General features: G+C 39.2%; 9 protein-coding genes and 1 long non-coding RNA gene across 16 annotated transcripts; 3 read left to right on the top strand and 7 right to left on the bottom strand.

The window, feature by feature from the left end:
- Positions 1–43,065: 43,065 nt before the first annotated feature.
- On the top strand, positions 43,066–47,731 carry LOC122838991 (mast cell protease 1A-like). Of its 5 annotated transcripts, none has more exons than XM_044130088.1 (6): positions 43,066–43,323; positions 45,856–45,939; positions 46,163–46,322; positions 46,485–46,620; positions 46,784–47,005; positions 47,125–47,731. In XM_044130088.1, exons 1-6 carry the CDS (start codon positions 43,302–43,304, stop codon positions 47,269–47,271), a joined length of 771 nt encoding a protein of 256 aa, XP_043986023.1. In that variant the 5' UTR covers positions 43,066–43,301; the 3' UTR covers positions 47,272–47,731. The 5 variants fall into 5 exon arrangements, with proteins under 5 accessions (XP_043986023.1, XP_043986020.1, XP_043986024.1 ...); XM_044130085.1 differs by having other exon boundaries at positions 45,786–45,939; XM_044130089.1 differs by having other exon boundaries at positions 45,859–45,939; positions 47,125–47,715.
- A 5,817-nt stretch (positions 47,732–53,548) lies between these two features.
- LOC122838990 (granzyme E-like) lies at positions 53,549–56,009 on the bottom strand. 2 transcript variants are annotated; one of them, XM_044130084.1, is made up of 6 exons: positions 55,914–56,009; positions 55,351–55,510; positions 55,113–55,239; positions 54,110–54,334; positions 53,862–53,997; positions 53,549–53,823 (listed from the first exon to the last, which is right to left on the bottom strand). In XM_044130084.1, exons 1-6 carry the CDS (start codon positions 55,969–55,971, stop codon positions 53,816–53,818), a joined length of 714 nt encoding a protein of 237 aa, XP_043986019.1. In that variant the 5' UTR covers positions 55,972–56,009; the 3' UTR covers positions 53,549–53,815. The 2 variants fall into 2 exon arrangements, with proteins under 2 accessions (XP_043986019.1, XP_043986018.1); XM_044130083.1 differs by having other exon boundaries at positions 53,549–53,997.
- A 15,889-nt stretch (positions 56,010–71,898) lies between these two features.
- Positions 71,899–73,899, bottom strand: si:ch211-212d10.1 (granzyme E). 2 transcript variants are annotated; one of them, XM_044129155.1, is made up of 5 exons: positions 73,807–73,899; positions 73,487–73,646; positions 73,216–73,354; positions 72,801–73,025; positions 71,899–72,675 (listed from the first exon to the last, which is right to left on the bottom strand). In XM_044129155.1, exons 1-5 carry the CDS (start codon positions 73,862–73,864, stop codon positions 72,511–72,513), a joined length of 747 nt encoding a protein of 248 aa, XP_043985090.1. In that variant the 5' UTR covers positions 73,865–73,899; the 3' UTR covers positions 71,899–72,510. The 2 variants fall into 2 exon arrangements, with proteins under 2 accessions (XP_043985090.1, XP_043985091.1); XM_044129156.1 differs by having other exon boundaries at positions 72,523–72,675; positions 72,806–73,025.
- A 27,633-nt stretch (positions 73,900–101,532) lies between these two features.
- On the top strand, positions 101,533–106,972 carry si:ch211-212d10.2 (uncharacterized protein LOC557710 homolog). Its single transcript, XM_044129920.1, has 3 exons — positions 101,533–101,994; positions 103,118–103,233; positions 103,751–106,972. Exons 1-3 carry the CDS (start codon positions 101,805–101,807, stop codon positions 103,847–103,849), a joined length of 405 nt encoding a protein of 134 aa, XP_043985855.1. The 5' UTR covers positions 101,533–101,804; the 3' UTR covers positions 103,850–106,972.
- Positions 106,973–107,887: 915 nt separating this feature from the next.
- Positions 107,888–133,857, bottom strand: cilp2 (cartilage intermediate layer protein 2). Its single transcript, XM_044128180.1, has 9 exons — positions 133,594–133,857; positions 126,022–126,099; positions 124,193–124,462; positions 123,863–124,045; positions 123,613–123,768; positions 121,653–121,970; positions 121,201–121,309; positions 120,205–120,362; positions 107,888–115,516 (listed from the first exon to the last, which is right to left on the bottom strand). Exons 1-9 carry the CDS (start codon positions 133,655–133,657, stop codon positions 113,100–113,102), a joined length of 3,753 nt encoding a protein of 1,250 aa, XP_043984115.1. The 5' UTR covers positions 133,658–133,857; the 3' UTR covers positions 107,888–113,099.
- Positions 133,858–135,461: 1,604 nt separating this feature from the next.
- yjefn3 (YjeF N-terminal domain containing 3) lies at positions 135,462–185,601 on the bottom strand. The gene is made up of 6 exons (XM_044128181.1): positions 185,056–185,601; positions 151,344–151,452; positions 143,405–143,515; positions 140,104–140,217; positions 138,735–138,885; positions 135,462–138,498 (listed from the first exon to the last, which is right to left on the bottom strand). Exons 1-6 carry the CDS (start codon positions 185,121–185,123, stop codon positions 138,302–138,304), a joined length of 750 nt encoding a protein of 249 aa, XP_043984116.1. The 5' UTR covers positions 185,124–185,601; the 3' UTR covers positions 135,462–138,301.
- Positions 185,602–187,270: 1,669 nt separating this feature from the next.
- Positions 187,271–212,616, bottom strand: gatad2ab (GATA zinc finger domain containing 2Ab). Its single transcript, XM_044128179.1, has 11 exons — positions 212,384–212,616; positions 199,126–199,434; positions 194,750–194,873; positions 194,409–194,540; positions 192,718–192,789; positions 192,494–192,610; positions 192,188–192,367; positions 191,854–192,094; positions 191,375–191,763; positions 191,056–191,269; positions 187,271–190,352 (listed from the first exon to the last, which is right to left on the bottom strand). Exons 2-11 carry the CDS (start codon positions 199,419–199,421, stop codon positions 190,219–190,221), a joined length of 1,899 nt encoding a protein of 632 aa, XP_043984114.1. The 5' UTR covers positions 199,422–199,434; positions 212,384–212,616; the 3' UTR covers positions 187,271–190,218.
- Positions 212,617–215,369: 2,753 nt separating this feature from the next.
- On the bottom strand, positions 215,370–227,971 carry mau2 (MAU2 sister chromatid cohesion factor). The gene is made up of 18 exons (XM_044129671.1): positions 227,697–227,971; positions 227,315–227,398; positions 227,077–227,172; positions 225,852–225,946; positions 225,201–225,228; positions 224,878–225,033; positions 224,561–224,707; positions 223,722–223,812; positions 223,511–223,614; positions 221,935–222,012; positions 220,195–220,260; positions 220,004–220,087; positions 219,495–219,544; positions 219,318–219,395; positions 219,114–219,225; positions 217,073–217,163; positions 216,814–216,941; positions 215,370–216,647 (listed from the first exon to the last, which is right to left on the bottom strand). Exons 1-18 carry the CDS (start codon positions 227,928–227,930, stop codon positions 216,573–216,575), a joined length of 1,797 nt encoding a protein of 598 aa, XP_043985606.1. The 5' UTR covers positions 227,931–227,971; the 3' UTR covers positions 215,370–216,572.
- Positions 227,972–229,584: 1,613 nt separating this feature from the next.
- LOC122838572 (mitochondrial coenzyme A transporter SLC25A42-like) lies at positions 229,585–235,053 on the top strand. The gene is made up of 8 exons (XM_044129314.1): positions 229,585–229,964; positions 230,368–230,528; positions 231,754–231,865; positions 232,038–232,063; positions 232,758–232,924; positions 233,150–233,266; positions 233,549–233,700; positions 233,802–235,053. Exons 2-8 carry the CDS (start codon positions 230,439–230,441, stop codon positions 234,125–234,127), a joined length of 990 nt encoding a protein of 329 aa, XP_043985249.1. The 5' UTR covers positions 229,585–229,964; positions 230,368–230,438; the 3' UTR covers positions 234,128–235,053.
- A 6,628-nt stretch (positions 235,054–241,681) lies between these two features.
- LOC122838322 lies at positions 241,682–287,615 on the bottom strand. The gene is made up of 4 exons (XR_006371881.1): positions 286,809–287,615; positions 276,762–276,887; positions 260,595–261,972; positions 241,682–242,955 (listed from the first exon to the last, which is right to left on the bottom strand). It is a non-coding gene; the product is annotated as an uncharacterized LOC122838322 (long non-coding RNA).
- Positions 287,616–288,358: the final 743 nt, after the last annotated feature.

Below are 288,358 nucleotides of genomic sequence, written 5' to 3'. Positions count from 1 at the left end.
TTGAGGACCTGATGAAGTAGCTCATGTATTCATGGTCAAAGTCAAGTTCTTTTGGCCATCCTCCCAATTTTTGAGAGATTAATGTGCAACTATAGTCGTAATATCCTGTTCAAGTGGTAACAGTTAAAATTCCCACTTTTTAATCTCTTTTTGTTGAGTGACAGACTGTTTGTTTACATATAATAACAATTTGGGAGTGACAAACTTGAGGTTTTGTGGGTTGAGGGGGATAGCACTCACTAGCAGAAACTGTTAGATAAGCAGTTTAAATCAAAGCTGTGCAGTTCTTAGAAGAAACAGTCACAAAGAGTTTGTTCACCTCCAGGTTGTAATATCTTCTGACTCCTAAATCCTCATTGCTATTAAGCATAAAACTTCAAATAAATTGTTCAGCGCACGTATGAAATTCACAGAGGTTTTAACAGTTATTATCACATGAATATTCTACAAAGTTCACAGCTAATGATAGTGATCCTTCTCGCTGACCAACCTGGTGTTGATTCAATGTGTCAATTCAGCTGAGAAAAACATTATCAAGCTTTGCTGCTGTTAACCGTGAAAACATCAGAAATACGAGGCAGATATAGCTACTCCGAAGATGACGAGCTGATATATTTTTGCTTTAATTTGGTTTTTAATATCTCTGTATTTATGTTGCGTGCCCAGTAATCAGTCTTGGCCACCGTCCTTGTTATCATATGAACAAATCCAAAATCTCCCACTTGAATACATTCATAAATGTTTGCCATCAGGCAGTTTTTTTGTTTTTTTTTGTTGCATATTTATGTCTGGGCCTGGAAACAGGTAATATTCTATCCAACGCTGGCCTACTGTACATAATCACTGAGATATTGAGATCCACATGAGGGCTGGATGAGCAGATTAATAGTATTGACAAATCCTAATTAGCGTCATGCTGAATCAAATGATTAATGTGAACAGTTGTTAAGGAGGCAGTGTGTGTCTAAATAGAGCCAGAGGCTGGATAATACAGTAAGAGCCTGTGACTCAACAGTAAGGCAGATCGTCACAAAAAACAAAACAAAAAAAAAAATAGTGGAAGGGCAGGAAGGGAAGACACTGTGGAATGACACAGTGTTTTATATGCATACATGGTTGAGCGGCTGCCTTCCTGTTCGGTTCCCCTGAACGTTTTTACACCCCGAGTTTTAAGCAGCGATGGGATTAGTTTGTAGGATTGTTGGTTTGCATTGTGTGCTGAGAGGATAGGCAGTGAAATCCTTTTTTCAGCCACCACTACTTATCCTTGTCCCTGTGTTGTCTCTTTCAAACAGAAGCGCCTCGCTCTACATGCATGTAATCTAGGTGGCAAGAAAGAATGAAAAGAGAATTGACTGTGTATGAAGGGAGAGAAAATGGGATAGCTGACAGAGAGGAGTATGTGGCGAGATTTGTGGAATAGACTTGGGAGGGAAGGGAGAGAGAGCTTTGGATGTGCGCTGACTTCACGGTGGGTGCACACGCACCGTAACCCCGCTCTTAGGGTAGTTGGTCTTTAAGGAGGGGGTGGGGGGTTGCAGACCTATAGTATGAGCGTGGTGCATTTATGTCTGACATCAGCACGTGAATAATTCATCTTCCACTTCATGCCTGAATTATTGATGTCTGAAAGATTATAGAAACAGCCAGCAGAAAACAGCAGTCTGGAAGGAGGGAACATGATGCAAGATGGAGAAAAGAATAAGGAATTTCATCATTATTTACAGTTTCTTTCCAAAATGAGCTAGTCACCACCAAGTGGAAAACGAACTGAAAAATCCGACAAAAGAAGAATCAAAACCACAGAAGTTACATTTGGCTGCTTATTTACGATTTTGGCTAAATGATGAAGCCTGATCATTAGGACCTCTGTTCTGCTGCGTTTCAGGCGTGATCCCTGCTGCAGGACATCTGATGCATGTAGATGCACGCCACACTTCATCTCTTTATTTGTGACGAGATTTAAAAACTATTTACCTTTCCTTTTCTTCCACAATAGCTACAAATTTTGCATAAGACTTCTTTTGGCTTTCTTTCCTTTTTCCACATTTTCCTGAAAAAGGGGGCAGAGTTCGAACAGAACTTTTTGTCACGTCAAAAAGTTCATCAGACAGAGCAGTGTGATCTCTGCAGCCGCTCCAAGTTACCATGTTTCGTGACAGCTGAAAACAAATGCACAGCACATTACTCCGATTCTTTGTGCAAACTCAAAACCATGCATGGTTTACCTTCCACTTCACAAGTTTATGGTTTTATGTTGGTGTGTCACATAAAAATCCTAAAGTGATAAATTACGTTCAATTAGAATGTGAGAAAATGTGAAAAAAGTTAAAGAGCTATGGATAATTTTGTAAGGCACTGCAATACGATACTGTGCAGATAGCATTAGTGGTCGCATACTGTTGATGTCTGCATGTGGCAGGATTCTTGTAAGCAACAATCACGCTTTTTGTTGTATTTTGTACATCTCTGTTAAAAACATAACTGGTAAATATTATCTGGCACTGATCAATATCCAGTCCTTGAAAAGTTTGATCTTTTTCAAGAGCAATGAGTGGAGGAATGATAAGCACCTTCTGCAGAATCAGTGGTTAAATGTTGCTATGGCATCACCATTGCAATAAAAAATTTGTCCCCTATATAAAAATATTAATTTCACTGTCCATGAGGACGTTTAATTTCTTAACATTCATCTAATTCTTTTGGGAGTGGTAATTAGTGGCTAGTGTGGAAGGACACAACTTTATTAGCTTTTGGTGATTTTCTCATTGTGAGTCTTTATTTACTTTGCAGATCCCCATTAAATTAGTAACCCAGCTCTACAAACGACTGTTTGCATGCATTGCAGCGGTGGGCTCAACCTGACATTACTGCTCATCAGAAAAAGGTTGCGCTGTTTCAGAAGAAACCTCCTCCCCTTCGCTGTTTCGTGACATTAGGAGTCATCACTTTCAGTAAACCTCTGAAACCAGCTATCGGACTTTCACACTCATCTTACTGCTTGATTAACCAACTGAGCCAAGGTGAGAAAGCGAGCGGATTCATAACCACCATTTCAAGGTTGGTTGTTATTTTTAGGGTCCTACATTTGAGAAGTGTAGTGTGACTCAGAAGTGTGCTTCGACAAAAAGACTCAAGAGTGTGTTTTGCTACAGCATTCATGCACTATTCATCTGAATCTACTCTACAAATTAACCACAGACTCAGTAGCAGTTTGGAAGATCTGTGTAATCGCTAAAAATAAAAGTGCATCTCTGAAAAATAGATGAACTAATAAACAAGATGACTTAATTTACAAATACAACAAAGAGACCTCCCATTTTGCTGCCTTTTGTTTACGTTGTTAGCCCCGTTCTCTGATGCTCAGAATGAGGCTAGTACGTGCTTACGTACATCTTTTTTGTGGGTGTAACCATACATGTGTATGTGGCTGCTGTGTTGCCAGCTCGGAGAGGCACGGGGCCCAGACACTTGGAATCATTTAGTGAGAATTTCGAGTGTGGGAGGAGAGGAATGTGCGCCCAGATAAAAGAAAAGTGAAAGAAAAACAGAGCAAAGAGAGGGGGAGGAGAGCATGAGAGATAGACATAGATATAGACGGAGAGAGGCCACGCTGGGAATGTAGCAGGTGAGGATGAGGTGCAGAGGGAAGAAAAAGGAAACAAGCCACCTGAGAGAGAAATGCTTTGGAGAGAGGGAAGGCAAGCTTACATCGTAGACGGGGGTTAAAATAAGGGCATGGGAGAGCGAAACAAGACGGAGGCGAAGGGTGGAGAAAGCGCAAAAAGACACAGATCTTCAGCAAATGACAGACAGTGGGAGCAGCAGAGAAAGAATAGAAGAGAGAGGCTGAGAAAAGAAAGGGAAAAAAAAAATACAAACTGCCCACACCTTACCGACTGTTCTCCATTAAGCAGATTTTTTTTTTTTTTTTTTTTTTCAAATGGCTCTTGCAGGTCTCGCTAAGGGGGAACATCTATTCCTATCACAATGCTGCCTACACACACCTCGCAGTGACAGGCAGAGCAGGAGAAAGAGGAAAGACGGGGGCCACAAGTAGAAATGAACAAAGATCTGAAAAGAAGAAATGCTGCTAGATGAAAGAAGAAGAAGAAGAAATGTCCACAGAAAAAAAAGAGATGTGACACAAATAACTAAGCCAATCTGTAATGTCTACTATTGCCATTTTTGAAACTTGCTTAATAACAGCACTGCAGTTGCTATTACAGAAGTAAATTATCACTGTGAAGTGTTTCTAGTTTCTGGCTCGGAATACCGAGTCTGCCAAAATACCGATCAAGTCTGCAGTGTTTTTTTTATTACTATTTAAATTTTTTTGCTGTCTGTGTGCAAAAATAATTCAGATTTCTTTTCTTTTTCTAAATATATATTTACTCTTGTCCTTCACAAATATTCCTCCCACATTCACAACACATGAATTCTGTCTTCTGTTTTCTGATCTGTACCAAACCTAACAAAGCACCACCAAAGCTGCATGTGGCATCCCCCCAAGTAAATCCTCAAAACATACATTTAAATGAAAGCAATCAGTCTTAGATATATATACCTATGGCTGTAGAAAAAGAAAAAAATAATCTGCTAACTGTATTCTTGCGCTCAGCTCAAACCAAAGCCAAAGGATTTGATGAAGGCTGTCTCTCCATGCAAATCTGCAATTGGCCTCCTGACCCAGCTGATGAGCAGTGTAGTTTGGCCAAACCGAGTATACTCTCAAACAACATCCAATCAGCAGCCATTGTTCCCCATTGATAAGGGCCAATCCCTTGCCAGCCTCCTGTCTGCAGGTCAAGATGATTTCCATCCAAAATCAATCCCGGGGAGTGCTTTGTGCATCTGGATCGCCATTTTCTATCTTCAAGGGAATAACATGAACTGGCTGAGAATTAAAAAAAACTTTAATGACGATTCAGAGTTCAACTGATCAATGGGAGGCATTATTGCCCAGCGAGGGTCGAGGAATGAACTGGGCTCATCTGACCTCCGTGGCTCCTGGCAACAAGGTGGGCACGTTCAATCTCACTTGACCTGCTCAGCTGTGACCCCTGGCCCTTAGAAATGATGCCCCCACATGAACTATAACCTCCAAGGATCAATGGCCCTTGACCATCGCCACAGGCCTTTGGCCAGAGCACTGAGGGAGATGGAGGGGCTGCAGAGGCGGTGGAAGGAGGGTGCTGGCTCAGAGAACCGGGGGACCCTAAACAGCGAGGTCACCGACAGCTGATGATGAAGGATCTTTATTTAATCTGAATCTAACAAAGGAAGGGGAATGCTGGAGATATAGTTCATTTGTATGTCTAAAGTTTATTTCCCTCTAAATCAGCTTCTGGAATGCCGTGAGAAGGTATCTGTACCCGTACAGATTTTTTTTGTTTTTTTGTTTTCTTGTATTTGCTGCAAATTTTTAAGTGAAAGAAATGATCATGTTTTAATGTTGCCAGTCCAGTCATACTAAGCACACAGAGAACTACAGACACATTCACACTCACCAGCATTTACACAAATCAGTAACTTGGGGTTAAAAGCCTTGCCAACTGGCACGTCGACATGTGATGAGAGGAAACTAAAATAAAACCTTCAAACTTCTGATTGCAAGAAAAACCAATATAATCCTATGTAAAAAAAAGTAATTTCCGAATAAACCTAATGATCAGTTGTGCCACTCTTGACTCCTGCCATTAAGTATTTTTAGTGAGTGGCAATAATTCTTTGTGTGACTTATGTATATATATTCACACAGGCATGAACAAACTGTTCAAGCAGGACCTCTTCATCTAGCCGGACATTCACTTTCAGCATTTTTTGGGAAATGAACAGAATTCATGCCTCTATCAATTACTCCAAATATGCTTTTTCACAGCACTTTATCTAGTCAAAATCCACCTTAAAATCTAAAGTAAACCATTAGAAACTTGAGGTTGGAATATTTTCAAGTTCTCATACTGTTTTCTTTTCATACATGGATACCTTTACACAGAGCATTCCACATTCCCATCTATAGTTATTGTGTTTTTGTTGTGCAGCGTGTCAAGTCAGACCCTTAATCCTCTCATGTTAGAATGGTGGAGCAGCAGAAAGTTGAGCTGCTCTCGCATCCTAATCAGCAAGGTAAAGTTCTTTGATCTTCCATTGGAGAAGCTCCATTTCTGCTTCTGAGACGTTGCCATGCATAGCAGTAGCTTTACAGACTAAAACCCTCCTTGCATTTGTTTTGCTATTGCAAGAGACTCCATCATTAGGCTTCTTAGAAAAAACTGAATTTTAAATCCTTTTTCCTACTTGGCAATTTCCGTTTCTTTTCTAAAGTTAGACTGAAACCTCTGGGTTTCAATACACACCTTCTATCACTATGGCATAACATACACGAAAAAATACACAGCAGGTCTCAGTGGGTGTCAGAGAGATATGCTGAGGGTGTTATAACAGCAGTGAATCATCAGCAACATAGGATAACAGAACTGAATGTGTCCTCATATATGAAAGCATATATGCACCAAACAATATGAGGAAGGCTGTTAAATATCATCAAACTTACTGAAAGAGGTACAGTCTTCACTTAAGTGGGACAACTCTAAAACTACAAAAGCAAATGAGACGATGTTTTTACAAATGAAAGGTTTCATAACAAAAGCTAAAGACTGCATTAACTTAATAGGTAATGTGTAGGTGTTTCTATGAGGTTCATTTTGATGCTTTGTTGTCTGTTGAATAAAACTGAAATCATTCATATTTGTTTGTTTCCTAGAATGTGACTCTGCTGTTTTTGTCTCTCTTCAGTTTCAGATCTACTGCTAGCAACTATTTTAATATTACACAAGATCAATTAAAGAAATGATCTCATTCTGAAACTGTTGTTCACTAATAAATATGTCTGTCCATGTACTGAAGTATTCCTTGATTGGGACTAAATTACTGGATTAGTGCGGCGTGGCATGGAGGCGAGAAGCCTGTGGTCCTGCTGTGGTGTAGTGGAAGCCCAGGTTTCACTGAAAGCAGCCCTCTCATTTTCTTTGTCATCTTCCTTTTGACTATAGTCCATAGATTCTCTCTGAGGTCTAATTCAGGTCCATTTGCTGGTCAATCAACCCCAGTAAAACCATCATATAAAAGCAAATAACCTTTAGCAGCGGGGAGGTGCCAAGACCTACAAAAAGAGGTACACGTCATTACATCATATCCAGGACATGTCTGTATTTAGAGGCTCTGGAAGTCCTGACTGCTGCTGCGATACACAGCATGTGAATATCTGAAAATCTTGAATCGACTTAGTTTCACGATCCTCTCAAGGATTCAATGCTCATCAACTTTTTTTCCTTTCACTGTTTTTCCAGCCACTCAACTTTATAGCACTATACTTGCACACAGCACATTGAAAATAACGAGCCACCATTGGCCAATAATCCTCCCGGTAGAGGAATCAATGACTATTTTCTGGACCACTGTCAGGTCAGCAGTCTTCCCAATGATTTTTAGGAAATGAGTAACTTTAATTAAATAGCACTTTTTTTTCCCCCCAGATCAAACCAAAAGTGGGCATTAAAATTTAAACTATCCAAACATAATGATAATAATTTGCTTCAAAGATTTTTGCTTCAAGAATGTTGTGCATTTTCATTGACTGTATGCCAATGATCATCAACTTCATACACAGACCTCAATCTTGAAAACTGATTAACATTTTCATAAGAAATCTGCAATTTTCTTGATAAGCTGTTTAGACTAGTTGTTCTTTTTGGAAGCAATAAAATGAAATGAAATCTGAAGGTGTTGCCTTGTGCATAAAGTAGGCAGAGTTCACAGTATGTATGTGTGTGAGGGTTCTTAGTAGTCATTTCTGCTTTTCTGTAAGAATCCTTCCTCTCTTTCACCAATATTACAGACATGCAAATTTAACGTTAGACTCGGACGGGAATTTGTCTTTAACGTTAGACTCGGACGGGAATTTGTCTTATTCTCACAGACAGTGGTTTATCTAATTTTGTAGTTGTGATGAAAACGAATGTGTTCTTCATGGTAAGCTATACTGGAAAGTTTAGAGAAAGTTTTCTGCAAAGTGGAATCTGCACAGGTTGGGCCATATTTGACCAAATGAAAAAGCTTTTGTCCCATGCAAAAGGCTATATATTACTTTTGCATGGGACATGTAACTTATCCAGTTATGATAAGTTACATGTCCAACTACACAACCTTGAACCAAGTCCCATATTATGAGTCACTATTGCAAAGGAATGGATCAAACCATCCGCCATGTTCTGCAAACAATACACTTTCTGCTGTTTAATTGTGACATTCAGGATATTTCCAGTTATTTCAGAGCTTCAAACAAGCAAACGTTCATAATGGTAAACCACAAAATCCTATTTCTAATTTCTGAAGCCAATTTATCAGTGATATGCAAATTTCCTGATTATTTATCTGAGGAAAGTTTTCTCATTTAGACACACTAGTCTCGAGCAACTCCTGTATTATGAAATAACTTCAACTAACCCAACTTTTTCACAGCTGATTTGAATTTCACAAGCCATACCTAGAAGACCTGATTGAGTTGTATAATATTATTTTTTTAAAATCACTTATATAGAATCTTTCTGATAACTTGGTCTCAGTTAAGAGTTCTCAAAAAGCAGCACATCATGCCCCACACAAATTTAACAATAAACGAGAAACAAAGAAAAAGACAACTGTTTAGAAGAAGTCACAAAGTAATTTCTAAAGCTTTAATATTCCAGCAAACCCCAACAATAAAACTATTATCCACATATGGAGAAAATCCATAAAACTACCTATGGAGTTTTTAAAGAACCCAGAACAACTCTCACCTCAGTTACTGCAACAATTAATCTGAGTGTTTATCATTCATGTTTACCATTCAACAATGAGGGAAAAAAACAACATGCCGCTAACTGAAATGTGGATGAGTTTTGGCTGATACTTCTCCCTCTTTCTCTTGTAGCAGATGGCTGGATGGCTTTCCACAGACAGTATCAAAAAATGCAGACATGCAGGTAAGTAGGTGAATCATGCAGCTCCTCTTTCAATGTGAGTTTCAGGTAAAACCTTATTGTCAAGTTCATTGTTCTGAAAGAAGTCACAAACCTCGGAAATTGCACAGAAGATGACCTAAAGTAGGTTCTGAAACAATCGGGGAAAGCACACAGAAACTCTCTGAATTAATAGAAGTGGTACGGTTTATCATAATGAGAAGAAACAACAGGGAGGCTTGATAACTGCAACCAATATACAGTAAAGGCACAATATTTCAGGAGCTCTGGATTCTAAAAACCCTGCAGGTAATAATCTTATGAGTCTATGGTGGGACAGCTCACAGCAGGAGACCATGCCCAAGCAAGACTGTGTTGCACAGGTGATGGGAGGCTGAGACGAAAAGAACACAAGGAAACAACAAGAAATACTCAGACAAAGCCTTTCAAGAAAGAACATCATAATATCACTGTATAAGTTGGTAGTTTAATGGCCTAGGGTTGTTTTGCTTCTTTTCGTAAGGCTCGGATGACTTATTGTAACTGAAGGAACCATGAATTGTGCTCTGTAGCAAACAATCCATAAGGAGAATGTCCAGTTTTCTGTTTCTGACCTTGAGCTGGAGCATACGTCGGCTACACTGCGGAACAAAAGCTGCAAACAGTGATATTATTGGTAAATTGTGCAATGAAGACATCAATTACAACTGTCATTTTTAGGACTCTTTGTATTCCATAATCACAACAACGCCCTCATGATTACTTACTTCCTTTCTAATCTTAGAGAGGTCATTGAGCGTCCATCAACTTCACCAAAGGATTATTGGCAAGCAGAGTTTAAAGTATTGCATCCAACAAACATAGCAGATCTGGACTGCAACCTTTTGCCTTGAGGTCCCCCATCATGTACAATCTCTCAGATAAATCTTTTAAACTGTTCTTTGGCGTCTGCATCTGTTTATTGTTGCCTGCACAAGAGTCTCAGTTTCAACCAACATGAAGCATTCTCAAAAACCCTTCAATGTAGCTGACGTAGAACAAAAGATGTAAAAGATATGTCGCCAATTATTGTAAAAGCTTGGTGGCAGTGGCAGTGGTGCCAAAGGTGGCACCACTGGTAAGGTTCAAGGGAAAATCTGTTTCTCACATCCTGTATTTACTCACTTTATCTTTGTCTAATGATGATCTGAAACATGTACTTGTGACAAAAAGCAAGAACATAAGTAATTATTAAGCGGGGAAGTACTTTTTTTGTTCAAACGTTTGGCAATGTAACACCCATAAAATGTCAGGAGAAAAATAAGCCTACTGATTTGTTTCTTCTAGCTACAGACATACAGTGAGCAAAATTTGTATTTATAACCCTTGGAAAAGGAAGTTATGCATTGTTACTTAGATACCGATTAACAAAAACAGTATATTATGAAAGTAGAAATGCTGCAGATGCTTTTTTTTTTTTTTTTTTACATTCTTACAATGTCGATTCAGAAGAGGAAACCTGAGATTACGCAATTGCAGTAAATTATTATTTTGCTATTAATTGTCTCACTCGTCTCTACCAGGTGTACCAATAAGTGTGGGGGGGCATTGCATTAAACATTTAAGGCTTTTGGGTTTTTTTCTTTAACAGAACAAGAGATTATTAATCATTCTCTCTAAACTTAAATCATGAATGAGCCATCAAGTTCTTGCCCAACAAAGCCTGAGTCACTGCAGCTCAGACGTCATTGCTCATTGTAAAAGACAGGTGCCACAGCTTGGCCCCAAGCAGCTTTTTAATCACCAGAGGATTCCTAACATCTAAATTATATCTCTGTTTGTACTGTGTGCTTCTTGTGAGCGTTTGTCTGTGTGGCTGTTGGTGTTTGTTTGTTCTCTCATTTCCCACTTTTCATATCTCATGTCTGTGGTTTCACAGACAGCAGGGCCCATCTCACGAGAGCCCAGGCATGACTCAGACCTATGCAGACTTGTGGCTGGCGGCTGTGACTCAGAAAGGAAGGAAAAAGGAGGGTGGAGAAGAGACGAGGGGAAGAGAGTGCATTGGCGGTGGGGGGATGGAGGAACAGAGCAAAGTGGAGATGAAATGTCTTCTCCCCTTCAGCCTGGGCTGCAGATTTGAGCAGCTGGCCATGAATAGATGAGTGGCAGCATCACTCAGCACACCCAGAGTGCACACTGATACATACAGACACTCTGGAGCAGCTGAAAATAGCCAAACAGAGGCCTTCCACAACATCTGTTAATTATGTGGCAGAAAGCATTCCCGGGCCTCGGATCAGAGTAGTCCCAGCTGTGGGCATAGGCTGGAGGATGGTACTTATAGAAATAGAGCGTGAGAAGAGAGTCGGAATCGTACAAGATATACTGTCAATAACAATATCTCAGCAAAGAGCTTTTCAACAAGAAAAAACATCTCACTGTGCTGTAGGTGCATGGATCCGCCTGCTGTAAACTCATGCATTTCTTTTAATAACATAACATGTGAGGCACAGAAGCAAACCAGGTCCCAGCTTTCCAAGCAGCATTGCCAGGAATCACAAAATATTTGACAATGTTCACCTTCTCTCCATCTCCATCCTTCTCTCCTTCCCTTTTGGTCCCTTCTGCACTCTGAAAAAAGAAAGACAAACTCATTTCCATACAAATGGAGTGAAAGCCTGCAGCTCAGGCACCCAGTGGAATTGCAAATATTTCATCTTTGCCTCCAAGGCTTGTGCTATAACTCTTTGGCCATTAGCCCTGTTTCGTTCTTTCTTCTCTTTCACTTTCCCCTATTATTTGTTTTTCACCTGTTTTATCCACTCTTTCCACTGTTGACTCCTGTCTTCCATCAGCTTTTCCTCCAAAGTAACAGTCAAGACTTAATAGACCAGCCATGCCATGCCAACATTAAGCACTAAAGACTTCCGAATCTGAGTCAAGAGAGTTTTAAGTAACTTTTGGGGGGAACACAGCCAGAAAAGCAACTTCTGCTTCCTCCAACTCTTCCCTTCCTGTAACATCCCTTCATCCTCCCCTCCTTCATAGCATCTGCCTTGTGCCCACATTCTTGGGCCCACATGGTGTCCAGCAGATGCCAGGTCAGTATAGGTGCTTGAGCACAGATTGCCTGGCGCTGGCCACCTACTCAGGCAAACTGCCAGTTATGGGCACCGAGAGACGCCCAGTAGGTGCTGAGAATGGATGGAGGATTTGATTCGTTTTATTTTGCCCAGTGTTTTGGCAACCTTTTCTACTGATCAAAAGTAAGAAAAGATTAGTCATAGGTATTACAGTCAGTAAAATATACACTACAATAAATATGTTATTTATGCTTAATTTCATGTCTATTAGAAGTAAATCACAAATGGATTAATGACGACCATTTTTCCATGTAGGAGATCAAACAGCAGATGAGACCAGAAGAGAACCAAAGACGGCCTTCTATCACCTGAAGAAAATTTACAGGATTAAAGGACTAATGTCTCAGCCAGATCTAGAGAAACTTATCCATGTGTTTATCTTCAGTCACATTGATTATTGTAGCAGCGTCTTCACAGGTCTGTCCAACAAATCAATCACCTGCAGCTGATCCAGAATGCTGCTGCTCGCATTCTCACTAAAACCAGGAAGATAGAGCACATAACACCAGTTTTAAATGTTTATCTACTAGCTGGCAAGCAGAGATTTTCTATCCACTAGTTGATGTCCCGATCACATTACCCCCTTGGTTTAACTGTCACTACAGCATCGTGATATAGGTTTCACAGTAGACCCACAGCTTTGTTGACTGACTGGGAGGATTTTAAAAGTTTCATCCAGTTTGATTGAAATATTGCCATGGAGTCTGTCAAAAGTAAAATCACAGCAATATCTTGCTTCTGATAGTACATCCTACTTTTGTTCTTAAAGTTTCAATGGGATAAACATTAGCAATAAAGCAGCTATCGGTCATCTCAGACTCCAGCTTATCAATCGTTCTCTGTAAACTTAAATCATGAATGATCCATCAAGTTCTTGCCAAGAACTTGATGGATCAAGATCACCACATCAACTCTTTTCTTGATAAGTTCACACCATGCAAGCTATTATCTCCCAGATATTAAAGTTAATCTTTGTTTTCAACTGGTAATGTAGTGCAAGTAATTTAAAAAACGTTTTTTGTTTTTTTTTGTTTGTTTGTTTTTTTTTTTTGCTATGCCACAATTGCTCTCTAGAATAGAGGCTGAAACAACTCCAAAAATAATTGGGTCACTATAGAAACAAAATGCTGACAGCAGTGTTTTGATTTGTGAGAGATGAAGTCACTTTGACATAAGCCGCAGATTCAATGTTCTGTCATATGTCTAAGAAGAAAACATCTTGAGCTGAACCGAATATGCTGTCTGCATTCATGTGCCAGAACTACATGTGTGCGTATATCATTTATTAACGTCAACATGTTGTATGAGTTACAGTCGCTGGATTGTATTTCTTCCGAGCATTGCTGTCCAGAGTCTGTTTGGTGTCGTATGTCATTTAGAAACATAAAGATAAATATTAAGGGATTGAACAGGAAATAGAGGTAAGTTTCCCATGTGAGACTTTGGGGGCTCCACCTTGAGGTCACCCCTTGTTGATAAAGCTTATAAGTCCTTCTCAGAGGATCAGACTCAGAGGTTGCTCAGTGTATCTTGGGCCTTGTTCTTTCAGACATCATGCATTTCTCAAGACACATGCAGCTGCTCCATGGACATCGATACATTGACAGCTTTACTTTTGGAATCAGCTTTTTCCTCACAAAGACTTATAGTTAAGGCCCACATTACTGCAGACAAGGCCTCAATCCATCTTCCCAATCCTAGCACTTGTGTTAAGACACTATGATACTTGAACTCTTCTGCTCCAGGCAAAGAATGAACTCCGACCAGTAGGAGTTCAGGTTTTCAAATCTCCAAAGTATTTCTTTGCAATTTGACTTTGCCAGATTTCCACCTAGCAAACAAATCTTTGTTACAATCTTGTATTTCTTTTACCTTGACTTAGCCTACATTTTATTTTCCACAAAGAAGGTCCTGGCAGTGGGAGTCCTTTACATGGCTGATTTTACCAGCAGAAGGAGGACAAGCTCGGCCCCAGATGGACAGTGTGTAATGTTGTTAGCTATAGTTAGCCAATCTAGACACACTGCCAGCAGCTCTCATTTCATGATCTAATTCCTCCTCATTTCCCGACCCCCATCTTTCTCCAGCACACACACACACTCCCACACAGGGCCAGAGAGGATGGAAGGAGTGCCAGGAGGTGAAAGACAGACAGACGTGTGTCGATGTGGGTGGAGGTGGTGGAGCTGCAGCAGCACCACTGTGCACTCAGGAGGTTACACAGGGCCTCCTTACCCAGGAACTTCAAGTTTTACAGCAACAGAAAAGCATCAAAATTTAATGATGATGATTAATAATTCACATTTCACCCAAAAAAACAGATTTTCTGAAACGATGAAGCAAAAAATCAATGCTTTCTTCTTTCTCCGTCTCTTTCTCACTCCCCGTATTGTCATGCTTACATGGAGGGAAAAGATGGAGGGGGGGCCCAGTGGGTGAAGAGTAGAGGACCTGCAAAACTTCATGCTTCTTTGTTTGTGCCACGTGTACAGGAGATTCTGTCTATGGTCTTCCAAGGTGGACCTCAGCTCCTGCACTGTTTCACTCAAAATCCCCTGGAAGCAGCAGCCCTGCTTTAGCCTCGCCACCTCCAGGACTTGGTCAGAAGAGGTGCCACGTGGAGGGAGGTGCAAATCTCAGCGGAGCTAGAGAAAAGCACAACTGCATGTAAGCGTACACCCATCAGCGTGCACGCTCTTAACAAAAAACCCTAACTGTGAGACAAACAGGCTGCTCATAAGTTCGAACAAAGACAGTGCATAGACGCGGTCGCGTGTCCATTGTGAGGTTGACGTGTTCAGTCAACAGGCATACATCAGAAGATAATTATCACCTCTGTATGAGGCTGCCTGAAGACAACGAAAGGTGCACACCCTGCGCATAGACGCGTGTGTGTTTGTGTCAACATGCTCGTGTCAGAATGTCAGACACACCGCTGTGACTCGCCGTGGTGTTCCCTCTTTCTCCGTCTGCAACCTGTCTTGCTGCACTGTCTCTCCCTCTTAAGCCACAAGAGACCCAAGTTTAGTTTAAAGACAATGCTGAAATCTGCCATCTGTCTTCTCATATCTCTGGTCGTTCCATACACGGATGGCTTGTCAGATTGTTTAGCACAGTCAATTTAAATACCGGGAGCTTGCAGCAAGCCTGTGTGGGCAGGGTTGGTTTACTAATGTTTTTGGAAACACTTGACTCGCAAGGTTAGTTGGTCCGGACATTTTTGGCGCTGACATGCTGAGGAGGTGGAAATGTAAATCAGTAACACAAACTGGGGGAGGATGGTTTGTTTAGTCGTTTCCTAAATAAAAATATGTTTTCACTGAATGACAGTAAAATTGGAGATGACAGTGAATATAATGGTACATGTCTGAGGCAGATGTTGTGTTTTAGTGCCATCACCTATGCTGTGCCTTCAGCCTACCTGCAAGAAATATTTGGTGGTTTTTCTTGTCGTGCAAGATGCTGTTTCAATGTTTCATGTATATATAAATAAACATCTTCTTTAAGGGATACATATGTAAAAACATAATACCTGTTGGCACACACAGTCAAAATAAACTGTAATCAGACACTGCTCTGGCCAAACAGAGACACAAAATTGCATTAATAACTAGGTTAAAAACAAGACTGGCTTATAAAATATTACTTTAAATTGAGACGGAGCTGAAAATAGACACAGCTCAAAAATGTATATAAACTTATTTAATAGCACATGTGTGCCCACCTTCTGGTAGCTAAATTAGCTACCACTCGGAATTAATAACCGAGTGGCAAACTAAAATCTAACATGGCTGGTTTCTTGGATGTGATGAGTAAAGTATTTTGGGGATGTGGTCATTGGGAGATTTATGTCGCTGATAAATTATGAGCAATTAAATGTTTGGTAGGCTGCTGTGGCTTTAAAAAGGACACAAAATAAGATTCCCTCTTTAAGCCTTAAACATGTAGAGCCCCACTTCCAAACCTTTTAAAATTTCCTTCCAAAGTACAAAAGAGTCGAATAGATTGTTACAAACTATTCCTTAATAAGACTGAGACATCAACTATCTGACCTCACTATAATTTTGAAATATGGCAGTGCAATCTGCAGTAGAATGAGCTTATGTGAAATTTGTCTCTCTTAATGTGACCTGTGAAAGATTTCCTTTAAATCTGCAGTGATCCTTTAAATACTTTTGTTTTGTGTAATTACAAACATTTCTTAATCCTTTCTCATAATGTATTTTCAACAGGAATTTGTAAAGTGTTGTTTGTACATGTATATGGCCAGGGGGTTTCTTTGTGTTACTCTGTAAACGTAATTACGAACGTATACATTTCCAAAACCACAACAAGAGACTGACTGACACATTAGTAAGTAGCCTGTCAGGTCAAATGAATACATAAACAAACTTCAGTGTAGCTGCTGTTTTTTATGCAGTTGAAGGTAAAAGGTAAAATCAAGACATTAATCCAAATCAGAATTTATCCCATAGTCAGGAAGAGTCTTTAGGGATACACTAATATGAAAATCGGGGCTATCAATATTGCTGTTTCATAGATCTCTGTGACACTGCCAAAAGTCTGACTTCAGTGTGGGTGACTGTAGACTGAGACGAGCCACAGCTTCAGGTTTTGTGAGCTAATCTCGATTTAAAGTTTCGGCATAAATAAGATATTAGTTACTTAAAACCTTTTATCAGAACCTCGCTTCAGTGTCTCTTTAAAAAATTAAAGGGAACGCTGCTGAGACACCTGCTGTGTAGTTATTTTCAAAAAGAAGCTATCGCTTTATACAATTTAACTTGTATAAAGCAAGTTAAATTGTAAGCAATTATGGCTGAAGCTTTTCTTTAATGATCAGACTAGTTGACAGGGGGGAGGGGAGAAAATTTTGATACTGCAAACTGCAGAAGATACGTTTCTATTTATATTCTCTATGAGGTGTACGTTTGATAAAACACAGCCTCTGTGGGGGGATTAGAAGCAATGCTGACTAACTTCCTGTGATTGTTGAGGACAAACGATGGAGCCGTGTGTTGTTGTATGTGGGTGGCACATCTGGCACTGGAGGCTAATAATCTATGTGCATGTGTTTGGGTGTGTGTTTGTGTGCGTTTCTGTGTGATGTAGGAAAAGATGCCTTCTGCGAATCTAAGTGATTGAATATGTACAGTTTTTTTTGTTTGCCTACCTGGGTTTGTCTGATGCATCCCTCAATGTCCTTACGTGCAGCCTTAAAAGGTTCTTGCGAGTATTTTGGTTTCAACTGCATGTTGGGCGAGACAACCGAGATTGTGCCAAAGTTTCATTCAGGGTAGACAAATAAATCATTATGGTATGTTTTCCATAAGAAATTAGTAGGCTGAGGTAACCCAAGGCAAGGTAATTCAAGGGCAATAATGCACAGTTATTCCCCAGCAGCAGAAATAAACTGTCTCCTCTGTTTATTTGCCTTTGCTGCACTCCCACGAGAAGCCAGAAACAGCAGGACAGAGGCGTGGAAAGAGAGAAATGGTGTAGGGGGCGGGGGGATAAAAAACAAGATAGCGGGATGAGAGTGAGAAATACAGATGACAAATAGATGATGCTTCTTTCCCACTTTGACACCCACCTACCCCTGCTGCTGTGTCCTTCATTTCGCTTCAGAGAAAAATTAAAACAGGTCAACCCACGTTATCTTTCCCTGCTTTTCTCTTGTCCCTCATTTCTTCTTCCTCCACATCAGGCCATGTCTTTCTTTGTATCAGTCTCTCTCTCGTCCTCCCACTCTGCTGGTCAGCGGTCGGGTCAGCTAGGACAGGAGTCACGACAAAGCTCTAGGATGCACCATCATCCCACCTCCCCAGCTCCACCGTCCCATTGCACCCGTAGCTGTCTGTCGTTCATCACATCCCACAATTGACAGCTGCCTCCACCCACTCATGCTTTCACCTCTGCGATTCTCATGAAAGACAATGTGTTGCATGATATGCCGACATACGCCGGGTTTTCTTAGAGCATGTGAAATAAATTGTCGCACATTCTGTTTCTCCAGCAACGCGAACAATTTCTCAGTTTTACTCATGAAAAGGTGATGTTTGTGCGAGAAAATCAGATTGCAATTGAGCCATGCTGCCACGAGAGAATAACTTACAGTGGTTAACAATGGTTATAAGTTGGGCACCATATTTTTATTCTTTATTTTTTTGTCCTTTGAGGGAGCAGAGTGGCTCCTCTGTGTCACGCAACAACAAGAGACAGCGCGCTACAGAGGAGGGACATAGCAAACTTGTCACGTTTTATTGCGAGAGCTGGTGTTTCTTCTTTGTGACAGCTCTCCCCGCGGTGACATTCAGGCCCCCACAGTCGTCATCTGATGATCTCACCAGTGAAGCTCACACATAGACTCAGGCACACACACTCACCTGCCCATTTGTGACCTCAGTGCACTTCCTGAATAAACAATTCATAGAAAAAGGGCTTTCTTTAAGCAGAAAGAGCCCACACATCTTTGCATATCGTACATTCCTCCCATACAGAGGCGGGTAGCTGTAAGGTGAGCCCTTCTTTCTGCTTGGTGAAACTGGACAGGTGAAGCAAAGCACCAAAGCAATGCGAGAGCCAGATAGGAGGTGGAGAAGCTGCTCACACATGAGACAAGCCTGTCAGCCTGTCAGATGAACTACTAAAACCTACCACAGGGACTCGCAAACTAGGACGCCACAGGACCTTTGGGTCTGGTTAAGTTCTGCACTTTTCAAAGATAGGTCATCGTCTCCTCATGCTAGGAATTTCATTTTATCATGTCCACTTTTATATTCTATATTTACAACTACATATGTTTCTTTTAGCGTGTCCATTTCACAAGGTAAACGTGTAATTTCACCTCAGATTTTGCTGTCTGGATTATAAAAAAAAAAAAAAAAAAAAAAACATAGGTCAATGTATCCCTATAGATTAAATTAAGTGAAAAGTATTTCAATGGTACATTTACAAAGTACTGTTCTGAGGAAACCCTCTGAAGAGAGCGCTGTGGAGGAGAGACAAAGTGTGGCCCATAATGCTGCAGAGCCAGATGGAAAAAGACTGGAAATAAGGCTAAAGTCCAGTCAAAGGTTTTCAGAAACTAAAGAAAGCAGAACAAGGTTGACAATGTAATAAAATAATGCAAATTTAAAAAAACTTTAAAAAGAAAATAGGTTTCAGTAGCACTTGCATTTACAGTGGAAGTCACATATTTAAATACACCGTTTAATATTCTGACATTATTAAATCTGATTTAACTTTTCCTGTTTCAGGTCAGTTGGGATTATTTAAATTTTTTCACCCTGCTAAATGCCACATTGTTAGGTTATATGGAGGAATGCCTGTTAAAGATGTTTTATGGCAACATCTCCAACATAGTACTTCCTTCTGTGACATCATGGAATATTCAAAGTGAACCAGGCAGAAATCAGGAAGGAAAACAGATACAGCTCTACTAGTCTGTTTTATCCCATGATCCATTTTTCAAATACCTTGAGGGCGGCACATCCATCTGTTTCAACAATTATATGCAAGAACGGCATGGGGATGTCCAGCCATCCAAAACATTCAGGAAGAAGACAAGTACTGTTTCATATGGACATGTTTTAGTGCAAAAAGTGTGTATAAACCATAGAACAAAACAAAAAGACAAAGACAAGCTAAAGCTGGTAAAAGTCTGTTATTATTCACAGTAGAAGGGGTCATGCACCAACTTCAGCTGAAAATTAATTCAGGAATGACGAGATCATTACTCTAAAAGAAACAAAGATTTACAGGTTGAAACGGGACTCGGGCATAAAGACATTAATCTTTGAAGACAACTCATGGTTTGATTTAAACAATTAAATTTTTTATTATGACCTTTAGTAAAATTGGTGGAGAAAATTTAGCGACTTCAGAAAACAATCTTACGTGTGACATTGCAGACAATGTGTCAATTCATTCCTACAAGTGGGACATTTTGTACACTATTTAATAATTTATGTAAAAAATATTTCCTATGAAATACACATTGTCTTCTGTAAGCTAATTGGTCATCTCTGTAATGAATAATATTTACCAGCAGGAGTTTACTCAGTGTTGTTTTGATTGTGTAAGGGAGAATTGCCATCTTACACCTTTTCACGTTGTACTTTTTAACATTTATCACACTCAAATGGGAGGAAAAAGTCATAGCAATACAGTTTATTACAAAGTTTTCAGATAATACAAAAAGGAAGGATATTATATATGAGGATTGGCTATATTTGTAATGATTCATCTTTAGAATATTTGTCTCCATCAGCAAGTTATTGTGCCAAACCAATTAAAACAAAATCACCTAATGCAGCGCCACCATTAACATTGACCTCACCGGCCAGTTTGGTCTATTTACAAATAGCAAAAATTTTTATCTTCAAATTTACATTTGAATCTTTATCTATATCAAACTTTATTAAGCATAAAGGGTGGTTTTGCTGGGGCAGATTTATACTTTTATTGCATTATATTGATAAGACCAGAAAGCTGATTGTTGTTCTTATATTAATTTTAGCATGTCATAATATTTTATAAAGGTAATATGATCATAGATGGAATTTCTTAATTTAAAGCAAAACATGTCGAAGCCTGCCTAGAATCACATAAGAATGCTGTGTGTAGACCGAACCTCTGTGTCTGAAGAAAGCAGAAGTGTATGCAAGTAGAGAATATGTGTTAGAAAATGAGTGCATGGTTATATTAGGCATGCGTTTAAACCTCTTTGTTGTGTTTTAGCCCATGTTAGCAGAAGTGAAAATGAGAGGACTATGTGAGAAGACTCGAATATGCGAGTTCACATGCAGCTGAAAGTCAAGCGAACACCATCTTGTTGAGACAAGCACGCCTGCAATCATGCATTGTGAAGCACCCACCTGCAGCTTCTAATTGCACTTCTTGTGTTCTTTCTCCACAAAACTTCTGACGCCCACTGTGTCTTTCCTGCCCACCAGGATAATCAATTTTCTTTTTTTTTTTAAAACGCCATTCAGCGGCTTTTTCTTTTTTCCTGTGTGATCTCTTCTATCGCTTTTCCAAACACAAGTCTCTCATATGACAATCACATGGCATGTGCTCAGTTTTCCACGGTTTCTCAGGCAACAGAGATGTACATAGCAAGAGTATGAATGCTTCTTAAAAGTTTTTTTTTCCTCCTTTTTGACACAATAGCACCAGTCAGTAAAATATTTTTAATGGGAGCCTGTGTGAAGAATATCCACTTTGTACAAACAGTAGAAGCATACACCATCCTAACAATTCTTCCCAGGTGTTAAGCTCTTTGGTTTAAGTGTAAAGCTGTGATTGTGAATCTTCTTTCTGTCTGCAAACAGCCTGTAGAGCTGACATTCAGTCCTTTCAAAGACACAAACCAGAAGCTGAAGCCTCATCACCACTGTGTCTCCTTTCACAGAGCCTACTTGTATTTTACAGTCTTCTGTCATTTTGGGTGGTTCTGAGCCGGTACAGTAATTCCATATGTGTCAGCAACGAAGGAATTCAGTGTGGGTGACTGTAAAAGAGTAATTGCTTAAACAAAGAAAAAAAAACTCCACTTTCCCTGACTGTGAACAGCAAAGTGTTGGGTAATTGGAGATGTTCCTTCATTTTTTTTTTTTCTTGCTGAAAATATGACGTTATCTGCTTCAGAGCATAAATGTAAAACCTGGCAAAAGAAACATCTCATATATTTTGACCTTGCACTAATATTCACCACTGTTTCCCTTAAGAAATAAAACATCTGCTTATTTTAATATGCATGATCTTACACATTCCCATCTTAACGGGAGCAGTGTTTATGACACATCTGCAAGTAGATGTATGCGCCGGCTGGTAAAATATTCTACGTGATGTGTGTTTGAGCCTGTCTTTGGCTGCAGTTTCCTGCACTTCGTCACTCACAGCTCCTCTGGTTACAGCCTGGCCCCTCTGGGGAGCCTCCAGGGCCCGTTGGCTAAATTAGTTTCAGCAGCACCGGGAACCAGAGTTGCAGGCCTCTGTAACCTCTTTTTGGATTACAGAACTCTGACCCGTCTCTCTGTCAAGGCCTCCCAAAGGCCTTTGAAGTTCCTCATGGCTACTACAGATGAATAATCTACCCCCAACCTCTGCCCTTCACAGCACCTCCCTTATCCTCTCATCCTCCCTTTTCTTAATCCATTCCTTTGGAATGAAAGGATACCCTCAGTTTGCACCTCCAGCATCCTCAGTCCTCTGCAGCCAGACCAGACACATCAATCAGAATGTTGCAGCTTATTTGAGGTTGTTGTAAAGTTTTGACCTAAACTTGTTTTAGTCATTTCTCATTTCCCTTATATGACTATGAACAAAGCAGAACTTAAGAAAATATTTTACTTTATTTTATTTTCAAGCAGCTTACTATGAATAGTCACTAAATATTATGCAAGATGTAAGTGACGTCACCCCACTTTGTGAGCTAATTGGTTTAAAAACAGGGCTTTAATTTGTCTTATTAAAAGACAAAATGTTTTTACATTTTAAACTGACTTTATTGTCTTTAATTAGTGATTAGTGGGGTAAGTGCAATTAGCATTACAAAACACTTTCAATGTTTATTGACGTAAGAATGTGGATTCTTTTCCCAACACCTAGTTTAAATGGCTGCCAACATTTCTCAATCTACTTTATTCCATAAGAGTCAGAGGTTGAAAGTAACCCACCCAACCTTCCTGTTACTTCCTGAATGTTTTGTGCTCTCAAGGTATCTGGCAGACTGAATGAACCCCATGACTTCACAGAGAGTTCGGTTAAACACTGTTGTTGCTGATCCAACATCCAGTCCTCCTAGCATCTCTATTAGTCAGACCTAAAGGCTTCCTCCTCTGTCTTCACTTTGTCATCGTTTTTTCTTTCCCTAATTGTGTGTTCTGTTTCTTAGGATTAAGGTTTCTTATATGTTCTTTCTTCAAGCCCCCAGGCTTGTTTTTTTTCTTTTCTTTTCCACTAAGTTCTCACCTTGTGTCACACTTTTTTCTTCTCCTCCTTGCACCCAATTTTCTCTGTACCCCCTTTGTTACATTTTGTTCCATCTTCCTCTCGTGTCGCCCCTCCCGCTTAACTTTGGACTTTGTCTCCAGGGTTTTTTTGACATGCCTCATGCATTCCTTTGCACTGACTAGTTGTGTTTACATTGACATCCTCTATTTGCTGCGTGGACCGCATTGTCGAAAACCCAAAGGCACAGAAGCACATAGCGATTGACAAACCAGGGCTTCATCCTGCACACAAAGGAGATAAATGCCAAAGAAAACATAATAAAAAAAAATAATGAATGAAACCAAATGGCAGCAACATGAGCACCATGCTTTATGTCTGAATAATCCATTATCCCTTTGATTCTTTCTCCACTAATTACACTTGCACGTGCACTCTAACATTTTTCATTGATGCGCTAGGGACAGTAGGGAAGCTGAAAGTTCAAATGGAATTCAAACACATTAGAGTGCATTATGCCAGAGGAGGTTACAGACAAAAGTCAAGAGCTGCCAAACTGTAATAGCGCCCTTAATCATGCACTGTCTGATCCTTCAGCGTGGAAGCAGGGAAGGCTCAGTCCAGCATTCATTGATAAATAAATGCAGCCAACTGGGTCTTTTTATAGCTCCACCAGCCAGAGAACAATATGCAGCCATGTGAGCTGCGATTATTTCATTAAAAGAAAAAAGTTCAGGGTAGGAAAAGGTAGCAAGGGCAGAGGAAGCGGATGAATGCAAGAGCCAAGGCTAAACAAGTATAAGACTGGAAGGGGCCTTAACACCTTATCTATCATGAGGTCATCCCTTTCTGCAGCATTAACATCACCCAAGCGTTACTTACCAAATGACAGTCAGCACATTCAAATGTCACAGTCTATTGTGTGTTGTGTAATGTCTCGCTCGCTCGACTGCGTACACACTGCACTTGTGAGCGGTGAGGAAATAGCGCTGAAGGACAGCGTGATCTCATGTGTCTGCCAAACCCTACCCAGTCCATCCCAGGTACTCTATTGTGCAAAATGCTCCCAGCTCATCCACCACCTCACCTAAAACAGTCCATATTAGGTTGCCAAGTCTCCCTCCAAAACCCCCCAACGGCAAACCATTCATATCACTGTTCACTGTACTTGTTCTATTCTCGTATTCACCTGTCAGTCTGGCTTAATGCGTGATGCCATAATTTGCTTTAATGGTTTTATTTGTGGAGTAGCCTGGGATATTCAGTGAGACGACTCTGTTGCAGATTATCACTAATCTGCTGTTTATAATGCCCATAGAGCCAACGTGATTTAGAGGAGCTTGACTAAACCCGGCATTTTTAGGCTAAACACAAACACGATCCATCCAGCACCCCTCCTCAGTCAGTCATGTGTGTCTCCGCTGCCGCGAGCGTGTGTGTCCGTCGTGCCAGGTCAAAATGAATAGCCGTGAAGATTATGAAGTTGTTGCAAATGGATAACAACATTTCTGGAGTGACTCATTTTGAACCTTACTGGCATGCACGGCTTCAATTCCAGTAAGGAGCCGCACGCCTTGCCTCTCACCCCAGCCCAAGCTTCGTTAAAAGCTGACATCGATGCCAACAGCGCAGGAACTGCTCGACAAGGAGTTAACACCTCAGATGGAGAGACGTAGTGGAGACAGGGAGTGGGAGGAGAAGGAAAAGGAGGGTGTGAAGGAGAAAAGGAGTGGCTAGCAGCAGGCGTAAAGGAGGTGAGCTCAGGGCTGTGGAATCAGGAACTGATCTTTGCTCTTTGCGCTGCTACACCCCTGCAATGCAACACCCACACTTCTACCCACGCTCTTTATCCGTATAACCTCTACTCCACTTAACGCTGGCTGGAATGCCGACTTTCAGCTCCCACCCTGCCAGCCCCCTTTAAATTTTTTTGCTGTATACCTTTCTATGCAAAAATAGTGAAGGAGAAGTGGGAAGCTGCAGCTTTTTGTGGCCAGCCTGTGGATGTGAATCACATTTTTATCAAAAAACCAGAGACGAACCAAAAATAAAACACTAAGTCAGAGAAACTTGCAGTCTGCAGTGTACTTTAAGCAGATGAACCAATGTCTGACTAAAAATATCTTTTGGAGCAGCAGAAGGAAAACCTGATTCCACATGAGGCCCTATTAAAAACCATAGATTTAGCAGCACAGACCTGAGTTTGATTCCTGTGTGGACTGTTTTCATCTCAAGTGCTAGAGTTTGCAGTGTTTGAGACAAGTGAACAAACATGATGTCGTCTCTTTTGGGGCAGATTCCACAAAGAGTAATTTGTCAGTATTTATGAGACAATGGTTGGAGAGTGCTGCGGTTCTTTCCAGAAGGATTGTAGCATACTTGAAATGTTATGGCACTGACATGGAGCCAATTTTTGTGTACTCAGTCTGAGTCAGACATCAATATGCATCCCCTTATTTGGTACAGTAAGGAAAAGGCAGTACATTGGTTATCTGTACTCTTATGTCCAGAGTCATGTCAAGACAATCTTCTCCGTGCATTTAGATGTGTGACAAAGTGGTTCAATTTGTGTTTATCACTTGTCCCTTACTCATAAATCTCATTTATTTAATCCTTTTATAGTTGGTCATAATGCTTTAATTTAAACTGCCTGAACTTTCCTTCACTCCCTGTTCTGAGTTTGTTTGTGGTAGAATTATGTTGCACTTTACATCTGTTTTAGTTCAAGCTAACACTTCTGGACCATTGGATGAATATGAATGTTTCTTTAGTTTCTAGTTACATTTATGGTAAATTGCTTGTTTTTCTTTTTTACTCACCATTGTTTGTCCATTTCAGATGCTGCAGCCTGAGCAAGGTGTATGGGAGGGGCTGGCCCAGCATTTCCTGCTTTAATGGCTGTATGTCTCTGATTGTGTCACTGGGTTCAACCAAATTTTCTTATATCTTTTGTTTGTTTGTTTGTTTTTTAACTAACCTCCTGAGTGGCTCTGTACTACATATTTTATTTTTCAGACCATTCAGTTATGTAGATGAGGTTGTAAATTAGAGTAATGATCTTATTCCTGTTTCTCAGTCTAGATTTTGTTGTTAGGTTTGACCTTTTCTGTTATTGTATTGTCTAATGAAATGCAGGTGTGTTGCCAATTTGGTATAAATTGCTGAACAATAAAATTCACAAGAGCATGGAACTAGTTGCTGATGCTGTATTCTTTTTTTTGTTCACCTGTTTTTGTTTAAAACAGGTGAACATGACACCCTCTTCGTTGTTTGTATCTCTATACGTGTCATGTCTTCTTTTCCACGAAATGAGTAAGCAGCTGAGTGACGTTTTCTGTCTTTGGTGTCAACAAAGCAGAACCTTTTCACCTCGATGCTTAGTAAAGATAATCTGACTAAGTGGCCAACAAAACATAACACAATGACTTGCAGAAATGCTCATGTCTGAACTTTTTCCTTTTTCAAATTGTGTTTTGTTACAACAACAAGGTTCAATCTTACCCGGTGCAATAGCATTGTGAAGTTGAAGGAAAAAGATAAATGGTTATTAAAAAAAATTCACATAAAAATCTAAAGTTTATTGTGTAATCACTCCCTGTGAGTTAATAATTTGTTGAACCACCTTCCACTCTGGAGTATGTGTCCAAAAGCTTTGGACAGCGAGGGACATATATTTTTGACGATGGTGTTCTCCTGAAAGATTTCCAACTGGATTTAGTTCTGGACTTTTTTCAGCTTGTCCATGACATTACCCTTGATGGCTTAATGGTACTAAATAAAAATGCATGTACCACAAAGGTAAAATAATTCTAGGGAAATCGATACTTTTGCAAGGTGCAAATATGTCAGCAGCCAAGAAAAAAAAAAAAAAAGATGAAATGGAAAATAAGTGTAGGGACTGCTATTACTTACCCGTGCGCCACCTGAGAGGGGCAGTGAGGACATTTGTCATGAAGCTTTGGAGTAAATAGTGAGGAAAACAAACTGCCATCTGTCTGTGCTTATTGATTTTCACATGAAAAGCAAATACATCCATTCTGTTCGGCTTGGCCCTCTGCTCTGGCTTCTCGTTGGGCGGGTGCAGAGTTTAAGTTTACCTTTCAACATCATGCTCCTTTGATAATGCTTGTATAAGACTGAATCTCAAGTCTGATGACTCCCTTTTGTGGGATGTCACTGGCTGAGAAGGGGACAAACATGAAGGGCTCGAACTCCACTGACTCATTTGAGCTTCCGTCGTGACATCAGGGCCAGATATCCTGAATCCTCTTTAAACAATGAACCATACAAAGAGAAGATGACTAATACATGGGTGAACGAAATGATAGGCACTGACAAAGATGGTCACCGATGAAGCGTCTTCCTCTCTGATCTCTGAAAATGCAACAGCCTCAAGTCGTCCAGCCCACACCTCAAAGAGGATGCGTCCGCACATATCTTAGACATGCCACTGAGGTGTGTTTGGAGGTAGGTGCCAGAAGAAAAGACAGGAAGTGTGAGATGCGGAGACTGATCCTGAGGAAAAGAGAGAGCTTTAATGTCTTGTGTCAGCACCACCTGCCTCCTCTTATGAAATCTTTTCATGTTCCACCCACTGAGTTTCCAATCCTCCATCCTGCCCTTGAACAGACAGTAATTCAACCGCCGAATCTAATCCCTAATGTACAGACTTGATAAATTTCTTTTTCTGTTACCATGTAAATGTTTATCATTAAATGGGTGGTATTCACAGAATCGTCAGTGAGGGGCGTAATGACTTTTTATGAGGTCTGACTAAGGTTTGAGAGTAGATAACCTAACAAAGAGAGGCTAGGTGCTCTCTGTGTGCATTATCCTCCCTATTTGGCTTTGATCATTCTGGCATTTTGCTGCAGACACTTTAGATATACAGCTGATGCAACCAAAATGTCATCCCTCTTTTTTGTACAACCGCCAGAGAGAGAGCCTTTTCATTTCGGGGGAGAATTTGAAACAGCTCTAACCTTTCTTCAATAATGCCGCCACTTTACGCTGTGGAATTCCTAATTCAGCAAGAGGAGTTCCAGGGCATCTGCTTTCATCAGGGCACATGTCTGCTGAGAAAGCCTGCAGAAGGAGAGAATAGGAAAGACAACTGGCATGAGCAACTTGTTGACAAGATCTGGATGTCAAAACACAGTATTCGGCATTCCTGGTAGCATAATGGCAAGGACAAAACTCAGCTGTGGTTTTAAATCTTGAGGAAGGTCAAAGATGTTGCACAATTTTGCTTTTTTTTCACCTTTACTTTATAGTTAAGATGTTTTCAAATGAGTTTCTGTTAAAGGGGTAGTAGTTAGTATCTTACCTGCAGCAAGAAACTCTCTTGGCATCTCCATTTAGGCTTGAACCAGATTAACTGGTCTTTGGGACTAGAGATAGTGATCAAAGATCAACTCTGCCATCTATAAAAACTACAGTCTCAAAAACGTCAGAGCTGCTGGTCCTCTTTTAACTTTTAATCTGTCAAGTTTAGATTGGAAAGTTCGTAAAACAGAAGCAGGGAATTAAGGTTGAAGGTGTTGTGCCACTGATCGGAATATTTAAATAGTTACATGGGGTAAAAAAAAAAAAAGGAAAACACAAATATTACTGTTTCCATTGATAATAAAAAATATATCTTTTAGTTTTTTATTAGGCATCTGCTCTGTCCAGAAACACTAATGTTTATGGCTTAGTGCTCAACAGAAGAAGAAAATTGGTGGTGTATGACCACCTACATCCATTTTGTCTGTAGATACTAATACTATTATTTTGTAAAGAAAAATAAAAAATAAAAATAAAAACAACATCCTCTCAAAACTCTGTCAGTCTGGAATTTCATGAAATAGTATTTGGATAAATTCCTGAAATGTTTTTAAGATTGGGGTTGTTATGCCACAATCTTGTCCTCCCTTCGGGTGTATTCACACCAGATCCTCTTGATGATTAGGCGTGATTTCAGTACACCGAAGGGCTCATTTTTATCATAATGGCCAGAATGATGACTCGTAAAGTCCAAACAGAAATCTGTGTTTGGTTTATATCAAACCAAAACAGAAGCTAACCCCACCAGCCAGAGGTTGTTTGGTGTTTGGTCTGCTCTGGGGTTCGCATTAGTGTATTCACACCTGGACAAAATATCCAGACCAACTGGGGAAATAATCTCTGGTTCGATTAAAACGGACCAGAAGTATCCGGTGTGAATGCACCCAAGGATTAGCACTTAGCTTTGAGAACCTGCTTATCAAAATGTATATTTAAAAAAAGATTTGAAAATAGTTTTCTACTGCAGATGAGAAATTAACTACTCATTTTAAAATGTTGAATTATTTCTTAATGTACCTGGACTGTTTAAATGTAAATATCTGCCAGTAGTTACTTTGTTTTGATGATGTTCTTCACTGTACTCCTTGCATAATGGACCAACACAATGCAATGGCTTCTTCTTCTGTTCTAATGTAATCATGAGACACATGTAATCTAATAGGAGTCTGCGCGTTATTGCAGGGGACTATTTGTTATCACTGTATCTTAATATTTGTTTTACCTAGACTTTTGTCATCTTTTTTTTTATTATTCTTTTCTTGTATCCTTGTCTTTATATCCCTCTCTGTCCCCCACCCAAACCACCACCACCACCACCTCTGCCCCTCCTGGTCCCCCTAGCACCCTCCCTTCCCTCTCTCCACATTCCTTGGTGAGTGGGTGGAAAGTTCAATGGGGATGTGGGATCCCAGAAGGGCAGGGGTGGGGGTTGCCTCTCACAAGAGCACGGTATGCGTGCAACACCAGGGGCTTCTTATCCGACAGGCCAATCCTCCTCTTCGGTTTTGCCATGGGTCAGCAGCCGCCCACTGCCTCTATGCTGTGTTTGCAGTGGTGGTGAAAGCTTGTTGGTGTGGTGAAGGCAGAGAGGTGAAAGGTCTGATATGCCTGAATATGTGTCATATTTAACACCTACAGCTTCCTTGAGCTCATGATAGATGAACCTGCTTTGATATGTGGACATGGAAGCATCTCTTGCGTTATACTTGAACTATGATGGCTAACCCCAGTCACCTTTTGTTCCCTGGTTTAAGACAAAGACAGACACTGACGACAGTTAATGAGAGAAGGACCTCTGCTGGTGATGCCTCAGTGCTACAATCCTTGTTTTATCTCCAAGCTAGAGTGAGTCTCTTATTTGTGTCTGCACTGAGTTTGACAATATAATTTTAAGGCTTTGCTGAATGATACAAAACTATTATTATGAATGGTGAAATTTGACTCGTGCTTCCTCAAGATCGCCTTGCTTTTATGTAATCTGAAAATGCAAAGTTCAACTTTAAGAGTTTCACTTGCATAGACCTCACACAATTGTAATCTAGTCACTGTTGCAACACTGCAGTTCCAAAGTGTTTTGTGATGCTATTTACCCCAGTTTGTTTCGTCTCATCATTGTTGCACTGCAAGCAAATAAGCTGGTTTTAAAAGCAGCTCTGGTCCGTGGGCTGTGAGTGTAGGAGACATGCAGGAAGTGGTGGGCGAACAGCAAACTGTATTTCCCTTTCCTGTCTATGTCCTCGCTCCCTGCCTGACTGCCCTTTGGCTATTAATGTAACTCTGAGCTACCCACTACACACCCACGTGGCCAATGGGAGCTGTTTTGCTCTAGAAATCTCAGACGCACAAATACGCAGGCATAAAAAATAAACCAAGCCATGGATGCCAAGTGATATCATGGTAAATAAATTAGAAGCTAAACAAGCAGGCGAGTATATTAGGTTGCGAAGTGTCCAGAACAGTATGTCCCCCCCGATGTGTAGCCTCTTCTAAAAGCCCATTAATTCCTGCATCGCCCTCATAGCTTGTGGGTGCCAACAGCAACAGCAGGTCATAGTTAAGTAGATGTTCTTCACTTAATCACATGTTAATTACAGTTAAAGATCACATAATGTGCAGTATGCATCCACAAGTTGATTAAACATAAAGTACAATATCAAAGTTTTTCATTCTTTAAGTAGTCATGGTCAGGTGTTTTCCTACTGTCATCCTCATCATATATTACATCTTAATGTTGCCCTTTTAATGATTATTTGAACTGTTAACTGTAAAGAAAAACTTGAATGTTTTTAAGGAAGAATTAGATGTACTACTTAAAATGTATATGACCTCTATGCTGACCAGAATTGCTGGAATTAAATTAATTTGCTTGGAACTGTCTTTCAAAATTAGTGCATGGAGTTTCTTTTTGAAATGGGGTCAGGGCCTTTTCAGAAACAAAATGTTAGCCTGCGAGGTCAGTGATACTGGCAAAATGCAATAAAACCAAAGCTCAGCATGGTTTGTGTGCTACAGCTGAAGCAGTGTTATTTGGAAGGACAGCCTTATATCAAAATTAAACTTATTAATATTATGGCCAAATGCTCAACATGTGTCCTTCCTGACTGTAAGACATTTCTCAAATGGACATTTGGCTTGTCCTTGCAGGCGACTCCAAACTTCAGTTGTGCATTAAAGTATATGTTTAGCATGTATTCCCTCCTTCCTTTTAAAAGACCTGGCGTGTCTGAAAGTGGTTTGGAGAAATTGGCCCTTTTCAGCCTTTTCAATCCGAAGCATTCCTTCAGTTTTGCTTCCTGTTTGCTATTTGCGCACAGACACACACAAACTCATGATCCATGCTTCCCTTGTGGTTCTTATCTCCTCCCCCCATGGTCATCCAGCTCATGTGCGAGAACAGAGAGAACACATGTTGGCATGAATCACAGTGAATCATGCAGCCCAAATAGCACCCAAAGAGAGGTGTTACATTAACCAGGACACAGACTATTTATAATGGACTGTACTCATTATAGGCCAAAGGATGCTGACAATAGACAAGCAGATGAGGGGTTAGTGAGGTAGCGAGTTCTTCTAAATGTCACTCGCAATGTATCTTCTCATCTGCAACCTCTTGAGGTGGCTGTCTGTCTGAATACAATACTTAGAGCAGGGTGAGTGAACCGGAATAGATGGGGAGAAAAGGTCTTTTAAACAACACAATGATCTCCAGGTGAAAGGTCACACATGCCACATTCAAATATAGATTTCTTTTTCTAATCCAGTCAGCTCTAAAAAGATGGACATTGAATTTTCACCTGCTTGGGGGTCAGGTCAGTCAATGTGATTTAAAATCAAACACAGAGAGGTTTGCAAAAGGACTATCCCACGAACCTTTAACATCTGCTCTTGGTGGGACTACAAACTTGAATGTAATTTGCAATTTTCGGAGTTAGACCCACACAAATTACAGCATAACTGGGACAAGGAAACAAAACGATGACTTTCAACATTTCTTTAACCAATGAAACTTTAAAATCTTGACTCTTTTTCTTTGATTCAAAAGAATCATCTGATTGACTACATAGAGACACTATGTCCAAAGCCATCTATAAGAATCAGCAGCACTCTTGCACATCTATGATTGCAAGAGCCAGCTACTATAAAGACCCAGTCAAAGTTCAAATAAATAACAGCAGTTTGGAAAACTCATCCAACATACTTTGGATGAGGTTTAAAAATATAAATTTACAAATATAAATCCAATCAGAATTAGCTCTGTGATGCGTAAAAATAACAAATTATTCGATGTTAAATTTAGTTCAGATCTCTTCTCAGTACTGCCTGATGAAGTCTGATTAGTGTAACAAGTAGCTTTGAAAAACAAACATGATTATTGTATCAAATACATTAGCTGCTGGGGAAAGATGATAGACTAATTTGACAAGCGCTTTGTTATTCTTCTTTCTTCAGGCTTTCTTTCCTTCACCAAGTGCCAGTCATGCTCAGAAATTCCCATCCTCTGCAAGCCAGCATTGAATTTACACGTGTCAGATGGTGAAAGCAATAATGATCTGAAAATAGCCAAATCGGAGGGTAAAAACAAAACAAACAAAAAAAAACACATTTCAGGTGAAGCAGCTTCAAGAAGCAATCAGCAGCTGAGCAATTACATCAAGTGAACTGATTAGATATTGATTGAGGCGAGCCAGACGCCTGACCAGAATTTGCAGGTCCTCAACACCCACAGTACAAATAATTATAATTCAAAGTGTAAGTGCAAAAAATGCAAAAAATTGGTTTAAACAAGATCTTGTTTGTTTAAACCAAAAGAGTAAGATGACATTAGTAGTGTCTTTATTGTCAGTCGACACATAGGCTCATCATTTTGTGCTGTACCCTATACATATGCTGTTGTCATAGCAGCAACTTGTCATGTCACATGCGTCTCACCTTGAGTGAATGGAGAGATGCGGGACGTGTGCTGTTCACGGAAATCAGGAAGGGGGATTCACAAAGTGCAGTATGTCAGTCTTACGAGCAGCTGGGGACTTTGTGCTTGTGTTTGCAAGTGGAGGGAATGGAGCAGATTTAGTAGTGTAGCTGGTGTCTGCATAATGACTAAGGGGCTAAATCATCAAGGAGTTATGCCATTAAGATTTTATTTTTCGTATCTTTTCAGAAAGTTATTTCTGGGGTGGACAGATTCAATTTATCCGGATTGGCCTTGGCCTCAAAGTTATTATCTGAATGTGTATAAATTTGCTGCTAACTTCAATTATTCCTTCAGGTAACAGAAATATAAAATCGCTGAAGCGTTCTTAATCCATCCTGCCATAGATTCTCCAAGACTTTAGATCATGAATTGAATTACTCAGCTGCATGATGTTTGACCACATCCCAAGGGTGTTTTCGAAGTTTGAGATCTGGTGACTGTGGAGGACATTGGAGTACACTGAGCTCATTGTAATGTTCAGATTGAAATCATATGAGCTTTGTGACATGGTGCATTATCCTGTAACAATGAGACGATAGGTGCACTGAGGTCAAGACAGCATGGGCATGGGCGTGCTGTGGTGGCTTTGGGTGACATCGCGACCCACATTTGGAGGCCTTGAGTCCTCGACGCGGCCGTCGCGGGTTCGATTCCCGGACCTGGCGACATTTACCGCATGTCTTCCCTCCTCCTTCTTCTTCTTGCTGGGAGTTGCGCCATCCAAATCCTCGTCCACCGTTTGAAATGTAACATTGTGTTGTGATCAGGCTGGATACACTGTATACTGCTAGTAGATGATTTATGAGATGCATCTTTGAGCTGTTTCAGATAACAGGTTGATTATGGGTTAAGCCAATTCTTTATTGTCCAGTTTTTGTGAGAATCTGTAATTTGTAACCTCTGTTTTCTGCTTATAGCTGCAAGAGCGGCACATGGCGTGGCTATAAGCCTATCTGATTCATACTTGGATATTGTTGTTCTCTTTTTAGGTCCAATAAATCAGGGTGTACGGACATCCAGCTGACCACTGACTTCTGGAATATTTTCTGCCTAAGCAGTTGAGGTTTCTGCTATGTGATTGGTTGACTGGCTTACAAATCACAAACAATTGAATGGCTGTCTAATAAAGTTCCTGCTGACAACAAGATATTGTTTAATTATAAACTATAATTAGAAATGTCTACATCTATCTTCTGAATAGTCTAGGCATGTGTGTTTTGTATTCTATGTTAGCATCAGCATCAGTTATTCAATTAATGGATATTTGAGCAGACGTAAACAGCAACTTTTAATCCTCCTTGTAATTTCATGTTGTGAATCTGTATTACCTATAATTGCATAAGTGTGAGTTTGCTTGTTTTGTTGCAAATAGCTTGGACTACACATATACTGTAAAACCCTTTACAAAAGAAGGCCCTGTTAAACAAATACACGAGGCAATGAAGCCTTTTGCAACGGCTATAAGCCATTTTGTAGTGATTTGCAACTTCCAGGTGGATCTCTGCAATCTGCCCGTCTCCTGAAGAGTGGGACAAATTTTCTTTATACTTTGCTTCCTGAACAAGTCTACATCTCTCTAGTGTTTGGAGAAAGAAAAAGACCGGTGTGTGTGTGTGTGTGCGTGTGCAGGCGTGTGTTTGCACAAGTTTGAGCCTGCCGAGGGGGGTGGCAGAGGCATGACAGGTTTCCATGACAACAACTTTTATTTGCTCTCGTCAATGGCGTTGGTGAGGGATAGATAGATAGATAGATAGATAGATAGATAGATAGATAGATAGATAGATAGATAGATAGATAGATAGATAGATAGATAGATAGATAGATAGATAGATAGATAGATAGATAGATAGATAGATAGATAGATAGATAGATAGATAGATAGATAGATAGATAGATAGATGATAGATAGATAGATAGATAGATAGATAGATAGATAGATAGATAGATAGATAGATAGATAGATAGATAGATAGATAGATAGATAGATAGATAGATAGATAGATAGATAGATAGATAGATAGATAGATAGATAGATAGATAGATAGATAGATAGATAGATAAGGAAGCGACAGTTCAACAGGCAGAGACAGAGAGGCAGCTGAGTTGCATTGCTTCTGGTTTGCTGTGTTTTGTACCCAATGTCTCTTTGTGTGTACCCCTCCCTCATTGGAAGCCAGGTAATCAGAACCTTGCAGGTAGTCATCCAGAAGTACTGTGGGATACTTCTGAAATATTTCTCTTCCACCTGGCTTGTTAAGAGCATGCGAAACAATGGGAATCTTTCACGTCTAAATCGTGACTGTGTTTGTCCATGCGAGTGTGTACTTTTGACAGGTTCTTATCTAAATAATTTGTCACACATTGACAAAAGGAGGGGGGGGAACAAGTTCAGTTTTTTCTTCGGAGGGATGAAATAAAAGCTAAAAATATGAAATGCAAGGCCTCAAGCAGAAAAACAACTCAAAGATGTGTGAGTGAAACTTCTTGTTGACCTTGTTTAGTTTTGATGCTGAAGCCACACGAATCTGACGCCCACCTTGAGCAGTAGTCGGGTGGCTCCAAAACACAGTTGGTTTGCATCTGCAGCACGCACATGCACACACACACACACACACACGCAAATGAAGCGGAATGCATTGACTTTCACGCTCATGAGTGTGCATAATTGCAGAAACGTGGCAAGAAAGAGGGTTTGTTTGAAGAACATAAGATGTAGAATGTGCCCTCAATAACTTACCAGCTTCAAATAGTCCAGGGTTACAATTTCAGAACAGCTAGCGTATGATTTTATTTCCACTAAGTGGTCTGCACCTGTACTGTAATAAAAAAAAGAAAAACACCTCCATTTTGAGTGTTTTAAATTGCTTTGCAGTGCCTTTAACAGTTCCTGCTTTGGTATTTTTGAAACTTAATATGCATATCAGAACTATTTATACATTGAAGAAATAATGCAACAGAAAAAAATACCATTATTACCACAAATCATGCAGAGACACAAAATTAACATTAACGTTAACACACAAACATTAAAGTAGCAAAGATGAAGCAGAAAATTCCAGCATTTAACAGAATTTTACATTTAAGTGGACAAATTGATTGATGCCTCACCCCATTCAAAAGAGGTAAGATTAAAAAAAAATCAATTTTGAACAAATTTGTTATTTCTTTTAGGAGAATTCAACCTTGAATTTGAGGAAATTTATTAGGTAAAAATGTTGGGTTTTTTTTGCAATTTAACAGTGGCACAATTATTGCTGCACTCACTGTTTATTATGTTTAATCTTCCTTTAACCACTCACAAAGTTAGCATACAAAAACATTTTTGTACAATCTCTCTTTTAGATTGTCCACAGCATGACAGGTTCTCACAATGGGAATAAAAATATGTTGTTTTTTTATGCTTTGTGTTGTTGCTAAAACATTCAAGCTAAGTCTCTTTTTACCAAAGCATAATGTCCCTTTGGATTTCAACAAACTCTACTTATTTGTATTTGTGATGACATAAAATGCTGTTTCCTTGCATTAACTTTGCATCTTGTTTTCGCATAAGTAGTACAGAGTAACATGTGGTTATTGTGTATAATTAGTAGTAATTAATTCCAAAAAAATTATAAATTAATATGCACCAAGTCGCTGCAAAATAAGGTGAAAAATAACGTGTAAAATATGTACTATTACTTATCTTACCCAGATACTGTTAAAGCAGAGCCATCTTCATCTTCAATCCTTTTGCAAAGTGGACTCAATCAACAAAAAAACAGCCTACACTGGCTATTTTTCCACCCTGCACACACCCTTAGAAGTCCACTGTCACAGACACAAAACTCAGGAAAACTCATAGTGTACACAGCCGCCGCGTTCATTCTTTATTACTCTATTGCTCGGAGCACTATTTTATTCTCTCGACAACAATTTGGGCCGTGCACCATCACACATGTGCACGCCGGTAGACTGTGTATCTGTTGCCGGGGAATGACTCACCTCCTCCACCTGGAGTAGAGCCAAGCCTCTCTCGCCTCCTCCCCCTTCATCTGTGTGAGCCCTTCACTTCACTCACTCCGGCTCCTCTATGGAAGCATTTCAATCATTCAAATTAGCTTTAATCACAGCCAAAGGCAGAGAGTGGGAATGGCAGCGCGTCACTCTACATACTTGAGAACACTTAATACATTGATTTTATATTGAGCATGCTGTGTTTCAACAAAGGGAGCAGGGGGAGGAAATAAATAATGCCATCCAGGCCAGGCCTATTCTTTATGCTTTTCTTTTTTCTTTTTATTTTTTCTTTCACACTACCATGCATGAGTCCTGGACAAAGGATGGAAGCTAGGATGAAGGGGCTGGGGCTTTATAATGAGTAGCGCTAAGACTCCTTTCAGTCTTCAGGGTTGACATGTGAGAAGCGGCGCATCAGTAGCACCAGCTGCAGTCCTCACATAATGACACAAATTATTGGCTTGTTAATGGGCAGCTTAGCCTTGAGTGTTCAGCCCTGCATTGCCATTGTAGAGGAGAGAACTCAAGATCAATCCCTGCCTCCTTGGACATGCTGTAAAACACAGGGATGCATCTAAAGGACATCTTATACACATCGCAGTGTCTCCCCGTCTCTTTCTAATCCATACTGGCCCCCGGAGACTCATATTAGGAGACTCCTACGCTCACCCCTCCCACACCTTCTCCCTCCTCCATACACACACACATACACACACGCCACCCCCAGAACCGCTATCTGTCCACCTCCACAGTCAGCTTGTGGACAAACCCGGAATAACAATGTGATCTTGCCTCTTAAAGGCACACAGGCACCTTTAGCATAATCTTGTTGTTTGGGATTTGCGGCATAAAGTTAAAAAAAATCCTCACAGTACTCATACTGAGCAAAGACGTGTCTCTCAAATATCTTCATCTTACAAATGGAGAGTAGTTTCTGAAAATTAGCGCCGATATTAAAACGTACAAGGATTTATATATGTTGCACAAAATAGTCATTTGAGGCAAACAATGCAGGCTTCATTATCGCATTAAAGCCTCTGCAAAGCGGCAGCCTTGGAATACCAATCAGAATCAAACAGGGAGTCAAGTGCAGGACACAGCACTTATAGGATGCAGTCAATGAAGCTCTCAGGGAGGGTATTGGCCCAAACTCAAATTTGCATGAGGAAGCCCAGCACTGGTCTTGCTTATAGTGCCCCCTTCAGTCACATCAAGGAAAATAAAGAAAAATACAAACTAAGAATATTCAGTGGCAACATGTTGACTAAATGTTGCACTAAATACTTGATCATTTTACCCACTGGTTGCTTCAGGTTAGTTGAATCTCACAAGGCAAAAGAACACATGCATGTGAACAAATAAGGCAGTTAAAAAAACCTAAATTGGCACAGACCAACTAGTTTAATGCATTCTCTTTGACTAAGCTCTGCAAGGATATTTTGCAGGCACTCACCTGACTAAAGCTGTCAGTGAAGCTTGACAGGCCGAAGCCTGCCACAATGGAAAACTGTGGTGTTGCACAGGAAGCCGTGAGGTGAGCTTGTGTAGGAGGTGCTGAGGTAAAAAAAAGGGGTAGCTCAGAAGTTAGAGTGCTTACTGCAGCACTATCTGCTGCTATTTTTAACCCCAGTGTGGTCTTTAGCTTTCTAATGTTAATTACCTGCAGACAAACATGCTTTGTTTACAGAACGGCCATGAGGAAACTTCTGCATTCTGAATCTGTTTAACATTTGCAGTACCTCAAACAAGTGTGAATGTGTGTTTTATTTTGGAATGCTTTCCTCTAATGCACAATTATTAGAACATGAATTAAATGAAAGCCAATAGAGAAGACTGTTCCTATTTGTGTAGAAGTTCAGAAATGTATATGTTTACAGTAGGTTCATTTTTGCAAACACATTTCTGTAATTTTAATCCTCCTGTTATGTTCCATGTCAAATTGACCCGTTCTAAAGTTTAAACATTTTTTTTTAAATAGTTGGAAGTATTTTTTTTTTTTTTTTTTTTTGGCATGAAACTGTTTCTATTTGTCTTAATAGGTGCACTCTACAAATACATTTAAAATGTATTAATTTTACACATTTGCACCACCCCCTGAGTCTACTTTTTACATAGATACTGTTCGGGTCAATTTGACCCAGCAGTCAAGTTAAAGTCCAAAAAAAGATTAAAAAAATATCCAATTCTATATGTTTCCTTGTAGCTGTGGACCATATTTTACCACACACACACACACACACAGACACAACACAACACACTACACACATACATGCGCATGCGCACGCACGCGAACCCACTTTCTCGCTATTCTCTATACTTCACAAGGAAACTGCGAGAAAGTAGGTGTTCATACAACTTTTGACGGGAATCTTTTCTGTTCCCGTGGACAAACTCCACCCACACTGGGAGGACACTCAGCAGAAGTGGAGGAAAACATAAATTCTCTCTGCATGACTCATTTATCTTGATTTTAATCAGCGGGTCAATTTGACCCTGAACAGTATGTATGTCTCAAGTTTAATTATAAAGATCACCTATTGAAAAAATAAAAACAAAGAGTAATATAAAATTTTTTTACCAAAGATAAATTTCAAGAAAAGTATTGGGGTTTTTTGTGTCTAGATTTTTTTGGTGTCTAGAACAGAGGTGTAGGATGCTTTAGAAGAAAGCCTTAACTTGTAACAATCAGAACTTGTTAATTTAAGCATTTTCTTCTCACCATGAAAGTTACGTATGAGCATTAGACAGCAATTCAGGTGCATTGCAACAATTTTGCAAGCTCTGTGGAGACTTCCAAACACAAATATTGTGTAAAGAATTAGACTGCCGCCTAGTGGACTAGAGGAGCACTACATCAAGACAAAAAAGGAAGAAGAAAAAAAAGGAAATAGGACAGTGTAGTGTTACTGAGATTTCTTTGTTCTGACAAGGTTTATAAATTACTTGGATACAAATAAAATAAAATCACAAAATTGTTTCATACATTAAAAGAAGCAAAAGAATTTCCTATTGATATCTAATTCGTACAGTGAATGTTCTTGTAAATAGCTGGTAAACAGTGACTGATAAATATAAATACAGGAACATCGTCATCTGAACACAATGTTGATGGTTTTGGCAATGTCTTAACAAAAAAGGCCAATACCAATAGCTTAGTTGAAGTTAGTATCTATTTGCCACTGGCCATTCAACATAAAAGTAATATGTTTTGTGTAAGCACAAAGAATCCCAGTGATGTGGTAAAAGTTATCTAGAGCATTTCCCTGTAATATTCTAACCACAGAACCTCCTGAATTACTGGTGAATTATCAAAATCTAGACGCTTTCAGAAAAATACAACATGCAGTGTCATTTACTCATAGAAAATGCAAAACATTCTAAATTGCTGAGTTAAATAGTTCAAACTACAGCAAAGAGGAAAAAGTGGTACTAAAGTCAACACTGATTTCATATAAATATAAAACCTAACTCTACTTAGATGAGCAAATCTTTGCGTGCATATTGACATTACAGAGTAGTCTGTCCTACTGAAGAATTGAAAGCAGAAAGAAGAGGAGCTTTCATTGGATAAGGAAAGACATTAGATATTCTCTAATAGTTTTCGATATACCTATGTGGATTGCATTTATTGCTGATGGAAAGGAGAGAAAACCAATATCATATTTGACTCATGAGCATGTTTAACGAGTAGTGTTATGGATAAAATTGAATGTGGAGCAGGCTATTTTGCAAGGGACCCAAATAACTTCCAGATTCATTTTAGATTAATGGTGAAAGTTTAGTGTCAAATCAATTATATAACAAATATAAAGGCCAGTACTGATTCACCACAAGTCAAAAGAGTTGTCAGGATAGATCAGACAATACTGAAAGTATCAAAGCTTGATTTCAGTACACTCAAGGAAAGTAGTAGTACAATGGCAGAAAAGCCACAACGTACATGGAGGCTGAAGTCTTTAAAGAAACAGACCCCAATACGATTCTTGACCACAAAAATGACCACATGCTCACTGGGGCCAAAGATTTTACATTTAAAAGCCCAGAGGTTAAATAATTCTCGTGTGTACAATGTATTGGTTAAAGATGACACATTGTCTAGAATTTCATTATTGTGTTAAAGGGGATCTATTATGCTTCCTTTTAAGCAAGTGACAATGGGTCTATGTGCAATACAAAACATATTCATTACATTCTCTGCACAAAATCCTTCTAAAGAGAATGAGATTCCAGAGATTTGCCTTTTTTTAATCTTTCAGTATTAGCTCTTTTATTGCTCTTACATCTTTATCCAAAAAAGTTGATACTGTCTGCGTCCCCCGCCAAATCAATGTTTACACCAGTGACGCCCAAAGTCCGTCCTTGATGGCCGGCATCCTGCATGTTGTAGTTCTCTCCATGGTTTAACCCACCTGGATCAAATGATAGCTCAATAGAAGGCCTAAGAAGACCATTGACAGGGAGAGAACTAGAATTTGCAAGATTTAAGGACCAACTTTGGGCACCACTGGTTTGCACTCTTGTTTTATAACGTGAAAATGGCTGCCAACAGAAGCACAATGGCAGTACGGGAGATTTTTGAAATGGCTCATTTTCCTGACACCAAAAACATTGACTTATTTCCAGAACAAGGCTGAATGTTGTTTTTTTCTTGCACAAACTTGCAAGAAAAAGTTAAATTAAAAGGTTAAAACAGATCATCTATGAAAGACAAAAAAAGATCTATAAAAAAAGCAATACATGGGAGAAATGTGTTTCAGAACTGCTTATTTTCGTGGATAAGCATTAAATCCTAAAGCCAGCTCAGAAGCAGCTTGCAAAGTACAAAATGTTGTTGAACAACACATATAAAATGTGACTACGCATTACTAGTATATCAGGCAGCATGATGAAGTTGCTTCTCTTCACATACAGGACAAGATACCTTAGAATCATTTTAGAAACTGGATATATGTTAACGTGAGAAACTCTGCATGTGGCTTTGAAAGATCATTTTTGCATGTTCCCCCATGATAAAGAGGGAGAGATGGTGTAGGAATGTTGTGACAACAGATCTACCAACATCTGATCAATTAAAAACTTACACATGTAAATTCTGAGAATTTACATGTGTAAATTCTACATACTATATGTATGTGATACATAAAATGTATGTATTATATGAAATATTCAAGTCATGGTTTAAACCGCCCTGAGCTTGTTCTTACTTTCAACTCTTAGAAGACCATGACTAAAATATAAATAAAGAGAGCAAATGAGGTTAACTAGCGAAAATGCACTGTTATTTTCCCACAGGGAGATTATTAGGCACAGTTTGCCGGTACTGCAATAAACTTGTTTTTCCTTTTAGAAATTCCTTTGTTCTTTATGGCATAGATTCTGCAAAGTGTCAGAAACACTTTTTCTAAGAGATTCTGACCCATATTGACATGAAAGGTAAGAACACTCCAGATAAGTAATAGAATATGAGGCCTTGTTTTAAGAAGTGTTGAGAGTTAAAACATATTTCTCAGTATCAACAGGTCTTCTGTAAGGGCTGAGTGGTCCTTGTGGCTGCTCTTTATACTCTATACTGCATTTAGCTGTTTTTTTTTTGTTTTTTTTTTCTGTTTTTGTTTTTGGTCACACCTGTCTGTCATCATTATAGACAGGTGTGTTTAGTTGGATCTTTTTATCCAACTAAGAAGATCATTCCAGGTATCATCTCAGTGTCAGTTTTTTAAAGTTACGATGGTGAGCATTAGGCACATTAAGGTGCTAGTGTCTTCTTAGAAAGTACTACTTTAGAACCGATGGGTTATCTTATCAGAGAGGTGTTTCTGCTCTACATCTCACACTTTTCCTTTTGTGAGAAAGAATGTTCTACTAGTCCCATTTTATTTGTACTTCTGAAAATGTCCTGGGAATGTTTACTCGGCCTATTACTGAATGTCCTCCCTTGATTCTCTTGGTAAGCATTTGGCATTTGCTTCTGCATTTGTGATCACATACTTTGTCTGCGACATTGGTTTTAAAGATCTCAACATTATGGGTTCATTTTGTATTTTACTAGATGCTTTGGTTTTGTTCTGTTGAGCACTTGCCATTTCTACACAAGCGATTATAGCCAGGTGCCTGATTTCCATTTCTAGTCTCACTGGCAGTGGTGACATTAAAAAAAACACTAACAAGGAAAAACAGAGAAGTGTCTGCATATGGCTCTGACTTAAAAATTAACTCAGAGCTCAACCTGAGGCCTCAGGATCACATCAGACACTGTGATCAGCACATGCGAGTTTTTAGTAAAAATATAAATGGCATCATTTGGTTGTAGGTGCACAAAACACACGGAAACAACTTTTATTTTGAAGACTTTCTTAACTGCCACACTTTTTGTACCTCATCAGATGTTATTTGCTAAAAGATGTTCATGAAAAAAAAAATATATATATATACATATATATATTTATTTTTATTTTTTTCTGAAATTCACTACACATACTGTGTATTTCGTTTGTGGAGAGGATCTAGAGGTAATAGTTCAAAACGTAATTTAAGAATTGCTATTTGAACAGTCCTTGTGAAAGTAAACATGGGGGAAAAATCTGACTAATGCAGAGCAGGTATGTGCATCACTTCGAAAGTAACAGAGATGCACGTTACTTTCCACTCTTCCGAAGAAGCAGCAGTCAGAACAATCTTTTTAATGCCTCACAAAATTGCAAGATATAGGAAGAAATTGGAATCCTACAAGAAAAAAAAAATGCTAATAATGCTATGAAAATATTGAAATCTAATCAGCTCTCTGGAATCTGCATGACAGAATAACATGTCTGTTTTTTGTAGATTTTACTAGATAAGCCAAGCCTGTTCTACAACTAATTTAACACGTTTGCAGCTTATTTACTTGACAATGTTGGAAACTTTTATGTATCACAAAATTGGGCCTAAGAAATGCTTCAGTGTAGCTTCTTAATAAAACAATCCGATCTGAGCAGCTTTTATTTCTATGCTCTAATAAGCCCTCTGTGCTAATTGTCCTCTTTAATATATCTGCAAGCTTGCGTAAAATGGTTGCATGATGGAAGAGGCCTAAAGATAAAAATCCATTCTGATAGTTCTCAGAAACATGCCTTCCTGTTTTTTTCATTTTTATCAGATGTGTTGAAGGATCTGTATGCCACAAAACCTTCATGACATCTGTGTATCCTTATCAAAGTGATGCATGCTGAGGCCTACAGTTTCCTACAACAAAACCAATACTCTGCTCCTGTTGAGGTTGAAACAGGAGGGTGATCAGCCTGTCTTCTCTCAAATAGAAACTTAAAAAGAAAAAGAAACACAAAACTGTTACAAACAATTGAGTTTTTAAAAAACACACAGTCATCTATTAGAAAACGATTAACAGTGACAATCGCTGATTAAAAGTTCAAAATTCAACTACTTTAAAACGGATGGTCTCTTATCTTTTTGCACACACCAACATCAGAGGTTTCAGACATGTCAACTGCTACTGTAGCAACGTATCTTTTGTCTGCAAAATGCATTATGTGTTCTCGTCAAAAGGCTTTCAGCTAGCCTACTTTTCATGGCAGAGATAATTTTGGTCTTGTTCCCTGACTGCATGTGAACAACAGTTGTTTTGGGGTGCGTTCAGACAAAATCATCTGACATGAAAGAAAATATCTGCTTCAAAGTTTGAATTCTGCCGGACATATTTTGTGGAGTGAAATTGCTGCTGCTCCAACAAATGGATGATAATTGTGCTGTTCTGCCCACCCAGGAGAGTTTCTAAAGGTTTTTATTTTTCCCCCTTCTCCATGTTTTCAAAGTTGGACTGTAATGATATTAGCACTAAATTACTGTAGGACTCATGATTCTGGCCTTTGGGATTTTATTCTCCCTCATCAACAAATCAAGCAGTCATGAAACATTACATTGTACCTTGTGACAAAAGTTTATTTTGAGGTTTTTATGTTGCCAGACTCACTGGGTCTTAAATCCAGCTCTGATTGTAGTAGTCCTTCAGGATTGCTATTCCGTTGGCAATCACTTCAAATTTAGGTTGACAGTGTTTTACTCACTCGTTTATTATCAGAAAGTCCTTTAAGTAGAACCACTTAATGTGTTTTAGATAAAGAATGTGCTAAAAAGGTGCACCTACTAAATGAAATAGGTAAAACTGTATTTCTGATATGGTTACAGTTATCATTATTTGATCTTAGACAGTTACTTTTAGGGGACAAATGTTGTGAAATATGCCACCATGTCCCTAAAAATTGTCTGCTGTTTAACTTAAAGACTTTTCATGTTTCAAACAGAAACGATGCAGAATTTCAAGTTCTGCTGTGTGTTCAGAATTACAAAAAGTTACAGACTGGCACGTTTCCACGTCATTACTGTGGTGAAAAGCCACATCATTTGCATTGACAGCCTAATCTTCTCCCCCTGAAGCAAGCTTATAAAAAGGGATGTTTTCAGAGCGGTTGGCACTTCTCCTCAGCAGTTCACCCAGTCTGTGACCCCACCATGTCCACCTTCTGCAACCTCGCTGCACTGATGCTTCTACTGACTTTTCAAAGTCCAGGTGAGTCTCTACCACAGTCTGTAAATGTTAATTGCGTCAACGTTTTATTGTGCATGTTTAATCTTTGTTACATGTGTTTTTTTTATATATATATTTCTCGGTTTTTATAATCAAAGAGGAACATTTCTTAAGATTTATTTATCTTTTCAGTGACTTAATTTTGATAGTGTTAAAACCTGTGTCATTATCATCACCATTAACTTTGTATTTTACCAAAAACAAGTTCATGCAGGGAAAATCATTGGAGGCCATGAGGTTAATCCACACAAACACTCGTATATGGTGTTTTTGCGGCTGGTGAGTAAGGCTGACGAACTGAAAGGCTGTGGTGGATTCCTTATTAGAGAAGATTTCGTGATGACTGCAGCTCACTGCCAGGCCAAGTCAGTGTGACATGATCATACATTTCATTAAAATGAAGGCTGGGAGACAGATATATATACATATATATATATATATATATATATATATATATATATATATATATATATATATATATATATATATATATATAAAACTAACTTTCCTCCTTTTCTGTTTACTAGGGCTCATGGGTCCTATGAAGTTTTTTATGGGTTTGACAAACACAGTGAAAACCATAAAAAAGTGTCCGTGAAGAAAGATTTCCCACATGTTCACTACAATGAAAGTGATTACACAAATGATATAATGCTGCTGAAGGTATCATTTATATTTACCTGAAACTATTTTAACAAATGGGGAAAAACGTGTTCTTATTTTAATATATTTACACATGTACAAAATTTATTTAAAAAAAAAAAATACAGACTGCACTCATGACTCTTTTTTTATTGTTTAAAACTATCTCCAATTTTCCCTTCAGTTGTCCCACAATGTAAGCTCGGCCCACAATATCAAACATATTGAGCCGGCAAAGGAGGAAAGTAGCTCACTGCCAAATCCATGCTCAGTCTGCGGTTGGGAACTGCAGTCATCTACAAAATTGCCTTCGAAACTGTTGAAAGTCAATGTCGTACTTGTCGAAAATCAGGACTGTGTCAAAGAAAGTGCTTACTGCTCCGAAGGAAAAACAGGAACATCTGGGGTAATTTTTTTTTTCTTCATTGTTTTTAATAGGAGAAAAAAAAAATGTCTGTCAAAATAAAATATTAATTTCAAATGTTTGTCTTATTCACTCCCAACATTCTGTGTATGTGCTTATAGGGAGACTCAGGAGGTCCATTAATCTGCAATGGAATGGCGTACGGAGTGGTGTCAGCAAGCAAACCAATCGATGGCTCCACTCTGTATAAGTACACAAACGTACCTGACACCATCGACTGGATCAATAATATCCTGAAGGACAACTGAAACAGCATCTAAGCCACATATCACCTTGATCAAACCATTTGACAATAAAAAAATTTTTTAATGCAGAAGTAATGATCTTATCATTGGTTTTATTTGGTTAAGTTTGTTGGTGTTATAGTTCTGTATTTTATACTAAGATCAGCTGTTGTTAAAGTGCATGCTCTGATCATTCCAGTAAATGCTGAATGAATAGTTAATAGTGTATGTTTGAGAGAAATGTTGGCATTATATTAAGTAATTTTGATTTTTGCTACCAATACAAGCCTTAAGGAAAACATTGCTTTGTTTGTGGTATTTAGATAGAAGCTTGAGCTTTTATAGACTGATGTGCTTAATTTCAAAAGATAAACAAAATGATGATTTCTCAATATGTGCCATGTGCTTGTCATCTTTTTACAAGGATATACACAAATGTATGTAAATTTTAGTAAAAATAAAAAACAGATCAGGATTAACAATGCTTTGGGTAAATAGGATTTTTTTTTTTTTTTACTTCATTAAAAAAAACCACACAAATAAGTTATGGGTGACAGTAGGACAAGAAAAAGCACAACCAAACCAAAAGCTGCTACAGTGGTCTGTGAGAGAATAAACCCAAATCAAAGAAAGAAAGACAGAGATGTAATTCAAGTAACTTTCAGATAAACAATTCATTTGGTAAGAAAGTGACCTTTTCCCTCTGAACGCAATAAAAAAAAAACTTTTCCAAATATTTTTGTTTCTCAAAACTTTACAACAATCAACAACTGTTTTCAGAAATATTTTTTTTTCTAAATTACTTAGGTTAACTGCCTAAGTACTTTCTGATAGTAACTCTCAATCTGATACTAAAACACTTCAAAAGCATATACAGTGTTTACACTGGCGTACAATTAACAAACCAGTTAATAAAAACGAAAGCCATGGATGTTTTTGCACCTCAGCAGTCCTGCAATTCAGAAAAGAATGAACTTTCATCATGTTCATCCAGTGATAACATCATCATGAGTAGAGGGATGAACAAGAAAATCAATTCATTCTCTTGACTTTTATGTAGTTTGTTTTCTGTACGATTTTAACATTTTTATGTTCAAAATTGCTCAATTTGCACATTACCTGTTTAAATAGATGAAAGGAGTGCAGGCTGAACTGCTCCACCTCATCTCTGGTGGTGCCGTGTCAAACATTGAGTGATTCAGACTGTTGACACAGGCCCCAATGCTGTCTCTAAGTTTTTCTATGTATGTGCGTATTTGCTGACATCTGATTAGACACATGAACTTGAATAAGGAAACCAAATATTTTGCTTCTAAAGAACCATGACTTCACAATAGACTTGTGTATGCAACTCCGTTTACAGCTCAGAGTTATTGTTTTTTTGTTGTTTTTTTTCCTCTGGTTGTTTGAAGACTTTGCATCTCTGCTAAAAACACATTCAGCAAATATTGCTGATGGCTATCAGGATCTGCTTCCTTTTCTTGACTTGCACACTGTTACAGAAACATATTTCCTACCGGTTAGTTCACAGTGGGGTGATTATATATACATTTTTTTTTTATGTTTTCTACATGTAAGATCTGAATGTTTGCAAGTTTTCATCACTTCATGACAAGTTTGTGTCATAAATTGGGGTGTAGATGGTGAGGAGAGAAGCAGTGGACCCAGGTTAAAGTGAAGGCAATGATGATTTAATGACGAAAGTCTCAATAATCCAGACAGCACAGATGAGCAGAGGCAACAACTCACACTGGTAGTAACTGGACTCGACTTTAAGACACAGACAGAGTAGACAGACACAGAAACACAGGTGGCATTAAATACACAGGGGGTAATCACGGAACGAGACACACCTGGGAACAATTAAGGGGTAGACAAGACAACAGGATAACAACATAAGCACACAGAAAAACTGAAATCAAGACATAGAAAACCAAATCCTTACAGTTTGTCTGGGGACTCTTTAGCAAATATGGATAATTATGCATTTTAGTATGTTACTTGCATTATTAGCTCAGCGAATAGAGTTTAATATACTTCTGTTAGTTTTTAAATTACTGAATAGTTTAGCATGAAAATACATGAAAGATCTGCTGTTGTTGTATCAGCCTTCCAGACCTCTCAGATCTTCTGGTTCTGGTCTGCTCAGTATCCCCAGAACCAAACATGGAGGAGCAGCATTCAGTTTCTACGCACCACAAATCTGGAACAATACTTGTTTGATTGTAGTGTTTCATTGCACATGTTTGGCATTTGATGCAAAATTTATGGTCTATCTAGTATTGTCTCTCTATTTTAAGAATCATTTCTTTTCTGCTAAAATTCTTCAAAAATATCTGCAATCTGACATATTTTCACCAATTTTACATTTATGTGCAGCATGCATGACAGTTGTGTGACACATGTAACTTCATACCCCCAGAGTCATATTAACATCCAATTCTTCAGATGAAAACTCCTGCAATTAAAACTTAAATGCTTAATCTGATCAGATGTCTTGTGTACTTATACAGCGTAGAGCCAGAGGGCAGTTCCCTGCATGCGGACACCAACCCTTAGGCCTTTCCTCCTTCACAGACCAACGGACCTCCAGAGTCTCCCTGAAAGCACAAACACAAGATACTGTCTGGTTACAGTTTGTAACTACAAGTATTTCTGTATCTTTTTGTCCTACTGTAAAAATTAACAGGAGACAGAGACTTAGTTGACCTTGCAGTATTTCTCCATCAGAGCAGTAAACTTTTTCCTGAGTATACACCTTTTTATTTCAGTACGTGTTACATTGGCTTCCATGAGTGTAAGTGACATGTGTTTGTTCTCCAGATTTGTTTGTCCCCAGCCACATGATGAATCATCACTCTTGCCTGCCAGAGCGATAGTTTTCACGGCGTTGGTCAGCTTAGCTTTGGAGGACAACTGAGAGCACATAGAAAGATTTTTAGTTTCGTTCATTCAATAGAGCTGAGGCATTTCGGAATCTCAATCTGGAAGAGTTGCAAAACTTATAAAAAAAATAAAATAAACATCCATCTAAGGTAGGTATGATGATTTTCTTTAGAAATTGGTATTTTACCTAAAGGAGCGTTATGTAATTTATATGTCAAAGCACCCATGCTGAAATTCTTCTTTCACAGACAGAATCATTTTTTTTTTTTTTTTTTGGTAACTGTGTAACCCTAGGAAGGCGAAGCCTTGAAAATATCATTTCTTGTTTTCCAACACATCTTAAATCTATTGACTCGTAAACATAGGCTACGTTAAGCTCACTTGGCTTTGCAGTGAGCTGCAGTCAACATCTTCCCTTACAAGGAATCCACCACGGTGCATTTTAAGGCCGTTTTCAAGCTTTGCTGCTAAGAGCTGCAGGCCAAACATGGTGACCTCCAATGATTTTTCCCTCCATCAACTCTGTGACATTTTTATATACAACGTTAATAATAATTAGGAAATATTAAGATTTTGCAGGAGTCGACTAGTAATTTCAAGAAAATATGTGAGATAGCATCATTAAAGCATTATTTAAAAAAAAAACAAAAAACAATGTCGTATGTAAAGAACTTTCAGTAATAAAATGAAAGTCATTCACCTTGACAAGCATCAGTGCTGTCAGGATACAGAAAGTCAGCATGGTGAGATCACAATCTAACCTTGTGCAGAGGAATAGCACGCATCTCTGATAGTTTCACTTGTACACTCAGAAGGAGGTGTTTGTGCAGCTCTAAATCTTTTTCAAAAAGAGGAAATGACTGACTGGGGTTTTATTAAACTATTATTTTTACTTTGTCTGCTTCATACACAGAACAAACTCTATTAAAAGTTTGGCATAACTGCAATGGTTATGACAAAAGATTTATCCTTTAAGTCTAATGCAATATGTAGTTTTGTGTTCAGTATTTGATTTTTTTTCTTTCAGTTCCTACGAACTGATAGACTTTCATATGTTTTGTTGTGAATCATTACACTTTCTTCCTTTTTGACTGACCTAATTCAGTGGAGATAGAGTCATCTGGTGCTTGAGTCTGACAGTGAGTTGAATGGAGATCACCTGAGTGCAGTGAGCTTGTTTCGGTGATTGTTTGCCTTCCTGAATCCAGCCTTCCTTGACAGCTCCATCGTTCCCATGAATCCTCTCTTGGATGTCTGCTACCTCCCATAATAACCATCTTCTTTTTGGAGGGAGCTATATTTCAAAGTACTTTACATATTGTGCCTTTAGCATTATTAAGACATTTTCTGAGGGGGCAGAAATCTGGTTGCTGCCCTCTGCTGAGCTCTGTGATATAGAGGAGTTTAACATTTGAACAGATTTTTTAAGTTGGTAATATCTTGTTTGATAAAGTCCTGTTATTCTAAAATGATCTCTCAGGGGCAGCGTGCTCTTTAAGATTAAACTTAAAAGTCATGAAAAGGGATTAAAAGAAAATTATGTAATTGAATATTGTGGTACATTAAGATTGAGTATGAAGATCTTTAAAAACAATACTTTGATATTCTATTTACGTTTTTTAACAAGTTAATTATTTTAGATGAATAGGCTGGATTTAGATTATCTTGTGTTTACAACTTTAAGACATCACCTTGAATTATGTCATTAGTTCGATCATGAGAAACGCAAAACCACCACATGGTGGCGCTAAAGACAAGTTGATGATCTTACACAACTGAGATTTATTTTCCCCTGTAGCTATATAATTCTCTATAATTATTCTCATGTTATTCAGACATATTATTTATCAGCACATTTATTCTGAGAGGAAGTGATTTAATTTATTTGGAATCCAGAATCCTGACTTGAAACTGATGGCAAATTAAGAAGATATTTTGTATGGCCAAGAAGATCAAGGAGTGTCCATCTTCTCCACAACATAAATTTTATCCCTCAAGGTACTGATGCTCAAGAAATGTTTTCTAAACTGTTTTTATGCTTTTTAATTACTGAAACATTTTAACACTAGCTTATGTTTTACAGACAAGATAGAAGGTGAAGTAGCTCTGCAGCTGCTGCTAGTACTCCTCCCTGCTCCACTTTACACCTTTGGGAGAAGAGCGTCAGAACCATCAACCTGGAAGTTCAGGAGGTTTCATTGATATCCAGCCTGTAAGTCAACTTTCATCTCTGAGTCGTGCTCAAATTGATGCTGTTTAAATAAGTTTATCACAGTCGTGTTGAACTAGAATCAGTCAAACATTTGTTTTTTTTCTGAATGTACAGCTTTAGCTTTAGATTCACTAATGGCCTGCTCTTTGTGTCTTCCCTCTCCATCAGGTTGTGACTGATCTGGAGGCATTATGGGAGGCCGTTTTAACATAAATCATTTTTACCGCCCTTGCATTCCAGATATCTCAAAATGTTTTATGACTAGACATTTTAGTGATTTAAGATATTTCCAATTATATTTTGACTAGACAAAATACCAATTTCAGATATCTCTAATTACATTCTGACTAGTCAAAATGACATCAGATTTACCATTGAGTTATATGTAGAGTTCAAGTAAAATTATCTACAATGAATTACTGACTATCTGAAATACACATTTCAGGTATCTACAATTAAATTATGACTAGCCATAAAGTAAATTCAAGATATCTAAATTTTAGTTTTGATTAGTCATGATTCTTATTAAAGATATATCCAATGACTCCATAATTCAAGATATCTTAAAATGTTTTTTTGCATAGGAGAAATGTAGTTTTGACTAGTGGAAACTAAATTATAGATATCTTAAAAGCAAATAGTGACTAGACAAAGTAAAATAAAGATATATTGAATTATAATTTTGACTAGTCAAAATTCCTTTTAAGATATCTCCAAATGAATTACAGATATCTTGAAATACACAGCTTTTCTATTTAATATATCTTAAATTGACATTCTGACTATTACTGATATCTTGAATATGTATTCTGTATAGTCAAAATGTCCCTGATTTACGTGGCAATTTTAAAGCTTAATAAAACAATGAAAAAAAAAGAAGATGTTTGAAATGCACTCCTTTCATGTTGAAAATGATTTGACAAAAGGAATTTTAGCTTTTCAAAGCTGTTTTTAAGTGCATCCGGTTTGTCGGATATGAATAAACATGAAATTCTTTTCAAATTTCAGAAGCAGTTTATTTAGTTTTGCCATCTCCGCATATCCAACATTGCCGAGCTCTTTCTACATGGCATTTACACGTATGGATATATATATATATATATATATATATATATATATATATATATATATATATATATATATATATATATATATATATATATATACATATATATATATATATATATATATATATATATATATATATATATATATATATATATTCAATCACGTATACATTTCAATTGACAGTAAAGTATGCTCAATTAATTATTCACAGTAGATTCAAAAGTTTCTAAGTAAGGAAACCAGATTATTAAGGATCGCAAGCAAAATTGAAAAAAAAATTGAAATAAAATAACTATTTTCTTATTCAAATTAGCAAGAAGCTATACAAAACTGTAATTCATTTGAAAATAACATAAGATATTCTCATGTTGAAAAATATCTGATCAGTTATGTTTCATAATCTCAGTTATGTTTCATAATCTCAGTTATGTTTCATAATCTCAGTTATGTTTCATAATCTCATCAATCCAATCTCTGTAGTAGGGTATCTTGGTGTACTTGGTCAGTTTAAGATCAGGCCTCTTTGCTGAGATCACTCCAAAGGCTTTTCCATCTTCACAGACTAACGGACCTCCAGAGTCTCCCTGAAAGCACAAACGCAGCATGTGATGACTGTTCAGATGGAAGAGATTGGTTCTTGTGTTTGTCATAAGACAAAGATGACAAAGATGAAGCAGAAACCAAAAAAAAACCTACCTCAGCCGGTCCCTTCTCCCCTATAGACCAATACGCATTTTCAGTACAGAAAACATCATGAGTGAGCGTCACATTGGCTTCCATCAGTTCAAGAGACATGTCTTTATTGTCCTCGCTTGTTGCTCCCCAGCCAGATACTACACACTTTTCGGGAAATTTGTTGTCACCCTTGTTTGCCAGGACAATAGGCCGCACATTCTTGTCGAAAGTAGCTTTGGTAGACAACTAAAGGAACAACAGAAAACATTTAAAAGACTGTTTAACTTACAATGTGCAGGTGTTTTGTTTTAATCCTTTTGCCTTAGGGTGCATTCAGACCAGATAGTCCGGTAGACTCGGTTGGTTTGGGGACTAAAATTGCAACATTTGTCACATTTTCAGAACTCTAGTTCGCATTCACACTGCACTGTGTCAAACGACTAAAACTAACTGAAAAACCTGTGCCCCCCCTTCTGTCAATGCGGCTGCGGAGCGCCACAGCAATGGGACATTAAGCTGATAAAAAGTTGTAAAGCAACTTCAAACCATTTGTGTCCTGCTTTTCCTTGCTTAGTGTCTGCACACAAACCCATTGATATGACAATCGACACAACATCTTTGTTAACCTGCAGAGCAGAGAGTAATATATAACCAGAATGTCCTGCACTATAGCTACTTTCTTGCTTTTGAAACGGGTCTCTAGTCAGGTTGCATTCAGACAGATTTCCTACCGTTTTGGAGTCCACTTGAACCGGACTGAGACCTAGGTTTTTAGGCGGATCAGAGTTCGGTTTTTAAGTCCGTTTTGGAATTCAAATTTGCATTCAGACCTCCCCAAAAACTTGGACTTTCTAGACAAATGGATTGGAGTCTTGATTCAGGACTCTAATCCTGCGTTGGTCTGAATACACCCTAAGTGAATAGCTTGTTTAAAGAAATGATCATTTATGGTATTATTGTAAGTAATAAAAAAAACTATTCTTTCATTTTAATAATTCAAGACACATTTCCAGACCTATATTACCTTCAAAAGCATGATGTCATTTGTGTAATTTTCGTCATTGTATTCGTTATGTGGAAACTCTTGCTCCACAGGCAAACATGAACTATTTTCGCTGTAAGTGTGCAGTCCAAGACAAACTTTATAGGACCTAAAAAGAGAAAAATAGAGAGAAAAGAAAAAAATTGGATAAAGAAAGAAAATAAACTCTAAATTATCTGTAGAGTTTAATGCGGTGTAAAATAACTTATAGCAAACTTACTTGGCTTTGCAGTGGGCAGCAGTTATCACAAAATCTTCACTCACGAGGATCCCGCCACAAAATGCTTCATTACCATTATCGTCGTAGCAAGACAAAAGCGCCATGTACGGCCTGCTGTGGGGTGCAGCCTCACGGCCACCAATGATTTTACCTGCATGAGCTGTTTGACAAATTTTTTGTTAAATGTTAATTTAGTAGCAATGATTATTACCATCATTAAAATTAGTCATGATTACAGTAAAAGCAAATGTGAAACCTCACATGACCAATACTTGCATGAGAGAACATTCAACATCAAATATAAAGGGGTAAATTATTCATACTTTAGTGTCTCCTCAACAGCCTAGCTTCTTCAAAAAGCTTTTTGTTATGGAAGGTCAATGTCAAAACAATATTTTTCCCCCCATTTTGAGTTCACTTTAATTGTTTGGTTAGAAGACAAGATAGCTGCCCCTGAACTACAGCTGCCCCCAGTTATTCCAATGAATAATGGCAATTGTATAAATCACATAATTGCATAGATCTTATATACTGTACAGTAAGATATTGCGAAAGATACTCACCTTCTGTACAAAATGTAAGCACAAGTATCAGCACTGCTATGTCACAGTAGATGAACATGGTGAGATCACAGTCGGAGACGTTGAGGAGGAGCAACAATCACCTCTGACCGTTTCTGCTCTGCATGCCTCCTTATATCTGTTAGACTGTTTGCACATGCAAATCATGTGGTTCCAGACCACACTACTTCTTTTTTTTTTGTTTGCTGATGCTAAGATTACAGTTTTTCTCAACTGTTAAAGCACATTGGTAGACACCATCCATCCATTTATCTCAGCTCTTAACACAAAACCCAAATTATGAACTACTTTCACTAAACCTATAGTTTGGTTTTCTGCAAAATCAAACTATTACCTCAAAACTGTTCAAGCTGCGCTCGATACTAAACAGTGTTGTTGAACAAAGCGTAAAACAAGAAATATACAACTATCAGATTATAAAGATTGTGAAATAACCTTTATTGTGCACAAATATAATGCATTTCCTTAAAAAGAAGTTTAGAACTTATAGTGAATCAGAATATGGTTTGTGTTATCATACAGAATCCACTCTGCAGCATCATGTCGGCATGCTGAGTTATCTATGTGTGTAAAACACCTCCCGGTTTGACAAATCCACTCTAAGCATGTGGATGTTTGCTTAGCGATGCAAAGAAAAATACTATATTTAAGAAATTCTTGGTTGATGTTCTGATCTGGATGACATGGTGAAAACTCACATTGCCCCACACAATATACTCAAGATATTGTGAGTTTCAATATCTTCAAGATATTTTGACAATTGTGAATTGAATTGAGCGCAGTTATAGCATGCCTAAATTACACATGGTGGAGAGTGTTTTTTGTTTTTTTTTTCATTCTGAGGAAAAAGATAGAGAAGGTGAAGATATGAACCTCCAGCTTGGTTTTTAGCACATTTTTCAAACTGCTTTGGATCGGCATCAAGAAAATACCACAGCATTAAAGAAGTATTTAGAAGAGAGACAACTAAATCATCTTAGTTAACTACCTATTCTAGCCCAGTCAGACCTTAAGGAAATTGGATTTTATATTTGTGGGCTCATTGGGCTCCCCCAGATTTGACCTTATGTCCGAGCCTGCATAACAATAAACAAAAAAACGGTTGGTTTAAAAGTCGAATGGGTACTTTTTCCCTCGCAAGCAGCTGTTGCAGCAGTTGTTGCAGCAGCTGTTTCAGTGGGCTTCTGGAGATAGAGAGCAGAAGATTTTTGCAGGTCTTCTGCAAGACCTGCACAGAGCTTTTACACAGTCAAAAGCTCTCACAGTTTTGACTGTGTGAGAGCTTAGAAAATGCATTTGTTTAAAACATTTCCAAGTAACTCTTTGAAGGTTTTAAAAAGTCATCCTCCCCGACTGATCTACCACAGATATTGATCATTTTACGCTGAACCACAGAAGAATGGTTAAGCATAAAAAAGAAAACGCTATGAAATAATTCCAAATAGATATAAACATTTTCTCTTCTCTGCAGAAGCCACATTTCTCTAATGTAGGCACTTGCTAAGTCACATGTTTGCCATTTGAGTTTATTAAAGTCTTTCTTGATCACTGATGATATTTGGATTCTGTTTTAAGCCTGACTCTTTTATGTGTGCCTGGGTAATGTTGTGCTATTTCTTTATTGTACATTGCTCAACAGGAACTTCTGATTGTTATCATCAACCACTTCCTCTGGTTGAAGACTAATGTTCCCCTCTGATGTTCTCTCAACTTCTTTAGTCTTTCAGTTCTTTTCGAACTCTATGTTGGTGATGAGGAGCCCTAGTTCCTCATCACCAACATATTTACCACAAATCTATTCCATTATCCCTAAGCAGAAGCCAAAATGGAAAGGCTTCATTAAAAATGCACTTAATAAAACCCAGTTGCATTCAAATGGGTGCAACTGACTTGCACCCATTTGACACATCATAACAGTCTTACATGGGTTTTATCTTTGGCGTATATGTATTGTGGGCCTTGTAAAGTGGCAATCTAAACGACTTATTGAGGTCCATCTTCTAACATAGAAAAACCCCCATGGGGAGTACACAATAGAAATGAATGCAAAAAAATAGAGTTAGGTACCACTGCGATTGTGGCCCAGTGCAACCAGCAGCAACAGCAGACTTTATGTTGCCCTAGATATTTAGTTTCATGTTTTAAAGTTGATGTATAGTGTATTTTTTTCACTTATGCTTGTAGGTTGCTTTAATAGTGTTATTTTTTCCTGTTTTCCAAATAACTCAGTTTCAATCTGTCGTACTAAAGCTTCATTTTGTTCAGTCAGGTCTGCAGATCGGATGCTTTCAAATGGCTCAAACATCCATTGCAAATCAGGGCAGAAATCCTTTTTGCGGTGGTAGTTGTGAACTTCTGGCTGTGAACTCTGCAAACGCAGCTCATACCTGATCACTAACTTATTTTAGTTACCATACTCTAATCAGATGGTGAGTGGCACCAGCGCCCCTGCTTGATTCATCCTGCAGCATTCAGTGTGTTAATAATCAGCAACTGGCACTTTTTTTACTTCTTGTTCTGCTCACCTCTCATTAACTTTGTTCTAAATAGTAATATCGGGAAGTTGCATCTAATGGTAACTTAGTCAAAGTTGCACTGCCGATGTCTTCACTGCTGGAATGGAAACATTTACAACAACATCCTGCAAAGCATTGCGTTTCCCCAAACAGTCAGTAAGAGGTCACCTTAAGCAGTTTTTTTGAACATCCTGTGGTTTTGATTTGTTGCATTTGAGGAGTTACACAACCTACTGTTATGAAAGATAGACTTCGAACGTCAAGATAATAAAGCGGTTATTACTGAGCGCAAGACAAGTTCGGTGGGCTTAGAACATAAATTGCATCAATCCAACACTTCATGCAGAGTTTATGCCTGCAAGGGAGGAATACATTAATAAATATTTCTAACTGTTTTCCTCATATTTATACTTCAACCATACAATTAAAATGGGTTGCAAACAAGAGATTAAAGGAACACTCTGAAAGTAGCGTAAGACATTAAAAAAAAAAATCAAATGCATTTTGAATATAAGAAACTGCCATGAAATGATTTATGCTGGAACAAGTTCATGAAATCATGGCTACACTGTGCACAATTATTATGCAAGTTGTATTTTTGAGGCTTTATTTTGCTGTTTAACAACTACAGCGATCTTAGTCAATTCAAAGATGCTAGTAACCTCTCAAACCTGAATATTTAAGAAAGTAAAAGTGATATTTTGGCTTTCTTAGGACAATAGCTATGCGCATATGATTACTGGGCAACTATTAGTGTGCATAATTATTATGCAACCGAATTAAAGCTGAAATTGTTCCCATCTCACTTGTCATCCGTTAAAGTGAGAATAATAAACATGCAACTCAAAACTGACAAACATTTATGACATTTAAAAAATAAATGAGTGACCGATATGCCCACTCTCCTTTTCAATAACAGTTATAAGCCTTCCATTCATGGAGTCGGTCAATTTCTTGATTTGTTGACGTTCAGCTTTTTGTGCAGCAGAAACCACATCACTGTTCAGAGATGGGGTCATTTCATTATTTTCCTAAGGCCTTTTCTGACTAGCCACATAGTGGGGTACTTTGATGTATGTGATGGATCATTGTCCTGCATAAAAACCATGATCTTCTTGAAAGATAAAGACTTTGACCTGAATCACTGCTTGAATAAAAGTGTCTTCTAAACATTGGCAGAAGGTTTGGAGGAGCTGATTTTGAGTCCATCTTCAACCCAACTGGCTCATCTTTGATAATCCCAGCCCATATCAGTACCCAGCCTCCACCTTTCTGGCATCTGAAGCGAAGTGGAGCTCTGTGCCTGTTACTGATCCAGCCACAAACCCATCCATCTGGTCCACGAAGAGTCAGTTTCATCTCATCAGTCCATAAAACCATTGTCTTGGCCCAATCCTGATGTTTCAGCTTATGTGTCTTGCTCAGTGGTGATTGTCTCTGAGCTTTGAACATCTTGTACTTCTGGTGTCTCCAGGTAGGTTGCAGTTCTGGAATATGACAGAACCAGAAGATAATGTGTTCCTGGTAGCTTCACAATTTGATTGTTCTCCAATCTTTGGCAGTTAATTTACGTCTTTTCTTCTCAACACATTTCCTGCAACCCTGTTGATTATTTGCAGCAAAACTTTACAGTTCTGCGATCACACCCCAATGTCTTAGCAATTTCAAAAGTGCTGCATCCTTCTGACAGAACTTTTCACAAAAGTCACTTAAATCTATTTTCTTAGGCCCCTCGATCCCTCATTAAACAAATACATATCAGCTCATATGTTTATATTTAGTAAGCATCCAACTACATGCAGCTTGGACTTGGAAAATATGTGCAAAAATGATGATATGGTCAAAACTAAAACTTGCCTAATAACTGTGCATAAAGTGTCGATGCTTCATACAAAAAAACATCGGTGGTTCTTGCAGCTACACTTTAAGGTGATTATCTTCCACATCTGAATAAATTAAGCATTTCCAGGTAACACTTATCATTACACGGAAACAGCAGTTAAATAAAGAGCACATATCATTTTTTCTGAGCATGGTAACACACAATGCATAATTCCATATCTCATGCATCAGCAGTTTACTTCCTCTAATGTCTTTCACACTTAATGTGCAGTTGACACTAACATGAACCCACAAGCAGAAGTTGGTCATGTCCCTCTGAAATGTTATGCAACCTCCAGGTCATAGTAATGAAAACTCCCTGCTTCAGATATGTCTCCTGTTTTCTGTCATTTTTGAAAACTGATGTACAGTTTAGAATGCATTTGTGACTTGGACGCATATGAACATAATCCAAAACGAGACACTCAAAGGGATAGTTCTGATTGTTTTAAATTGAGTTCTGTTGTGAGATTCTCTTGTGAGTAGGCATAGTAAGAGAACTTGTACCTTTCCAAACTATTGACCATCTCAAAAATGCTATGGATAAACATGCAAACCCTTTTTGTTTCTACAATCTTGGGGAAAACCCAGGCGTGCTGTGGTGGCATAGGGGATAGCGCAACCCACGTTTGGAGGCCTTGAGTCCTCGATGTGGCTGTCACGGGTTCGATTCCCAGACCTGTCGACATTTATCGCATGTCTTCCACCCTCTGCTTTCCCCTTTCCTGTCAGCCTACTTTCAAATAAGGGACACTAGAGCCCACCAAAGAAAGAACATTGGGAAGAACATTGTGGTCTGCCAAGAAATTATTCATTCTCATGACAGTGCTTGTAACCTATGAGGAATCTTTCACCAGACAATTGTAAAAATGCACTCCAGCATTAAAAATGGTCCATCTCCAACTGTTTTCAGCATGCTCAAAACTTCTGTGATGAGATCCGGCTTGCTTGGCTGTTGTGTGGGATGGAAGTGTTTTACCACACCTTTCTAATGTTACAACAGCTGACCTGAATTTCCAAAATTATTGGAGTTACTTTGTAAAAGAAAACAACACCTGAAAGTCTTAAGGCTCCAACATACTCGATCCAAAGCCGAACAGTTGACACACAGTCACATGATTTTGGCATGTTTGTGTTCACACGCCTTTCGTAGAATGGCACAGACCACCTGGGTTAAGCATTCACGTCTCCTGCAGACACAAAAAGCAGTGAGCTAGTTGAAGAAAAATATCCACCAATATCTGATCAATCAAACAATATATCACACAGAGCTCTGTCAAAATAGTTCGACCATTTTGCCCCCAAAATTTTTGAAATGGTGCAAAATAGAGAAATAAGGAGAATGCATATTAATAGGATTGAGAGAAGCACTGTACCAGGTGTTAATTTCCACCTGCAGGTAAAATTGTTTAAAATAAGAAAATCCATATGAACAGCCAGATGTTGTTCAATAAATATAAAACAATTTAAGCACCATCAAATATATAATGAAATATGATGTAATATCGTCCCTCGTAACATATATTTTACTATATTTCACTACATTATGTTACAAAATTTATATATAGATGTAAACTTTTTTTTTTCTAAATGCATTGTAGTTTCTCTTTAAGACTTTAGTATAATCCTCCTAACATGTATGTGTTTAGTAAGCCTACTTCTGGATAGAAGAGTAACTTAAAAACCAGTGCTTGAAATAGATCGTATTATGTTTCACTTCTTCTCTTCTTAAATTAGCAAATACTGATGTACTTTCTAAAAGTTATGCCATCAAAAGAGGAACATATGCTGTGGAAACCATATCTTACTCACCAAGATGCTTCCTCTAAGAATCTTGGAGACAGTAAGACTCCAAGATGCTTGGAGACTCATAGGTAACCTCATAGGTTATTGTCTTCAACAGCTGACATGATTTGTGATTAAAACATTAATAGAGCAGAAATGTTTTGAAAGGTATAAGTGCCTCAGTTCCACTTATAATATTAAAACAGTAAAAATGTATATGCATCAACTTTAAAATTTAAGTAAATCATCCCAAAAGTTGTGTTAGACGTCTAGAAATTAAAACATTTCCAATCTGATTTGGTTAGCAGTAACTGGTGGTCATATTCATATGAACTCACCGCAGTTTGGAATACTCTCCTTCTTCCTGCTTTTAAAAAGAAAGAAAATCTCTGTTTTGCAAATGAATCAAAACAAAAAATTTTAACCCATTTGAGGGAAATAGTTTGATTCAGAGAGCAAAGAATAAATGTATGATTTAAATAATTTGCAATATTGGTAGGATGAAAAATTGGTACTCTAGAGAGAAGGATGTGTACACTTGCAGTGAGGTGTGAATATTCATTAAAATGACAATAAAGCAGCCAGCTGCATTTGTGTAAGATAGCTTCTGACACTGCAGCACCCAGGAGGTCACACTCTGAGAGCTTTTCTGATAATGCTGAGCAAAAAATATAAATTACTCATTTGGGACACACACACACACACACGCACACCCAAGCTTTAGCATGTTGAGTCATTGCCGCGGTGTGTTACGTAGAATAATGTAACCTCAATCGGCAACCAGTTTCTTAATAATCATATTAATTTATCCTATGTCAGTGGCTGAATTATAACAACTAAACGTTATGAGGCAGAAACAGAGATATGTTAGATTAAACCAATCATTGTAATTTTGCTTCATGTCATCCATTGTATAAAACATGTATGCGCTGCATGATTGAAGCTCTCTTTTTCAGGAAGTTGTACTTGCACTTTAGTGACATGCAGTGAAGCAAACGGCAAGAAACATTGTGCAATAATCTTAACCCAGTCATGAATAAATTGGCAAGAGATTGAAGTAGTTTTGTGATCTGTTCTCAGAACAAGCAATCACGCAGGGATTTCAAAACTCAACAATTTTCATTGTTTGGCCAAAAATATGAAAATATCTAGTTAGATATTTTTGTCTAATATCATCAGACAAGAACAGGTGGACTAGTTTGAGGTAATGGAAAGTCAATATTAGCCTAAAATATCATCTCTAAGTAAACAACACTCTGAACTTTTTAATAGACGTTTACTGGATGCCACTCCAGTTAATTAAGAACTGGAAACTGAGGTTGAAATAATTAAAAAAAACAATAACACATCAGAAAACCTTACATGTCCTTGTGCATAAGACATGAAAACATAGATCCATCCTGGATCAATAAGTTCAGATGTTGGTGAAGTTGTGTGAGGATATTTTCTTACCAGACTTTGGGATTCCTTCTACCAATTCATTATTTCAGTGCAATCGTGTACCGCAGTATAGTTGCCGACCATATCTTTCACCACAGTGAGCTAATCTTCCGATGGCTCCTTTCACCATGATAATGCACCATGTCTGAAAGCTCAAATTATATCACACTGTTTCTTTTAAATATGAGAATGAGTTCTTTGTTTCCCACCAACCTCCACAATCATCAAATCTAGATCCAACAGAGATTGCTTGGGTTGTGTTGGTTTAGGAGAGTTGCATCAGGTTTTAAAATTTCATGAGGCATCGAATGAGGTTTCTTTTATAAAGTCTGTCTGCTTTGTTCTGGTAGTAATAAACACAGAGGTCAATTTTCAATGATGGCTGCTGAAGTCAATAAACTGCATACTGACCTTCCATACACATTTAACTCAGAAACTGCAAATACCTGGGGACTATCTTTGATGAACCTCTATAAGGCAAAACAATATCCAGTGTTGATGGTGTTCACAAATTTTGAAAAACTGTATGTTTTTATCACCCCCTCAATGTCATGATCAAAGGTCTACATGTCATATGATGTCATATAAATAACCAAATATTGTCCAGATAAGCATGACTTAAAGTTATACTAATATAATGCGTATGACAATCCTCTTTTCAAATGGTTTTTGCTAAACAGACCGAAGATCAACCGGTTTTGTTGACAGTATCTTATTTAATTGTTCTTTCAATGAAAAACACAAAATATACCAAATATTACTCCTCAAAGTGAACAGGTTTAGGTTTAAAGCCAATATGTTAGAGTTGAAAGTGCGTCTATCCTCAAGATAAACAGTAAATATATTTCTTGCATTAAGTGGTTCTGTTCACAAGGAGGCAGTGTTGCACAATTTTCTGAGGTAGTTAATATATAAGGATCAATAAGCAGAGGCTTTCTTGACTTTAAGCATAACACAGGGCAAACCTAGATTAAATCAACTCTGAAATAATGTAATAATTTTGAAACTGTCTGAAATTTTGGCAAACTTAAATGGTGCAGGTCCATTAGGGTTCATCAAATAACGAAGACACCACTTCATAAGCTGAACCAGTTTCACAGAGCTCCAGTGAGAGAATATGCAGCATACATACAGCTGTTTATGTGAATCTTTGCACATACACAGCAAAAATCCACCGATTATCAAAGCAGTTATTGTGGAATATCTGCCAGGCTTTTCATCTGATGAGCAGGAAGAGTTTTTCTTTTACACACTCCTCGTTGTTAGTCAGTGTTACATTGATTTCCATGAGTTTGTCAGTCACATTTATTTTCTCCAGTTCTCCCCCAAAAGAGACACCATTTTTGGATTTCCAGTTTTTTTTTGTTTTGTTTTTTTAAATAACCACCATCATGTTTTTATTCAAGGGCTGCACAGTGGCGCAGTTGGTAGAGCTGTTGCCTTTGTTATTGCGCCACATCCCCCCCCCCCCTTCCTTCCCTCTCTCTCTACTCACTCACTCTCTACTTCCTCTTCTGAGAGGGGAGATGTGGTACCAGCTCTCCATCTAACGGGTTAATCGAGTTTCCTAAATCTGCTGAGATTTACCCTGTCCAGAACTGAAGTAAACTCTGTTTAAGCTGGCATCGAGAAACGATTCGCCTGGTTTCTGACGACCTCCATCCAGGTGTCCCAACCTTCTTCCCCCTGTGAATTAGCCAGACTGAGCAGCCTGCAGCCAACTAATTTCACAGAGCACACCTGTTAACGGTCGCTCGTTCTCTTTTATTACAATTTGCTCTTGTTACTGAACCAGGTAGGTTTTAGTGACTCGGGCGAGTCCCAAGGATGATGTTTTAAATTTGGGCTATCAGGAACCAATAAACATTTTCCACCTCTTCCTCTCCAGAATCGAACATCATAGCTATTTTACAACCATCAAAGAACTTTAAGGTGACTCATTAATTGAATGTCCACAACATCTTTTAGATTTTCTTTATGCTAATTATTTTATTAGTAAGGCAATTTTGCAAGGGTCAGTACAGCTTAATTCAGTAGCAGAAATAATCAAATAAGAAAAATCAATCATCTAGTCTATCTTTCCCTAATGCTGACACTGAGAACTAAAAGGGAACCTTTGAGAGAGACGGCAGACGGAGTTTGGCTTTTCGAACCCCAGACCTGGCCTGATGATGAAGGAGGTGTTGCAGCAGGAGGAGGATGTTGGTTGATGAAGGCAGGGATCTCTGTAGGTCTGATGAGCTTTCTTCTCCTCATGGGTGGTGAGGTCACACAGGACTTGGGTGCTGGCAGAAAGGAAGGCATCAGTTCTTCTTCTTTGTCTTTGTTCTTTGTCTTTGTCTTTGCCTTTACCTTGGTCTTCATCTTCGTCTTTGGGGTCTGAACCCAGCTGATGAGAGAAGTGCAATTTGAAGCCACATGTTGCGGGGCAGACGGGTTGGTCCCCATGAACAGGACAGTCTTCGGCTCTGTGGCCCCGGCTCTTCTTCAGCTGCAGAGTTCTTTGTCCATCTCGATCTTGACTCGAAGCTGCCTGGAGGATCCAACCAAAGTTTCCTCTTTTGCACCCACCTTTTATAGGGTTCATCCACCCTTTTGGTTCATTTGCATTGGCTAGCACTGTTGCTGTGCTTATTTCATTGGCTACCTGCTTGGACAGATGATCTCATCTCCATCACTGTCTTAGAGACATTGTGTCCTGATGTCTGTGCTAATGTCTCAGGTTGCTTAACAACCTGTTTCCAAATAAGGCATTGACCATCTCTGCTCTCCTGTTAGTTCCTCTTTCTCCCTTAACCTTTCACCTACAATCTACCTCCAACACATCAGTGATCTTTAATTGCAGTTACACCTTTGACACCATTTCAAGTTCAGAGTAAAAATCACATTTATAACATTTCAAGTTCAGAGTAAAAATCACATTTATAACTTCTTTACTTCTCTGATTTATCATTCTTTTATAATGTTATGATAACCATAATTTATCAGTTACTCTTATTATAATCTTAATGTGAGTTATTACAAATGTTTTCTGTAAAGAAACCAAGAATAATTCATGATTCTTATTATTTGATATCAAAGTTACAGTTACTTGTTTTACTTGTAAGAGTTCCCACTAATGTAAGTGTAAGTGTAAGTATTATTACAAGTAAACCAATATTAATATAAGTATTTTACTTTGAATCTTATCCAATTACTCAGAATATTTAGATTTATTTCTTTAAAACTTTCATGCTAAGTAATAGTCTGAACTATTTTTATAAATCTGCAGGCTGGAAACTTACTTCCTCTTTTTCCAGGAAACTGCTTTTCCTGTTTCATGACTCTCTCTGTCTTGACTATGATTTCTTATGATTAGATAGAAAAAAGTAGAATTAAAGCAAAGTTTGCAGGAGACAGAAACAACACACACAACCAAATTGATTTTATTGACATTTAAGTCTACTGTTGGGTCTAGATTTTACTTGAATAATTAATTTTAAAGATAACTTTATTTATTGTTACTGTTAAACTAAAATCTCCAGCATGGGGAAGTGGGATGATCTCGGATTTTCTTGACACCCCCTCCACGAGGTCAGACCTTTCCCATGCTGGGAATCCATCACCCTCCTGCAGTTCTGCGTCGTCATCGTCTGGAAAGAGAAGAGGTTCTTCTGGGATGTGAAGTTGCAGATTCTTCATCCTCAGTTGTCACAAAGGGCTCAGTGTAGTCATCAAAACTCCACCTCTCTTGACACCCCCTCCTTGGAGTTTTAATTTCCCCCATCAGATGATGAATGTCGAAGAGAACTTTGATCGCTCTGATTCTTCCACAGGAACCTACGCTGGATGAACTGTCGTTTCTTCAGGATGTGGGAAGGAAGAAGGCCTCAAAAAAAAAATCTCGAACATTCAGCAGAGCAAAGCAAAAAAATAAGCAGCATGACGCTTTCCTCGTAATCGTGATCCTTTTCCGTAGCTGTGGTCTTTAAGGGGTACTGGAGTTGTCGGAGGCATCAGGAATTGTCCAATTTAAAAAAAAAAACAAAACTGCAAAACTTACAGTGCTGAATATCCAGGACAGGTGCTCTAGATATCAGGACGAAACAGTTGCCAGATCCTTCTAGGTGTTGGGTCTGACTTCAATGCTTTGTTACAGGGTTGATCTTAGTGATTTTCTATGACGCCACTTCTTCCTCACGACTTCAGCCCCTTTTCCAGTTTAATCCATCAGTTTGTGACAGGAGTTCTTCTTTAGCATAGTCCAATTTCTTCACGGCCCTCCCAGTCCAAAGCCTTGAAGTTGTTCTTTGAACGGCAACCATCCTGTAATAGTGGCCAGTCTATTGTAGGATGGCATGATGCTTGATCCTCTGGATATCTTCTTGTAATGTTCTGGTTCGCTTTAGCTAAGAACTGGCTTGAGCACCCCTTGGACCCCTTTCTTCATCAGTAGTACTGTGTTGCAGTTCAGTACTTACTTTACAAACTCTTGGGCGTTGAACCTCAGCTTAATCACCGTGGCTGCAGGCCGATCTTGACTCTCTGCCCTGTTTCCAATGACACTTTGAGCTGCAACTTCCCTTTTTCCTTCTCTGGGCAAAAAGGAGAAGTGTCTTCGCCTCCCTGCTTTCTGTGACGTGAACGGAGTTCCTCTGCAGGGGAAGACCTGCTCTTCTAGCAGCTGTCACTGTTACTGAGTCCATCAGAACCAAGAGGTATTTCTCACCTCTTTTTCCTGTTTTCCCCATGGGGCCCGCAACATCCATGCAGACTGAGCCCCAGGGGACTGTGCTCTTGATGGTCAAACCTTCCATCCGCTGCCCTGGGTCCCTGCGTATCGAACACATACTCACAGTCCCACAGCTGCATCGGATGGGCTGAAGGGTCATCCAGAAGTTCTGCTTGCTCAGTTCTTCACGGGTTTGTAGCACGCCTGCATATCCGAGTACCATATGCACGCACCGTACTACCTCTCTAGGACCACCTGTCCTTAGGTGTTCTGTCCCACTTCGACCCCGGCAGAGACAATCTTTCTTGGTGGCTTGAAAGAACTTCATCTTTGCCCCTCCATAGGGCTTCTTCTCAGGTGTTGTCCTGTCGCTGCACCTCGAGTTTCCGGCGGAGCCTCAGTTCTGCTTTCTTCGTCCATAAGTTGTGAAGTCCCTGTTCGTTTTCAAGTCCCTGTTCGGGCGCCACTTGTTATTGCGCCACATCCCCCCCCCTTCCTTCCCTCTCTCTCTACTCACTCACTCTCTACTTCCTCTTCTGAGAGGGGAGATGTGGTACCAGCTCTCCATCTAACGGGTTAATCGAGTTTCCTAAATCTGCTGAGATTTACCCTGTCCAGAACTGAAGTAAACTCTGTTTAAGCTGGCATCGAGAAACGATTCGCCTGGTTTCTGACGACCTCCATCCAGGTGTCCCAACCTTCTTCCCCCTGTGAATTAGCCAGACTGAGCAGCCTGCAGCCAACTAGTTTCACAGAGCACACCTGTTAACGGTCGCTCGTTCTCTTTTATTACAATTTGCTCTTGTTACTGAACCAGGTAGGTTTTAGTGACTCGGGCGAGTCCCAAGGATGATGTTTTAAATTTGGGCTATCAGGAACCAATAAACATTTTCCACCTCTTCCTCTCCAGAATCGAACATCATAGCTATTTTACAACCATCAAAGAACTTTAAGGTGACTCATTAATTGAATGTCCACAACATCTTTTAGATTTTCTTTATGCTAATTATTTTATTAGTAAGGCAATTTTGCAAGGGTCAGTACAGCTTAATTCAGTAGCAGAAATAATCAAATAAGAAAAATCAATCATCTAGTCTATCTTTCCCTAATGCTGACACTGAGAACTAAAAAGGGAACCTTTGAGAGAGACGGACGGAGTTTGGCTTTTCGAACCCCAGACCTGGCCTGATGATGAAGGAGGTGTTGCAGCAGGAGGAGGATGTTGGTTGATGAAGGCAGGGATCTCTGTAGGTCTGATGAGCTTTCTTCTCCTCATGGGTGGTGAGGTCACACAGGACTTGGGTGCTGGCAGAAAGGAAGGCATCAGTTCTTCTTCTTTGTCTTTGTTCTTTGTCTTTGTCTTTGCCTTTACCTTGGTCTTCATCTTCGTCTTTGGGGTCTGAACCCAGCTGATGAGAGAAGTGCGATTTGAAGCCACATGTTGCGGGGCAGACGGGTTGGTCCCCATGAACAGGACAGTCTTCGGCTCTGTGGCCCCGGCTCTTCTTCAGCTGCAGAGTTCTTTGTCCATCTCGATCTTGACTCGAAGCTGCCTGGAGGATCCAACCAAAGTTTCCTCTTTTGCACCCACCTTTTATAGGGTTCATCCACCCTTTTGGTTCATTTGCATTGGCTAGCACTGTTGCTGTGCTTATTTCATTGGCTACCTGCTTGGACAGATGATCTCATCTCCATCACTGTCTTAGAGACATTGTGTCCTGATGTCTGTGCTAATGTCTCAGGTTGCTTAACAACCTGTTTCCAAATAAGGCATTGACCATCTCTGCTCTCCTGTTAGTTCCTCTTTCTCCCTTAACCTTTCACCTACAATCTACCTCCAACACATCAGTGATCTTTAATTGCAGTTACACCTTTGACACCATTTCAAGTTCAGAGTAAAAATCACATTTATAACATTTCAAGTTCAGAGTAAAAATCACATTTATAACTTCTTTTACTTCTCTGATTTATCATTCTTTTATAATGTTATGATAACCATAATTTATCAGTTACTCTTATTATAATCTTAATGTGAGTTATTACAAATGTTTTCTGTAAAGAAACCAAGAATAATCCATGATTCTTATTATTTGATATCAAAGTTACAGTTACTTGTTTTACTTGTAAGAGTTCCCACTAATGTAAGTGTAAGTGTAAGTATTATTACAAGTAAACCAATATTAATATAAGTATTTTACTTTGAATCTTATCCAATTACTCAGAATATTTAGATTTATTTCTTTAAAACTTTCATGCTAAGTAATAGTCTGAACTATTTTTATAAATCTGCAGGCTGGAAACTTACTTCCTCTTTTTCCAGGAAACTGCTTTTCCTGTTTCATGACTCTCTCTGTCTTGACTATGATTTCTTATGATTAAATAGAAAAAAGTAGAATTAAAGCAAAGTTTGCAGGAGACAGAAACAACACACACAACCAAATTGATTTTATTGACATTTAAGTCTAATGTTGGGTCTAGATTTTACTTGAGTAATTAATTTTAAAGATAACTTTATTTCTTTTTACTGTTAAACTAAAATCTCCAGCATGGGGAAGTGGGATGATCTCGGATTTTCTTGACACCTTGCAGCAAGAAGGTCCTGGGTTCGATTCCCGGCCCAGGGTCTTTCTGCATGGAGTTTGCATGTTCTCCCTGTGCATGGTGGGTTCTCTCCGGGTTCTCCGGCTTCCTCCCACAGTCCAAAAACATGACTGTCAGGTTAATTGGTCTCTCTAAAGTCTCCCTGGGTGTGTGTGTGAATGGTTGTGTGTCCTGTATGTCTTTGTGTTGCCCTGCAACAGACTGGGGACCTGTCCAGGGTGAAACCCGCCTCTCGCCCGGAACATTAGCTGGGGATAAACACCAGCACCTCCCTGCCCCATTAGGGAGAAAGGGTGATTAGAAAATGGATGGATGGATGGATGTTTTTATTCAGTGAGTGCGATCTCATTTTAATGAGGCTCTTTGCAAATTACACAGTGGCAGCAAAAGTTATGAAAGAACAAATAGAAGGAAACTGATTTAATCTCGATCTTAAACAGTTTGGTCCCTTAAGATATTCTAAGTTGAATTTTTTTTTTTTATTGTTACCGTTTATTTGTATTTTCTTTGGCAGTACCGGAATCAAACAGGCCTGATATCCCATTAAAGTCGATAAACCAAAATGCATTTGGAAAAAAAAGAAAGTAGCCTTAATACATCTAAAGTTGAAAAATGAGAAGACACTGTGATTATAACTTTTAGAAGTCTAGAAAGCCTAGTTCATGAGCAATAATAAACATTCTTCACAAAAAGGAGATTATGTCTCATTTTTATTTATTTTTTCTCTCCTCCAGGGGGCTTTTAGTGAGCTCTAGTGTCCCTTATATGAAAGTAGCCTGACAGATTATATCTCATTTGTAGACTCAAACACACACTCAAACGTCCACACAGCTTCAGAATTTTTGTTTTAAACTTTTTGATTAACGCTTCTTAAAGTAGCTGCAAAACATATCATGTCAACTTTGGGCGGCGACCTAAACTGGCACATACAATAGTTTTTCATACGCCAATTTATTATTTAGTCATGCATATTTGATGGGTTGTGTTGTGCAAGAAATAGATCATTATCAAAAGATTTATGAAAAGTTTATTGTTACAACTTCAAGAAGTATGGCAACCCTCCTCCTTAGGCAATGACACACATTCTTCACAAGGAGGGAGTGTTGTCCTCTTTTTAGTGTATCAGTTGCTGAAAAAAGGCCTACACTACAAGTTTCAGAATACAAGTTTATTGTTTTATATATATATATATATATATATATATAAAATAGCACAAATATTATGGACTCTATTTATAGCAAGATAATCTTTTCACACACATTGAATCTCCAATCATTGTACAACTAACTAGGTGTTATTAAACATTTGTTAAAGTTTAGCTTCAACAAACTGAAATTTCACATCAATGTTAAATAGGTTCTCAAACTCAATATGGAAGAATATTAACAAATTTCACTCTCAGACTATGTTCATGGACTGGCGACCTGTCCAGGGTGTACACCGCCCTTCACCAGAACCCACTAGGGTGGATGGATGGATGGACTATGTTCATAATGTTGTTTTTCTGTTTGAAAAACAACATATTTAAAAGATTAAATGCTTGCACTTCCCTGACAGTACAATCAGTGTGAAATATGTGAGATTGCTCCCTCAGCAATGAAGTTACTAAAAGTAAAGTTACACATGATTGAATTAGCAAGTTCTGCTACTCCTTGCTAAGAGCCTTTTTCATTGTTGAGGTGATCCAGTCAACGTAGCAAGGTATCTTTGTGTAAGCAACCATTGAAGGACCATTTGGGTTTTGGGACATGAAAGCCACCACTCCATAAGCGGTGCTATCTCCACATACCAGTGGACCTCCAGAATCCCCCTGCAAGAACACACACATAATGTAGCGATCACTTGAGTGACAATGAGATGTTATATTATCAATAACGTCTCAATAGTTTGCTTTAATCTGTAAAAAATAAAAATAAAAATAAAAAAATCACATACCTTACCAGGTCTAGCTATTCCATTTGAACAGTATAACTTAAGTTTAGTACAATTGCTATTTTCAATCAATGTGACATTCATTTCCATGAGTTTGTCAGAGATCACTCCATCTGGACGAGTTTGACCCCAGCCGGAGACGATGCAGGATTTGGGCAGGGTCACGTCATCATGGCTTGCCAGAGCGATGGGTTTCACAAAGTTGTTCACCACCGCTCTAGAGCTTAGCTAGAACAGTGACGAGTTAAATGAAATATAAATACAAACTTATATTGTACTTTGCACATTTCCTGCAAATGTATTGTTTCTAGCATGAATTGTCTTCTAGCAAGAACTGAACTCATAAAATTTTTGGCATGTGTGTTGAAGAAAAACTAAAGCAAATGGCAAAAATAGAAGGTATTTGTTAATTTTTTACCTTAAGGAGCATTATATCATCAATAAATGCGTTTTTGTCGTAATTTTCATGAGGAAAAGCTTTTTCCACAGTTCGATCCTGTATTTCGTCATTTTTCAAAAATTTCGTATTATCAACTCCAAGGTAAACTGTAAAATTGCTGTAACGAAATACCACAATAACAAAAAGTGCAAGCATTCAGGTTCCTTCTGTATAGGCAGTCATTGCAAATGTATGCACGAAAATATGCAAAAATATTGTCAATAAATAAAAATGATGGTTTTAGACAGACTTGGCTTGGCAGTGGGCAGCAGTCATCACAAAATCCTCGTTCAGAAGAAATCCATCACAGAATGATTCCTCATTGTTGGCCAGGTGCCTTCTAATGAACACCATGTACGGCCTGCTGTGTGGCTCAGCCACATGGCCTCCAATTATTTTTTCGGTTCTGCCTACAGGGAGCATTTGATACAATAGATTTAATATAAACACATCTTATACAGTTGAAGTTAGCTGTGTAATGTTTAATTATGACAGTCTGTGGAACTCAAAAATGACAAACTAGCTGTTCTTCAAATTGATGGCTTTCATGCTGTGGAAGCATTTTCTTACCTTGATTATAAAGAGTCAGCAGGACCATCAGTACTGGCAGTTTGTCACTGAAGAACATGATGTGATCACAGTCCAGCTGAGCAACGATGCTGAGCAGCGGAGGCACGAATAGTTGACATGTTCAAACCCTCCTATCTCCTGGCTTTTAACCAAAAGGGGATGTGTCTTACTTGCATATGCAAATGATGTGGCTTGGAGACACACTCAGATAGAGCCTCACTGAAATACAGATTTTAAAAGAGAACTTTGGGGCAATATGTAAAAATGCCCATGAATCCTGCAATTGTGTTTTTGCTGCACGGAAAACATTTATACTAGTATTACGAGTCAGCAAACCGAAGAATCTCAAAAAAAAAAAAAAGAAGAAAAAAAATCAATTTATTTAAATGATAATGAATTTGGAAGCAGGTTTGTTTGTGACACATGATGCCACATCTCGTGACACAATCAGTGATTTGCACTCCTTCTCAGACTCTATAACACATGGCAAATGTCTAATGAACGAGCGTAAATTAGATTGAAGGCTCAAAAATGTGACAACATTTTGGCAATAAAGCTGACTTTCCTTATTAATTACACATGATCTTCAAAAGGAGGCGGCATTGTGTTTTCAGTGTATCAGTACATGTCGAAAATAAAAGCACACACACCCTTCAATAGAGTACATGTTTAATTTTATTTGTTTGCTCATGATTCAGCACAAATGTATAAGCCCACAAGCCATTGCATGTGTTGGACTGACAGTATTCTGAATTTATTCACTTGTAATTCTCTCAGTTATTGTGTCAGCTATAGTTGTCAGATAAAATGTGAAATTAAATGACACCTATTAGCCAGATCTGATGTGCAGGTTTTCAGAACAGTGCAAGTTTTCCTTTCTGCAGTTTGCATTTCCGATCAGTGTTTTGTTGATTTCCATGAGTTTGGGGGACAGCAGTCCATCTGGTGCTGTTTGACCCCAGAGACGATGCATCATTACATCAGAGCCTTATCATCCTGGCATGCCAGATTGATAGGTGTCACGTTATCTTTAAACTTTGCTTTGGAGCTCAGCTTTAAGAATAGTGCAAAAAAAAAAAAAGTATAACCAGCATTAAGATTTGTTTTTTGTGGTTATTTTAGTTTGTTAGTGTCATGGTCGCATGCATGGTTTGTAGTATCAAGATCTTTGCAAGTGATACCATGAAAAAGAAAGAGATGACAGCCAATACAGAAGATTTACAACTACTTTTACCTTGAGGAGCATGACGTCATTCTTACAGGTTTTATTGATGTAATGTACATGTGAAAATGCTTGTTCCACTTTTATGAGCTTCACCTCATTTTGTCAAATGATACATACTGTGAAGTCCAATATAAACTAAGTAATCCCTCTAATGGGAAATAAAAAAGAGAAAAATCTGCTTTCGCATCATATGCCAGTTAAAGCACAATTCATGTCAGTAATAAAAGTTTAAAAAAAAACTAACTTGGATTGACAGTGGGCAGCAGTGGACACAAGAAAATGACACAATTTCTTGTGTCATTTGACGCGTCTCTCCACAAGCACCATGTAGGGCCGGCAGCTTCCCCACCTCCAAATTATTCTTCCTGAATAAACTGGAAAAAACTCTAGAGGTACCATAAGTGTTCAAAATCATGCTTTTCTGCCACAGGAGTTCACTTCCTCCCGTACAGCACGATGCATCTGAGAATCCATTTTTGGACCCTCTGAATAAAATAGTTCATAAAATATCATGGCAACTTCAAAATACAGTACATGCCCTTTTATTATATGACTTTTACATATTTATCTCCATAAAGCAGTTTGAAATGTACTTTCATCTTGGTTCAACATTTGTTTACTAAACATGTTGCACATTGTATTTGCAGAATTTCTAAACCTAAAGCAGTCAGGATCTCGGGTTATTTCAGATCATTTTTGGCCTTGCATTTCGATGATTTGTTTAGGTGAGTTTTCTTTTTCTTCCTCCTTCTGCCTATTTAGATTATACTTTTTTAAAGCTGTTTATTTACTTATGATAGGATCTCACTTTGAGTTGTTATGTTTTTTACTTCCTGCTCCTCTCCTGACTTTCTCTCTCCTCCTTCAGTCTAGCCGTCTGGCCTCAACCCATTACCAATCAGACACCGGATCTCTGCCCAGTAAACAAACTCTCTATTTAAGCTCATCATTGTCCATTCGCTGAACGCTGGATTCTGCCGCTGTCTCCCTCATAGTTTCCCTTGCAGTTTTGTATTTGCTCTCCCTTATTGTAAATATTTTTTTATATATATATTTTCCTCAAATACTCTGCAAATTCATCTGTTGGCTCTTTGGGACTGGGTTCATAACTAATCATGACAAAAGTTTGATTTAAATAATTTTAGAGTCAGGTAAACACAAGCTCTTTGACATTTCCCTGTGTATTTGACACACTGTCTACTTACAAAAAAATATATGTATATAGAGATATATGTGGCCTTTTTTAAATTAAATGACAAGAATTACCTTAACTGGACCAAACAACGTGAGAACAACCAATAGTACCGCCACTGTGCTGTAGCTAAACATGATGCGGTTGCAGACCAGCTGAGCTACAGAGCTGAGCAGTAGAGTCAGATCTCTCTGACAAGTTCAAGCGCCCGGTCTGTCCTGCTTTAGACAAAGAAAAGTTCTTGCATTGCTCATGTAGGCAACACATTGTTTGTATAAGGATGTGGCTTCTAGTGGCCTCCTTATGTAGGAAAGTAAGGCCTTAAAGAATGACCTGATTGTGAATGTACACTTGTAGTCACCATGTGAATCATTATTATTAGTATACTGTTAAGTAACTTTTTTTTTTTGGAGGGAGAGGGGGGAGTTGGGACATTTAGAGCAGAAAATATAGACCACCACAAAAGCATATTCATTCAACTGTCTTCTGAATGGGACTGGTTTTATTATTATTGTTATTATTTACTCATGCTAAAATGAGAAATGTATTGGGGGGGAAAGTTGCTTTATTTATGCAGATGAGTTTGTTTTAATTCCTTCGAATTTTGAGTGAGTGTGCCTGATTGTTAGGCTGTGAAATTGGAGAGGAAAGAAAAGCCCATCAGTCATTTCAAGATCCAGCGTTATTGAAGAAAGAGAAAAAGAACATTTTCTCTCAAACTGTTTCTTAGTGGTCTCATGTGAAGAAAACTACACAGATAACAGAGTTGAGACGAGAGAGTGAGAGAGCAAGAAGTCGTCTGGGAGATATTTAGATAGATTGAATTCTTAGAAGTAGTTACATGGTGACAACCAGCATATTTTGAGTATTAAAAGCGTGGGCACCATCTCACTGCTGAAGTGTTTGATTTTTCTAAAACTAATTTGCATATTTTTGAAGATAAACGTCTTACACAGAATGTTTTACTCTGGTGTCTTGCCTATTTCAGAAATAAAAAAAAGAAGAGTCAGATAACCAATGCACCATTTTCTACATGTATCCTAAATACTTTGGCCTGGACTGCCATTTCCATAAATTTGCAATGCATGAAAAAACGTTTTTTAAAAATGTCAGTGCAAGTTAACTTGTAATTGACTCAAATAGTGTATGCCTCAGCATGAATCAGTCCGACTCAGTGAGCTGTAATATAGCTGGTCATAATTTATTCACCAGTGCTTCTGTGGTATTACTCACAAGATTCAACAAGCTCTGTTGACATTTTGAGATCAAAGCTATTGGTTTCTAAGGGGAGACTCTGTGTCTGTCATTCACCCTCAAAGGTAACATTATTCTGATGTTATCATGTCATAAGACAGCGAATAAAAATATAATTTATTTCAAAGTGTGGTCTGCGGAACTTGAGGTGAAATCTAACCCGTGGAACTACAGGAATGAAGAAATGATTAGAATTGAGTCGCAAAGAAAAGGAGTTCAGGCCGAACAGAGCAGATTTATAAATTACAAGAACAGAGAAAGTGTTGTTCTCTCAGGTCGGGAACCAAACCTCAGTCAATTTTTATTAGTAAAAGTATGATGTAATTAGTTGAGCCTACTGATAGCTGAAAATTAAAAAAATATTTGTAATTTCAAAGGAAGTTAAACGTTGTTGTTTGTTACCCAAGGCTCTTCAAGGAGTTGTTGTAGATGCTGCTGACTGTGAGCAGGAAGGATATCCTGCAGCAGTCTGTGTTACTATGATGATGAAGAAGCCTCTACCTGAAGACACCATTGTTGTACAAAAGACTGATAAAGTGAATCCTCAGGGTTTGCCAGAATGGTTTTTTTTTGTTTGTTTGTTTTATGATGAGTCTTCCGTTGCACAATCATCTCCAGATATTTTACAGTGGAACCATTGTTCTTTATGACCACGGTCAAACTATTTAATTCACTGGCTTTGATGCTGTTACTTAAGATCGCTGAAGAGATTACACCGTCCAACAACCACTTCACACATTGTGAATATCAGAAATATCTTGTGAAAAAACAAAGAACCTACATGGAGAAATCAAATAACATGATCCTCACAATGCTGCTTGCTTTGTCCAGATGACAGTGAGTTTGTTGAAATGGTAATTCTTTGCTTTCCCAGTTACAATTAGGCTCTTCATGACCTTCATATTGTGGGACATAATGGCAACAGCTCTGTTTTCTTTGGTACTGGACTCAGGCAGGATGTCTTCCACAACATTGGAACCTTTTTCTGGGTCAACCCAAGGTTGAAGAGGTGCTGTAGAATCCCACAGATCTCCTCCACAGGCCTTCAGGACTCTGGGGCGCTCACACCATCTAGACATGCAGCCTTGGCCTACAGTTCATTCTCTCCACAGAGCAAAGCGAGCACCACCATCTTCTGATTTGAAGACAAACATGTAGAGGGAGAAGGATCCGTGGCTCATGGAAAATCCTTTCACTTCCAAGGGTCTCAATTTCCTTTTCTTGAGGGGAACTGTCCTGCAACGTTTCCATGCGTCTCTGCTTCAACACACCCAAATCAAGCAACAATTAGGTCTTAAGGAGGAATCTGAAACCATGCGTCTTTTCTTTCGACAAAGTTGCTTGTGGAGGTCTATCACATCAAAGACTCTGACAATATCATTGGAAAAAATCCAAGGAGTATGGATACCTTAGCACTGGCTGGACAATGAATGTATGATATACTTCAGATCTAAGTAACCAAAAGATCCAAAGTATCGAGGCCACTCTTGGCTTTAACTTTCTTTTCATCTTTTTGGCAGAATGATCAAACATGAAGGAATGCATCTTATTAACCACAGTGTATGAATATGTCTTTTACATCACTTCTTATGTCTAGACACAAGTATGTTCCCTTTATATCTTTCTCATAAACCTTCATGTAATTGTTTTAGTGAAGCAAAAAAAAAAAAAAAAGTTTTAATGTGTTTAAAAAAGAAGAAAGGAGGGGGTAAAGGAGTTGTGTAAGCAGGTTTTAGGATGTGAGTGCCTGGAGTCCAGGGCTGTAATGGCAATCACAGAAGGACTTCCAAAGAGAAGCTTGTTTGGTAGAAGTCTAGTCTTTACCACTAGCCTATCCCTTTTACGAGGATCACGGGGCTGACAAGAGTGGCTGGTTTATCCATTGGACATACCAACAAGGTAAAAGGAAATGTGATAGTGGCTATTAATCAAAGCAAAATTACATATTTATTAAGAAAGAAAGAAAGACTGACAACAATAAAACCAACGGACAGAGAAACAGAACTTCCTGGAACAGTCGCAATAGATCAAGCCGTGTCTTTAACTGAAAACACATATGCGGACGCTCAGAGGAGACCTGTGCTGATGTGATACTGACTGGATTATTTTGCAATCATCCTGATATCATCTTAACTTTATCTCTTCTCAAATATGACCCCAGCTTCAAAAGTTAACTATCAAAAAAAATAAAAAATACTGCAAGTATCCATATCTCCACTGAACCTTTTAAAACCTAGAAGGCAAAAAAGCAGAGGCAAAATAAACACTTATCTTATATTAACAAAATGATTAGGGCTAACTTACAACCACCTGCAAAAGATAGCAAACCTGCTGTTCTGAGAAACATAAAATCTAAAACGTTAAATAACGCTTCATTGCATAATGACCTCCCCCTGACCTTACTAATGAGTATTTTATTCAGTGAGATACACTTGGAGATTTTACACAGTGAGAAAAAATTCATGTGACTTGGTTAAATGCCAGTACTTTACTACACAAACTTTTCAGACTTTTCTTCCAAATATATTCCAAGAAATTGGGAAAACACTTGGCTTCAAAAACTACCTCTCTGGACTGCCAAGTAACTGGGAATGCATTAATTCTACACAGAACTACAATGTTTCTATAATTTACAGCGTTTCATAAAATGAGCTAATTTGCTGCCCCCGTTTCAGCCTCGATCTTGACACTCATCTGATTTCAGTTGCAAAGGAAACAGCTCAAACAACTTGAGCACGTATGCATGTGGTTAAACAGAACATAGTGCAGCAACTTATCAGTATAAGATGAAAAGATATAGCAACAGTTTTTCAAGGTTTGAAAGTCTAGGAATCCTGAATGTGGATTGTTGCATATTTGCTTTTAAACTAAATAAGGTGAATCGTATGATGAAATCTGGTGCCTGGTAACATTGCATAAGCAAAGCATAAGTGGTCTGAGTAAAACCCTCACACAGAGACAAACCCTGCTCTGACGTGCACAGAGCAGGGTTTGTCAAAGACCCCCAAAACATTTGGAGTGGAGAGAATTGAATGGCCTGACTGCAGTGCTGACCCTAACTACTTAGGAAATACGTGGTTCCTGCTGTTTGTGCCAGTGTAACCAACACTCTGGCAACAAATATTGGTAATGAATTGGATGTCTCCTATCAGCAGTGAGTGACCAAACCAGTGATCACCAGGAAGAGGTGCCAAGCGTTTATGGTCTTTCCAGTGCATTACCGAAGCCAGATTTTGTTTAATATTTTAATTGTTAGGCTGCCAGTCGTATGATTCTTCATCAATCCTAAATTCCAATAAATGGCATCAAACAAGTCAATAATTCCAACTGGCAATGTCTCCTTTTATAAAGGTTTCTGTGATATTTTTTTTTTTTTTTTGGTTTTCATCTCTATAATCTTTAGGATATTTGATTAGCTTTTTTTGTTTTTTGGGCTGCACAGTGGGGCAGTTGGTAGAGCTGTTGTCTTGCAGCAAGAAGGTCCTGGGTTCGATTCCCGGCCCGGCGTCTTTCTGCATGGAGTTTGTATGTTCTCCCTGTGCATGGTGGGTTCTCTCCGGGTTCTCCGGCTTCCTCCCACAGTCCAAAAACATGACTGTCAGGTTAATTGGACTCTCTAAATTCTCCCTAGGTGTGTGTGTGCATGGTGGGTTGTCTTGTTTGTCTCTGTGTTGCCCTGCGACAGACTGGCGACCTGTCCAGGGTGAACCCCACCTCTCGCCCGGGACACAGCTGAAAATAGACACCAGCAACCCTCCTGACCCCATTAGGGACGAAGGGTGTTCAGAAAATGGATGGATGGATGGATTTGCTTTTTTTTACATTTAAAAAAAAATTTATAATCAGAAAAGAAGTCAAAATTCAAAGCTCCAGCTAATGCAGCTGTTGTATATATTTGATTCACTGAAACCAACACTTAAGAATAAAGGAAATCATAAATATCCACACATCTGGAATGCATGCATAATTATATAGTTATTGTCTGTTTGTACTTTTGTACCTTTTCCAGGGACAGATTTAGAAATTTAACACATTTGTGCATCGACGATTATAACATTAGAAATAAAAAAAAGTTTCTAAGAAAGTTCACATTACCACAATAGAATGTGTGACTGACCTGTGGTATGAGATTTTTGATTAAATCCCTTATGATCTGAATTTGATCCATTCTGTTCACTTTTCTTTGACAGCTGTCAGTATAGATGTGATGTACGGTGCTTCACTTATGTACTACTTACTGGTGGTTTTCTCTACTAGTAAGATACCACAGTTTTCCTCATGCTAAGACTCCAAATACTGCAATAGTGCTTATTTCTGTAAGTTCTCTTTTTCAGTTTCTCTCATATATGAGAGTTATGTTAAAGGTAACATAGCTGAGATGGTCCTTAACAAGGGCATTAAAGAGAGGAAAAGAAAAAAAAATGGAAGCATTTGACTGAGCTTTGAATGGCATAAGTTATGTCAGCGCTGTGGATATTTAATGTTCTGCTTGAATCTTTTCAATTCAAAAAACATATGCTGTGTCTCCGCTGTGGAGATGGAATTCATATTTAGATGTATCACATTTAAAGAAGTATAATAAGAAGTCAGGAATTCCATCAAAACAGGCCACATTTTTGTCGGAAAGTGATATGGCCACAAAGATTCTGTGTCTCAAGCTCCTCCGCGCGGTCCCTAAAAGACAGCCTACTAAAAGTGAGGAAATGCAACAAATCAAGTCGTGGTTGGTGAATGATCTTACATTTCATTACAATTACTTGTTTTTTTTTTTTTTTGTTTTTTGTTTTTTTGCCGTGAACTGTCTCACTCTTTTTGCTTAAGAAGAAGAAGAGCACCTTGAAATACCAGACTTTTTGTACAGCATAAATTTGACAAAAGACTATCGTAGTTTAACTTCCTGTTACTTTAGTTTCCTAACTCACATGTATGCTCTTCTTTTAGTTTGAACCAAATCAAAATCCCTCAAGAGCGATGTGGGGCAAGCAGCTTGAAACTTGCTCTGATGACTGATGCTGGTTTTGATCCCAAAAAACACTAAAGAATGGTTTTGGTAAATAAAAACGTGTGTTGGACTTTCTGACTGATTGAAAGAGGCCCTCACAGGCTCAGAACAGAAAGATCCATATGGGAGGAATTTGTTGGGGGGGAATTAAAATCAAGCAATGTTCTGTGAGGTTTTACAAAATAATATGCTACCACTAGTGACATATGCTCATCTGAAGTCGATGGCAGTAGTGAGAAGACTATGTAGCAAACAAAGGAACTGTGAAAAGCAACTGTTTTCTGACAGACAACTTCTGTTTTGTTATACTCAAAGGGCTGATGTCATTACAGAAAATGCTTAAAGGACACAAATATTATTTCAGAGTGCAGTACTTCAAGACACAATTTACGCTGTTCTTCCTCAACTCTTGGTACTCGTAGTACAAAGACCAGAGAAAGTTTCAAATGACAAGATAAGTAAGGGTATATACATAAAACTTATGCGAGTGAATTAAGAGCATGGCAGACTTTTCAGAAAAGTGTATTACCAGCAGTTGCTTAAGATTTATGAGATAAGTTGTTGTCATTGCGTCCTGGATTTCATTATAAGGTCAGGTGCTGCCACAAATCTCGTCCCAAAAACCTACAGGAAGACTCTGTAAGTACAATGTGCATAAAACAGAGAGCCTTAACATGCTTCTTTGAGTGAACCTTTAAAGTAAAGTATACGTTAAACTCTTAGAGATTTCAAATCAACCTATTCTGGAATTCTAATTTACATGGGTATAAGTTGCGACTGAAAGTATCTTTTCTTTGTTTTTTCAACTTTTTGACAGGTCTATGGATCCATTAATATTGTAAGACATCCATCCATCCATTTTCTGTTCACCCCTGTCCCTAATGGGGTTGGGAGGGTTGCTGGTGTCTATCTCCAGCTACTTTCTGGCCGGGAATCGAACCCAGGACCTTCTTGCTGCAAGGCAACATCTCTACCAACTGCACCACTGTGCAGCCCCATTGTAAGACATGTACACTAGATGTCAAAGTTGTCAGAGTGTGGGAACATAAACCTTTCTCTGCCTATTGAGCAATACTCAATCATAGAGATCTTTTTTGCTGACATATGACATAGTGAACGTTAAGACTGACAGGGTCAAAGGAAACCAGATGAACCTCACGTGCATTTCTGAATAGGTGGAAACCTTTGCAGAACTCCAGCGCTCAATGTCTCCTCATCAGCCCGTCTCAGGACAAAGATCTAGTGTTCTGCCCATAGGGAGCGCCTCTGAAATACAAGTGGACTGGTCAAATGGTGTGGAAAGAAAAACAGGCAGATGAAAAAGGTGCTGTGTAGGTTTTCACTGAACTGCAAACAAGGATTGTGAGAAAGCAACTTACGACAAATACACTAGGCCTTTTTGTGGTGTGGCAAATTAGGAGTCAGATATACAGTGAATGGGTTGTACTTGTACAGCCCTTTATGAAGTCCAGAGACCGATGAAAAGTTGTATGGGTGCATTAGTGTTGCTTTTCCATACAATTGTAGCGGATTTAACTGGTTTAAACTTTCTCAGTCTGAATGTAAACAAAGGCAAACAAACACATGGTAACTCTTACAGAGAGAGAAGATGTAACGTTGGGTTGACATTGGGTTTAGGTAAAGGTTATGGCTAGGGTGAGGCTATGTGGTTTTGACTGTCTGCCAAAACGACTGCTTGAGTGTGACTTTGAAATACTGTATTTATGAATTATTTTTGTTCATTAAAGAGGCACCTTACCCATCCAATGTGTATTGTCAGTGTCTAATTCATACACACAATTTGATTCAGGCCTGACATTTACACTTATTCAGAGATCACCTCTGTTTTGATATTCAATGAAAGCTTCTTATAAAATACATTTATGACACATGAAAAAAGATCTTCCCTCATCTGTTTGTGCAAAATAGGAATACCTGCACCATGAATGGTTTGTACTGTCGCCAAGTTTCTCATTGCCCCATTCCCTTTATGCAGGAAGCCTTTACTAGATTGGTCCCAGCAGATGGGAATTGACATTGGTATTCTGAGTATTTGGCAGTGAGTAGGGGAAAGAAGAAGCCGGTTTTCTGAAAGTATTTTAATCGTGAGAGTAGATCAACAGAATGTGGATGAAGAGGAAGAGGGTGAGAACAATACACAGTGTATCTCTAGACTGGTCTGGCCCACTTTACAGGGAGAGTTAGATAGCCTGTTTTTGCCATTATAGAAGAAATTTAAATGTAGAAAACAGATGAGCCCTTCTTATCTAATGATTCCCGACAGGTCAGATCAGTGTATATATGTGCTCAGGCTTTATGGGTTTGTGTGGGGACATGATTTGTGTGTGGTTTTATACGTTTAATTTTATGATTAACATTTTCTTCCTGCCACTGAGCACTGTAAAATGTCAAAGTAAAGTGTACTCAAAAAGAAAAGTGACCTGAACTCATTCCAGCTTACTTTGTTGACTATACTAACTTAAACTTAGCAAAGACAACTTTCTACTGAGGCAAGTAATCAAACTCATCAGCAGCAAGTAACCCGAACTTGGAGTTATGAGTGAGCAAAACGCATCTGCATAACCAGCAGAAAACTCGGCATCATTCGGCAGCTCTCGTTGAACGCACATGCGCATTGGACACTGACGAGTGACGACGTGTTTGAAAGAAACGCCAAACTGTCAACAATACGGCGGTTGCTGCAGCTAAGTTTTGTCACGGTAAGTCCCACTGTTTTTTAGCAAACTTATATTCGTTATCTCGGCCGTATAATTCATCCGTAAGTCCAGGTTTTGAGGTTAACTTTATGTGTAATGATTTAGCGATGCCTGGGACTAACGTTAGTCGAAAATATCATGTTTATTTAGTGGCAACAAGATGGAGCGGCAGAGCAAAAAAGCTGTCCGGGGCGCAAAACAAAAAAAGGAAAAGGGATAAGATAAAGATGTTGACGGGTTAAAAAAGCCGCTGTACTGTTATAGAAGGTTTATGATGAGTAGACTGCCATAGGTGGGACAGCTGTAAACTGTAGGAGAAGCAGCCGTGATGAAGAAGTGTAGGGTCACCAGATTTGGGTTTCTGAAAAGGAGGACACTTCTTTTTTTGTTGGCGGGGGGGTAAAATCGGCTGACACACATGCGCCAACGGGGGGTGGAGATGGGGGAGACGGCGGGTGGGGGGGGGGGTAGAACCAGCGGTAGCACAAGAAATCGGTAGCACATGTACACACGTGCTACCGATTTCTTTGCCATACAAAAAAACCTGGAATGGAGTAGTGGAACGGAGTGGCAATGTAATCACAATGTAATGTGTTTTGAGGCAGTTGACCAAAATCCCTAACGATTTTTAAATTCCCCCCGGACATTTTTTTAGGTCTGAAAAGTAGGACATGTCCGGGAAAAAAGAGGACGTCTGGTCACCCTAAAGAAGTGTTATGTTGATATGTAATTGTGGTGTTACTTCTATTGTTGTTAGGACTGCGAAGACCCAGACGTGTCTCACACCCCCATTGGGATCCTGACCATCATTCCTGAGGACAGGCAGGCCTCCACTGACTCACTGCACCTCCAGTCTTCAAGTACTGCCATCATTTTGGAAGGAAGTCTTGTCATGAATGATCTTGGGAATCTTCCACATGCCATGTGCTTGCTCTTTGGACTTATTTATACTCTGAATTTGGAGTACCCTCAACAACTGAAGTACACCTTTGACTTCATCCAAAGGGTGCTTCTGTCACTTGGACATAAATCCCTAAAACCAAAAATACAATCACTTAAAAATCTTCTGATGCAATGAGTGAATGTGATGTGACATTATGGATCAACGTTGATACCTTTACCCTTATTGGAAAAGTGATTTTTATTTCTTGTTTGATTCTTTTTTTGTTGGAGAGAGCATCATTGCATTTGCAGACTACTAAATGGTTTTATGTTAATGAGGAGAAACATTACTTCACTTCACTACTTCATTATTTACTTTATCAATGTTATGATAAATATTGGGCTCTAGTATTGAGAATTGAGTTTTTGTTTCACACCAGTCAACAAAGACATTTAAGCAGGGATTCTCAAAGTTTTAAAGACTGAGGGCCATTTGAAGGATTCAATATTATATTGAGGGCTACCCTAGAAAAAAAGTCGTGTCATTTTTTCCCCTAAAAAAATTCTATGGAAAACTTTGTTTCCAGGTTAGTGTGTATGTAACCACACTTGAGAACCTTGTATTTAAGATAAACTTGTTTAATTATTAAACATTTTTTCCATTCAAATTGTTGTCTGTTGGCTCTTTGGTTCATCTTACTTGAACATATCAAGGCAATCGGTTTCCTGATATTTTGCAAGTAATGTGAACTCTTAAACGTGTAAGTATAACTTATTTTTATGAGTACTGCTTAATTGGCATAACTCACAATTTGAAGTAGTCATAATTGACATTTTATAGTCAACTTTACTAATGATTTTGAGTTAACGGCACTCAAGTTTACTGCCATTGCATGAGTTGTCTGAAGGAATATTTTACAGTTAACCCAATTAATGATTTTGAGTTAACGGCACTCAGGTTTACTGCCTTTATCTGAGTGGTCTAAACATAGTTATTTTTAGCAATAACACCTTAAAATGAATTAGCTACTTTACTTGAAGATTTTGAGGCAATCGGTTTCCTAACTTTTTTTAAGTAAAGTGAACTTATTACATTTTACAGTGTGGTTCGCTCTCTGGTGATTTTTCTTCAGCTAGAAATAAATAAGATCTCATGATACTCCTTTAAGTCTGTAATTATTACTGAATATTTTATGGCTTAAACACAGAAATGAGTGGTAAACTTCCCAGAATAGTTCTTATTTATGTTTTGATCACCAAATGGGCTTTTAATGTCAGCTCAACATTGCAATTTCTGGCTTTATAGTTACGCCACAGCATTGACGTGCAGCTCTAAAGCAATTGCAATGCAAACTAGGACCATTTAGAAAGACAAAACTGGAAACATTGGAAAAAACAAAGCAGCGAAAGCATCATTGTTCCGGGAAAGCAAGCTTCTTCATTTTTGTTGAGAAACTGAACAAGTAGGAAGATAAGAATAGAGGCAACTGTCTCTTGCATACAAAAGTTAATGTGGACATAATAAATCTGTTACTGAAACATGGTTTTATAGGAAGACATATACATGTAATATGAATAAGAATGAACCCCAGCAAAAAAAAAACTTTTTTTTTTATCTAGTATCTAATACACATTAATATTTATTTGCTTACTTCAGTGATTCATGTCTAGGAAGGTTCTGCTCTCAGCAGTAGTTGTTGTCTGATTTTCTTTTTGAGGTCTTGGATGTGTTCGTTTTCAACTGGCTTGTGATGTGGCCAAACAGATGGGGAAATGATGCACAATCACTTTGAAGATAAATGCAACCTACAATTGTGTATGGGCCAATCACTATTTTATCATTCTCAAGTCAAACACTAGTTTTTCCTCTAAGAGATTAACAATCAGCTGCAGATTTTTTGCATAAACCAGTCTTTACTAAAAGGAGTAAACCACAACCACAAACTTTAGTGTATATTTTTGTGATTTTAGGTGACAGACCTTCTCAGGGTGGAACATAAATGTCAAGTGAAAGGAAAACAATACACATTTTCCAAATGTTTTATTTAAAAAAACTGATAAAAATCTGTGCATCTGTCTTTAGCCAGCATGAGTCAATAGTTAGAGTTGATTCACACTGCAATTAAAGCTGCAAGTATCTGGAGGTTGTTTCCTCTAGGTTTGCACTTCTCAGCTTATTCTTCTTTGATTTAATCAATACGGTGGCATGTATCAGTGCACCCTTTCTTTGAGCTCTTGTTATTATGTCATTCTGCAGTATATGGCTGTTACCAAGTCGTCAGTCACAGATTTTGTCATAGTGTGGGCTGAAATGGCAAAACCCCCTTTAATTTCTTGATATAGCTCAAACTCAGCCAGATAAGATGGGGACTTTCCGGATGTGCTGTGGTGGCTCAGGGATTAAGCACAACCCACATAAGGAGGCCTTAGTCCTTGACGCGGCCATCGCAGGTTCGATTCCTGGCCTGGTGACCTTTGCCGCATGTCATTACCCACTTTCCTATCAATAAAAGGCCACTAGAGCCAATAAAACCTTTAAAAAAAAAAGGTATTACCAACGTTTTTTTCAACCTGAATTTTGTCTGGACAATTCAAACAAATGTGCTCTGGTCTGAACGATTTGATTGTAACTCTGGCTGTATTGGCATGCGATTCACCACTTGTGACAAAACAGAAATGGCTGACAGCATTATGCTGCCAACACTGTTTTAGCACACGGTGTTATGACATAATCACTGCTTATAGGCTATGAAAATCTGCTCTTTTCATATACATGGTGAGTGAAAAACAATGAGGACACTAGCAACTTGTTGGAATGCATTCTAGTTTCAAAATGCAGCTTGTCGTGAAAATGAGTTCTTTTTTGACATACATAGCAAAATCATCAAAGCCTTGACATGGAAATAATCTATCATCTGATAAAAGATCCTCAAACAACAGAAACGTTCTTGCAGATACAATGTAGATCTCAAGAAGCTCAGATCAAAAGCACCTTGAAACTTGTTACACAGTGGGCGTTTGACCCTTTCTTTGTACTCCTACTCTCTGTGAGGGCGTATTTTCTATAATACAGAGTCCAGATCTCTTCCCATCAAGTCAGCTTTTGAATTTGAGTGCTACATAGAGCCAACAAAAAACTACTAAGGGTTTGTTCAACAAGTGACCTCATTTCCCAGCTTGTTTCTGGAAATATGTTTTTTTGTTTGTTTTTTCTATTAAAAAACAAAAAAAAAACTCTGATTTAATTTTGCTGTTGTTAAAGTCTTTGCTATCTTTTGAAGGGTTGTTTTAAAGGCTACAGAAAAAGTCACATTTTGTTGATCATGACTGATTTGTAAAACCGCATCGAAAGTGAATTATTCGTATGACGTTATTTCTAAATTACATTTGAATCCAGATGTTTAAACGTACTAACACACAACCTTTTAGCCTCTATAGTCAAGTAAAAATGTACACTTACTTGACTACATGAATAGTGTCTTCCTCACAGTCCAACACTATGTCATATCCTGATGCTAAATAGGTCACCTTTAGGTTAGTTTTGTGTGTCAAAATAGCTGCATAGTAAACAAAATTTGGAGAACATTACAAAACAAATATGAAAAACATCTCTGGCATTACCAATCCTAACTGAGCTGAAACATATAATGTATAGTTTGATTCAGGCAAAAAAGGCTATCTCTGTTTTATACAGTGTATCTAAGTAAAAGATATGAACCGTATTACATGCTGCAAAAGGTATTTTTATTCTGATCAATTTAAATTACCAGAAAGGACACTTCTTGAAGCAAAATCTAAGGAAAACAGGAAGAAATGGGGACTTTTATTCCTATTTCTAGTACAGTAGTCAATGCACGTTTACTTGTGTTGGCTTCTTGTTTGAAATCCGATGAGTCAGAGTGAAATAAACATGATAAAAACATCCGCAGTGAAGTTTCTCATTCAACTCTCTCTTTAAATAGGTTTCCGTCTTACCAGAGATGCATGTCTTCACAGATGTACCAACATCTCTACACTATGATGTGGAGATTAACACCACAGGAAGCGGGTTCCGATCTGTGTCTATTGCAAACACAACACGCTTTGTATGAAAGATGTCAGCCTGAAAAGTGGCAAGCATTTTTTTACAATAAAAAAAAAATAAAACAATACACAATGGCATGCATCGCATCGAACTAATCATCAATGTAGTAAAAAGCCAAAACAGAAGACTTGTGCTGAGTCAGTTCACACATTTTAATTTTAATAGAAACTGTTAAATATTTTACACCAAATTACACTCAGGTTTTGTGAAAGTATTAACAACCCCAGATCTTTTTTTTACATTTTAGCACATTACAATCGCTAACTATAATGTGTTGTATTGTGATTTTACATGAAAAATCAGTACAACATAGTGCATAACTGTGGTTTACAAAACAAATATGAAATATGGTTTTTATTTGTATTCAGCTGAATTGATACTTAGAACCACCTTTCAGCAAACGTACAGCAGCAAGTCTTTGGCGCCGTTTGCCCATTTTTCTCTGTATGCTTCCAAATAAGTTCAGTCAGACTGAATGAAGAGTGTTTCCAAGCAGCAGATTTTTTTTTATGTATCTGGATTTTGATCTGGACTTTGACTGGGCCGTGGGCACCTCTGACCAATTCTCAAGTCTTTTGCTGACTAAATTTTTTTTTTTTACATTTTGTCCATTCGAATTAGCATTTACTCTGTCCAGTAATCCCATCCAAAGAAAACAGTCACAACATCTTGATGAAGTAATTGTTTGAACTGTATTTTATGTAGGTATAAGAGACTTAATTCTCATGAAAGATGACATTTTCAGACTTTTATTTGTGAAACATTTTGATAACCTTGAAATATATTCTTTCCACTTTGCAATTTTGTCAGTCTTCGAAATAAATCCTGATAAAAACATTCACGTTTGTGATTTTCATTGTCACGTGAGAAATTGAAAAGCGTTCAACTCGCATGAATACTTTTGCGAGGCAAAGTTGCAAACCAACCAAGCAACCTCTAAGCAAGATAACAGGGCTGATTGCATGTTTCCTTCAGAAGATAAAATGCAAGTAAAGTGTTTCTCCATTGCATGCTCACATTCACACAGCATCACACATTGCTGCATGTCAGTAGAAGATGGTGCTTTGGGGTTCAGCACAATGTCAAGGGTCAAGCCAATAGCCATGGATGATCGAACACTGTAGCTTCAACAAGCAGGCAATGAACAAAGACTTTTTCCTTTTGGCTAACTTGTGGTGCACTTTGTCACATTAACATCAACACTATTTAACAGGTTCAGGATGTTTCTTGTATCTTACATGTCTTCTGCTGATGATCCTACATCGCTGCTCAGTTTTGTTTAGGAAGAAATTCCACTTCAAGCCGTAAGCTTAAACTGCGTTAATAGAGCTATTTTTGTCTTCAAGTTCCCAGGTTTTAGAGATAAAAACAATTCTTGTAATTGTTTTGTCATCATGATGCAATCATAACCTTATCACCCCTTACCCATTTACCATAGAGCATGAAAAGGATTAAATCAAATATGTCTGCTTTTGATTTAACCACAATCTAATGAGTTTTATCAAAGAAGAAAGTTTAAACCTAACAAAGTTTTTAGCCTATAAAGAAGGCAAATACAAATTCATAACTTTAAAAGTCAACATTGTTATATTGTTTGGTACCTTTGAACAAAGGGTTCCTTTGGATTTATTAAAGAAGGTATATCATGCAAAGTCCACGTTTTAACCCTTAAATACATTTTTATTTGATACTTGGAGGCTCCTGGATTGCAGAAAGGTTTAGTTGAGTGTTGCCTGTTGCTGCATAAATATCTTTATATTCTGTTCAGGACACAGGTTTTATGCTCTTTTTTTTTTTTTACTCTTCTATCTAGTGTTATTTTTTTTCGAATAGGTCATAAGGTCATAGACTTCCAGCTAGCCACTTTTGCAAATCAAACATTTTCATCTCTCAGTGATTTTGGAGCCCATGTTCAAGGATGCCAAAGCTACAAGTGGATAAGTCAAAATGTTTGGTTATTGGGTGTATTATCCTACAAAATGCGTTACACTCTACTGTCCTCCTGCATCAAATTCCTGAAACACTTGTCCTTGAAGTGCTTCATGCAAACCAAAAGGACTTTTTCCACTGGTGTGGGTACATTTCCAAGAAAAATAACATTTAACCAGGCACTTCAAAGAGGTGCTCTGCCAGTATCAAGAAGAATTTCTCAAAATACTTCATCTGTGGAAATGAAAGACACGGCATAGCGATGAGCTGCAAATATTGCTAAAATGACAACAATGAGCTTTATTTTAGACATGGATTTGTTGTGTGTTGATATGATGTCCCGGCCATTGTTTTGACTGTTTTGATAGCAGTAACATTGTGCCTTATGTTAGGACTGTGTGCTCACTTTTAGCTCCTTGACGACATAACCCTCTTTACCACAACTGAATGATTTAAATGTGGAAAGGGAGGATATAAAAGCAGGATACTTTTACTTTGTCCACTTTGAGACTATTCTAAAACCATAAAAGCAGTCATGAGCCTTTAAGGATGGATTCATGGAGTATGTTGTCATGTAGAGCAGAAGCAACTCAACCAGTTTTCTGCTTAAATCAGCTGAGTGGCATTTAGGGAGAATCCAAGTGGTTTAATTTGCTTCCCAACAGACCTTCTCAGGTGTGTTGAACAAGGGAAACACTTAAAAGCTTCAGGACACTAGACCCCCGAGGCCCGATATTGAACACTTCTGTCAAAACATGACATCAAATGGTAAAAGTCTAACTCTGAGGGGTATTGCAAAGTTACAAAAAGAGCGATTCATCCAGAGGTCGTTTTATAACACTCAGTTTATATACTGTTGTAGCAACTGCAAAAATCATATCCAGAAGGCTTTAGGAGTCTGGAGCAGATGGAATCATATTCATCATGAAAACAATGTTTTCCAATTTCAGTGTATCACCAATTGCAAAAACATTGCGTAAGTCTCCCTGATGATGTTGTGAAAACAGACACCATGATGAATATTTTCTCTTTTGAGTCCAAAAGCTCACTACTCCAGACAGATGGGTACCCCACTACATATTAATCCCTTTGCCATGTGAGTCATGTGGACTCTTTTAGGAAGCGAAAGAAACCTAGCGGGGGACCAAGTTGACTGAATGTTGTGTTGTGGGTGGTAGCTGTGGGATAAAACACATTTCATCTTTCACTTTTGGCCTCTATCAATTTGCCTTTTATAGAGCTTAACGTCCCTTTCAATACGTTGCATTGGGGAAAGCGTACACTCACTAAGTCTGACAGACAAGCTGGGATTAATGTTATTTTAGTAAACCTTCATATGTCCACAAGCCACTAAGCTAACCTCTCAGGAGGAAGCTGGGGAACCTGTTAGATCAGGGGTGTCAAAGTCAAATGGACGGAGGGCCAAATAAAACATTTAGCTACAAGCCGAGGGCCGGACTGATCGAATGTTCATTGAGATTTTTTTAAATGACGCATTTGGTCTAGTGCAGCGGGGGGGGGGTGCATCTCGCATTTTTTCAGACGGGGTGCCGGCTTGCTGCGGGCCGGTTCTAATATCATCCCAGGGGCCGTAGAAAATCTTCTCGCGGGCCGGATGTGGCCCGCGGGCCTTGACTCTGACATATGTGTGTTAGATCTATTGAAGCTACAATGTAAATAATAACCAGAATTTATGTGAAACAATACCTAAGATCTCCAAAGCAACAAGAAAACAGTGCACAGCCTCAGACATATTTTTTATTACTCTGGACCAGTTTTAATCTGTCTGTGATAGAATCATTATGTTTATTTTGAACAGAAGCCACCGTCTCTGTTATCAAGTCTGAAATCTGTTTGTCTAATACGGTAATAGCCTTTCACAAAAGGTTTCCTCTCCTTTGGAGGTCCAGACAATGCATAACAACCCCACACGTTTACTATTATTGGGACACTTGGAACTCATCGATGCTTTAAGTAATCTTTAGAGAAACAATTACTCCTGAAAACTGCAACAGAAGGCACAGCAAAAGCTGCCGATGGCAACGAAATGAAGCATACCTAACACATCTCTGAGGGCCCATTTCAAACAGAAATTTCAACAATAATATTTTTTTTTCTTTTTACCTCCCTTAAGAGGCCTGTCTCATGCTCTTTCCTTCTGTTTGAAATGTGTTTTTGACATGCCGTAGAGCCATGAGCGAAAAAGATTTCCATCAGCTTTCTGCATTTAAGGGCAGTGAGACCTCTGGTAAATCTGGAAAACAGCCAGATGACTCACAGACCACATGATGTTAGGATTGTAAATCTTAAACTTAATTCCCTGACTTTTGTTTTCCTCAGACTGGTCATGAATAATATATTGATGTGAAAGTGACCGGGAGTGTAGCCATCTATAAAATGATCAGAAGGGTCAAGAGACTACATGGCTGTAAGGAGGGCAGTGTCTGCTGGAGGCGGTGAAGTAGGTTTTATAGATGTCATGCATGTGTTTTTTTTCACCGTCTCACAGTCTGGAGTGCGCTTTGTCTACCTTTCTGTCTCGGTAGAACTGAGCGATGATGTATGCGCACTTTCATAAATTCCTTTTACTTTCTTTCCTTTATGACCTTATGGATGTCGTTGTTTTTCCTCTTTTTCTGTTCGGTTCGAGAAACAAATTCACTTTAACTCTTAAGTGAACAAAATGGCATGAAACGTTTCCAACTAGTCAAAAGCACGAACATAAACATCAATAGAAATGGGAACGCGTGTCAAACCCAAGGCCTGTGGGCCAAATCTGGCCCTCCATAACTAATTCTGTGGCCCTCCAGACTCTGGTGCGGTCTGTCAGAGTCATTGTGGAGCATGTTTTGCCAAGTATAGTCAGACGTTTACATACATTGTGGTTTAGATTGATTGGCCGTGCAATGTTAGAACTGTGGTAAAACATGTCATCTAGGTCTGGGCTGTATTCTACAAATGTGTGCCAAAATTTTGATATTAAAGAAAACACAGTCAAACAAGAACTTTCATATGCAGTTCTTGCTGATATGTGATTAAACGTTTCTCAACAGAGACCCATCAAATTAATGTATTTTATATATAAAAACAATCACAAAATAATTGCAAAAATGTGTTTTTGCACGAGTCTTTATTTCACTGAGAGAGATGTAAAAAAAGAGAGAAAATTAGACTGAAACAAAAGATGTAATGAGTAGCAATAATTACTACCTCTGGAACAGAAAAAAGGATTTTTACTAATAGTTTTGCTACCTTTGCTACTTTAACTGGCTATATTACATAATTTACTGCTTTATATGAGAATGACAAATCTCAGGGAATGACTATAGATACCAGCCCCAAGAAAAACACGTTGTTTTTTTGCTGCCTTTTAGATGTGAGAGAAACTGAATGGAGGTTACTCACTTACTTTTACCAAGACACTAGATAACTCCTTCTGCATTATTTCAGTTCACAGAGCTATTAAATCCCCCTCTAAATTGTTGGGACTCCTCCAGAACGCTTATTACAACCAACTTAGTCAGATACAGTATAATAAATGTGTCATGTGCCCATTTCAGAACAAAGTATCCAACTTGTTCAGGCTTCTGGAAGACAACACACACACACACACACACCACATGCACATCCACAGGGTTTCTGTTGAAACTATATCCCTGTTTTTTTTCTTTTTTCTAGGAGTCAGCATAAATGTCAACAAATCCCAACACAGACCATGCAACACACTTTAAAACCATCATCATAGAGCAATCTATGAGAATTCCATGTATACATTTCAGATGATGAACTTCTTACGTTTCAGACATTACCTCCCTGAGCACTCCATCTGCTGAGCTGTGCACCTTGAAGAACAAGATGTATTGTGTCTGGTTATAATCAGAAATGAGGACACTATGGAAGGAATGCAGCAGAGTCTGATCTCTCCGGCAGACATGTATGCCATGGAAGCGAAGGTGAATTGGGGTGTCGAGTTTTGCAGCAACAGCGACTCAGTGGCTCCTGAGTACAATTAAACAATGCTGTTCCGTTTCAAACTGAATGAAGGAAAACATCCCAAAATTTCAGAGTGGACTGAGCACTGAGGCTTATGAGATTGAGCTTGCTGACTGGTGTCACTCTTTCATGCTATATCTCAGTATTAGGTGTAGAAAGAAAAGGTTTTCCCTTTGGATTTAAATGTAGACCTTGGTCAATGTGAGATGTCAGAGCAAAATAAAGAGGCTTCTCCCTCTAGGGCTTGCATGAAAATTGTATTTTCCTATGCAGAAAATGACCAGTTGAAAGAAGGGCCTCTTCACACATCAAGTCCAATATCTGACTGAACATCGTTATTTTATTAACTTTTGTCTCTCAGATTCTTTTGAATCTGAATAATATTGATCCACAGAATGACAAAAGACATGTTCTTCATTCTGCTTTATTAAACTTTCCATAATTTGGAACCAGAGCGTAGGATGATGACTGATTTTGACTTTCACTTCTTTTTTCCAGCACCGAGGCAACTTTATGTTTGGAAAACGCTAAAGAATGGCTTCGGTTCACCCTAGCTCCTGCCAACTGTTTAATAATCTTTATTGGTGCGAGCAGCCATCTCGTGTCATTGGATATGATTATTGCAGTGCGCACACAAATACCAGCCAGGACAGGAGACTGTTTTACACATGCAGGTGGAGTCGAGCGCCATTCCTTAGCCATGATCTTGATTTCCAGGATCGTGATGTGCCCATAAACGCTGCTAAACAAATCAAAGTCTTGTTTCAGGGAATACTGTTAAGAGCGAGTGGTGGCCTCTGCAGCGACCAGACTTAAACATCATCAAGTCTTTATAAGTTATTTAGCAGAGAGTGCACTTTCACACCATCTCTCATGAAGCAGGTTATATATATATTATTCGTACTGAACTCATTTTAGCCAAGAAATTGCCTCTCTTCAAAAAGCTTTTACACTACTTTGCCAATATTTACACAAAATTGTATTGTTATTATTCTGAACTTCCCAAGTTATGTTTGTGTTAATTTTTTTCTTAATTTGAGGTCAATTGGATTGTAAGATGAGGAGAAGTCAGGGATCTCGTTAAAGGTTGGCCTCGTGAAAATTAATGGCATTAAAGCTTTGTATTTGGTTTTGGAGAGGGAAATAGAAAGATCATAGATATTAATATCAATATTTGCTCTGACTTCTCAGCTAGCTTTGCACCAAGAAAGCCAAGCAAAACGGATGCCATGACTTAAAATATTTTATGAGGGATGGATTGGCATTTAATGAAAGGCTTTTTTGTGAGACTCTGAGGGCAGATGCTGGAACTTGGCAGAAGAGTCTGTTGTGGTTTTAGTGTCCAGTTCAACAACCATTAATGCTGAGTCTGTATTTGTATTAGTACTGATATAATGACACTGCGGCTGTTCATTTTGAATAGAATGGAAAAGTGAGCTAAAAGCAGCAATGAAAGCCATAGTAAGAGAGTTTTTAGCAATTGAATTCTGTGAAAAGGCCATGAGCTCTAACTAAATTCATAAACTTAACATACATTTTTTTGTTCATTTATCTTTATTTCAATGAAACAAAATTTATATGTGTAATGAGGTTATGTCCCTCTCTGTCCATTAATTGTCTTTGCTTGCTTAAATTTAATTAAATTTTAAATAAAATATAAGACTGCTCTTTGAAACATGTTTGTCTTTCTTGAGTTGCCAGAAGCGTCTCTCAGGAAAACTATGGCTCATGTGGTTCATAATCCTCTTTGTATGAAAGATCATGAGAAGTGAGCTGGAAGTGACAAAATACATTAAGCAGCATCATTCCTCCACTCTGCAAATAACAAGGCGACAGTTCTCATCAATAAAAACGTGGTTTTTTTTCCGCATAAAGTCTCCAAAAGCTTTCCAATCGTGTATTTTTTGTTTTTTGTTTTTGTTTTTTCACTCTGAGATGCAGACTTTGTGATGTTATAAGGGAAACCTGCATTTAGTGTAAGTTTGTAAATCTTATGAATCTCCTTCAACTCTTGAATTGGCTTTGCTTCATAGTCCCATCTAGGTTGTGGTTACGTTGCTTCTGCACTTTTATCCTTACACACATTTTCCTTTTACTCCATTAACTGGGGCTATTTATCCCTGGTGTTCTTGGGTGCTGAGCACTGTAAGATTTATGCCCATCTTAACATTATACCTTCCTTTTAATTCCAGATGACAAATTAGCACACATATCCACCACACACACAGAAACACACACATGTTTGCGTGGCTATCTTCCTGGGGACTTTTTATTGACTTCCATTTATTTCTACACCCTAAACTTTACCCTTATCCAAACCGTAACCATAACCGACCTAACTCTAAGCCTGTCTAAAACTCAATTCACACCTGAGTCCTAAATCTAAACCCAGACCCAAAAACAGAACAGTGAGTCCCCAAAACGTCGTATGTGTCAGGAAAATGGTCCCTCACAAGGTATTACGAACAAATGCACACACTAAACAGAAATAAACGTGTAATATTTAACTTAGTACTGATTTCACATATTATACAGCATAGGAGAAAGTCTTTTTTTTACTTGAACTATTGAAATAAATTACATTTTAAATGATATTCCAATTTATCAAGATGAACCTGTACCACAAACAAATAAAAATTCCTGTAAATCATACTGCGATCCTGTCTGTGAACGACAAGCTTTAATAGAACAAGTAGCAATGCAAGTAGGAACAGTTTTTTGAGCCTGGCCCAACTATTTGCCTCGGTAATAAAAACCATACTGACCAGAGAACTGTTCTTCCAGATGTATTAGGAGCCATTTGAGAGCACCCTGGTTATGGACAAGATGAAGCAAATGATGGATGAGTTTTGGCTCTATTTTCAGCCTAATATCTTTTCTATGCCACGTTTTCTTCACACCATGTTTGGTCCCATGCAAAGAGTTACACTGTCCAGTGGCCAGAGTGCTAGAATGAGAAGTCAACAAAATTTATGGACACTGCAAGGCTCCTATGATCATTCCAGATCATTACTTTTCACTGTCTGCAGCCTTGTTTATCAATTCCCTCCAGACAGCTGATTCAGATTTTCCACAATGCATTATTTTCATTTCTGTGGTATTTTTTATTTATTTTTTCACTCCAGAAAATCCCAAATCTCTAGGAGATCTTTACAATTGAAAACCTTCATCTGAACTCAAACACGCAATGCGAAGAAAATCAATGATTTCAGTGCCACTAGCACAAATCCCACTCCATTGTATATTTCATTAGTCTTTTACTGTAAAGTCTAATGCATAAGACCCTTACTGCTTGGAGCATAGATTGTAACAAACACCTCTGGTTATTCTCCAGTCTAACGCCACTGAACATCTGGAGGTGACATTAGCAAAGCCTACCTGTCACAAAAAATCTAAAAATAAATAAAAAAAACACAGCTGATTACACTACTGTTTTTTTGTGGTTTTTTTATTATTATTTTCTGTGTTTTACTTTATTTCCACAGAGGTTTTACCAGGATTTGCTGTTGAACAATGTTCAGAAAGTCTGTGACATACACCTTCATAATTTTCACAATTTCTTGTGTTCAATCGTAGTAATTTCTCAAAGCTTGCAATGGTGACAAGGACAAAAAGAAATATCAAAACATTATTATTCAGGATGTCAGAGTAAAAGTACTTTAACTGTTAGGCCATAAAGTTCACAAGGGGAACTTTTTCTGTCTAGGACAAAACATATTGTAATTAAGAACCTGGTCAACTAGCTTATATTTCTTTACTTTGGCCTTCTGTTTTCTTCTCATTTACTTTTGTAGAGATCCAGCTTCTGACAAGTTACAGAAACATTCCTTCCCCCCCCCCCCCTGCCTGCAGGGGATTCTCAAAGTGTTCTAGTTCTCCGTGCTCAGACTGCACTCTTACATGACTCAGTTTTTCAAAGTCACAGATCAGAACAAGCTGCCTCTGTTGTAGATCACCCCAGTCTAGACACTACCTTTCATTGCTCAGAGGCGGAACGTCGTGTTTCATTATTTCACATTTCATAAAGCCGTAGAAACAACAGATGAGACAAAAAAAAAACAACATACACATATGAGGCATATCATTATAACCATCTGCCTAAACGTTTATTAGACCCATTTTGAGTTCTAAACAGAACTGATCCACTGAGGCAAGTACTTCACTCAACCTTTCAAGGTGTGCTGTGGTATCTGGCACCAAGATGTTAGCAACAGATCCTTTAAATCCTGCAAGTTGTGAGGTGCAGGCTCCATGGATCAAACTTGTTTGCCCAGCACATACCATGGCGATTGAGATCTGGGAAATTTGGAAGCTAATTCAAACTCCCAAATGTGCTGCAGCTCTCCAAAAGTTGTTACTGTCCCAGTTTTGGTTTGTCGGATTATCCTGGCTGAAGAAAACCACAGCCGGTAACTCTGCTTTTATGAAAGAGCGTGCATGGTTTGTGTCATTCACATGGATTTTAGGACTCTATTTTCACAGCGGAACATTGCCCAAACCATAACACTGTCTCTGCTTCTTCCCAGACTTCATCCTAGTGACCAAAAATTAGTGACCTGATTCAACTGGATTATATGGAACAATAAAGAATCGCAGTATGCATTTTCTGCAGTGGACAAGCATGAGTACCCTGGCTGTCCCATACAGAACATGTAGCAATACACTGTGTATTATGACACTTTTCCCTAACATACCAATAATTATGGCCTGGCTATCCTACTCATATCCATGAGCATTGGTCAGCTATGTTCCTTCCACAAAACACTTCTGATGAATGTGTTGTAATGTGCCATGATGTGAAATAATCAGTGTAATTCACTGCACTTGTCAGTGGTCATAACCTAATGATTAATCACTATTCTATCACTATTAATGCCGTTTATTTTCATTTTTGAAATAGATTTCCTTCTACACAAATTCAGCTGTGTCTCTGTTTATATGGAACAACAGGGTCAGGATTATCTTGGTGCTAAAGTCAATTGCACCATATATTCCTGGAAATTATTGCAGGAGCATAAATTAAACACCTGACAAACATTTTGCCTATTGTATTACCTCTAATTTGATAGGGTCTCAATAAAATACCACAAAATACATCAAATAGAAGAGATGGAATTTGTCTGAAAAAAACTAAATAAATAATTGAAATAATTAGCAATAACTCCCATCACTTCAGAGGAAGAAATTGAAAGTAATCAACTACTGTTGCCTAGCTGCCATGAAAGAACAATTTTAAGCTCTGTGTCTAATTGAGGATTTCTTTTCAAGTAGTTATAGAGAACATGAAAAGCTATGCTCCACATTTACCACACAACTTTGGAATCCTGTCAGAATCTGTCTTTAATTAACTCAACAGGCCACCAACAAAGTACTAGACAATACACAATGTAGCTGTATTGTTAGAAACAGACCGACCCTAGTCAAAGAACAGGAAGGGTCTGTCTGGGTCCATTCATATACGCTATTGCTGGAGCATGAATGGCTTAAACGTTAGATATATTCATATATGTAGTCCCGCTCTATGACGGTAGGTTGAGCCAGCAGCAGCTCGGCGGACACAGGTTGCAGTAGCTCCTTGCTGGATGAGCGCTGTGATAGTCTGGTGGTTAAATATGGAATATTTATATGGAGCGAACAGCAAGAACACCGTGCGCACCCGTGAGAAAAAAACAAGGCTGTAGCTGCGCAAATTACAAAACCATATAACCCCGCGGTTATTTATGGCTTCTGGCTCTGAGGACGATGAAGGGAACACGACGGGCGCTTCGTGGAGACTTATAGGCCCAGCCTCGGAGCTTTCCAAGAAGCCCTGCCGTCTAATGTACTCCCCTCTCGGCCGCGACAGTGATGTCTGCCTCTTTTATGTCAGGGGACAGTTTTTTGCCATGGATGCCCGCTGTGCTCACTCCGGTAAAAACACACTAAATCTCTGCCTAGTTTGAAGGAAAACGGCGGTTTGCTCAGTGTATGATGAATGCAGCCCATGTTGACATATGTGACGATTGTTTCTTTTGCAAATTCATTTGAATGTGCGAGACTAGAAGGATAGAAACATACGGGGGGGGAAGCATTCTGCCCCCTGCCGTCTGCTTTTCAGAAATGACCAGTTGTCACCTTCACTTTTTCTCGAAAGAACAATAAGAGACACTAGATTAAAACTATGAAGGTAGGTTTTATAAAAATGGCTTTTTGTTTTGTTTTTTTTGTTTTTTTAAATGTTGTTAAAACTGTCACTATATGCTGACAGTATAATATGAGGATAATCAGACAGATACGCTGTCTCATGTTAAATGAGGAAATATATCAGAAACGACCTCTGTGAAAAACAATTTGCAGCCAAGAGGAAGGTCTTAGGGTTGTTAGTCACACTCGTGTAAGTGCTGCTCACACTCTCTTCCTTGCTCTCTGCTGCACCTGCCGTGATTGTCGAGACTAACATGGCCACTGCTGGCGACGGATGAACATTAGCATTAGGTTGTTTCTTTTCCATTAGCAAATATTATATATAGATAATATTTGTTAATATTATATATAATTTTCTGTTTATTTAGCAATTTTTAAGTAAACAATTTTATTTGTGTTTACGATATAGCCGACACACCATGGTGACATATATATGAATTGTATTTAACCTTGTCTTGTGACGCTACAACAAAACTCCTGAGCAGTGTTTCAGAGCACAACAATTATTCAGGAACATTTGGCAATAATGAAATGTGTGAAGGTGGTTCTGGGAATAGAAACCAGGATGAGGTGGAATGTAGCTGGAATGATTCAAAGTTTGTCCAAAGCTATAATCTCCTCCAATGTTATTCACCTTGATTCTTGTGCCTCTTGTGATGTCATCAACTTAAACTCACCAAACAGAAGTAGCAGAGGGGGTGGAGGCGTTGTTCTTTATTCTTATTTTTTTCTGAGTGCTCTTCTCAAAAAGTATTGTATTTTGTGGAAACCCACACTTTGTTATCCAACTGTGTTTCTGACAAAAATTCTCCACCAGAGTAACTTTAACTGTTTGCTGCGCTAACCTCAGGGGGTCCTCTGTGTGAGGGGGACATTGAGGAGGCTGATGGAGTCCTGCGGGTCTTCTGCCCCTGGCATGACTATGGCTATGATCTCAGAACTGGGAAGTCTGGGACATTATTAGAGGTCAGTGATGCAATAAAAGCCTTATTAGTTATGTCCGTATTCGTTCCATGTGCTTAAATATCCATATAAAATTATTATATGAGCAAATAATGTCTTATGTGCAAGTGAAAAGTATGAATTTGACATGCATTGTGTAATAATAAAGTATCATAGGGTACAATAAATGTTTTATTATTTTATTAATCCCAGCTTGGGAAATTTCTTCGTTGCAGCAGCAGACAAAAAATATTTTGGGAATCAATGCATAAGATTTAATCCCTCCATTTGCATAACTTTATTTAATTAAAATGGCAGTAACACCAGTGCAAAGTAATTGTTTTCAATAAATTGCGTCAAAATTTGTTTTTGCCCTGCTGTCCGATTTGGATAAAGCAAAAAAGATGGGGTTTTTTTGTCAGTATTGTCTGGTTTCTCACAGAAAATATCAGCTGCACGCATTCAGATATAATTGTTTTCCACTGCTGTTTATCATTTTCGAGCACTTCTGACTTTTCGTCTTGTGGCTTCACTTTCACAGCAACAAGTTTATGAAGTAAAGCTGGTGGATGGCGACGTGTACGTGAAGCACGCAAGTCATCTCTCCCTCAGGCTTTTTCCAGCAAGTCAGAAAAACTGAGTTATCTCCGCGCAGCTGGTTCATCGTATTTATAAGACTTTTTCCACAAGCACAAGTCATCCGAAAACATTCCAGAGCCTTATCGCTGTTGTACTAAGAGTTGTTTTTACTTTGCTGAGAACTCAAGACTAAAAAGACCGTCTTGAAGAGGACATGACATCATGAAGTTGTTTTTCTTGTTGGTATACCAGGCAAAGTTCAGAGTTCAACACAAGCTGCTAAGATGAAGAGTTGTGAACTTTATGTTTTTCTCAATGGAGAAACAGCAAATGCAACAAATACATTTCTTTTCAAAAGTATTCATATCCTGTTTGTCTAGCCTCACAAACTTCATTTGTTTAATTAAGACTTTATCTGACAAAACAAATTGTGAGGGGTAAGAAAAAAGAGGATTTGTTTTCAATATTAGTTTCTGTAAATAAAATTCTAAAACGTCTCCCGTGTGTTTGTATTGGCGACCCCGAAGTATGGAAAAATAGTGCCACCAATTGAAAACTACACTGCACAAGACTTTAAACACACCGTCCACCTTCACACTGTGAAAATAGTGATGGACGCATCACGATGTGGAGGATACTTTTTAAATATTAAGTGAGAATTTGTGGCAAGATTGGACAAAATGCTGCTCACTGTCACTGCATTCAATCTGAGTAAGGCTCAAGCTGTTTTGCATAGACTGGTTAAAAATGTTTGTAGATGTGTAAACCTGTTAGAGACATAGAAAAAGACTTGTGAATGTGATTTCACAAAAGGTGGTTCTAAAAAAAACACCTTTTGTCAATACTGAGTGTATTGACCAAGAAGTACTTAATGCAAACGCTTTAAGTACACTGCTCAGATCTTTTTATAAATTAAAATCTTTTACCCTTTTCTTTTAATTGCGAAGTGTCAGACTGTCTTGTGTGACATTGTTTTTTTGTTTGTTTGTTTGTTTGTTTGTTTGTTTTGTTTTGGGGTTTGTTTGTTTTTTGTTTTTTTCAGAAAACGTACAGCTCATAATGTGACAAAATGTGAAAAAGTTAAAAAAGTTAGATTATCTTTTTTCCGCGAGGCACCTTGGGTAATTGAGACTAAAGTGTTTGTCATAATAAGTAAATACACATTAATTGTACAAGTTTTCAAAAGCAGCAAAAGATATGGAAAATATTTTCTGTTTTAATGTCTTTGATTTGACAAGTGATCGTGTACATTAGTTCAACATTGCCGTCAATGCAGACTCCAGTGAAGCATTTCCAGTTATGTCAGATTTATTAAAGGTTCTTTGCAATATCTGCTAAATTAGATTGTAAGTTATTGGGTTTTAATATATTTAAATTTAACCTATTAATAAAATATAAATCTGAATTCTTCTCACGCACACCAGGGGGCGACACCTCCAGCTGACTTTTTTTTCTTTCTTTTTTTTTTTTACAATTATGTGGTTTAAATTGTTTTTATTTCTTATTTGATCAAATAACTTATGAAAACTTCCCAGATGTTTGTGTGAGCTCTGCTGCTGCTTGGTTAGGTCAGCCTGATGTCAAATAAGCTGGTAATCAGTCCCTTCTTATAACTTCTTCTTAAGAACTGTTCGCTTATTCAAACCACAACAAAAGTCAAGAAGTTACAACATGGTTAGCTATTTCCTTTTGTTAAGATCTAAACTATGTTATTCTTATAAGACGTTGTGATGTTGTTTAAAATAAAATAAAAAAAACTGGCTCCATGTGTGATCAAGTAGTAATAAATTAAGCATAATCTTCTCCTAAAGTGTCTAACATCCCCACAATGGTCTCATTAAACCCAAAATTGTCGTCCTTTCATCAACAAACTTTACATGTGGTCTGAAAGTGTTAGACTCACTGTTGAGTTATGTGGACTAGAGCACGTATAAACACTTATTCTGCTCGTCTCACAATGCAAACAGTGTTGTTACTTGACAATTTGTGGCCCAACAAAGGAAACAATGAAAATGGTGCAACTAGTAGCTGTTTAATTTGTTAGCAATTAGCATAGATAGATAGATAGATATGGATATGGATCTCTCTCTCTCTTTCTCTCTCTCTCTCTACATATATATATGTATATTCCTGGCTTTGTTAAAGGCAAGCTTTTATTTATTGACCCAGTATGATTTAAGAAGACAGTTCGGTCAGACACAGCATTGAGGTTCATGGCCTGAAATGCACCATGGGCTCATAGAAACTATTTTTTTATGTCTGTGCACACCAATGCCAATGTGTGTTCTTTATTCCTTAACTGTGAGCCCCATCAGTCAGTATATTTTCTTTCAGCTCAATTTTCTGGCAAGTGCATAGCCCAGTCATAAAGGTGTCAGTGACAGCATGTCTCAACACTCTGGTTTTCCTCCCCACCGTGCTCCCTGTTGTGCAACTTTATGACAATAATTATTCTCCTAGCTAAAAATATCTGTTCTGTGCACCAGAGGTGTCAGCCTCCTGTGCTATAAGTCATCACCTGGAGGGTAATGAGCTCCAGGGATGTAGCCATTCAGTATGGGTATGGAGGTCAAAGTAAACTTGGCTCACAGTGATGCAGGAATGGTTTCTCCACCTCCACATGTTGAACTTACATCCCATAGGTAAAGGGTTGGACAAGTGCAATGTATTTTTTTATGTGTTCCATTTAATGAATTTTTTGTTATTATATAGAAACATACTAGAAATATTGTAAAATATATGTGTTGAGCTTTGCTCTATTTCCTAGGTGTGCATAGAAACACCCCCTGTATTGCGAGATGAAATATTGAACGAATTGAATCATTTAATTTTGAAACTTGTAAGTATAAATGGGTTAGTGACACTTTACATAAACCAAAATTACAAACTTAAATTGTAATAAAGAATGTTTATGGTCCAGAACTTTAAGTGACATGGAGCCTAACTAAAAAACAGAGGTGAGTGTGTGCACACCAAAGACTTGGCACTTTGCCTGGATGATGTCACTCAGTCCCAGAGGAGGACTGAAGATGTTCTCTGTGTGACTAAAATATGAAACTGAAAGAGAAATGCACTTTTTGTTTTATTGTGCTTTGTATGCAAATCCCCAGAATGAAATGATTGCTAAAGTACTTGATGTTTGCCCAGATTGGTTTTATTGGTTTGCAGAAGATAAACTGCAGTATTTCCCCCCCCCCCCCCCCCCCCAAGTATCAGCTCAGTATGTTTCAAACGCTGAGCACCTTTGAAAAGAATGTTTGAAGGTTTAATAAAAGTCTTTGTGTTTGAAGGATGTTCATGTTTATCTCTGTCTGCATCTTTGAATATATTTGTGTCTGACCAATTCATGAGGGCTTTGCACATTATACTGTATCACAAAAGAAATAATCTACTTTTAATACTACAACTTCTGTTTAATGGGGCAGAATTTGTCACTTCACAGACTTCATGCAGATGCATGATGTTTCAGTAACTATCCCTTTTATTTACAATGTCTTCCAAAAGTATTCACACCCCTCTCAGCTTTTCACATTTTGCCAAAAACTTCAATATGTTTAATGAGTATGTCATGTAAGTGGACAGTACAAAGCAATACATCATTTTAAAATTAACGGTACATGTTATATATTTTAATGTTTTACAAATAAAAATCATAAAGGTGGAGTCCTGATACCCGTAAATAAAGTGATAGCAACCAGTTGCCTTTAGAGGTGACCCCATTGATTGAGTCAACCTGTTTGTAACTGAACCAAAACTAAAAATACAGCTGTTCTGTAAAGACCTTGGAGGTTTACTGGAGAACAGATTTAAAGAAAAAGTATTATGGAGATTAAGGAGCACAGCAGGAAGGTGAGGGACATAATTTAGACATAGACATAGTTTCTGGTGCAGATTTTGTCTATGGCCTTTACGATTTAGACTTCAGATATTCTCACTGTTTTATCCGGTTCCTCCTGCTCCCTCCCACTTTCCCAAAGCTAGCATGTTAAGTTAGCTGGTGTGAAATTGTATTTGGTGTTGATTCTGTGTAGGACTGATGACCCAACCTGGGTGTGATTTACATCTAGTAATGAATGCTTCATTCAGACAAACATTAGTCTTTTTACACCTTTATTTACAGTTTCGTGTTCATAGTTTAATTATAGATTCAATACAAGACACAATTTACACACTAAAATGTAGTTCAGAAATAAACAAAGCAGTCAGCATTATCATGCATCAATTATACAATACAGAGTGCTGTCAAGATTTCAGTGGTTTATTTCTTTTTTCCATGCCCAGGGCCCTGTGACCAACACACATTTAGCCTCATTTATTGAAGAAAGGGCTCCTGGTTTATCTTCTAAATAAATTATGATCTCACTGAGACCACCTGTGCTATGTAAGGAAGAAATTAGCTGAATCTGCTCATACTTGCTGATAAATTCTTGATTCAAACTTTTAGGACTTCTGCTTTAAAACTTAGAGGAATTCATAACCAACAGGGAAGAAACATGGTCTAAGAATTCTGAAACTAAGCCATTTTCCTTTTCACTGATAATTCTCATGAGACTGTGAATTTTTTTATTATTATTATTGGAAACCCTATTTTGTTATGTCTGGGTTGAACCAGAGGGTCTCATGAAACCAGACCCAAATAAAGAAAGTGTTTTCTTTAAAAATAGATTACTTGTGTGTTCCTAAAAGCACACATAGTCCCTAGTCAAGTGCAGCCCAATTTTCTGTTCCGCATAAGTTGTGAACTTAATGAAGCAAATACAGTACAATATGTCCCACTGGCCAAGTGGCTTTGCAGGGTAAACTAAATCAAGATATTTTGCTACATAAACTAAAGCAAGAAGTTTCCTTTCACAGAAAAAGACAAAAAAAAGTTATATGTTGTCTAAAGATGGCAGTTTGGCCTAGCAGAGGAAACACGACATTAGCACCTGGAAATGCCAAAAGCATTGAATGATATTCCAAACATGTCTAAATGCCATAGTTAACATAAATCTTCAGGTAATAACTGAGATATACATGATGCCTCATATCTCCACCATCGCAATGCTCCCATTTCACTTTGATAGCTTTTTCACACACTAGTGGCAGAGTAAACACTTGAATATTGTTTTATGCTGCTAATGTTATGTTAGAAGTTTGGAAACTGATCTCTCTTTTGATTTCTTTTTTGTTGGAACCAATTTTTTCATAATTAGGATCTTTAAATGTGTTTTTCAGTTAGGCCCAAGTCATCCCATCTTTGATTTGAAAATGAGAAATGCATCTCTCAAGGTAGAAAGACAGTGTGAAAACAATATCATTCAAAACAAAAAAAAATTCCATTTGTATATGCACTCCTTATAAAACTTAAAATATATATACCCTTCTCAATGAACAATAGGGAAATATTTTTTCTATTGTTTATTGATATCTTTGATACCTTTCGTCTTAATCTTTGACTCCCTTCCTACATTGTCCACCAGACTGATTGCTTCAAACACATTATGCTCAAATGAGATCCATGTTAAGTTATTACTGCGGTCTTGAAAATTTAAAGTAAGTGGAGATGGACGTTTGGTTAAATCACTGTTGGACAAACCACTATAAGGTGTGTCTAAAATTATCTCATGTTGGCATGCCATAACATACTTTTCTTTAGCTTATATTCAGTGGAAAGAGTTTCCCAATTTGTGGGAATTGAGAATTCAATGTCTGTCAGAAAGGACCTTGAGTTGGTTTCTTTCAGATGTTCAAAATATGAGCTGAATAGCAACTTATGAAATATTTTTGGTTGACCAGTGATTGTAGAATATGAATGGAAAAAAGTTGACTGCTGCGGCACAGTCTGACTCAACCAAAAATAATATATTTCTTTTAAAAGTTAAAAAAAATAAATTTTTTATATAGTAGAATGGCAAAACGTTGGGTGTCAAGTCCATCCCAAAAACTAGTGGGTTGCTTAAAAAAAACTATTTATTTTAGCCAAAATTCTGCTAGCTGTGAATGAGATATGTAAGAGTAACACACATGTGAGTTTGTTTTGCAAAATATCCAAGTTAGTGTGAACAGGCTCACTTTATTCATTTGAAACCTTCCCACGCCATTAAAGATGAACATTGCAAAGGTCCCTTAAACTTGTTTACATTCTCTCAAGACATAGGGACCTGGAGAACACAGTCAGCTTTTTCCAGGATAATATCTTTTGACAAAGCAAATTGTCCTTTGAAAGTATTTAAAAAAAAAAAAAAGCAGCTGCATTCTTCAGCTGTAACCACAAACTTCAAAATCGGGATCCTTTAAGAGACAGACAGTGAGACCAAAGACAACATTCCCCTTTTCGATAAGAGAACGAAATGATTGAATCCATCAGGAGATAATCTCACTTCTATTTTCTTTTTTGAAGTCTAAAGTTTGACATTTCCTTTATTTGCAGTACATCTGTTGAGTGGCCTCAACTGACCTGACACCACTGCATTAGAAGACTTATCTATTTTCACACATGGATTCAATTATCATCTCTGTTACTGGGTAAACCGAGCATCTGGAGCTGGGAGATTTTTGTCTTCATCTGTGGGTCTTAACATCTTTCTGCAAACAGGTTTGTGGTTAGTGAGAGCGGTGATAATGGCGAAGATGCCCCAGACTGTCACCGAGAGTGCAGTTCAGGAAACGAGGGCTATCTGTAAAGCGCTGGCAAATGTATCTGTAGGTTTATATGGTTGTAATTTAGATAGACTCTTTATAGCCCATTTTCAAAACATCTTATATCAGTCTGTTGCATGTGTAAATGTAATACCAAAACTGACAACAAACAAATGGGTTTTTGTTGGTGATAAAGTTGAGTTTGAGTTAGTTTGCAGAAAATTACCATGTTTAGATGTTTGCAAAACTACAACCTAGACCTCAGGCCATTCCTAGTTTCTAATTAACATTAAGCCTGTATTTACTTGTCGACTTCTTCCTGTTTCCCCAAGGGCAATGGTGCTCCCATTTCTATTTGGGTGCAAATTAGTTCAGCTTGAATAGATTATCCCATGGGCTTGCAAAAGGCTAAACTAATGATAAACAAGTTCTGGGCTTGTATTTCCACGTAATTTTAAGACTGATAATGACTCCAAGTTAAAAAGATATTTGTCAAAAAGCTTCCATGCCCAAAGCCTCCAAATGTGTTTGTCTTGCACAAAATTTACTTACACCATGACCAAAGTGAATTTTTTGTTTTATTTTGTTTCAGCAATGCAATGTTCTTCTTAAACAGATAAATGGTCTACTGAGAATTGTGAGCCTTACCAATGAAATGAAACTCTGATGCAAAATATCCAAGAGCTTCAAGTGGACAAAACAACATAGGCTGAGTATGAACATATTGGCAAATTCAAAAAGACTAAGATTCAAACATCATCATTTATGTAAAAAAAAGTATAATGCAAGTTTTGCCAAGCTGTACAGACACACTACATGCTTAAGCTAGTTATTTTAAAGCTAATGTATCCTTCAAGAAGCTCCATTGAAGAAATCCCATTCAACTGGCCTGCAGGACTGAGCTGCAGTTCAAAGCTATTTTTTGTGAACCACGAACAGTTGCTCTGTAACTATAAAACTATTTTGTCACTTTTTTATATGAATATTCAATATTTTTGTCCCTGACACTGATCACAGTCACATAGGAAGATGCATTTGTTGATACCAAGTTCCAGTCTCATTACATCTTTAAATATAATAACGTTCATACAATAAAAAGTTAAGCCCAAGAGTATTAATGTCCGTGGCAGGTTTAGATTTAAAGGTTCAATAATTTATTTCTGCCGGCATAAAACAACTAAAAGGAGGATCAGTTTTAAAAAAAGTTGGGAATCTGTTTATTAAATAACAGTATGTTAACATTTATTTGAACCTTTTCTATTAAGCTCTGGAAAAACCTTTATTTGCAGAACCATAGTTAAATGACCTCCAGAAAAGTCATGTGTTGCTCCTAGTACTAAGATTCTTTTAAAGCTATGCTACTGTTAGCACATTTTAATTTGATTTGTCTTGTTGATTAGTTGGTTCACAACATTTTTCAATGTAGTTTAGTTATTCCTATTAAGAAAAAAGACAGTTAATTACAATGAAAAAATATTGAGTTTTTACTGTTCTCGAACTGCTTGTTGATAGAAGAAAGCTGCATAAAAAATACTCAGATTCAAAGCTGAAAAAAAAGATACTAACTGAATAAACAAAATATTGTGCCTTATTTAATTATTCTATCTTTATGTCCAGTTATTTGATATTAGTTTTCTTAAGGATTCATTAACTTTTAATTATACTCTTGGAGTGGTTTTATTTACCTACTAACTTAACACAGTGTGCTGTGATTTAAAACATGGGAAATTTTTCCAGTTTTGATGTTTCGTTATCACTATCACACTTCAAACATTAGGACAGCTCAAAAACCCCAGCAACAAATCAAAGACCATGCAAAACTTGTTTAAGTCTTTTACTGTAAGAGGAAAGGAATACAAATTAATTGTTTAGATTATATTTAGTTTGTTTTTATGTTTATCTGGAATGTGCATAGGAAGTTAGTCTAATGACATCCATGTTTGTCTAAGTGACAACTGTGGTCTGGTACATTTGAAGTAGGGACAAATGTGACAAACATTTGGCTGAATTACTTTTGGTGAAATGTTATTGAGTATGTCTAAAATGGTCCTTCTTACCTATCTTGGCATGCCATATCACACTGATTTGAACTGACCTTCTATCGGTGGAAAGAGTTTACAAATGTGTGGAAAACAGGCCCAGTATCTGTCAGCAAAGACCGTAAGTTGGATCTTGAAAGTATGAGTGCCTTGGCAGCTTACAGTTATGAAGTATTTTGGTTTTCTAAAGTATTTATATTTGAAAGTTTGGGTTTAGATCAAGCATCGAAAGATGTCTGTGAAATAAAATCCCACAAAGTTTTTAGGTCCACTGTTAATATTGCATATTCATTCATAAAATTAGAACTCAGGCAAAAAATAAATACAAGGCACTAAGTTATGAAGAGTCAAGTGATATTTACCTTTTATAAGAGAAATGAAACAAAATTTTAAAAAACCAAAACATTCAAGTTACTATAAGACAAATGATCTACACTAGATTTTGCCCATATGTCTCAGTCTTTTCATTTGTTTTTTATTTTCTTCTGTCAGGAAGCAAGTCATACTTTTGATTAGACAGGCAACCGTTACTGTCTAGATGTAGGCCCTTCAAATTAGTCTTCACTAGTGTGCAAGGAATTAAAAAAGAAGGCATTGACCATTTCAACATTACCATCATGGTAAACATAGATAACCCATTTCAAGACACATCTATTGGCGCTGTTGTGCTCTCATGGATGCTCTCCTTCTGGTTGCAGAACTAGCTCGGCGACTTTGGGTCCTTCCCCGCTGCTCTGAAGGAAAAGCCACGACCTGGGTTGATGATCTCTGCACCTGCAGACCCTCCATTTCCCTCATGTCCCTTGCCATCTGAGACAATGTTTGACCCGGATTGGTCTGCAAACGCTGGAAGAGGCTTTCTCTGTTAATTTTTTTCTCTGGACAGCTAAAGGTCAGTGCCACACCAAAGTCTGACTTCATCTCTCTTGAGAAACCATCAGAGGTGCCATCAAAGCAACGGCCAATGGCGATCTCTTTGGCAACTCTGGGATTCTGGTCTGTGACTGTGTAGATGCCATAGTTGTGTCCTAATGGATCAACGGGGGCTAACATGGTGAATGCATGTGATTCGTTGTTTTGAGCAACTGGCGGATGTTTAATGAGATACTCCTGTAGAAGGCCATTGGTACTAATCCTTCGACAGCTACCTTGTGGAATCAACGATATGAGTGATCTGTCCACCTCCGCTTGATCAAACAACATACCACTACATTTGAACTCAACACATGCAGCTGAGGTGTTAGCCTCTCGCATGTCACGGGTACTGCGAATGTCTCTAATACCATAAAGTTTGCCCCTCGTCTCTGGATGTGTTCCTCCCAGATTCCTTGACCGGACCATCACTTCCTTCTGGCCGTGAATCTTGACTTTGATGAAGCATGCTCTAAACTCCTGGGGGTTAGGCCACCAAGAGAGGTAGTCTCCCGTCCAGGTCGTCAAGTCATTCTCCTCAAAAGGAACAACATTGTATTCATACTTGTCCTTTTCCACTCTGAAAAATCTGAAATGGTTTGAGTCCACAGGAGCATTTTCACAAGCTAATAAATTCTGATAAGGGTATATTGGCCCGTTTGTCTCATCAAAATTGTTCTGGTTAGGCTTTGCCAAATTAATTCTGAATGCAGTTTTCTTTAGAGCTGGATCCTCATGATCAGAACGCTGGTAGTCTAACTTATCTAGATAAGGTTGGGAAACTCCAATGATGTTTGGATTCATCTTAGGGGAAGACGGAGCTGCTTCCAGCTCCTCTCCACCTAGTATGGCTGTGACATAAGCAGTGTAAGCATCCGGTCTCATGGCATCACAAAAAGCAGGCAAACAAGCCCCGTTGGGTCCGGTTAAGACGCTGTCAAACCGACCCCAGGCTCTGGGATTAGATGAATAACCAGGTTTGGGTTCCAAGTTTATCAAACTGATAACAACTCCCTCCAATTGTTCAGTAGGAAGGAACTTTTCACTCATGTAGGCACGCACTTTGACATAACAGCGCCTGTTTTCAGGCACGTCTAAATTGAAGAGCCTACGTTCTCTGATCTCCATGTTGCCTATTAGAAAGGTGCGCTCCTCACGTTTGCTTCGTCCATGACCACCAGTAGTTGTCGTGCTGTAGGAGAAATCACTCTCTTCCTCCCAGACACCAGTATCTGGGTTTAAAGACCACAGCTTCATTGTGGGAATGTGCTCTTGCATTTTAACATGCTGCGTGTCAAGGAGAACTTGGACTGCTCCTGTCCCAAGAACCTCCTTGCTGGTCTCATCTCTAAAGTCAACAGAAAACATGCCGTAGGTCCTTAATGGCAGCATGTCACCCTCTTCATCCACAAAGTTGAGGTCACCAGGGGCTGCTGCTGCAGTCGTTATGTTTCTTGGATCAATAAATGTGACGCTGGCTTTCACTGTGCCCTCATAGATTTCTCCATTGTCTTTATGGAAGGAGTGGGGTGGAATGACCAGCTGCCCTATTGGATCTTCCCCTTTAATTTCCCCAAGGTCTATAAAATTGGTCTCTCGTGGATTTATATCAACTGGTGTCTGCTTTCTCATCACTTTCACATTATGATAGATGGAGCCACTTTTCTTGTCAAAAATGAACACCTTTGGAGTGTCAATGTACGTTTGAGAAGGATCGACAAAATTTACCACCAGTCTTTGTGTATCTGGAGTAATTTGCAATGTAAACCCTCCCTGGTATCCTGTGGTGCCTACTCTATCTTTACCAATATAAATATGCCCAAATCGCAGAGGCTCATCATTGTCAGCTGCCACAACTCGGCCACGAACCAGCACGGTAGGTTGCACACACTTGTGACAACTGCACTGTTTCACCGCTCGTATGGGGAGTTTGTAGGTACCACAGTCAATGTTTCGGCTCTCCATTTCCTGGACACCACAGCAGAATCCAGCTCCGTCTCTGCACCGCATGTCAAAGTCGAGGGATCCCGGGCATTTGTTGTGAGAGCATCGACCAGCATTGTAGTACTTGGAGTGAGTGCCAGGTTGAACGCAGTCCATTGGTAATCTGATGAGGTGCATTTCAGGAGTGGCATTGCATGCTGGTGATCCGTTAGCTGTGGATTAGATTATATTCAGCGTTAAGATGTGTGGCATAATATTGAGAAGAAGTCCTCACAACTCAAATGTTATGGAGAAGAATGCTACAATTACAGTGGCTTCAGTTTCTTCATTTACTAGCATCTGACAGACGTTCTGTTTGGAATGAGATATTAGACCTAAAATGGTCAAATGAAATTAATGGACATGTTTACGTTCATATTGATTATTTAAACTGCAAAGAAAGTCACATAACCTATTCCGTAGAGCACACACAGAAAAATTGCTTCTTGGCATCAACATGTGTCTAGTTAGGAGTGAAGCATGGGTTAGATTGTAATTACACATGAAGTGAACCTGTATATACAGATCATTTAAATTTAATTTTAAAAAAACACAGTAATTGTTTAGCTAGATACTTGAAATCTAATTACTGCACTTGATATTCTGAAATTTAAGCATCCTCTTGTTAGGTACCCCTCCATTTCCGAATAAGTTGTGGATGTAGCAAAACAAGATAAGCTTCCTTTGGCATATGATTATGTAAATGGTGCATTTCTGCCACTTTTCCTAATATGAGACCTGTTTAACTAATTATGTATGCTGAATTTAATTCGAGTTCCTTTTCATGGTAAGAACATCACCACCGACAACATTGTTTCAATAAAGATCTGGTGGATTTGGGGGAGGAGGCCAAGTTGAATTAGCCGAGCTTAAAAGCAATCTCAAGTAATTGGTTATTATTTAATGAAATGTATTTGTGAAAAAACTGAGCTGCAACACAAGAAAGATGAGACTTGCGGCAACAACTTGTAACCATGTTAAAATAACAATAAAGGAAATGAACATTACTGTTTGGAAAATACTCAGTTGCTTTGCATTTTAAATTTTAACAAATGTTAAATATTTAACTTATTTAAGCTGAAGCCGGCAAATCAAATCAAATAGAATTCTCATTCCTAATAAACAAATAACATTTTTTTATTTATTTAAGATTCAAGAGTTCATGTGGGCCTCAGATGGTTTTTGAGGTTTTAGCAGTTTAGTTCTCTTCTGTCTTGAGCCAGCTCTGATTATGATTAAGATAGTTTATTAGTGTTCAAATTAAAAATGTAAACACAAAAACAAATGATTTATCTCAAGACTAGTACATGCACTTCTCCACTTAGGTGGAGATGTTATTCTTCTCGCATGCTGGCGTCCCCTGTGACAATGAACTTTGGACGGCAGGGATTTATTTGTTGCCTGAGGGAAATTACTCTGACTTCTGCCTTACTTAACAAGAACCATGGAGAATAGACTCTATCTACAATGCTGTAAAAATGTATTTGCTCCCTCTTAGATTTGTACTGTGTTAACCTTTTTTTGGTCACACTTGAAGGTCATTCTTTGATTTAATTTCACAAATCCCACCAAGGCATAACTACTCTAAAGTGAAGATTTAAGAATTCACTTTAACAGAACTTATTTGACAGCATGAAGCCAAGTAAAATGTATGACAAAGCAACACAATAACAGATTAGAAAATAAAGGCTGATATCTACAAGTCCAAAGCAAGTTACAAAGTCATTTCTAAGATTTTGCGACTGTAGTGAACCACTGTGAGAACCATTGTTGACAAATGGGGGAAAATGTGGGGCAGTGGTGAACCTTCTCTGAAATGGTTGGCACACCAAAACTACTCCAAGAGCTCATCAAAAACTCATCCAAAAGGTCACGTAAGGTCTTTGAAGACCATAAAACTCCTTTCCAGCCCTAGTTAAGGTTAATATTATTGATTCAACAATAAGAAACAGATCTGATTTTTAAAAAAAAAGGCATTCTGGAGCGCTCTAAAACTGAAACCATTGCTTACTAAAAAGAACCCAAAGAACATGAAACTAACAGTCAGATATGTTGGTAGTAGAATGATGTCCTAGGGTTGCTTTTGTGTTTCACAATCTTTGTGATCTCCAATTATTAAAAATAGAACAATCAGTTCTGCTCTGCAGAAGACAATCCGGAAGGGAAATGTCTGGCCATCAGGTCACAGACTAAAGCTCCTGTGGGTCTCTGTTATGTAGTTGTGATAACAATGATATATAGCAAATTAGAAAGCTCTAGAATTGAGTTACAGAAATGCAAACGTCAGAATCTAGAGCTTAGATCTTGGTTTGCTTTGCTAATAAAATAGTCCTTTATTAACCCCACTGTGAGGAAATTCTCTTGTCACAGCAGTAAAGCATCAAAATATACCCCATTGAGTAAAACGTGTATGTAAGAACAATATAAACAACTGCATATAAATAAAGTACCTACAGATAAAATAAAATTTAAATTAAATAGAAACCTGAAAATGTGGTGATTTTTGAATACACAATAAATAAATGAAGAATATTTTATGTTAATGGTGGCATCATGTTGGAGCAGCTCTGTTACATTAACTCTGTCACATTACATTACTGATATGTCCTGTTAGAAACCTTTGTTCATAATTTCTTTGGTTCAGGCAATGAATGTCTGGGTAATTATTCCCTTTGCAATTGGACACTGGGCAGCTGGAAAGATTTTTTGCATTTTTTTAAAACTTCCAGACAGTTGCTATGATGCATAGCAGTGGCTACAACATATTGTTTTTACAACTGAGAGCAGCTGATTAGCATCTCAAAAGCCCAAATAATACTTGAACTCCTAACCCAAATCCCAGACGAGTTGGAAAGGAGGCTTTGAGTGGGAAGCTAAAACCATCTCTTCCAACAATCATAACGGGAAAGGATCATATCCTCCACTCCAACGCCTCTTCACCTGGCTTTCTAACCATTCAACCAGACAAATATTTAAAGAGAAGTGACAAAAGCAAATGAGGTGGATTAGTAGTGCTTGCCAACAACTGACGGTATCATCCAGGACATTTCACTATGGAATATTATCTGCTGCCTGGAAACTGAACTATCATACAGCAACAACCTTCTGGTGCAATGGTGGTGACGGTGTTAAAAGTTCATCCCATAATCGGTGGTTTGCTGGTTTGTGTTGCTGTTGCATCCATCTCTTTTGTTGTGTTCTTGGCGAGACACTTCGCCTGCTAGTGGTGGTCACTGATGGTAGTCTTGTTTCTGTCAAACTGCTCCAGGGCAGCTGTGGTTGCAAACTAGTAGCTTGCCACCATCAGTGTGTGAAGAGGCTTTGGAGTCCTCTGGATTTGATAAATTGCTATACAAGTACAGGCAATTTACCATTCAGTTAAAAGCCTCTTCAGATTTGTTGCAAGACTGACTGCTACTGGAGAACTTTTCTGCCCACAAAATCACCATCCAACCACTATTTGAAGATATTTGGATGATAGTTACAACAACATATAATTTCCCTTTGGAATAAATATTCTGAATTGAAGTGAAAACCACCTTTGAATAGCTCAAAAAGAGTCAAATTAACAGTTCTGGACTGACTTGGTAAAAATGTCCAGACTTGTATCTAATTGAGATGCGGAAGGACAGTAAACAGGTTACCGTACTCTTACTTGAAAATCCTTCAATGTGGCAAGTGTGAGCTAAAATTCCTCCACACCAGCGTAACACTTAATGCCCGTTGTTAGAAATGTTTGATAGCGGGTGTTGTCTTCAAGAGTAGCACATAGAGTTAGTAGGTAAAAAAAAACTGGTTTAAGGGGAAATTTGTGGTTCATATACTGTACATCATTCTTAAATGAAGTCATCACTCTTTTCGGTTTATTCAGGTTGCATTGTCTGGTATAAAAATTGCTTGACTGTATAAAATGTGAAACAAAAATTAAAAACAGTAGTATAATATACAAGGGGGCAAAGAGGGCACTGTAGTTCTCCCTCCTTAATGTGGCTAAATTTTGTTCCTTGATTGAGAGAGGAACATGTAGAGTTTAGTTTATGCAATGCATGTTGGAGAAAAGCTGCCGTCTGGGGTTTTCTGCACCTAGAGCCACTTCAAACGATAAAAAAACAATCCATCATGAGTAGACTGTATTTCAAACAGATGTAAACAAAATAAAACCTAATCCCTTAGCTCAGTTGGATTTCCCCGCTATTTTTTCTTTCTTTTGCTTTTTCCACTTTGTGTGAGTTGACTCTCTCTTTCCTGGGGTTTTTGAGCACTGCGGTTTTGTATGATTCTTCTTGCTGCATGGACATGCCTCATGGATGACTTGAATGTAGCCCAGGTCTGGCATTCCTCTCAAAGTGTGTATTCAATTTTAGCAGCGGCTGTTTTTTATGCAGTCAAATTATTTGTGGTTGTTTGGTTTCTGTCAGTGGTTTTACTTGAGCCAGTGGAAAATTCAATACGTCATTGTCAAATGCACCAGGATGAGAGCCATCCTGAGTCAAAATCCCACCTAGCATCCTGCCATCATCATGTCAAAATGTTTTCTTTTGGAATTGATAAAGAGGAAACGCAATGTACGAGAAATTGGCTTCATAATGCAAAAACAATGTTGCATATATGATAAATCTGCTTTACCTGCAAGCGAAAACAAATTGTTGCTTTTTGCGGGAAAATGCTGTGTGTTGCTTTCTTATGAAAATCAACACTGTTGGTCAGCTCTGACATCAGTGATTTCACTGATAAAAAAAATTTAAACAAAAACATTGAAAAGAATAAAAAGCAGCGTGAATTTATACTTGCATTTAGGAGAAAGACGTTTTTGTTATGAAACGAGGTTTTATGTTTACGTTTTCCTTCAGTCTGTACGTACCAATCACAGTGAGGTGAGCTGGGGACGACTTGATGCTGCCTGCAGCGTTGCTGGTTTTGCAGTAGTACTCCCCGGACTGCTCTAGCTTCAGGTCTCGTAGCACAAGGTCGTTTCCATACTTATACATGTTCTTATCCAGCAATGTCCCATTGTGGTACCTGGTTTATTTTTATAGAAATGTAGAGATACAAAGGACACAGATTACTTTAGTTAATTTAGATTTTGATTTCTTAATAAAGCTCCTTAAGTCAGCACATGCAATTCTTAGTGGAGGTGAAGGCTACATGTTTTGTACGTTTTTATTAATGATTCTTGCTACAAGTCTGGCTGGCCTAAAACTTTACTGTTTTAATTCAATCCAAATAAATTCAGTCCTGTTGTATGTGACCATATCCAATGAAATGTTAACCAAGCACATTCATTTGCAAATGTATTGCTCAACTCTGGTTAAATTTTAGCAGTTTTGTTTTTTAATGCTTCTTCTGGACCAGGAAGAGAAATCTATCGACACCTCAGCTGTTAAACTGAAATAATTTAAACTCAAAGATGCTTCTTAAAATCTTTACAATTACTTTGCCTGTACATTTACACTGTGGCAAATATGACTCAGTTGGAAGAGTAGACTTTTTGCAACCTGGAAGTTGCAGGTTCAGTTCCAGCTTCTCCCTACCACATGTAGATGTACCTCTTGGCAAGGAATTTAAACCTGATCTCTGTATTGATGTGTGAGAGAGATTGGATGAACATGACAAATTAAAAACACTTTGAATGGCTGGTATGTTCAGAAAAGCATGATGAATGTTATATAAATTCACACCACTTAACATTTAATTCTGTATTTTTAGCTTGCTTTAACCATTACATTTGATCTTTCATGAAGCATGCATTTTTTTTTATTCCCCTTTCAGTGTATTTTTACTTTGAAAAAAGACCATTTCCTCTCACCCCTAACATACCATTGTGTGTATTACTGCATAAAACTGCTGTTCTTCTTACCAGTAGTATTTGTCCGGAGCTGGTGATCCTGTAGCAGAGCAGCACAACAGCGCCCTTCCTCCCTCGTAACGCACTTTGTCTTCTGGGTGCTTCACGATGTATGGCTTTTCTGTGGAAGGTGTAAAAGCACAAATCTTATACACCTGTTTTCTGTGCATGGTGAGACAGAAGCTACAGAGCTCTTAAAACTCAGCCCGACAGGCACTTTGTTCTCACATTGGTCTCTGGGCTTTTAAAAACTTGTTAAGGGAATTACAGTCTCAAAGCAGCACAGTTCTAACATTATTGGGTTTCTTCACAGCTATATAGGTGGTCTGGGCTTGACTTTGTGGTATTTTATTTGTCTGAAAGTAGGATTTGCCCAATAAAAACAATCAGCATCAGGAAATGTTTTCTCATGGCCATCCAAGAACACCTAGTCAAATCTATCTACTCCATCTATTGGCACTCACCAGCTGACGTGAGGACAGCCCGTAGCCAGGAAACCCCTGTAGCGTTACTGGAAGTAGAGACGACCACTGGCACAAACTTCTCTTTGTTGATGGCAATGGAGGTGGAGGTGGAGGAGCAGACTCCTGATAGTGTGAACTGCCCTTTCGTGTCGGTCAGAGTTCGGATCACTTTAGGGTGGCTGGTCAGAGCCACGCTGGCCCCTGCCAGAGGGACTCCGGTCACAGTTTGGATGTCTCCGAACAGCATGTGGCCTTCACACACACACAGGCTGCAGTCCTCACTGGGTTGGCCTTCGGAGCACTTCAGCTTGCATGTGGCTGTTGTAATAAACCCATTAAGACATACAGTACGTAAAGTGTGAAAAATATGCTGAAGAATAGAAATGTAAAACATTTGGAATCACAGTGTTAAAAAAAACTATTGCTAGCAATATCATCTTCCATAACATTGTTTCTATGTCTGAAAGTCATTCTAATGAGAGAGGAATGCAGCAGACTCCTTATTGCAGATGCTGCTGCACAGTTCCAGTCAGCTGGCTGAAAGAAAGTTCTTTGACGTTTCCCTTATTCCCCAAAAAAGCAAGTTTACTTCAATGGAATTTCTTTTAAAATTATGAAAAAACACAGACAGTCATTGCATGGATGCTAGAAGAACATCAATCACCCTCATAAGGGCGATACTAATTTAAAACTACAAATAGAAATGATTTGGTTACTCAATAACATAGTCAAACTAGTTAATTATGATTGTATATTGTCAACCTCTTCTGAGTAAAAATCTAAAATGTGATGATGTTATGCATATATGTCAATACCACATTAATATGGATTTATAGTAATGAGCTGTCAGTCATATCAAAACTCTTATTTTTACTATAAAGCCACTTGATTTATATTTCCTATGGTCAGGTGCACCTCAGCTTGACGACTTTATTAAAAATGAGCAGCTTTGCAGTCATCATGACAGCTTATTGTTTGGAGCTTGTTGCAAGATGTGGGCCTGGAAATGGTTTGGTTTTAAGTGGGATGATTTCAGAGGAAGAGTTGCAATCTGCCAAGTGGATGAAAAAAATATTATTTGTGTAAAATGTTGCCTCAACAAACGAGCTTCATTTCTCCTAACTAACAAAAACTCCTGACTACTTTTTGGAGAAAGCCTGCTGTATTTTCTGGACTTGTACACAGTGTTGATTGTTGTGCTCAATTTAAATGAAGTGCTGGCATGTCAGTCACTACAACATGACTTTAAAAACAACAGAGTCAGTGTGCTCCTGATTAACAACTGTAAATGTATATATATATTATAATCAGACAGTCTGCTGCTGTCATTTCATCCAATTTCTTGACTCCTGGCAACACCAAATAAAACGGTGTTTTATTTGCTGTTGCATTTTAGCAACAGTTTGGTAACTTAAACAAACCCAGAAGATTATTTTTTATCCTTTTCATTCCTGTTAAAAACATGCCCAGCTCCTATTACTCAAATATAATTTTGTAAGTCAAACAAATTGCCAATTACATAAGTTTTCCAAAAATACTTTTATAAGAAATGAACTTATTTGAAATGTGAATGTTACATAATTAGCCTCGGGAAGGTTTTTCCCACTTGGAATGATATGATAATACTTTATTCTTTGTTTTGTCTGTTTCTCTCTTTTTTTATGGATTATTTGTTTAGATTATTGTGTCTAAACAAATAAGATTGATTGATTGATTGATTGATTGATTGATTGATTGATTGATTGATTGATTGATTGATTGATTGATTGATTGATTGATTGATTGATTGATTGATTGATGTTTGAAAAACATCAAATTTTATCTCAATTTCAGAGTTGAAGTGTGTTGTTTGACTTTAAAAACGTAACAAAATTGCAGAGATTTTGCTGCTTTTTTTGCTGTTTGAACATAAAAGTGTGTAAAGACATTTTACACAACATCTAAAACAGTCTGAGCTTACTAGGACATCGACTTCTTCCGCATTTCTGGACCTCAGCAGGTCGTCCTGGACACTGCACCATCTCTGAGGCTCTCACACAGGTTCTTCTCCTTGTCCTGCGACCTCCACCACAAGTTACTGAACAACTCCCCCAGGGGCCCCAAGGACTCCACTTGGCTGTAAGAAAAGGGAGATTAGAGGGATTTGTAGTCCTTTGTTTTCAGTAAATCTTTTCAGTACTTTTGCCAGTCATTCATTGGTGTTGACCGACCTGTGCATGGTGGAGTGGAGCACTCCCTCCTCTCTGCATGGTGTCCTATACATGCTGGTACGAACAAAAGTGGCATAGGCTGAGCGCTCACGCATTTCCTCTGCCGAACTTGGATTCCCACGTCATTGCAAGCCGTGGTGGAGCAGGGACCCCACTCACTCCAGTCGGTCCAGTAGCTCTGCACTGCACACACAAGAGATCTTAAGATTTCAAATCCTTCATCAGCTTCTGTACTAGAAGAAGCCAGTTATATGAGAAACTAAGTGCACAATAGCATCACATGTTTAAGTGACAGCTTGTGCTGCAACAGCCTGCTCTTATCAGGACTACCTGGAGGACACTGAAAGCGAACATGATAGTTGGAACAGACTCGGCCGTACGGCTGTTCTTTGTTGATGCACCAGAAGCCCTTCTCCAAACTGGAGTGGACCACTTCACCAGTGTCTGCAGCTGCCACCCAGTCTGTGGTGCGGGCCTCCATGGCAGTGGGCCGAGCACAAACCCTCTCTCTGTAGTAGAAACGAATTGCTTCCAGGCGCTCGTAGTCTCCATTCCCACCAGGATGGTCGATGTTAAACCAAGATGTCCACTCAGTCACACCTGGAGGCACGCAGAGAAAACTGATAGAAACCAACTGTTTGAAATGGCCAGAAATGGTTAGGAAAGCACCATCTACTCTAAAGAAGCAGGAATGCTTCACACACAAAAGTGCATTTGGTTTTGATCAGTTACTGTTTTTATTGTAACAGATCCTTTCCACCAATTCTGTTCACGTTATTCAGCTAATGACTCCTGTTTTGTGTTGCTTAGTGGATTGGATGCCAGGAATTTGACAAAAGAAGATACATTTGCAGTGTAACATTTTATTCATGTCTCAAAGAAGGGCCTTAGTTGATTTTGAGAGAACAATAAACAACCACAACAGCCTGCTACTTTCTTCTCATACTGGTCTTCAGCTTGGTCACCCGCTGCTGTGAAAAGGCATCCAGTCATTTCACCAGTGTTTGATTCATATCGCCCAGCGTGTTTGTGTTGTTCAGTCTGGTACAAACAGTGTATATCTAAGGTGATTCCTCAAGTGATTGTAGGGTTGACATGAGGACTGCATGCAGGCAACTCCATTCACTCTAGATTTGGGACGTTTTTCATCAGCTCAACCCACAAAGACCTTTTTTTTCAGAAGTGTGACAACATTTAAGATAAAAATAATCAGGCTATTTGCAACTATTTACAAGACTACAAAAAAATTATAATATAACACAATTTTCCTGTCTTTTGTGCAAAATGTATCTTGGGCTTAGTATATAATGGTTTTTCAACACTGTGGCATATAGAGTTAAGCCTAAAGGATTGTTCAAAGAAAATGTAAGGAATAAAACCAGTGGAGTTCCTAATAAACATAATTTAAACAAATTATTCTATGTCATTAAAAAAAGATCTTTCAAAAGACAAAAACAGGAATGTTGAAAAGGAGGAAAACTCTTTGTAGATGTTTAAAAATGTGTAGTCCTTAAAGATGACAGTACATTGGAGATTAGTTAAATTTGAAATGAAGAGTGAGAAAATTTTATGTCTGTTAGAGCCTTGACAACATGCCTGTATGTTATTTCATACAGGCATGAAGTTAATGTTTGACGCAAGTGGATTTCTTTCCAATTATTGTCCTCTTCAATCAGTCCCACGCAGAGAGGAGTCCTAATAAAAGACCAATTGTTCATTTCTTCTCATGCTCACTGTAGGTTTGTTGTCGCTAATAAGACATATTTGGTTAAGTGTTCTCTGGGCGTAGATTTTAAGCCATTGGCTGCTTATTTTACAGGAAATTAGTACCATTAAAAATGTGCTGAGCTGACTACTTTTAGCCTTTTCTGCTTGTAATTGAGCCGTGAACATCAAGTGAAGCATGTAAAAAGTGTTTGGATTTGCAACAGGCCTGTGAAAAGTACAAGTAATTTTATAGTTTTATGTAAATGTTCACATTAGTGAAGTGGGAAGGTCTGCTCCCAGATGTCACATGTTAAACCACTTGACAAAAATATCAAACCCATGAAAAGATTTTAAAATGAATTGCAGAAATATCTTTACAGATCTCAAACAAGAAGATGTTAGAGATGTGTTTTGTGTCAAATAAAATTCATTTAAAAAGCTGCCATTATTACCTGTTGTTTGTGAGTCCGTGAATGTATTGAAAACCACTCTTTTGCTCCTGTCTGATGGATTCCTGGTCCTTAATAATCCTGCACACAAAGTAAAAGAATTAAAAAAATACCCCAACATAGCCCAATATGTCATGAAGTCCAATTGGTCCCTTGTACATCAACAGATGTAACCTCAATAAATGAACTCGATTAGTTAAAATTCTTTATTGTTTTCTGTAAACTGTGACAGACTGGCGACCTGTCCAGTGTGATCCCAGGGTAAAGCAAAGTAAGCATAGCAGTGATTTGTTTTGGTATGGAAACTGTAACTCAGATATGTATCAAACTGGAAGTTGTTTAAAAAAAAAAACTGTGTTGGAAAACATTTTTATTTGAGGGAATATGTTATTTCTTAGCTGATTATTTTTCTGCTGTCTACCAAACTTTTTGATGCCAAAAGTTATGTATGTTGCCATTCATTAACTTAGCTCATTAGAAAACCTATGCAAATTAACTGACTTAAGCAACATTAACACATTAAATTTTTACGTTTGTACATTTATATACACACATAACCTGCAGCAATTATTACACGTCTCAGACTCACTTTTTCATAACGTCTTGTTTCTATGACCTGCTGCAGGAGAGTAATAAATAAGAACAACACATGAAATATGATGTTTCTGGCTCTTTGATTTATTAAATGGGACTCAGTGACATTTTCTTCCATGCCATAACGTGTAATGATTCATTTATTCTCCAACACTAATTTTTAATATTGCAAAAGACGTCAATTGTTTGCTTGACATTTCTTTTTTGGGTTACATTTGGGCCACTAAAAAAAAATAAATAAATGTCATGGTGCGTGACGGAAACAAAAAGTTACTTCTGCTGCCTCTCACCATGTACACGTGTGCATGCATGTGTGTGTGCGTGTGCGTGTGTGTGTAACAGGCACAAGCACTGCTGAGTTTATGAGCAGAGAATCCCAGCACATTAACTAGCATTGATCGATGTCCCTTCTGGTTTCATAGCCTGCTTCAGCTCTTTATTGTCGTGCCAGCTCTTTTGGTTCTACCATTACAACCTTTTAGTGACATTCCTAAAATGATGGTAGGAATTGCATAATGTACGCTTTTAGGCTGGCATGGGCAGCCAGCTGCCCAACACTGGTGCTCTTTTTTTTTTATTTTTTTTTTTATTTAGCTTTTAAAAAACCATTGTACGCTTTCCATATGGCTTTGTGTCTCTGAACTACTGGGTTGACTTGAGAACCACAATGAAATGCCTTCAGATTGATGAGTTCAGCAGCTGTGTCTGCTGCCTGCAGATTGAGTTCAGTGGGTGGAATCGAATGCTTTCCCCATCATTCCTTTTCTGCAGTGATTTGTATGTCGCTATTGCATTCCTACACACATGCTCGCTGATGATCAACACTATGTATTGGTCTTCACTGATTTAACAAGTGCTTGCAGAATGCATGACACATTTTCTTCCCTCTGCGATACTGTAGCTTATTATACATAAACAACTTTTCACTTAGCTTATTAGCTCGGAGACCCCGACCTGCGGCCATTAATGATCCTTTCAACTCCGAACGCAGACTTGTTTCCAAGAAATTCTAAAGAAGCATTTTGGCTTGTTACATAACAGCGCTACTCCCCCTCACACCAACTCCAAGTTAATGTACGGCCAAGTTCTTGGCCCCTGATTATCGTTTCAAGATGTTTCACATTGAAAACCAAACACCAAAACAAGTCTTCTGGTTTTACAAGGTGTCTAATAGTTTTAAGGAAGTTAAGAGAGGAAACACAGATTAGGTGCAGCAGAAAGGCGAATGTTGGAGTGCTGGCCTCACTTATGGCAGGTATATAATCTGGCCCAGTGCACCGGCACCTTTGTGCTTTTGACTGACATATTAACACTTTTTAAAGGCCATGGGCTTTTGCAGGGCTACTGCTTCATGTGGCTGGTATGTGAGTGAATTAAACCTCATCAAGAAGCTAATAACACATGTTTTTTCAAGCCCCAGGGAGAAATGTTACAATTTATGATTTCCTATTTGCTGCTTCAGACTCACACATACTCGGGTGTCCTGTGCATATTTTGTGTGCCATGCATATTCTACATGGAACTGTCCCCAGACGGTTGAGATTTCACGGTCAAGCGTACTGATTTCCTATATTTCTCATAACAAATTCCTCCATTTTCCACAATTCGACTTAGCTCAACACAGTGACTCTTTCTTACTCAGTGTCTAAGTTATTTCCTTCCAAGTATTTTTCCTTCTCTCAAAGTCCTGATTGATGTATCTTGCAAATTTTTTGTTCTAATTTCTTCAGTCAGATACCCTTCAGAATTGGACTCCATTTCATCCACAAGATGGCACCGATTCTCAACTTTATCAGCTTGGTGTCTCACACGCAACAGTTCAATGAAAACATTGTTTTCTGCCAAGCTTTTTGCTATGGTACGCTCTCGTACACTTACCCATGGACATCCATGAAGTATGACGGAGCCTCTAGAAAGTTACATGAAGGTACAAATTAAAATGATCATTTGTGCTTCTAGAATATTTTAAATGTATTAATATCAGGAACATAATTCAAAATGTCTTCAAACACCACTTTTTGTAGTGGTGTTTGTTGACATTACAAAAAGTGTCTTTTGTAATAAAAGATCCGTGCTGGATTTATTTTAAGGGCAATATGGGTTCACTTTTTTGGATTAGGGACAAATATTGGTTATGGAAGTGAAAGATGACCAATGAACAACAAGCATGGTTATTTTACAGTGACATTTGGTAAGTTCACTTAAAGTACCTCAGGTGGCCTAAACATCCATAGTCAATCTTGGAATGACCTTAAGCAAACATTGACTAGGTAACAAGATACACAAGTAGTGTAAACCTGCTTCAGGTTCCAGTGGTGACAGAAGGCTGGCCACAAAACACCAAACATCATCGGTTTTCGTAACTGGATTTCTTCTAAGTGTGGATTCATCTTGAGCCACAGAGCCTATTGTTGTTTTTAACCAACTATACATCACTGGGATTTACAGCTTGGCTGGACACAGGCACATCTTCTATTGGTCATCACCTGTGACTTTGTGAAGCTTTGCCTTCATTCATTTTGTGAGAGGGAGTTTCCAGTGTTTGTATTATGTTGAAAGAAAAAAGAAGGAAAAAAAAACTCCCAAAGAGAGAAAATGAAAGGCTTTTTAAAATTGCGCCCAGAATGTTTTCACTTGTATTGGGAAGGTATGTCTTTGCCAGATGTATGTTGGCAGACAGACAAGGCCTAACTAGGTGGTCTGGATTCTGTTTATAATACTAAAAATCCCAACATGATGGAGAAGATTAAAAAAATAACTACTCTCAAACTGAAAAAAAATCCTGCTTGGTGAATCTGTTTCCACAAAAGTATTTTATGTTCGACTTGAGAGTGATTTGTCTGTGTGAGCCTGTGCATGCAGTGCTCTGTTTATGTTTTCATATGAGAGTTGTTTATGCACTTGCAGAGAGAAAAGAGGAATGCCAGGGAGGCCAACTCTCTCATGTGATAGAGAAAGGACAAAGGACAAGACTATTTAACAGTAAAAGCAGAAATCAGGTCTTTTATATGGAGAGAGATGAAAATGTACATAGCATAAATGAAGCTGGCATAGCACAATTAAAGAGGAAGGTAGAAATAGAAACACAGCTGAAACCGACTGAATTCCCTGCATTGTAGCACAGCTAGCATTTGCATTAAGTTAGAAAAGCAGAAGTTTCAATCTCCTGAGTCTAATTGCCGTAACTAGACAGTTACCATAACCAGCTAACATCCTGTTCACATCACAGAAGGACATGGAAGAGTGACAATCAAACATTCCTACCAGAAAAACAGCACATGTGCATTTTTGAGCAATCATAAACGAGACAAAGTGATGAATTTTTAAATTCACTGTAAGTAATCACAAAAAACAGATTATAAAAATACAGAAATTATATCAGAAGGCATAGTTATTCAACACCATGCTAACCCCACAGCTGCCCATATAATGTCATATCAGGTCAGTCTATGTTAATATTTCACATGGGAAAAGTAAAACACCATCAGGCTGGTGCGTGGGCCAGACCCAGGTCTGAACTTGCTGCTAATTCTTGTCTGGATGTGAGGATGTGAGATCTGTTAAAAAAAAAACAAAAAAAAAAAAAAACGTCCAACTGCTTGAAAATACTGTTTCATTGACATTCAACTGTGAATAAAGCTAGACAGTAACAGTCAATCTTAGTGCTTGACTGGATACATTTTTTTTTTAATTAGGTAAAATTAGGTATTTAATGAACACTGTATTGTTTTTGCTGATTTGAAACAGTTGGGAGGAATTTAAAAGCTCAGCTGCTCGCACTGTTTAAGAGGTTCAAGTTTAAACCTCTGGTCAAAACAGTGAAATAGCTCAACTAAAGCAGCTTTAAATATGTTCTGGACACATGTGTGTATACGGGAAAATGAAAATATTGAATTTAAAAATGTGACAGAGTTTGGGATTGATGTGAATTTATTTATATTTCTTTGATCCACTGACGTCCTTGTCTCAGTCATTTAATTCATCTGGCCAGACGGCTTTGTGTTTGGAGCAGACAGTGGTCAGCATCTGGAGAAGTAGCCCTGGAGTCTGCCTAAAGTTATGTGGAGAGAAGAGAGGACTGGAAGATTCATGCGAAGGGGTGGTAGTTCCAGAGCACTCCTCTAATACGGTGGGCATTCAGCAACAGCTGCCACCTTTAAATAGAAAAAATGGGCCATAAATCTCAGAGGTTTAGGGTGGATGGAGAGAGTGACAGAGAACAAAGCCAGGATAGTGTTTGATGGAGCAGGACGGAGCAATAAGTAGAGAAAGGTGAAGGCCAGAATGTGATGGAGTGAGGAAAAAGAAGGGAAAAAAGGTGGGGAAAGTATTTGTGAGAAATACCTGAAGCAGAGACAGATTAGAAACAAGAGGAGAGCAGATGAAGACGAATAGACAGATGGAGACGTTCTGCGAAGTCATTGCTGCAGCAGTAGACTGAACGCACAGAAATGGTCGGCAAGTTGGCCGCTTCAGCAAAGTTGGAAAACAGGACGCTAAAGCCATTTTACCTGTGCTCCTTCGCTTCCCCCTTTATTCCATTTTCTCATTTAGGGAAGAACGAAGCCAGCAGGTGTAAAAAAATAAATAAATGGGTCTCTTGCTATGTGATCGCTGCACCATGTTTCCAAGGAGACAGGGTTTCTGTCTTTGGGGATAGCCTGCCTGCGCAGCATTCGAGAGTGTAAATAAGGCCAAGACGCACCACCTTCTCACAAGATGTGGGGATGTACCGCTAAAGAAGCGTGGCATAAAACGTAAAAGTTTATAATCCATTTTAGGGTCAGAGTGTTCTGCTCAGTCAAGATCAATGTGAACAACCATTTATAAATCTTCTTTCTCTGTCGGCTGGTCTTGTGATTTACTCATCAGTATATGGCACAAACCCCTCTGCCAGACATTTACGACTCAGAGGCCTCAAAGTCCCACAAGATGTGAAGACTATTATGGTCTATTCACACTCGATTGCCTTTATGAACTGCCAGCGCCTTCGCTTAAAAAAATAATAATAATGGAAAACAGATGCAAGGTGGATAGAAAGTGACACTCGGGAAGAGCAGTGAGTTTTCCAAGCAACAGGAGGTGAAATTTAGGGGCGAGCACTTATGATGTTCATGTGTTAGGTGGTAATTATAATTGCCAGATGCTCAAGCTGGACCAAAGATTAGGAAAAACTGAGCAACAGGAAGTGATGTAAAGATGTGTTTAGGCACGAGGTCACAACGCCACATTTTTTCTCATCAATGTGAAGCCTTATCATGGTGGCAGCATTATCGGGTTGCTGCCATCACGTGACTTAGCCTGGTAAAGTAAGCTCAAGCTATTTTTATGACACCTGAAAATGAATGTGAGAGCTTTACTCTTGTAACTGTATCCTTACATTTGACAGACTTTAAGTTGGAGTAAGAGAGTAGGCAATTATTCTCAGTTTGACCTGTTGTCTTCACAGAGTCAATTAATAAATACTTTGGTGAGCTGACTGACGGCAAAGGCATCAAATAAGACCCAATATTCGGCAGAAATAGAGAAAGATGAATAAAGACAGACAAGACATGAATAATTTGCAATCACCATGAGAAAAACGTTTGATATCTTACAAGAAGAAGTTGGTCTCTGCTTAAGAGCTTCTTATTGCAACTAGGTTTTAGAAGTTTTTTAAAATAAATTCGGGCCACATCCGATCAACCCTAGTATTTCGACTAATCGAAGATGAACTGAATGATTCTACACTGAACGGAGATTCCTCAAAATACAGGTTAGGATTTATGTAACCATTATTCTATGCAAATGGCAATGCTTTTGCCTAGAATATGACAACCATCAACACCACAAAAAGTTGCTTTGTTACATCTGCACAGGAGCATTCTAAAGTGATTCCATTATTACTTCCTCGAATCTTGTTAAATTCATCTCTCTTAGTGTTTTTGTGAACCCAACATCGAGTTTTGTCCCATTTGGTGAGTTGAATGTACCCCTAGTTGCAAAACAGGCAGGTATCAAAACAAAGTTTGGTGAAGTTTTGTTTATTTTTCCACACAATTGTTTTTTTTTTTTTATCATTTGTGAGTGTACGTCATGTCCCACATGATTGTACGCTTTATTATGAACAAGTGAACGGGACAGAGCTGAGATTGTGTTTTGTATTTTGGGATGGTAAGAAAAAAAAGCATGACTCAACAGCTGTTTGGTTGGGTCATGAAATGCAACTTTTACTGCCTGTCTCATAATTGGTTACTTTATTATCTTTTTATGGTGTAAAGTACTTTGAATTGCCTTGTTGCTGAAATGTGTTATACACTAAAGCTTGACCTTAAACCACAAAGAAAGTTTTACTGATCCCCTCATTTATCCCCACATGTTGCTAATTGCACTCTGGTTGAAACCAGCTTTTGTTTTCACACGAGCAATTAAGGGCAAATGAGGAGAGTAATGAACGTAATACTGTCTTTCTAAAAGACTTTAAATACCTTTCACAAATTTTCCTGCAGATCTCCACAGCCATTACCTTTCTAAATGTCTAAACTCTTTTAATTGGACAATCTTTGCTCTTGATTTGTTGACATGTTTGATGCTTTAAATTCTTAATGTCTAAGTTTACAGGTTCACAGTGTGTCCCCACAGCATTTCAATCTGGAACACACACCCGTACCGTCATGCACACGTACACACACGCCCGCACACACCCAGTTTATCTCATCGTCCCCCAGACATTTTTTCTGAAGCAGTCCTGCCCTGACATCCTCAAGGGAATGTCGACTCGTTAAGTCGGAAAAACCTCTACAGTTGGTCCACACATGTGAGCGATGTCGTAAACTGGCTGTTGTTGTTTATTATGAGAGATGACAAGGAGATGGAAAATGTTTAACCCAAAGTTTGTTTGTGTTTTTCTGCTGCCCAGCACTGTCTTCTTTTAAGTTTCTTCATCTTTTAACTTTCCGTGATAGTAAATACAAAAAAAAAGTTAAATCAGTCTTCTCTTACCTTGACCTAGAGCCACTGAGGCCAGAAAGGAGAGCAGTAGTGGCAGCTTAGTTAATTCCAACATTGTGCTGATGGAGTGGTCACGGCGTCGGCACGGAGACAAGATGGAGAAGAAGCAAACAACTGGTTCTGCAGCACTTGGTCAGGGTAAGTGGGCTTCAGATCCTCAGGTGTGGGTGATGCTGCCGGTCCTGCAGAGTCTCACCGTGTCTCCTCCTCATGTGGGTTGGAGACAGGAGCTTTTTAAAAGAAGGGGCATCAGGAGTGCACACCAATCCAGCCCCTCTCTCTTTACCATTGGTTAGTGGAATTTAACATCTGGGTCCCCCATATCATTGTCCAGAAAGAAAAAAAGAAACGATGAGGGCCTGGCTCGGGGGAGAGAGGAGAAAGATGCACACAGTCAGTGGGTGTTTGAGTGGCTGGAGTTGCCAAAAACTAAGAGGTTGCTTTCCCCTTTGTTCAAATCCATATCTCATATTTCATCTTTCTGACTCAACTGCAGCTTAATTTAGGTGTTTGCTCTTTTACTGCTGGTGGGTCGAGCCTCCTTTGCAACAGAGTTGTTATATTTGTCCTGCGAACAGGTGTGTGCATGTGTTTGTTTCCTTCTTTAAACTTCTATTCTGGTTTCTGTCTCCATCTTGTTAAACAGTGAAGCATTCTCTAAAATTAGCACATCCAAAAAAATAAAAAAATCTATGCTTGATATGATCTCATCTTGCTTTTTTTTAAAAATTCCATTTAAATGTACAAAAAGGCTTTAATGCCCATCATTAAATATTACTATGGTCTATTTAAACATACGTAAAGACTGCGTTTTCTTTAGTTGTCACTGTGGCTCGCTCTTTCTGCCCCCATCTCCTCCACTCGCTCTCGCCACAGCCAGATGCTGCTGCTTCCCCCCCTCTTGCCTCCCTCTGGTTCAACTTCTGGTTCAGTTTTGTAACTTTTTTAACAGTTGCTGATTGCACGGTGATGCACTGCCAGAGAGTGGAAGTGTCGTCATATGGCATGCCATTCAGGAAAAAGTCCTGGGAGCGCAGACGTGAGACGTGCTTATGAGGTGCAATGTACTTGGGCTCGTTTTAAACATGTGCATTTGCTCGAGAAAGAGGTGGAAATTAAAAATACTAATTTAACTCAGCTCTTTTATAAATCCCACTTGGCTTGACATTAAAACCGGGTTAAGCAGCAACAGCTGAAGGAATGCTTCCCCTGGTTTTAGCTTGATAAAGGTTAAAGAAAACTGTACAGTTGAAAGTAGAAATGCACAATGATGTTAAGTTTTGAAAACTTTATTGCTAAATGAATCCCAGATGGAAAGCTGACTTGATTGTGGCCATTGTGCATATTGTCTAAGACGGTTCTCAGACCGGTGTCGAAATACCAATGCTTCATATAATTATGTGCAAAAAATACAGACTTTAATAAATTTGATATTTTTCACTCAGCAATAATAGGGTTGGCTTTATTGAGTAATTTCCTTACTTTGAGAAAATAGGGGACATACTATTGTGCATGTATACTTAATTACCTTAATGAATATGTACCAAACTATGCGTCTAAAATATTCATAGAAAAACATAAAGTAGGAGCTATCAAAAGCTATCACTACATTTGAAATATGAGGCAGGCATATAACATTTTGAACTCCGTGTTAATGAGCTGACACGCCCACTTGGATTTTCTGCCTCAAGGGAAATTCATGTTTGATTTTCTAATGAAAAAAAGGAACATTTTGAGTTCTGTGTAAAGCTGTAGAGCATAGTAATAAGGCTTTAACTAAATATGCACTATCAGCTATTTTCCAAAAAGCAGAAGGGTAATCATGATACAGTGTTGTGTCCAACAAATATGCATTCTGGTTAGCACCTTTGAATGTTTTATTTTTATTTAACACTTTAGTGGCTACTGCAAACAGTTAAGAACAACAATGAAAATCACATAAATGTTTATGTACAGTAGCCAAATTTAACAGACTATGAAATTAAATGAATATTCTTGATCAAAAATGACAAAAAAAAATGCCCTGCTCGGAAGTTTTGAATCTTTCCAGGACAGTGAATGGCACTTGGACGTGTGCAGCTCTCCTAAGCGTTGCAGCAGACGGAGTTCCCCTTATGGCAGTGTTATTCCTTTGAAAGCTGTTTCCAGGATGTTTAGTGTTTTCCTTTAAGTCCCTCCAAAAGATCCTTTCATAGATTTACTCAACATTAATCCTTATGTATAAGAAAAATGTTTGCAAATGTTTGCAACTGCACCAAATACCACAATCAAATTTTTAGGGGGGGATTCAAAATGTCTGGATTAAAATTGTGTAAGGTATACCTTGTCATGTACTTTATGAGGGCTTATTTAATTCTTTATGTTGAGTTTAAATCTCTTAGTCGAGAGGCAAAAGCTGCAAATTATTTATTCTCCTGGTTAATCAAGAATTAAAAAGAATTTTTAGCAAGCAAGATGGTTGTTTCTAATTGTACAGAAGACAACAAAAAATGTAAAATAGGTTTTGATTTTGAAAATAAAAATATTCATGTTTTTGCATGCATTATATTTAAAAAATACCATGAAATTATTTATATCCTTCTCATTAATCACTAAAAAAACTATTTTATCATTACCGCAAACAAGCCCTCCTTGCTGATCGACTTTTTGATTTTGAAATGCTACAATACATTAAGATTTAGGCAAGAAGCTAGGTCTTTGACCAGCTAAATTTCTTACACAAATAAGATTTTGAATTAGCTCCTCCTTCAGCCAACCCACAGCCAATGAAAATGCAGAAAATCACTGCAATGGATTAATTTTCCATTGCAGTGTTTGAAATAGTTTCTCTATTCTCTGCAGCAAGCAGGGGTTGCAGTTTACTGCACCTTGTATCAGAAGCAGAAGAAAATTTCTTCAAGGTGTATGGAGGTGAAATGACAAATGCTTGTGGTGCCCCCAAGTGACTTTCTGATGCCACCCTGGGCATCTACCCATATGTCCTATATCCAAAACCACCATGCACAGTCTGTTCCTAAACATTGGAAAACAGCTGCTGTTAAATTTGACTGTATAAATTTATATCAATCAAAGATTCTGGTGCTTATTACTCACCCGCTCTGGTGATGAGCACCCCTGACACTGTAACCACAGACCCATTGTTGCCTGAGAGAGTTTTGGACGGACATTAAAGACTTGGCCACTGATAGTTCAGGGATATTTCCACAGTCATTTCCCAATTGCTTTGGACAGTGCAGAGTGAACAACATGTAAACATTCCTTTTCACTGACTGCCTACACCCACTCACACATGTGGATACTCACCAGGCATTAGTGCATTAGTATGCTGAAGAAGCTCCTAAGGTTGTATAAATACACATTACCTCAGCCGTAAACGGCACAGTAACCTCCCTCTTAAGTCATTTTCACCGAAAGCTGCTGCGCTAACCTCCACATGGACAGATCGTCTAGTTGGGCTGGTTATAGGCCGATCTCACCTGTTTACAGCTTATATTAACAAACCAAATCCAGTTGGGAGCAGGCAAGCAGTGCAACCATATGAGTTCTTTTAAAGACTTTAATTGTTGCAACATGCTTGTGTTTCAAACTTAATGAATCAGTGGCCATTATTCAAACGCCTGACTGCAAATTACTTCAGTATCTGATTACTTCAGTGCTTGTGTTACTCTAGTCAGATCCCCACATGGGGATGGGAGAGCAACCTAATTGAAGTCGTACTGTGCCCTGTGCTTGAATGTTTTTACATTTTGTTACATCAGAATATACAATATTCATGGTTTCCAAAGTTGTATAAAAATATAAGTCCTCTTTAGTGTTTTACCCTTAAATATATGCTTCAATAAGAGTAAATACAACCGTGTTCCTCCACTTCAAAGTTGTGTGGTTGACTGTGTTGGTCTTTCGTGAAAACCGAAGCTAAATAAATCTTGTAGTATATAAGCAAATGTACTGAATGGACATTAAACATAATTTGGACCAGTGCTTCCAAATATTGTGTTGTTTAAAGTTAATATTGCCATCTCTTACGCCTGTTTTTAGAGGCAGCTTTGGAAAAAAAAAACCCAAGTACAATTTGAATTATTTTCATTATATTAGTGAAAAAACTTAAAAACACCAGTCACATTGCGCTTCCTGAAATTGGTCAGATCTTTTTTTTTATTGGTCAACAAGAAATATCTCAACGTTTTGTAAAAGCAAATGCATTAACTAAAAGAATGTAGTGGCAAGTTTAAAAATGACCAAACAATCAAAAGAACACAAATATATATAGTTTTATATATTTATACCCAAAACGCCAACCTACACCACGTTATTTTAGCAGCACACTGAGGGAATGGGGTCCACAGAACGAGTACATGAGAACATAAAAGCTTCAGGTTTCTTGGGGGAAAAAAAGAAAAAAATCCAGTGACTTTTATGATAGAAAACTTGTTTTTTCCTTTTGCCAATTCTGGAAACTAGGAAACGGTGGAATGCTACAGCTCTTACACGTCGACTGACAACAAACTCCTCATGCCATTTCCTAAACAGGCACGACTCAAAGCCATTGCTCTAAGATTCATCCTTTTACAGCAGCTCAACAACACATTTGGCTAATGTGCATTTTGGGTCTAAACAGCCGAGATGTTGACGTTAAATTACAGAAACAACCTATAAAATGCGACCAAGGGTAGAAACACAGCTCCTGTGTTTCCGTGTGTTACAGTTCCAGGAGACAGTCCGTGCCAGCGTAGTCTGGGAGATTAAGCTCATATTTTTTCTGAATGTCATAGGGCAGGAAGCGTCCAGCCAAGAAATGCTTTCCAGAGAAGTTTAGTGCACACTTCTTTGGTGCCATGAGTGAGATGAGAACTTCTGGGTTTATCCCGTCCTGACTTGGTTCCTCTGCATCCCAACCTGGGAAAGACAACAACTCAGTATTTGCATGAAAGTTTTTCAACCCGTGCTGAAGTTTGAACTTTGATGAACACAGACTAAGCTAACAGCAATGCAAGATTTATCCTGCACGTCTGAAACCAGACCTGGAAAACTCCTTTTTGCGAGCCAGGGCTCCCAGCTGGGTGCCTTGTGGCTCATTTATCCTGCTTTGTTGTTGTTGGCCTTAAGTCAGTAGCACATTATTAAAACCTTACCTGAGGGCACATCCACACTGACAATGGGAATCTTGATTTGCTTTAGGGTGACCAGGATGCCAGAATATGGCTCCTTAATATTGGACGAGTCTGCCTCCAGGCCTAGCATGGCATCGATCACTAGGTTGTAGGCATCATTGATAAGCTGCACCTGGACAAAGCACAAGTCAGAGTGAATAATGTAGTTTTCTTGTGCATACAGTTCAAACAGAACATTTAGCCAAAGTCAAACCTTTTTTTTTCCAACTCCATCCTCTAATGGTAAAGTTGTTTATTATAATCCAACACACACAAACACACATACACACACACTACGGTGGGATAAAACAATATTTTCCATTCATTCCTAAGATATTTTTATGTTTTCTCTTTATGGCTAATCTTTTTTATCTATGTTTTGGTATGAGAATAATTTAATTGCAGGTAAACCATTAGTCTTACTTCAACGATTAAATTAGAAATACAACTAAAAATGCATGTTTAGTTGGATTTTTATCTTTTTTTAATGTTCAATTATCCGTTGGCTATTGTAATCCCCTTGGGTTGAAATAACTTCAGTGAAACAGTTCTTGTAGCCATCTACAAGAGTTTGAGGAATGTTTCACTCCAGTTCTCGCTTTCAGCTGTGAGATGTTTTAAGAGTTTCACATATCACTCCAGGACTTTCCATTTTATAATTCTCATCCAGGTACTTGTGGTCCCAATTGTATTTTTTTTTTTTTTTTTTTGTTAATTGTCATGTAAGGTCATGTCCATTTCTTCTTCAGCTTGAATTTTTATGCACTTATATCAACAGCAGCAAGAACCTTCAGTTAGTTTCATGATGACGTTTTGGGGATTTTAGGAGAGTTTTTTCAGCATCTTCTGGTCTGCTCTCAAGATGGCCGGATGTGGGCATGTTGCCAGTTGTTTTGAATGGTCCTTACCTTTTATATTATTTTTCACACAGTAAGATGGCTGATTTAAAGGGTGGTTAGATAAAATGTGCATATATTTGTTTTTGCTTTGTTGTTTTGAGAATGAGAATATAATAAAATATGATTTAAGTGTTTTAGCACAGATCAAAAGAAAATACTTTAACTTGCTTAAAGTTTTAATTAAAAAATTTAAGAAGGAAGAACCGTGAGAAGTGATGAGCTGTGGCAGTAGCAGCAGTTGTAGTGTTTGTAGTATTTGTAGAAGTCACAGTTAAAGTAGCGGTAGCAATACTAGTTGTAGTTTTGGACAATGGCAGCATCAGTAACATCCATACATGTACAGGACTTGAAATAAGTTTCAAACTAAACCAACTGTAACCACAAATAGAGAACAATTTGGTAGGACAAGGTTGAAGTTCTTGTAAAATGTACTCTGTTAAATGGTTACTGACCTCTGTAGGGAGATAGGAAAGGAAAGGGATGTCCATCTTCTCACACTGAATTGTGAAATCCTGGTGCAGGCTGTGAGAGGAACGTTTCGGGTGATAGATGGTGGGCTCATAATCCTGCATCAGAAACAGAAAAACATGAAGATGGAGAAAATGTCACCACAAGAGAGAAGAAGGGTTTTTTTTGAGATCCTTGCCATTGCTTTCAGCAAATGCTAACAGGATTCAGTGTGGAAAATGTCTCGGTGCACATCTGACCAGCAGTTCACTGCGGGGAGAAAATACTGTTGCACCCTGATCAGAAGTTGTGGTTTCAACAGTCTGCTTCCTGTATGAAAATTCCCGTTATAGCTGGAAGCTGAGAAGAGTAGAAATCCAGACACCTTCTGTCTGAGAGGTGTGTGATGCTCAGCAGGAAGCACCTGTGGCCATGAATTTTTCACAGTCGCAAAGATAAATCTTTAGGAGTCAGCAGAATGAGTGTGAGTTAAATGATGTCGATTCGTGTTGAAATTTCCCTTTCCCCTTGCTGTTTTTACACTAAGGGTGACTTTGTCGACATCTTACTTTCACTGAGAAGTGAACATGGGTAAACTTTTAACACAAGGAACCTATGATGTGCATCCACTGAGGCCTTTCAGGTGAATGACAAAAGCAATTCTAAAGTACATCGAGTTAGGTCTAAGAATATGTGGATTGTGAAAAGCATCATATGGACACTTTTCTTTCATTTAAATACGTGACAGCTTGTATTTATGTCAAATGTTAATTCCATTATTCTACAGAATACTATAAGATTTCAAGAGCATTTTGAGTATCAGAGTCAGCTTTATAAAGGAATTGGACACATGTGCAGCATGTAGGCATAGAAATATATAAACTCTACAATAGACAAAAAACATACTTATTTTTACAAGGCTGGCTAAATAGGACAGATCTGCATCTTTTTGTTTACAGGTAGAGGATCAGACTACTCTCCCAATAAGGTGTTCATTGTGTCCATCAGAGAGGAAGCTTAGGACAAGAAACTGTTTCTGTGGTGGTTGGCTTTTGCAAACAGCTCTTTGTACAACCCACATGTCCAGGATATGTGGGTTCTGCAGAGATGTATAATTTGAAAACTAATTGTCAGCTAAGTACATGTTATGCCTCGTTTCCACTGATCTGTATGGCACAGGTTGGTGCGGCTCAGTGTGCTATCACGTCTGTTTTGATTTTCAGAGCGGCCCATACAACTGACCCGTGCTGGACTCCTTTCTGTTGTGGGACAATGGTACTGTTAGGATGGAGCTACAGGCTTGTGACTGTTAGGTGTTTGGGTTTAACCCCATCTGCCCATTGAGAGTCCAGCTGGTGGTGGAAATGCTCTCGTCAGTACACCAGACAATAAAATAGCATGCTGAGTCACACTGGTCCGTGCTGCACAGTGGAAACGAGGCAAAAGAGCACAGAGTAACTGCAACACGTTTTTTCCTGTAAGGTGGCTCTGTGCTAATGGTCCCCTAATCCATTCCGTCTTAATGTTTGTTCTGAGAATAACAGATTTGATACATCTGCCAGTATGCTCACAGCAAGTACACCTAATCTGTGTCTGTGGTTCCTATTTGAGCTAAACCCAGAATTGGCAGCGAGTGTTGATTTGGTATTTTGAGACATGGCAAATATAGCGTGGTTCATGTATACTCACAGCTCCCAAGGGATATTTTCACTGAAACTTTTTGTTTTGTTATTTTCTTTTTTTCTTTTTACCCAATGTACTGAAATTCTGCATTTGAATTCATTTTCTGTTGAACCTAAATTCATTTTCCCTTTCCCCTTGCTGGGAATTACCGTTGAGGAGAAAAAGTAGAAAAGAATAGACTTTGTCAAGGTTAGTCACTGGACCTGGCATTCGTTTGATCTGAACAGAAGTCGCGGCTGCAAATTCAGAGAAACTGAAGAAGAACTCTTAATGACTGTTTGCACAGTCATTAAGACAATATCCAGGAAAAATGGTGCAGAAAAGCTATTTTCGAGTAAACGTTCACATTCACCAGCGCCAAGCTTCCAGCCCTTCAGGGATGATGGTGCTTTGTAGAGTTTAGTTTTCAAACACATGACATTAACAGTATAACATACTGTTAAAGTTAGTCATTTTCCTGTAAAAAATTACTAACTAAAATGACACACAACGTTAAAAGTAACAGTTAGTAATTCTTCTGTAAAAACAATAAAATTTTCCACATGTAATAATGTTTTTTCTTTAAATAGTGTGTCCAACCTTCTGTCATTCCCATAACCCAGCATTAAAATGTAATTAATGTATAAAATAGGGATTTAAATAATTTAGTATGTGACATATTATGAAATTTCAGTGAAGAACTATAATCCACTGAATAGTGAACTGCAATGGCTTATGTTGTAGAATTGTTGAAGAGTATTAGCTTTAATAAAACCATATCTGTACTTTGTTGTGCTGAATTGTGTTTTCTTTCATATCAATGAGAAATCTCATGATTTACACGGGAGTCTGATACATCACACATATGAAACTAGTCTGCTTAATATGGGATGAACATATTTACAAAGAATTATATCTTCAATGCAAAATGTACATATTTGTTGCATACATTTGGCTTAATTATTGCTCTGAGGGTGTTGCTTTTTTAAAGTCTGTATACTCCAGTTAACAGTTATAAAAACAAATTTGCCTGCTTAAGTCAAAATCCCCCAAACACATTTGAAACTATCCACACACAGTAAATCTACCATATCTGAGACTTGCGTTAAAGAGAACAAATTGATTCCATACTAAGCCATAGATCTTCAAACTTCGTCTCTAACATTTCTCCACTAATAAAGTCAAGGACTAAAACAGGATAACATTGCACATTTAATACGAGAGATGCTAAAATTGTCAGCAATGGATCACTGCTCTTAAAATAAATTGTCTTGACTTGTCAGTCAGTGTGCGTCCCGAGCTCCAGAAAGAACTCCAACATCGCACTGAGGGGGAGAGGCAAAGCTTCAAGACGCTTTTAATGGGAGTAACAATGGCATGATATCATCATGACTGTCTGAGTGCCCTTGCAGAGAGTGTAATGGGATAACTGCTTCAAGCCGTTTACAGGAGCTGAAATGAAATTCTGTAAAGCACTTAGGGCCTGTATACAGAATCCCCAGTTAGTCGTGACACACGTTAAAGTTTGGAGATTGTTTTTCATTTGTCTGAATGACTCACCAGGCTGTTTTTAAGACCGTTTTAATGAACAATTTCTCAGACCCGTATTATTTACTTTAATATGTTTGCTTTGTATTCACTTACGAATATGCGGAGATGTCGGGCACACACTAGGCCAATGGAGCCATTTTGATCTGGACCGCAGATCACCAGCACTGTCGGTTGCTTCTTTGATAAAGCACTCAGTGGATAGGCCTGAAGGGGAGACGAGATAAGTAAAGCAAGGGAGTGTTATTTCTCTTACATAGCTCAGTCATCACCATCTCAACTCTGGAGAAACTTGGTTAGCATGAGTTACAACAGCAATTGTGTTAACGAAAAAGTACTTTTTAATTGAGTCAGTTGAATTGAGTAGAATCAAGGGTTTCACATTGGTGCAGTTGAGCTAAAGAAGAAACATGTAAACACAAAATAACAAAGGCCCCAAAACAGAACCGTGAGGATCACCACGGAGAAATCAGTTTGAAGAAGACCTATAATTTGAAGCAGCCACGTGGAATCAGTGATTTCAGATCTGGTGCTCTTTTGTATGAAAGGTTTAGGCAAGCAGAACAGTTCAATTCCCTATGTCACTTTACAGCCGAACATTATTTCAGACTCTGAGCAGAACCTTTTCTTTTAATTGACCGCCAATAGTCCTGATTCAGATGTACTAAGAATGTTAAATTTTTCCAAAGCAGCAGTTAGCTATGCAACCGTCATCTTCTCAAGAATATTGGCGCTAAATCCTAAAATAGTTCAAAACTGTAGCATCAGCTCGGTTCTGGCACTCAGACTTGTGGTTCTCATTCAGTACTCATTCAATCTTTACCTCAGGCTCTTCATCATTCTTTAAATATTAGGCCACAGAACGCTGCTGCTGCCAGTGGAGGCTGAAAATGTCACAAGCTACACTGTGTCAATGAGAGTCAGTCTATTATCATTAAAATAACTCTGGCAACAGTGGAAAAAATTCCAGTTCCCTCTTCACGGGATGCCTCTGTATATATAACACACCTTCTGTCTCCATCCTGACTGCTGTGGGCTGCTGGCATCTATCTTGTTTAGTGGCTTCAGTCGCCCCTGTAAATCAGCTTGCACCTTCTTAAAGCAGACAGGTATTCGCCTGCAGGGCTGTCTTCCTCATCTTCCTTAGAGACCAATCTTCCGTCTCTCTCAAATAAACCAAATTTCCATGTTAGCGAGAGTGTCTTTAAGCGTATGTACACACTCACTTACAATAAAATGGTCCTCATTCATTTCACTCTGACTTTCCACAGATTCTTCAAAGTAATAAAAATTGAAAAGCCAAATATTGATTTATTATATTATTAAAGACATAATAACTTTCTGGTTTACATTTTACTTTACATCCTTTGGGTTTCTTTCAAATAAAGCTTTCTTCTTGCTAAAATATTAATAGTGCCTCTTTTGACAGATTCTCCCTCTGAATTACCTCTTAGCTGCTTCTGTGATTAATACGGCCCCTGTCCAGCCTGCTGTGTTTCTTGATCCTGGTGTTGCTGTTTGTTCACAAACATGATCCAGCAAACTTCTGAAGAGTTTACGGACCATTTGGATTTATTTTATGACTACAGCACAGGCCCCTCCTATTTACTAATCCTATAATTTCTGAAGACAGTAAGAGGCATGGGATTTTATTTAGGCGTGTCAGGTTGAAGGAGAAGGAAAGGTGCAGGAATAAAAGTGAAATCTAAATATTGCTTTTTTTCTGCTTCCCAATTACGCTCTACTATGTTCGATCATAAAACATAATCAGCAAAAATAAAAACGAATGACAAATTACAAAACTTGGTAGTGTGGATATGTTTTGAAAATGTTGACTGTGGACAGAAAGACACAGTGGCTGTTCTAACTCACAGATATATGAACTAAAATAACATCAAGGAATGAATTATGGACCACGTTTTTACAGAAATCTCATCTGTAAAGAGACCAACAAATGCCTGTCAGAACAGGACCGATTATCCTAGTTCTGACAGGCATTTGTCATTGAAGCTGGGTGTGGCTGATGATGCACACTCTGACACAGCAGTTCTCAATATCAGATCAAAAATAGGACGCCGTAAAGAATTTATTTACTTCACTACAATTGTTAAATCTATATTTTAAAAGTGCAACTTGTTTTAAAGTTGATGGCCTCTTTCAGCAATAGAAATGTGTGCACCGTGAGCAAGACGTGTATGCGGCCTAGTTAGCAGCGCTCATCCATCAAAAGCAATAAAACGTAGACTAAAATTCCTCCGCTGTGTAAGAAACTCATCTACCTCCATTTTCAACACAGTTTTTCACCACAGCAGCAAGTTCATGCGGGGGAAACAGGCCGTCGTCCACGTCGGATAATTGGACGGATAACAAGGCTCCGAGCGCATTAACTAGAGCGATGAATCCGGAATATGGGAAACCGGCTGTTATCTCCATCATAACAGCTCAGCGGAGAAATAATCACGGTAACTCAATGACATCTGAGGGAGATTGTTTCGGCTGCCGTGGGCCATGTGGGATCGATCGTGGGGTTTAAATTGGGCGTCTGGGTAATGACTGAGATCAGCAAGCAATAAAAACCAGAAAGTATTCTTTGTACTTTGTAGGAACAAAGGAGTGTGATTGTTTGCTTCTCTGTTTGTCAGTAAGTCAATTATGAAGGCCCGCGAAGATGATAATTAAACTTGGACAAAAGACTTGGTTTTGCTAAAATAAGATATCAATAAATAAAATTGTCAATTAAATGAATAGTGTGGCCTATTCTTAGTTCTCAATACTTTCTAGCATCACCTTTTGCTACAATTAGAGCTGCAAGTCTTTGGGGGAATACCTCTGACAGCTGTGTTCATCTAGAATGTGATATTTTTGCCAATTAGTCTTTGCAAAAAAGTGTTTAATACGGCCTTGGATCCTAACTGCTTTGTTTATGTGCTTTTTCTTATGTTTCTTTTTAATTAGAAAAGAGGGACTGTCAGAGTGATCTTCACATAAATATTGAATTCTCCAGCTCTTTTTTTTTTTTTTGATCATCATGTGAGATACAGCTTGCAAGCCCAACCCAGTTTTTCTGTTCTTTAATGTATTTTGCATAGATTCATATCCAGCGGTAATAAAAACTTGCTTCCTGTATTGGGTGAAATATGTTGGAGAGCTTTATTCCAAAATACCTTCAAGCAACTCAAACCTCCTCAGCAAGAATTTCTACAGACATTTTCAGCATATTTCTTTCATGCCTTTAGTTTCTGGATGTTTAGGAGGTCTTGTCATTTCATTATCTCACAGTGCGATCGTTGGACTCTATTGAAGCTTTTAGAAAGCGACTCAAGACATTCATTTTTAAACAAGCGACAATTTTATGTTGGTATGATGAACTTCTTAAATGTCTTTTTTTGTGTTTTTACTGCTTCTAAAGTTGTTGGTTTTTTTGTGTTTTTTTTACTGTGAATCACTCTGTGAATACTGCCTGAGAAAGGTGCTATATAAATAAAATGTGCTTACTCTACAGTATTTTTTATTTTACTTTTTTACTTTTTAGGATGAAGTGCTTAACTTAACATTTAATGCAACAACCACCAACTTAATTTTACTTTATTAATATTTTGTGTCATAAACCAAAACAATGTAACACAAAGTTTTGAAGATGAAAGAAACGGATGCATGGTTATTTTTCTAAGATCTTTTGGAAGGAAACCTGCGTGTTTTTATTTTCAGCATCTCAAATTAATGCTCTCTAGGAAAACCTATAAATGCAATTACAGCTGCAATGTTTGTGTGGTTGTCTCACTACAAGTTTTGTAAACCTGTAGACTAAAATTTGCATCCGTTCTTTCTCACAAAGCAGCGTATACTTGATCGTATTGGATGTAGAGGAACTGTGGCTATAGTTCTATTTTCAATTGCATCTAGGTCTGTGCATTGATTGGGGCCATTCTCATGATTGCTGCAGCCTCTAAAAGCTTTTCTTCTAAGATTGTCCTGAATATAGCTCCATAAATCTCCCAAGCTTTCCTGTCCCAGCTGGGGGGGGGGGGGGAGTCTTGGTGTCCTACTGAAAGTTAAACTTTCACTTTTTCTCCAGAATTGTCCTAGTTTTAGCTCAGATCATCTTTGAGCTCCAGTTTCCATGCCTGTGCTGAGGAAAAGCACAACATGATGCTGCCCCAACATGGGTCATCATGGGAATGGTGTGTTTAGGTCGATGTGCCGTTTGTTTTTGCCACACAGCGTTTTACATCTAGGCCAAAGAGTTACACATTTGGCTTCTCTGACCAGAGCACCTTCTTACACATACAGCATTTGAATTGATTTGAATATACTTGAAGTCACAGAGGACCTGCTGTACACTGTAAAGAAATTGAAAAAGTCTCCAATTTATGGCAGAATAACGACAGCTGTGGTTGCCTATGCAAGTTACGGTAACACTTTATTTGAAGGGCTCTGCGTGTGACTGACAAAACATCGTCATAAACATGACAAAACACCTGTTTTGAACATGAAGGAGTCTTTGTACATCTTCATGACTGTTGTCATAAAGTGTAATTTGGTAAATAATGACACTTTTAGGGCAAAGTTGTGCTAAAAGTTGCATTAAAAGACCATGAAAAGTGTCAACTGTGCATTTAAAGTGTCATTATTTACCGAATGACACATCATGACAGCTGTTATGTCAGTCTTATGGACACCTCTTCAAATAAAGTGTGACCCAAATTGCTCAAGCTGAGAAAAAGCAAACTTTTTATGCCATACATGTTTAGTAGGAAGCAGATCATTAAAATAAATGGTTAATTATAAAATCATAAATATAGTTATGGTCTAATGGACTCCAGAAAGAGTCTACAGATGTCTAAAAGGGCAAGAGCAGCAACATTAAGACTGTTCAAAATATGTTTTCCTGATTGTAATAGTGACTCAAAGGGAACACAAGTAAAATAAAATTAAAAAAAATAAGCTCTCAGGTCATCCTTCCAAACTGTCCTGAAACACACGCCATACCAGGGGTGGGCAACTCCAGGCCTCGAGGGCCGGTCTCCTGAAACATTTAGATGTATCTCTACTTCAACACACCTGAGTCAAATAATGAGGTCATTAGCATGACTCTGGAGAACATGACTGCACCTAGGAGGTGATTCAGCTGTTGGATTCAAGTGTGCTGGAACAGGGAGACATCTAAGAGTTGCAGGACACGGGCCCTCAAGGACCAGGATTGGCCACCGCTGCACCATACCTAAACGGGCCTAAAAGCACAAATTAAATCACAAGGAAACAGAACTTTGGCAGAAGACCAAACAGTGGTCCTGGGGCTCCTGTGAGCTAAATAATAATTTATTGGCTCCTGTCTCCATTCAGGTGTTGAAAACCCTCAGACTGATACAGAAACATTCAGTCTGGAGCTGGTGGTTGTGGCCAGTGCTGTTAGAACACTAAAGGGATTACTTTCAGAGACCCTATAATCTATCTGGCAACCAGGAGTGTAGGTGTGTGTGAGAGAGAGAGTGTGCAAACGCTTGTTTGTGTGGTGTCCAGCAGCAGCAGGAGCAGCGGGAGCAAGCCAGCAATGAAATCGGTGAAATCAGACTGTCTGCTGCTCCTTCTACTGTAATTTTCCCTAAATAGCAGTGATGTCATGTTCAGCAGCAAGCACTGCTGGCGGCTGTGGGCAGCCGTGATCTGCCGCATCCAGGCCATGTTTGTCTAGTAACACTAAACTGTAGGGTCTGCTGGTGGAGGGCCAGGCATGAGGCCAATGGCGGCTGATGATAATAGAGGGGAAGTGGATGTGGTTGGTTAAATCACACACTATGAGGGGATAACATAAAGGCTCTGCTTCTGACTGATGCAGCTGCCACACAGGCCTGTTTAAATGGTAAATGACTTGTATAGCACTCTATCAAGTCCATGGGACCCCAAAGCGCTTACACTGCATTCGGTCATTCATGCTCACATGGTGGCAAGCTACTGGACAGTAGCCACAGCTGCCCTGGGGCAGTCTGACAGAAGCCAGGCTGATATGCACTGGCGCCACCGGGCCCTCTGACCCCTACCAGCAGGCAAGGTGGGTGAAGTGTCTTGTCCAAAGACACAACGACAGAGGCTGACAGGGTGGGAATTGAATCGGCAGGAATCCTACCACCGTCTTTACCATCAACCCAGTTCAGTGAAAGGTGCCTGAGGAAGCTGCCGTTACCGATCCTTTCGACTTAAGTTACCCTTAAACTATAAAAGTGTGTTTCTGTGTGTCTTTTCTCTCTCCTCTCAGTGAAGCAGAGTTTCATGTGTCTTGTAGCCCGGACTCTCATTCATCACAGCCCACTGAGAAAACCCACCGCGGAATCCGGCGTGGCAATCGACCAACTCCGTGGTCCAGTCAAAGGCAACCACATGTGTTCCTACCAGCTCTCCCTGACACACACACCTCATCCTGAAAAACTCCAGATCGCAACGCAATGAAAGCGCCGCCACACCAGAGAAGAGGAGCGCCGTTTCAGTGGCCGTGTGGTTTTGTCGTAAAGAGGCGCTGCCAAAGAGTTAGCTCAGGTGTTCTGCCCTGAGGTGAACCGCACAAATGTTTGGATGTAAATGTCATAGAAATTTCAGAAGACTCGCTCTACATTACAATCAGACATTTGTGTGGAAGTGGATGCAAATTAGTGGAATGTAAGTAGCAGCAGCTGTGACTTCTTACCCTCTTGTACAATCAAATGGATACACAGGGGACTCACTGAGATTTGTGTTTATTATGGAGGCTTAAACTGGTAGGCTGAGGAGAGCATATCAGAAACTGATGACCTTTAGAAGTTTTCTGCCAAGAGATGCAGAGTGGAGCTTTTTTAATAGATTTGCATAAAACTGCATTGAAAAACTCAGCATTCTCTGGATAGTTTGTACTTTTAATCCATCTTTACTTTTTTTTGTTTTGTTTTTTTTTGTTGCTGAAAATAAATGTAACTTTTTTTCTTCCCCAAATCTGTTTTTCTCTTTGCAGACAAATAGGACTGGATTTATGTTTCCTATTACAGGAGAAGGAACATGACTTAAAGTCTTAAAGAAGTATTGCAGATTGAAAAAGGGAAACTGTAAGATTTATAAGACTTTCATTGAGGAAGCACAAGTTCTTGCTAGAAAAATACTAATAAAAATCCAACTGCTACTTTAAACACACTTATGTAATTGGAGAAAAAAATAATCTAGTGTTTCAACTAAGATGTTTGTGCGACAATCATGGCGCACATTGACAGTTACTGTACCATTCCAGGTTTGTCGGGATGGGGGGAGGCCTCAAGCAATGTTGAGGTGGGACACAAAACCAAAACATGTATATGTATTTTAATGAAGTACTAGTATATAAATAGGATCAACTGTTGGTAGGTACAGACGATTTGCCCCACCCTTTTTACATTTTTGTTAAAACTGTCACCCCGTCAAGACAGTATAATAAGAGACAGATAACATGGGAAAAGGTCCAGCTCCTCCTCCTCTTTCCTTAGCTACTATTGCCGTCTGAAGAAATCCACCGCTCCCTGTCAAAAACAACCAATCAGGGCAAAGAGGCGGGTTGTAGCGCTCTCAATCAATGCTGCTCAATATGCTAATGGTAGAGAAACAATTTACCATTCCAGGAAAACCGTTTATCCGCCATCATTGAAGGCTATGCTACCTAGCCTTAGCAATCGTGGTGAACCGGCTGTAGCATAGAACAAGGAGGATGGGGTGAGCGCGAGACTGATTGACAGCGCTAAGACCCTCCCCCTGCCTCTGATTGGTTGTTTCTTACTGAGTGGTGTGCTTCTGCAGGTAGTTCTGGGAGCAGTGGGAGAAGGCAGAGGAGCTCAATATTTTTCACAGATCATCTGTCTTATATTATTCTGTCACCAATAATAATTTTAACAATTTTTTTATATATATAAAAGTTGCATCCTGCAACTTTAATGGGTTGTCATTTTTTCTCAAACTGTCATTCACATGCTTCCTGTAAAAGAATGAAACTAAACAAAAGAAGAAAAGCTGATTTATGAATTAGTAAAACTTTTTCTACCCATACCTTAGTGATGGCGAGAGCACATGCTTGTCCCCAAAGCTCTATGAGCTGCTGTTGTCCAAACTTGTAGTCTCTCAGCAGTTCTGTCTCGATAGCTGCTGCATCCCCTTTGCTGAAAGCAAAAGGAAGATAAGGCATAAAGTTTATGACCCCGCTCATAAAGACATTTCTACAATACCTGCAATTTGTGTCTGCACAGCCGATAGTAATGTTATTTCCGTGGCCATGGAGGTTTTCTCCAGATTGTTGATTTAGGAGTGTATTTAGATACCTGGTGACTCTGAAGCTTAGTTGGGGTTTTATCTGTCTCTTGACTGTCTGTGTTGGAGTGTCAAGTCAGTGTATGTATAGAGGCCTGACCCAGGTGAACCCAAACACCCCGCGTTCCTTCCCTGAACTGATGTCAAGCTGAAGTAGATGATGGAGTAGTGAAAGTAGACTTAATAACATAAGTTTCATATGTATATGCTGTTCAAACACATGTGCATGCATATTCTATGCGTTAGGAGATGAGATTCTTCCAGAAGCTTCTCAAGATTTACTCAATCAGTTCTGAGTGTGAGGACGTTCCTGTGAGAAAACTCGACATCTTCAGTACGATGCGGTCAGGAAATTCAAGACTGAGCTCTCTGCTTGATCTTTCACAAACGGTACATGTTTTATGCACACATATGAAAGCATCTTAAATCTTTATGTATTTGGGATCCACTGAGAACATCTCTCTGACTACACATTTGTTTTACATCCTCCAGCTGGTATTAAGCGTTTCCTGTTCTTGATGAAGCCTGTTGGCATGTAGGATTTCCTGCTAGATAAAGCAGATCAGACAACGCAGCAGCAGCACAGCACTGCCATATAATCCTCTGTGTGCAGCACAGGAATGACAAAGACCCTACCTCTCTGGCTGTGAACAGAATGTATATCCCTTCTACTCTACAGACACCTGGTGGCCCTTCTCAGTACTGCAATCTCTAAAACAAACCCCTAATGAAGAGGTCACTTTTAGAAGACAGCGATACCACAGCTTAATACTTTTACATTTTTAGGGATTTCAGATTCTCCTCAGGGGAATTTAACAGGGGCCGCTGCATGGTGACATTACTGAAGCCGTTCATTTTGCCATGGATGCTCCAAACTAATAAAAACAGACGAGATTAGAATCAATAACGTGTATCTAATCAGCACTTACTCAGCAAGTCGCTGCACTAGGCTTCAAACCTTTACCTCTCAGTGGTGGCTGAAAGGAGATCAAGAGCTCTTTGTGCGAGCACCTCGGTATATACTCAGTGTCATATTTCTCTGTGTTACATCAGTTCTGTTCAGTTTTGTTAGATCATGTTTACATCAAAGAAAGAACACGAGAGCAATAACAGCACATCAGAGGTTTATGTGACATCAATACGTGCAGTAGATAAAATGGTTTCAAATTATCTGGCATTTAAACATGAAATCAAATTAAGAGAATATCCCAGCAATGCAAATGCAAGACATTAATATTTATTTAAAGGGAATCACAGAATTTACATGGGATTCCCTCATCCCTTTAAAACTCTTAATTGGTCTAAAGTAGCCATAAAGAAACATTTTGTAGTCTTAAAATTGGTGCGGATGCTCTCAGAATTGTAATTCGGCTCCATTAGTTTGTAGACAATCTAGGACTCAGTGATGAAGCAGGTCAATTGTTTTGCTTTCGCTGAAGAGTTGAAGTGAAAAACTAAATTTATGTCCTTTCTCTTAGCTCTTATTTCACACTGCCTTGTCCTAAAGTAGCCCTAATCATTAAACACATTTTTGAAGTTACAAACTTAAATCCAATAGATTTCTACATGATCATGCCACCACCATGGGTCACTATGGAGAGTTGTATTCCTGGTTATCATAGTGAAAGGGAATAATTACATATGCGTGCCACAGTTTTTAACTTGTCTTTTAAAAAAAAACAACAACAATGTTTTTCTGCAGTAAAATAAGTTCAGGAATATTTTTGCAAGGCTTTTGTACATACACAGTTTTTTTCTCTTTATCTCTATACTGTATGCTGACAGTGGGAAGACTGTAACCCTCTTTTGGCTCCTTCTGGGTTCGTCTGAGGCAGCAGTGTGTGTGAAGGTCTGTGCGCTTTGTGTGTCAGCACGCCATGCATCCAAGTGGGGCTCCTGGCATTTACCTGTGCCAGTGGAGCGGCAGCAGCTGTCACCCATGGCTCACTTCAGGGTTGTTTCCTGAGCCACTGTGACAAGCTGATCTTTGGAAAGTTCACCTCAGTCCACAGGGTTTGCTCCGTTTGCCGTACGCACTGGAGCCACCGTGCCCTGCTGATTTTATTAGGCTGCGCAGTTCTGCATCACGATTAGTTATTTTGGTCCTTATCAGTCTGCACATTCAGAAAGAGTCTAATAAGCGTCTCGACTTGCTGTGGGATGGGGGAACATCTCGGTTTGTTGCTGCTGGATCATAGAACAAGTGCTGCTGGTCGACCCGCAAACTATTGATCTATTGATCGCATGCATTATTGACAGAACAAACTGTTGTGGGTGTGCTGCTCGGGAGCTGCCAGTTTTAGCGGGGAAACAGCACGTGTTGTTCAAGACAGATGGCTGCTTAACTCCATGAGCTGCATGTCTTTTCAATTATCAGTTCACATTCTGCTAATCCTAACTGGAAACAATTCATTTTACAGTAGCTTTATTAGAACGCTGAACACATCTCTTTAAGATTTTGCACCACATTTGCTTCCAAATAGTTGTTCAAAATGAGCCGCAGCATCATCATCATGTGCAAATAAGCAAACTGTAGCTAAAGAAATAAATATATATCATTTCCTCATGAGTATTTCCTTCTGTTGCACCTGCAGCCTCAGCCAGTCGCTTCTCTCTGGAGGGAAAGTTAATTTCCCCATGCTGCGCGTGAAGTGCTCCTGTTATGTGTCACCTTCGGTCAATCCACTCAACTATGATCCCACCTGCCTAATGAGTCTGTTTACCTTACACATGAAATGAGGTAAAATGAAACTTTAATGACCACACTGGGGAACTCAGGCAAGTGTAGCAACAACCGGCTGTGTACGCTGCAAAGATGCATAAAAATGTGATCGCGTCAAAAAAGAAGAAAAAGAAGCACTCACAAATGACAGCAACACATGTTTGAAATGATCCCACTGCAGAAAAAACAATGCAACATAGTAAATCATTATATCGCTCTTGCAGTAGATTCAAACAATCACTGCTCACACCAAAAAAAGAGACAGAAACAGCTTTTAACACTGTACATGGTCTACACCTGTGAAGCATCTGCATCTGATGAGAGATGAATCCACCTCTGAATGTCAGGTGTGGCTTCCATTTTTCTAGGCCTTATTACTGGAAGACCGAAATAGTCTCAATCCACCCCCACTCTCACTCTGACTGATTTCCACTTTTCCAGAGACAGAGATTTTCAACAAGCACACTTTTTCTTTCTCTCTCTCACTCTCTCTTTCTCTTTCCTGGCAGAACTATGTTATTTATCACACTGGCAGATTGTTTTTAGCCAAACGACAAAAACTGACATCAATGGTATTAAGAAAGCGAACACTGTGTTTGACTATGAGGACAGCAAGCTCATGCTGATGCATTATGATGATTTCAGCTGCAAGATCTTAACATCTACTAATTGTTATGTCATTTTACAAGACGCTAACGTTGTCAGGCTATGTACGCTAATGAACACGGTGGCATATTAGGGCCACATTAAGAAAAAATAAAGTCATAATATTACAAGAATAGTCGTAATGTTATGACTCGTTGTGATAATACGACTTTATTCCCACATTATTTTTATTTTAATCTTGTATGACTTTATTCTCATGATATCATAACTATTCTCTTAATTATATTTTTTGTTTTCTCATCATGGCCCAAATACGCCATCGTAACCAAAACATGGCAACAACTATTTGTTCAAAAATACAAGATAAAAATGTTAGTTTTTATCTAAAAACCAATTTTTTTCCTCAATCTAGTGCTTTGTGGGCTTGAAACTAATTATTGGAAATTAGTCCCTGCTTTTGCCATTCGTAATTAAACTATTCAGTAATTTATTGTCGATATAAATACAGCTGTTCTGTGGAGGACATAAAGCTCAGAAGAAGTTTAAACCAAATCAACTGCCCAAGGTGTGAACATCCCACTGAACAAAGAGATGAATCAACCACTCTAAACCTGCTTTGAGATGCCCTTTGACCTAATCTGAAGGTCAAGCAAGTAGGGCATTAATCAAAAAAGCAGCCAAGATGCTTATGATCACTTTGGAGGAGCTGCAGAGGTCCACAGCTCAGGTAGGAGAAACTGTTGGCAAGATAATAATTAACCATGTAATTTAGAATCAATAAACCCGGCTTTTATTGAAGAGTTGCAAAACGGGAGATGCTGTTGAAACAAGCAGTTCGTGTGAAATTGGTCACAGGTTATGTGACAAACATACACTGGTGAGATGAAACAAACACGTGGGGTCTGCATGCAAAGCACTATTTCACTCCAGCGGCTGTTTTCAGAAATGGCATGGCCATAAAGAAGTAAGCTCATCTGCCTTCTGAGAATGTGTCCTCTGCATGTCAGGAAGAGAGAAGCTCTGACCTCAGAGCCCGAAGAGAGGCCTGAGAAACAAACAGAAAGTGGCAGCAGCAACAGGCCGGAAGCAGAGCATGACCAGACCAGACCACCCAGACTGCTATGGCATGTTTGATATAAGTGAAAGACCATGTGTGACGACGCAGCAGCACAGCTCGAGTTCCTGCTTTCACCACAGACATCTCCACAGCTGAACCGGAAACTTGCATGTCGCCCTTAAAAATGTCGTCTCCCTTATGAAACGTGATGGTAGCAGCAATAAGCTGTTGGGATTATCGTCTTTAGCAGGAATAAGGAAAGTAGTCAGAGTTGATGGGAAGATGGGTACAGGACAATACTGGAAGAGAAAATGGTTGAAGGCTGCAAAAGACTGGAGGGTTCGCCGCCCAGCTGAGCAACAACCGTGAACACACAGCTGTTGAGCTCCCTAAGTCCTAAGCATGAGTGAAAGCAGATACACAGCCTCCTCTCCCCCCTTTTGCTTGTTCTCGAGCACAGTTTAGCTGAAAGGAGAGATGATGCAACACAGTGGCAAGCACACACCTGACCCAACTTATTCTAAACTTGCTTCTGGCATCAAATTGAAAATGGGTTAAAAAGGCTGAGTAAAACAGCAGTGGATGTGTTTTGTATGGTATTATTGTCCATTTAAGCAGATATTTCCAATGCACTTTACTGAAAGATACAGAACAGGTTTTGTTTTTTTTCTGACTGACTTTAAATCACACTAAATTGTTTGTGTTTTACTACAGTTATGATGAACAACATTTTTCACTTTCTCCAAAATCATACATTCACATACTTGTCCTCAGAATTTGGTAAAATTGCCTTTTTAAAAGTTAAACTCAGATCAGACATTTTTGTTGAAACGGACTTCTTCAAGTGCAGGATTTTTGAGAAACACTTTCAAAGTACAGCAATCTTCTCTGGTGTAAATGTCTGAATTAGAATACGTTATAAAACATTTTCACCCTTTAGAAAAATATAAATATTTTCAATATTCTTGCTGAGCTAAAAAGAAGAGTTGTTTCATTTAAAATCAGCCATTGAGGGAAAACAATATGCATGTGGGTTTTTTGTTGGTTTTTTTTTTTGTTGTTTTTTTTACACACAGTGTATGTAAATATCTGGTTCTGCAGCTACAAAATCAAGAAACAACAGAATAAATAATTTCCGGGTTATTAATTTCACGTTTTGCTTCAAATGTTGAAAGGGGAGTGAGATCCTAAGATTCTTGTCACTCCTCAGCAAGGCTTTATAAAAGCTAGCATAGTGCTTTTGGTGCTCCTAAATTTACTGCTCGTAGTTAACTGAAGTGTGCCCAGATGGGTAAAGCCATGAGTGTGACTGGAACTACTGTGGTGTGTTAAAGGGCAGGTAATAATTAGTCAGAGAGGACAGGAGAAATAAAAAGACACAGTTCATCAGTTCCAAAGCTCCTACATGTTTTCTCACTAATTATCCTGTCCACCTCCTGGCCCGCCTATTACTCCACACACCCTCATGATACCGCAGTCCTTAAAAATAAATGAAGCTCATCATGGAGGAGCAAGCTGGTGAAAAAGAAGCACATCTTTTATCTTGGTTTATATCCTTGTGTTACTCTCTTACAAGTCTATACTTTTTTTTATTATTTCTCTCTCCACCAAAGCATAAAACATGGTTATGATTCAGCACACAGAGTTCATTTAATTGATTCATTTCATTTTTTATGCTTTTTTTAGGTAGTTGGTATCAATGGGCTTCTTTTGCTAAAATGCCTCATCTGCATCATGCAGTGTGAAAACTGAGAGGGTAAAAGATTATGTTTTATGTATCGGGCCGACACAAAGTAGTACATAATTTGCAAGTGGGAGAAAAAGAAGACACGGCATTTCAAATTTAACATGATTCTTGCAGTTTGGAATGGCATCGTACGAAGCCTTGCTAGTACCTTTCAGTACAGCTGCAAATGTTTTTGGTTGTGTCTGACTTCTGTTCCATCTTTACATCAACTCTAACGAGCTTCCCTGTTTAGGACAAGCATCCTCAGAGCATGATGCTGCCACCATCACGTTTCCCCGGTGAGGGTGGCGTTATCAGATTGTGTGCTGTGCTTAATGCTTTGTGAACTAATTTAACTTTAAGCTTTCCTACAATACTTTCCTTTAAAGTGTTATCCTTGTCTTCATGGTTTCAGATTTTGAATTGTATAATAACATTAAAAACAATAAATCAGTCTCGTCACTGCTTACGCATGCATCCATGGTAATTATAAACTGTAATATATTGCTTTTCTTCTTCGCATCAATCACAAAGAAAAAGAGGCGAACTAGACTTTGGTGGACTTTTGAGATTCTTCTGTCCTTTATAGATATATTTCAGTTATGTTCGTGTATTAAGAAAGTGAACACTGTGTTCGCACCAAAACGACCTTTTTTTTTTTTATCCCTGCCTCCTTTTTCATGTCTTTGCCCTCCTTCCATTCACAGCTCCCCAGTTTATGCTTTTCCATTTTCTATTCTTGGGTAATCTCCCTCAGCAGAGTAGCCCTCCCTCACACTCACCACGAGAAAGATTTGCACATCACCGGAGCGACGGGAAAGAGTAGAATGAGTATCAAGAGTTGACTTTATATCAGATTAAAATTGGAGCTTGTAACTGTTTTATTTTAAAGTTGTATAATTTCTAGTGATGAATATTAATTTATCAGTAGAAAGTTTTAGGTCCTAATTATTGTGTCCGGTTTAAGAAAAGCTTGTCCAGTGCTGAAACGCATGTGGTCTCTTTGCTGTAAATATTCTCTAATTAAAACCTGGGCTTTCCCAGGAAGCATGTCAGTAAGTTTGCATCTAATGCAGCATCTGTCGGATCAGGAGACCTTTCATCTTCTCACCCATCCCCTGGAGAGTGTCTCCAGGAAGACCTGCAGGATCCAGCCAGGAGATGGTGTAAACGAGGTGAAGGAGGGAGAGCAGCAGAAAGGCAGCGTGACTCCGAATCAAATTACACACAAAAAATACTAAAAACGAAGCAGGATGGTTCTCTAGACCGAGAAGCAAATCAGAGTGAAGCTGCCAGTAAAATGAGAAATAAAATATCAGCAGCGAATTGTGTCATTAAACAACGATTAATTATTACAAGGAAAATTATGTTGTTGCAGAGGCATATCTGAAATCAAAAGACATCACCTTACAGAGAGTTGTATGGTTTGTCTTTTTTTTTCTTGATAGGTTGTTGTGTATTTTCAGCCAACGTCACTGTCAAGAAGTGGTGGTGTACGTGGTGTAGGTGGTGAGACCCAGGTAAGATGATTGATGGTTGTTTAATGATAAATAATAGTCCAAACAGTCCAAAAATAGTCCAAAAACACAGGCAGCACGGCTGAGCGGACGCCAGGGCTCAACGCCGGCAGCAACTGGTAAAGAAGTGGAAAGAACGACAGGCTGGATAGGAAATGACGTAAGACAAGACACCAACTCAGACAAGGACCCGACGAGGAACAAGGAACACAGGTGACATTAAATACACAGAAGAACTCAAATCAACACAGAGAAGAACACAGATCACAACAGTCACACTCTGTGAATGTTAATCACAAAACCAAAAAACCAAGAGCACGCACGACTCATAATATGTGCACTTTGATTACGCTCAAACTGTTATGCTGGAAGCATACAGACACATAAACCATTTCCCCTCCACATAATTGGATGGCTGAGAGGATCAGGTGCCGAAGCCAGGGGAAGGGCTCATAAACAGCCTCAGCTGGCAGATAGGGAGCTGACCCAGTGCCTCCATATGGTCTCGTTCTAACCGCCTAGCATGAGCGCCGTCATGCTGCTCAGTTTTTATCAAATCAGGATGCCGTGATTTAGTTTGGTCCCGGTCTTCTCGGGACAATCATTTAGGACTTGGCTTCGTTTCGTGTGTGTATGTGTGGGAAATGCAAACAACTGTCTCCAACGCCGTCATCCTTCTAAATCAGGCTTAATCAGTTTATCCGCCTGCGTACGGTTCCTCATATCCGCTACAAGGAGACAGACATTCTTTTGATAGTTCCTATCAGTGGCTCCTCTATTTCAATCTCACAACTCATCCGATCATCCTGCAGTTCCTGTTAGGAGTCATGCACACTCTCATCAAGTTGATAGTGTCTGGTCGAAGTATTCATACCCTTTGGATCTTGTCAACCCAAAACAAAAAATGGTAATTATTATATTTTGTCCTAATATCAATCCCAGAATTTCTTTTGAGATTCTGGGCAAATTTTCCTCCAATTTTGGGGAAAGTTGAGCCACATGATGAGTTGAGTGACCCCCTGTTGATAGGAAATGGAAAGAAACATTCATAATGTGACCAAATAGTTAGGAGGAAGCCATTATTTTTCGAAGTCTGCGAAGGGAAGAACCACATTGATAAAGTTGTTAATCCTTCTATTTTAAAAAAAAAACAGGGTTGAATTTCTCCACAACTTTATTCCTGACGTAGTCTTCCATAGTCGTCCTGTTGCTGTTCGTTCGCTAATAGACTCTAATGAACCTCTGTGACTTTCACAGAGGAGAAAACACTTTCTGGAGTTTTTCTTTCTGGTATAAATTTTGTTGGTCTACCATGTAAAATCATTTCTTTGCAAAAAATTGTGTTTGTTTAACAAATAGGTGCTATAGCAGGCTTCATGTCTGTGTTCAGCTCTCAGAGTCGGCTGGAGTGGTCTCATGAGCTAAAAACGTCCGTCAGAGTGAGGTACTTATTCCTCATTTTTAGATGTTATGTGACTGCAGAAGAATAAGGGCTGTTATCTCAATGCACAAAGAGCCTCTCTCATGCACACGCACACACAAAGACACGCACATTTTTGAGCAGATGAAGCGAAGCACAACTTGACATTAAGCACAAGGGACATATATAAACTACGGCCCAACCACATGCCCACAGGTCACATCATGCTGTATTACCTCAACAGACATTAATCCTCTCCTTTGTTTAGGCATAATGTATCCATTGAAAATCGTTGCTTCAGCTCTGAACCCAGCTTACCTCGGTTTGAGGCTGGGGGCCATCAACAACGTAAGCTTTATCTATTGTCACATTCCATTTGCTTCAGCTAAGGGAAAGTTGTTTTTTTTATTCTCCAGGTAGTGCAAACAGAGAACAGTGACAACAGTGTTCTAACATTAGCTTAACTTCTATTCTTTTTCTCTTTCCAATAAAAAAAACCTAGTGTTTATCTTTACATCAGGTTTATAGTTAAGATATGACAGACTGATGACCTTTCAGACAATAAAATATCAACGGTGATGCTCGTTTCTGTGGCGATTGAGCCACACTATTGTACATATTCTCATGGTATCCATAAATGAGTTCATATCATGCTATCTTGTCTGCGTCATCCAGGGGAATATTTGAATTTAGCCCCTAAAAAAGCAGTAAACTTTCTCTCTGCTTAACAAAGTCCTGGTATCATAGCAACAGAGCGACCAGAATCACATGCAACATATAAACAGCACACTAATAAAAGGGAAAAGGTTGTTCTATACCTGTGGGAATACATTTGCATTTGTTATATTTGTGCTTAACTAGACTTAAAAGCTGCACAAAAATAACAAAAAATAAAGGCATTGGAATCCTGAACAATGACCAGAGGAAGGATCTTTCTGTCCTAAGGAAAAACGGAGCAGGATTTATGCGAAGGTATTATAATCATATATTGAAATGCATTTACGTAGACTCATATAGGATAAGAAAGTAAATAGTTTTTAGGAAAAAAACATTTTCTAAGAACTGAAGGACTGAAGGACTGAAAAGAAGGAAAACAAAGTAGACATTTTCCTACTCAACAAGAACACCGCAAGAGTATTCAGTTATTTTTCTTCTGATAATGCCACTTGCAGTAGCAGCAGTCTAGGCAGATTTCAGCCCCAGACTAATTGTAGAAGTTGAACACTGTCCTCATGTGGTTTGTGGGCTGAATAAATGTTTCTGCATTTGGCCAACCAACAGGAGAAAGGTTACTGAAGAAAATAATAAAGCACCATCCCACAAATGCAATGAAACAACTAACAACTAAAAACCCATTCTATTAATCAAGAGACACCACAGGGCGCAGTAAGGTATGAGAGACTGAAAGTGGATAAAAATTTGATTATTACAAAGAGAGATGGGGAAAATTAAACAAACAAACAAGTTGAAAAAGCAGGAAATAACAGAGGAGGAGAAATAGCCACAGCATAATTAGAGCAGTTGCTGCTGGCAGCAGCGGGACACAAAGAAACAAGTCAACCTAATAAAACCCTGCCACAAAGAGGACAATCTAACGACAGCTTTCCCTGCTGTATATGGCCAAATAAACCCTTTTCTCCCAAGGCTGCAAATTAAGACTGTGGGAAAGGATGGAACAAGTGACACCAACTAAAAAGGGAGCATCCACTGTTTGCTGTATTTCAGGCCAGCCTTTTACCCCATCAGGCCTCTGTCTGCACACTTATTTGGCTGCAGATGTCACGGTTGGTTAGCAACAGGATGACACTAACAGCAAATGGATGAACTCTTTCGGCGGAAGAAACGGGAAGACGAAAACAGAAGGAGGGGATTTAGAGAGTGCATTCGAATATTTTATTCCATATGTGTGTATGCAACAGACAATAAGATTACATTCTGCTGTTTGTCAATCCTGAGAAGATTTTCCGAGGAATCTGCTGATTGAAAAAATACATAATCCTGTGTTTGCAGAATTGCTGTAAGCAAAGAATCATGTGATTTACTTCTAACATTCAATATTCTGATGATCAGGCAAAACGTTTGCCTTCTGGATCAGGTTTTTTTAAAGGATTTCATTCTCCTTATCTACAAGAGATGGAAACACTCCACCTTATTATTATTGCATGCATGTGTTTTACTAATTGTCATCAGTCCGTGTGTCACAGAGATTTAACAGGATTTAACACCCTTCTTCCCTAAATGGGGTCGGGAGGGTTGCTGGTGCCTATCTCCAGCTGCGTCCCGGGCGAGAGGCGGGGTACACCCTGGACAGGTCGCCAGTCTGTCGCAGGGCAACACAAAGACATACAATGCACACACACACTCACACCTAGGGAGAATCTAGAGAAACCAATTAACCTGACAGTCATGTTTTTGGACTTTGGGAGGAAGCCGGAGAACCCGGAGAGAACCCACGCATGCACAGGGAGAACATGCAAACTCCATGCAGAAAGACCCCGGCCAGGAATCGAACCCAGGACCTTCTTGCTGCAAGGCAACAGCTCTACCAACTGCGCCACTGTGCAGCCCCAGAGATAATCTTCCTTTCAGTTGAATTTTCTTTCTATCAAAGCTTTCTGTTAATGTACTAAATAAGATCTCCTGCGACCTCAGGTCTTCCAGGAAATGCAGTTCCTTGCAAATATAATCCGAGCTTTTTCTTATTTTGTCACAAGCACCACCACGAACTGCATCGGGGTGTTTACATGACAGAGAAACAAAGGCAGAAAGTGAAATAATCGGTACCTTTTGATTTTTTTATCAGTAAATAAATGGCACACATTGTATGAAGAGCCTTACAATGTTCTGTCAAATCACATTTTGTTCCAATTATCGGTGCGAATCCTTTGGACTATTCCTCCACCTACTTTGCAGATGGTAAAATTTCAGCTCATTGATTGGCTCAAACTTAATCAGCTAGAATGGAAAGAGTCTGAAGACATCGGTTTTTAAGGCAAAGAAAATTTTTTTTGTGTAGCACATTTTCAGAAACAAGGCTAGCCAAAGTGCTTTATATGATTAGATAGCCCTGCCAGAGATTCTCAACTGGACTAAGGACTGAACTTTGACTAGGCTACTCTGATACATAAATAATATAGAGTGAGGGGAGAACCTCTTCCCCAAGTCCAAGTATTTTAGATCCTGTATCAGGTTTTCATCTTCTCATCAGCTTTGACAAATGTATTTGCTAGAAGACTGAATTTCAAAAATGTGAATCCTGTTCATTAATTTGGCGAATGCTGAAGACAACTACTGGATTTTATTTAGGGACATCAAAATAAAGATGATTACAAACAGAAATCCAGACAAAACTTTGTAAAAAAATAGAAATTTTCAACATACAAGAAGATTTTTTTTTTTCAATTAAAAAAAAAATATTTTAGTGTCAAGGTCAAACGTTTCTATACCTTTGCTTTCAAGAAAGCATGTCCAAATTTATACTAAATTCAGTGTGTGTGCGCGTGAGTGTGTGTGTGACTGAAATCAGTTGACACAATTAATTTTATTGTCTACGCTGTATAATAGCAAACGTCAAGTTTTTGCAATCTACTAAATCAGAAGCACCCACAAGCAAACTGAAGTTTTTTCTAGACAAAAACTAGCATGAAAAATGTGTGTTCTCAACCAAATAAAAGGAAGCATAGAGTCTAATAATCTTCAAAAAGCCTTTTGAAAACTTTCAAATAGCATCACTACTTCTTTCTTTTGTTCTAAGATTCATTTGAAAAGATCTGAAGTAAACCACATGAGAGCGGTCTTTCTCTGTTTTTCACATATAACCTGAAGATCGGAATCGGCAGCAGAGAGGAAATGATCCAGTTGACTGGGGAGACCTCAGTGTGACTGGTAGACATTAACTTTGAACAGACAAGTATTTATTAAGTCTTTTTTTTCTTTTACATTAGACATTTGTGTCGAAGTCTACAATCTCCATTTAAGTTGACATCTAGTGCAAAATTAGAAATCTGGGAGGTGAAAAGAGGCCGTGATTACTGTAACTGTTGCGTCTCACTCTTTTAGTGTCTTATCTCCCTCAGCAGGGGAGAAGAGCAGATTATGCCATCAAATTACACACACATTAAAGGCCATTCGTCTCTGCGTCAGACAGTAAACAGAGGCAAACTAGCATTTTATTAGAATTTACTTACATGAAAATATGCTGAGGTTGGGCTCATTTATTTATAAAATTTACTGAACTTCAGTTATTGGCAAACCTGTCCTGTACTGTTTTATTTTTTCATATAAGAAGTATTTTGATTTTGCCACATCCAGATAACCAGCACTGTTCCATGTTATTACATCATTAAAATGTCTCCCCCTGTCATCTGTTGGATGATCACGGTTCTGGGAGACATTTTTAGCTACACAAATGGAATTATTTATCTCTGTACAATGAAATTCTTGGTTTTATTTGCTGTCTACATGATTTAGTCTGATAAAGACAGTATTAACTATTTTTATAAGTCCCAAGCAGACTCCCATATATCCTGGAGGCAATAAAATGAGACAATTATTGGTTATTGGCTAAACAAGTTATTTTACTCAAAATAAAACGGTGCAGAAGCTTTCACCAATTTTATATTGTTTATGAGACAACATTTTATATGCTGTATGATTTAAACATGGTGCTTTTAACATTTTCATTAGTTATCAGTTTCCACCTTAAGCTACTTATCAAAACATTTCTCTGATCAAAGAGTTTGTGCTAAAATAGCACCAAGTATTGCTGCCAGAGTCTCCTTTCAAACACATCAAACTACAGTTTTAGTCAGTTTAGCACTGGGACCAGTTTGTTGGAAGACGCCATCTTATCAGCTTTCTTCTGCCATATGCTTTGGTATTGCTGTGATGTAACAACCCTGAAACCTGGAGATCTGCCCTATCGGTTTGTCACTTTAACTGTCATAACATATTCATCCCAAATGTTCATGGGCATCAGGGACCAGAGCCGCTATATACTTGAGAGCCCGTCTAAAAATTCTTATAGCTGCCTATTTTAATAGTTTAACAGTTTATTTTACACAGTGGCATGATCACAGCAGCTAATATCTGCAGTCTTTATTTCTTGCACTCTTCCAGGTACAGCCAATCAGCACCAAGAAAACTTAATACCGCTCCTGAATTGGCTGCTTTGCGAACACCAAACCATGCCTTTGTGTATTTCAGCTTCCAAAGTTGCATCTTCTTTAGAATATTTTAGGTATGCTCTAAGAAAATGTTTTTTGCGAATAATTTGGAATCAAGTTCCACAGAAAAATCAGCGAGTCAGAGTCCACAAAAGCAGAAATATGAATATGCAGAGATCCACTTTATCCACAGAAACACAAAAACATCTGAAAATGTAGGTACAGAGGAGGAATGAATGGCCTGGTGTTTCTGAGGGCGATGGAGAGGACATAAACTTGGCAGCTATTTTTAACTCTCTGCTTTTTGTTTTATTTTATTTTAAATAACTGTCCCCATTTGCATACTGTGAAAGCCCAGCAGACAAATTCCAGGCCTCGGCTAAGTTCAGCTTTTGGTCGGAATACAAAAGAATAATCTCCCTCCTGCCTGCGCGTTTTACAGTTCCAGTTTGCAGCTCTTGCCAGCAAAAGCCAAGAAGAGAGAATCCCCAGGCAAACCACGGGGAAGACATAAAAGAGCAGGAGGCTTCTCCCGCTGAAAACTCTCCAGCGCTTCCTTTGAACTCTCCTCACATAAATTCTTGCTTTTCTTCCCACCTGATCATCCAGAATGAACGTTCGAGTACCATGAGTATATGAATCCGCGAGTCATTCGCTATTACGGTGCAAACTTTGGAGACTGTTTCACGGGGAAAAAACCAGTGAATCAGCTGCTGGGTATTAGAAAACATGAGAAAGATAAGAAATCCTCAAACGCACTTCCAGCAATGCTTTATTTCAGACGTAGCTGCTTCTTCACACAAGTGCGCTACACACACACACACGCACACACGCCCACGCGCACACACAAACACAGAGTGAAAGCTGTTCATAATTAATGAGCCCAGCAGCAGGGAGAAGCATGAGAGGCACCAAAGAGCCATTGCATTTCAACTGGCATTCGGCCGACCTTTCACAGCTTCACCCGGCGTGTCTTTGTGAGCGTGCGATAGACACAAGTGTGTGTGATTACAATGCCTCGGCGGCAGGTGGTGGAGGGAAATGCGTGCAAAGAACAGGAGCCGATGGCAGAGACGATTATGAGAAGATTCTTCTGTGGGGCTTTGATGAAGAACAGGAATGGTGATGATGAGGGTTGCATCCAACAAGAGCATGTGTCAACTTCACCTCAAATAAAGAGGCTGGAAAAAAAGTTGGAGAGTCTGGAGTCGGTTGTGCAAGTGTGAAACACACGAGCATTGTCTGTTGTGAGGATTTTTCTTATTTATTTCATTACATTAATGTCTGAGGATACGTTTACACACACTCATTAGTGGCATTAGTTTGAGGTTCTATTGATTTACTGAATTGAAAATCAATTGGAGCTGTTAATGCAACATACAATATAATCTCTGTGAGTGTTAAAAACAAAAACGTGGACGCACTCTTTCAATTTATTGTGAATTTTCTCCAATTCTCACATGGTCAAAAATATGCACACATACTTAAATAATATTTGGATAAATATCACTTAAAGTTTTTCAGATAATCAAAATGGAATGGCCATCGAAAGCCCTGACCCCCAACATGTTGGACATGTATGGACTGCTTAAAATCAGGATCTGTGAAAGTAAATCAATACGTTTATACAAACTCCCACCATTTTTTCTATGAGAAGTCATTAAATATTCAGTCAGGATTATGCCAGAGGCTAGCTTTTCCCTTCAAAATGTGTGAAGCGCAACTTCCTTATGGATTTTTATCCGACTACTACATATGTATGTTTGCTCCTTTGTGCTTTTTCAATTCAAGCTTGTTCACCCAAATTTTAGAATCTCTTAAAGCTTTCCTGGATATAATATTTTCAGCCCATAAAAATAATGCCTCGACAGCAACATTAAGGAGCTCCAAATTAATAATTTCAGATAAGTGTATGTAAACCTTTAACCAGAATAATACACTAAGTACCAGTAAATTCAGTTTCTGACGTCAATGCACTAGTTGTATGTTAACACATGCAGCTGTAACCTCCAGCAACTAGTGCTTTTGCACTGACATTCCTGTCTGCATAATGTACGAACATGCTGCATTTTCCCCATACATTAGCAACAGAATGCCACACAAGCTGTGCAGCCTGAGGAGCCCAGCAGGGTGGTGGCCCATTTCTAGAAGCAGCCTGGGCTCCCATTATTCTGGACATCTCACACATGGAGTTGCTATTCTCTGCTATAAGGAAATAAAATACAGCTCCACACTTGAGTTGCAAGCTGCGAAGATGTGGAGGTGTGAAGGAGGAGCCATCAAGCAAAGCCAGCGTCTGTCACTGCTGCCTACACAAACATCATCGTCAGCCCAGGTTTTCTTCCTCTGATTTGTAACCGTGCAGCCTGTTGGCGTCCGTCTCTATTCAAAGGTTAAAATTCGTGTTTGCGCAAACCTACAAGTCTGACTTTTACATCGAATTGTTCGATAAAGCTGTCAGCAACGTTAGTCAGGGAAGATGCATCGCCTCCATTTAATGTCTTAATTAAAAGGAGCAGCAATAGGCAGCGTCAACAGAGTCAATATCTCCCTTCTGATAGCTACTGCCGGTCAAGACAATTAGCCAATGTCTCAGCTTCGGCCTTAAAAGCAATACTTTGTGCAGTCATGTGTGTAACCAATTACAAGAACATTATTCAATCTCCTCAAGGCTGACTAATCTCATTACCTTGAAACTGAGTAATGGGGGAAATCACTTGACGGTACTCTGCTGCTAGCGCTGCTAAATGACCTCTTTTCTCTCCACTAGCGCCTCTCATTACCATCCTTACCTACAGTCTTACATTTACTAATTTGACCTATCTTTAATTGTTAATTCCTTGTCTTTCCATATATTTTGGAAAACATTGCTTAAAAAAAATTATTCAAGGGGCATGCTGTAGTGGAGTAGTGGATAGCGCGACCCACATTTGGAGGCCTTGAATCCTCGACGCGGGCGTCGCAGGTTCGATTCCCGGACCCGGCGACATTTGCCACGTCTTTCTCTCTCTCCCCCTTTCCTATCAGCCTACTGTCATATAAGGGACACTAGAGCCCACAAAAGACCCCCTGGAGGGAAAAAAAAATTATATATATAATTTTAAAAAATTATTCAAAATTGTTTCTAACATAGAGCTGCTAATGATTATCTCACACAGTAATGTCACTCAGTGATATTTCTGCCAAACGAAGTCTGACCAGACTACTGAGAATGTTAACAATCAAAGCAAATACAGTAGATATACTTTGCTAAGTATCTACTAAGATAATATCTATATACACAAAGACATATTAGCATTGTAGGTCTCAAAGTTCAGGGTATATTCCCTCATGTTGGTCTCCTGACAGCATTGTTCCTGATAACGTTTTAGAAATACTAATATTTTGGGAGGCAGAATTAAGGTTTAGTCCTTTAGTTTTGTCTCCCAGACTTGTTCTGATGTTGCGCAATCAATAAAACTTTTCCCTGGTGACAGGATGTGTCGAGTCTGTCCACCCCACTGCTTATTAGTCTACTGACATATGACAAACAGTGCTTGGACTTTTATTTCTTGGAGCGAGACAAACTTTTTTCTGATATGAAGAGGTGTTGCCTTTAATCAGGGAGGAGCTGTCAGGGTGACAATGGTGCACAGTATGTATAATGGGATATGCTATGTTGGAAGGCTTAATGTGGACCTATCAACATAATTGCTGTGTTATTTTGACTTAAAACAAACTACTTTTATTTCTCTGAATATCCAAAGATGACCCAGCAAGAAAGATGATGAAAAGAGAAAGAAGAGACTTTGTTGTTAGAGTTATGACGAATGGTAAGAATTAAACAGAGACCAGGTTAATGTGTTTGACCAAAATCAACAAAAAAAAGAAAAATGTGTAAGATATTATGTAGGGACAATACTCCTTATGTTAGTTTTTCTGACACTAGTTGGATATTAAACATAAAACCCATTCATGAGTAGAGTTCACATTCCTGAGAGCTTTGAAATGAGTGATGTTATTTTTCAAGAGGTGACACTGAAGGGTTTATTGCTGCCGATTTTTTATTTATTTTTTTATGTATTCGTCCATTTATTTATCTTTTTGCTATAGATACATAGAGCAGCTTCGGCTTTTACAAAATTTTTAAGAAATAACAGCGATGTTTTTCAATTTACATGACTGAATATTTTGTTGGCTATTGGGTTTAAACAAAAACTGCAATTCATTGAGGGGAACTAACTCCATTATGACCTAATTTATATTTTGTCAACCCGAATTTAATAGCATTTTATGGATGTAATATGACTGCTAATTAGTGGTTATAAAATACAGTTTTAATAATCAGTGTCATGATTTGATATGGACTTTTTTTACATTTCAGTTCATTTCTGAGTTTGTTATTGTTGTTTATATCCTGTCATTCTAGGTCATTGTTTTGTGTTTAGCTCATGAGGTTCTGTTTGTGCATTTACGTTTTTCACCGTTACTGTAAGTCTTGTGATTCCCTTGTGTTTTAAGTGAGATCCCTCTGTGTTCACAAGGCCAATTACTTTCCTTTCCCTCAATTCCCCTGCTCAGCTCTCTCCTCTCAGCTCTTTCACTTTCTTCTAATTATGCTCCCTGGATCTAATGTAGTTCTCCATTCTTGCTCCAGTATATACTGTATACATAAGCTCCCTGGGTTTTGTTACTCATTGCTGGTTCCTTCCTTTACATTGCTCTTTCTCATTTTTAGTTTGTTTTACCACTATACCTTCACTTTTTCTGATCCCTAGTGCTTCTCTGTATTTTGGTCCTACTGTAAACAAAACTGGACATTTGTGTTCATATGTTGCCTTGCTCACATATATGCATACAGTTTCAGCTTAGATCAGGAATTTTTGATAGTCACTTTACTGTCATTAAACCAACTTTTAACCAGTCTTGGTATTATGCTTAGGGTCATAGTCCGTTTGGAAGAAAGATTTTTTTAAAGCTTCTTGGCTGGCGTCTTGAGATATTCCTACATTCAAATCTAAGGATGGTCAATATGAAACTGCTGTGATGCTGAAATCCCATTTCATCTCATAATCTTGGTAGACTCCAGGGTTTTTATATGTGCCGGCTACAGCGAGGTGACAGATGCAAAAGATAGAAAAGCTTGAGTCCCTTCCCTTATGTCCAGCTCTTTGTCACCCCAGCAATTATCATAAAACTCATATAGTGCGATTGCAGAAATCTGATTGCAGAAAAATTGGATTCAGATGCGTTGGAGCTCATAAAAACCCAACAGACAGCGGGAATAATAAAACTAGCAGCGAGGGAGCGAAACCAGCTGCTCAGTTATATCCTTTTTTGTTTTTCTCATTTTCTCTCACCTCTCTTGGGTTTCAGTCTCCCATTTATGTGTGAACTTTTACCTGAATGCTTGCTTGTCCTTCTGCCTGGCTGTCTGTTTCTTCTCAACACTACAATGTTAATGTACGGCTCTGCACCTCTGGTTTGATTGCTTTTGAGAGGATGCCCACGGGTTGCTAGGCAAAGAAGAAGGCAGAGCCTCCACATCGCTGGGGATGATTACAGATGTCTTCTGACAATAGAAAAATGTTAATAATTTCTCAGAGAATGAACGGGAAGAATATGCATGTAATGCTTTTCATAGCTATGTATGCACCCTAATGAACACACAGGCAACAGCGATGCTAATTAAGTTTGTTTCATTATTACACTCCAGCATTGTGTTCTCTTGACTAAAGTAACTTTAATTTTCATGAATGTAAAAGGATCATTTAGTAAACAAAAGCAGAGGGCAATCCATAAGACAAGTCATTTACATAATCAGAATCCTGTCACAGCATTCCTCGGATGAGAAACAAAACAGAGTCACAATCAGGACTTAGCAGAGCGAAGCAGTGGAATCTAATTACTGAGAATTGGGAAAGCCTTCCTCTGGGAGCAGCGGCATGGGCCCTGCAATGCTCACAAACATTTGGATTAAAGCAAAATGAGCCTGAACACACAAACAAATGCATGATCTTTTAATAAACTCACGAGGGCAAAAAGAGATGTGTGGAAGAAGAAATCCATCTGCAAAAAAGAATTAATGTCAGCCATTTGTTCTGCTCTTTTCTGCAAAATGTGTTTCGCTCATTAGAAAAAAAAGTGTTGGGGCACAAAATCCAAAGATTTGTCCATAAGCTGCATGTCACCAAATATCTCCGACACACATATGATAGAAGCTCATATTAATGCAAGCAACTTGCTTCAAGGTGTAGCTGTGGCCTCTATTACAACAGACAAAGGGGGAAAACAAATCTTTGAGTGATGCATAAAAGTGAATTTGGTAAAAACACACAAATCAACCTCCCTCCGGAGTCTATTACCAGCTTTCTGCGTCTTGTTCATTCTTTACTTGTATCCTCTACATGGAGATTTACCCACTCCTTACTTTTTATATGCTCTTTATTTAAATATTTCCCTCTGTCTCTGCAATTTTGTTTTTCCCCAACAGAGGCAACATATGATGAGTTACTAGTAGGCATCGCTCTCATTCTGTCACCATGAGAACTTTTCTCTTTCTGCATTATCCTGAGCAGCTATGACCGCTGAAAGCAAACTTTCAGAAGAGTTCAGAGGACAAATTATTATAAAGGGTGGACTTACATAAAAATTACATGAAATTAGGAAAACCTGCTATTTGAGAGTTAGTTGTACTATGATATAAGCAACGGCTTAACTGGTTCAAAACAACGATAATCAAGTTATTTAGTAAAGCTGCTGTCACACTGTTTCTTGTCTTGCCACATAAATAGTTGTGTCTAAAGACACTATGTGGTGTAATAATGAAGAAAAGAAGTTTGTTTTGTGTATGTAAAAGTATACAAAGTGGGTGTATTCTTACATACACTGCATGTATATTGGGATGAAAGGTGTAAAAGTCACCATAAGTTATTTTGTACAGCCAGATTAACTTAAAAATATTACAATCATCTTGATTTTATTACCTTGATTTATTTTTCCCCATGTATATTTTAGCAACCACCAGATCATGTCAGGTAGAGAATTAATCGACCCACATCAATGCCTATAAACGTTCAAGTAGTTGGTAGCTAAATGTATTCAAAATGTGGGTTGGCTTGTCCTTCCGTTGGAGCCTGTTCAACCATTTAGGGTTGAGTTTATATTTATCAGTATAAGGAGAGACTATGCATTACATATGTTGACATTAAAGACTGACTGATTCTTTGATTTTGTGTGTAAACACACAAAACTGATGGAAAAGTATACTTTCTGCACTGGCAATCTCAAACTGAACTCTATGTTCAAAACTGCATAAATTATTCCAATATAATCATCAGTTTTCTAACAGTAGGTAGAAGTAGTGGTGTATTCTAGATGCATTATTTCTGGAATTGTAGTTACACAATCGTAACTTGTATCATATGCCTTAAATAACATCCTTTATGATCTTGACTTCCGTGTTTCATAAAATTGCAAGTCTAGTATTTCTCGTTGTGCATTACAGTTTGGTCCACTGTGGGGTTGTATAAGCTCACAGAGTATTGAACTGTATGCTCTCTCACAAGGTGATAATGTGCTTCAAGGGGGTTAAGTACTCCCGGTTTCAAAAGGCAGAAGCTGCAGAGAAGGGGGAGGACCAGACTTAAGTGGCTCACTTGATGCCCACGCAAGTAGGTTGCCTTGAATACATCAGGTGTGAATTGATGGTTTAAACCAAAGATGGTCAATTCTGGTCTTCTGGGATCCAGTATCCAGCTGATTTTGTCCCTGATTAAGCAGACCTCACATTATATTTAAATTATCTCCATAGGGTATCAACGGGTCCAGAATCCATTAATGTACCATTTGTTTAAATCAAAACATGCACAACTTTTATTTTTACTGTATCTTTGTACATTTTTCCATGAGATAAGATACAAAACAATACTTTCAGTTTGCGGTTGTTTTGCAGCAAAATGTGAAAACATTCAATGGGAGTATATACTTTTATAAAGTACTGTAGTTCCTTAAAACTAAGAAAAGGAAAAAGGAAGTCATCATAAACTAATTTGACCTCAAAATGAACCTTCTGTGTAATTAAGACAAGGACCTCTCATGTGTGTCAGCTCCCTCAGGCTCTTCAGGAGATAGGAGATAAGGAGAACATCTTTTTTTAACCTTCTGCCACGAGAGTACTGTGGGTTCATCTGTTACTGTGGTAACTGACCCAGAGTTTACCCTACTAACCCTGGTTACACCCCCAGCATCATTTCTAGCAACATATCTATGACAGCTTCCCACAGCTTGTCTTGCAGTCATGGACAGATAATATACGGTATATACTGAAGAATAGCAGGAAATATGCATTACATAACACACATGGAGTAATAATGATGAGTTGGGCATTGTGGCTTTTCAATCTGATCAGAACTGGAAGGATCTGCCTTCTTCAGGTGAGAAAAACAAACAGGCAGCAAGAAAGCGTTGCCAGGGAAAATGTACAATGCACGGTTACCGTAGGGTGGGTATTGTGTTGCTAGGGAAACATGCATGTGGTCATGGAACTGAAGAGGACCAATTAGGATGGGGGAATCGGGTGAAGAAGAAATGAGAAGGAACCAAACGGGGCTGAGGTGTCGCCCAGACAGCATCACCTTGAAGAACCGCTGTTAGCCATGTACATACTTGCTTTCCACGCAGTCTGGTGGAGAGGGAGGAACAGGCTGAAGCTCCCCTGGCCAAGTAGCTTGAGTTTGATGTTCAACCTGTCGTCTGAAAAAGAAAACCACCTAATGCAGATGTGGCAAACCTGTAGTAAGGGGTCCCACGCAGAACCCTAAAGTCCATTCTCTGGCAAGATTTATAAGACTGAGTAAGATTACAAATTTACTTTTGTGTATTATAAGGATTCTTGTATTTTGTAATAGAAGCCAAACAGTTCTTATGATATGGATCTGTGAGGTTGGCTCTGTGACATTTTTATAAATAGTTGTCTTATCAGCAGCTTAAAGATGTCATATTGCCAAGACTTTATAGAAAATTGAAACAAAATTCTGGAAACAGTGGTAGAATTACAGCGAGTCTATGGAGGTCCACTTAGACACTCAGGATGGCTTACATACACACCATATTTGCAAGTGCTAACACACTTTAGATTTACAAGAGATTTTAAGTTTATTTCTGTTTTCTCATCTGAACAACGTTCATGTTAATGCATGAAAATTGCTATGTCCATCCACTTCATCAGCAGTGATTTCTAATATCAGTATCACAGCAGAGCACCATCTATTTCTCTTCCAAAAAATGTAGTCTACCCTTCATAAGCTTTTGTTTTCACTCCATCATGTCTGTTACTTGTGACATAATCTTCACAGTGATTATGTCTTAATATATCCTTGGAAAAAGGAAACGCTAAATGAAAATGTAGTAAGACTTAACTCGCTTTAAATATGTGGAGGTATTTAACTTGCTTTCCAGGAATCTATCAGTGGGGTTTTCTTTGAGCACTTGTATGTGTGCCGTAGGTGCGAATATTTGACAAGAATTTAGCAGTGAGGTGACAGAGGTGGGGGGCTGAGCTGAGAGTTTCCTGGCAGACACTGCAATTGCTCTTATCTGCCACAAGAGAGACTCTAAAATCCATCAAATCAATCTCACAAGCATAAACAAGTTACTCACGAACTTACGAGAAACATGTTCATGAGTATCCACAACTCCTCACTGTAGCTTTATGTGACTCAAGTGTGCCACCTTTCATTTCTCAATAAAGGTTTAATGCTCAATCATGGCAGCATCGGTGGAATAAATAAAACAAAAAGCCATGTCCTCTGTTCACTTTTCTCTGAGTTCGCCCCACAGTCCAGAGTTTGACAGCAAGAGACGAGGAGAGCAGAGAGGCACAGAGCTGTCTCTTATTTAGGAAGGAGAGTGAACGAAGCTAACCATTAAAACTTTGCTGTAGCGTCCACATTCACTCACAGCTTCAATCTGTCTAACTATCTGGGTCACAACTATTACTAGGAGGAAAGAAACTCATTAGCAAGTCCACTGTATCTGCTATTCTAGAGAGAGACAGGAACAGAGGGATAGGTGGACGAACTAAATCAGATGTGGAAACAAGAACGACTGAGCAAAAGAGGTTAAATTATGTACAGTGCTAGTAAAATGCTTACATACGCTCATCATCAGGATGAACGGCATATTTATCTGGGGAGTTTTTGGATGGAAAAATGGAAACATATATCTTTGATTAACTTAAGAATTTGGATCATAAGTTTAATTTTGTTGAAGGGTTCCTTTAACGGTGTCAAAGTAATGCTGTTCAAATTCAATGTTCTGATATTATTCATACTGAATATTTGGATATTTGTCTGACCTTTATTTCAGAACTGATAGAGTTAATTCAAACTGGTGGGTTTCCTGGCATGGGCTCAGCTTTGAAGCACAGTCCATAATATTTTTTATATAGTTGAGGCTGAAGTTTTTCAAAATCTTTTATCTTTTCCAAAACCAGCTTAGATGTGTCTATGAAATCACTTTGCTGTTGGATGCACCAATTTCTTTCAACAACATGACCACTGTACTGAACAGTAACACTGAAAACTGCACTATGCTGCTGCAGTTTTAAAGCCTTATGTTATACAGTTCTTTCCATGATTTTTCTTGCCACTATCCCAAAAGCAAAATCTTGTATTTGTCTAACAATAACATGTTTCGCCACTAGAAAAGACATTTTGCTCATACATGCGAGAAGCTGGAAATTTCTGTTTTTCTTAATTGTTTAGGTTTTGGAGCAGCGGCTTACTTTTTAGCTAACACTCTCCCACCTTATGGTAATGTGAAACTCACCTCATTGTGAACACCGACTCATCAGCTTGTGTCCAAGCAATTCTTCTTGAATCATAGTGTGAGAGTTTGAGTCAGATTTTAAAGACTTGGACACAACTGGGGCTTTAGTAGAACAAATACCCCAAACTCACATTGAAACTGGTAGGAGTAAGCAAAAAAGTCTTGACCTCAAGTGGACAGGGAACCAATGAATTTAAGTAAACTCAAACAGCGGTCTTTTATCCAGGTAGGTTATACATTAACCTTATTGAAGACTTGAAACAGCGCGTGGTTTCTCTGCAATGTTTTAAGGGGAATTTAACCCAGCTGTAATAGGCACATATGTATTTAGTTTTGACCATGCACTGATAAGACAAAAATCACAATAAATTCAAACATCTGCACTCAATTATTCTTGTTAAAATTCATTAAATTATCATGTATGTAATACCACATCATTGCACCTGAACATCTGAACACCACTCTGTGGAAACAAGAAACATCCAGGCTGTATAAATTTACGATTCCTGTCGCAAAGATGGAAATATTAGCAGTCTCCGCAAACCATAGTCGACTGCAGCCAAAGGACAATTTATTATACTTGGTTTGTCAGAGCAAACCTGAACTGAATGTAAACAAGTCATTCCATCATTTCTGCCTGCTATGTCTGACCTTTCCTCTGTTTTTTTCCTCTTACGAGCAGAAACTGATAAGGGATGACAGCTTTTTTTTTTTCTCTGTTTTTTATAAATCTGTCTCTGTGTGTGTGTATTTTCTAGAAGAAATTACATTTCATTTGAGAATATATTGCTTTCTGTACTGTCCGCCCAATACCCACTGAAACCCCCTCTAAATGATTCACAGTGTGGGCAAAAAGAGGTGGACAGAGTCCCACTCAGCCTCTTTCGAATGGTTCCCCTGTGTGTCCTGTTAACAAAGGCTGCTGCCTGGAGACCAATTCAAACCTGGATTTGAGCTGTTTTGGGCCTTTGTGATGTTCTGGCAAATGAACACAAATTCTATCAAACCTCCACTAAAACAGACCTCAACCTCAGGAGAGGTGCATTGTGTAAATTAATTAACATGAAAAAGCTGTTGCTGCCTCTTTGCATTTTCTTTTCTGTCCTTATTTGCTGGCAGCTTGGAATTGGTTTGTTCTCTCTTGCCAAATGGATGCGTTTGAGTCAACTAGCTGCCAAGTCCAACTTTTTGAAAAAATCTTTTTTATGGCACCTGCTATCCTTAAGTAAGTTGTTCTTTGCATAATTTTGAAAGGACGCCGTCAAACGGCTGTGGTTTGCAAGTAAGTGAGACCAAGGGGCCACTTGTGCAAGTAGGAGCATTTTCCTTATGCACAAAAATGCTTAATCTACTGATTAAGCATTTTTAAAATTAGTTAGTTCTTGTTAAATCACTCACAACCATAAATTTATCAGATTTAAACAACAACCTAGCGAAATTTCTTCGCCTGTAGTTTTTCAATTGCATATTGACAGCCCTCAATACTCTATTCAACTTCTGCCATGATGCAGGTAGAAAAGAAAATGATATCTGCTTGACTCCTGCACGATTGCAGTGGAGCATGTGGCTTTATTATTTACAGCAGTTAATGGACGAGAGGTGGGAGCACTCTGAATAGGGCACCAGTCTGTCAAGGAGACATACTGGGCAAACATCTATTCAACTATCCTAAGAGCAATTAGGAAGCCGGGATGCCTGGAGAAAATCGATGTATGCACATGGAGAACCTGCAAACTGCACGTACAATTGGCTCAGCCGAGGTTCAAAACCAGAATGTTTTTTTGTTGTTGTTGTTTCAAGACAACAATGAATTTAAAAACAAACCATTGTAGTGTTCAAATTACCACTTGACATGGGGCAATTGACACAATATTTTTTTATTGTTAATTGTGTTGCTTTAAAAGTTAATTGCATTAAAAAAAATCTAACAGGCAGGAAGAAGGGAAATCCCCCTCCACTAGAGAAAAAAATTATCATTGACCTTAAGAAGTTAGGTGACGTGCTGTTATCACCAATATGCAACGATTAGTGCAATATACTAGAATGTTAGCACGTTAGCTAACATTTATTAACTAATTACTGCGCTTACATATGTTTGATTTCTACTATAACGCTAACTATGGGCTATTAGGTCCAATAATAACAACAAATCAAATGTTGGAGAGGCATTCTCTGCTTAATATTGAGAATAATTTTGAATGATGTGTTAAGGCCTTGTTTCAAATGACTGGACCATTTTTTTACACATTTTTAGAAATATATATTGAATCGATTTCTCAGCATCAAAATAATAACAGTGATAATAATAATTAAACACGTCATCACTAGAAGCAAAAGAATTCAGTCAAAATAGCCACAAATCTTAGATTAAGAGTTTCCCTGTTCATATAAAACAATTATATTGTTATTTAATTGCATTTAAGGGTGTTGAGTGGGGTGGCATATATTTTCCAGATACATCGTGCCATTCTATGGGGATTGCTTAAAGAGTAGCTTTTAAGCAATCACCATTTTTCTCGCCCCCCTCTCATTCTATTGTATGTCTTCCTTGTGTTTGAATGTCGCAGCAGGAAGACATGCTTCACTAATTGCCTAGCAATGCATTCACCCCCACACCATACATCATTTGATCACCAGACAAGTGCATCACTTTTATTGTGACCTGAATAATGCTACAATAACCCAATATGACATATCAAATTTACATGTTGATTTATATTGAATAAATGCGACTGGTAGTTATTTTTTGTTGTTGTTGTTGTTGTTGTTCAGATGATGCTCATGTTTCAAACATTTGGATTTTATAAGGACGGAACATGAACCTTGCAGTAATTTAGCAGTGACCTTTTCTACCTTCTGATTCTAAAAACAACATCCTTTGAGTGAAAGGAGTTTTGTTGAATTATCAGCTGCAAAAAGAATCAACACGAGTAAAGAGAATATCAGAGGACTAGTGAGAAAAGCTCCAAACAAGCAAAATGTGCCGCTAGTGAGATGACGCATTGATGAAATGTATTACAGAGAATGGTATCGGCCTACATCTATCACTTTTTATCCACAAATGTTATGCAATTTAAAACAAATAAATAACAGAATTATGTCAGAGCTTTCAGATCATACAACATGAAAGTGAACTAGATCAGTTTTAGTCTGTGTAAAGGAGACATTTTTGACACTGTGAGCTGGACACAAGTGTGTATTGCCACACTGTATTTCTAAGCTGTCTTACTAAAGCATGTTGTAGAGAAGGAGCAGAATATTGACGTTAGGCACTCAGGACCAGCCCATTTGTTACAATTATATCACATGGAAATAGTCCCATAAGATTTTTTATTTTTATTTTTTTCAGATAGAGCATTAAAATGTAACAGAATCATATATATCTATATTAAATTGGCTGGAGCAAAATCCTTCTAGTTGCTACAGTGACTTCATATACGTATTTTCCCCAAACAGTGTTTGTCTTTATAGTGTAATATAGGGTCTTTTTATAAAAGACATTATATTATATATTTGTAAAATGTAAAAGGACCACAACCTCTTGAATACTTTAATTCAGTTGGAATGGAAAGGAAATGAATCCAAATGATTTTGTTAAAAGCAATATGTGGGTTTCATTTTTAATTTAAATTCAAGGGCAACTTTTTTTTTTTTTTTTACTGCTGCTCTTGTTTACCGGGTTAATAAGGCGACCCTACCAATCGTGCGGCCTAGTTCTCTGGTTTTGTCCTCATTTTGAAATGTGCTCCTATCACACAATGCTTTGTGATGATGAGAGGTTACTATATTCCGGCTATTAAAAACTGAATATTTGGGTTAACAGACAGTTCGGGATCTGACACGCTCTACAACATCTTGGCATATTTGATGAATAAACGCCAACGCTGTTATCACACTGTGTCCTACGTTTCCACTGCCTATCTAAAAACCTGTTTCAAACTTGAAGAAATAAAACATGTTTCGTGAAACATGATGTGTCACTTATGATGCAAGCCTGTTTTGTACAATCAATTCATGAGATTGTGCAAATCTCATGAATGTGAGTGGCATTCACAGTCTGCTGCTGTATAAGGGAGGTTGTGTGTGCTTAAAGTTCAGTGCTGAGTGAAATTAAGCTGAGGGTTTCTCAAAATGGGTCACGGTGCAATCAGGTGAAGTAGCTTCAAGAATTCACCATGCCGAGAAAACTAATGTTATTCCTGGGTTAGTGCTGCGACAACTGCATGTTATTCAAGTACATTTAGTATGTGCACAGTATATTTAACATCTCTGAGATGCAAGATGAAATTATATACACCCCAGTATCAGATGCACATGAAACTATGCTAGAGTAGCATCGAATTAAAGCCATGTATCTTCACACACTATTAAAAACACAAGGCAGATGTGCAATAGAGTGAAAGGATTATAACAAAAAAAACCTCTAAAAAATCTGTGATGAGTTGAGACCAGATAGTAATTGTAGCACATTTATACGTTTCTTGTTTCAACCATTTTGGTTTCTAACTAAATCCTAACATTATTCATGGATATTTCTGTTGTTTAAGACATATAGGTATACAATCTAAAGTACAAAAAATAACTGTTGCTTATCGACATCACATTTTTCATATATAAAAACAAAAACACCGAAGCTCACCTTGTCCTCTGCATATTCCCATCCTGTTTTTTTTTTAACGTGACAAATTGAGATAAATGTAGTTCTCTACAGCTAACCTGATTTTAATCAAAGAGGGCAAATATGATGGGCAAACACCGAACTGGTTGCAAATCGTAACTGTCCTCGGTTCTCCACCTCCATGCCCCAGTCATTACATTCGGACTATAAATAAATACAGAGGCTGCCACACAAGCAAATGGAGCTGCCAACCTGAGAACTGGTGGCAGGAAGCTGAGAGCAGGCAGATGAGCAGAAGGAATAACAATGAGGCCGAAATTAATCTTTGCAAAAGTTGGAAGGGCATGAAGTTAAAGCCGGGCAGTGGCTAATACAGATAGGCATCCATTTCAAAGCCCTTATATATATATATATATATATATATATATATATATATATATATATATATATATATATATATATATATATATATATATATATATAAATTTGCTTTGTAGCGTGTAATTTAAAAATACACAGCAAATAAACAGAGAAAAAAAAACTTTTACACAATGAAAATATGTTGCAGTTGCAGCAAAAAGAAGAAGAAAGAAACCCCAATAAGAAATGTAGAGAAACAGAGCAGGCTTTGGGGTTGAGATATTTAGTCATCTGCTTTCTTTCCTTGGATAAAACGCTCTCACAGGAGCCTTCTGTGTGTGCGTGCCCTTTGCGATTTACTCATTTGAACTTTCCGAAGCTACCTGCAGCAACAAGCTCCGGATCCAGATACGAGGCCGAGTCATTGCCAGCTGCGAACAACATTTTCGGGTCTCGCTGCCTGCGGCGTCACATCAGCTGAAGGGCCAGAGCACATGACTCCGCTCCTCGTGAAAGATTCTGGGGCGAGCATTTTATTCCACATTTCCATCAGATTATTTGAATACACAGATGCGCGGCAGCCCTTTTGTGTGTGGATTTATTTTTGCTTAATTTTGATATCGCTCTGCATTCCATGCATTAACGTAAAGGTGTTTCTCTGCCTCTGGCACAAACGCTAGATGCAAGTTCTATATGATCTCATCACGCCGGCAAGCGGCTTCATCATCACCAGGTTCTCGCAGCCAGACGTGGCAGAGAGGAATTATCACTGTCTAATTATCATCTTACTTAAGTCCTCACTTAGACTTCACACATGTAGACATGCATGGAATCTGAGCAGGACAGTTGCGGTTTCTAATGAGTATTCCCTCCACAATAACATCCATTAACCGAGTGCCAGCAGAGACCCGTGAGCGAGGCTTCGTTTTCACAGCCTGATTTTCTCTAATGCTGACATATTGTGAGTAATGCAAGCGCAGGCGCTGTGAAGGCCGCAATTACATATGTTTACTAGGAGTACAAATTAAGCTAAACGAGAGTGCTCTAATAATAAATCTAATGATAAAAACCAGGGAGTTTCCTCCTTAGTTGAATCAATCTCTGTGACTCAAAGAGTGTTTTGTCAGTTTCACGGGAGCAAATTTGATCCCGTCTCTAAATGACGTTTGTGAAATATGCCACAGCATCATGGGGTAATTCATTTTTATCCAGCCATTATATATATATATATATATATATATATATATATATATATATATATATATATATATATATATATATATATATATATATATATATATATATATATATATATATATATATATATATATATATATATATACTCAAAGAGAAAACAAAGAGGTTGTAAGTAAGAAGACAAAAGTATAATCACAACATAATAGTGTTCTAACAAGGGGTTGGTGTAGTTTGACAAATTTCCAGTTCGCATGCATGTCAGTCAAAAAGGTACATTTTGGTCTTATCTTGTGACTTTGCAGATTTTTATTTGCAGAAAATATCAAAAACCATGCAGGCTTCTTTTCCTTTCACTTTACAATCGTGCCCTGCTGCGTGGTGACCCAGTCCAATCCAATAAAAAAACAAAAAAACAAACAGAAATTTGGGGGGAAAAAATTGACAAAATATAAAATGGTTCAAGTAAATAGTTTTGCAGGCAGCTTCATGTATCATTATTTGTAATGCTGTTGCCTCTTGCTAACTTTTGGCTTGTGCAGTAATCAGTCACACCAAACAAGGCCGAGGCATTAGGAGCCACTGCCATGCACAACGTTTTTTAATATCTGCCTGAACTTTTTGCAAGCTTTTTTAAAAAAAAAAAAAAAGACACAGGTGTTGGACTTCTGATTTAATGAGCAAGAGAAAATATTCTTCACAAACATCTGCATCCTAGACCAGTTCATCTATAACAAACTACTTAAGTAAAATTGCTTGTGAAAAAATAATCTTTTTTGAATTTAACACCTGCCCGCAGAAAGCTGTTGAAAACCTTCATGTTAATCAGTGAAACGAACCAATTAATGAGCCAGACTCGCTCTGCTCTCTAGCTTGTTACTGTTTCCTTTGATTTTTCTAGTGGGCTTTTTTTATTTTAAGTCTTTGGCTGTGGGCAGATTAGTTCTAAAATAATTTTCAACAACATGCTCTGTGTGTGTGTGTGCGCGTGCGCGCGTGTGTGTGTGTGTGTGTGTGTCTGCGTGTGTGTGTGTGTGTGTGCATGTCTGTTTCAGACAGCTCACAGATCATAGACTCTTGGGTGGGAATCAAGCTGACAAACCCATGAGTCCCTTTGATTTATGCATTCAAACTGTTCTATAAGCTTGTTAATAACTCACTAGAAATGACTTTATGTCCAGCATCTATTTCAGGCAGAGCACATATATTGATGTTGTCACACCACAGTTTTCTGAACAATTTCAGATACTAAAGAAATGATAAAAAATAAACCAGCTTAAGCTATACTTTGTAGAAACACTGACAAACATCCAAGAGCTGCACTGAAATCTATAAAATTATGTCTATGTATGTATACTTACACAGACATCATTTTGTAATTCCTTCATTTTCTCTTGGACTCAAAACAATGACCTCTGTCAGAGAAACCTCACAGTGTTTCTTGCGTTTTTTGGTCCTCAGGGGAGCAAAACCAGAATCTGACTCCGAAGAAAACAATTTCAACCATTAAAAGCTAAATCAGTGCAGCTTTGCCACTTAATACACATCTTTGTGTATCCTCTTAACCCGGCAGCCCGTGGAAAAATAAATCTTTGTCAACAGCTTTTGTCATGGTCAGCTGGTTCTATGTGAAACACCAAAACTACTGCTAAACAATTTAGGACACTTGACCCACACATTTGTGTGCGAGAGCAACAGGCAACCAGGAAAGCGACCTCACTTCTGTAATCCTCCACAGCCCTCCCATCTCGTTCCCAAATACCAGAGAATCACAAGATGCTTGGCTTGGTTGGTAATGTGTGAAATGATGAGGTCAGATAACCCACGGACATCCTAATTTAATCATGGATTAAATTGGTAATTCAATTTGTGACTTCAGGGGAGCGAAGAAGAGACGGGAATAAAAAAGTTAAGACGCAGGGCGGGAGAAATTCCTCAGAAGAACTGACCAATCATATTGCTCACCAGTGTTTCTTAACTAAATATTATTCCTATAATCATTTACCTGATCCCAGTAGCTTAGTCAGAAGGTTGATATAAAGCCTTCTGTCTTGCCTATAAGAACTCAGCGTGTAAGAAGATGCTGAGGTCTCTCTCTGTCTCTCCTGTCTCCATCTGCCCGCCACTATCTGTCAATTCTCCACACTGATCTGAGCAGTCATGAGAAGGAGCAACTGTAGCTCAGCGTGGAAGGAACTGGAACAGTTCAGGACAGCGTGAAAAATTTAAGTGAGAATAGAATAGAATAGAATAGTGCCTACCTGAGGTAACGAAGCGGTTCTATGGTTTCAGGCTCTGCCTCAGCTGAGCTGTGGTTCATCTTGTCCATCTGTCTTCACCCACCACGAGTCGGTAAACAAGAGAAAGGCTAAGCTGTGCTCCCCCAAAGAAAACACTTCCGTTCCTTCTCCCTGACTCTGGTTGAATGGACGGGCTGTGTGTCTGCGTGCGTGTGTGCGCGTGCGTGAGTGTGTGTGTGTGTGTCAGCGCGAGTGTCTTTTTCCTGGGAATAGACTGAAATCTAAATGAACACTCTGTCTCTCTCTCTCTCTCTCTCTCTGTTTCTATATCTCCACAGCTCTTGATTGGTTCAGATGCTGGAAGGTAATTACTGGCTGCTTCATAACACACACGTACACCCTAGTTCACCCCGACACACACACACACACACACACACACACACACACACGCACGCACACACACACACACACACACACACTCTGCTTCTTGTCTCAATAACCCTTCCTCTCTGTCTGTTTTTTCAGCTGCAGAGTCCCCTCGGCTCATTCTCTGAGAAAAAAAAATGGACTGCGCTATCGGTTGTTCTCACACGGAAATCCAGCCAATTAAGAAGCAGGAGCCCCGGTGCTTTGACGGCTGATTGGCTCCCAGTCGTGGGTGTTTAGTCATCAGCATCTCCACTGGTCATCACGTCACTAAAATTTGACCAGACAGATGCAAACATTAAACACATTCTCCTTAGTCCTGAACAGCTCATGGATGATAAAAGTTAAATTAAGAAGATTATCTTCACTTGCATTTTTTATTTTTTTTTTCTCTTGACATGATATAAAGGCATTTGTTTCTTAAAACAGAAGATGGTATGAGCAATACTGCACTATGGTCACTAATATACGACAAATCAGAAAATGGGATTCTAAGTTCACACACTTATCCATCTCCAGCGGCCATTGGGTGAGAGGCAGAGTACAGCCTGGTCAGGTTACCAGTCCATCACATATAGACACACAACCCTGCACATGGCTAGACTTAAGGGGAATTGACCTGTTATGTTTTTAAACTGTGGAAGGAAGCGAGAATATTCAGATTTTATGCAAAAAGACTATATATATCTGTGTGTGTGGGCGTGTGTGTGTGTGATTTTTGCTCCTTCATGTTAGCTTTTAAAACTACTGGACAGGAAATAAAATAACTACAAATTAGAGTCCTATAGGTCAAAGTGGGAATGTTCCAGACCAAATTGACAAAATGCTAATGAACTAGCAACAGGACACTGGGATCACTGCCAAAGAGCATTATTGTAATTAATAGGTCATATAAAAAAATAAAATAAAATAGAAGACAACCTTAAGGAAGCTGTGTTCTGTGCATGTGGGTTCTTAAAATCTCATTTCCAAATGTGTCATATATGAGTGAGTGACTATAATGACAATCTATTTTCATTATCTATCAGTGTAGTTTTGTTTATTCCACATTACAGTGGCTCTCAGTGAAACGTCTTCATGGAATCCATTTGAAAAAAAAAAATATTTTTTTACTGAAGGACTCTGCTACCATCTATTGTCCACAACAAGCAAATGCAAATCAGGTCATCTAACTCAATCATTTTAAAAAAGAAATTTGTGTAATTGGCCTATTGTGTAATTACCTCTGTGGGAGAAAGCACTGCAAAAACATAAAATCTTACCAAGTCATTTTGGTCTTGTTTCTAGTGCAAATACTACACAACAATTAACTTTTTTCCTATGAGTGAAAAATGCCAGTGGATCTAAGTCATTTTTCATCAATAATACAGAAGTATTTGCTTTAAACAAGCTCCTATTTCTTGCTGAAAAGTTACTTGTAAGTTAGTGCCGTCTTATTTTAAGTGTGCTAAGATATTTGCACTAGAAACCAGACAAAAAATACTAGGCAACATCTGATGTTTATGCGATGTGGAGTAAGTTCAGTCATGATGAACTGTGTATGAAAAAATAGAATGTGCTGGGGAAAAGTGGCTCTTATTTAGGAAAGGAAAAGGTGGGTGGGTGGGTGGAGTCTAGTTGGTGCAAGGAGGGAGTGTGTGTGTTTTTAGGTGTATGGCTCAACTTACCCCTTATATATTACCAGCTTATACCTTGGGTCAAGTTAAAAACACTTTCCTTCAACCTTTATCAACACTTTGCATCTTTTCCTCCAGCAAAGCAAGAGGTAAAATTTTATGCAACCCTGCCAGTAAACAAACAAGTCAAGAAACAGGGGTTAAAATTAGTTTTATTATTTGACAGAGCAGAAAAAAAAAATCCAAAACAGCCCAAAAAAAAACAAAACAAAACAAAAACAAAACCTTATACATTGTTGTCCATTTGCGCTTCACTGCAGTCAGCAGCTGACCCCAAACACACAAACAAACAACGGAATGGTGATGATAATGTTGCCAAACAGCAGCAGCAGCAGGCAGTCGTCAGGACAGCACAGGGTTGCACCAGGAGGGCAACGAAAGAGGCATGGGCTCATTCCAGGTTGCTAGTTTTTGCTCCCACAATATACGAGTTGCTATTTTTTCTTTTTTTTTTTTTTTTGCTCATCAGGAATGTACACACAACCTGGAATATTTCCCCTTCTACGCCAAAGTAGAAAACATGAACTTCACAAGCAATCTACATTAATTTCTGAATGTTTGCATTACCACCAGGCATCTGCACATGTTAAACATTTTGTTTTGTTTTAATGAAAGCCCAAAAATCAAGGGATACATTTCAACTTGAGGCGCCGACATATAAAGCAATTGTCCAACCGTTAGATTCCATAAAACAAAACAAACGAAAGCATTTCATCTGACGTGAGGACAATAGGCTTCAAGACGTGGAGCTTATGAGGACATAATCTTTGAGTGCAACAAAGAGTTAGAAAATGTGAGACTGAACACAACAATCGGGCCAGGCAGTAACTTTTAATTCAATTTGACTAAATTGAATCTAACTAACTCTTTTGAGAGATGCAGCAAACAACTGAACAGATCAGAACAGAGCTTTTGTTTTTGTTTATTAATTACTGAGAAATTGTTGGGATTTTTTTTCCCCTTCCCCTCAGCCATTAAAGCATGAAAATTGTGATTGCCCCCATTTTCATTAAATCGACAGCATGTGGAGTTTTCTAAAAGTCATAGGTCAAGGACATGCTTTGATGCATAGATGGGCGATACTCTTAGAACATCTGGGAATTTATTTTGACTCAAAACTACTGCCTCCTTCACAGACCCGCAGCACACATTTGTCTCATGCATTATAGTCCTTTTGAATTAGAAAAACCAACATAAAATCTGAATCAGCAGGTGAGACTGGAAAAAGCGTGTGTCAACCTGTTACAGCCCGATCGTGCATCTCTCTCTTTTTTTTTTTATTACTGTAAATTTTCCAATAAGACAACGAGAACACCATCGGATAAGTGGTACATAAGCGGGGCCGCCCTGCTGGCTGATAGAAGAAAAGCAGCCCGTTTTCTCTCGTGACCGTAACATCCTGTTTTTGTTTTATACCATGACACTTTACGTCTGCCTGTGCTGCTGCAATCTGATTAAAAACACACTGTTGCGCATGTAAAATGCAAGAATCGACTTTACAGAAATCATACACACCTTAGAGACTAAGAAGTTCGTCATCGGTTGCAGAAGGGCTTAGTTTTTGTTTTTGCATGACTACATTCTGAAAGCTGTCCAGCTTCGCTCAAACCGGTCGAAGGTTGTGTGAGAGCCGCTTGACACAGAGGGGAAAACAAAACAAAAAAGAAAAAAAAAAACACATTTTAAACCAATATTCATTGAAAACGTAGGGCATATGCAAGTCTTTACTAACCCTATAAATAAATTCAGACAGTTTTGTCCGTAAAAGGAACAAAAAAAAAAAAAAAAAAAGAAAAAAGTAATGCACCACAACCTATGACTAAAAAGCAAAATTAAAATGTCAAAAACTTGACATTCCTTACACCCACTCAGTTTAGCATGAATTCATGTTCATATCCAGAGAGGGTTCAAATAAACTAGAAACCTTCTAGCAGAAGGGATTCCATTTGGGCTCCACTAGTTCTTTGGAAGGTTTATTTTACAATATTCAATAAGAATAGTCCTCCAAATATGCTCCTTGTTTTCTTTTTTTTTTTTTTTAAGTTATTTTTTCTTTTCTTTTTTAACATGAGTCAATGAAACCCTTAATCTTTATTCTTCCTCATCATCTTAGCAAAAAGACAAAAAAAAAAGTATTTAAAACTAGGCCACAATAATGGAAACCAGCAGATGTAAAACCACCTCAACAGTAACATTAGCCTTTTTTTTTTTTATATTCAGACCTCAACAAGAGGCCACTTCCAAAGTGTCAGGGAGCACGATATTCCAAACACAGCATAGGACTTACAGAAGAGAACACAAAATCCTAACATTCAGCCATACAAAATAGTCCAACAGACAACTTCTCTAATTTACACGCCGAAGGTTGGTGAGAAGAGGCAGTCTGTGTGCAGATAGATCCTTTTTTCTTCTTTTTTTTTTTTTTCTCTTTCCTCGTCAGTCTGGGTTTTTATTTTTATTTTTATGTTTGTCTTATTCATTGTTGCAAAGCTAAAGCAGTTAATATTTTACGAATGGTCCTCGAAGGTCAACGATCCCCGTCATGAGGTCCGGAGGAGAGTTTGGTTAGGCCAGCGCGCGGGCCTGAGTGGCTCTGGCTGGAGGGGAGGGGGCGGCAGAGGGGCAGGATGCAGGACAAATCGTGTGTATAATAGTGATCATTGCTAATCCCTGCGTAGTCCAGAAAGAGGAACGCTCAGCGTTGTTTTTATTTATTTTGTTTGTTTTTTTGCCACTTTCTTCCCGGTTCGAGCAGTAAACAGTTGGAAGAGCCGAAGTGCCCCCCCACCGAGTCCCCAAGTCTTGCAAAAGGTACCCCGAAAATGTCTATGACATGTTCCTTGCATCCCTGAAGCTGCTGCAGCACAACTCCGTTAAGGAAGTGATTCAGAAAAGGAACAAGGTAGCATAAGAAGGCGTCGAGAAAAGGTTTAAATGCACCTCTGATCAACGAGAAAAAGAGTTCTTATCCCGGCCGTCCGAGCCAGAGTCTATAGAAAACAATAGAATGATAATGAGCATGGCTGTTATTGATATTAGGAGGGCTAAAAGCTGTGGCATCAGGAGGAGGGGAGAGATTGCATTATTTCCATGTGTTTGCTGCTTGGGAGATGGAGCGGGAAGGAATCATGTCCAGCAGATATTCCCGCTGACGTTCCACTGCAGAGGAGGTCTTATGAGCAGACAAGCTGGGATTGACGTAGGCCATCGTCACTCCTGGGAGGACACACGAAAAAAATGTCAACGCATATTCATATAAATTAGTAAAAAAAAAATTTCAAAAGGTACATTTAATCTGGCAAACAGGTCTCATTGGAATGCATGTTCTTATTCATTGAATATGGCTATGAATCAAAGATTATGGAGTCCAACAGAGAAAAAAAAAAAGTTTATTCATTTAACTCTTTTAAAGCCTATGAGCAAACGGAGCATTAGAACTCTGTGCCTTGCACATGCATACAACCACAACTTTAATCTTTTTTTATTGGGATTTTATGTTAAAGACCTAGTCAAAACCCACACTTCCTATAAAAAAATAATTGGTGAGACTTGAACATAATGTTTCAAATGTTTCCAGATGAAGTCTATCGTAGCTCAGCTGAAGCTGGAGCCGTTTCGAAACTAAGAATAGGAAAGAAAAAATAAACAATAGGACTTCACCCTGTAGATGTGCAAATCTGGTATAGAGACACCTAAAGGGGCTTGCCAAACTCTTTTTGAATATGCGCATTTTGAAAACCATAAATCATTTCCCTTCCTTAACGCAGTCATTAACTATTGCACAAAATCTCAATACATTGAAGTTTGTAGAAACATTGTAATAAAATGTAAAATACACTGTGTATATCACACTACACAGAAGCCCAAAGAAAGAAAATGTGGCGTGCATTTTCTGCATAACTTTGTCACATTTGTGTACCTGCGTTCCCACTGCCCTGCTTCCTCCAGGCTCCCATGTTGCCCTGGTTACCGCTGCTGCTGGCGCTGACCTTTGCTCCCTGCTGCAGTGAGAGAGCGGCAGCGTGTTTCCCTGCTCTGCTGCCCAGCGCGGCCGCCGTCACTGCGTTCTGCAGCTGGGAGGAGGTAAAGGAGTGCGCCACGCCACGAGACTGGATGCTGTGTGCCAAATGACTCTGCACAGAGACACAACGCGGGTGAAATCCTGAGCAAGGTGGACATCAACAAGCAGAACGCAGGAGCAAATAAGAGACTGCTACATAAGTAAATGGAGTGCCGACCTGCTTAATGGAGTGGTGTGCAGACACTGATCGGTGCTGCAAGTCAGACCTGATCTGCTTGTACTGCGGGGATATCAGCACCTCGCTCTTGGACAGCGAGGGAGAGGAGGACGAGGTGGTTTTGGAGGAGGATGAGGAGGCCGTCTGCTGGAGGATACGCTGTTCGATCTCCTGCTCCTGCTGGAGTGCCTTCACAAAGGCTGCCTTCAGACGGTTTGTGTGCTCGGCCTTTAGGGCCTTCTTCTGATTGGACGACATGCATTGGTCGCAGAGGATGGTGCCGGCCTTCTCCTTCCTCCAGCGGGAGGTGAAGTCCGTCTTGCACTGGGCGCAGGTGTACGGGTCTTTGGAATTGAAGCTGGCCATGGAAGCGGCAGGACCCAGATTACCTAGATATGGAATAATATACAGACAATATTGATTACTTGACTGCTTTGCAATCTGTTGTTGTCATCGTAACCACAGAGACGATTACCCACCCCGGCCGTGCATCTCGAGTAGCTTTTGAACCACCTCCTCTAACCCCAACAAGTAGATAAACTCATTATTAGCCGCGGATGGCAGGAAGTTGAACTCGGGAGCAGGAGGTTTGGGTGGAGGAATCTCCAGAAGAGTCTTCTCCAACTGCTTCCTTAGAGCCAGCTTAGCGGCCGCCTGCCTGCTAGCCGGAGAATCATTGACACTGGAGCTGGGAGACGAGCCTTTAAGACCGGAGGAGCCCTAAAAACACAAAGACAGAATCTGAATTTCACACAAACGGAGAGGAGGTTTAGAAATCACCACAGGTGTGGTTTTAAGCCGAGGGATGCTGACCATGACGTTGTTGGCTACGTTAGCCACTCGAATGAGTCCCTGCTGAATGATCCTCTGGCCCTGGATCTGGACGTTGGGGACAGAAGCCCTGGGGGCCAGTAACAGTGGGGGCGGACCTGAACCGCTGTGTTGCTGGTGCTGCCGCAGGCTAGCGATCTGCTGAGGGGTCACCGCAATAGGCTGGGGGTTGCACAGATACAGCAATTATAGAGAGCAGCCCTCAACAATATAAACACGAAAAATAAACACATTAAAGACATTCACAGCATAAAGTTTAAAGAGGACAATCAGTCAGTGGACAACAACCTGAGCTCCTCTGACCAAAGGTGGCATCACAATCTGAGAGTTGTGTTTGGACGGGATGTGCTGTCCACCCCGCACTAAGGGTGGGGGGATCACCGTGCCTGAGCTGCGACCCGTCACCTGCAAACACAATAATGATGACATTTATAAATAATAGAGATGAAAACCCTCAGGTAAAAGGAAAAAATACACAAGTTTTAGAATGAGTACTCGAGGTGAGGCGATACCTGAAGGGGTCCTTTACTGGATGTCATGCTGCCTCGAACTAGAGGAGGAGGAGTGGCCACTGAGCCACTCGCCTGAACACAGACAAAGTGTGGTTTAAGAAGTTAACCAACCCTGGCAAAATAAACACCATAACTTGGTTTCTGTAAGGTAGCAGCTTTATAACATAAAAACATGTCATGACTTAAAAAGTGGGTTCAAATTGACTAATTTAAATTGCTATAAGACTTATGCCTAATATTCACATCAAAAATATCCTGAGATCCTGAGTAAAGGTTGGGAATCCCAATCTGGGCTTTTATTTAAATGATCCATATTTCTGAATAAACTCAACTCCTGATATCTGTTACCATGGTGTTGTGAATGATCTTGTCTGCCACATTCCACAAAGACATGCGACTGTAATTTGTGCAGCTAATTTGAATTAAAAATAAAGACAATTTTTAATTAATCTAATCAAGACACGGCCATTTTGTGGCCCACTGGCTCATCAAACACAAAAATGTGAAATCCGCATGGAAATCAAATACATTGTTGTTTGGGTTGGGGGTGAGGGAAGCATTTTCTTTTGTAAATAACATCTTAAATTTCCTGATTTTGAAAATAAGCACACCCCGCACAATAAGCTTATTTCCCACACAGTAAATATAGGAAGTGTTTATATGAAGTGCAGACGCTTCCTATAAACAGTCTGTGCGGGAAATACAGTCCCGGGAAATACCTGCCTGCCCGGCACGTTTATAGGAAGCGTCTGCACTGATAAATAGAGATATGCCTCAAGGCTGAAGGATAATAAGAATAACCAAGAAAGATTCACACACAAAGTAGAGTTTTCAAACAGGACATAGCCTTGAGTAAATAAATGAGCTTGAACTATAACACTACGGCATCCTACTTGCAGAAAAAGTTTAAAACTCTTAGAAATTATAAATTAAATTGTAAAACAAGCAGAACTGTACCTTTTATAGTAAAATATATACAGTGTTAGGCCAATAGTTGGGAGACTGGGTTGATTACAGATCTTTAAGAGGCTCTTTGGGAAAATTGCTTATTTCCATTTTAACAAACCTTTTATTTTTCACCCTTCATAACATCCACAAAGAAAGAGGGTTTAAGTCCAGATGTGGTGCTTTGCTTGTATGACGTTACAAACAAAGCACTACATCTGAGAATCATATGAAAACTCCTTCTGTAAGTTTTGACTGCACATGAAAAGTAAATATTTAACAAAGAGGAAACATGTTAGCATGAACAACTTCAGGGAAGTGCTATGCATAAAAAAAATTCAAAAGAAGTAAAACTGAATTTTACAGAAGACTACAACTGTGCTGACTCAGATGCATCTAGAGAAACAAACATATGTTTTTCAGAGACCTCTATTAGTACAAAATGATCCTTTGCTGCCAAACCAATGAAGCCGCGTCCAAAGTGTCGAAATGGCCAAACAAAAGAGTTTCATCAACTGAACATAATCACAATATTAATGTGATTTGTTGCTGCAAAGTCAAATCACAAAATGCCCTTTCTGAAATAATTTAGAGCTGTACTGGGGATTTAAAAAATCCTGATATTTTTCATTCCATTAAGAGTTAGCAAAGGATTAGAACAAGAACTACGTGTTCTGTGGGGAGCTAAAACCCTTATTCAGTGAAAGCCTCTTAATGTTGCAAACTTTGCTCCCTTTGCTGCTTACCTTCTGTACAGTGCTTTCCTTCTGGATCTGGCTTTGTCGTAGTTTCTTGAGGAGAACCAGTTTGGCTTCTTGGAGCCTCAGTTCCTCCTTGAGCTGTTTTATAATACGTTCCCTTTCCTCAGGTGAGCTCTTCTGCACATATGACAAAAAAAAAAAAAAAAAGAAATATGTAGATACCATGTTACTTTCTGGGTGTAGTGAAAGCCAGCTTTTAAATCAGTTCAAGATAATAAATAACATACCAGACGATTGCCTAACCATCATTTTAGTGGCTGCAAATGCCTTTATAGACAGTAAATACAGCAAAACTACCATTACATTTTAAAGTTCTGTTCTCCTACCATGAGCTTATCTGTGTCCGTCTTCGTGAAGCAGTGGCCGTTCATGACGGGACTGGACGGCTCGTTGTCTGATAACACAATCACATCATCTGGAGAAGGCGGCTGTTGTTCTTTCTTGATGTCACTGAAGGAAGAAACAGTAAGAATACACGCTTATTATTAAGCAAATAATTATTACATTTTATTACACATTCATAAACAAAAGACCAATTGCAACTGAGTTTAAGTTTAATTCGTTTTCCTGAAAGCGTAGCAATGTTGCCTTGCGTTGAAATTGTGCTTTCCGGTAATACTTTGCGTCATGCATAGGAATTCTAGTGTCTTTTTGTTTTGTTTAAGAACATACTTGGATGGAGCAAGAGAATCAACTGCAGCTGTTTGGGTGATTTTGATGGTTAATTGGAGGATTTTTTTGTACCTTCAAAGCTTGTGTAAAGACAGTTTAAACTGGTTTCACACCCAATCCATGGAGCACCATCACTTCATCAAACATAACTTAGTTGCAGTTATGCAACAAAAGATGTACAATGCCTGTCGCAATACGCAAAGCCATTTAATCGCATGATTAAAAAAATGCTCAATTTCCAATATTTTGTGAAGGGCAGTTTTGTTTGTAGAAGCTTTATAATCCATTTTATTTATGGTTTCTGTTGCGTATGGTTTTGATTGCCATTTTATTTATTGTTTTTGGTTGTTGTGTTTTATTTTGGATATTTAAAATATCTTCCAGTTCCAGCTAAATTTGTTATTGTAACAGACCTATGAACAAGTGACATTTGATTAACTTTCTCTCATTTGAACAAAGTTGCCCATTATGAACTTGTAGCTTTGTCTTGAATCCAGTAGATGGCGTTATTGAATTGTTATTCTGCCAGCCTGGCTGCGGTGCAAATGTGTGCAGGAACACACAAGAAGACATGTACCAAGAGATCAATAATGGGGTAATGGCGGCAGAGGAAGAATACAACCACCGATTATATCCAGCGTAAGGTAGCATCAACAGACCAGCTGTGCTCTCCCTTCTGGGAGCAGAGGGGCTCAAAGCAGTAATCTAATGAACTAAAGTGTAGAACTGGAACTGAAGTGAAAGCTGGAGACCTTTGTTAAGTGCATAATGGCTTTTCCTGGCGACTAAGCAAAACAAAGGTGACTTACGGCATGTTATGTTCGCAATCGAAGGGAGGGGGAGACAAGTGGCAGTAGCAGAGAGGTGGGTGAAAAAGAGAGAAGGGATGGGAGGGGGGGGTCACAGTAATGTTACAGAACAAGAACAACTACTGACCACTGTAGGTAGGCCGAGTTATGCAAAATAGCTTTGGGTATGCTAGCGTCTGTGACATCGAACTCCGACATCTGCATCGTGCTGTGCAATTATTCTCCACTGTGTGGAAGTTCAGTCGCTGCCAAGCAAGAGGTTCCAGGGCTTGAAGCAAGACCCGTTTTGTCGCCCACACAGGGCCTCACCCCGCTCCTGCTCTACCTCGATGGCAAGGCCTGTGGCCTAGCCGCGCCGGCGAAGCCTGGGCCTCGGCTCTCCCCTCCCTCCCAGCTGCCGACGCCAGAGTCACAAGCGGAGCGGAGCAGAGGTCGGCCCGAGACGCTGGAGAGGGTGACAGCGAGCGATGGGGGGGGAGGGTAATACATGGCCAGGAGCCAACCTATTGTGTACACTCACTCTCACTCAGTCACCACTTCACACACCCCTCCCCCAAACTTACTTGTTCATCTTTTATACTCCAACTCACTGAGTCAGTTCTTCTGGGGGGTTTTTTTTCCCCTCTTCCTTTTGCTCACCCTGGAGTCGCGTCTCTGCTGCCCTCTCAACGGCTCCGCTCAAGAGACATCAATCTAAGGCCAGTAAGGTCTGTCCAGAGTGTGTAGTAGAGTATTTTCCTTATGCGTTTAACTTAAATGTGAAAAGAAAAACTGCTCTGCATAAAGTTCTGCTTTTCAAAGACAGATTACACCTTTGAGCAAAACCAAACCACAAGATGAGCAGCTCCGTTTACATTCTGTCCATAAAATAAAAACAGAAGTCAGAGGAACACAGTAAGCACCATTACTGAGGATTTGAGTGCTTCCTAATGTACCACAAAACCTTCAAGGCGAACCCTGCACGTTGACCGATGTGGCCTCATTACCAACATGACACGGCCTAGCTGATGAAGGTTGCTACCATCTATTGAGAACAGCTTACACAAGCGTCACAACAACACATGGCAGCTTGGTTATGTAAGGTCCAGTGTCTCTGCATGCCTCGGCTTCCCCAGATCGTAGCTGTACGCTGACCCCCCTCCCATGGTAGGATTTTGCTGATTCAGTCGTTTTGAGGTGTAGATGGATCTTCAAATTCAGAGTGCGACGCAAACCAGCCCGGAGCCGATTTCAGCTCTTTAAGGGAATGAAACAGTTTGGTGCAGATTGGTTGAGATATCGACAAAACTGTAAAGCAGACGTCTAGCATATAAATAGAAAGCCTCAATTCAGTTACTGTACGATTGTCTGACACAGTTTGAAGCTGGATTGAGCTCTGTCATTCATACTTTTAACAAAGCTGAGCTTCGATGACAAAGGGCTCCATAAACAATCAAAATAATCACTTTGCAGAAAGGAAGCACGTAAACATTAAAAGAGGCTAAAAGCTGGGGCCAAAGGTGGCACTTGTCTGTAATTATGCGGTAACGCAGCACAGCCAAACACACTCACTATTCAATCACCCCTCTGTTCCACTTAAACTCTCATCATATCACTGTGTGTGTGTGTACGTGTATGTATTTATCTCTCTACCAAATACACATCACATGACATCAGGCATTTCTCTGTGTGGTCATGTGACACACCCACCACTCCTCCTGGCCCCTCCTTCCTCCAACTGCTCCTTCCAACGTGGAAACCATGGCAACGGCCAGTTGGAACCAGTTTGTGACACATAGCCTTCATTTTGTGAGAAGTGCGAGGCAGAGTTCAGGTGCTGCTGTGGGAGAAAATGGAGCCTGGGCCTTTAGGAGCCTCAAAAGTTTTCAGAATGGGGGCAGGCTGCTGGCAACCACACACCGACTTCCTGTATGACTCCTGTCACAGACCACTCGCTCTACTGCAATTTCAGTGAGAAACCTGAAACTCCAAAAGACGCAGCTCTATGCAGAACACCCCGCTGTGCCGCCCTGCATACAATCCAGGGTCTATAGTAACATATGTGGAGCCTTGCCCTTTATAACAGGGAAACATAAAAATACATAGAATTACCTCAGATGTTGCAGAATTCAAAACGTTGGTTCAACCTACCAATCTACAACTGTATCAGAAAGGTAGCCCTTGAAGCTCAGAGTTGGCGACAAACATGACACAAGAATGTCTAATGTTTCTCACAAATGGCTGTGGAGATAATTGACCAACAATGTAATATCAAGGCCCAGAGATTAGGAATAGACTGCTACTGGTCAATGTTCAATGCATTAGATGGCACGCCTTTCCTCACTATGAAGCTGTTGTATGTATGAGAAACGTTTTGTAGTCTCCCTTCAGCCAGCTGATTGGCAGTGTGCTGCAGTAAGTGGAGGAAGGACAGGACTATGTATACATCACATTATGCGGTTTATACAGTCCAGAAATTTCCAGTTATTCTGGCACTTTCCTATTAAATGGTTTGAAAAAATGAAAGCACCACCTATCAGTCTTTTAACCCATTTGATAATTCCAGCTAGCAAGCTGTGGGGACGCCTAACGCAGGATTTATCCAAGCAGATCCCCACTATCCATCATTCCCTCCCTCCATCCATTATCTTCCACTTATACAAAGTTGGGCTGCATAGGCAGCAGCCTAAGCAGAAAGGCCCGGCTCCTCCAGGGGAATCCCAAGATGTTTCCAAGGCGTTCCCAGGTCAGCCGAGAAAAACAGGCCCTCCGCCGTGTCCATAACCCTGCTAATTATCCAATTATTCTCAGCTACATCAGTTCTACTTTTATAAACAACTAAAAGCTATAATATTCTGACCTTGAAAGGTAACACTAAATTAATGTATTTTACCTTTTCCAAGTTTAAAAATTTCCATAAAAATAAATTTAAATTTTTTTTATTGAACCCATTATCTTTATTTATCAATATGTTGGATTTTTTTAATGTATTTATTTATTTTTGCAACAGCAGGCGTAATTGTTGTTTTTCTCCTAAAATTGACTTGTGTTGCTTATTTTTTGTTTTGTAGTTTTGTGTCAAAACATTGGAACCTTTGCACTCAAAGTTGTACTGCAAAAATGTAATGCCAGCTCATGTCCAACAGTAATACAATCACGTAAAGTACAGTATGTTCTGTTTACATGTCAGTGCAACACCCACAAAGAAACCAAAACCCAACAGATTATTTTCGTCGTCTCACCTTTTGGATGTGCTCATGTCCACGGGTTCGTCTCCAGTCTGCACCTCCAACTTGATGGTAGCCTTCACCTCCCCAGTCTTCAGGATGCTGGCTGCTACCTTAGCAGCCTGCTCACTCTTCAGCTTCATGCCCTCAGCTGCAGGTCCCACCAGGGCCAGCGGGGCCCCAGCTGCATCACCTCTCTCCAGCTTTACCCGCTTGCCGTCCATGTCCCCTGGGGATCCGCCAAGAGCTGCATGGTCCCTCTCCAGAGCTCGCTTCTGGCTGCGCGTTTGACGCACCGCCTCTTCTGACATGGCTGCTCTCACCCTAGAGATACAGAAGGAACAAACAGTTGCAGCACTCTGTTTATGTATTCAGAAAACACAGAAAAGCAAACAAAAGAGGTAGGCTAGGTAAAAAAAAAAAAAAAAGGAAACAGTGAAGAAATTGTTGACTTGAAATCAAGTCTGAGGGCGAGCATTTCTCATTTGGCAGACATCATCAATATAACAAAATGCTTCAGCACAACAGAAGCAGTCTTATAAGCCAAGTGAGGTAAAATACATTTCATTGAAGTGAAGAAGCATCTGAAAGTGAGTCAATTAGATAAAGCCAGCAGTGCCAGGCCTCGACTTAGCAGTGACACTGACCTGAGTGGCTGTCTTAAACCGAGACAACAAAGAGTCCTAAAGCTGATTGAAGATGCTAAACCAAATCAGCTAATCTGCAGTTTGAAACAAAGCGTCACATACAGGGCTGGTTTGGGACCACTCAGTACTTCAATGCCACTTTGCAAAAGTCAAACACATTACAATGCATTAATTAAGATCCAGGACGATTGGGGTGGGGGGAAGAGAGAAATGTATGCAGGATTTGATTTAATCAAGATGTTCTTCACTTAATAAATAAGTGATTATTATAACCGAAGCCATCTTGATTTACTAAATTCTATTGTGGGAAGAAATGCTCATTAAAATACCCCAAGGATACAATATTTGCAGTTTTACTTTATTTCTCTTAAAAAACAATCAAGTCTAATAAATTTATTAGATCTACAGAGTTTAATAAAGACGGTTGATAATAGTGTTTTGCCTTAAAAGCATAAAAGGTTTAGAAGATTCTTGGTGAGCGTGTCTTTTGTTGCCAGTGAGATACACTGAATCCAAATGATTCAAGTCCCTCTAAAATCAGTAGTCGAAACCATAAAGGTGTTCCAACAAAATGTTCTCAAACACACACAACAATGAGCTTCTGGAATGACCCAGAGCAAAACTCTATTTAAAAACTGAAACAAACTTAAATTAAAAGCTGACCCAATTTTTACAGAGTACAGCAACAGCAAAAGTAAGAGAACCACTAATATTTCAGAATAAAAAGCACAAAGTGAACATTATTAGTGAAACTTTCACATAAAGCGAACAAATAGTCACGCATTGGAGATGAAGAAGGAACTCACATCCTCACTTTATTAATTCATGATGTTTCACATAAAATGTGTGTTATTTGGAAACATTCTGCGTACCGATAAGTGGATACAACTCCTGAACACATTATGAGCAATTTATGAGAGGGAAATCACTTCCTTGAAAAACCAGTTCTAACTGGTCCAAGATGGAGGGAGCACAAAGGCCGAACCAACCCAGAAACAAAGTCGCAAGAACTACAAGGAGAATACGGGACAAAATTAATCCCAAATCACAGCTGCAACTTGAAACCGAGCCCTCGTACCAAATTATTTCATCTGTATTTAGGAATATTTATCTATGGAGTCTAATGTGAAGCAGAGAGTTGGAAAAGGAAATCTGAAAATATGTCAACAATTATTGTGTTGATAATAAAAACAGCAAGCTAATGTCTGTGATGTTTGTGTTGGGCTGCAAAGCATGGCAGTCTACTGAAAAGATAAACCTAGAATACAGGTTATAGGGCCTTTTGAGTTAAATCTTTTTAATATTAAAGAGTAATTCATACTGCTGTTTAATGGCCAAAAACATTCAAAACAAAACCAACTTAACGCAGCCAACATTCAGGCCTGCTGACATGAAAGTTTGCAGTACTTAGAAAAGACCCAACACTGTTACACAGCTAGGACAGATGTGCCCTGCTGTACCATGCCTGAATACAAAGAGCATCTATCTACCGGAGATGACAGCTTGTGTGTGGGAGTGTGTTGCACACGGCACTGCAGAAATCAAACTTAAACCAAGATACAATTAAATAATGGCTTCACAGTCAGTTTGCACAACATTGGGGTGAACTATGGCAGATTTAAGAAGCAGAGAATCAACTCTCAAAGTTAGACATTCAAATCGCCACGGGACCAGAAAAACTTCAGCCACTAGTGGCAAGTTGAGACACGTGGCTACCTTTGTCCCGGAAGGAACAGGCAGACTGCGAAGCCCTAAAGTATTAGATGTCCCGATAGGGAGCATTTGCGTATGCTACAAAATGAGAGGATTACACTTGAAAACCAATGAGGCCTTTCTGTGCCATTGCTGGTTTTCTTATTCAAATAAATTGTCTAGAGTTAAAGACCAGTGGGTCATTCAGACATTAGGTGTACAATACCTAAAGCCTATTACTAGAACAGAGTGATTTTATACACCAGATGGAAACTCAAAGCATTTTTATCATCCCTGCAAAAAGCACCACCAGGTCCTGGATCCATAAATCCTCTTCTGTGTGGATACCATTACCAAGTGAAAAAGACTCAGAATTAGCCACTTTCACAATCACTGAAATGTTTAATGGCTATAGTTTATTTGAGGCGTCAGAGAGAGAGAGACAGAGCCGATACCAGGAGGACTGAATGGAGGAGGAAAAGTTGCTACATTATATTCTTCTAAACTTTGAATCTCTGTCTGCAGTTGGAAATGTTGGTGCCTTCCAGGAAAACCCCAAGAGTTTAAAGGGAAGAAGTTACATACTTCAGACAATTAATAATGTCAATCAACCTAATTGCTAAGATGATAAATACAGCTTAAACTACATAATTATTTCTCTTTTATAAAATTAGTGAAACACGTCTTTACAGTATTACTCACATCCAACTTAAATAATTCTTGCATACACACAAAAAAAAGGTAAATATTTTGAAGGTTTTTCTGATATCTCCCAGTGTTATTGTTTTTAAATAGAAACCAGAATCGACCAAATATCTGCATGTCGAAACTTAACCACAAAATATATGGAGATGCATCAATCAGGATTTTAACAGCATTAAGTCAGGCTCACGCTGTTCTGGTTGAAAAAATAAAAAAGTCAAACTCAAACATCAAACTGGCAAAGAACTACAACTACAAACTTCTAAAGCAACCAAGCAGCAATAGTCTTGGCAATCTCAAGCTCTTCTGTGCACCATAAAACAAACAGCAACTGACCCTATAATCACACTAAGAGCTCTGATTTGTCGGCTGTCAAGTCTATAAAAGAGTTGAGGGGAAGCTGAAACCTGCAACCAGGAGAGGCTGATTTTTCAGGCATATGGTCTTCCGTTTATATCTGAAACACTTGCAACCGAAGGGAATTGGTGTGTGGATGTCTGCTTACATTAGAGATTGAGCATATTACCAATGAAGGGATGTCAGTATTTTCATGAGATGCTAGCCAGTTTGCCTCTCATTCCCCTAGCACCCTTGGTGTAAACAGTTAAGTTTCTTATTTTTTTCTTTTTGAATGAAACTTGATCGTTTTTCACAAGACTGACCCCACCAAAAGTCCTAAAATTAGGAAGAACACCAAGAAACTGGTGACGGAAAACAACAAGGCAATAATGTTTTTAGGGGTAAGTAGATTTGTTCAGCTGCCTATAAACTTAAAGAACATATTTTATATGGGGGAAAAAAAACTAATAAGAAACAAGCTATCATTTGCTGTGAATCCACAGCACATGTTTCAGCAGCATGTTGAAAGAGAAAATCTACTAATCAGTGGTCAAAGGATGTTGAAATCACAGGTTAAGGGTCACATTTAACTGTCAGCAAACAATTACATTTTAAGGGAATTCTACAGCACAAACTGCTTTGTAAGCTCAGTTCATTGTGCATTAAACCACCGTCTCCACTTATAATTCAGACGTTTTCTTTCTTAGATGAAAACAAAGAAAAACAAATCTCACCTGAAGCAATTTTTCAGACACTACATCTTACATAAAATAGCTAGGAGCGTTTAAATTTAGTAAAAGACAGCAATCTTTTTCCATACCTTATTTTCTGTGTAAATATGTGACATTTCTATGAGCAATATACATGTAAAGTAAGGCATATGCGTGTTGATTGTCAGAAAATATCTATAAAGTGCAAGCAATGCTAAATGTTTAAAACACAAGTGGAACTGTGGGAGGCGAGGCTGGAAGAGGACATGTGTTTATCATGCTACCATGGAAGGCGAGGAGGATACATGGGTCTTATTTTCAAAATTCTGTTTTATTTTATGCCAAATTCCACTTTTTCGGTTTCAGTTTTTCTGAATTACATTTTAAACATATTAATTAACCCAAAGAGTACATAATTACAGAGTGAATGAGGGAAAAAAACCCATCCTTATCTAGGGTTCAGTATTTTATATCAAATGAAAAACTGCTGTGGCAAAAAAAAAAAAACCCAAAAAACAATGTAAACGTGTTAATTAAAGCTGAGCAGAAATTCATATATAGCTTAAACAACACAAGACATTTATTGTTCTCTGAAAGGGCCCCGTAGCCCAAATGAAATCTCCAAAATCCTTGAGTACAGTATAGCAGGATAAAAAAAATGCTTGCCTAAAAGTAAATGGAAATCTGTGACCTGAGCTGACACTCCATGTTTTACCCTCAGTCGCTCTCCTTTTGTGTCCAGCAGCTTCGCAGAGAATGGATCAATGGCAGCGGCTCAACCCCTCAGGTAGACCGCTCGCCGCTCATCTCCAGCGCCCTAACGACCCCCCCACTGGGACTGGACGTAGCCCGTGAACACATTAACAGCCATTTTAAAGACACACAGGCTCCTCGGCTGCGTCCTTAGGGTTCAATACAAGGAGAAACAACAATTATGCCGTCCGATAGAGATGCCACAAGTATGAATTATTATAGCCCAATAAAAGACAACAGAACACTAACTCATTTTTGGGTAGCTAAGCACCACTGGCCTTTATTATATTGATTTAATCCCTCATACTGACCAGACGATGCGTCTGTGTGATGATTTTAAATTTAAGGCAACAGCTAACTAATCATCACAACTAATTTTTTTTTTTTTTCTGTACTGCCAGCTCAACATTTTAAATGTCCAATCGTCTTTATGAGGTGATCAGAAAACAGGATTTTTTTTTTATAGATATACTCTTAATAATAACAAAAAAAAAGATCAGACTACTTGTGCTGGTTTGATCACCAGGGTAAGAATGGGGGCAGGGACCCAGCTGAGGAGGTGCCATGGTTGGGGGAGGGAGAAGAACGCAGAGCGCATGTGGTTAGCAGAGCCATAATCTAACTGTACCCAAGTGAAGAAAAAAAAATAAATAAAAAACTCTTCCTTGTCTTCTCTTTCTCACTGACAAGCTCACTCTCCATCTTACCCCTCCCTGTCTTTCTCTATCTCTCTTTCTGTCCCTCTCTCTCTCTCTCTCATACTCACACACACACACACACACACGCACACGCACGCACACACACACTCCTTGCTCGCTTGTTCTGTTCTAGGCTTGGCCAGCCCAGAAGTCTCCAAGAGTGTGTGTGTGTGCGTGCGCGTGCATGGGTGTGTGTGTGTGCGTGCCCCTACCGGTTGTGTCCCGAACGCCAAGGGTTAAGCCCCTGCCATTTTAACGCCACTGACAGATCAGACCATTAGGGTGTTACCTAACAAAATGGAAGCCTTTAACCCTGAATCTGCCAGACCGTCTCTTTGTGTGTGTTTGTGTGTGTGTGTGTGTGTGTGTGTGTGTCTGTGTGCGTAAATGAGAGCCGGAGCTACACAGAGTGTATCTGTGTGTGCGCATGTCTCCACCTGGATTCTACCCCCAGCAACATGACGACAACGAAACACCAACAAGACCAGGAAGTATGAAAAACCTCTGACTTCTGTACATGATCACATAAAACTGCTGGTAGACATACGGCCGCATTTAACCACAAGAGCTCGCTTATTTGCATCACACAGACACACTTGCACCTCATCATGTAACCTCCTCGCATAAAGACCTAACGTCTAATCTGGATTATAGTAGACACACGTAGAACTGCAGTAACGCTGCGTGTCTGTTGACCACCGATTAAATCATATAAAGGTGACAAAACTAACATAAAATACCAATCATCTCATCTCTCAGTATCATTCTACACTATAATTGTACAATCCTTAGATACATTTTCAGCCAAAAGTGTTTACAATCCACAATATAAAAGAACAGCTACACATTGTCAAAAATCTAAGGAAGGGCTAATCTCAAATTTCAGCCTAATTGCTTCCAAATGGTCCCTCTGTAATCCTGTAAAACCAGAAGCATATATCCTCATAGAAACTGGAGGGCCAGGACACACGCAGACTGCTATCAGATTACATTTCTTAGAAATGGATCTAAGCAGGAAGTGACCAGAGCAAAAAAGGGGACCTCTGGGAGTCAAAGAAAACCGTATAAAAAGACATCTCAAGAAGGAAAACACGATCAAACAAAGAATTACACCCAATGTTAGTGACAATTGCTGCATATAGGTCTTAAGTCTTAAGTGGCTCTCCATCCGATGGGGTCAGTCAAGATTAGACCATCACAAGAAAATTTCCAAAAGAGTAAAGATGCAACGATGAGATTCAGGCCACTGCATTCAGAGAAAATTCACGAGAAAAACTGATCAGACACAAAAACTGAGCCTATACTAGGTATGAACTCATTCTACTAATAATTATTTTTAACTTATAATGAGAATATACTGCAATGACACTGACAGCTATGGATTTTCAAAACAGTTTTGATAAGTGGGAGCAGACCAAGAGAGGAAACAAAAATGGTGCTAGAGACAAAACAGAATTTAGCTTCTAAATATGTCCCTAAATATGTGTATGTAGGCTTTGCTTTGGTTGCTGCATCAAGTTATTTTAGATTTTCTTGATTGCCTAATAAGCTCTCCTCCAGCATCAAACACCTGACATCTAGAACAGGCTCCCACTCTAAACTAATGTTGTGTAATGTAAAAGAGCAACCAAGGGTTTCTTCCTTCATCTGCTACTTCTTGCTTCCACATTACACCATCTCATCACAATCTCCGCCATCCCCCACTTATCTGACATCAAGTTGAAGGGGTGACGGGTCCAGGAGGGACGGTCAGACATCCATCTCCACAGTGACATTGTCCAGCTCCTTGTGGAGGATACCAAGGCCAAAAGGGATGGCTATTCTGACCAGCAAGTTCTAAGACTTCCTTAGTGTCATAACGGGAGTTGCACAATAAATCACAAATACGTCAATGTCGCAATATCACTGTGTGCAATATTCATATTGCAAAGACCAGCTTGGTGTTCAAAAACTTGAGGCTCATACATTCCAAGTGTTGTGAACTTGCATATTTGATGCTAATGTATCAGTTAGCCTGCAGGACATACACTCACTGCAGACAGAGAGACATTGTCCAAAAGCCTAAAAGGTCACAGAATGTAGGAAGCACACACGAGAAAGAGAGGAAGGAAGACAATAGGCATACATAGCAACTGATATGATTGCAATATTTAACATTATCTCAGTTGAGAGATTTTCTAATGCTGTACATCCCTATAGCCACAACCCAGATAGAAGTTCCCAACAAACCTCCAAACTAAAGTTTTCTGTATGAAGCTGTACCAATGTATTCACAAACTACAGTTCAAAATCTCACACTTTTCTGTCAAATGATGCCTAGTTTTTTTACAATCCTAATGATAAGATGGCAAAGAAAATGCTGAACCAGAGAAACAAGCGTTCTCGTTCGTTTTATAGAGCATAAAACAGCATATTCCCCCTTCTCTGTCTGCTACTACACACTAGCTGAAAGAAAATGTCCAATAGTTACTGTTTATCTAAAAGAAGAAACTTTCTGTTGTTTGGAAAATCTGACAGTCATGGAAAAAAACAGACATTGATGGTGTGGAAAGAACAAAAGTGCAACCCATGCTGCTATTAAGGCAACATTTTATAAAGCTAGTTATCCAACTACAAGCCACATATCTGTGAAGCAGCTGCCTCCAGGCTCTACCACAGCATATAGTTGGATTTAACAAATAATATTAGTTTGTTATACTTATTCATGTTTAGTCTCAATAAAGATTAAACATGAAAAGGATAGAATTTTCTGCTTAATAAATAAATTAAAAAAAAACATTAGATTGAAAACCAGTATTAAAATCTAGCATTCTATGGATGTCGGAAATTCCGTTGGTCCACTTGTCTAGGCCGGACCAAAGGCAAACCTCTTTCCTTTGTTTGTTTACTTTCACATTGTGCTTTTTTTTTATTTTTATAAATGACCTACAATTTGTAAACAAAGCAATGCGGTAAATGGTTACTGCTCCCATTGGACAGAAATGATGCAAGGATCAAAGGGGTCAAGAGGTTGAAATCAGCTGCAGGACTTAAAATGCAAACAAAATTTTGAAACGATTTCTAATAGACAGAATAGTAGCCAATTCAGGAAATACCAATTGTGGAGGTTATTGCTAAAAAAAAAATAAATAAATAAAAAAACCTGAATGCTCACAAAATTAAATCAAAGCATGACTTCTATTTAGGGCTGCAAGATAGAAAATCTTGTGATGAGGTTATCAGTGGCAAATATTGTGATGACAAAACCCACTGATCTGCTGTTTAAGACTGTGTTCTTAATGGATAAATACTAAATTGGCATGTAGAAAGCAAGTTCACAAAAATTGGAATATATCAACCTGCAATTAAGCAGGTTGATATACTGCACACACTTATATTGTGATAATATGTCCTCGAGATTCTGTGGCGCCCTTCTGTCATTAATATGAAAATGAACATATTGCTGAGAGAACACATTTAATGAAGCTGCTGACATGCAAAAATCAAAGCAACCGCTACACCGAAAATGATACACAACTCCAAAAATATTTTTTTTAAAGTTTCATATAAATAGCTTGTTTCTCTGTACAATGATCTTTGAAATCATAGGAAAAAAACATTTCCTATGATGTTGACCAAGTGGCTTGAAAGTCAACTGACAAAGGACAAGGCGATGCATATTTAATGTGGGACAAGAGACAGTTTTTCACTACTAGCTTTCTGTTGGACTAACATTTAAAAAAAATAAAAAATCCCACCTTATGTGTCATTAATAACAACACAAAAATTGTCATTTTTAATTAGTTGGATTTAGTGTCATTTAACATCTTGGACAATTAAAAAATTTGAGCTGCACATAGGCCTAACGTAAAGGCGGTGAAGTAAATTATCACTGCTAGTATGAGAAATGCATTACCTAAAATAATAATTTACTAAATAAGTACATAAAGACACATGACCTGAAGCTGCCATCACAACAAAACAACATGTGGTGTCTGATGGCTTAAAAAGGACAGGCTGGCCACATTGTTAACACACATGCTTGACAAAACCCAACAGGGTAAACAAGTAATAGTCAGGGCAGTTACGGTTTAAAGACCTTCCTGGCTTCTGCTTAAAGAACTGCCCCAGGCTTTTGGGTGGTTATTCCTGTCCAATACGTCTACTGGTATCTGGAGGAACTGTCAGAAAGGGAGTTTCTCAGATAGCATGAAAACATTATAAATCACCAAAGCTCTGCTTGGGTGATATAATAGAACAAGATGTCAGAGGAGTTAAAGTAAAGAATTTGTGCTTTTAAAAAATGTCAGGAAAGTCTAGAAGTTTAATATAAGTAAGCTTATTGTGACATGTGAAATATCTTCTATACTCGGAACCATAAAAGGTGACCACCCTTATTAGAAAACAGTAGAAATGACTCATTATTAGTAAAGAAATGAACAAAAAAATATCCATGTTCATGCTTGGTATCACACCAAGACAACACTATGGTAGTTTGTTTTTCACTTGTAAAAAGAGAACTTAGATTTAATTTTATTTTTTTAATCAGTGACATTTTAACATAATCTGAAACTGCCTAAACTAAACTGACATGTAGTCTAAAGAAGTATAATAAAATACCATGATGAGGGAGCAGGAGAAGGGAGGAGGGAAGTTGCACATTTAAGAACATATGCTTTTATATCAGCTATAGTGAATACGGAGTAAGATTCACATGCCATAAATAAGATTACATAACAGCAGGATTAAAATATATATTACATTTCAGATAAGAACATTTCCAGTATTCATACTCCTTGAATGTTTTTCACACTTTTGCTACGTACAATCCCACTCCGAGGTGTTTTCTTAATGTGACAGATGAAAACAAAGTAGCACAAAATTGTGAAGTGGAAGAAAAATGATCCAATGTTTCCAATATATTTTACAACTAAAACATGTAGCCAGCATCTCTATTCGATCCACCTGAGTCAATGATTCATAGATCCACCCATCATGGTAATTATAGCTGCCAAGATCTTCTGGCAGATATCTTTACCAGCTTTGCACATGGAAACGCAGAACTTTTTGTCCATTCCAATTTGTTACAATAAAAAAAAAAAACCCTCAAGCTTACTCAGACTGAATGGGAACATCAATTTACAAGTCTCGCCACAAAACCTTAGTCAGATTTAGCTCTGTACTTTGACAGGGCCGTAAAGTGCCCAGGTCTAAACCAGACTTGCCCACTTTACGGTTCCCGGTCACCATCCGGCCCTGTAGATCTTTCATTGCTTGGTTTTAATGTTTATAAGTGGAAATTAGAAAGACAGGAATAGCCGAATATAACAGCAAACATAAAGAGACACTATGCAAATGCATGACAATTGCAATAGTTATTCATGTTAAATAAAGATAACGATTCAGTTGTCAAAATGGAGGGACACATCTTATCAATGAGTTAAAGTTTTTACTGCAAGGATGTACACTTCGAACAAAGGTCCAGACTATAGTTTGGCCTTCAACCATAGTAACAGATATGTCGTTGGGTCAAAATAATAATAGATTTTATTTATAATGCCCTTTATATCTTTAGATTTCAAAGGGCAATAATCACCCAATTCTTGTTCACTTGTAGCTATGATTCACTAACGTTCATCAGCTGCCTTGTTTGGCTAAAGAAAAGCATCCCACAGCATTCTGCTGCCACCCCAATGCTTTAAAGTGGGGATAATGCATTTATTGCGATTTGTAATTCAATTTTCTTCTTCATACAGTGTTCTTTTAAGTACACTTAAAATTGGTGTCATGTGATCAGATAACATTCTTCCACATGTTTGTCACAAAGTGTATCAACATTCTGCTTTTTATTTTGTATTGATAAAAAGATTAAACACAGGTTGACTATTTCCCAATTGAGTGAAGGCAATTGGTTTATATTTAGGAGAATCTGCATAAAAGGGGAAATACAAATACCTGCCACAGTTTTCATTTTTTGTAAAGTTTTTTTTATTATTTTTTATTAAAAGCACCTGTTTACTTTCACTTCACAGTCACACCCTACTTTTTGTTCCTCTGTCACATAAAATGCATTGAATATTATGACTGTAACATTAAAGACGTCCAAGAGGTGCTAATATTTTTCCGGGCACCGAATAACCCAGATAATTGCAACAGAGAGTGAATAACCATGGAAATAAATGGGGAAATAATACATATTAGTCAACAATAGAAAACATATCTGCAAGTTAAAGTTTTAATCAAGATGAATAACAGAGCATCAGAAGTCATGCCTGTCTAGTTACATCACTCTCAGGGGAGTTACACCCCCCAACCCCCGTGTTTCTTTTTTTTTTATAAGAGGCACCCCTCCTCAGGCAACTCCAAGGCGCATCATAAAATGCAAAGCGACACATGTCCTCTTTCACCAGCCAAGGGTGCCAACTGTCTGTCTGATCTAAATAGAGGACACTTGCTCAGAAGAGAAAGTGATAAGCAGACTGCTGTTTGTCGACCAAAAAAAGAAAAACAAAAAGAACAAAAAACATAACTGAAACTGAAGTGCAAAACTGACATGACCTCTTGAAGAACAGGCAGGGACCTTTGGTCAGGAGCTAAGTAGATATTAGGTCTTGAATTTGTATCATGCCACACAAACCTTGCTTTTCTAGTAAAACAAAATTAGGAATTTAGATGTCTCACTAAAACACCTACCAAGCGTGGGTGATTGCTACTAAGCTGTCGTGGTCAGACAGAGACACACCGGCCAAGGCACAATCGTCCACCATTACGCCTCCATAAAGTCTCTTCACGCTTGAGCTAATCTGACAAAGTTATGAGATCAATGGTTTCTGGGAGCGCAAGAGAATAAATCTACAACTAGGAGAAACCGCAGACTTAAAATGCCTGCTGACAATAGTAATACTGTTAGAAAACTTAAGAGACGCTACTTAAGCCTCGGAAAAGCGGATGCCTGTGTTGAACTAACCCATCAACAACAACAAGCTATCGGATGCTAACGTTAACTTGGCTTCCCAACAACAACCTGTCCATCTGTCCGGCTACAAAACCAGAGGCTACATAAATCCAGCTACCAGCCCACAATGGTCCTCGGCGGTTAGTTGTGATACCAGGTGTAAACCAGGAGCTTGTGCCCCTTTAAGAAGTGATAATACATATCATACATTTTAGACTGGGTGTTTCTACACCTCCAAATAGCGATACACGAAAGAGACAATGAAACCGACCCCGTTTCGGAGAGCAACGGGGTAGTACAAGACGAGCTAACATGCAAGCTAAGTTAGCCTGCTAACGCTAATTCTCTGGTCTGCACAAACAGTCCCTGGATGTGTTCACGAATAATTGAGCGTTAATTACACAGAGAAATGTCATTTTTGGCTAAATCGTTGTTGGCTTCAAATTAGCAAATATAGTAATTAACTTTCATTATGTACTAATACCGGTGCAGGATAAAACAAGTTTGATAGGAAAAGTTTGTTTTATTTTGCTCCACTTTTGAGGCTTTGCTCCTGGCAGTCCGTCCTCGGTAGGTGTGTGTGTGTGTGTGAATGTGTGTGTGTGTGTGTATGGAGCCCAACGACACACAAACTGTTACCTTGCACGTTAGCGGAGATCAAGCTATGCTAGCTAGCTTAACTTGCGTTAGCCGAGCTAACACCGACAGAAAAAAACTTCCGTCACCGTCACGTTTTAATTGGAAATTATGATCTCGGATAAGATTACAGGACAACAAAATAAAGTTTCACGAACTTACGGAGTATATAGGAGGAGCCGGGTCGAGTTCCCCCGCGGTTTTCACTTGTTTGGCGTCAGTATTTAGCTGGCTTTGGCGTAAAAAAATCCCGGGGATCCCCTCTCTTCTGTCCGCTGCCACTCCGGTTGCCAGATAATGTAATGAGCCACCACAGGCGGCGTCATGCTGCGTTCATACACACCTCGGAAATGATAAGTGCTGCGATGGAAGGAAAAAAAAAATGTTCTGGAACGACTTCACGGAAGTGACTGAGGAGTAGGATAAATAAATTTTTGCGAATGCTTTGACTTTGGAGTTTGATACATTATACACATGTCCACTTTTAATGTGCATCTTCCATGCATAAATAAGATAGCTTCAGCTGTTAGCAATTAATTGAGTCACATAATCTATTTACAGTTTTGACACAGGATAATTTGTCCCGGACAACAGGTAGCCTATTTAATGTTACGTCTCTTCATTGTATAAAAGTAGGCTATATATTTTTAACTCGAATCATATACTGTCTTTACAAGAGCTCAGTCAATAAAGTTTAAGTTTTTCTGAATACATTCATTCATTTAGAAATGTCTGGGTGAAAGAAAGCTGCACAAACCACGTGCAGTTTAAAAAGTTTGTCGGCGTTCTGCTGTGACATAAACCAGATAATGCAATCAGGCTTCAGTTTCCGTCTTGTGTTCCTTTCTGTTTGAAGGCATCTAAAAAGTGTCTGAATGTGCAAATGCATTTGAACTGTACCCTTACAAGATATGGTTCTATGGAAAAGCACATAATCTTTTCACATTATGTCATGTTGAAATCATAAAAAATGTCTATTTGAATTATTTTTAATGCATAGTAGTGCAGGGAATAGTTGAGTGGACAGAACATGGCACATGGTTTCTAGTTGTTTTATAAAGAACTGAAAAGTATGTCATGCATTTGTTTTCAGCCCCCCACTCCAAGTCAGCACTTTGCAATTAAAGCTTCCAGTGTTTTGGGGGCATGTCTAGCAGCTGTGCACATGTAAAAGCTGATGTTTTCAGATTTTTTCTTCACGGGAAATTGTTCATTGTCAGAGTTATGGTTAAAGAGTGCCTGCGAAACGCAATTTTCAAGTTGCCACAGGTTCTCAAGAATATTTTGCTCTCCTCTTTGACTTTGTAATTCAAACTCATAAATATGCTTTCCATTGCAGCTCAGGCCATATGTTTTATGTTCCATGTTCTCCAGAAGGCTGTACTGGCTTCTTGATCCATAAAGCTACTTTTCCACTATAACACACTAAACCTGTCTCTAGTTGCTTTTTTCCAGGTACAAGTACTTGGTAGTAGATCCTTTCTTAGCCTCTACTAAGCGAGCTGAAGCTGTGACTTCAAAAGGTTGCTGGTCACTGAGCAGAGGTGTCCAAAGTCAATCTTCAAGGCTCTTAGTTCATTTCTTTGTTCAACACACTTGGATTAAATTATGGATCACCAGCAGCTCTTTGTAAAACTATATAACATTATGGGGAGGCAGTTGGGGTATGTACGCAGAGACAAACTGGCAGGACACTGGTCACCGAGGAGCTGAAGACAATTGGCCTTGACAACTGGCCATTATGCAAGAATATTATGCAACAATAAAAGAATGACCCTTGTTTTTAACTTGCAATAGTAATTGGTCATTTTCCAGGCAGATAAAGCCATTTTATAAAATAATGAGCTGATGTCATTTTCTGTTGTTCTAAAAATGCTGTAAATGTCAAACATGACAAAAAGAAATGACTTCGTAATTTGACACCTTGAAATTTCGCATACATCTCTTTAAGAAGCTCCTATTTCCGACACTTTGCCTTTAGCACATCGTCACAACAATACTTCTCATTATGCTGTTTACAATCACACATCCTTTATTATATGTGTGTGTGTGTTTATTATGTGTACACACACACCTACCGAGGACGGACTGCCAGGAGCAAAGCCTCAAAAGTGGAGCAAAATAAAGCAAACTTTTTCCATTCAAACTCATTTTATCCTTCACCGGTAATAGTACATAATGAAAGTTAATTACTGTATTTGCTAATTTGAGGCCAAAAATGACATTTCTCTGTGTAATTAACGCTCAATTATTCGTGAACACATCCAGGGACTGTTTGTGCAGACCAGAGAATTAGCGTTAGCAGAAGAATTGTACTGAGAAGTAGTCTGTACGGGAAGCTCAGCAGACTCGCAGTTCCATCAGGAGTTTGCTAATTGCTGCTGCTAGTCTAGAGGAGATGAGTGGTAAAGGCGCAGGGGAGGGGTGATCTGTGAGGAGCTCTAAGGAGGATAAGTGGATATATGCAGCTCTTTATGAAAGCAAGAGTTTAGACATCCCAAATAGCTGCCATGGGATATTAACATGAATGAACAAATCAAACCAAACACAATAGGTATGTTTTTGATGAGGGAAAATCAAAAAAAGGGAATTTTTTTTCCCCACAATACTCTTATCTTCATGGAGCTTTGCAGCAATCACCCCCGGTTGTTCTGGTGACAAAACCTAAGCTGTAGATCTCTGTAGCTCTCACAGGTGAAACAAAACCCACCAGAATACCTCACTGAAAATGCCCGACTTGTCACTTCGGGTAGACAGCTCCGTCTCAGTGAAACTGCAGCTGTGGCTTACTTGTTCCATTTCAGATGAGATGTTCAGACTTAGCTCATTGTTTTCTAGCTCAGTCCTACTTGTTACTTCAGCGACTCTGTCCTTGACCTCCTTAATCAAGCAGTTGACAAAATCAAAACAATTTCAGCAAATCAACGTTTTAACCTGCCCTTTCAGTGCATACTGAAAGTAAAACACGTTACTAGAATATTCATACAAATGACTAAATTTGCTGCCTCATTCAAACGCTGCGCATGTCCAATCAATACGATTGACTGAGCATATCTCCAATGCATACAGATTCCAGGCTTCTTTGATAAGGAAGTGAGCATAAATCACAAAAGGGGAAAAAAAAAAAGACATCGGAATGGAGACATCAGTCAATAAACTGACAGATTTCAATCATATTTTTATTGGAAAAAATATTGAAAACAATGTAAGAATTAAAAACAGAGGCATTGGATAAAATATGGCTAGTACTGAAGCTTAAACTGTGTGTCCACCTCTTACAGTGCTTTAAATCCCAAGCATTGAGATACCTACATAGGGTAGCTAAAATAATACATATCACACTTTACTAAATTGAATTTATAAAATGTCACTGTACAATAAAAGGTTCAAGAAGTGGCAAATTTATACAAACATACTGTGAAAAGCTCATTTAGTAGGACTATCAAGACAACTTAGTACAATAAAATAAATCTTTTTTCCAATGTTTGGAAAAAAAAAAAAGCTGATTTATGGAAAGAAAAAAAAACATGAACGAGAAATACTCTATAATGGAACTTAAATACATGAGAGAAATGTGTATTTTTTTTTAAAGGATATTAGTGATAATATGATAAATTCTACTAGTATTTAAAACGCATCCCCTAAACACAGTGGATTGTGCCTCAAAACAACATTTGGTGATATTTTTATTATTTTTTTTCTTCCTTTCACAGACTTTGCAAATGAATATATTGAGAAAATAAGTTACAGTTCTATATTACCTACTGTGGATTTTGTGCAAAAAAAAAAAAAAAAAATCATAAAAAATTTACGGTTCGTGCCCCAGCTGAAAAACTATAGTGCAGGGAGTCCGTATTAGTAACTTCCACGCATGGGAGAGAAAAACAGCTTCCATACAAAAAAGGCAAGATGTAAAATATTTATCAACAGTTACAAAAATAGCAACATGAATAAATTAATTTCTTCTACATATTTTTACTGCCCATATCTAACTGGATCTTTTCCAAGAAATGGAAATAGAAGATAATCCTGGCAAACTCAAATCCCTACATCTGAGGCAATGAAGCCCTTCTATACATTGCCATGTGTCCTTCCTCCCAAAACCAAAGGTCATACCCGGATCTTGTGCCCCAAGTCCTTGCCGCCAGAGTGTTATTGTTTGATAACTTTAGGAAAAATTAGTAGCAGACAATCAGGAAGTAATCTTCAGAAGCAAATAAAGTGAACGTCCAACCTGTCACTTGTTAAAATCCTTTTTTTAAGCTACAGTTGGTGTGGATAGCAGGTTTTTTAGGCATCAAATTGCTGCTTGTTGTAATTTACAAGCTACAATCATGCATCAGGAGGCTCCTCATAGCAGGCTTGCGAGGCTCGTGGTTGGACCATTCTGGGCTTGGATCTGAACTGGAGGGGGGCCGTCCGTCCACTGGAAAACAAACAAATTGTGCAACCGCAGCATTATAACGCGCATCGAAAGTGAAAAAGATGTATTAACGAGGTAAATGTGCAGATTTCACGACATGGAAAAACACTGTGAGGCAATAACTGAAGATTATGCACAGGAAAGACTTCCTCGAATCTGCTTTACGTACGCTGATGAGGTTATGCTCAGGGAGGCTGCAGGCCGCAATGTGGTCCTGCAGCAGCTGCTGGGAGAAATTCTGGTGCATCTGTGCAGCCTCGTGGGCATCGATGTTGTTTCCGAGGGCCTTGTTCAAGTCTGCAAAAATAACAGTGGGGTTTCAGTCTTTCGTTCTGAAGCACCAATCCACGATGCGCATCCCTGCTGGGAATGTGCGAGGCTCGCGCTCGTCTCTCCGGAAAGCAAACAATGAAAAGCGAAGTACGGACCTTTCAACAGCGCCGAAGACCAGAGCTGCACAGACATATCAGGGATTTTGCTGGCTAGCTGCATGGCAGGTACAACCATGTTGTTGCTTTCCTAAAGGGAGGAATAATAATATATGTATGTATGTATGTATATATATATATATATATATATATATATATATATAAACACTTTAATTGCTGTAATAATAATAATAATAATAATAATAATCACGTATTGAACAAAAATACCACTGCTCTTGAATTTACATCGTTTCCACAGATTTAAATGTCTGTTGCTACAATCACGATTGGGAGAAAAGCTTGTAATCATGTTTAGTGAGAAGACTCCTACAAATACTGAATCATTTATTAGATATATTAATATATTCATATTGTGTCCAAGGCTTCAAGCAATTAAAATTTCATTGCCTGGAATACAGAATGTTTAAAAAGGGGGAGGGGTCTCTTTCTAAGGATCATTAGATAACTGACCGCTACCACCAGAGGTGTTTTTTCTTCTTCTTCCTTTTTTTAATCAGTTTTAGTAATTTGGGTCAGCTGGAACTTAATCCCAATTGATTGCATCCCTACAGCCAAATGAGAGCTTTTTTTTTTTTTACAACCAACACGGACTGAACTTCAGATCACAGTGTCCAACTTTACAAATGCTAATGGAGAAAAACATGTTAAACAAACATAAATGCATCATTTTAATATAGAGCTGCTTTTTTATTTTCAGGTTACTTCAATTTTTTTATTGTATTGTCTGACTGCTCTTATTTTTGCATGCAGCACTTTGGTCTTGTGGATGAAGCTGCTTTGGTTACTTCAGAGGCACGTTTTACTACTCTGGGCAAATGATTGGTCAATCTTACTTTCATTTATTTTCATTTCAAGATTGCAGATTACATTTTGCCGTTTGTTGTGTCAAAGTTTAGACTTAGGAATAAAAAAGCCAATTCAGTAGTTAGAAACAGCAGGTTTCTGCATCAGGTTTCGCTCACAGCAGACTTAAATCAGAGACCTGAAAGAAAACATGAAAAAAAAAAAAAAAAGTTTATCAGGCTGACGCTCTGATGCCTTTAGAGTATTTTTGCCAGAAGAGAGACGCACACACTCTTGCAACCTCGCATTGATTGGTTAATGGACAGACATGCACAGAGAAAGGAAATGGACCGTTTTCAGCTTGATCGGCAGTTTGGGAACTCGAAAATACGACTCTTTTACGACCAGTGAATGCAACATACCTAAGGTTTGTGTTAGCTGCCCTGGGCGTTGTTAGTGAGCGAATAGATCTCAAAGGTAGCTATTTTCAGTATCAGTGAAGAGTAATAAAGTAATGAGCAATAAAATATTAACAATATTGTGGAAAGAAAAGTTGGGAGCAAAATGACTTAGTAAGGAGAGGTTGAAAAGACTTTAAAAGGTCATCTTTACCTGATCTTTCTCTGTTCGCAACATTAAAATTCAGTTTTACGGTGACTCCTCTCCCATACAGGCTCTTCCCCAATAAAAAATAATTACTGCGAGAATATGAATAAGAAAATTAAATCTGAATGTTTTCCTCAATCATCTCTGTTATAGTTCTTGAAGAGAAATCAAAATCAGCTGAAACTGGTGCCGGCAGGTCAAAAAGAGATTTATACTGGAATTGTATTTGTCAACCAAAAACTAGCATAAAACTACTATTAATATTGATTAGAGCAATCTAGACCAATAAATTTGGCTGAGTTCCTTCGCTTTAATCGTTTACACCACCCAAGCCGATAAGCTGCACTTTTCTTATTCACTACCCACTCCAAAAGTAAAGGCTCTTGCAAGTCTCATCTAGTTGATTTATTTTAGGTTTGGCTGGTCAGTATAAACTTGCAGTTTTCTGTTCCAGAGGTTAAACATAATTGGATAAAAAGGACAGTCTGACTCTAAGAAGGAAAAAAACAAGGAAACCACAATGTTCTGTCCTGGTGACCTTGTGCTTCAACCTTATTCACAGTCCAGCTGTTTCATATAAAAAGCCATTTTAGTGCGAGTGTGAACAATGTTTGCTAGGCGTTTGTCTTACTCTGTGGTTGCCCAGTACATAGAAAATGTGGCCCAGCAGAACCAGAGAGCAGGCTGTGAGTCTGTTCAGGTCCTCGGCGTTAGACATTTTCAGTGTTTCTCTAAGGAAACGCCTAGAACACATAAAGAAGCAGAGTGAGCATAAGGTAGAACTTTGCATTTGGGGTTTCAATTTTTGGAGCAGCGAACTTTGAAGTTCCCGTACTTTGCCTCGTTGTAGCGTCCCTGAAAAAAGGACAGGAGTCCCCTTATGTAAAAGGCTGCAGCGCGGAGGCAGTGGGAGCTGAATCAAAACAAAGAGGAAATAGTTTAAGTGTTCGACAACAAAACTATCATATAAAATGGTATTTTAATGTAAAATAATACATTAATGAACTTCTACCTGACTGGGAAATTATGATCCGGGTTTATTCTCTCCAAGAGGCCATACAGCTGGAAAAGAGATAAAAACACGAGCATGTTAATATCCTTCAAATATTAATGTCTTCGATTCTGATGCATTTTAAACTTTGTTCTTAGAAGAAGGACGTTGTTAGTTCGAACAAGCTTCGCCACAGTCTGGTGAGCATTGTTTTCTGCTGAGTGGGAAGTAAAACAGGACACCTGAAAAGTTTTTTGGTGCCCCCTGGTGGCAAAACAAAGCAAAAAAAAAAAAAACAACGATTAAAAGCAACTACTTTTCAACTGAACTTCACACGTTCACGTTACTCTTTGACTGATAAAGACAAGCATTAAGATATTGAGCATCAGTGGACTGGAAGTAGACTATAAGACAAAAGCAGTCTACTTTTTTTATTATAACACTTTGCTATTAAAAAAAGTAGATTCGGCTAATAATAAATACACTGAAATACTCCAACCTAAAAAGCGTAAAATGAATCCTTTCCTCACCTCCTGGTGTCTGTTTCCTTCCCTGATGTACACGCTGGCCAGGTTGGTTACAATGTACGTCCACAGCTCCTGGTGTGTGGTGAGCTGCAACACGAACAGCGACTTGGTGACAAGAACACAGACCAACTACAGCGTGGAAAAGGCGAGACCAAAGCGGTGGCAGCGTTGACGTGAAATCCCAACGCACTCACCCGCAGCGCTGTGGTAAACTGTGCTTCTGCGTTGTCCATACAGTTCACCGAGATGCAGTACAGACCCTGCGAGGTGGAAGTCAAGCGAAAGTCATTTGAAGGGATTTTGAATAGTTTTCCATTTTAAAAATTCCAGTTTAAGCAATTTTCCAGGTTTGCAAAATGTCTTTAACATTCTGGGAATATGAGGACAAAACATTCACCAAGTTGGGTAATCTGTAAATTACAGATTCACGAAACAACACAACACCTGCTTGGCAATGTTTTAAAGGACTACTATAAAGCCAGACCAAGCATTTTATTACCATATTTATCCAAACTTGCCAAATGATCAAATCAAATTCCTTATTTTCAAGACTGTGGGAACCTTGGCATTGGATTAAAAACATGAAATACTCTAATATTAATAGTCCTTCTTTTGTCTATAACCTTGGTAAATAACCTGAATCTTTGTGTATTATGACATTTTCCTCCCTTAGTTTGAAAAATTTTCTTTGAATCCTAGAAAATGTAAAATTTTAATTACAATACAAAATTTAAAACTCTACAATTCCACATTCTCCAGACAAAGAAGAACTCCTTTAAAATTGGATTATTTTTTTTCCTACAAGTCTTGCACTTTAATTTTATCTGGAGTCCCAAAACTATTCCTTCAAATGTTTTCGCACACAACATAACTTAACCACAATAAATACGGAGCTATTTTCAGTTAATAATAAGCTGTGGGTTTCTTTTGTAAAGTTCAATCGCACCACTGCAAGAACAGTCGTCACCGACCTAAACAAAAACGTTTTACAAAGAAGCTGCAGAGCGCCTCAAAATGCTACACAACTCAAGTGACGACTCAGAAAAGTAATTTGGTGCCCCACAGAAAAACGGTTCAGGTAAATATGTACAGCTGTGTTACTGAGAAAGGTGATCTCTCTGGAATGGAGATCATTTGACAAGTTGAGACACTCCGCTCCTCAACTACTCAGACTTGCACTGTGCTAAAACGAAATGCATTTTCATCACTGGGTCTGACCTTGTGGGTTGGTGGTTGCGAACTTTACAAAGACGAACTGCGGTGGCCACTAAGACGGACAGGCTAAATAGAAATTATTTACTAAACCTGGCAGTAGGCCAGTCTTTGACGAGCCACGTCTTTGGTCATTACATTGTGTCTATTTGATTTCTATCAATTTGTTTTTTCGAAAATAGTGCAGAAGTATGAGAAATGCTAAATCGGAGTGGAGTTTGTGAATTCTGCTTGTTGCTGCATTAGTAACAATCAAGTAATCATAGTTTACATTTGCCATCTGCTCTGCACTTCTCCACTTTCAGAGCAACTTTACAGCCAATGGCTGATAGTATGCCCGTTTAATGCTTGGCTGATTTTCCAATCTTTTATCTACTTCAGGAACTTACTAGCTAAGCCTAAAGCATCCTGATGCACTATTTTCCTACAATAATCTACTGTTCAGAGCTACAATGCCCAACCCTCTGCAAGACATCTCTGGTTTTCGCCGTCCTCTGTGCGATAAACAACTTTTCTGACAGGCTCAGGCACGTCTACCATTAACCCCTTCTGACCTGAATTACATACTGAATTGTTGGTAACCCTTTTATAAGTCCAAAATGCCATATTGGTCACCAAATTAGAATTATAACTGGAATATTAGAAGGAGACTTTGTAGCCTCTTCACTTTTAGAAATGCACAAGTAGCAGTATTAAAGAAGGTTCTGATTTAAAATACTCACTAATAGTGTGTGTAGTTGAGCAGCGTGGTTGTTGAATAACCTGGGGGACTGTTGGCACAGTTGACAAACCTGTGAAATCTAAACAGAGAGACAAACGTTCATCAAGTATGCAAATTCTGTTTTGACACAGCGTGAACACAAACCTTTAGTGATGTTAAACATGTCTAATGTCAACTTTAACCTTTGTGAACGTACTTGGAAAAACAAACTGAAATCTTTCAAAGGGACAAATAAGCTGAAATAATGTGGTTGGATTTAGTTGTTTTTGGGTAGGACTCAGAGTGGAACATCTTCACACTTCGAATCCGTCAGACAGTGATCAGTCCTCAACAGATCAGTGGCTGGGAAATTCACGACGACGTTCACACAGCAGGTAGATGCAACCCAAATCCAATTTATTTTGCCCATACGTGACCCATGTTTGATTTTTTTTTTCCATGGTCTGAACAGCCCAGTTCCAATCCTTTTACCAAAATAATCATTTTTTTTTTTAAATGGTTCGGTTTCAATATGTGGAACTAACTTGGATATGTATCAGATAGTTTTTAAAGTGTCATATTCTATCATAGTTTTGCACCAGAAGAAGCCAGCAGCAGTAAATCTGGACTAGATGTGCTTTCCTTCTCTCGGCTTCCTCCGTCTTGTTATGATATTGGGAATATTATGTTTGCTCCCATTGTTCGATTACTTAAAAAAATCAATCCATAGACAGCGGCATCCATTATTACTCCTGTAAAGAGTGCGCTGCTGTGCGGTGCAAACATTCTTCTTCTGCCAGCGCATTTCGCTCAAACCGTTCACGCATGAGACAGATTGGGGTCTCGGTGTGAATGTAGCCTTACTGTTCTTGCGGTGGCCCCATTATCCTGCTGATTTCAACGCTGGGGTTTGGGCCCTGCTGAAAAATTTATTGGATCTTCCAGCCTGAATGTTTTGCACAATCACTAGAAAGTGTTTGAAACTGTTCAGAATTGCCTCCACTGTTGGCAGTTCAGTTGAAGGAAAACAAAGTCAAATGGAGTCACCACCACACTTCCCTGTGGGTGTGGCATGATTTGAATAGATGAGTGGTGTCATTTCTGCACCAAACATACAAAAAAAAAAAGAAAAAGAAAAAAAAAACAAACAAACTTGGTTTCATTTGACCACAATTCACTTTTGCAAATGCTTCTAGAATCCCTCAAATGTGTTTTTTTTAACCCAGTCCCAGTCTTCACACTACAGCCAATCCCTTGGAAATTAATAGAATTATTATATATGAAATAATTATTTGGAGGTAATCCTAGCCAGCTGAATTGACTCCTACGTATTTTGAGTTCAGATGTACTGGTTAATTCTCAGCACAGTCTTCATTAGGGTGTGCAATCACATTATTTTATTTCCCCCCTGTTTTTAATTTCCTTTTAAAATCTTTCAGTTTGTTTATAAAGGTGAGTTTTTCCTGGTTATAAGCTGGAAAACCTTGAAACCTCTTTAAGTCACAAAGAACTAACTGAGCTTCAAAGGATCCATAAGAGCTTTTTTCATGATTTAAATATAAACTGCAGGGATGGTGACAGGAATAGAAACGACGTACCTCCTGTAATGCCGTGGCCTTGTGGCCTGTGACGAGTCGGCACATGATGATGTGCTCCAGCAGAATGACTTGGAAGGTGGACAGGATGGGGCTGCAGTCCAACACTGACATAAACCGATTAGTGGTAAAAGAAGCACAGTTTAGTGATTTCTGGACAGTTTACAGAGCAAAGCTGATGAAGTTAGCCACGGAGTAATGCTCCAAAACTCACTTTTGAGTTTCTCCAGTTGCATAAGAGCCTTGTCTGTGTACTTCTGGGCTTTCTCCAAATAGCCCGCCTGCATGGAGTGCATGACTGTCACCTGGAAAACGAAAACAAAAAACATAAATAGAGCGTTTCTGATTAAATGTTTAAATATTTTTAAGTTAATGTTTGTACAGGCTTGACTATTGCTTGAGGCTTCTGCTGTAACTAAGCACAAACTACTCACTCCATGTGTATAGGGTAATTCCTACTTCCTGTTTCACTGTAAAGCACTAAGATTGATTTCCTACGGAGCACGAATGACAAACTGGAGGAGAAATTTGATGCAAGCCGAATGGTTTGCACATTCAGCATGTTTGTCGCAGCCACAGGTAGTCGAAACATGACTACACATGAACTGATTTACTGCTGTTATTAATTACTTAGAGGTATGCCAATACAGGTTTTAGCTGGATGACGGTTCAGATTTTTTTTCTTTTAGGTCTGAGCAGCTGATTCCAATTTTGACCAACTAGAATTTTTCAAAAGAGATTGATTTAAAGGAAGATAAAAAAAATTGTCTTATGTATAACACGTATGTAAAAATAACATACATGCATAGCATGCTAGACTCTGTGTATGTGTGCACATGCTTGCAACAACATAAAACCCAATTATTTTGCCTTAGTCGTCCTCTGAATTCTGCCGGGCGCATACTTTAAATGCAGCGGTACTAAATAGAGCTGAATTTGGAGTTTTAGCAGTAAACTGTTGCTTGGTGTCAACCACACAGAGACACCAAAACAACCGACAGGAGCTTTTGAGTAACAGAGGAAAAAGAAAGGATGGAAGAAAATCAGCCTCACCAGATATACGAGGACACACATGTGCTCCTTGGGCAGCCAGTGGAAGAGGTCAGCTGGGTTGGTGGGTAAAATCTCATCATCTTGGAGTGTAGAGATAGTCTGAATGCACTGCTGCAGCTGCTTCAGACACGGCTTCACGCTTTTTACCTGACAAGAAAAACAAAACAACAAAAAAAACAACAACAATGTAGCCACTCATGTCAGCTTTGACACATCAATCCTCATCCCGCTTTAGAAATCTAAAAAAAAAATAAAAATAATAACTTTGCTGATCGACTGTTTCTCTAATCATCCCCCATGCAGGGGAGGTTTCCTACCTGTCCAGCATCCAGGTAGTGTGTGACTTGTAGTACCAGGAAGAAAACTCTCAGTGATTCCTTCTGGATGGGGTTTCCCTGCCAGTTTTCTACTATAGTTCCACACAGTGTGAGAAGAGGATGCACCTCGCCAAGCTTCCTCTCCATTAGCAGCAACTGGAAGGTTGGAAAACATCCCCAGGTCAAAACAGATTATTACAATATTTAACACTGTTTCCTTGTGGCAGATGTAGGAAAAAAAAAGAAAGAAAGAAAGAAAGATAGGAAGACATGAAGGTGAAATTTAGATACAGAGAAGAGAAAAATAGAAAGAGAAAACTTACCATGCCTTTACTAAGAAGAAACAAAGCCCTAAAAGATGCAAAAAGCAAAATTAATAAAATTAAGTCAACTTTTACATCAAATTATTACAAATAAATACATTTTAATCTTAATTATTAGATACAAATCTCAATTAAAGAGTTCCAAGCACAAATAAAAGGGTTATTTCATAAGAAAACAGGATATTTGTAATCTTAGTACATTTAAAACTAAAAGCAATTTACTGAATTGTTTACAGTGAAAGATTGCTCAGCAATGAAGTAGGACCTTCATATTCCACACATTTTGGTTGCGCCTTCTGTAATGTAAAATTATATATAGTATGTTATATTTATTTAACTTTTACATAGTCACATTTAAAAATCTATTTGCATAAGCTCCACATATGTTAAAAATAAGATCTTAAAACAGTTTGAAAAGGTTTCCCCCCTAAATTATTTAGTGTGCAATAGCCAATACATAACAGATTCAGGTGAAGCGAGTCACACAAGTAAAGCTGTGGGAGTTAGAGCAAAGAGTTACTTTTTGTCAACAGGACAAAACGATCATTTTGGTGTAGGCATCCTATAATAGTCACACACACACACACACACACACACACACCCATATCATTCGCTTTAAACATGCAAACTACAAATGACAGAGATGTTTACCTGGTATATTCCGAACCCACGACTCGGGCATACTCGGCACCAACTCCCAGAAGGTCACATGCTGACACCAAGTCTTTCTCCAGAGTATGAAGTTGCTGAAAGAGATAAGAAAACAACCTTAACATCTCAATACAGGCAACTATTAACTTTCAAACAACTAGAATCCAAATGCAAGCAGGTCTAACTCTGTTCGCCAACTTAAACACAAGAAATAATAATAATAATAATAATAAAAAAAGATGAAGCAAGAATAAATCTGATCATTTTAATATTCCCGAACAGTGACAGGCAGGTCAGACACAATTAGTGAATGCACCAAAACACAGGTGCTAACAGGTCACACTGACAACAACACAGTTGTTGATAAGCAAAAAAAGAGTAAGCTATTTTTTGAGTCTGTGACATTCTTAAAAATAATGCTAGTGGAATCACATATTGGTAAGACACATCCACAGAGCAAATCGTAGTTTGTATTAAGTTCATATAAGTTAGTTATATATCTCTGTAAAATCCAATTTAACTGCAGAGGTATGTAACCCATCCCACACACAGCGTGACGCCGTCTCATTTGATAATGGGAATAATTGATGGCAACCCCCTCCCCAGCACCAAAAAAACATTACTGATGGCTCTTTTTGGATTTACCATGAATTAATGTTGTATTATTTGTAGAAACAGTTTGGTATTTTCAAAACATTCTTGAGAAAACCATCGTTTTAGTTTATGTAAGCTAACTTATGTTCACATACTCGTGTGTTGTTGCACACAAAGAAATATATTAAAAATCTAATTAAAGTTAGTCTATGTAGTTTTTTGTGTTTTTTAAACCAAAATACACATTAACACATCCGGTGAAACTTCTTTATAGCTTAGCAAGCGTTAGGTAAATTACTGGGTTGGAGGTTGAACATGAGTACCAACAGTTGGCCAGAAATGTGGCAACTGAGAAAGGTACAACTAAATATGTGATTTTAAGTTTTGTTGTTTTTGGAGCTTTAATAAGAGCATATGTAAATAATCTAAACATTTTCATGTTAGGACGGCTCAACCTGCTATTTATAATGAACCAGCAAAAGTAGAATCAGACTACCAGCTGCACTGGCATGTCAAATCCTTGGAAAAACAAGCCAACAAAAAAAAATATGGTGATAAGAAATCGGCCACAAAATCTGCGATCAGTCCATCTTCAGTAGGAAAACTTTAATAGCACTGAAGTAATACATACCGCTAACTGGAACAGCAGTCTGCAGTGCCAGTATGGTGTTTGCTGGGAAATCTGGATGGCTTTACGCAGCAGGGGCTTTGCAGAGTCCACCAAATTCTGAAAATGTATTTCATATGGGCAGTTAGCAGGTCATACTAACACCCCCTCAAATATCAGAATCATGTGTGAATCACACATATGGCTCGACTCTTATTTCTGTTACCGTAATAGCATTTTAGTAAGTCTTTATATGTTTTACCTGTTGGCAAAATAGTTCCGAGAGAATACTCGCAGCTTCAAATTTGACATCTTCGAACTGAGGAAGTTGTTGAGATATAAACCACTGCAAAAAAAGGAGACAAAATATTGTCAGCCAACATTCTGGGCGTAAATATTTGAGCAGCAATGTATTTAGTAAAAACCAGCGCGTGAGCGTAAAGTGGCTGAACAGGGTTAAAACAACGACACACTTCATACCAAAATTACTTGAACACGTATCAGAACCTCTGTACTGATGTAACCTTCTTGAATGAATAGCTATTTAAATATTTCCGCCGTTCGGTGTTTTCACTGCCCGCGGCCTACACTCCCTCCGCTTCTCTGCAGCATCCCCGCTCTTTCCCAGATCAAACGCCTCTCACCGCTTTCTCTAGGTGGCTGCGGGCCAGCTCGCTGTTCTTGGTGTGATGGTAGAGAACCGAGCCCAGCTGTAGATGCGTCCGAGCTTCGATCCTCTGCGGGGGCTTGAACTGAAACACGGCCTGTAGACAGTGTACGCACAGCCGTATTTTCGGTGGACTGGAGGTTCGGAAATGTTCCGCAAAGCCGAGGAGGGCGAGGTACCAACGCTCCGGGGCCTCTACGTTTGACGCCATTTTCCCAGACAACAACAAGTTTTTCAGCGCTACGGCCAGAGCCGCGGGTTGCCAGGTTGGGCTAAACAGAGCAGACTACGACCGAAGTGTCTTTTTCCAGCTCTAAATTGTGAAGAAAAACTTTAGTTGTGTCCTTTTTTTGTAATTTCAATAAGAAAATAGGGCAGGAAATGGTCAAATCCAATTTTATCATGAAAATATTTACTTTATTTAATACGCCTAACTACTATTTTAACAATATTCTCCAATGTTTATGTTCCAATAGAAATAGAAAAGATGCTCTAAGCCCGTTTTCCAGGGGAGTCTTTGGTAAGAAACAAATTGTGTTATTTTATTTATTCTGAATTGGGGGTTGTACTAAATTAATAAAACGTGATATTGAGATGTTTTTCGGATTGCAATGATACATTTGCATAAGAATGTCTTCCTCTTGTGCATTCATGTACCGGTAAGTATTAATATACATACTTTATTTCTTTATATGTGCATAACAAAAACAAAATGGCTACACAAGATTGGCTGTATCTTGTAAATATTGCTCGTGTCCTTTCTTACTCCTGTAGTCCTTACCCGGTGTTTTTGTTATATATTTTAGTTTTCTGTTTCTGACTGTATCCTGATCACTATGTAACCTTTGGAAAGCAAAGTGAAATTCTTTGAACCCATAAATTTGGCACATAGCCTAAGGTTATTCTGATGTTAATGACATCAAATGCAATTAATCTATGTTTTCCTAATTTTTTTAGCGTTATATTTTTAAGGTTTAGTGCCAGAAAGTGAAAATCCATACAATTGCTCTAATATATTTTTGACAAGTAAAGTATTAATGCATGGCACCTAAAATATTACATTATACAGCCCTGCACTCATTTATGATTTCATTATTGCATGTATTAGCATGCAATAATGATTGGGATTAAGCATAAAGTACAGTTCTGTTTGATGTTCTTTATGTGATTGTGTTCTGTAGATCCTAAAAGCAAGTAAAAAATTATTCCAGAAATTCAAGGAGTTTGCCAAGTTATCCATATGTTTACATTGTAAAAGACAGTTGTTTTGTGTGGTGATTAACTCTGAGAGTACTGAAGCTACTCTGTCCAAAAAAAAAAAAAAAAGAAAAAAGAGTGCTAGGTTAATTGGTCTCTGAAAATTGTCTTTTAAGTATGCTGTGTGTGTGCACAGCTGTTTGTCCAGTTTATCTCTGTGTTGCCCTGTGCTGACTGGTGACTTCTCCAGGGTGTACCCTGCCTCTCATCCAATGATTGTTAGAGTTAGGCACCAGCCTGCCCTTGACCCCGCAAGGATAAGAGGGTTTGGATAATGGATGGAGGTTCTCATTTAGCTCTTTCCTAAGTTTGACCCCAGAAAGAGAAACACACACACACAGGTAGGTAACTAGATGGGAGCAAAAACTGGTGAAAAGATTGCAAATAAGAAGTATTAAGAAAAAAAAGAAAGAGAAAAATATTTCAAAAATATTTTATGAATATAATGCTTACCTGATTTTCAAAACAAAATGAGATAATATGAAAAATGAAAACAAACGGTTAATTAAAATATTGCTATGATTGCGTAATATTTACCTGGCAACCCAATGTTGAACATAATCTCGCGAGACTTTGGTTATTCGATACTATTTGCTCTTGGGTATTGTAGTCCAAAACAGTGAAATACGCCGTGTTCTCGTTCGCTTGGGACTCGAGAGTCCAGAATAATCTTTCTGTGCACAGAGTAGGAGAGAGGAGGGGGAGAGGGAACACCTCTGAGACGAACGTTGTCTGACTCACGTCCCCTTACAAACAAACTGCACGATATATTGACACTTTTCTTCGACTCAACTTGATAAAAGAAGTCAACATCGAGAGGAGACGTGAGGAAACATCGCCGCGCGTGTGCTGTGCAACTTAAAAGTGCGAGTGACAAGCCTTCTGCCAACAAACAGGAGATGTGCAGTATGAGCTGCAGCACGGCAGGGCATTGCAGGATTTCACGCGTCGACTATTTGTAAACACGCACTGCTCTGGGACAGTCAAGGTAAGCGTTCATGCGGATATTAATAAACAAAACAGATTTCACTGCAAAAAGAAGGAGTGTCTGTTTATTTTATTTATTTATTTTTTTGGACAGCTGTGGGTCGCAGTTCATTTATTTTACACTCTTGTATGGTTTATTTAAATGACAACCAGGGCACATATAATCACTTAAGCAACATCATTATGAATTTGGCTTCATGTAGACAAACCAGCGTTGGTTTTTATCCTCTGTACTGTGACACTCCGTTTATTTATAAGGCAGACTATTTGTGTGGGAACATGGGCGTGAGAGAATGCACGTACTCGTGTTCTGGTACAGAGGAACTCCGGATAGCGTGGAGGATGTTACCTCGAAACAGGAGTTTGGAGTGTTTTAACCCAATGTATGACATTTTCACTTGCAGCTGTGGGGTTTTGTCCAGAAAAAGCACCTCGGGTGTGTGACAAGCCTTGGTAATATAAGAAGGGGGCACCAATGGCCCACCGTGTGCACGAGCACCGCCAGGGCCGCATGCCTGGGGCCCAAACTACTGTGCTGACCCTCCCACCGTCCAGCCAAGCAAAGGTGAGCGTGCTGGGTGTGTTTCTCTCTTAGCCAGTGAGAATAAGCAAAGGGAAAACAATATTAAAACGTGACCAGACAGGTTGCTGGTGTGGAAAGGCATTTTAAATGTGCTGTTTTTGCAGAAAAGATGGCTGGAGTTCTCTGCACAAATCTGAATTAATCCTCTTCTGAAGTGTTAAATAGGGAAGGTTGACTATGTCACACCAGTATATTCAAATAAAGTGTAAACATTACCAAAAAATATAAGTTTGATTTTTAAAAAAATCACAAATTTCTATTAAAAGCGATTAAGAATGGGGAAAAAAACCACTATGTGTTGCCTCTCATACCATATTCTTTATGGTGGTGTTATTGTGACATTCAGTGTCTCCTTGCTGGTTCTACACATCCAACATCAGAACAGTACTGCTGCTGTAAATAGAAGGGTGATGCTAACTAATCCTCAGCAGGCCTCTGTCCATATAAATACACATTCATGAGTTGGACTTAAAAGAAAACCGTAAATCTCTTTTGGACAGGAAAAGCCCAACGGGTGCATCTTTAACAAATTTCTACATTTAGCTTGTCATTGTTGACGTGTCCCTGGTTCTCCACACCCTTCTTTTTTTCTGTTTTGTCACCTTTGTGTTTTTATTTTATTAGAGATGTGTACACCACACCTAGCCCAGGCAGTAAAATGAACAATTATAAAATAGATTATGAAGTAGGAGGAATGCCAGCTCTAAATTCACGGCACTGTTGGTTCTTTGAATCCACAATCAAAAAAGTGATATGATGGAATAGTTCCAAGAATATGAATTACAAATGCAAGCTTTTAACGTGTTTAGTTTTTCTGTTGCTGGTTAGGAAACGTCTTTGTTTATTATTGCTAAATCCTTCCGCTATCAGTCGGTGGGAGTGTTTATTGAGTTCAGCTGGCCTACTTTAGGACTGCTTCCATGATCACACAGGTTAGAGCTCATGTCCTAAGAAACTTGGGGCAGTCTTATCTCATGTGATTCTCAGTTTCCGTGTGCCGTCATCCACGTGCGTGTTGTAGCTTTTTCTTGTCTTTACCCTAACCCTGAGCTGGCAAATTTTTGTGGGAGCATTTCTGTTGATCAGGACTCTACATAAAGCACACACAGTGTTTGATTATTTCATATTTATATTGTAGCTTTTTATGTTTATGTTGCAAAACATTGTCTGGCTAGCTCACAAATGTTATGAAAATGTCTCCAAACAGGACCTAAGACCCAGATTGACCCCTCTGGACTCTCTGCTGTGTGGTGCATTTGCTGGAGCTGTGGCCAAAACCGTCATTGCACCTCTGGACCGCACCAAGATCATTTTTCAAGGCAAGACAAACTTGGACATTTCACACTTTCCTGTAGACTGAACTAATGTTTTGTATCCGTACCAGAGTTTACACCACAACTGTTCTTGACTAATCCTCTTAGTAGATGTTGAGCCTACATGAGACAGTGTGTCTCAACCCCGTGGTTCACTGTGTCTCTTGTTGTTTTTCAGTGTCTTCAAAGAGATTCTCGGCAAAGGTGAGTTTATTTATCTCTCCTATTTGCAGAACAAGAACTGATAAGACGCAGATTTTCACCACTTTATGTGTACCTGCAGTGATAAGCAGGGCAATTGACTGCTCAAGTGCAAAACATACGGCAAGTTCTGAAGTCTTGCGTCACTGTTTATATGCACTGAAAGTTTATTTTTCAAGAATATTTGCTAAAATGTTTTAAAAAAAGTCACATTTGAAGCAATAAGTAACAGTTTAAAATTCACAATGAAAGAGTGAATGCTTGTTTTTCTTCACTTCTTTACTTATCTGGCCTTACAAAAGTGTTAACATTTGTACCTTTTGTACAAATTTGTGTTTGAATGTATTCAAACACAAATTTGAACGTATTCTTTTGCTATCTAATGTGAAAAGTATACACAAGGTGTTGGATAAATCTGAATTTATCCATCCCAAGAGGATGGATAAATTTAAGAAGTATTTACAAATACAAATGTCAAAACTGCTGTTCACTGCAATTTAATTTCCGATTTTTAACAACTTTGCACATCTAGACACTCAAAGTAGCTCAGCTTAAATCACTTTGTCCTGACGTTGTTTTGGGGCAAAACTCTTTGTGACCACATGTTAACAAAGGTTCTTTACAAACCTTATTATGTAACGCCAAAATGTCAGACATGCTAAGCGGATAACATGTTGAATGTTGCGGTATGCTGCAGGAGGCCTTCAGGGTGATCTACTGCACTTACATGAAGGATGGATTCCTCAGTCTGTGGAGGGGGAACTCTGCCACCATGGTGCGGGTCATGCCCTACGCTGCCATCCAGTTTTGTTCACACGAGCAATACAAGAAACTCCTGGGGGGCTACTATGGCTTCCAGGGCAAGTGAGTTAAGACTTAAATTATTTCTTATTGCGATATTTTCATGTTTTAAGTTTTTGAAAAAACACGATTGCGCAAACTTTGTGAAAACGTACATCTTTAGCTGAGCCAGCATGACTGTAGCAACCGGGATGCTAGCATTTAGCTTATACTAGCATGGTTGTAGCTGTGTGGGATTAACTTTATGTTCTTTTAAGAGTGCTTACCGTCGACTGCTTTTTATTTCAGAGCGTTGCCTCCTTTCCCACGGCTACTGGCGGGCTCTCTAGCCGGTACGACCGCCGCCATGCTAACTTACCCCTTGGACATGGTCCGAGCCAGGATGGCTGTCACCGCTAAAGAAATGTAAGGATCTCCAGAGTTAAGCTCATCTAGCAGGAGAACCAGAGGACAAATTTGTCAGATTTTAAAATGCTCAGTAAGTCATTCCTGGAAAAAAAAAAAAAACTGTTTACACCGTTCAGTATACAGGCCATTTCTGACAGGGTTAGGTATGTTGGGGACCAGAATGATTACATTATTAATCTGAATGTACATAAAAATACCGTGCTAGTCTTTGCAGTTGTTGTGATCTTGGACTCAATAGAAAATGTATTTCTCAAATTTATTTCTGTTTGTCTTTTACAGGTACAGTAACATCATGCATGTCTTTGTACGCATCTCCCAAGAAGAAGGTGTAAAGACACTTTATAAAGGTTTCACTCCCACCATCTTGGGCGTTATCCCATATGCAGGGATCACATTTTTTACCTACGAGACCCTCAAAAAACTCCATGCAGGTAGTCACCATTTCTCTGTCTTTGCATGTTTGGTTTTAATTACTTAAAGTAAGATTGGTAGATAACAGTCAGTTCCAACCCTACCGTCTGTTTTTCCTTAGATAAGACGAAGCGATCTCATCCTTACCCTTACGAGCGCTTGGCATTTGGAGCCTGCGCGGGCCTGATTGGACAGTCGGCTTCGTACCCTCTGGATGTGGTGCGCCGGCGCATGCAGACAGCTGGCGTGATCGGCTCCTCCTACACTACCATCCTGGGGACCATGCGCGAGATCGTGAAGCAGGAAGGCATCAGGCGTGGACTGTACAAAGGCCTGAGCATGAACTGGGTGAAAGGGCCCATCGCAGTGGGGATTAGCTTCACCACATTTGATGTTGCGCACAACCTGCTGCTGAAGCTGCACCAGATGGGCTACTCCATCCACTGAGCCAGCAGGGGCCTGAAGAACAGTAACGGAGGGAAAGTACAGATACGACCTGCACGAGGAAAGGGAGCCGAGTCCGTTTCATGGCTGTGACAAGTCTCTGCTCTGTGCAGGACCGTCCCACAGTTCACTCCTGTTTCCTGCGGAGGATGTCAGACACGTGAATAAGCCGGCAGGAGATCTATTCTGCAAGGATATGCATTATCACAAGCTTGGCCTAATGCAAAGGGATCTCTAGCTTTGCATAAAGGCACAAAAAAATATAGTTTTTACTATCATGGAATGGTTAAAACATGTCTGAGAAACATGGTACCACTAGAATGATAGATGGCAAAGGAGTTAAATCGCACTTTATTGGAATTACTTAATCAAAACTAATCAGTTTTTTTCCATGGGTTTCCTTTTGCCTTTTTTGGAAAAGAAACATAATATTTTAAATATTTTTTTGAGATTTTTTTTTCTTATGGAAAAGCATGTGAAGATACAGGGTTACTAAAGACAGATTTAACAGGTTTAAATTTTATGATGGTGCCAGTGTGGATTTTATTTCCCATTGAAAGGAAAACAATTGATCGCTACCCTTCCGTCCAGCACTGTGTAACTCCATCTGTTTCTTAGACGATCATAAGTGTTGCTAATCAAACTTTTTGCAAACAAAAACGTATGAATATGAAAGACTTTAGTTTGTAGGGAAAATTATTGAGATTTAAGCATTTCAAATTTTTTTAAATAATTTTTTTTGCTTACATTGTTGTATAGATTTTCTCAAAGCCGTCACTTGATTGTATGACATGTCTTTTTTCCAGTCATAAATTTTATGTGTCTGGAAAAGAAATTCATGCTTATTGCCACATTTCAGAGGGATTTTTTTGCCCAAAGATGTTTACAGTGTGATGACCGTGCAATAAACAGTTTATTCACCACATTGAGCAACGTCGTGTTTTGTCCACTAGATGGAGATGTTTGATAAAAGAAGATAGTAATGTTGACATAAACAGCAAAGGGACGTATCAATTAAACAAAAGGGGAAGAAATTAAAATTTTTAATACTTTTAAAAACAGAATTTTCAGTCGGTTGGAAGATTTAATTTCTTTAAAAAGCAGAACACTTTTTTTAGAGTACTTATTTGCTTTTGCCCCAATGTTCTATATTATAATTTTATGACACTTAAAATATGTCCTCAGCTTGTATAAGAAAATATATATATTTTGAAAATCTTACAGATTTAAAACGTACTTGGAAATGTTTTCTGTCTCCATGGTTTCTACTTCGTCACTAGATGGCGGCAGGGAGCAGCTCCACCCGCTCGTGCAACCCGGTACCATTAACGAGCTCATTTACATGGCCTGAACTTGACCTTATGTCAGCCCATTGAACACAGTTCTACAGTTATTTCTCTCACATCATTGATTACATTTTATTTAACTTCCCCTGCATTACTTAAACTACGTCTGTGTTATTAAAGCAGCTTTAACCTCAACTGTATTCAGCTTACTGTTATTTTTCTTAGCAATCATGTTAAGAAAAGCACACCAGGTACCATATTTAAACAAAGCAACGTTCTTTTTTTTTCTTTTCTTTTTTTGCAGATCTATATTTTTTGCTATTCAAAATCTGCACCACAATTTCAGTAGCAAAATGAGTTTTTTCCCCCTGCTCATTCAGATATATGTATATATATATATATATATATATATATATATATATATATATATATATATATATATATATATATATATATATATATATATCTCCAATATTTGTGTTATCCATTAACTTAGCTATTAAATTCCAGTTTTATCTCTCAATTAGCAGATACAAACCTTCAATTTTTTCTTCTTTTCTTTCCCTTTCTTCTTCACCACTCAGTGTGCTTGAGTTGTGAGAGCATTGAACTCTGTGTGTGTGTGTGTGTGTGTGTGCCCATTCTGCTGCTTTGTTGATTTTTATCAACCGAAACACCTTCTCTGGTGGTTGAATGTCGTCTCTCCTGAACTCAGGATGGAGGGGAAATGCCGTCTTACCCCTCAGTCTCGCCATATTCCCCGCCTTCTTGACCTTGACTGTGCATCATGGGATACCCCTGCCAATCTACCAGCCTGGCTTTGCAACAATTGCAACAATGCGACTGTCTGGATGATGTGGTCGAATGGTGGGTGCTTGCAAGAGTGAGGAGGAGGCACAGGAGGAGGATGGGGGGCCTGAAACAATGTTTCTTGAAGGCACCGTTGCCATAGGTAACCTGGATCTGTGCCAACGGAGGCGAGAGGACCATTTGCATGTATTCAAATCTTGCATGAATAATTCACTTTGAAGCCCCTGCTGGAGTGTGAGCAGACAATAGCTGCTCGCGCTTACACACACAGATGCACAGAACAAAATGCTCACCAAAAAAAGAAATATCTTTTACATAAACACCCACACACACACACATCACCCAGACTTCAGGCTTGAAGGGTGTGAGAAAGGTGAGGAGGTTATTGTGGGAAGTACGCATGAATAAAGCCTCTCTTGGAGGTGTGTTTGATCCTTAAATGTTTAGATAGTAACTGTTGCAGCAACATTTTTCTGCATGTGTTTACTGGCAATTCAAAGTGTTTCTTTCACCAAACACTAAAACTTAATATCTTGCTGTAATTTTTCTGGAAATAACACTAATTCTAATAATTATTTTTGTAATTAATGGTTACTAGTCATAATAAATTACATCTTAAATAAACAATAAAATATACTATTAGTAAAGTGAACAGGCCTAGTACAGGCTACAACGTAACATGCAGCTCTGTAAATCATTTACTGTAGTGATGCTTTAAATGACATTACAGTGCAAATCAAAATCCTCACTAATGCTGTCGCTAATAAACACAGCGCCACTGCTGCTATTTATTAATAATATTATCTACACTTCTCCGAGGCAGTTTTTGATTGTGGGTGGTATGTTTTTATTTTGTCTTTTGCCAAGGACGATATGGAAAGAGGGAACGACTATGGTAAATGAGCAAAGAAAGATAAATAAAACTGCCATATTTCTGAGTTGTCGAAGAGTCTGGTATACATTCGACTGACCACTTCAAATCCCTAATTACTTAGGCCCTGTGTTTTTAGAGCTGAAATGCATTACTCTACTCAAAGAAATAAAAATAAAAATAAATGGAAATTATTACTCTATTTGTGAACATAGAAGAAATAATTTTTTCTGCTTTCTTGGCATTGGGACCACCCAGAGAGAGAAGCTGCTTCTTGGGGCCCCCAGTCTGGTGGAGGTTGGGGGTTCAAGAGCACTTGACCTCTGATGCAACATATAACTCTCAAAGCTTTGAATTTGTTGTCACTTTTAAAAGAGAAATGTAATTAATACAGCATGCTGATAAAATGTCACATTTTACTGCATAAAAGACTGAATACCTGACAAATATAGTAGTACAGAGGAAAACGTTCATTGTTTGATTAAATAGTATTAATTATGGTGGGCCTGCATTTATATTGATGGTTCTTTAATGATTTCTTTCAGAGCAAATTTCCCAGCACGGGCTGTATAAATGCTGACCTTATTTTTCAACAGTGATTAGAGGAGCTTTAAAATGAAGTTTTATCGCTATTGACGTAAAAATGGGGAATTTAGAAAATGACTCCAGTCTATGAGAATCTGTTAATATTTATCTAGATTCAAGATAACTTTATGTCAGACCGGTGTATTTTAGTTCCTAATGTTTTGATAAATTTCATAATTTATTATTATTATTATTATTTTCCTAAAATGATTTTGCTTTGAAACGTGTTTAGCTGTACACTGGCTTGTAAAGAGGAGCGCTCGCCCAGGACACATTGCATGCTAGAGCTGCCACTGACAACACAGCTGCTGTACATATTTCTTCACTGTAACTGTGCTGTAAACCCCTCTCCAGTAACTTACTAGCACATAGCTTTCAAGGAAGTTACAGCTACATTTACAAGGGAATTTTTGCAGGAAATAAGACACATCTGTTATTTGATCTGCGGTAAACCTATGTACTCGGACTGCGAAGATGCTCCGACTTCTTGTGGTGCCCTGCAGAAGCCGGGCTGGCTGGTTGCCATGCACTTTGAAGGTCTGCTCTGCATCAGCCTCCCAAGCAGCAGCCTCAGAGGAAGCTTATCATAAATTCAGAGGTATTAAAATGCCTCCGAGGGCGTTTTATCAAACACAAAGGGAGCCTGTAAACGTTTCCCTATAAAATACCTCTAAAAAACATCCCCCCACAAAACAGATGAGCAAATTCCTAATTGTGCTTCTGTGACCCTAAACCCATAAGCTACAGTCTTTCTCTGCATACATGATGATATTTACAAGTGCTGTAGGACCCCTCGCGCGGCGACCCTCTCTCTCCTCTCTCTTCCACCTTCTCGGTCTTGTTAATTTTATAAGATCCAGCATATTGCCACTTATCGGTTGGCAGCGTTGTAAAAGCTCTGAGGTCAGTGCATTACTGAGCTGCTGGGCTCCTCTCTTCCATTAGAGGGAGTGTTCAGACTGCACTGGCCTTCACTCAATCAAACGCTAGCTCCAAGTGCACGAGGGAGGGCACACACTCTGTCACACACACATACAAATGGAGACTCCTTCTATCCTTGCTTTGGAAACTATAGTGTGCATAAATCTCTGCACATTAATCTCGGCACCTACACACACACACACACGCATAAAACGGTGTGTGTGCGCTTGCTAGCTTTTCTCACTTTTTCAAGCCTGGAGGCGGATAACGTCGTCATTTGCATGTGGTCTTTTTGCATTTAAGGAGGGTAAATGTATAGGTTGCCGTGTGTTCGTGCTGCGCCTGACATTTTCACCACTTGGCATTTCAAACAGATTTTAACACCCAATGAGCTGCGGCGTCCTCCAGTCTCTCGATCAGATGAATCAGATGGGAGGCGCAGGCCACAGAAAGCAGCAAATTTGGAGAAACAGGGCAAAGTGCTGATTTAAGAACACGTGTCGGAAGAGAAATCTATGGCTGAATGTTTGCTTGATTTGTTGAATGGTGCAGTGGCGTAATTATTCATTTCAACCTGGCAGTAAATAAGGTCAAATTGTTGCCTCTTTTTGCCTGTGAGTACCAATTCAGGGTGTGAAAAAAATAAGTTAATGCAGACTGTTTTTTTTTTGTTTTTTTAAATGCACAGCTGTCTTTCTTTTCTTTGTATTTCTCAATGTTTTACTGCATTGAAACCTTATGTTTTGACTTTTCATAAGTAAAAGACAACTTAGTAGTGTTTGGCATTTTATTTTCTATGTATTTTTACAGTACTGGGACATCCGGTTCTGCCGTCTCACTGAGCGTGTTTCCATAAGTAAACACGTCCACGGATGGTGGGTGTGAGTGCGGTGGGTGGACAGCCAAAGAAGAGCAGTTTGCATGAGAATAGCCAAGGTCCTGTGAACCTTCTGCTCCCTGTGTGCACATTCAATGGCATTACTGCAGTTAGCATGACAAACTAGACTCCAAGTTCTCGGACTTCTTAATGCAGCTCCCCCAAGCCCCCCACCTTCTACCCCCTCTGATCCCGACCGACCGCCCACCCTCCCACATAACAAATCCTGTGCATGCACAGAGACATTCACAGTTACAGCATCCTTTATATTTCATTTCTGTCTCTTTAATAAAGTAAACTGGATAGCAGATTCTGTCACTCTATCTATAGGTGTCCTGATTCAGAATTGAATCCAGCTGTCTGGCACACTGGCCTGACAAAATCCTCGTAGAGAATCTGTAAAGTTTTGTTAAGAGGAAGATGAGAGATACCAGACCCGACAATCACAAGCTGAAGTGTGCTTGCAGAGCAACCTGATTTTCTTTGGTTCCTCAGCAGAACTGCAGGCAGATCAACTCCAAGACACATTGTGCTGATTAACCAATAACATATTAGACACAGTGACACAACTCCCTACTGTATCAACAAATATTACTGATTTGTTATCATTTCCTTCCACATATAATTAGCAGACTTTATAAATGAAAAGTTTCTCATCTAATTTCACTTTAATTATAAGTTTGTTACAGTAACTTCGTAGCGATTCGTTTCATTATCAGATTTTGGCCCTTTTTTTTCTTCTTCTTTTTTTTTGCATACAGGACAGAATACACGTGCCATTAAACTGTCCCTGTTTGTTATACAACCAGCCGGCCTTGTTCATCCTGCTATTGGAGGCCTTTGTGTTGTTAACGGACCAGGATGTCATTAGAGGCCCTCCATTTGCAAACAAGCAGTTGAGCAATTGCAAGACAATTAACAGGCCCCTGAGAGTTTATTCAGGTCAATAATGGGCCGCTTTTACAACCGCAGGATTTACCATAAATACACTGTGACTGGCTGGTAATAAATAATGCCGGGGTTGTGTGGCAAAATCTTTTAGATTAAATCAATTGGAATGATTCGTTTTGCGATAAAAAAAACAAAAACAAAAAAAACCCAAAAAACTAGTTTTATTCCTTATAGTTATCTTAACATGGACTTTAAAGTGGTGTGATGTAAAGACAAATGTTCCAACAAAGGCTACTGTTTTCCGCTTGTCTCATCTGGACGGAGCGAACCCTGCTGTCAGACTGGTCCACAGTATACAGAGTGTATGTGACGCGATCCGTAACTCTATCTATAGGTGTTACGGTATCATTCCCACCATTAAAGAGGTTTTCCACCTTCCCCATGACCTCCGCCTCGCCTCACAGGACACAGAAAACGACCTGATAGCAATGTCTTTTACTGTACAGAGGGGGAGCTGAGATGTGTGCGCATGTGTGTGTCTGGTCACTCTGCGATGTTAGGAAGCGTCCAGCAAACGGGGCTTCTCTCCAGTGAGAGTGGGGGAATCTGGCACGGCCAGTAAGCATGTGTATCAGGCCATCTCACGGCTGGCTGGACGCTCCCTGGGTGGCCCGCCGTGGTCAATACTGCACTGGTGACTGGACACGCAGAATGGGATAATCTTGCTTTCTTTCGGGGGCCACAGTGCACTCATACAGGTCTGCTTCTTATGCCAGCTTGACCACGGAGGCTATAGCTTGCCCGGCGCTATGATTTCAGGTCAGGACCAGTGGGGGGGCTAGCAAGGGGGGGCCAGACTGAGAGAGGGGACAGTGTTGTTGGGGATAGCGAAGGGGAGGGCTGGATGAGTCCATTTCAGCCAAAGCAGTGGAGCACACTGGGGGCACTGGGGCATCGCCTCCACTGGCTGTTGGGAGGGGAAAACAAAAGGGGGTGTGATACCCACAAAAAACTAGAATCTGTGTGTGTGTGTGTGTAGTAATGAATGAGCATCTTTGTTCAAACTTTCCTTCAGCTCCAGCAACTCGTTTTAACGCCCCCCACTGCTCACGTACAAAGACGCATAATTGACACCGCAGATTAAGGCCACTGGGGTCTGACTGTTCTCCCAAAACGTCACACTCTACTGGAATATCAGGAAATATAACTTCTAACACCTTCATGTACTGAAACAGGGTGATTTTCTCTAAAATGAGACATTATTCTGGTAATTAATCATGTTAAAACACCAGAAACAAATTGTTTTCCAGGTCATATTTCTTCAAAGCACAATAAACTAAAGCAGAAGAACGAGGTTATGTATTAAAAAGGGGGAAAAAACGTGTTATTTTAACATTAGCACATCGCTTTCTGTCAAACAGAAAGAAGAATATTGGAGCTGAACATGAAAATAAATTTGGAACATGTGTTCCAGGAAATGTATTTCCTGGATACAAATAAACATTGGAAGAATAAAGAAAAAAGAAAAAACAAACAAAGGAGGCAGCAGCTTTTTATTTCACATTTGTATCAGTTTTATTTAAGATTTCAGAATATTATGACAGTAATCTGTGGTTCAAGAAAAATGTATTCATCTCAGAATCACAAATATTATACAGCAGCACCCTTTTATAACTATTGGTAATGATGTGGAAGAAATATTACTTTTTTGCAGTAGCATAATCTCACACTAAAAACAAGAAAGAGAAAGTCAAACTTTAATTTAAGAGAAAATATTTATACTAAAAAAAGAAACGAACAAACTGTTTTCCTTGAACAAAATCCAAAGCACCAACATTCTTCACACAATCCTCACTAAATAGACGTAACTTAAGCATGTACCAAGTAAGGCACGAATTAACTACATTAAAATAACCAGCTGGGTTAACATGCCACGTCTGGAGTCAGGGAAACAATGGAAAATGTTAAAAGAACTGAAACAGTGAAGGCTGAAAGAGGACCAAAGTTGATCTTGTAACCATGAGGAGGCTGGTAAGAGGTGAAACAAAGTCTCTAAACCTCGATGAAAATATCAGCATTCTTTTTTGGGTGCAATTGTGCTACTGCTGCAAAAAAACTAAATTGTTTTCAGGCTTTCAATTATCTCTATCAGACTTTAAAAGTGCAGGGTGCGGTATCTGAAAATGCTGTTTTTAGGGAAAAAACAAACAAACAAAAAAAAAATTGAAATGCTAGTTTTATTTTTACCAAAGTCTTATAGCAAGATTTTAAAAATGGCGAACTGGAAGTTGCAGACAAATCTGCATGATTAAAGCTGATTTAAAAAAAACAAAAAAAACAACACAACTTCGGAAAAATTCAACGTTTAAACTCACCTTTCGAAGTGGCTCCTTTTTACCTGATGTCTTAAGGAAAAGATGCAGATTATCTTCCCCAAACGGTGCAGCTAACTTATCATGTAGGTGGGAAGCTGGATCAGGCTAACCGTGCAGCTAGCTAAAGGAGGCATGTGTGCTGCCTTATTTCTTAAGGCCCAATGTTGAGAAAGGGCCCATTGTTAATCCTCATGGTGCCTTTTCACCGACTGCATCTGCAAATACATAAAACATGGAGAGAGGAAAAAAAATTGATCAGTTGAATAATTCTGGAAACTATGTAGATCATCTCAACGTTCTTTCCAGACACTGAGAGGATTTCTTACACAAATGCATGAGCAGATTGATGTATTTTTTTAAACATGGGACCGCGCAATTTCTGAGTATGCATCATAACAGCTCTGCGCATGCGTCTGACAACCGGGAGCGTGTTATTGCCCCGGACACATAAAACTGTTAAAGTTAACGGCAGGAGGAGGGGTGTGCCTGTACATTTGTTTGTGCGTCTATCAGCTGTCTGTATCAATGCCATGTGCGACCCTGGAGCTAGCAGACAGCCAGGGGTTAAAGGTCAAAGCAGAGCCTGTCTGGGCTTCCTGCCTGACCCCAGTGGCTGCGAGCGCTGGCGTGCACTCATATGCAGAAAACTGGGTGCTTTCGGGGAGGGAGGGCCGGTTCAACCGTCTACCAGACTAATATCACCTTTGGGATTAGGATCCAGACAAAAATAAATTGACCCCAAACCCCTCTCTTCCCACACACACACACACACACACACACACAGATGCCAGATTTGCCTGGTCATAAAACAGGACTCGACCGTGCGGCATGATGCAGACAGACATGACAGAGGTGCTGAGTCTGAGAGGAACATCTAATTATCTTTTAGAGCTGAGTTAAAGGGAGGAGTGAAGGAGAACAAGGAGGTTCAACGGAGCCAATAACATGCAAGCCAACAGCGTAAGACGGACGTTTTAGCCAGGACGGAGACAAAAAAAACCAACTAATTCTGTACGGCGGTGATTTAAAAATTGGGATCACGATGTGATTAAGAAGGAAAAAAATGTAACATATGATAAGTTTATATCTCTGTGGTAACCCCAAATTTTGGTTTTGCAGCGTAAAATAGCCTGAAGCACAACTTTGGTGTAAAACGACATCAGAATGCTTGTAAAAGAGAGAGAGAGGGGGAGAGAGAGAGAGAGAAAAAAAACCCAAATCAAAGAGATCTCAGCTAAATGAAACAAGGAACAAAAGGTCAAAATCAAAGGCTGCCAAGCCATCGGGAAAACTCGCTAAATAAGCCGGAGTGTTAAGCCCGCTAATCCCTCCGCATTATTGCAACATCTGTGAGGCCTAGAGGGGCTCTGTCAGCGTACGCCGAGACAGATGTAAACAATATCCTGCCCGAAAACGAAGAGGGTTTGTTTAGGTACCGAAAACCGCCAACGGTATGCGAAAAGAAGGTTGAAGTGACGCGGCGAATGTAAAGCAGGTGAACCGGGAGAGACGGGGGAGTGGGAAGAAGAGATGGAAGTGAACGAGTGACAAAAGCTCGATGCAGAAGAGGTAGTGAGAGTGTTTTTTTTTTTGTTTTTTTTGAGTTGTTGGGATACAGCTTGAAGGTGGTGGGAAAAAAAAAAACAACAACAAAAAAAAACCCGGAGGTGACAGCATCCCGGAAAGATGGCACACCTGCGGACCAGGCTGACGAGACGCCAGGGAGACGAGGATAATTTATGCAGAGTGTCTGGCACCCCATGAATAGTCCAGAGAACTGAAAGGGGGGAGCTGCTTGTGGGTGCTAGCAGTGTGAAGGAAGGAAGAGATGTGGGGCGGGGGGTGCTTTTTTTTAAACGAGGGGGCTCAAAGGCTGCTCTTTCTGCTCGATTCAGCCGAAGCTGTCCGTCTGACGTCCCATTAAGGTTTGGGACAGGACATGTGGAACGAGGCCTTGAAGAGGAGCGGGAATACGGGTGGTGGGGGGGATAGGCACAGAGGTGAACGGGAGGCTCTTACCACCCACTCCAGTCCACTTCTTCATTTTGGCTATACGTATTAGATTCACAGAGCTGTATGTCCGCTAATCTGCATGCTAATTTCCTTTCATCACAAACCAGAACCTCATAAAAGACCAGAGACGGGCTCTGGGCAGACACAAGCTACTCAGCTGAAGTCTGGTTGAATGAGAGGTCTTAAGAGCGCTTCAAATCAGCTCATCACATTATTGTTTTATGCTGTGGGAGCCCAATTCTGTCTTTAATTCTTTGTTTAAACCTTAAAATGTACTCTTTTTTTTTTGCAAATGTCTTGACATTGTTGAAAGATTCAGCCCTCTTTGATCAAAGAGCCAAAAAATGTCATATGACAGGCCAACACAAAGTAGTTCATAATTCTGCAATAAGCAAAAAAAAAAAAAAAAAAAAAAAAAAGATGTGGTTTTACATTTCAAATTGTTTTACAAATAAAAATGGAAAAGTTTGGTGTGCTTTCATTTGTAGCCCCCGACTGAGTCAACACTTATTAAAACTTCTGATTAGAGCAGCAAGCCTTCAGAAGAGTGTTTTGAAGAAGTTTGACCATTCTTCTTTGTAAAACAGCTCAAGAGCTGGCTGGCTGGATAAAAAGCATCTGTTAGCATTTTTTTCTCAATTTGATTAAGTTTAAACCTTGACTGAGCCATTGCCAAACTTTAACATAGTTTGACTGGAAGGAAAACCTTTCGCCCTTTAGACTTCCATTTTTGTATCGACTCAGACCCGTTTCCACAGCACGACACTGTAAAACACTGAGTTTCACAGCAGGCCACGAATCCTACATCCTACGACAAACTGTAAAAGCCTCTTCTTTTGACTTTTTTTTTTCATCACTGACTCTCTTCCTGAAACTCCTCCATATGAGTAGTCATTTTGCGAGAAAAAAGCTGCGGATTCGATTCCAGACACCCTCCACCATCGCTGACCAGTTCCTCATTCTATGCTTTGCTTCGTACAAACGGTCTGGATCCTTGTCTATTGAGAATCCTACTGGAGAAATCCACTTCAATATAAGAAAGCCCAAAGGGAGCACTGAAGGGAGATGAGAACGCAACTGCGAGGGTAATGAATATCATTTGCTCTAGCAAAACCATGTCTCACTTCTTTTACACTTCACAACTATCTACCGTTTTGTGTTGGTCTATCAAATAAAATCCCACTTAAACTCAATTCAAGTTTGTATTTGTGACAAAGTACAGAGAATGAATACCTTTGAGTAGCACTGTGCTGAAAAATCTTTTCGTAAGATCCCCTTTTCATGTAAAAGATTTTTTACACAAATATATTAACAGATGGACAGAACTGAAACAAAATTTCAACAGAGTGACTTCAGCACTATATCAGATAACACAATGAAAAGGTTAGCCATAGGCAGCAGTCTTGACATGTAGGAACATCATGGAGGAGTTTTGACTTGAATGTGAGGAGACAGACTGTATGCCTCGTGCATTTGAATCCTGGCCAATTGCCAGGTGAAACCATGCATATGTGTGTGTGTGTATGTATGGGTGTGTGTGTGTGTGGGCCGAGCGAGAAGCGCAGCGAACAGGGTGATGTTTGAGTCCGGTGATGCAGGCGGACAGTTTAAACCGGTGAGCACCTGGCCCGGCTCGCGGATGTAGCTACACACGCCATATGACACGTGCAGCTATACGTGTGGCGTACGGCGTGGCGTTTTCTGCAAAAGACGAGCAGAACTGGTGAAAATGAAACAGAAAAAATATCTTAATGCTTACGACCCTAAGCAAGAAAAAAAAAAAAAAAAAGAGTTTCAGGCTCTGCCTTCGACAAGGACGACGACAAACGCTGCGTTAAAAACTGTCATTTGCTAGCACTAATTATAGCAAGTGTTAGAACCGCCACGGATGTTCGTCATGTTTTTTTAAAGAGCAGCGTGAAGTAAAGAGCCATTCACTGAGCCGGCAGACACTGGACCCTTTGTGTTTGTTTTGTTTTGTGTGTGTGTGTGTGTGCAGAGTTGTGCCTGGCTGTGGACTTGCATCTTATTCAGCAGCAGTTGCTCAGGTCTGAACTTGAATTTGGTGCCCAAACAAAGACATAGAGCAACCTCATTAAAAAAAAACAACAACAAAAAAACAAAACATGTCATTGGATCAGACCTACGCTCAATTGTGAGATTTTTTCCCCCCTTCTTCCACCTACCATAAGCGACCGTGACTGTGCAGAGGGGTTGAATAAGAGGCCGGGTAGAGGCCCGGCGGTGGAGCGCCACGCCACATCCCCTCCGGGAACCTCCCCCTCACAGAGGGGGGTCGCATTTAATGCTTTGTTGGTGTGTTAACATGGCTTTTTAAAACACCTCTTTATGGACTCGGCTAAGCAAACTGCAGAGACTGGTTTTCTTGGGACAGAAGGAGAACGTTGAAAAAAACAAAACAAAACAAAACAACAACAAAAACACACAAGAGAATGAATAATGGAGAAGAAACGTTTTGATTTATTATAAAATGCAGTGCCTTGGAAAAGTCTTCATCATTTATCATATTTTGTCATAACACTTTAAGCTGATTTTAAGTTTTTAAGCTTTTTTTTTTTTTACCAATAAAATCTGAAAAGTGAAACATGCATTTATACTAAGTCAGTAGAACTACTTTTCCCCATTTCAAGTTTTTAGGGGTAGGTTTCCACAATGTTTGTTAATTTAGAGTCTCATTTAGGTTCTCAGATCGATTACGATCTGGATACTGAGTGATTCAGCCACATTTTGGCGCCACCTGTGTCTCTTTAGGGGCTTTCAAATTTATTAAAAAATTATATTGAACTGTGCAGAACATCTAAACATAAAAATATTCTTGTTTCAAAAGGTCAGTCTTATATTTCTTTTTAATTGTTTCTTGCAATATTTGCATAAAGCTTTAAGAACAAAATGGCACTAATTACTTGTTTTTTTTTTGGTCATTTTCTTTACCATTAGTTAACTGTCACCCCCTAGTCTTCCATTTTCTCTTATTGCAAAGCGTTAAAATTTTTACTTCCTTGATATAAAGGTTATGTTTTTAAACATAATGGTTAATTATAGCATGTATTCAAGGTTTTCTTCTAGGATTGCCCTGCATTTTGCTCTACCCGTCTTCCCATCAACGACGACTTGCTTCCCCGTCTCTCCTGAAGTTAAGCATCCCCTCAGCATGATGCTGCCACCACTAGTGGGGAAGATGACATATAGGGTGATATACAGTGTTGCATTGGCGGCACCACGATGATGTCTTGCTTGTAGGCCATTTTGATCTCACCTGAGCTTTTTCTTCAGCCTCACTGTTATGCTCCGCTCTGTGTCGGTCTTTTACATAAAATAAAAATAAAACATATTGAACTTTGCAGAATGAAATGAAACCTAAATGTCTTCAAGGGGCATGAATAGTTTGCCGCACAAATCGTAATTAAACCAAGTGTGAATGTTGTTACTATTCAACCAAAATAACTCGGCAAGTGCGGATCTCAGGCAGAGGAGAGTGAACTTGGCTGCTGCTGAGTGCAGCACAACCCGGTCACTGACAAACTGCTCCTTGTCCCTGTGTCCTCTGACACAGTCAGCACACATGTTTACCCAGAGGACCACAGTCATCCTGCAGGTGAAACAATGGCTTTGTTGCGAGCATAAGCATGTGTTTTTGTGTACGTGTGTGGGCGTGCGTGCGTGCGTGTGTGTGTGTGTGTGAGACAAACACGGCCTTGCTTGAGAAACCTGTGCTGGAGACTTAGTCAGTCTCCCAGGAGTTCTGAGATGACAGTGAAATGAATGGCAATGAACTTGAGACAAGTTCACAATGTTAAGAGAGGAGGCAGAGCAGAGCAGCACAGCTTCCTTGTGTGCATAATGTGTGTGTGAGTGTAATAAGGATGCACTCAGAGAACGTCGCAGTATGTGCGGAGTGTCGAGCTGCGGCGAGGAGCACCCGCTCAGATGAAAACGTGAGCGGCTGCGTATGCATCCCCTCTCGCCATGCATACGCAGCCAGGACCCCACTCTCGCTGTTCCAATGCTGTCCACTGAGTGCCTGATGAAAAAGCAAAAAAAAACGACAAAAGGGGTCCACACGGCTAAAGGCGAGAAAATACACATTTGTTAAACAAAGGATTCAATAGGGGTTTCTCAAACACATTAGTAGGGGTTCACCTCTCTGTATGCGTCACCGGACGTGCTGCTATTTTCGCTATCTGTAACCAAAAAGGGAGGTGGGGGGGCAATGTGCCTACAGCTGCCACATCCACACAGGCATGATGGTTTGCAGAGGGCAGAGAATGCATCTGAATACATTTACATAGCGATGGTGGCATGTTGACAGAAGTACTGCTGAGAACGCTTTGAGCTCATCACTGTCCTCAAAAAAGTAAAGGAACAGTTGTAAGGAGGGTGCGCTGAAGGGGACGGCTGCTAAGAGTGGAGAAACCGTCACCTTTTCTTCAGAAGGATCAGGAGAGACGGTGTGCCTTATCTACTCCGTAGGAGGCTCAGTCACAATGGGCCTTCCTTATGGTTAAAATAGAAAAAAAGTATATAAACTGCAAACACATTCATAGTAAAAAAACAAACAAAAAACAATGAGTCCTGAAGCAGAATGTTGTGGCACGATGGTAAAAGCAAAAAAGCAAATGTCTTTATGCACAGAATCTTATATGTATATTTACGTGTGCAGAACCAGTAAAAACCTTTTCTCTGTAGATTGTAAATGTGATTTTAACAAGTAAGAAAGTATTTCACATATGGGAATTTTAAAATGTATAGATGTTTGTAAAAGATTGATAGGTTTTATAATAAACATAAATTAGAAAACAGGGCAATAGTACTTGTTGACATTATGAAACAGTTTCCTGGGTAACTGTAAAACACAATTCATTACAATTCATTAGTGTACTTCACTGGGAAGTGAAGTAGAAGGAAGATAGTTTTCTTTTTTCCTTCTAATAAAAATCTAAAACACTGATGCTAACCTATCAACAGGCCTCCTGTTATTTTACTATATTTTAATTATTCAGTGCCTTGCAAAACCGTTGAACATTTTGAAATTATTATATTACAACTACATGCTTTGATATATTTTTATTAGGATTTTTACGACTTGACCGAAAAAACGCAGCCAATATTTGCAACACTAAATGAAAACAAATCATGCTTTCTGAAATGTTTTACAAACTAAAAACGTGAAAAGTGTTTTATATTCAGCCACGCCCTGAATCTTTCTTGAACTTGAAGACATAAACTGAATTGCCGTATGTTTCCACCAACTTTTCACACCTACAGACTGGAATTTTCGGCCCTTCTTCATTCGCAAAATACCAGTTTGTTCAGTCACATCAGGTGGAGAGCATCAATTTTCTATTCTTGCCAGATTTCAATCAGATTTCAATCTGGGCGTTGCTTACTCATCGATAAGCTCTGGTCTCTGAGTTCATTGTAGCTCTTGCTGCAAGTTTAGGGAAGGTGTTCCTCCTGTCCTCGTCTAACGCTTTTAAAAGGTTTTCTTCCAGGATTGCCTCATATTTAACTCTTTCCAGTGAAGAACTGCTGTCTTGAAAAACATCCTCAGAAAAACATGTTGCCAACAAAAAGTCCACATTCAGGGCAATGTGTAGTTTTAGTTTTTCACGGCACATACCATTTTGGATGCAGGCCTTCTTTCACATATTATCCGTCTCCTGTATTATTAGTGGAAAACTACAAATGCTAATTTTAGTGTTTTTCTTTAGCTGTCCTTTTGGTACCCTTCCATAAATGCCAGATAAAACAGTCTAAATACAAAAGAATATCACTTTTTTTTTTTTTTTTTTAACTTTGCATTCTACTCACATAGAAAAAAAAAAAAAACATTTAAAATTTTTTTTATCAAATGTAAACCCGAGCACAGAGCTGGGTGTAGAGCAGGTTTTTCTTATGGAGAAAGTCACTTTAATTTTGAAAAGCAAAACAGGAAGGCAGCAGAAGGAGCGCTGCGATAAACCTCTTGCAGATATAGTCAGCTAACGAAACCACCCTGTCAGATCACTGCCTGAGGAGAGCAGGAGGGGGAAGGAGAGACGGCAAGAAGGGGAAGAGAGCAAAACAGGGGTGAAAAGGGTCAGCAGGGAGGAAGGCTAAACCCCAGAAGCAAGCAAAAGATTGTGTGTGTAGTGCATTTATATTTTAGCATTTGTGTGTGTGTGAGTGTGTGCGTGTGCATGTGTGTCAACCCCAGCTGGGCAGACATTTACTTGACATGCTGATAGGGATTTAAGCAGTGGGTGGGTGGTGTATCTGACCAAGGTGAGTGAATGAGCAGAGAAGGGGAGCCTGTGGGGATCGGAGGATGATAGGAGGAGGGGGCGGCGGCGGCGGCAGCAGGGTAAGCAGGAGGGTTAGGGATTTTACTTTTTTTTTTTTATTTGGACCAGAGGGGCTCACAAAACTGCTGTTACTAAGCTTGATTTCGGAGAGAGTTGAGACGATTAGAAGACGGGGGTAGAAAAGTGCAGGGAAACGAGGACGAGGGAGGTGGGTTTTTGTAGAGGGGAAACCCTCCAGGCTGTCCAGGAGAAGGAGGACTGTTCTATTGAGGTGGTGAGGGAAAGAGGGTCCTTCTTTCAGACGCTCTAATGAAGCATAAGCCCATGGTAGAGAATGAAAGCAGGCAACTGCTGCGCGTGTTAGCTTGGTGCCTGAGCTCCTCTACATTTCTCTCCTCTGTTTCCCTTCCTCACTTTTCCACAACCTGTCGTTCTCCTCTCCTCCACTTGAGCGGGGCGTCCCTCCTCTTAAAGGGCTGTTGATTCTCAAACGCAATGTGCGTAGTGAGTGTCAATTCTCAGGCTCAGCCGCTGAGTGATTTGTTAGAAGAAGAACCAACTAGATCTCACCTAAAAGGAGTCGCAGAGTGATTTTATTAAGACTACGTGAAACATGTGCTGGAGAAACAATAAAGCCAATCAGTGATCTGAAATTCAGATCACTGATCACTTTTTTTTTTGTTTGTCCCTGACATGGATAAAAGAAAACAGACCAATCATTGAATTGAAGAGAACCTGAGCGCAAAACCCTCAGCACCAACAACTACGAAAGCAAAGAAAATAGATATTTGAATCGCCCTGATCAGAATTTTGCGGCAGATTTCCAATCTGTGGGTTTTATAAAACTTTTAGCTGAAACTCTCTTTAACAGCGCTAATACAGGAGCATATAAAAAGAGTTTGAAACACCTTTTACTACCCCCATGCTATTATGGGGAAGTCAGTATTTGTAGTAGGAGCAGGGTTGCAATGTCACACAACGTGTGTAGGGAAGAAAAGTCACTCTAAAAGAGGGTTTGCGATTATTTCCAAAGACAAAATGATTACCTGAGTTACTGGTTAGCATTGTTAGTGTTACCAAAGTGAAACATAACATTAAATCGGACAATTTCAAAAGATTGATGACATTTGAAAAGGTGAGATTGAAAGGATAAGACGAAGCAACTTTGTGTAATAGCCTTCCTGGTGTCACACAGCCTAAGCCATAGATGTGTCTCAACATATTTAGAAAATAATTTCCTTTCAATGAGTTGCATTTATCTGCTTCCTCTATGTTTATTTTGAAACGCCTCATTGTTACGAAATAAACTTAACTAAGTCTCTTCTTACTTAGTGACAATAACTCTCTTCTGCACTGAAGAGAGTTGTTGTCAATGTGACTCATGCTTATGCATAGTGCATTTACACACTAGGTAAAAAACCCCAAAAAAACAGTTTTTGTAGCTTCCAGTGATCGCCAGTCAAGGCCAATAAAAGATCAGTAAGATTACCAACCTCCAGTGGTCTGATATGGTCAAAGAACACCAGGAGGAACTGAACCTCCTGAGGAAACTGAAACAATCACTTGCAACGAGCTTCACAACCTTCTGCAGGCCTGTGGTTGACAGTATGTTGACGCAATGCATTTAAATGTGGTGCTCCTTGTGCGACATGGCAGACAAGAGGGCACTGCGGAGGAAAGTGTGGGGCAATGAGAAGGTCTCTGGAATATCTCCACCCTCTGTCCACGACATGTTTTAGAGTCGCAGAAGGAGTTCTGAAGTGCTGCCGTCAGGCGAGCAAAACACCAAAATGAGGAGCAGAAATGTCAAAGTGCAAAAAACAGTCTCGCCCTCAAACTGTTAAAATGTTCTTCGTCACATTTGCAATCATATCTTGGATCGTTTCTTTTATCCCTGGTTTCCGTATACTAACTGTTTGATTATTTTTTCCCGCTACTATGTTTTAAATCCCAAAGAATCCCTGTCTTGTTTTGATGTCTGCAAATTAGCATGCAATGAAATGCCAATAAATTGATTTGAACAATTTTTTATTTTTTTTTCAAATCAAAGATCCAGTCAAAGCATTCAAAAGTGATGCATGTAATGAAAGAGCTACATGTCTGACGGAGGCGTGCGCAGTCGATGAACCCTGAGTCGACATGTTAAATTACAGAAGGCAGCAGACTGAGACAGACAAGAGGGGCTGTCAAAGCTTGGTTTGACCGTGTTCGGTTCGGGGGGGTGGGAGGTGTTTGACCGTGGGCTGGACTGGGCTGAGAGGACTGATATCTGGGACAATTTGGCTCTGGGCCGAATGGAGACTGGCCAAAGGGCTGACTGAAGGGGGTTCGGATTCCCCTTTTACCTCCCCACTCTGCTCATCCCCGGAGCGAGGCAATAAGAAGCAGCTTATAAAATAAGCAAACACAGAGGCAGCTTTCAGACAAGCCAAACAGTGAGAGGCACTGCACGCTACTCTATGCCGCGATGATGACCCCCGTTACCCCTTCTCCCTATAACCTTGACCCTTGAGGTCCTTCTTAACCTATTTCTGAATGGAAGTCGGTGCAGCTGGGGTGTCTAGCCGCGAACTAATCACAACCCCCTCCCTCGTCGTGGAGCTTGTTCCCACGCCTCCTCTGACAGAAGCGCCGTCTCTCCATTTGAATTGCTGGGCTTAATATTTATGTGGCTGCCTGTCTCCGAGAAAAAGTGGAAAAAAAAAAAAAAAACAACCAACAAATAAAACACCATAGTGAGTGTTTTAAAATAAAATAACAATTTTCCTTTTCGATTAAATTTGGGAGGATTTTTTTTTTTTTTTTTTTTTTTGCTTATTCTAACACAGCAATGTTCCTTTCTGGTTTATGCCTCAGCTTCCATCTGCCAGTCTCTCTCCATGGCCCCAATAATCTATTCAGCCTGAGCACACAAGCGCGCCGTATAATGTACATGCAACAATGTGAGCGTGAAGGCTCATACACGTCATTCGGCAGGGGGTTCAAACCCCACCACCTTCACATTTTCATTACGACCAAGTCCTGGGCCCGGGTAGCACAGCAGCGTGGCCTTTTGCTTGGCGAGCAGGCAGTTTAATCACACATACAGCACTACTCCATTTTCATTTCCTTTTCATACAGCCTCCATTCCACTCCAGCTTCATAATTCTCCCCCCTCGGAGCTGTCTAGCCCATCTGAGTGTTTGCAGCCTGTTGAAATGACATAATCAGTGACTTGGATAAATGCCTGACTGTTTTTCCCTGAGTCTATAATCAGACTTGGGGGCTCGGCATAGGAGTTACGAGAAAAGCACGGCAGCCAACACTTGATTCAGGAATTACTTCCTAAGATGGGCAGTTTCACCTAAAGAACGTGCTCAAGCACCAGTGAAATGAAATGGGTTTGGTCTACTATGCATCATGTTGGTGCTAACCCCTATTTTATATATATATTATCCAAAAATAAAGTTTAACATCGTGGAATAGAGTCACAAATGTGAATAGGCTGGTGAATAATATTGGATATTTTTTTGCTTAAAAAAAAAAGAATTTTATCTATTTTCAAAGCAAGTGAAAGCAAATACCTAATCTGTAGGCAGACTGCGCTAGCAGCAACCCTCTTCAGTGTAAAAGTTGCTACACTTAAAAGAAAAGTCATAGGCAACTATTTTGGTTAAAGAAATGTGTTTTACAGATTAAGGCAAAGCAACCCTCATCCATACCAACCCTACACAAAAGCACAGTAAGCAGCAGATGTGTGCATAATGATGAGAGAAATATTACGGTCACAGCCCTTAAAGGCACTAAAAAACGTCGTTATAGAATAACAGGGCTGCTATCTACTTTCTAAAGAAATACTTGAGAGCATAAAACATGACATGGTCATATCAGTAAATTTGTATACTATAGAAAAGGTAATGCATTTAACTAAATCAATTCACTAATTGCCCATTTTCACTAGTGCCTACTCTGGTCAGCTGAGTAGGCACTAGTAAACTGTATAAGGGACCTCCCTTATACAGTTACCTGGTACCATTAGGTACTGGTACCAATCCCTTTAACGGTGTCTACTTAGCTGGGATTCCAAGCATGCCATGTCGGACTGAAAATGTGATGTCAGAAGACTGTCGGTCATTGATTGGCTGAGGAGCTGAATCGTTGGTTGCGTCCATTACAACAATCCGATCATCCAGTTCTGAAAACCCACAACAGCGACTGGGCGTATTTATTTTACGCAGCAGACGAAGGTGAGAGTCTAAAGAGGCTGCTGAAATAAAAATGAGAATTATTTTGTTTTGTAATTAAGTATACCAACTTGTTTCTGGAAGTGATATTGAAATGACGGACAGGCCCTAGCAGAGTCACGACTTTAATCTCATAGAGAATCTAAGGAGAAAGGATAAAAATTAGGAGGACGAGAAAGAAGTGTTTCAACCACAAAGACTCATAACTAAAGCTAAACGGCTAAAACACAAACCTTCAATGCCCTTAAAGAGATTTTCCACCAATTATAAATCATTCCAGACATGCCACTTTCAACAACTTAAAACAGATCAAATATTTTTCTAAGCTTATACTCTATTTTATTCTTTTATTATCTTTTGGGAGATGCCTATCCCATCTCCTATTAGAAACAAGCTATAATATAAAACAATAATGCTAATCTAAATCTCCCAGGCATATGCTGTAATATGAGCAGAATTGATGGAAAGGAAAGATGTACTTTTTTAACATGTGAATCTGACTCTGTGGGATTTGAGTAAAAAAAAAAAAACTAGATCCCTTTGGTCTCACCAGTGGGGAGAGAGATGTGCGAAACAGCCCAGGATGAATTGAGTGATGGCTGTAAATGCTTTCAGCAACTATTACTTCAGAGGGTGCACCACACTCAATCAATACCTAAGCAAATAAAAAGCAAAGCGGCAGACAGAATGAGAAAAGCTGCAGTGGACTGGATGACAATAACCCGCACAAATGAACACCCAACACTCAAGTCGATCTGTGAAAATATGCTTCAATATTCTTGGTTTTATACAACCCAAGGAAACCTTTTGACTGTTTGTGGCTCAGTAGCAGTCAGGTGCTTTCCTCTTGAGCCTGAGGGTCTATATTTTAAAACAGACACATAAATCATGTCACGCTGAACAGATTTAGCAGAAGATAAACGTTGGTAATGATAGTCACTTAAAAAGGTGATGAAATCTAAAATTAACATTGTGGGATGCTTCTAGCAAAACACCTTGAGGGTTTCAATCTGCAAGTTTTAAACTCCAGCCGCCAACTATCCACCGTACATTCAAGGTCCTGAAATGTTGTCCACATAATCCAAGGTGTGTTTGTCCTGCACGTGCTCTGTGTATTGAATTATGAATAACTGCAGTAGCGTAGCCACACGCACGCACGCACATCCCCACGCAACCCCCCCCACACGCAACACACACACACACAGCCACTGTCATTAGCGTAAAAGCTTTCAGCAGGGCTCAGTGTTTTGGAGGGCTTCCTCCCTGTATGTATGCGTGAACAGGCAGGTGGATGAGTGTGAGCATGTGTTGTTGTATGCTTGTATGTATGTGGCGGTTCCTGGCATGTATGACATTTTCATGATGAGCTAAGCTAAAGTAAAAATAGTGATGTTTCATGGTATTAACATGATTTCAATCAAAAATGTGTGATGTAACTGCTTTTAATAAAATTCTAACAAAAAAAATGTTTTTATTGGTCCTTAAGCAAAATAACTAACTAGTCACTACACTTGTATGAAAAAACAATCTACCTCAATTTTATTAAACATGTTTAAGAAGGAGACAAAGAAAAAATTTCGAATAAACCTAAAGTGCGCAGACTATTGACATTTTTTTTTATTCTTTTCTTTCCAGGATGACACAAGCAGAACAAGAGGAATTATTAATGAAAAAGAGGGATGAACGCCACCTCTTCTCATTTTCACACCATCACTACCTGCATTTATCGCAACTGGAAATAGTTCCAAAGAGACGCAAGCTTAAGTGAGCGTGGTGGCATTTGTTCAGTCATCTGACAGACAGTGTGCAGCAACAGATGGCGGAGGGGATGGACCATGGAGGCAGTCAGAACTCTGGCAACTTTCTTTGGTGTCTCATGAAAGGGCTTTAAACGCAGAAACGGCATGACGAAATATTTGAGCAATTATGAAACGTTATATTCAGATTATTTTTGAGATGGAAAGTGCAGCTTTGAGCACGTACATAAGGTTGACTGAAGCCCTTTAACATCAAGACCAACATATTTACCGTTTGTCCATGTTGTCTCAGAATTTCTGCCATCAATTAGTGATTGATCACGTTTAGTAAACTTTTAATGTGCAAAACTTTCTGATTCCTGCTGTTTTATCCTAACCGACTGTTAATTATAAATTGTTGATTCTACCCTTACCCTTCTTCCTTACCCCAACAAAGCAACAGTGAGGGCTTCTTGAAGCCTCCCCAGGCTGACACACATTAGTTTAGTGTTGGCTCTTATTCACCAACCAGCTCAGATGAAGCTCAGCTTAATTTGTGTCAGTGTGGGCTGATTAGACGGAGAAGCTTGATTAAAACGGCTCTGGTTCTGATAGAGGAGGCGATAAGAGGAACAGCAGTCTACTGGAGCGCAAGTACCCGACAGCTGATAAGGGAAATCTACAGCCTAGTTTACAAGAAAATAAATTATTGTGGTCATGCTTCAAAATGCACTGTAAAGAGTATTTGGTTTGAAGTTGGAAAGAAAATACACGCATTTCAACAGTCGCGGACCTCGTAAGGACTGTTTGAATGATTCTCTCAAAATTGTATGCACTAATTGTAATCGCTAACGCCTAGCTATAGCAAGAAATGCAAGCTCAAGAAATAATGGGGAAAAAAAAGGATTAAGTCTTAAGTGATCAAAAAGTATGCTTCTTCTTTGTGAGACGTTTGAAGCTAGCCCACTTCAGGCTAAGAGCAGATGCCAAACAGCAAGTCTTCAGCGTGGATGAGTAGCCGGGTTTCAGGACCTAGACAATTCCCCAAATCAGCCCTTTGCACTAATTAGCAGTGACAGGTGAAAGCAGCCAGAGATTCCACGGGAGCTGACAATGAAGCAGACAATTGCATAAACACACTCAACCATAAGCCACAGAGACACCCATACAAACATAAACACACATATGTCAAGGCGCAGCGGCTGCTTCGGAGGATCTGTGAGAGCGGCTAACGCCACATTAAAACCCATTAAGCACCAAGACATCCCCTGCTCCACGTACGCAGCCCGGATCCAGCTTCCCCTGCACTGATACTGCTGATCCCCCCTGCCCCCCGTGCTTTGACAAGGCGTAATAAAGCCTGTATGAAGTGCCGCATTGTGTGGGGAGAACACAATGTTGCATGCTGAGTGCTGTGAGAAGGGCGTACACTGGTGGGTCCCACGGCGCTGCACAGCACCGGGGCCTATAGCAAGGAGTGCCGAGCATGCTAATGAGGTCATTATGTTATGCCTCACCCTCTGCTTCTCCTTCTCCTTTACAGTGTGGGCTTTTTGCCTGTCACAGGAGGCAGGGCACCCTTGTGATGCAGCCAACCACAGATGTCACATATGGCACAATGAGGAGAAACAGGAGCGTAGTCTCAGACGGAGACGAGGTGCTGCTGCGTTTTTCAAGCTAGCATCCAAAGCGGTGGAGCAGCATCGGTGATTTGCATGCACAATAAGGTGAGCTTAAAGGAAAAATCAAAAGCAGCGTAACAACATTCATTTGCTAATTGTTCCAGCTGCGTATTCAATCAGCAATTGGCCAGGGTTGCGTTTTCTTTTATTCCTTTTTACGCTCCCGCCATTATTTACAGCCGAGGGGGAGGGGTTAAGTATCTCGCACATGCAAAAGCAATTACAAGATATTTGCATAGCCGTTAACAATCACGGGGCAGATGGCAAACAGCGGGCATTAGAAAGGCGAGCGAGCGCCATCTTGGCTCAGGGAGACAGCTGGCAGACAAGAAATCGGCCATTTTGTAAGCATGGGCTGCTGCCAGGCTGAGGCGTAGCGAGGCGCCAGGCTCTATCTGTGTGCCAGGAGATTGGCAGGAGAGGGGGAAATCGAGCTTTCATATCCTCCCTGGTACACGCAACCAGAACAAGCTCCTCCGACAGGCTGTGTGACAATGCGATCATAGCCCAGGGCTCACTGAGGAGATCAGCTACAACACCAGGTGTCTGCTTTAACTTTAAATAGACACATTCCCCTTTAGGCAGGAATAATATTTCCTAATAACACACTCAGAAAAGAGCTAAACATTCATTTCTGTTCACGGCGTTCCTACGCGGTTCACAATTCCATACTTTTTCTGGCTTACATTTCAATGTGCTGGACATTCAAGTGCAAAACATTGACTTAGTTGGGTTTTGTTATTTGTATTTTCCACAAAAAACCAAGGAATCACGTTGGCTCTCAGTTCATCCGAGCGATAAAGTGCACTGTTTTAAAAGCTATAACTTGGCTGGATTTAATTATCCTACTCTAAATTTAGGCAATGCTTTTATTCTGTACTGTAATGTAAAAAGAGAGCAGTGTAAAGCTTGTCTTGCATATTAAAGGAGCCAATTTATCCCTAGAAAACTTTACTTACAATTTTATTAAATACGTTTTTCTGACACCTCCGTCTCTTGAACAAAGTTGGACCTTTCCTTATTAGAATGTTTGTTTGTGTGCGTTATGGTGATTGCCAACTTTACCTAAAAATCCAAGATGGCTACTATGTGCCTTTTCTTACAGTACAAAGCCTTTTTTTGGGAACTGTTCCAGGAAGTACAATGGTAAACACTTTTTTTTTTAAAGAAAGGAAATATTTAATAGAGACATATTTAAAATAACAACCTAAATAATATTTAATACTTTTACTGGACTTTTTCTGGAGTGGACATAGGATATAAAATATAAATAATTGTTATTTATTTATTATATACTAATGAATAGTAACTGAGATATCTTTAAATATATAAAATTCCCGAAGACGTATGGGACAGCTTTATCTTAGTTGCAATGGTATTGTGTTTAGTAAATTTCCAGGATTAAACTGTACTTTAACTACAAAGATAACACCAATAATAAATCTTATTTATTCATGTAATTTGAATAATTAAGATCATGTTTATGACTACTGCAAATTGGCAAAATAGAAAAGTAAAAGTAACACTAAATTATATACATGTAATGCTAAAACATTGAATAAAGTCTACAGTTGAAATCAGAGTTTTCTAAACATTATTTTATGCATTGAGAACCATTTCAAAACCCGGATATAAGAGGCCTAGAAAGTTGGGAGACAGACGTCAAATCACTGCGTTGGACAACAAATGGGCAAATCAAAATAAAACTCTCTTCATATTTTTGAAAATTGCACATTTGACCTTTTTTATAAATAAGAATTATGTCTCCAATCTCAATTTTATATACTTCTTAATACCTACACAGACCAGGAAAATTATTTTTGCCTGATTTTTAGATACATTGCAGGAAATCTGTGCAATATTGCCATGAAAGGGTACATCAAACTTATACTCACCATAAATGTCAATCGGAAGAGAATATCTCCAGGTTTTTTTGGGCAAAAACCTTAATCCAGGCCTCAAACATGTACAGCATGAAGTGAAAGTTCAGTGAGGATGCGACTTCCGGGCGCCATGTGAACGTGTTTCTCCGCTTTTACTTTCCTGTGCTGAGCAAGAACTTAGCTTCAAAAGGCTTTGCATATGCGGAGGAGGAACAAGTCTGTCGAACTAGAGTCCATTTCAGTTGAGCTCTCATTCAATTAGCAGTCATTCACCTGTGCTGTCACTGGATCCGTTCTGCACAGCAGTAAGTGGACTTCAGGTACAATTCCCCCCCCCCCCTTCACCACACGACACACACACACACAGTGAGGGAAAGAGGTATGAAAGCCTGAACCCGCCTTTCTCTCTTCCACCTCACGGATCAATACTGCACTGCCATATCCTCTGAAGGGAGCTGCTGTTGTGCGGGTAAGAAAATCTAAGTCGAAAAGACAGCTTCTGCCTGATACAGTAGATGAGAGGAAAAAGTTCAAATTGTCCTTTCATCCGGGCTCATGAGATCTTAGGAATACTGTGCGCTCTACGTGCTTGGAAACAGCACTGGGCTGCAACGTCCTCCGTAGCATCCTCATTCAGAAAAGGTAAAGGTGGAATGACTAATTGGAGCGTGGGAGCCGGAAGGAAAGGGACCTCGACGTCATGGCTCGCTCTTCAACCATTTCCTTGTGAGTCTTTGGCAAAGTTTTATCAAGCAGAGTTGGAAAACCTCCAGCTGAACCACACACAAGGATAGTTTCTGTCTCTTTTCATTTTATTTTCCTGCACACAAGTGTGCATGTTCTGGCAAACACACTGTGATTAGGGCAGCTGCGAGGTGAGGGCCCTGGCCCTGGCCCTGGCCGGTACTGGAACTCCAGGAGAGAGATAGAAGGAGAATTGGTAGATAGGAGCTGAGAGTAGTGGTGGTGGTGGTTGGTCCCTGGGCTCTGAGGCCTGCAGGCGGTGTTGGGCAACCTCTGCTCGCCTCTCTCCTCGGTATTGATTTCTGCTGCTCCGCTCTGCTCTGCTCTGCCGAGGAGACTCCTAGCCGGCGGGAACGAGAGCTCGGCTCACCCGGCTCACCTGCCTCTTTCCCGGCCTAGCCTGCCCACTTCGCTGCAGCTTTTGGCTGGCCCCTGCTGGGTCTTCGGAACCCCAGTACAGAGCAACTTGGCCCACAAGAGGAAGTAGACAGAAAGCCCATGGCGATCCGCAGCTGCGTTCACCTGCTCTGGGTTCACCCGCTTCGAACAACCTCCTCAGACTGCTTCCATCCTCCTCTTCTTCCATGCTTCCACCCACTCTGCTTCTCTTTTCCCTCCTCCACCACCTCCTCCTCTTCTTCTCAAGCTGTACACAAACAAGCACAGACAGTGATGGAAAAAGAAACAAGTTAATCTCAACTTTCAGGATATTTCTTTCCCCGCTCTAAGTGTCAGTTCTGGTTTTTGATCAGCAACAAGTCAAGGGTGAGGATTTTGGCATCTTCTCCCAGCTGGTAATATGAACCTGCTAACCTTAGAGGGTGGAAACTGCAGAGAGTTAAGTGTGTCAGGCGGTAACATATTGCCTGCCAATGTACTCTCGGCTATTAGAGTCGATTCGCTGCAGATAGCAGAATACAGCGAGAGAGGGCCCATTATAAAAATCACTACTGCATCAATCGAATACATTAAAAGTGTAGTATTTACAGGAAAAGTGTTTCTTCAACAGCCACAGTCTTTTGCTCTCTTGCTGGACCACAGGCTAAAAGATTAAGTACTGCCCTGCAAAAGCGAGGAATTTGCTCACATTACACCCAAAAACCTCAACATATTTTGGAGGGATTTTGTTGCAGAATTGTCTTTGTGAAATCACTTTAAAAATAGAGTTCAGCTTACTGTGATTTAATCTCAGTACAATTATGAATACTGATGCATCATCAGAATCAAGAAGACTAAGGAACAAGGTTGTGAAGAAGTCTAAAGCAGGGTCAGCACATGGCCTTTTGCGTAAACTGACAGGCCAGACAAGGAGAGCATTAAAGATGCATCCATGAGGCCCCTGGTAGCTGTGGAGGAATGTCAGAGTTGACAGCTCAGTTGGAAAAACCTGTCAAAATGATAACTAACAATCACGAGCTCCACAAATGTGTCCTTTATTTCGAATCCACTGCTAAAGAAGTGAAAAGTCATGATTGCCACAGAACATGCAAAGAAGGTGCTCTGGTCAGCTAAGACCAAAACCAAAAGTTTTTTAATCTATCAGTTTGAAGCTCCGAATCTATGGTAAGACTTTTTTTTGTTGTTTTTTATAGACACTCTCCATACAGTCTATCTGAATTTGGGATACTTTGCAACTATTGAATGGCCAAAACTTTCAGTTGTTAAATGTGCAAAGCTGTGGGAGTCATATCCTCAGAAGACTTACAGCTGTAATGCCAGCAAACGTTAGTTCAAGACGCTACCTACGGTGCTACATACAAATGCTTTCCACTTTCATCCATCTATTATTATCTATACCCGCTTGTCCTTGCATGAATGTTTTTAAAAGGCACTGTATTCATAAGAAATAATAAAAGCAGTACTGAAAGTTGACCGGAAATTTCTTTCTTGGCCTTTTCTTGTTTATGGCAGAGTGGGTGTGCTGGAATGGAAATGTTTTGGCTAGGCCAGGGGTGCGCCATAGAAACTTTGCAAAAAAAAAAAAAAAAAGAAAACATCTCATCTTTTGTATCATCTAGAGTTATTCAAATGGGTCCAGCAACTCTCTTCTTATGATAATAGCAGAGGGGATGGGGGGGGAGACATTTCTTTGAGGATTCATGGCCCCATTGTGCTTCTCAAGAGAGAAAGGGCCACAGCCAAATTCAAGCCCCTCCATGCCGCACAAACTTGCATAATCAACGATATGCCCTCACCAATGTCGCTACAGAACCGAGAACGGGGGAACGGGACTGTGATCCACATCTCTCCACCCTTCGGCACGCTTTACAAAACGGACTTAAACCCGCGGGCCAACTGCCAGGGGAATAGAGAAGTAAAGTGCGGACGCTTGGATTTGGTGGGCTGGGGAGGCTTTGGGAGTTGGAGCTTTCTGTTAAGGAGTGTGCGGCAGGGGAGGGGGCTGGGGGCGTAGGTTGTGGTGTGGTGGCTGGGGTGGGTGGAGATGTAGAGGGGGAGTTACACTGTTGGGACAAGGGAAGCAAGTTTTGGAGGGGCGGAGGCCGGTTGAGTTAGGGGGACATAGATGGGGATCCGGGGTGCGGCGTATGTCTCAGACACAATAATACTATTCATTGGGCTCAGACATGGGTGTTAACTCCCCTCTGACAGAGTACAATGGGACTCGGCGGCATTCAGGCAGCCTTGGTGATATTGTTAGTTCAGGGCAGCATTCTCCCTGCCGCAGGATAGAGCGCCTACATTGTGGCCGTCCAGGCAGGATGGATGGAAGGAGGTTTGAGAGGGTGAAAGGCGAAAAAAGAGAGAACAGTATGTCTGTCTATCTTTTAGTCTTGGCAGAGGGAGAGGGCAAAGGAGGATGGGGGGGTGGAAGGGCGTAAAAGTGGGGTAGACTTGGTGAAGAGATGGGATTGGGGGGTGTTTTTGCCCCTTGCCAATGGACTTGTTTGTTGCAAGGGGGAATAAATAAAAGTGGGGAACTGAAGGTAAAAGAAAACGGTCTGAAAGACTCACTCAAATGGCTGAATGTGGTGGTAAATGGGCATTAAAGACTGTGAGGATGCAGACGGAGGGCTTGAAGGCATGATGGCATTTTTATGGACTTGCATGCGTCTCAAGAGTTTCAATGCATGTGAACAAAATGCATTGAAACTCTTGAGACGCATGCAAGTCCATAAAAATCAGGACAGCTTGAGAGGTGCATGATGAGGGGAAAGGATGTGGAAGTTAACTGCAGCTTTAGAGTCAGACAGGTTGACAGAAATTTATATTGAATAAAATCTATATCCAAACTGCAGAGTCACTGTCAACAGAAAAAATACTGAAAGAGAATGTAGTTGGGGCTTGTACACAGGCACAAGTAAGAATAATCTGCAGATTTCTTGTTATACTTCAATCAATCAATCAATCAATCACATTTTATTGTATAGCACATTTCAGCAGCAAGGCATTTCAAAGTGCTTTACATCAAATCAATTGCCCAAGTGTGTGACAATGCTTGCCATTTTTCTCTGGTCAAACAAATGCATTTTTAAAAAATAAAAACAAACTTGCAGAACACTTTGGGATCACAAACATTTTACTGAATTCCTTTAAAAGGTAAATGCACTATCACCACAACGCCTATGACAAATGAGATGAAGATTCTCAATGGGTCCAGAAAGCCCAGATTCACAAACTAATCTAGTCAATTACTACACGTGACACACACAGAGAGTATCAGTGCTCCTTCTGTCCAGAACAACCTGCTCTCATGAACAGTACTTTGTTTGTTTCCCCTCTGGTAAACTCTGACCAGCGGTTCCTATAGCAACCTTACTTCCTCGTTCCCTGTGTGAATGCGTGTTCGTGTGGTTGAGAAAGAAAAAAAAAAGAAGAGGGAGGCAGAGAGAGTGAATGAGGTACTAAATGTAGGTTAGTGGAGGCTTCGTACTCAATGGTCTTAATGCACTGGATGTGGGAGAAACCAGGGCACAGTCACACACTTCAGATTTTGTTTAATTGCAAAATAATAGAAGGAATTTTTTTTTTTTAAATATCAAGATTTTTGCTACAGCTGAAAAGTCAGTGCAAGTTTCAACAATTCACAATCTAATGATGATAAAGGTGGTTACAGTGGCCCAAAAGTTAGTTGTGAATCCTACAACAATATTGTATTTAAATGTTGCTCACTACATTTCAAGGTAGATAAATAACTGCTTATATTTATTTATGGCACCCTCCAGCCTTTGATTGATGTTTATGTTGTAATATGCAGTTTATTTTATATGTGACACCAAAACACACAATCAAATTTTTATATTTATTTTAAGCATTATTTGTCACTTTAAAAATGCTATTTCAGCCATTTATTTACCACTTAAACACTTAAATAATTATGATTTATTTGCATTACAGACCACTCATACATGTCATAATTATTATGGTCTACAGGCTGCTTAATCCTAACACTGCCACAATTTAAATGTATCTAAACTTCGTACCTAATTTAAGATTATAAAATATTATTGAAAAGTGTCTATAAAACCAAAGACTGGATTAAAAGGCCCCAATATAAAGTTTCTTATTTGAAAAACAAGTACAAATAATAACATGTATTTTTGCTATGGTGAAAGACAGAGCTGATCCGAGGCAAAAGAGAACAAAGTAGCTGTTTTTCACCTCCAGACCTGCAGGGGGAACCCAAACATATTTTATTTCTCACTCATATAATTTTGTAGTAAAGTGTATAAACAATAAGTCAACTTTTAAATTCACTCCCTTGTTTGAAATAGCAGCTTTACTAAGGATTCAAAATTCACAATTTATTTAATTTAAACGAATAACATATAAACACATTGAAGATTTAAACAAACTGTCAAGTGTATTACATAAAAAGCAACATTTTTATGGCTTTCTTAGGAGAGTCTTTTTTTTTACTGCTTCTGTAGTTTATTTCAATTGTTGGTTAAATCGTCTGACGTCACCTTTGAGGCAGACTGTTAATAGCTTGTAAATAAATCCCAGCATCTGGATGTGGTCATGGTTTTCTTTAGCAAGGTAAATGGATGGAGCTGAATAAAACCATACAGGAATAAAACCTGTGAGAAGCTACAAAAGACTTTGTGCAGAAATTCACCTTCCAGAAAGATGACCACAAACTAAAAATGCAGCTGGATGTCCATCTGAACATAATAATAATAATAATAATAATAATAATAATAATAATAATAATAATAATAATAATAATAATAATAATAATAATAATAATAATAATAATAATAATAATAACCTTTATTTAACCTAGAGTCTCTTTTTCAAGAGGCACTTGGGAAGATGGTAGCCACTGGTTACAACATTTGCATCCAACAAAAGAAATTGATTTGTTTAGTTTCAAAAGCACCAACACTTAAAAGTGATAAAAACAGTTAAACAGCTGGCGTGGCTACAATGTCCCAGATCTAACATTAATACTTGTGGAAAGAACTGTGTGTGTGTTAAGTTAGCAGCATTATTCCTACACAAAAAGAAAATCCCAGCAGCCCAAAGTTAGTAGCAAAGAGCCGAAGGTGTGATGCTGGGTTTCCCAGGAGGCAGGAGCAGGCTAGCTTATGGTTCTCATCAGGGGGCTAATGCCACTTCAAAGGTGGCTGGAGTAGTGAAGGTGGTGCCCTTTGTCCCTGGTAGGAGGATTACACCAGTCAACTAGTACAGACAATGTACCCCCCTCATGGGAGGGGAGGACCAACCTGCTCTCTACCAATGACAGGGGCAGTCAACTGATCGTTAACTTAATTCAGGAGCAGCAGAAGTAAGAGCAGGGAGGAAGGAAGATGCAGACGTCACAGGAAAAAAAGAAAAAAAAAGATAAGGAAACGGAAAGGCTGGGGTGATATAGGGGGATAAAGAGGGCGGAAAAAGACAAGAAGAAGGACACGCTGAAATGAGAAGAGGCACAAAGTTAAAAAAGAGCCCTGTGAAGCGGAGGAGGGCTGTGGAGAAGGTTTCTCTAGACGCAGGATTAGGAAAGAGGAGATGAAAGGATCAGGCCTGACACAGGACAGCGGAGATGGCCAGAGGAGAGAGACCAGAAAGACTTTAACTCCAAGCAGGCAAATCAAGTAGAAGAGTGTGAAAGGAAACGGGAGGAGAGCTCAGGTGTCCGTGACCTCGAGGCTCTGGCGGAGGAATCACTAAAAGGCTTTTTTACAACAGGAGTACAGCGTGACAACTCCCTCTCTCTGTTTGCCATTCGTGCCACAGAAGACACACCTATTAAAATCCAATGACAAATGTGGCAGATAATTCTATTACTGAGGACTTTAGAGGATGTTTAGGGGGCGGTTAGCGGACCCAGGTAGCATAGCTCAGGTTTGCTGCAGACAGATATGACTCTGCAACACTTATCAACAGGGATTTGGCAGCACCGTTGATTGAACATGCCAAATCCCATTTGTCGGAGGGCTGTGCGCTTTTGTATCGACACTCTGTAACCTTGTGGCTCTGTAAAAAAAGGAGACCTCGGCATGATGGGGTGTGTGGTGTGTGTGTGTTTTTTTGTTTGTTTTTGAAACGGTACGATCCGACGCCACAATCCCACCTCCTTTCCAACCTTCATCCACGTTCCCTTCTTTCCAGCTTCACGTCCTCAGTTCCCCCCACCTCATCAGACAAGAATGACAAGACGGAGATAGAGAGGCTTTTTCAGCACCCCTTTTTTCTTGTTTTCTCCCCCCTCCCCACTTTCTCCCTCTGTTTTTTCCATCCCCTACGGTGGAGCTGCCAGACAGCAGTGCTCAGCAGCTCTCCGAACGTTATTGATCCTGAGAGCAAGTCGGACAGGGAGCTGGTGTCTCTCCCTCTCTCTCTCTTTCCATCTTGCCTCCCTCCATCAGAGCTTCATCTCCCAACACAGTCCACAACTTTTTCTCTCCCACCTAGCCTGACTCCCTCGCTCCCTTCCCGCCTCTACTTCATTTATCAAGGTTAAGGAACTCTTATAAAAAAGGGAAGAGGGGGTCGCCTGGATGTTATCTGACTTCATGAAAGAAATCCCCTCGGGCCACTCCACAAGAGGAGAACGCTGTCTGCCAGGCCCAACTCGACACAAATACACGCACAGATGCAAAAACATGAAACCACACCAAGCAGCGGGGTCACTCACACCCAAACAGAAACAGTAGACAGCATTTCCAGTTTGGCACAAAAAAAACAAAAAAAAAACAAGGTGACCAGAAACAGGAAATATCTTAACTTAACCATCACTCTTAAAGGTAAGCGTAGAAGTTCTTTTTCAAGACACAGACTTCCGTCAAGTTTAAAATGATTATGAATATTTAAAGAATTTTACACATATCCTATAGGTCAAAACAGTGCTTGGGTTCCCTTCTTAATTGGTTGAAAACTGCTGAAGGGATAGTGTAAAAAAAAAAAAAAAGAAGAAGAAGAAAAGGAGGTGAAAAGACTTGATTTTTACTGATCAGTCTTGTTGGATCTTCACAATTAGATCACACAGAGCCAAAGGTTTCAAATGATAATTTCATTTAAGAATAGAAAAAAAAAGCTTTGTTTTCTTCTTGCTTAAAGTCAGCGACAATGGGTAGTTTTTGATCTCTAATGGCCTGTTCAGGATCATGCCACGCAGCATTTCAGTCAGATTTAAGCCCAGACTTTAAATAGGCTACTCTAAAACTTTTATTTCACAATGTCCTGCTGCACAAACCAGCTGCTTTTGAGCCTACGGGTCACAAGCTGATGGCTGGACATTCGTTTTTAGGATATTGTTTTTGCTGGAGAGCTGACTTCATGGTTCCCTCAAGAACAATAGGTGCTCTCGCCACCACCATGAGTTAGACTGTGTGCGTTTTATGCTAGTTCTTATGGGGTGCACAGTTTCCAAAAACCTCCCCTGACCTTGAACGCCGAACAAATTAGGGGCAAAAAATGTGTTTTTGTCAAGCAAGCATGTTATGTAATCAGACGTACCAGCTACACGCTTTTATTGTTTTACTTTAAAAGACGACTACTGTTTATTACTGTTTATTACTACATATTATGTCCACCTCTTCACCATCAAGAGCATCCTGACCAACTTCAGTTACTGTACAATGCCGCCAAACAACATTCTGCAGATTGATCAGAACCAGAAAGAGCATTACCCAAGATCTACAGTGTTTTTGCACTGTAGATCTATGCTGTACACAAAGGACCACTTGCATATAGCAATGAGAAGGAAAAAAAAGTGTTTTTACTTTCATTCCAGACACTTTCATAAATTGGAATGAGCTCCATCTGAACAGAGAGAGAGAGAGAGAGACTGAGAAACACGCCACATGCTTGAGTCTCAGTCTAGAGGAGTGAGAGTTTGTTACCCCGATGTGCTAAGATAGCAAGTGGAGTCCTTGGCAATTATTTTTAAAAACCAGAAAATAGAGAGTGTTCTGTCCCTTCCAAGGCTGAGACTAACTCTTACTGACTCCAAACTGTCCTATACATACCATACCAACCTGCACCTCAAAATTCACCAAATAGTTCTTTTTACCTCTATTTTAAGATTAAGTAAGTATATATATATATATATATATATATATATATATATATATATATATATATATATATATATATATATATATATATATATAGCAAAGCTCTTACCTGAAGAGAATGTAATTCAGCATAGCACACACTACAAAGAGGTACATTTTGAAAGTTTGCACCTATACAGCTGTATAATTTAAGCACATAAAATGTACCCAGACATGTGCATTTCCCGCCCATAATCCATCTGTGGAGATCATAGAGTTTGAAAATCTCCAGTCTTTAAGAGACCCCAGCATCCATTGCCCCTTTTTCTAAAAGCACTGGAAATGGTACTACATGTGGAGTACATCCTGTCTTCCATTGTTATTGCCTTCACTCTCTCTATAAAAGGCCTACCTGCCTTCGGGGGCCACAACAGGCAGGCAAATGCACGCAGTAGCGCATTACAGAGCCATACTTTCCTGTCCCTTTGTGCTCAGTAATTGCCACAAAGCATCTTCTCGTGCAGCTAATTAAGTGAGTCTTCCTCATTGTCTCCCACTGCTATCACCTCCTCACACAGCCAGGGTATGGGGAGAAGGAGAGGGGGAAAGAGAGGGTTTAAAAAAGAAAGAAGCAGGAGGAGTAAGTAGGCAGAAGACATGGTGAGAATGAAGTCAAAACAAAGAAGGGAGGAAAGACAGAGATTTGCGTCTGCATGCTAATAAATGTTTACCAGTTGGAAAAGGTGCCTGCTGTCTTTGTTTGCTGGTGGGTTGAACTTTACAGCTGTCAGATGGAAATTATACTCCATTAAATCAATCTGCAAGCTGAGAAATTGATTATATTTTACACAGCCCACAATATTTGACAAATTATGCCTTTAAACACTAAAAATTGGAGTGTTAACCACTTTAAAGTTGGCACATGTTATTTTGCATGTGGTTTCCATACGGAGAACAGAACATGTGCTTGTTAATGATGTCAGTGTATACAAGGGTAAAAAAAAGGTAGTGATTTTAAAACTGCTCAAATTGACCTCAATACAGTTCCTTCAGTTCAAAGTTAGTTCAATGAGATCTAAATGTTGGCGTGGGCAGCTTTCCCTGCCTGTGTGGCTCCAATTCGCTCAAGCTGCTGTCCCGCACCTTTTAGATGCATCCTTGCTGCAACGCACCTGAATCCAATCAGAAGCTTACTACCAGATGTCTGCAGAACCAGAGGACATGCAGGTAATACATCCATTTGATTCAGTTGCGTAAGAGCAGGGTTGCCTGCTCTTGAAGTGTTGTATAGAGGTACATCAAGGTCTGCAGCAGTAACTGGGAGCACTGACAAAATTAAAATCACAAAAATCTATCCTTTACTATATTGGTACCTATAAGTAGTTCTGCACAATATTAGGAAGCTCCAATTGCGATATGATTGTGAAAACAATATCCGATTCTTTCAAATATACAGTTTAGTAAATTTGTGCATCTCTGCCTGGAGTTGTGCATTTTGTAGTTGTATACTGATGCACAACTTGATACTTATTGTACAGAACTTATAATAAACCAAACAAATGTGTTCATATTTTCTTGATATTATTGCTTTTAAGATGCTTTGGGTTGTCCACGCTGAGCTACTAGAAGATAAAGACCAGCAAACTTATACAAATTTCAGTTTGTTGAAAAGTTGCTAAAGAGGGCTAGAAAAACCTAACACACACACACACCCACACTTATCACACACTTTCCTCCTACTCCTCGCTCCTCTGTGACCTTTTCGAGGGTAGAGATGCATTTCTCTTAGCGTTAAATCCCCAAATTTTCTCCCCCACACCCCTAAAAAAAAGAACCCTGAACCTCTCCTTGAACTTCCACCATCATCACCCCCTTCCCATCCAGAATGTTTTTCCTTCCCACACTTGTCCTGACAGACAGACAACTAGGGTGACAACCTGGTGCAGAGAGACAGACAGAGGAAGGGGGCTTGCTTCCCAGTCTACCCCCTTCCACCTCACCCCACCCCGGCACCAGCACAATACAGCAGGGCATCTGGCACTGGAGTGGTAGTGCTGGGGGGTTAGGGGAGTTCAGAACAAAGCATGTACATCCCCCTCCCTGGAATATGATTATAATTTGTAAATAGCAGCTAAGACATGTACTTGTTAAAAAAGAAGGATATTTACTGCTACGGACCAGAGAAAGCACCAATAAATATATTTTTATGCCAAGGAGACTCGGCATCACCAAGTCTGAAATCTTTAATGTTTAACAAGCTGTTATATGAACTGAAGTGGTATCTGTATGTGTGTTTGTGAGCGCAGTTGCAGGTTGTTAATTTCTAGGGTTGCAGGATGAAGATGAGGCAATGCTGCCAACGGTCAAGAAATCGCTGCCTGCCACGAAGACGAGCCCCCCCCCCCGCGCGTTCGTCTGTCACAGAGACTGTTTGTCCTCCCCTCCTCCGCCTCCTCGTCCCGCGTATATACCAGTGTGTGCTTCTGTCTGTGTGCACACATAAAGTAAATGAGCGGCGTGTATGCATTGTCAGAAACCGCAGGCCCGGTGCATGTATTAGAAATGTGACTTGACCCCGGCCGGCTGAAGCGGGGTGTCCGCATCGGACCGGGCGTGGGAAAAAGGGGAGACCTCTTTTCACAGCTGCCTCTGCCGTTGCATTGAACCAATGAAGCTCCACCACCCCCAACCTGCCTCCGCCGCTTATACCCCCCACCACCACCCTCTACCCTGTGTCCGCCCCCCACCCTTTTGCTTTCCATTCACTCCGTAGCCCCGCTGGCTTTCAGAGGATCCCCCCATTCCTCCCTCCTCTGTCCGTCACCCTTCTGCACCCCACGATCACAGCCACCACCAATCTTTAATACAGCCACCATTCAGCATTGAGATGCCAGAGGCCACAGTGCTTCAAGGTCAAACTAAAGAAACAAATAACAATGCAAAAAAAAGAGTACATAAAAGCAACTTTTATTCTGCATACTTGAATAAAAGCAAACTTCCTAATTCCTCAATATCCCCGTTTTAAGTCTTGTTTGCGAAACTCTTCAAACAGTTTTTTCCCTCTGTCCTCTTGACATTCTCCTTTCCATTGTTTCTGAATTTGAAATTTAATTTATGTTAACATACACCATCACTCTACACGTGATTGGCTTCCCACACACAGCCATCTAAGGCCTCCTCTTTTCACCCAACGTTTTCAGTCAGAGGCATTCATCTCTTATCAAGCTGGTCATCATTTCAAATAAAACAGTAAGATATCAAGAGCACCCCCCAAACCCCAAAAACAGAAATCACCAAACAACAAGCTGCTTAAATCGGTGTGTTACTTTACAAAACAATAGCTTGTTGGCTATGTGTTTGGTTTAAGGCTTGAACTTTATTTCTTTCTGACTTTTTTCCATTTGTTGTTTTATATTTATGCAACAAACTTAGAGTGGAAGAGGAGCATCTTTTTCTTTCAGTTTATTATATTTAAGTATTATTGGTAACATATTTTCATAAAATATGGACATAGTCATAAAAATGCCATGCTTCCATTAATTGGGTATGGTATGTTTTTTTTGGGCAAGTTAGGACCTCAGATGAACGTATAATAACTCTGATTGGTCAATATAACTTGTGAACTGAGAAGTACTTATGACACGTTTGGCAGACTCCCAGTTCCACCAGGTGTTTGCTAGTTGCTGCTGCCGCTAGTCTAGAGGTCCTGTGGGGAAACATGGAGGAGGTTGCCCGAGGAGCAGCTTTATGGAAATAAGTGACACATTGTATGAGCAAGCGTTTAGGCAGCCCCAAACAGCTGCCTAAATAGATTCAAGGATTCTTCAAACATCCACTAATGAGTAAAAGCAACACTCCAGGTATGTGTTTGATGAGGGAATAGCCTTACAACATGACATAAAGCTCCAAAATGTCCATTTTTCAAAACACCAGCCGTATAATTGATTCTTTTTTTTTTCTATTACCTTCATCTTCACACCAATGCAATATCATCCTCTGTGAGGCAGCCATGGAAACTGTCACCTCTGAGTGAAATCCTCTGATTCAATTCAGCCAGAACATTGCTTAAATATGAATGAAATAATGGTCAACAGGGGTTAAGGTGGCTCATGTGCATGTATGTATAGGGGTGTGTCAAGGTTTAAAGCAGTAACTGGGAGCACTGACAACAACACCCTTCATGGTGGAAGTTGTTACTGAGGGAAGAACACTCTTATCATCATCATCATCATCAGAGTGGTGTTGAATAATTAACTCAGAGAAAGCAAAGAGATGTACAAACTTTCTGGAAACTGTTTTCAGCTGTTATTCAAAGCTGCCTCCAAAATGAGGCTGGAGATCTCAGAAAACAGCAGGACCCTCTTGCATCGACTTGGATCTTGTGTTATCATTCCCATGTGACATCATATGTTATTTATAGTAACTAAAGAGAAATCTAAATCTCAAAAAACTGGTATTGAATTGTCACAGAATGTGCAAAATAGCTCCAACAGGTTCTCAGAAGTGGTGCCGAGCTCTGTCTGGCTACCCGGCTGGGACACCAGCTGTGTTGAGGAAATGTTGAGAGGCAGCACGAGGGGGCAGTGACGGCGTGGGGAGGTCGCAGCCAAGGACCTGAAAGAACTCCATCTCCCTTGGCCAACATGCCATGACGGTGTGGAGCAGCAGTCTGAATTGGTTTCTCTGGGGTGGCGGTGATGGCGAGATGAGCCCAAATAGAGGGAATGGCAAAGGAGGTGGGGTGGGGGGGTGGGGGGGTAACTGAGATACGGTACATACAGAGGTATGTGCCAGAGTGAGAGATGTCAACTGGATCTGAGGTACTGTAAATGAGCAGATTAAAGCTTCCCTAGTCTTTGACTCTTTCCATATACATGAGCGTGCTCAACTGTGAAAGCAACAGTGTTGACGTGTGAAATCGCACATCCTGCTGTCTGCACTTCCTAAAGAAACAAATACATAACCTGCCCGCAAGGTCCTTAAGGAGGAAAACACAGTAGGAATGCAGACGTCTGCATGCGAGTTCTTAATATGCTCTTACATTTACAAAGAAGACGCAACGAGTGTCACTTCTGGATTATTATATCTCTGTATCAAACATAGCCGGTAGCTATGCCTTCACTTCTAAAGCTTGTGTCCAGCCAAAGCCTGTTTGCATCGATTTGACTAGTTTGTGGATATGATATTGACTAAGTAGACCGGCAGCCCTCATTGAGTTGAGGCAAAGCAAAAGGAGCTTTAAGAGGTGGTCGAACGCGATGGAGGAGGATAGCCACAGGCTGTGAAATATCCTCTGATCTTTTCTTGTCTGATTCTCAAACGCAACCTCTTCTCTCTTGAGGTGGGAGAAAAGCTGATATAGAACTAGGCCAAAGTCACAGAATGCTCATCTTCTAACCCTAAAGGGAAATAATAATAATAATAAAAAAAAATCACTTCCTTTGTTTCTCTTCTATGGCGGCCCCTATATCTCGACATGTCGTTCGGCCTCCTTCTCTCCCTCCACTTTGTTCTCCACAGGAGGCAGAGCATGCACGAGCTGAGCAGCGTTCGCTGCCTGCTGCAGCAGTCAGGAAAGTGAAGGTAATCTTTAGTCCTGTCACTCAACGCTGAGAGGGAAACTGAGAAGAAAGCGAGCAAGGCGCATACTTCAGCCGTCCATCACCTTCAACATAATGCGTACTTTTACGAAAACACACAGCGAGAATGGTTTTGCTGGGTAGAAAACCGAGTTTTGGTGCAAGTTCATGAAACATGTCGAACATTAATAGATAGAATTTTTTTTTTTTTTTTTTTAGAAAGTTTGAGAAATAAAGCTATTTCTTTACATAGTAAGGGAGTTAAAAGATGTTTTGTCAAAGTGCAAGGAATTTTTTTAATCATTAAGTCTTGACAAAACAAAAGAGAAAAAAAAAGTTTCTATTCTCCATATGACACAATACAGAAAAGTAAGAATTAGAAGTTATGGAAAGAGGGAATTAGTAAGTAACTTAGCCACCCTGTCAGTCTCTCTACATGAGCACACCTCACCCACATATCAGTCTAAACCACACTGCCACTATACGTTTTAAGGCTTAAAAAAAAAAAAAAAAACCTGGGACAAATGTAAAAAAATATGATTTACACATTTATCCATTTATCTGCCGACACCAAAGAATCAAACAAATTGAAAAATTATAAAGAATGTGGTCAGAGGTGACTGACTAGGAAGGTGAGGAGAGCAAACTAGTAAATATTCATCCTGAACATGAGGGTTAACCACAAGAAAGTATGTCAAGTTATTAAAAAGTTACAGTATATAAAACATATACATTTGCTGCTCTTCCGGTAGAATGGATTTTTTTTTTTCCTTTTGAGAAGTCGAAGAATCTAGAATAGCACAACTTTTTCTTCTAATTTCTGACACACTGCCTGTCACTTAGCTGACAAGAGACTTTCAGAATTTCTCCCACTTACAACAGAGACAAATTTGTCTTTCAAATATCTGTTTATCAGCCTCTATCCAACCAGCGAGCCCAAATTAAAAACCAGCTAATACATTTATTTTTTTTCCCAGTTGGCTACTGTGTAAAGAGCAGGAAAACAAAATAATATTCTTTGCAATAGGCACATTTATTTGAAGATTACTGCTAAATGCCTAGTTATATGTTTTTACATGTTCTGTATTAACACCAAAATAATAAAGTTCTGTTTTGTATTTAGCAGGAGGTCTAAATATGGCCTTTGTATTTTACATAAAAGCAGTTAGGTATGTTTTATTTTAACCATAATATTTATACTCAAGGTTTACCATTTGGGAATTGCATACAGACCTATGTGTGAGGTATGAAATAAACAGAGAGTTGTTATTCGGGGTGCCACATTTAAAAACTTTTCCTCTGGTCATGTTGTTTGAGAGATACGTGCACCTAGTTCAAGTTCAAGTGAGAGGACAACAGCAGATCAGGTGCAGCAGAGCAGGACTTTGTCTCACCTCTGACGTCAGAGCGATGATCTGACCCCGTCGCTGACCTCTGCTCCTCAGGCCAGAAGGTCGGCTGCCTGTGACTTGCAGGCCTGCGAATGAGGTGCGAGTGTTTCTGTAGGACTTCAGTTACTCCTGTAAAACACGAAAACACTATTCTTACAAAAGTGCTCTCATGATGCTTAAATTCTCAAGCAAAATGTTTGATATCTCACAGAAGAAGTTTTTCTTCTTCACCTTATGTTGGATTTTTGCAAATGAATATTACATAAGATGTTTAGTCATGAAGTAGAAATGTTAGCAAAGACTTCCAACAAAAAAAACTATTTAATAAATTGTGTTAAAGCAAGACATAGCATTATTCACAAAAGCTTCAGTGAATAAATGTGAAAAGTTGGAAGTGCTGCCTTTTAGTAAATCTTAAGAAAGAGTATTAAAAATGATGCACTGATAGGTCTTTTGAAAGATTTGCTAATTTCCTTTTTCAGATACCGGCAAGGAGTTTCTCCCCATTTTCTCTTACAGCTGGTAAATCCACATAATTCACACAAAGACATGCACACACCCGCACGCAGAGCAACACACCTCACAAGCGATTACACAAAATGCTCAAAGATTACATCCACTGAAATCTGACGTCCTCCGTGGGTTTAAAGCCTGCATGTCAGCCCTTTCAATCCCCCCCTCCCCTTTTTCTCTTGCATGGGTCAGAGGCTGTTGCTAGGCTACCAAACCCAGAATACATAAGTTCAGAGAAAAAGGTTTATATAGGGCACTGCAATCCAAGGTAAAAACGATAACGGGAAGCTGATGACAAAATATGGATTTAGATCACTGAGATTCAAACACTGTCAAGTGTGGATGAAAGCCGTGGAGGAGAAGGTAGAAGAAGAACTAGTTAGTAGTTTTCAATGATGACATTAAGACAGTCTCTGCAAAGGCTTCTCTTGCAAACATATAAGTCATGTTGTGATGGGATCAAAGCAAATCTCTGAGTGTGCAAAAAGGCCTGCTCTGCAGCCCACTGTATTCTGTCATGTTTATTACAGCCCGTAGTGACAAAAAATGAGGCACTCTGGGTGTTGCAATAACGCGCCGTCTCATAAACACAACCGAGGAAGCACGCGTGTAAATGTGGGGACGCGTGTGCGCCCACACTCATGCACGCCGCAGTGGAATCTAGTGGCCAAGTGTGACACAATCAAGATAACATCTGTGGGATAGTGAGCTTGCAGCCAGGCTGTAAAGCTAAAACAATGGCTCTATTGTGTGCAGGGTAGAACACAGTGCGTCCGATCTGTGGCCAGTGCCACATCCATTCGTGCACCTGGCAAACGAAATGGACGGCAGAACCAGTGGGCGAAACTTTGCGAAAGCGACAGATTTAAATCTCTCTAACTTGCTGCTGCATCGCTTTGTGTTCTTCGTTAACACGGCCGTCTCGACGCGTGCGGAATAAATCGAGACAGCAGACACTATTAAGGGCATTCAAGCAGATGTACAAATGGAGACGTACAAATCACCAAGACAATGGAATGTTTAATGCAGCCTTATGGCAGGTGCTCAAGAGATAGACCCAGTCTAGACTGGGCTCCATCTGGTGCGTAGAGGCCTCCTCCTCACGCCCCAGACAGACACATATTAATGTGGGAAAAAAACACACGTCTAGCCTGCCTCTGTGAATGCTCACCAGACTGCATTTGAATCTCAAAGGGGCTCTCCACATATCCTCCATTTATTAGCCCTCAGCAATGCATTATTTTTTTTTTTTTTTTGCTGGAACAGGGCGAACATGGGGAGGACGGCCTTGTTGGTGTAGAACAATTGCGGCTGACGGATCATGCTGTGCTATAAATCCCCGGCTCAGAGTTGAACCTTTATCTTTAAGGGACATACAGTAAGAACATGGGCTTCTGACATTCAATTTCAGGGGCTATTTTTGTCAAATCACAAAAGAGAGACTGATGGTGGCGTTTGATATTGACTTCAGTACCTAAAATAATTTACATACTGGAATACTTGGATTAACAGGCTTAGCAAGACGTCAGTGTCCAGCTCCTCGATCAAATTATGGTAAATGCCTCTGAACAGCACATTTGCAAATCATAAAATGACCATTAATAGCATCAATTTAAACTACAATTTAAAACCAAAAAGTGTCAACGCAAACTGCAAGGCTATGCTAGGGCAACACAAACAGGGCTGTAGCGACACAAAGACGCAGCAGTTCTAGCATTTTCTCTGATCTGTGATGCAGTGGAAACTGGGGCCTATAGCACCATGCAGGCAGTCAGGCAGGATCTGTGCTGCTGCACACCTACACTCAGCACACATGCAGAAACACAAGCAGCCACTCAGCTTTAGAAGCTATAACACACAAATGACTTGATCAAGTTCAACAGGCTTTACCACTATGGAGTTAAACCTTTCACTCAGACGGGCCCCTCCTCGACTTGGATGGAGAAGAGAAGAAGCAGGTCAAGTTACAAGACAAACTGGGTTATTAAAAACAGGCCAAGGTGACCATGCTGACCCTGTCTCAGTAGCAATGAGGGTCATATTTTAGGGAAAGTGGGTCTGTTAAAGCCTGTTTTGGTGATTCACTTAAATCCAGGGATATAAGATTTTACCTTTGACAAGCACAAACTGAACTGGAGAACTGTCTCATTTCCTCTCTTAAGCTTGACATACTGACACGTGGGCCAGTTGGAGAGTCCAGTGGAGTAACTTTGAGTAAAATGTCACAGTTTCATGACATTATAGAATTTATTTTACAAATATCTAAAGCAAAATGTTGGAACGGCTAATTATTTTTTAAAAATAAAATAGCATGTCTTTTCTCTTTTGTATAGTAGGACATAAAGAGCTAATGACTAAGCTAAGATGTGCTCCTTAGGTTTCCATGGGTGCAGTAGTTCCCAAATGTAACAGATTCCTGACAGCTGAATTTCTCCTTCTTGCAAGTGGGAGAGAAGGTCAGAAACATCCTTGCAGCCAGCTAGCCATCAGTGTGCAGCAGCACGTTAGAGAGGCAGTCTCGGATAAAAGAACTCTATTATCTCAGGAAGTTTCTTATTAAAATTATTTTAAACCACATGAATGTGATGATGGAGATTGTGTGCGATCTTAAAGATATAACTTTTTAAAAAAAAACAAAAAACGTATCTTGACACTACGTCAACACACGCCGAAGATACAGCTGGAAACTAGTCTACTTCTCTTTTTTTTGTAACATGTCAAGCCCTGAACATGGAATCTCATCTTCTTTGTGGCACATGACAAAGTGAAGCTTATCTAGCCAACTTTTTTTTCTTAAAATGAGACTTTACATTGATGTGCAAATGCACCAAAGCATGATAATACAACAATGCAGTTACTTTTCGTTGTTAATACCCCTTTCCATTTCAGAGATGCAAGGCATAGTTGGGGCTGCTGGTAGAACACGTGACTCCCAGGAGTCCTCCAATCGGGTGCCTCTGACATCGTGCACATGTCACCTTGTGTCTGCTGTTCAGCGGCGTCCAAGTAGCAATGAATAAAAAAGCGGCACATTCGGCCACGTGCCGTGTAGTTCCAAACTGGGAATGGTCCATTAAGACACCAGCATCAGTGCGTTTATCATCCTCATCATCCCTCGGCGAATGGAGCTTGTGTCCGGCTGCTAACTACTGTCACTCCAAGCAACCCTCTTGATCAAAAATAAATAAATAATTGTAGTCCCACGAATCCATCTTTTGAGGAAGGATCGCCTCTCTTTTCCGCAACGATGATCTTCCAAGGCGGAAGAAGGTGCTCCATCGGCGCAATCCACCGCGGGGCTCTCCATCCTCAAGCTGCATCCCTCCCTCCGTGCACGCATGCATCCATCGGCTCATCCAGCCAGCTCAAGCAGTCCACCCCCCCACCCACAACCAACCGCTTCTCGCTCCGCTTCCAGCTCGCTCCGCCGTGACGATTGCGGAATTAGTTTGTACATTCGGTTCTCTAGCTTTATGATATTACATAAACTCATACAGCTAGATAACCAAAGAGAAAAACTAACCCACGTCTCTTAAAGGGGCCGCCGCTGGGAGCTGCCTGTGTTGTGGTCACATGGAGCCATTGCAATCCGCCTTGCATGAACGCGCCTCCCTCTCTCCGTCTCCCGATCTGCCTTTCTAATAGACGCGCGTAATTGCGCGCACCCACAAAAACAGGTTACACTCAGTGAGATTAGTGCATATATATGTATGTACGTACACACAAGAAAGTATTTTTGTGTCTTTTGGTTTGCCACATTTCTAATAATAATAACAACAATAATAATCATAATAATAATACCTCTAAACAATCTCCATCATCACAACATAAAGTCCACCATCCTTCTCCATCCTATCTCAGTTCTCCAACAAAACAAAAAAAACATTTTTTTTTTTTTTTTACTTCAGCTTGTGTAAAAACCTGAAGCATCTGCGGTGTGAAGTCATGCCACTGCAGGATGATGATGATGATGATGATGATGATGATGATGATGATGATGATGATGATGATGATGATGACACGCCCATCTATCGCCGACAGAAAGGCTTAACGACATCTAATAACCGTGAGTTGCTCTGTTAATAACACAACACAGCGTCAAACCAAAACTGCTACACGCCATCACACAACTCGTGAGCTGAGATAAGACACTTCCTCCGAAGCACAGGCCCCCTCGCACTCGGCCGGCTCATTGTTGCTTTTTAAATGCCAGTTCACATCGACCCATTTCAAACCACAGGACCCATAATGTTTACACCGCTGAGTGAATTAATCCGCCAACGTTTGAAAGAATGACAAACTACCAAGAGCTTGTGCAACCATATATATATATATATATATATATATATATATATATATATATATATATATATATATATATATATATATATATATATATATATATATATATATATATATATATATATATATATATATATATATATATATATATATATATATATATATAGATAGATAGATAGATAGATAGATAGATAGATAGATAGATAGATAGATAGATAGATAGATAGATAGATAGATAGATAGATACACACACACTGTATAGGATGGCTTCCAGCAAAATGTCAGCAATGTGACCTCCAAGAAAAACCCAGTCCTGCCTCACTGAGTGATGCTGCTTTTGTTTCAGTAATTTAGTGATAGTGACAAGCTAAAGGAAACCGAGGTGCTTTCAGGACAGTATTAATCATCGGGCTTTCCTTTCTTTTCTTTTTTGTTTTGGTTGTTTTCCAGAAGCACCACCCCCATGCCACCGGGATGTGGCGTGGGTGTAAGGTTTTTTATTTTTTATTTTTTTTTACGTAAAGTAAAAAGGTGTTCACTTATTTATTTTATTGATTTGTTTTAATCCAATAATACATTTATACATGTTTTCTGTTCCTTACTTTGGAGTATTTATCACATTCATGTATAAAAATAATTTTAAAAAACAATAATTAAGTTCTACACTGACTTGTTTTCACCCCAAAATATCATCTGAGCAACCTAATTAAAAAGTTCCTGCTTGCTTTAAACACTTTTTAGAACAACTTGCAATGACAATAAGCTACTCTGATGTAAAGTGTTAGCCTACCTGAACTTCACTGATGACAATCATCCAGCAGCTCCTACTTTTAATTGCGCATTAGCGTTAATATAAAACTAAGACAAAGTATGTCAACAGCACAGGTCACATAACAAAGACTGTTGTTAAACAAAATACAGTTACATCAATGCGATGTATGGAATGCGATGTACTTTAACAGCACGGTGACGTAAAGAGAGAAAATAGTCACGTAATAGTTTTACAGTGCAGATCCATTTAGGTGGAAACAACATGATAAATAAAAATGAATTAAAGTCGTTGATTTAACCAGATGGTTCTATCGTTTAGTAGGTTTGCTAAACATGTTTTCTGAGGACGTATACCTGACATTTTCTAGCCTATTCTCGGGGGGGGGAACAAGTCGGTTAAATGACAATTAAAAGCGAAAATACTCACAAGACTTCATTATTAAAGGAAAAGAGCTTCCAGTCAATGTGCTTTCCCATCAATTCAATTTCGGTTTAGGGCCATCACTCCCTGGCGCGCTGCATGCATGACGCTGCTCGTCTTGGTAACCACGTGGGCTGACGGCCGGCACGTGAAGACAAAGCCCCGGCTTACACAGAGCAGCACGCACTGTCTCTCAGTGTGTGAAAACATCGCGCACATAAGATGGAGGGGAAATATGCAGCAAGCGTTGAGAAAATAAGAGGCTTTGAGTGAGTCAGATGTGACACAGGGCCGCTTGGTGCTCCCCACGGGAGGAGACAGGGGAGAGGGAGAGAGGGAGAGAGGGTGGGGTGGGGGGAATAGGGGGTTACACACTGTCAAAGGACATGAAGGCATGCTTGCTGACACGCAAACACGTGAATGGCCACGAAACAGGACAACCCATGAGACGTGAACACGGATCTGAAATTAGAAGGTGATCTATCTATCTATCTATCTATCTATCTATCTATCTATCTATCTATCTATCTATCTATCTATCTATCTATCTATCTATCTATCTGTCTATCTGTCTATCTGTCTATCTATCTATCTATCTATCTATCTATCTATCTATCTATCTATCTATCTATCTATCTATCTATCTATCTATCTATCTATCTATCTATCTCTGCAGCCTAATTCTGCTGCATCTCATCATGAGCTCCTTAAAAGTTCCTTTATTTATGTTATACGTCTGCCTGATCCAATGAAAAACATCTGTAACATCTGGCCCCCAGCGGCGAGTTACAAATCCACAATAACCACATGGTCACTATTACAGCTCTATAAAGTGGCCAGGTTTCGCCCTGCATATGATGATGATGATGATGATGATGATGATGATGAAGATTATCATCATTATTATTATTATTATTATTATTATTATTATATTGTAAAATGTGATTATAAGTGTAAAAAAAACACTGCTTTTGACAAGTGGATGCTATGAGAAGGTGCTCAGGGCTAATATTTTATAAATAATAATAATAATAATAATAATAATAATAATAATAATAATAATAATAATAATAATAATAATAATAATAATAATAATAATAATAATAATTTGGTCACAAACCATTTCATTTCTGTATTGACAACCCATCTGAGCAATTTCAGTTATTGTTCTGAATAATATTTTCAATGAGAATATCTGAAAGTATATTTGAAGGCTTGTGGACAACAGCCTCAACAGATCCACGATTTTTCTAATACAGTAATAGTAATAACAATAAAATTCAGGTAATCATAACAGAACCTGAGCCCAAAATAAGCTTTGCCTTGCTTTCTCTCGATTTGTGTGGTTGGTAAAACCACCCAGTTGAAATGTGAACTGCCCTGCTGCTGTCGTTCTCTGTGTGGGTAATTGTCTAAATGAATCATTTCAAAATAAATAAATAAAATAGGTAAATTAAGGTAAATATTATTTTCATTCTTTAAAAGTGAAATGTCTCACAAGGTAAAAAAAAGAAGAAAAAAACATGAAAAAAAAGACGACTCCCTTTCTACACACATTTTCTTTTTTCATAATCTCACCTTTAAGACATTGAGGCTTACAGTACATTTTCTTTTCTCACACTTGAAATAACATTAAATGAATCATTTCATAATAATAATAATAATAATAATAATAATAATAATAATAATAATAATAATAATAATAATAATAATAATAATAATAATACGTTTTTCTTATTTTGCTACAATTTATCTAAGGCACAAATTTTAAAAAACACGAGCTATGTATACATAGCCGGGGGCAAACATAACGTTGTAAACCTACTGTAAGATCTGTGGGCGTGTGTGTGTGTGTGTGTGTGTGGGGGGGGGGGGGGGGGTAGGTGTGTGTGGAAGAGAGAGGGAGAGGGAAAGGGAAAGAAAGAGAGAGGTAGAGAGATGTATTTTCTTTGCCCGCGGCGCAAAGTGAACATACAGTACGTTAATGCAGATTGACTTTCAGTTCTTCCTCTCATCAGCTGAACACGCCCCCTGGGTGCGTCACGTCCTACCACATATAAATACCGTAAGCCATCCAACCAAGGTAAGCCTTAAAGCTTTATTCCAGCCTATTTATTTCTACCGTGCTAACCTTTCTTCTTAATTGCTTTTTGGTATGCTTTTTGAATACATTTTTTTCCAAAAATACCCGCAGATTAGTTTTGTTCCTGCTCCGTGAATTGAATGCAGTTTCCTGGGGATTTTTATTTATTTTTTAACAACAAACCCTACTGAAATCTAACAAAAATAGAAATGTAATATACCAGAATGTTGCGGAATGTAAAAATGTCATTATTTTAGGGATAATAAGACTGCATTTCGTCGACGTTAGCGCTCGGACGGAGAAAAGCAACATCTCTGTCCGTGGTGCTGAAACGAACGCAATTATATTTGCTGTTTGGATGATGGGAGACCAAAAATACAAATAAAGGGGAAAAAAAATAAAAACGAGGGAACGTTTGAGTTTGTTCAAAAAGCTTTAACACAATTGAACTCTATTTAGATAATATGTAATTGCCTGTTTGGGTTTTTGGAAAAGGAAAAAATACCCTTCTTTTATATTGTTTTTGTTTTATGCGTCGTTACTGTATTCAAATGAGGACCCAACCAAAACGCCTAAGGTGTCTATTTGTTAGCCTAATGAAAAATGAAAATTCTATTACTATTTCAATAGGTCTTACCTTTGGCATTCCTTTAGAGATACAGTTGCTGCTCATTTTTAATATGGAAAAAAGTTTTCATTTTTAAAATATGATTTTATAACGTGCTATTTTTGCCACTTTTGGACTTTAACAGTTTAAGCTGGTTGGACTGGTTGAATAAGGAAAGGAAAAGCAAAGTGCAGCTCTCAAGTTCTATAAAAACACATCTGACCGTTTTTAATATATAAAAAAGTACTGATTTGTTTGTTTTGTGAGCAGCTGTATTCAATTTGAAGGTATTGTTCTGTAGCCAGCTACCCAGTAATACCAATGTAATTACATCAGGCCTATACTTGTTGCACAGTAAAAGAAAGAAAAAAAGAAAGAAAGAAGCAAAGAAGGAAAGAAAGAAAGAAAGAAAGAAGGACTGAGAGAAATGGCGATTTGAAGTGTAACTTTCTTCAAATTGTGATTTATTTCTAAAATTATTTCCTTTATTCTACCACCAAAAATATTTAAAATGTAATAGACAAAGTAGTCACAAAACTTTAGTTTTTACTTAAAGTGTGTAAGTATATACATTAATGTTTATTGTGTAGAAATAATCATTTAAATTCATATTGTTATTTAAACAAATTTTAAATAGGGAACAAAATGACATAAAAAATATATTAGTACTTTTAAAAGTTAGTGGCTATATATTTTTTTTCAGCTTCAGCGGTCTTATCAATTAATTTCACACGGTTCCTCCGGAGAACATTTTCCCACAAACAAGGTACTTACAAAAAAAAAAAAAAGAAGAAAAAAGAAAGAAAGAAAAAACGAATGGAAGGAAGAACAGGGGCGTGGGTAAAAAAAGAAGAAAAAAAAATCGTCCGATAATAGAAAGAAAAAAGTCAACATCAAGTTCAACGGCGTGCTGGTGCTCATTATCATTACAATGCTGTCTGGGAGCACACACAAGTCTTCTTAACAAGGGGCTCTGGCGTCAAGTCCCTCCACCTCCCAGCCGAGGGGACATTTTCCCAGGCTCTGCTAACAATCACACAACTGTTTGCTTTCTAAGCGCCGCGCAGCTCCGGGGCCACTCAGCTCAGCCCGCCTCAGCTGCGCTCAAGGTGGGACGGAACAGCCGGGCTGCCACTCATCAGTCCGGGTCTCAGTACATCTGACATATCACCCCTTTAAGAGGCACACTTTAACCCACAAGAAGCTATTATTATTATTATTATTATTATTATTATTATTATTATTATTATTATTATTATTATTATTATTATTATTATTATTATTATTATTGTTGTTGTTGTTGTCGGGAAAATTGAGTTCATCTTTAACGAGATTTACGTGAGGAATACTTACAAGCCATAAAAAGCGAATACATCCCGCATCTCCGGTTGAAGTCCTTCCAGAATTTTAAGGCACGTTTCTACGGGTGGATCTCTCAGTCAGGAGGAACCTTACATTACCAAAGCCCCAAAAGTCCAGGGGGCAAACCCCAGTGACACGCGTCCACTCCAAAGCGGTGCAAGTGGATCCCATGCAGAAAAAGAAAAAAGTTTAAAAACGAGAGAAAATAAACGTGTAGCCACCACTTCACTGTCTCCGCATCTCCTCACTACCCTTGGATGACAGAATAGAGGAAGCTGCCGGGTCGCTGGTCCCCTCCTCTCTCTCTCTCTCTCTCTCTCTCTCTCTCTCTCTCTCAGACACGCACTCAAAGCGGCCGCAGTTGCACCATGTTCTTGCACGAACCGTACAGCAACGCAACAGCAACACAGTATTCCCGGACCACCGTGAGTCCCCACGGCTGGAGTTGGATCTTCGTGTCCTCGCGTGGTTTCCAGCATCTGACAGACGTGCTGCGCCACGTGCAGCCCTCTTTCTGCGCGGCAGTGACGGGACGCATAGAGACGTGGAGGACAAAGCACCGGGACCTTTTCTTTTTTTTTTTTTTCAGACACATGCATGCCAACTCGCGTCCGTAGTTTTGCCCCCTTTTTTATCCTACATGGTAGAGAGGAGGGAACCAAGAATATCCACACTTTGATGAAGAGGCGCACTTTCGCAGATGGGGTTTATGTGCTACAATAACGAAGCTCTCACATCTTATCGTGTGTCCTATTTCTTCATAGCAAAGCATCCAAATGGCAATACACACAGACAAAAAAAAACAAACAAAACACCACGCCACCTTGAATGAGTGGTCCCCACTCCTGCACGCATGATGCATGTCTCTTCTCTGAGGCACCTGTGCCAGCGTCGTAAGAGAGAAAGGAGGAGAGAGCGAATGAGAATGCCTCCAGCAGCAGCGGCAGCAGCAAAGCGTGTAAACGCTGTGTAGTTCCCGTGTAGCTATGAGCCCGAACCGCAGGAAGAACGCGCTGTTATCGAGCAATCTGAAGTGGAGAGGGTTAAATGCGGAGCACGCACCAGCGGTGTGCGCGGGGCTGATGTCGCAGCGGCAACCTCGGCAGCGGCCAGCAGATGCCGATGCCTCTACACTGAGCTCCGGTGGGTCACGCTGCTTTACGCGGTGCGACGTAACTAGCAGGACACACAGCGGGCACTCGCGTACATCTCGACTTTAGAGGAAGGTGTTAAAAATACACCAAATGAAACAATTATATTCCAAAAACCGGCATTCAGGCTGTTGGCGTGTTTTGATGAGGCAAAGGAAGCAGCGTGAATGCGTCGTAAAAAAAAAGAAGAGGGGGGTTGGAAGCAGGTGCGCCACTAAAAATTTTACGTGTTAAGCTGCGTGCTGACGTAAGGGAGAGCGCGTGCGCCGGGATGTTATTCCAAATATGTTACCCATAGAGTTAGCATGTGGGATATGCATAACACTGAGGGGCTTGCACAGGAAATCTGTTGGCATGACTTATTTTCTACAACACTATTTTAAAGAACAG

The sequence above is a fragment of the Gambusia affinis genome, linkage group LG10 (genome assembly GCF_019740435.1).
Source record: "Gambusia affinis linkage group LG10, SWU_Gaff_1.0, whole genome shotgun sequence".
NCBI lineage: Eukaryota > Metazoa > Chordata > Actinopteri > Cyprinodontiformes > Poeciliidae > Gambusia > Gambusia affinis.
Note: the sequence above shows the minus strand (reverse complement) of the source record. Positions and strands in the feature narration are given on the sequence as shown.

What these genes read in the sequence shown, in the direction of transcription:
- LOC122838991 (XM_044130085.1), top strand. Translation starts at nt 43,279, where the DNA reads ATGTTTACTCGGCCTATTACTGAATGTCCTCCCTTGATTCTCTTG. An exon ending in GTCCTCCCTTGATTCTCTTG is followed by an intron (nt 43,324 to 45,785) that starts GTAAGCATTTGG and finishes TTGCATTGACAG; the next exon opens with CCTAATCTTCTCCCCCTGAA. An exon ending in GAAAAACAGGAACATCTGGG is followed by an intron (nt 47,006 to 47,124) that starts GTAATTTTTTTT and finishes ATGTGCTTATAG; the next exon opens with GGAGACTCAGGAGGTCCATT.
- LOC122838990 (XM_044130083.1), bottom strand. Translation starts at nt 55,971, where the DNA reads ATGTTCATCTACTGTGACATAGCAGTGCTGATACTTGTGCTTACATTT. An exon ending in GCTTACATTTTGTACAGAAG is followed by an intron (nt 55,511 to 55,913) that starts GTGAGTATCTTT and finishes TTTGTCAAACAG; the next exon opens with CTCATGCAGGTAAAATCATT. An exon ending in GCTGCCCACTGCAAAGCCAA is followed by an intron (nt 55,240 to 55,350) that starts GTAAGTTTGCTA and finishes TTCTCTTTTTAG; the next exon opens with GTCCTATAAAGTTTGTCTTG.
- si:ch211-212d10.1 (XM_044129155.1), bottom strand. Translation starts at nt 73,864, where the DNA reads ATGTTCTTCAGTGACAAACTGCCAGTACTGATGGTCCTGCTGACTCTT. An exon ending in GCTGCCCACTGCCAAGCCAA is followed by an intron (nt 73,355 to 73,486) that starts GTCTGTCTAAAA and finishes ATTTCGTTACAG; the next exon opens with CAATTTTACAGTTTACCTTG. An exon ending in ATGATATAATGCTCCTTAAG is followed by an intron (nt 73,026 to 73,215) that starts GTAAAAAATTAA and finishes TCACTGTTCTAG; the next exon opens with CTAAGCTCTAGAGCGGTGGT.
- si:ch211-212d10.2 (XM_044129920.1), top strand. Translation starts at nt 101,805, where the DNA reads ATGGCTTCTGGCTCTGAGGACGATGAAGGGAACACGACGGGCGCTTCG. An exon ending in TGCCCGCTGTGCTCACTCCG is followed by an intron (nt 101,995 to 103,117) that starts GTAAAAACACAC and finishes CGCTAACCTCAG; the next exon opens with GGGGTCCTCTGTGTGAGGGG. An exon ending in AGTCTGGGACATTATTAGAG is followed by an intron (nt 103,234 to 103,750) that starts GTCAGTGATGCA and finishes TCACTTTCACAG; the next exon opens with CAACAAGTTTATGAAGTAAA.
- cilp2 (XM_044128180.1), bottom strand. Translation starts at nt 133,657, where the DNA reads ATGTTGGAATTAACTAAGCTGCCACTACTGCTCTCCTTTCTGGCCTCA. An exon ending in CTCCACTCCACCATGCACAG is followed by an intron (nt 123,769 to 123,862) that starts GTCGGTCAACAC and finishes CTTTTCTTACAG; the next exon opens with CCAAGTGGAGTCCTTGGGGC. An exon ending in CGGAAGAAGTCGATGTCCTA is followed by an intron (nt 121,971 to 123,612) that starts GTAAGCTCAGAC and finishes TTATTACAACAG; the next exon opens with CCACATGCAAGCTGAAGTGC.
- yjefn3 (XM_044128181.1), bottom strand. Translation starts at nt 185,123, where the DNA reads ATGGACAAGATGAACCACAGCTCAGCTGAGGCAGAGCCTGAAACCATA. An exon ending in GAACCGCTTCGTTACCTCAG is followed by an intron (nt 151,453 to 185,055) that starts GTAGGCACTATT and finishes TTTTGCTTTCAG; the next exon opens with CAAAGGGGATGCAGCAGCTA. An exon ending in GTGCTCTCGCCATCACTAAG is followed by an intron (nt 143,516 to 151,343) that starts GTATGGGTAGAA and finishes TCTCCCCTTCAG; the next exon opens with GCCTATCCACTGAGTGCTTT.
- gatad2ab (XM_044128179.1), bottom strand. Translation starts at nt 199,421, where the DNA reads ATGTCAGAAGAGGCGGTGCGTCAAACGCGCAGCCAGAAGCGAGCTCTG. An exon ending in ACGTAGCCAACAACGTCATG is followed by an intron (nt 192,095 to 192,187) that starts GTCAGCATCCCT and finishes TTGTGTTTTTAG; the next exon opens with GGCTCCTCCGGTCTTAAAGG. An exon ending in CACACCACTCCATTAAGCAG is followed by an intron (nt 191,270 to 191,374) that starts GTCGGCACTCCA and finishes GTCTCTGTGCAG; the next exon opens with AGTCATTTGGCACACAGCAT.
- mau2 (XM_044129671.1), bottom strand. Translation starts at nt 227,930, where the DNA reads ATGGCGTCAAACGTAGAGGCCCCGGAGCGTTGGTACCTCGCCCTCCTC. An exon ending in GCAGCCACCTAGAGAAAGCG is followed by an intron (nt 227,399 to 227,696) that starts GTGAGAGGCGTT and finishes CTTTTTTTGCAG; the next exon opens with TGGTTTATATCTCAACAACT. An exon ending in CTGAGCATAACCTCATCAGC is followed by an intron (nt 216,648 to 216,813) that starts GTACGTAAAGCA and finishes TTTGTTTTCCAG; the next exon opens with TGGACGGACGGCCCCCCTCC.
- LOC122838572 (XM_044129314.1), top strand. Translation starts at nt 230,439, where the DNA reads ATGGCCCACCGTGTGCACGAGCACCGCCAGGGCCGCATGCCTGGGGCC. An exon ending in CACCAAGATCATTTTTCAAG is followed by an intron (nt 231,866 to 232,037) that starts GCAAGACAAACT and finishes GTTGTTTTTCAG; the next exon opens with TGTCTTCAAAGAGATTCTCG. An exon ending in GCTGTCACCGCTAAAGAAAT is followed by an intron (nt 233,267 to 233,548) that starts GTAAGGATCTCC and finishes TGTCTTTTACAG; the next exon opens with GTACAGTAACATCATGCATG.